Source organism: Oncorhynchus keta, chromosome 31, assembly GCF_023373465.1.
Source record: "Oncorhynchus keta strain PuntledgeMale-10-30-2019 chromosome 31, Oket_V2, whole genome shotgun sequence".
NCBI classification, from domain to species: domain Eukaryota; kingdom Metazoa; phylum Chordata; class Actinopteri; order Salmoniformes; family Salmonidae; genus Oncorhynchus; species Oncorhynchus keta.
In genome coordinates, this window is record NC_068451.1 from 25,320,457 (window position 1) to 25,605,794 (window position 285,338).

Below are 285,338 nucleotides of genomic sequence, written 5' to 3' on the forward strand. Positions count from 1 at the left end.
CAAATCTTTTCAGTCTCCTGAAGGGGAATAGGTTGTCGTGCCCACTTCACGACTGTCATCAAATCAAATTTATTTGTATAGCCCTTCGTACATCAGCTGGTATCTCAAAGTGCTGGACAGAAACCCAGCCTAAAACCCCAAACAGCAAGCAATGCAGGTGTAGAAGCACGGTGGCTAGGAAAAACTCCATAGAAAGGCCAAAACCTAGGAAGAAACCTAGAGAGGAACCAGGCTATGTGGGGTGGCCAGTCCTCTTCTGGCTGTGCCGGGTGGAGATTATAACAGAACATGGCCAAGATGTTTAAATGTTCATAAATGACCAGCATGGTCCAATAATAATAAGGCAGAACAGTTGAAACTGGAGCAGTAGCACAGCCAGGTGAACTGGGGACAGCAAGGAGTCATCATGTCAGGTAGTCCTGAGGCATGGTCCTAGGGCTCAGGTCCTAGGGCTCAGGTCCGCCGGGAGAGAAAGAAAGAGAGAAAGAGAGAATTAGAGAGAGCACACTTAAATTCACACAGGACACCTAATAGGACAGGAGAAGTACTCCAGATATAACAAACTGACCCTAGTGTTATGGTTTTCTTCCGTCGAAGGAGAGGAAGACCAAAATGCAGCGTGGTTATTTATAAACATCTTTAATAAAGATTAAAAATACAAACAGTATACAAAAACAATAAATGTGAAAACCCGAAATAGCACTATCTAGTGCAAACAAACACAGAGACAGGAACAATCACCCACAAGAGACCTAAAGAATATGGCTGCCTAAATATGGTTCCCAATCAGAGACAACGATAACCACCTGCCTCTGATTGAGGACCACTCCAGGCAACAATATACGTACCTAGAATACTTAACTAAACACTATCCCATTAACTACAAAACCCCTAGACAAAACAAACCACATAAATCACCCATGTCACACCCTGGCCTAACCAAAATAATAAAGAGAACACAGAATACTAAGAACAGGGCGTGACACCTAGCTCCCCGACACATAAACTACTGCAGCATAAATACTGGAGGCTGAGACAGGAGGGGTCAGGAGACACTGTGGCCCCATCCGAGGACACCCCCGGACAGGGCCAAACAGGAAGGATATAACCCCACACACTTTGCCAAAGCACAGTTCCCACACCACTAGAGGGATGATGTCATGATGTGCTTGGACCATGTTAGTTTGTTGGTAACGTGGACACCAAGGAGCTTGAAGCCCTCAACATGCTCCACTGCAGGCCCATCAATGAGAATGGGGGTGTTCTCGGTCCTCTTTTTCCTGTAGTCCACAATCATCTCCATTGTCTTGATCACATTGAGGGAGAGGTTGTTGTCCTGGCACCACACGGCCAGGTCTCTGACCTCCTCCCTATAGGCTGTCTCGTTGTTGTCGATGGTCAGGCCTACCACTGTTGTGTCATCTGCAAATTTAATGATGGTGTTGGAGTCGTGCCTGGCCATGCAGTCCTGAGTGAACAGGGAGTTCAGGAGGGGGCTGAGCACGCACCCCTGAGGGTCCCCCTGTGTTGAGGATCAGCGTGGCGGATGTGATGTTACCTACCCTTACCACCTGGGGGCGGCCCGCCAGGAAGTCCAGGATCTAGTTGCAGAGGGAGGTGTTTAGTCTCAGGGTCCTTAGCTTATTGATGAGCTTTGAGGGCACTTTGGTGTTGAACGCTCTGCTGCAGTCAATGAATAGCATTCTCACATAGGTGTTCCTTTTGTCCAGGTGGGAAATGGTAGTGTGTGTACAGACTCAGACAGGGAGAGGTTGAAAATGTCAGTGGAGACACTTTCTAGTTGGCCAGCGCATGCTCATAGTACAAGTCCTGGTAATCCGTTTGGCCCTGCGGCCTTGTGAATGTTGACCTGTCTAAAGGTCTTACTCACATCAGTTGCATAGAGTGTGACCACACAGTCTTCCAGTATAGCTGGTGCTCTCATGCATGCTTCAGTGTTATTTGCCTCAAAGCGAGCATAGAAGTAGTTTAGCTCGTCTGGTAGGCTTGTGTGACAGGGCAGCTCTCGGCTGTGCTTGCCTTTATAGTCTGTAATGGTTTGCAGGCCCTGCCACATCCAACAAGCGTCAGAGCCAGTGTAGTACGACTCGATCTACACCCTGTATTGACGCTTTGCCTGTTTGATGGTTCGTCGGAGGGCATAGCGGGATTTCTTATAAGCTTCCGGGTTATATTCCCGCTCCTTGAAAGTGGCAGCTCTAGCCTTTATCTCAGTGTGGATGCTTCCTGTAATCCATGGCTTCTGGTTGGGGTATGTACGTACGGTCATTGTGGGGACGACATCATCGATGCACTTATTGATGAAGCCAATGACAGATGTGGTGTACTCCTCAATGCCATCGGAGGAATCCCGGAACATATTCCAGTCTGTGCTAGCACAACAGTCCTGTAGCTTAGCATCTGCTTCATCTGACCACTTTTTTATTGATCTAGTCAATGGTGCTTCTTGCTTAAATTTTAGCTTGTAAGCAGGAATCAGGAGGATGGGAAAATGGTCAGATTTGTCAAATGGTGAGGGAGAGCTTTGTATGCATCTGTGTGTGGAGTATAGGTGGTCTTGAGTTCTTTTCCCTCTGGTTGCACATTTAACATGCTGATAGAAATTTGGTAAAACCAGTTTAAGTTTCTCTGCATTAAAGTCCCCGGCTACTAGGAGCGCCGCCTCTGGGTGAGCGTTTTCTTGTTTTCTTACGGCAGAATACAGCTCATTCAATGCTATCTTCCCAGTAACCCGTCCATTTTATTGTCCAACGATTGCGTGCTTGCTAGCAGAATTGAGGGAAGTGGGGGTTCATTCGATAGCCTCCGACTTCTCAGAAAGCAGCCTGCTCTCCAGCCTCTCTTTCTCCGCCTCCTCTTCATGCAGATCACTGGGGTTGGGCCTGTTCCCAAGGGAGCCGTAGATCCTCCGCCTTGGGCTAGGCAGAGTCGTAAAAGAAGAAAAAGAATTGTGCTAGTCCGCGGTGAGTAATCGCAGTCCTGATGTCTAGATGTTATTTTCGATCATAAGAGACGGCAACATTATGTACAAAAAGAGTAAAAAACATGTTACAAACAACGCAGATAAACTAAAAAAACAACACAATTGGTTGGGGCGCGTAAAACGTCCATCTTCTGCTCTGGCGCCATCTCTTTTATTGTTTTGGCATTAAGACATGAAACATATCAGTTTCTAAACAATGTAAAAATAAGAATAATTGCGTTAATAAAGCTGCATACAAACATGGTCTCTTTTTTGCTTTCCTGAGTAAGGCAGCTCCAAAATGCAGGTGTTTCAGCCAAGCCCAGCCACAGCTTTCTGTGGTGGTGGGGCAGCCAGCAGAAAATATGAGGGGTTGGTAATGTTCTCTAGTTCGCCCCTGTGATTGACTCAGTGTTGTAGTTCCCCATGAGTGACAGGTAACCGAAAAATCTACACGGAGAGCTTGAAATTTCAAGCCCATTGGGTGCTGCCATAGAGTTACTGTACATTAGAAGTGCACAGCCAAGAAGGCTCAAGGTCATTGGCCAAAGATAAAATGACATCATATCAAGTCATATCTACCATAGCTTTGATTGGACTGATGATGTCAACATCATACTTTCAAAATCTTAGGGAGCAAGCTAGACAAGCAGTCATCATCATGAATCATGTCGACAAATTACTGGCAAATCCTTTTCAATCCTTGTCATATGAAGATAAAATGTATCATCGGCCATTGGACAAACATTACATTACACAATAAGTTGAAAATTGCAATTTCAACAATGAGTGGTTTGGAAAGAATCAGTCAATCAAATGTATTTATAAAGCCCTTTTTACATCAGCCGATATCACAAAGTGCTATACAGAAACCCAGCCTAAAACACCAAACAGCAAGCAATGCAGATGTAGAAGCACAGTGGCTAGGAAAAACTCCCTAGAAAGGCAGGAACCTGGGAAGAAATCTAGAGAGGAACCAGGCTCTGAGGGGTGGCCAGTCCTCTTCTGGCTGTGCCGGGTGGAGATTATAACAGAACATGGCCAAGATGTTCATAGATGACCAGCAGGGTCAAATACTAATAATAATCACAGTGTTTGTAGATTGAGCAACAGGTTGAAACTAGAGCAGCAGCACAACAAGGTGGACTGGGGACAGCAAGGAGTCATCAGGCCAGGTAGTCCTGAGGCGTGGTCCCAGGGCTCAGGTTCTCCAGGAGGGGAGAGGGAGAGAGAGAGAATTATAGAGAGCATACTTAAATTCACACAGGACACCGGATAAGACAGGATAAATACTCCAGACATAACAGACTCACCCTAGCCCCCTGACACAAACTATTGCAGCATAAATACTGGAGGCTGAGACAGGAGGGGTCGGGAGACACTATGGCCCTGTCCAACGATACCCCAGGACAGGGCCAACCAGGCAGGATATAACCCCACCCACTTTGTCAAAGCACGGCCCCCACACCACTAGAGGGATATCTTCAACCACCAACTAACTACCATGACTGAGGCTGAGTATAGCCCACGAAGATCTCCCCCACGGCATGAATCCGAGGGGGGTGCCAACCCGGACAGGAAGATCACGTCAGTGACTCAACCCACTCAAGTGACGCACCCCTCCTAGGGACGGGCTGGAAGAGCACCAGTAAGTCAGTGACTCAGCCCCCATAATAGGGTTAGAGGCAGAGAATCCCGGTGGAGAGAGGGGAACCGGCCAAGCAGAGACAGCAAGGGCAACTCGTTGCTCCAGTGCCTTTCCGTTCACCTTCACACCTCTGGGCCAGACTACATTCAATCATATGACCTACTGAAGAGATCTGTTTTCAATAAAGACTTAAAGGTTGAGACTGAGTCTGCATCTCTCACATGGATAGGCAGACCATTCCATAAAAATGGAGCTCAATAGGAGAAAGACCTGCCCCCAGCTGTTTGCTTAGGAATTGTAGGGACAATAAGGAGGCCTATGTCTTGTGACTGTAGCATATGTGTAGGTATGTATGGCATGACCAAATTGGAGAGATTTGGAGAGATAGGTAGGAGCAAGTCCATGTAATGCTTTGTAAGTTAGCAGTAAACCTTGAAATCAGCCCTAGGCTTAAAAGGAAGAATATTATCACCTTTTTTGGTTCTAGTCAAGATTCTAGCAGCCGTGTTTAGCACTAACTGAAGTTTATTTAGTGCTTTATCAAGGTAGCCGGAAAGTAGAGCAGTCTAATCTGGAATTGACAAAAGCATGGGTTAACTTTTGTGCATAATTTTTGGACAGAAAGTTTCTGATTTTTGCAATGATACAAAGATGGAAAAAAGCTGTCCTTGAAATAGTCTTGATCTGTTCGTCAAAATAGAGATCAGGGTCCAGAGTAACGCCAAGGTCCTTCACAGTTTTATTTGAGACGACTTTACAACCATCAAGATCAATTGTTTCTTGGGACCTAGAACTAGCATCTCTGTTTTGTCTGAGTTTAAACAAAAATATTTGCCGCCATCCACTTCCTTATGTCTGAAACACAGGCTTCCAAGGAGGACAATTTTGGGGCTTCACCGTGTTTCATCGAAATGGACAGCTGTGTATTGTCTGCAATGCAGTGAAAGTTAACATTGTGTTTCCGAATGACATCAACACGAGGTAAAATATATAGCGAAAACAATAGTGGTCCTAAAACGGAACCTTGAGGAACACCGAAATGTACAGTTGATTTGTCAGAGGACAAACCATCCACAGAGACAAACTGATATCTTTCCAACAGATAAGATCTAAACCAGGCCAGAATTTGTCCGTGTAGACCAATTTAGGTTTCCGATCTCTCCAAAAGAATGTGGTGAGCGATGGTGTCAAAAGCAGCACTAAGGTCTAGAAGCACGAGGACAGATGCAGAGCCTTGGTCTGACGCCATTAAAAAGTAATTTACCACCTTCACGAGTGCATTCTCAGTGCTATGATGGGGTCTAAAACCAGACAGAAGCATTTCATATACGTTGTTTGTCTTCAGGAAGACAGTGAGTTGCTGCAGCTTTTTCCCAAACTTTGGAGAGGAATGGGAGATTTGATATAGGCCAATAGTTTTTTATTTTCTGTGTCAAGGTTTGGCTTTTTCAAGAGAGGCTTTATTACTGCCATTTTTAGTGAGTTTGATACACACCTGGTGGATAGGGAGCCGTTTATTATGTTCAACATAGGAGGGCCAAGCACAGGAAGCAACTCTTTCAGTAGTATAGTTGGAATAGGGTCCAGTACGCAGCTTGAAGGTTTAGAGGCCATTACTATTTTTATGAATGTGTCAAGAGATGTAGGATTTAAGAAACTTGAGTGTCTCCCTTGATCCTAGGTCCTGGCAGTGTTGTGCAGACTCGGGACAACTGAGCTTTGGAGAAATACGCATATTTAAAGAGTCTGTCATTTGCTTTCGAATGATCACAATCTTGTCGTCAAAGAAGTTCATCACTGCTGAAGTAAAAGATATCCTCTCTTGGGGAATGCTTGTTAATTAGCTTTGCGACAGTATCAAAAATAAATGTAGGATTGTTCTTATTCTCCTAATTAAGTTGGAAAAATAGGATGATCGAAAAGTGTGAGGGCTCTTCGATGTTGCACTGTACAGTCTTTCCAAGCTAGTTGGAAGACTTCCAGTTTGGTGGAGCACCATTCCGTTTAAATTTTTGGAAGCTTGCTTCAAGGCTCCAGTATTTTCTGTATACCAGGGAGCTAGTTTCTTATGACAAATGTTTTTTGTTTTTAGTGGTGCAACTGCATCTAGTGTATTACGCAAGGTTACATTTAGTTCCTCGGGTGGTTAACCAATTTTTGTACTCCGACGTCCTTGGGTAGGTGGAGAAAGTCTGGAAGGGCATCTAGGAATCTTTGGGTTGTCTGAGAATTTATAGCACAGCTTTTGATGATCCTTGGTTGTGGTCTGAGCAGATTATTTGTTGCGATTGCAAACGTAATAAATTGGTGGTCCGAAAGTCCAGGATTATGAGGAAAAACATTAAAATCCACAATATTTATTCCATGGGACAAAACTAGGTCCTGAGTATGACTCTGGCAGTGTGTCGGTCCAGAGACATGTTGGACAAAACCCACTGAGTCGATGATGGCTACGAAATACTTTTTGAGTGGGTCTGTGGACTTTTCCATGTCAACGTTAAAGTCACCAAAAATGTGAATATTATCTGCCATGACTACAAGGTCCGATAGAATTTCAGAGAACTCAGTGAGAAGAGAAACGCTGTATACGGCCCAGGAGGCCTGTAAACAGTAGCTACAAAAAGTGATTGAGTAGGCTGCATAGATTTCATGAGTAGAAACTCAAAAGACAAAAACGCAGTCATTTTTTCTTTAGTAAATTGAAATTTGCTATTGTAAATGTTAGCAACACAACGCGGTTGGATTAACAAGAAGTTAGCTTTTAAATGATGTATGTTCATGAATGTTTAATATTACAATTTTGACATTTGAATTTGGCCTGCTCCAGCTTCACCGGATGTTGTCCATTTTGACTCCGATAGCGGGATCCTTGCACTAAGAGGTTTTAAAGGTCTCTTTTCCAAGTAAAAAAGGATAAACATTCAACATCATGGGACGGAAAAGGTTGAATACATTGCCCACACTGTCAATCAGCATGACTTCTGCTGCGTTCAAAACAACTGGAAACTCGGAAATCTTAGACTTCATTGAGTTCAAGACAACTGGGAACACAGAAAAAAACTAGTTCAGACTGAGAAAATACATTTTGAACAGTTATTTGGAAATGCACACACCTGTCTATATAATATACCAGCATTGACAGTCCCCAAGAACACAGTGGTCTCCATCATTAAAAAAATGGAAGAAGTTTGGAACCACCAAGACTCTTCCTAGAGCTGGCCGCACTCCACCAATCAGGCCTTTATACTTATACAGCCCGCTTGGAGTTTGCCAAAAGGCACCTAAAGACTCACAGACCATGAGAAACAAGATTCTCTAGTCTGTTGAGACCAAGATTGAACCTTTTGGCCTGAATGCCAAGCGTCACGTCTGGAGGAAACCTGGCATCATCCCTACGGTGAAACATGATGGAGCAAGAAGCATCATGCTGTCGGGATGTTTTTCAGCAGCAGAGACTGGGAGACTAGTAAGGATCAAGTGAAAGATTAATGGAGCAAAGTACAGAGAGATCCTTGATGAAAACCTGTTCCAGAGCGCTCAGGACTAGAGGTCGACCGATTAATCGGAATGTCCGATTAATTAGGCCCGATTTCAAGTTTTCATAACTTATTTAATATTTATTTAACTAGGCAAGTCAGTTAAGAACACATTCTTATTTTCAATGACGGCCTATGAACAGTGGGTTAACTGCCTTGTTCAGGGGCAGAAAGACAGATTTTCACCTTGTCAGCTCGGGGGATCCAATCTTGAAACCTTACAGTTAACTAGTCCAACGCAATAACGACCCGTCTCTCTCTCATTGCACTCCACAAGGAGACTCGAACGCGAATGCAGTAAGCCAATGTAAGTTGCTAGCCAGGAGGAAAGCATGGCCAGCCGTAGAAAAATGTTCATTGAAATGTTCGATTATCATGGATTTATCTTGTTCTGCCTTATTATTATTCGACCATGCTGGTCATTTATGAATAATAATAATAATAATATATGCCATTTAGCAGACGCTTTTATCCAAAGCGACTTACAGTCACATACATTCTACGTATGGGTGGTCCCGGGAATCAAACCCACTACCCTGGCGTTACAAGCGCCATGCTCTACCAACTGTGCTACAGAAGGACCAACATTTGAACATCTTGGTCATGTTCTGTTATAATCTCTACCCGGCACAGCCAGAAGAGGACTGGCCACCCCACATAGCCCGGTTCCTCTCTAGGTTTCTTCCTAGGTTTTGGCCTTTCTAGGGAGTTTTTCCTAGCCACCGTGCTTTTACACCTGCATTGTTTGCTGTTTGGGGTTTTAGGCTGGGTTTCTGTACAGCACTTTGAGATATCAGCTGATGTACGAAGGGCTATATAAATACATTTGATTTGATTTGATTTGATTTATTGGTGGTGACCATGTTACCTAGCCTCAGTGCAGTGGGCAGCTGGGAGGAGGTGCTCTTGTTCTCCATGGACTTTACAGTGTAGCCTTTGATTTCCTGACTGACTGCGTGTATTGGTTCCTGACTTCCCTGAACAGTAGTAGCATGTCGCGGGGGCTATTTGATGCTATTGCAGTCTGCCACAGGAAGCTTTTGTGCTGGTCAAGGGCAGTCATGTCTGGAGTGAACCAAAGGCTATATCTGTTCTAAGTTCTATTTTTTTTTTAAAGTGGCATGCTTATTTAAGATGGTGAGGAAATTACTTTTAAAGAATGACCAGGCATCCTCGACTGATGGGATGAGGTCAAAATCCTTTCAGGATACTCGTGCCAGGTCGATTAGAAAGGCCTGCTCGCAGAAGTGATTTAGGGAGCCTTTGACAGTGATGAGGGGTGGTCATTTGACCGTGGACCCATAGCGAATGCAGGCAATGAGGCAGTGATCGCTGAGATCCTGGTTGAAAACAGCAGAGGTGTATTTGCAGGGCAAGTTGGCCAGGATAATATCTATGACGGGTGCCAATGTTTACAGATATAGGGTTGTACCTGGTGGGTTCCTTTATGATTTGTGTGAGATTGAGGGCATCTAGCTTAGATTGTAGGACTGCTGGGGTGTTAAGCATATCCCAGTTTAGGCCACCTAACAGAACGAACTCTGAAGATAGATGAGGGGCAATCAATTCACATATGGTGTCCAGGGCACAGCTGGGAGCTGAGGGGGGTCTATAACAGGCGGCAACAGTGAGAGACTTATTTCTGGAGAGATTAATTTTTAAAATTAGAAGCTCAAACTGTTTGGGCATAGACCTGGAAAGTATGACAGAACTTTGCAAGCTATCTCTGCAGTAGATTGCAACTCCTCCCCCTTTGGCAGTTCTATCTTGACGGAAAATGTTGTAATTGGGTATGGAAATCTCCAAATTTTTGGTGGCCTTCCTAAGCCAGGATTCAGACACGGCAACGACATCAGGGTTGGCTGAGTGTGCTAAAGCAGTGAGTAAAACAGGAGGAGACTTCTGATGTTAACATGCATGTATCCAAGGCTTTTTCGATTACAGAAGTCAACAAATGAGAGTGCCTGGGGACATGCGTTAACCTCTACATCACCTGAGGAACAGAGGAGGAGTAGGATGAGGGTACGGCTTAAGGCTATCAAAACTGGTCGTCTAGTGCGTTGGGGACAGAGAATAAAAGGAGCACATTTCTGGGCATGGTAGAATAGATTCAGGGCATAATATGCAGACAGGGGTATGGTATGGTGCGGGTACAGTGGAGGTAAGCCCAGGCACTAAGTGATGATAAGGTTGCATCTCTGGACGTGCTGGTTATACTGGGTGAGGTAATGTGTTGGGGGTGGAACAAAGGAGGAATCTGAGGCATGTAGAGTGGGACTAGGGGCTCCACTGTAAACTAAAACAATGATAACTATCCTAAGCAACAGTATACAAAGCATATTGAGATTTGAGAGACATAAAGCGAGGCATAGAGTTATCACAGGTGTTGATTGGGAGAGCTAGCTAAGACAACAACAGGTAAGACAACAACAGCTAATCAGCTAAGACAACAACAGGAAATATGGCGATGAATGGGCAGAGAGGGTCTAGGGCCGACAGATAGTTTATTTTTATTTTTTATGGAGTACCGTGATAAATGAACAGTCCAGCAGGCATCAGCTATGTAGCCAAGTGATCATAGGGTCCAGTGAACAGCAATAGATGGAACAGGGAAGACGCGGGGTAGTCGTTACTACACTAGCATGCGGGAGACACAGCGTTTAAAGTTAGCAGGCCGGGGTCAGTAGAAGCGTCTGCTCCGACGTCCGGCCATGGCCGGATGAGGCCACAGAGGACGAAATTACGTCTGCGGACCAGTCGTGGTGGTACGGCGGGGCGCCGTGTCGACAAAGGGTCCGGGCCATATGGCGAGAGAGGTATTGTAGTTGTAGTAATTTAGTTTGCTAGCCGGGAGATGCGCCTGGCTCGCGGCTAACGGGTGCTAGCTTCAGGGCAGGGGCGTTAGCCACTATAGCCACTCAGTAGCAGCTAGTTAGCAGCGATGATCCACTTCAAAGGTCCAGAGCTTACGGCAAGTATCCGGTGGAGTAGTGGATTCTAGCCGTGTCCGGGAGGCATCGGCTGGGTAACCGGGTGATCACAGAGTAGGCCGGGAGGTGGGTCTGGCTCAGGGCTAGCTTCGGGGCTGGGTCACTCGGTGGCAGCTAGCTAGCTGTGATGATCAGAAGTAATGGTCCAGGGTTTACTGCAGGAATCAGGCGTTGTAGTTGAGAAAAACAGTCAGAGGCTGGTAGGTATTATCCAGGCTAATAAAAACAGTTGGTGCCTGTGCAGAAAGTAAATGCCGCTAGCAGTAGCTAACAATGACTAAATAGCTAGTAGCTAATTAGCTGGTTAGCTTCTGATGACTAGCTTCTTATGGTGGTTCTGGCTATAAGGTCTAAAAAAAATAGCGGATAGCGGTGTCACATTGAGTGAGCAGGGTTACCGGAAGGTATATTTAATTTAAAAATAGAAAAGAGACTTAAAATAAATTGAAATATATACAAAAAAGACGAAAAAAGTAGCGGAATGAGGGCACACACTTTCTAGTAGGCTTAAATTGAAGATATGACACTTTGTGACAACTGCTGCTCTATAGATGCATTTGATTGTTCATTTTTCTCATCTCATCTGCACGTTTCTGTTGTCTTTAATCTTGTTTCCGCCACTCTGTCAATCTACTTAGTTTGTCGATATCTTTCTGGGCCAAGTCAAACAGAGATGTTTTTTAACATGACTTTTAGACTCTTTAGTCAAACTCCCCACGAAAACAAACAGTCAGCTACAGTAACTGGAAGGCTGAGAGGCTGTGATATACAGAGTGAGGTTTTCAGGTCTTACACAGCAGGTTAATTCACCATAGTCTCTCCTGTCCAATCACAGTCATGGACTGGGTCTATTCAACACTCTGGTGAGTCTACTGTTGTTGTTTTTATTTGTTTCTATTGCTGTTTCTGGCAAATTTTCCATGTCTCCCCTGCTTGGATTCAAGCTGTCGTAATATTACTAAACAGGTGTTCAGTTACAGTGATTTACACCCATATTAAGTATGAATTATAAGATCATGACTAATCACTTTTTGTATGGTATGTCTCAACATGATTATTTTACGATCAGACACACTTAGTCTCAAATCTCCCCTTCCCCATATACTGTGTGTCCAGGCTGCTGGGTGTGTCTGTGTGTGAGTTTTGGGTTCCAGTCTCTTCTGCAGTGATTGGCTGTGGGGAACCTGAACCGTTGCCGAATGGAAGGGTGACGTTCATATCTGGCTCTCAGAACCAGCACCTCTCAGTCATTCAGTACCAATGCAATGCGCAGTTCTACAGTCTTCCTGAAGGACATAAAGGTGATACTAAAATCATCCTTATATTGTTTTATCTCATCTGTTTTTAACCTACAAAACCTTTTGTAAATTAAACAACTACAACTATTCACTGCCTAATGCATGTATTGTGTAATGACATCTCTGTCACGCATGTTTACCAGGAAACTTCACATGCTCATCAGACGGAAAATGGAAAGACCGCCTGAACAGCTCACTGATTCCTCAATGTATCCCAGGTAACTCCAGTTTCACCCTTGAGTGTGTGTTTGTGTGTGTGTACTGTGTATTGTATCTTTTCTCTCCCTGTGTGTATCTACAGTCAGTCTGTCTCTGGATGACCAGTAGGGGTCTCTGTCTGTCCATAGTGTGTGGTTGTCCTACAGTGAAACTTTCAGGATTTGGAAGGATTTTGGGGGGAAAGCCAGCTCCAGCTGGATCCTTCCCCTGGCAGGTGTTGTTGACAGGTAATGGTAGAGGAGGAGGGATAGTGGTCGGGGACCGCTGGATCATGACTGCAGCACATGTCCTGGATCTATATCCCAGGGAATTTCCTAGGGTGAGTTGTGTGTGTTAATGAATAGAAACATGGGTTACCTTTCTGACTTGACTCATCTGTCTCTGTGCTAGATATGTGATATGATACAATGGAAAAATGGACTGTCTGACTGCTGATTAAGTGTACATCTTAAGTGTGACTAATTTACCATGTCCAAAGGTATATGTTGGACACAACAATGTGGAAATGCTCATCCAGTCTCCACCTCTTGAGGTCGCCTCTCTCCATATTCACCCTGAATACAACAATATAGGTGATGTAAACTACGACCATGACATCGCCCTGATCCATCTCAAACATCCAATCACATTCAATGCTCATATCATGCCACTGTGTCTGCCAGCAAAGGACGCTAAATATCCGACTGGGCGGAATGGGTAAGCATAGGTTATGTCTAAAATAGTCAGCTGCAAATATCTGCATGTAATCTTTTACTCAATTTGTGCATATTTGCAGATTTTTGTATTGATTGTTAAAATTGTTGAGTCGCACAACAGCTTATGTCTATTTCGTTCTTCTCTCTTTCTCTCTGCTTCAGCTTAATTTCAGGATTTGGCAACAAAGAGCTTGATATGACTACCAATAACCTCATGTATGTTCCTCTACCTGTGGTGAACCAGACAATCTGTAGAAAATCTATTGAGAAGGTGAAAAATGAAAGAAATCTCAGTCTAACAGACAACATGCTCTGTGCTGGGAATTCTGAGGGAGGCAAGGACTCCTGTACGGGAGACAGTGGAGGAGCGTACATCCTGAAGGAGGGTGATTATTTCTGGGCAGCAGGGATCGTCAGCTGGGGGATTAACTGTGGAGAGCCTGGACAATATGGGGTCTACACCCGTGTGGCTAACTACGTAGACTGGATCAAGAAGACCATAGAGGAGGAAGAGCAAAAAACAAGTGAGAAACATTCTAAAATAGAACTATTATGGATGTGTTTGTGTGTTTTGTTGTTTTGTGCATGTGCATGTGCTTTGGCTGTATGCTTTTCAACAGCAATAATGGACCCAATGTGGAATCTGAACCACTGCTGAGAGAAGAAATTACATTTGGTTCTTTTCCTGATCCACCAGTCTGTGGAAGACCCATGGTGTCCATAGAAATACACCAAAGGATTCTGGGAGGAGAGGTAGCTCCAAAAGGAACATTTCCCTGGCAGATGCTTCTCAGTGTGGAAGGAGGCCGATCAGGAGGGATGGTCATCGGGGACAGGTGGATCCTGACTGCTGCTCATGGCCTGGTGCATCAACATAACAACCAAGTCATCAAGAAGAGTGGAGTTATGGTAGTGCAATAATGATTATGGCAGTGATTAGATAATGACTTGGGCCTGGAGTTTTATCTGATTAACTCTGGTCGAGAATTATAGGCTTATCATAGAAAAACTCCTGGCCCTACATCTGAGATGATGACAAAGATTGAGGAAGGAGTGGAGAGACAATAAACATGCTTATGGGTGCTCATAGTTGAAGAAACGACTATTTCCACCCAGTAGTTAAATGCAGTAAGTGACTGAAATTCACACACATTTTTATTCACTTCATAACAGGCATACGTTGGCGACAACAATGTGGAAAACCTCCTTCAGTCTCCACCTCTTGAAGTGGCCTCTCTCCATCCTCACCCTGGGTACAGTAACACAGACGGTTTATCCTTCAACCACGACATTGCCTTGATCAAGCTTCAACACCCACTCACATTCAGTAGTTCCATCATGCAAGTGTGTCTGCCCGCAAAGGATGCTGAATACTCCACTGGAAGAGTTGGGTAAGAGTTTGTTCTCCTGTGCAGTAAATGTTTGATATTTGACAGTATAGTTATTGGGCATTCTCTATTTCTGTTTCCATTGTATTTTTTTTTCTTCCTAAAACTACCTCAATGCAATGGAAACGGAAGCTATGATACTGCATTTGTCATTTATCTTTCTCTAGCCCTGTTTATACTTGGTTCTAACTTGCATCCTTTGTCCTGATCTTATCCACATTCTGATTGTCCCCAAATTATTACACAGGTGTAGACAATCAAAAGACACATTGTGATCTGATCATCCTGCCCACCTCCGGAGGTAGTCAGACATACATTGTGTTTGGAAATCTTACATTTGTAGACAGATCTGGACAGAGAAATCATTTAAATCATAATCATTATTCCGCCTTCTAAAATCATTGACAGACATTGACCGATTACGTCACAATGTGTCTTAGAATAAATTAATATTATTTTGGGAAAAAAGCTGTTTAATAATTTGAACAAATGAAGGGACCAGGAATTTTGGTCACAATGCAGACACAGTCGATGGATAACAGACACATTTTAATAGCATGTGTAGCACAGGAGTTTGATGACACCTTAATTGCCCTCAAAGCTCATCACTAAGCTAAGGACCCTGGGACTAAACACCTCCCTCTGCAACTCGATCCAGGACTTTCTGATGGACCGCCCCCAGGTGGTAAGTGTACGTAACAACAAATCCGCAACACTGATCCTCAACACAGGGGCCCCTCAGGGATGCGTGCTCAGTCCCCTCCTATGCTCCCAGGTCACTCATGACTGCATGGCCAGGCACGACTCCAACACCATCATGAAGTTTGCCGATGACACAGCAGGCCTGATCACAGAGAACAACGAGACAGCCTATAGGGAGTAGGTCAGAGACCTGGCCATGTGGTGCCAGGACAACAACCTCTCCCTCAACGTGATCAAGACAAACAAGATGATTGTGGACTATAGGAAAAGAATTGCCAAGCACACCCCCATTCTCATCGACAGGGCTATAGTAGAGCAGGTTGAGAGCTTCAAGCTCCTTGGTGTCCATATCCCCAACAAATGAACATGATCCATGCATACCAAGACAGTCGTGAAGAGGGCACGACAAAAGCTATTCCCCCGCAGGAGACTGAAAAGATTTGGCATGGGTCCTCAGATCCTCAAAAGGTTTTACAGCACCATCGAGACCATCCTGATGGGTTGCATCACTGCCTGGTATGGCAGCTGCTCAGCCTCCGACCGCAACCCACTATAGAGGGTAGTGCGTACAGCCCAGTAGATCACTGGGGCCAAGCTTCCTGCCATTCAGGACCTCTGTACCAGGCGGTGTCAGATGAAGGCCCTAAAAATTGTCAAAGAGTCCAGCCAACCTAGTCATAGACTGTTCTCTCTGCTACCGAACAGCAAGCAGTACCGGAGTGCCAAGTCTAGGTCCAAGAGGCTTCTAAACAGCTTCTTTCCCCAAGCCACAAGACTCCTGAACATCTAATCAATTGGCTACCCAGACTATCTACATAGGTGTACAGCTGCCAATTATCAGCAACCATCACTCCTGTGTTCCAATGGCATGTTGTGTTAGCCTTTTAAAATGATAAACTTGGATATGCTTATTGATCATTAGAAAATCATTTTGCAATTATGTTAGCACAGCTGAAAACGGTTGTGCTGATTAAAAAAGCAACAAAACTGGCCTTCATTTGACTAGTTGAGTATCTGGAGCATCAGCATTTGTGGATTTGATTAGATGCTCAAAATCACCAGAAACAAAGACCTTTCTTCTGAAACGCATCAGTCTATTCTTGTTTTGAGAAAGGAAGGCTATTCCATGTGAGAAATTGCCAAGAAACTGAGGATCTCGTACAACGCTGTGTACTACTCCCTTCACAGAACAGCGCAAACTGGCACTAACCAGACTAGAAAGAGTAGTGGGAGGCACTGGTGCACAACTGAGCAAGAGGACAAGTACATTAGTGTCTAGTTTGAGAAACAGATGCCTCACAAGTCCTCAACTGGCAGCTTCATTAAATAGTACCCGTAAAACACCAGTTTCAACGTCAACAGCGAAGAGGCGACTCCGGGACGCTGGCCTACTAGGCAGAGTTGCAAAGAAAAAGCCTTTTCTCTGGCCAATAAAATGAAAAGATTGAGTTGGGCATAACACAAACACTGGACAGAGGGAACTCTGCCTAGAAGGCCAGTATTCCAGAGTCACCTCTTCACTGTTGACGTTGAGACTGGTGTTTTGCATTGTTGTTTAAGGGCTTGTAAGTAAGCATTTCACTGTAAGGTTTGTGTGCAGGGCATGTGACAAACATAGATTTGGATTTGATTTGAATTGGTGAGGTTGGGCATGTGGTAATGGCTGGAGCGGAATCAGTGGAAAGGTATGAACAACATCAAACACATGGTTTCCATGTCTTTGATGCAATTCCATTCGCTACGTTCCAGCCATTATTATGTGCCGTCCTCCCCTCAGCAGTCCCTGGAAATGTGGGCACAATCTGAATGTAGACAAGATCAGGACGAAGGACCCATGTTAGCACCAGGTATAAACGGGGCTTCTCTCTCGGTCTCTCTCTCCCGCCCTCCCTCTGTCAGCTGGGTTTCAGGGTTTGGCCTCAAAGATGATGATGTAAAGCCCAGTTACCTCAGATATGTCCGGATTCCCCTGGTGGACCAGGTGAAGTGCAGAAGCTCTATTGATGAGGTGAGGAAGAAGAAGAGAGAAGCCCCTGATTTGACAGACGGCATGTTCTGTGCCGGGTTACCAGAGGGTGGAAAGGACACCTGTGCAGGGGATGGTGGAGGGCCGTATGTCCTGAAGTATGGGGGAGTTTTCTGGGTAGCAGGAATCGCCAGCTGGGGAATTGACTGTGGAGAACCAGGCCAATATGGGGTCTACACCCGTGTAGCTAACTATGTAGAATGGATCGAGAAGACTATGGAGGAGAATCGAAATTAGGGCTGTATAAATTATGCAAGAAATGTTTGAGTTTGTCGAGGATAGCAGCAAATATAGAATATAAACACAAGATATGTTTTTTATTGAATTAAGGGTTTTCTGTAACTGGAGCATATTAAATACATGTTAAGTCTGTTTTTTATTATTACAATTGTTATTATCAACTGTATAGCTCATTTTAATACACTGAGTGTACAAAACATTAGCTCTTTCCATGACATACAGTGCATTCGGAAAGTATTTAGACCCCTTGACTTTTCAAAATGTTATTACGTTACAGCCTTATTCTAAAATGTATAAAATATAATACAGTTGAAGTCGGGAGGTTTACATACAGTACACCTTAGCCAAATACATTTAAACTCAGTTTCACAATTCCTGACATTTAATCCTAGTAAAAAATCCCTGTTTTAGGTCAGTTAGGATCACCACTTTATTTTAAGAATGTGAAATGTCAGAAAAATAGTAGAGCGTGTTGTGTCTTAACATTTAGTACTTGTCAGCTCTCCCCTCGTCTTCACTGCTTGCTAGCTGTTGTGCTACAGGGTCAAAATCTTCCTCTCTTCCTACGAACTCCATCTGTATTCGTGATGCACACTGCAGGTAATCATCCTCGTCGCCATTGTAGTGTCTTAACACTTAGTACTTATTTATGTAATAAGAAAGACTCTGAATACAAGCAATTGAACTGGAGCTTCACATTTACTCAAACTAGTTAGTACCAGAATAACATAGAACAATACTGCGCATGACCAAGGGCGCTCCATCCTTAAAGGGGACATCCGTAATTAACAGAACATAAGAGCGAATGATTTATTTCAGCTTTTATTTCTTTCAACACATTCCCAGTGGGCTAGAAGTTTACATACACTCAATTGGTATTTGGTAGCATTGCCTTTAAATTGATTAACTTGGGTCAAACGTTTTGGGAAGCCTTCCACAAGCTTCCCACAATAGGTTGGGTGAATTTTTGGCCCATTCCTCCTGACAGAGCTGGTGTAACTGAGTCAGGTTTGTAGGCCTCCTTACTCTCACACACTTTTTCAATTCTGCCCACAAATTTTCAATAGGAGTGAGATCAGGGCTTTGTGATGGCCACTCCAATAACTTGACTTTGTTGTCCTTAAGCCATTTTATACAACTTTGGAAGTATGCTTGGGATCATTGTCCATTTGGAAGACCCATTTGCGACCAAGCTTTACTTTGACTGATGTCTTGAGATGTTGCTTCAATATATCAACAATTTTCCCACCTCATGATGGCATCTATTTTGTGAAGTAACTCAGCCCCACAACATGATGCTGCCACCCCCGTGCTTCATGGTTGGGATGGTGTTCTTTAGGTTGCAAGCCTCCCCCTTTTTCCTCCAAACATAACAATGGTCATTATGGCCAAACAGTTCTATTTTTGTTTCATCAGACCAGAGGACATTTGTTCATAAAGTATGATCTTTGTCCCCATGTGCAGTTGCAAACCGTAGTCTGGCTTTTTTTTATGGCAGGTTTGGAGCTGTGGCTTCTTCCTTGCTGAGCGGCCTTTCAGGTTATGTTGATATAGGGCTCATTTTATTGTGGATATAGATACTTTTGTACCTATTCCCTTCTGCATCTTCACAAGGTCCTTTGCTGTTGTTCTGGGATTGATTTGCACTTTCCGCACCAAAGTACGTTCATCTCTAGGAGACAGAACGCGTCTCCTTCCTGAGCGGTATGATGGCTGCATGGTCCCATGGTGTTTATACTTGCATACTATTGTTTGTACAGATGAATGTGGTACCTTCAGGTGTTTGGAAATTTCTCCCAATGATGAACCAGACTTGTGGAGGTCTAAAATTTGTTTTCTGAGATCTTGACTGATTTATTTTGATTTTCCCATGATGTCAAGCAGAGGCACTGAGTTTGAAGGTAGGCCTTGAAATACATTCACAGGTACACCTCCAATTGACTAAAATTATGTCAATTAGCCTATCAGAAGCTTCTAAAGCCATGACATAATTTTCTGGAATTTTCCAAGCTGTTTAAAGGCACAGTCAACTTAGTATATGTAAACTTCTGACCCACTGGAATTGTGATACAGTGAATTAAAAGTGAAATAATCTGTCTGTAAACAATTGTTGGAAAAATGACTTGTGTCATGCACAAACTATTGTTTGTTAACCTTTCTAGTGCAGGCGTTCCGCTAGCGACCGACCTCAACAACATCCGGTGAAATTGCAGAGCGCGAAATTCAAACTACAGAAATATAAATATTTTCACATTCGTGAAAATACATGTGTAATACATCAAAATAAAGCTTAACTTCTTGTTAATCCAGCTGCTGTGTCAGGTTTCAAAAAGGCTTTACGGCGAAAGCACACCATGCAATTATCTGAGGACAGCGCCCTGCATACAAAACGCAGGTGCGACACGAAAGTCATAAATAGCGATATAATAAATGCCTTACCTTTTAAGATCTTCTGTTGGCACTCCAAAAGGTCTCAGTTACATCACAAATAGTTATTTTGTTCGATAAAGTCCTTCTTTATATCCATAAAAACTCAGTTTGGCTGGCGTGATTCAGTTTCCCTCCTTCAAAATGCATACAAAATGAATCCCAAACGTTACCAATAAACTTATCCAAACAAGTCAAACAACATTTATAATCAAACCCTAGGTACCCTAATACGTAAATAAACGATAACATTTCAGACGGAGAATAGTATGTTCATTACCGGAGATAAATACCAAAGAATGTGCTTTCCTCCACGCACATGGAAACACAACAGCCAAAATGGGAGCCACTTTGAAAAACTACAACTTCTAGCTCATTTTTACAAAAATCAGCCTGAAACTTTCTAAAGACTGCTGACATCTAGTGGAAGACATAGGAACTGCAATCTGGGAGGTTTTCACCTTATAATAAAATTGACAGCCATTGAAAACAGTGGTAGGCTGAATTTTTTTTTTGTCCCCTGGGTTTCGCCTGCCAAATCAGTTCTGTTATACTCACAGACATTATTGTAACCGTTTTAGAAACCTCAGAGTGTTTTCTATAAGAATCTACCAATTATATGCATATCCTAGCTTCTGGGCCTGAGTAACAGGCAGTTTACTTTGGGCACGCTTTTCATCCGGACGTCAAAATACTGCCCCCTAACTTCTGACCCACTGGAATTGTGATACATTGAATGAATCTGTCTGTAAATAATTGTTGGAAAAATGACTTGTGTCATGCACAAAGTAGATGTCCTCACCGACTTGCCAAATCTATAGTTTGTTCTCAAGAAACTTGTGGAGTGGTTGAAAAATGAGTTAATGACTCCAACATAAATTTATGTAAACTTCTGACTTCAACTGTATATAACTACTGCTGTATACACCTTTTCTATGAATATACTGTCCACTATGTCTACACACACCATCATACCAGACTCTGACAATGCTCCTTATAATATTTCTATATTCCTTAATTATCTCTTAGGGGTGATTTGGGTGTATTGTTATGTATTGCTTCCCTGTTGGAGCTAGGAATATACGCATTTCGCTACACCTGTGATACTATCTACAAAATATATATACACTCAACCAATATTTTTTTTTCTTGATTTGTTCATTCATCTAATTGCACTGTTACTATCCTGTAGTTATTTTGGAGTGTACGAACACGCAGAGTGAAGTGATTTGTCTGTTACTATCCTGTAGTTATTTTGGAGTGTACGAACACGCAGAGTGAAGTGATTTGTCTGTTACTATCCTGTAGTTATTTTGGAGTGTACGAACACGCAGAGTGAAGTGATTTGTCTGTTACTATCCTGTAGTTATTTTGGAGTGTACGAACACGCAGAGTGAAGTGATTTGTCTGTTACTATCCTGTAGTTATTTTGGAGTGTACGAACACGCAGAGTGAAGTGATTTGTCTGTTACTATCCTGTAGTTATTTTGGAGTGTACGAACACGCAGAGTGAAGTGATTTGTCTGTTACTATCCTGTAGTTATTTTGGAGTGTACGAACACGCAGAGTGAAGTGATTTGTCTGTTACTATCCTGTAGTTATTTTGGAGTGTACGAACACGCAGAGTGAAGTGATTTGTCTGTTACTATCCTGTAGTTATTTTGGAGTGTACGAACACGCAGAGTGAAGTGATTTGTCTGTTACTATCCTGTAGTTATTTTGGAGTGTACGAACACGCAGAGTGAAGTGATTTGTCTGTTACTATCCTGTAGTTATTTTGGAGTGTACGAACACGCAGAGTGAAGTGATTTGTCTGTTACTATCCTGTAGTTATTTTGGAGTGTACGAACACGCACAGTGAAGTGATTTGTCTGTTACTATCCTGTAGTTATTTTGGAGTGTACGAACACGCAGAGTGAAGTGATTTGTCTGTTACTATCCTGTAGTTATTTTGGAGTGTACGAACACGCACAGTGAAGTGATTTGTCTGTTACTATCCTGTAGTTATTTTGGAGTGTACGAACACGCACAGTGAAGTGATTTGTCTGTTACTATCCTGTAGTTATTTTGGAGTGTACGAACACGCACAGTGAAGTGATTTGTCTGTTACTATCCTGTAGTTATTTTGGAGTGTACGAACACGCACAGTGAAGTGATTTGTCTTTTGACAATAAGATGAAAACATCATGACTGGTTGTGTTCATGCCAAATTAATAGGTAATACAAAAATAGTGTTAAATGACTATTAGGCCCATTAAAAAATGTGTGCAGTTCCTGTGAAAATAATTGAGACCCCCTGAAGGTATAATTCGCTGTCTGAAAAAGAGGGAAAAGGAAAGGTGTCATGGTAACAGAAGAGGAAAGGGGGGGAGGAGCTAAAGAGCTTAGGGCCATATTGACTTCACTTCATGTATTCCTTTCAGAAGACCTTGTCTGATTAACAGAAAATCCTAGATTCTTATAAGCTACAGTAAGAAGATGCAATCCTGTTGTTTTCCTGTCTCTTATTAAGAGGCAGAGTATATGCAGGAGGCAACCACATCCTCCGTTCCCTTTCATCATCACCACAACATTGCCTTGATCAAGCTCCAACACCCACTCACATTTAGTAGTTCCATCATGCGAGTGTGTCTGCCTGCAAAGGATGCTGAATAATCCTTTGGACGAGTTAGTTAAGAATAACATAATACAGTATATCGAATTTAGCAGATGCTTTTATCCAAAGCGACTTACAGTCATGCGTGCATACATTTTTACTATGGGTGGCCCAAGCTGGAATCGAACCCACTATCCTTGGCATTGTAAGCACCATGCTCTACCAACTGAGCCCCATAGTGTCCTGGGAAAAGGATCTTCAGATGATATTTGACAGAATGTGTCTGTATATCTTGTTATGGAAGAACTTTTGGGGCTCAGTTATTCTAGTGGCAGTTATTCAGATGAGCTCAGGTATGTTCGACTCTCCCTAGTGGACCAGGAGAAGTACAGCAACACCATTGAGGAAGCGAAAGCAAAGGGAACATCAGACCATTACTCCACATGTAGACCACAAATGCTCATATCTTATAGTAGAACTCAGACAAAGAGAAGATCTAACTCTTCAGCACAGGTGAATTGCTTTAGACACCCTTGACTCTCAGACATGGGGCTCTATTTTAACAAACCCAAATGGTCAGGGCAGGCTCCAGGCAAAACTTCATAAGCGGTCACTTAGGGCCCCTGGCTGCTAGGGGGACCCTGGCCCAAAGGAACTCAGTTGGGGTCTCAAGTTACTTTTGAGAATTAGAATAGTAGAATACACAAGGTGCTAGTTCGAATTTGGTTGTGCATCAGCAGTTTTCCTCTAGTTTTGTCAGTCACAGACACACTCAATAAGCCATGACAAATTTCAAAAATTTGAATGGTAAATTAGTCTAGCCCATTATCTAAACTTGTAGTTATCATGGCCAAATACCAACCGGGCACACAGGGCACGTGCGAAGGGGCCTTGACCTCCAAGGGGTACCCATTGATTTTGTTAGTCACTCACTCAGATATCATTAACATTGCATAAGCCATGGCAAAATGTGTAGAATTGCAGGAAATTCACTTGCAGAAAATTTACATTTTTCCCGGCTTGGGCCTCCAAATCTCGCTTAGGGCCCCCAAAAGGCTAGAGCCGGGCTTGGCAATGGTAAATTAAGTGCTGGTGGTAGCACTATAGGTTCAGGGGTGTGTCAGAAATATTTTGGCTATTTCCACAACCACAATAATGGGTGCATTTGCTAGCGGTGGCATGAAAGGGCTGGGTTTTGATGAATCAACAAGTTGTGGCTTGGCCCCTCACTGCAGTCCACATTGTTGTAGTTGCATTTCTTCAACACGGAAATACATTGTTAAGCATAGGCTATAGTATTCACACTGATATAGGGGCTATGCCTACTGTAATCTGCAGTCTGCACATGGACATTCCAGACAGTCAAAAAGCAAGGGAAAAAAGGCCTAAAAAGACTGTATAATTCTAATAAAAACGAAACAACTTGCTTTAAAAAGGATATGTCTAAATATAGTTATGGGCATCATCATTCCTCCCGTGGGTGTATAATACAGGCAAGGCAACTGAGACTATGAGGGTTTTACGCACATTCAAACTTCTCACCGGAGCTGGATGAAGATCCAATACAAAGGGAATGGGGAAATGTCCACTCCTCTATAGTGCTTGCAAATGTAACATTTTATAAATGTCATCGAACCCTCTGACATAACATATTTCTATTTCTCCAGAAATAGCAGACAAAATTGCATTGCATTGAGTCATGTAGCCCATGTTATCCGGTTAATATTTCTAATAAGTTTGGTTTTTAATCAAATTAAACAAAAAACAATCTGATTTTTAAACCAATAAGAATATTTCTAAATAGGATTGGGTAATAAGCATTATATCATAGATCGCTATTCTCATTCCATGGCAGTGTGCACATGTAAGCCTACATCTTCATTCAGTACCACTGCAATGATCAGTCATACACTCTTCCTGAAAAGGCTAACAGTGAGACTTTCATTAAAGTTCAGGAATGGTGCAGGAAAGTAGTGAATTCCAAGCAAACTATTGCTACTGTCTTGTAAACTACCAATACTGTGTGGAAGAATGTTAATAGGAGAATGTTAATAGGAGGGTCGTTCCACCAACTAGGTTCCTTTTGAGTGCTGTAACTTTAAGAAAAGAGTCAAACTAATTTGAACATTCTGTCATAATCCTTAAGAGTCGATTGATGCACCCCATCAAAAACTGTCTGTTTAAACTAGAGATATCAGTTTATTTCTTTGGACTGCGTCTCCATACATCACATCTGCCTAGGACAAACGCCTTCCATATGTGAGGTGGAAAGTGTCAGAGCTACTGCGCTATTTGTCAGACAAGGAGACCAAAAATGTGTCTTCCCCATAAACGTCTGTAGCATCCGAACGGGTCGGCTTACATTCTCATGAACACGGTGTTGGTCTCCACTTTGTCTATGACACCCACAAGCCCCACGGGACTCGTCTGAAGTCGGTACTGCCAAAGTGCCAACTTCTGTCTGTAGCGTCCAAACCGTTTGGGCTACAAACTAATATGACCCAACTATAGAAATGGGAGAGTCTCAGGAACACGAGGTTCTCTGTTTTTTATCCCTCACAAGTGTCACGGGTCTCATCTGAAGGTAACCCAGTACCAGTTTTAAAAATGAATGGAAGTATGGAAGTAGTTTTGTGCCAATAAAAAAAGGGGTTAAATATGTGTAAAAAAAAGACATAAATTTTGCTATTGATTACTGGTTACAAACATAATTAGAATAGTAAAAATATATGTTTTCATACCCGTGGTATATGGTCTCTTATGCCACGGCTTTCAGCATTATAGATATTTCCTGTACTTTCTTATATCTCCTAGATATAGGACAGATTTGACACTTCAAAACCGCATTCCATATGATACATTTCTTGACTGTCTTTTTTCCATTTATTAATGTGTTATTGAAATGTATTTCTATGGGCTACAGTAGTAAAGACCAAATGCACCACGTCTAAGGGCTGAATCCAGGCACTCTGTGTTGCTTCTTGCATAAGAACAGCCCATGGGTGCATAAGAACAGCCCATGGGTGCGTAAGAACAGCCCATGGGTGCGTAAGAACAGCCCATGGGTGCGTAAGAACAGTCCTTAGCCATGTGTGCATAAGAACAGTCCTTAGCCATGGGTGCATAAGAACAGTCCTTAGCCATGGGTGCATAAGAACAGTCCTTAGCCATGGGTGCATAAGAACAGTCCTTAGCCATGGGTGCATAAGAACAGCCCTTAGCCATGGGTGCATAAGAACAGTCCTTAGCCATGGGTGCATAAGAACAGCCCTTAGCCATGGGTGCATAAGAACAGCCCTTAGCCATGGGTGCATAAGAACAGCCCTTAGCCATGGGTGCATAAGAACAGCCCTTAGCCATGGGTGCATAAGAACAGCCCTTAGCCATGGGTGCATAAGAACAGCCCTTAGCCATGGGTGCATAAGAACAGCCCTTAGCCATGGGTGCATAAGAAAAGCCCTTGGCCATATACCACACCCCCTTGGACCGTATTGCTTAAATATAACACAGTTGAAAGAAGCCCTCCTCTTCCCCTCTCCTAGTGTGCGGTCATCGAGCGGTGTCCCTGGAAAGTTAGCAGAGGGTTCTGGGTGGGGATGTTGCTCCTAATGCAAACTTGGTATTCCCTGGTATTCTCAGAGTCAAAGAGAGAGTAATGAGCGGGGCGCAGTGATCAGAGACCCATGTGTCATGACTGCAGCTGGCCACCTCTGAACTGACCAAGGAAGACATTAAGGTAACACTCATACTATGACAATGGTCCAGTCATTGTGAAATGTACCCCAGGCTCCAGGTTTAACCTGCTGGGTCATTCCTACACTGCTGTGCAATTTGGAGCTCAAAACTTTTTGAAATGTTAAATATTTTTGTATTCTATGTTTGACTTTCAGAAAAACATATTGATCAAGCTTAGGGACATACAACATTTTGGGGTGCATTTTCTCATTTGTTAGGAGCACAATCCTAACAAGGTGGAACCTAAAAGGAGAGAAATGTTGCACTAATATGAGCCATAGCTCTGTGAGTGAGAAAGATTGAGCTGGCATAATGGTGGACACTTGAACTCGATTTTAACTTCCCTATCAAACATATTAACATTTTGCTCATTATATTTTCTTCTCTATAATTTAGTCAGGGTGGACATTTAAGTGAAACATACAGACTAACAAGAAACATGGATAAATAGATACAACTGAGTGTTTATTTTTTTTTTTTTTAGCTTTGCACCATTGTTTTCCTACCAAAGAAATGGACACTTCCTGAATGTGGTGTCATTGTAGGAAGGGGGTGTTTTCTTAAATGGATAATTACAACAAACAGGGTGGAAAGTGATATCAGGGACACGGGAAATCTTAAATAAAATAACCATGAAAAAAACCCTGTATTGATGAAAGAGACTAACTAGGACTAAAATGAAGATGTATTATTTTATGGCTTATATTTCTTGTGGAAGTTGATAAATAACACCGGGGGACAAAAACGCCTACATCCACTGACAAAGTGTTTAAAAGCATACAACTCACTTTCAGGATCCATATTTTGGTGTTAAGGTAAAGGACACCTGATCTTATATTTAAAGCCTTTTGGAATCCACATTTTACACTAAATAACTTGTTTTTCCTGGGGACAGAAAGGCACTGCACAATATGAATGACCCTGCTAGTTCCATAATGATTCAAATGTCCTGAATTATTGATCAATGTTAGCATAATATTATCCATGAATGCTAGCAACCCTCAGGAGAAATTGACAAGAATGTGATCGAGAGAAGAAATTTAAACGAACGATGTGCGCTGAGTCGGGAAGCAAGTTCAGGGAGTGAGTGTTAAGAAAATAACACAACATAATTGAAAAATAAGAAACACGAACAGCGCTCAGAAGTGACACAGGAACAGAAACACCTGGGGAAGGAACCAAAGGAAGTGACATATACAGGGAAGGTAATCAGGGAGGTGATGGAGTCGGCGCGTACCCCCTCCTCGGCGCGTTTGGCTCCAGCTGGAGTGGATCGTTCACCTCTGCTGATGCGCAGGAACCTGTCGCCGGCTGGACGCGGGAACCTGACAGACCGGCTGAGGCAGGGGAGCCCGGTGATCCAACGGAGGCACAAAAACCCAACGTCATTCCCCCTGACACAAAAAACTGATGCTTCCCGATATATGCTGAGAGTTGGGAAGCAAGTTCAGGGTGTGAGTGTTTTAATAAGTAAACACAATACAATACAAAAAAATAAGAAACCTCAGGGAGGTGATGGAGTCCAGGTGAGTCTAATGACGCACAGGTGCGTGTAATGATGGTGACAGGTGTGCTCCATAACGAGCAGCCTGGAGACCTCGAGGCTGGAGAGGGAGTACATGTGACATAAATGGAATGGAATGATGCAAAAATAAATTTATGGGTGGTGGCTGAAAAAATATAATAAATGTAGAAAAGCCCGGGCCTATAATCATAACATTGTAAAGCGCAGACCTCAACTCGGCAGGTTCAATCCTACAGAAGCCTCTAAACTTGGGTCTCCAAACTTCCTCTACACAAATTGAGGGCACACAAATGGTGTCATGTTTTTATCAACATGTAGGCAGATCTGTTTTGTGTTTAGTTTATCCACCCCTTCAAACAACCTGGGGTATTGCTGTTTAATCTGAGTTTTTACCTCAGTCACTACGTCAACACCCACTATTAGCACACCCAATTAAATGGCAGTCTCTTTTCCGAGCAACCGTACTCCACGTCAATATATCACAGTACAACTCTGCCTATGTGCTGTGCTTGCCGGTCTTTATTTGGCATGTGAAAACCCCTTTTAATGGTAATGGCTCACTAGATGAGAATGCATATAGCTTTTTATCAGTCAGTGATGAAACGGCACCTTATTGCCTTGGCTTCAAACATTTCCCATGTGCTCTTGTAACAGTATAACTTTAGACCATCCCCTCGCCCATACCCAGGCGCGAACCAGGGACCCTCTGCACACATCAACAACAGTCACCCACGAAGCATCGTTACCCATCGCTCCACAAAAGCCACGGCCCCTTGCAGAGCAAGGGGAACTACTACTTCAAGGTCTCAGAGCAAGTGACGTGACCGATTTAAACGCTATTTAGCGCGCACCACCGTTAACTAGCTCGCAGTTTCACATCCGTTACACTCTCATCTAATATATTACTACCAGCCCCAGAGACAATTAACATTAATAAACTGACCCCTCCCACTGACAACGTGATCCTGAGTTACAGTTCTCATTTACCACAAATGCATAGTCTCTGTTTTGTTCCTCTGAATTAACATATTTCAGAGTCTGTTTTGAGTAGCCTTTGGTCTTGCACATGTTAGCTAAATGGTCCTTCCCATTACATTCCTTGCAGGTCTGCCCATGTGCTGGACAAGCAGGGTCCTTTGCAAAATGATCTGCATGTCCACAACGATAGCACACATTCTCTGATTGGTCTTTCCCTTCTGCATTCTGTCTCAACCCATTTTTGTGATATTTCCTCTCCTTTTTGAAAACATGATGCACGGTCTCATCTTTAGCATCTGTACTCACATGCATGGAAGCCAATTGGACTTCAATTCTTTCACATTGTGCACGTCTTTACTCCATCACTGTCCCGGTAAACCTATCTCAGTATGTCACATCAATACACGACACTTACATCCTGATGATGTTACAAGAGCATGACATACCGACCACCAACCACTGGTTTTAAGGTTCATTTCATTCAGCGGATGTTAATTTCATTCAGAATTCATCTCTCTCTCTCTCTAGGGTTTGGTGTAGGAGTTGTGACAATCTCCAGGAAGCTCCAATATGTCCAGCTTTCTGTGGTGGATCAGCAAAGGTGCAGAGCTGCTGTTGCCCTGAACAATAGACTATTATGAGGTGTAGTGGCAATCAATGACTTCTGTTCTCTCAACGTCTGTCTTTCCGTGTCATTAAACATGAAATCTCAATTTATTTTGCACACTTTCAAATGAATCTCACAATACATGAATAATGTTTAATTTATGATGTCAACACACTGTAGACTTAGAAAAGAAACGCTGGACACATTTCTGAGGCTCTGATGCAACGAATGCACTAAATACCAACGTTTCCACAGCTAAGCTGCTTTCATCAGGGTCTCATCTATCTAACATACATGTAGGCTGTCATATCCCATAACAACTCGAAATACCAACGTTTCCACAGCTAAGCTGCCTTCATCAGGGTCAGTGGGACCTCAGTGTACCTGAGGGCAACCAGGTCCAGCTCAGCTTCACTCACCTGGACATCAGGCCGTCAGCCGACTGCTACTACGACTCCCTCACGGTCAGTGGACTTCAAAAGAACACTTCGATACCTTATTATAAAATGTATTAGGGTGTATTAAATGTTTCTTTCACTCCATCATTCCAGGTTTTATATGACAAGAAGGTCCTTGCAAAGTTATGTGGTCAGGAGAATTATTCTGATGGACATCACCCAGGCAACCGGCCACTTTTGTCTCCAGGCAACAGGCTCACCCTGGTCCTTCAGACAGACGACACGAACCCTGAGCCATACCATCACCTCGGCTTCTCCGCCCATTATCAGGCCAAAAGTAGTGCAGCCCGTACCAACCTGACTGGAGATGCTCACAACAGTACTACGTACATAATCCAAGGCAACGCTGTTAAACCAGAAACACCAGGCAAATCTCATCTTCACCTTCAGTGAAGGTGATATCACAGTGTAATGCTAAGCTACACCCTCCACCTCTCTCCTTCCCTCCACCTCTCTTCTGCATCCCTCTCTCCTTCACCTCTCTTCTCCATCCCTCTCTCCAACCCTCCACCTCTCTTCTCCATCCCTCCACCTCTCTCCTTCCCTCCACCTCTCTCTCTATCCCTCTCTCCATCCCTCTACCTCTCTACTCCATCCCTCTCTCTCTCCATCCCTCCACCTCTCTCCTTCCCTCCACCTCTCTCTCTATCCCTCTACCTCTCTACTCCATCCCACTCTCCATCCCTCCACCTCTCTTCTCCATCCCTCGCTCCAGCCCTCCACCTCTCTTCTCCATCCCTCCACCTCTCTTCTCCATCCCTCTCGCCATCCCTCCACCTCTCTTCTCCATCCCTCTACCTCTCTACTCCATCCCACTCTCCAGCCCTCCACCTCTCTTCTCCATCCCTCCACCTCTCTTCTCCATCCCTCTCGCCATCCCTCCACCTCTCTTCTCCATCCCTCTACCTCTCTACTCCATCCCACTCTCCATCCCTCCACCTCTCTTCTCCATCCCACTCTCCATCCCTCCACCTCTCTTCTCCATCCCACTCTCCATCCCTCCACCTCTCTTCTCCATCCCTCCACCTCTCTTCTCCATCCCTCTCGCCATCCCTCCATCTCTCTTCTCCATCCCTCCACCTCTCTTCTCCATCCCTCTACCTCTCTACTCCATCCCACTCTCCATCCCTCCACCTCTCTTCTCCATCCCACTCTCCATCCCTCCACCTCTCTTCTCCATCCCACTCTCCATCCCTCCACCTCTCTTCTCCATCCCTCCACCTCTCTTCTCCATCCCTCTCGCCATCCCTCCATCTCTCTTCTCTCCATCCCTCTCTCCTTCCCTCCATCTCTCTTCTCCATCTCTCTCTCCATCCCTCCACCTCTCTCTCCATCCCTCTCTCCACCTCTCTTCTCCATCTCTCTCTCCTTCCCTCCATCCCTATCCCAGACATAGATGAGTGTTCAGCTCCAGACCCTGAGGATGGTTCTGGTCCACTCTGCTCCCAGATCTGCCACAACACCCTGGGCTCCTACATGTGCTCCTGTCGCCATGGCTACGAGCTCCGCCCTGACCAGCGCACCTGTGTCTGTGAGTATGTAACGGATGTGAAACGGCTAGCTTAGCGGTGTGCGCTAAATAGCGTTTCAATCCTGTTGTTGATGTGTGCAGAAAGTCCCTGGTTCGCGCCCGGGTATGGGCGAGGGGACGGTTTAAAATTATACTGTTACAAGTACACCTACTCTCTATCTATCTGTGTGTGTGTGTGTGTGTGTGTGTGTGTGTGTGTGTGTGTGTGTGTGTGTGTGTGTGTGTGTGTGTGTGTGTGTGTGTGTGTGTGTGTGTGTGTGTGTGTGTGTGTGTGTGTGTGGAGTGTGGTGTGTGTGTACTGTAGTTCTATACATCTTGTGAACAGTGGTATATTGTGGTAGGGGTATATTTGATTAACCAGGGGGGACACTGTCCAGCCCAGGGTACCCTGACCCATCACCCCATGGCCTGGCCTGTCAGTACGTCACCTCTGTGGAGCCTGGGTTCATTGTCAACCTCAACTTCACTGACAGCTTCCACATAGAGCACATAGGCACCCAGAATGGACCCAGCTGCCTCTACCACTGGCTACAGGTCACACTGTACACTGCCCTGACCACTGGTTACAGGTAACACTATACAATGCCCTGACCACTGGTTACAGGTAACACTATACAATGCCCTGACCACTGGTTACAGGTAACACTGTACAATGCCCTGACCACTGGTTACAGGTAACACTGTACACTGCCCTGACCACTGGTTACAGGTAACACTGTACACTGCCCTGACTACTGGTTACAGGTAACACTGTACAATGCCCTGACTACTGGTTACAGGTAACACTGTACAATGCCCTGACTACTGGTTACAGGTAACACTGTACAATGCCCTGACTACTGGTTACAGGTAACACTGTACAATGCCCTGACTACTGGTTACAGGTAACACTGTACACTGCCCTGACCACTGGTTACAGGTAACACTGTACAATGCCCTGACTACTGGTTACAGGTAACACTGTACAATGCCCTGACTACTGGTTACAGGTAACACTGTACAATGCCCTGACTACTGGTTACAGGTAACACTGTACACTGCCCTGACCACTGGTTACAGGTAACACTGTACACTGCCCTGACTACTGGTTACAGGTAACACTGTACACTGCCCTGACCACTGGTTACAGGTAACACTGTACAATGCCCTGACCACTGGTTACAGGTAACACTGTACACTGCCCTGACCACTGGTTACAGGTAACACTGTACACTGCCCTGACCACTGGTTACAGGTAACACTGTACAATGCCCCGACCACTGGTTACAGGTAACACTGTACACTGCCCTGACCACTGGTTACAGGTAACACTGTACAATGCCCTGACCACTGGTTACATGTGTTTAATGTCCTCACCTCTAGATAGAGTACATTAATGAAGTATTGAATGTGTGTGTTCATGCATATGTGTGTGTGTGTTCAGGACAGCATGCTTTGTGTTTGTTTACAGTGTTTGATCTCTCCTCTGCCTCGCCCAGGTGTCCATCCCCGACAAGGAACCCCAGAAGCTGTGTGGAGGGAAGAGTCCTGGACTAATGCCCACTAACTCTTACACTGTCCAGCTAGACTACCACACTGACTAGGCTGGTCTGAGCCAGGGCTGGAGCCTGCACTACACTACTCAGAGTGAGAGAGGGAGGAGGAAATACATAGAGAGGGAGAACAGAGGTAGAGAGAAATAATGAAAGAGGAGAGGGAGAAAGACAGAGCAAGGGAGAGTATGAAGGAAGAGCAGATGCAAACTGGTGAAGGGCAAAACAGGTGAGAAGGTAAAACCTCCTGGAAGTAAAGCATAGAATGCAGGTCAAAGTTGAAGCCTAACTAAAAAGGCCCTGGTCTGAAATCCTGATATGTGTGTTGTTGTTCATAGGGGTGCAGTGTGCTTCACCCAGTTCTATCACCAATGGAAAAGTCACCCCAAACATTCCCCAGTACTATTACAGAGACTACATCCAAGTCAGCTGTGATCCTGGCTACAAACTAATGATGGTGAGATTAAACAATCCCTTTTTACCCTGCCTCTTATCATTCTCTTACCTCATACTTCCTTCACCTTCTTTCTCTTGTTTATACTCAGTCTTTCATTTTCTACAATGGCTCTTTTCCAGGAAATATCCCCTGTGAAGAGCAACTAAACTATCAGTGTATCGCTTCTCCCTCTCTCTGTCACGGTTTTCATATGGTGAAGGAGTCAAACCAAACTGCAGCGTGTATATTGCGATCCATGTTTAATCAAACAACGTAAACACGAATAAACACAAACACTACAAAAACAATAAACAAACCGAAAACAGCCTATACTTGTGTCAACTAACACAGCACAAGGACATCAAGACACTCAGGACAATCACCCACAATACAACCAAAGAATATTGCTGCCTAAATATGTTTCCCAATCAGATACAACGATAAACACCTGTCTCTGATTGAGAACCACTTCAGACAGCCATAGACTTTCCTAGAACACCCCACTAAGCTACAATCCCACTAAGCTACACACCACATACAAAAACCCATGTCACACCCTGGCCTGACCAAATACATGAAGAAAAACACAAAATACTTCGACCAGGGCGTGACAGAACCCCCCCTAAGGTGCGGACTCCCGAACGCACCTCAAATCAATAGGGAGGGTCCGGTGGGCGTCTGTCCATGGTGGCGGCTCCGGCGCGGGACGTGGACCCCACTAAATGTCTTAGTCCCCTCTCCTTGCGTCCCTAGATAGTCCACCCTCGCCGCCAACCATGGCCTAGTATTCCTCACCCAGAACCCCACTAGACTGAGGAGCAGATCGGGACTGAGGTGAAGCTCGGGACTGAGGGGAAGCTCGGGACTGAGGGGAAGCTCGGGACTGAGGGGAATCTCGGGACTGAGGGGAATCTCGGGACTGAGGGGAATCTCGGGAGTGAAAGGAAGCTCAGGAGTGAAAGGAAGCTCAGGAGTGAAAGGAAGCTCAGGACAGAGGGGCTCTGGCGCTGCTTGGTCCTGTGGTGGGTGATTCTGTCACGGTTTTCATATGGTGAAGGAGAGTCGGACCAAACTGCAGCGTGTCGATTGCGATCCATGTTTATTGAAAATAAACGTAAACACGACTAAACACAAATACTACAAAACAAATAAACGAAAACCAAAAACAGCCTATACTTGTGTCAACTAACATCGAACACAAGGACATCAAGACACTCAGTACAATCACCGACAATACAACCAAAGAATATGGCTGCCTAAATATGGTTCCCAATCAGAAACAACGATAAACACCTGTCTCTGATTGAGAACCACTTCAGACAGCCATAGACTTTCCTAGAACACCCCACTAAGCTACAATCCCACTAAGCTACACACCACATACAAAAACCCATGTCACACCCTGGCCTGACCAAATACATGAAGAAAAACACAAAATACTTCGACCAGGGCGTGACACTCTCTCTCTCTGTCTGTCTGTCTGTCCGTCCGTCCGTCCGTCCGTCCGTCCGTCCGTCCGTCCGTCCGTCCGTCCGTCCGTCCGTCCGTCCTCCGTCCGTCCTTCAGTGAGCGACACTTGTGCAGCAGATAGAACATGGAGAGACAACCTTCACACCCATGTCATTCCCTCATGTATCCCAGGTAACTCCTTAAGTATCATTTTCTTTACCATATACCCCAAATACCATCCTGTGTGTATTTGTGTGACCCTCATCACTACTTTACCCCCCAACCCCAGTCTGTGGCCGGCCCACGGTGTCACTCTCAGGCTTTCAGAGGATCATGGGGGGAGACAAAGCCCCAGACAAAACCATCCCCTGGCAGGTGCTGCTCAGTGTGGACGGAGGCAGAGGAGGGGCCATGGTGATCGGGGACCGCTGGATCATGACTGCAGCTCATAACCTGGTGCATCAGGGCAAACTTGTGCTAAAGGAGAAAGTTTGGGTAGGTAGATTGTCACACACCCATCAATCAATTCATTGGACACTGTAGAACAAAAGTATTTCCTGCTTATGTTTTTAAAGATATAGTCCACTTAAATATCTGGAGTAACAACAGGCAAAGAGAAGTCTTCAGTACTTTGGTAAAGCTACCACAAGCCAACGTTCAGAGTATGTGTGTAGAAGTCCTTCAGTGATGTCAGATTTGAAGAAGTTGAATATCTATACTGAAGTTGAATTATGTTTTGTTTTCTAGGTTTTTTGGGGAGACAATGATGCAGAAAAACTAGCAAAGCTCACCCCTCTTGGTGTCACCTCCCTCCACCCCCACCCTGAATACAAAAACCCAGACAATGCTAACTACAATCATGACATCGCCCTGATAAAACTCCAACAACCACTCACATTCCACGCTGCCATCATGCCATTGTGTCTGCCACTAGAGAACGCTACTTACAACATTGGCCAGATGGGGTGAGAGCCAGACCTGTCCTGTTCTTTATTGAAAATGAGAAAGCTGAACATCAATATTAACGTTTATATTATTAAAGACATCAATAAGAACACAAAGAGGAAGGGATAGATAGAAGGGATAGATAGAAGGGATAGATAGAAGGGATAGATAGAAGGGATAGATAGAAGGGATCGATAGAAGGGATCGATAGAAGGGATAGATAGAAGGGATCGATAGAAGGGATAGATAGAAGGGATCGATAGAAGGGATAGATAGAAGGGATAGATAGAAGGGATAGATAGAAGGGATAGATAGAAGGGATCGATAGAAGGGATAGATAGAAGGGATAGATAGAAGGGATAGATAGAAGGGATAGATAGAAGGGATCGATAGAAGGGATAGATAGAAGGGATAGATAGAAGGGATAGATAGAAGGGATAGATAGAAGGGATCGATAGAAGGGATCGATAGAAGGGATAGATAGAAGGGATAGATAGAAGGGATAGATAGAAGGGATAGATAGAAGGGATCGATAGAAGGGATCGATAGAAGGGATAGATAGAAGGGATAGATAGAAGGGATCGATAGAAGGGATAGATAGAAGGGATCGATAGAAGGGATCGATAGAAGGGATCGATAGAAGGGATAGATAGAAGGGATCGATAGAAGGGATCGATAGAAGGGATAGATAGAAGGGATAGATAGAAGGGATCGATAGAAGGGATAGATAGAAGGGATCGATAGAAGGGATAGATAGAAGGGATAGATAGAAGGGATAGATAGAAGGGATCGATAGAAGGGATAGATAGAAGGGATCGATAGAAGGGATCGATAGAAGGGATCGATAGAAGGGATAGATAGAAGGGATAGATAGAAGGGATCGATAGAAGGGATCGATAGAAGGGATAGATAGAAGGGATAGATAGAAGGGATAGATAGAAGGGATCGATAGAAGGGATCGATAGACCCACATTTCATAATGTTTTCATTCTTATCATGGAAGTAGTCAATGCGCCAAGGGTGCAACCTACAAATTTCATGACTTCTTTTTGACATCCTTGAATTAAATTGTAAAATCTAAAGTAGCCTAACTGCACAACCAGTCCTTAGCAGTCCATAGTTCATCAATGTTCTTTGGTAAGCTAATGAATGTAAGGCAATAGTTGTCTGAGTAACTCCTTGACCTCTTCCCTGACCTCTATCCCTTATCAGTATGGTGTCAGGCTTTGGCATGAAAGAAGATGAAATCCTTGCCAACGAGCTAACGTACACACGCCTACCAGTAGTGAAAGAGGATGAGTGCCAAGACTCTGTCAACAGAGCAAAAGCAGCAATGCCAACAGACAACATGTTCTGTGCCGGAGTACCTGAGGGGGGCAAGGACTCCTGTATGGGGGACGGTGGAGGGGCGTATGTCTTGAGGGATGGTAGCACTAAACTGTTTTGGGCTGCAGGTATTGTCAGTTGAGGTGTGGGTTGTGGGCAGACTGGTAGATATGGAGTGTACACCCGTGTGGCTAAATACATTAGCTGGATCAACGAAACCATGGAGGACAATAAGTAAAATATATAGGCGAAAATAACGAGGGAAAGAGAACAGAATTACAAAAGTATTTTCAATTCAAGTCATGATCTATGAATCCAAATAAAGCCCAAACGTTTCATATCTGCTTTTCTCATGTGCATTTGTGTGTGTGTGTGTGTGTGTGCATGCCTGTCTGTGTGTGTGTTTGTGTGTGAGAAGAAAGGTAGAACGAAAGAAAAGAGCTTCGACTTGGGTTGACTGTTTTACGTTTATGTACCGGAGTATGTGAGTGGAGCAGAGCTGGAGCGAAGCGGGCCCAATTTGACCGGAGCATGGAGAGAGATTCCCAAAAGCTGGAGCGTTGGCTTTCTCGCCTGTGTGCTGCTATTTATAGCCCCTTGCTTCAGCTATTGTCTAAATATTTTCATAAAGAAACTGATAAAACACACAGGTGCAAAATCAAGGTGACTTACAAAGAGGAGAACCAAGAGCAAGAGAGGGAGCGTGGGGATGTAATGACCACAACCAAGAAGAGAAGGAGTGTGGTGATGTAATGACCACAACCAAGAAGTAGTGTGGTGATGTAATGACAACAACAAAGAACAGAGGGAGTGTGGTGATGTAATGACCACAACAAAGAACAGAGGGAGTGTGGTGATGTAATGACCACAACAAAGAAGAGGGAGTGTGGTGATGTAATGACAACAACCAAGAAGAGAGGGAGTGTGGTGATGTAATGACAACAACCAAGAAGAGAGGGAGTGTGGTGATGTAATGACCACAACAAAGAACAGAGGGAGTGTGGTGATGTAATGACCACAACAAAGAAGAGAGGGAGTGTGGTGATGTAATGACAACAACCAAGAAGAGAGGGAGTGTGGTGATGTAATGACAACAACCAAGAAGAGAGGGAGTGTGGTGATGTAATGACCACAACCAAGAAGAGAGGGAGTGTGGTGATGTAATGACCACAACAAAGAAGAGAGTGAGTGTGGTGATGTAATGACCACAACCAAGAAGAGAGGGAGTGTGGTGATGTAATGACCACAACCAAGAAGAGAGGGAGTGTGGTGATGTAATGACCACAACCAAGAAGAGAGGGAGTGTGGTGATGTAATGACCACAACCAAGAAGAGAGGGAGTGTGGTGATGTAATGACCACAACAAAGAAGAGAGGGAGTGTGGTGATGTAATGACCACAACAAAGAAGAGAGGGAGTGTGGTGATGTAATGACCACAACAAAGAAGAGAGGGAGTGTGGTGATGTAATGACCACAACAAAGAAGAGAGGGAGTGTGGTGATGTAATGACCACAACAAAGAAGAGAGGGAGTGTGGTGATGTAATGACCACAACAAAGAAGAGAGGGAGTGTGGTGATGTAATGACCATAACATAGAAGAGAGGGAGTGTGGTGATGTAATGACCATAACAAAGAAGAGAGGGAGTGTGGTGATGTAATGACCACAACAAAGAAGAGAGGGAGTGTGGTGATGTAATGACCACAACAAAGAAGAGAGGGAGTGTGGTGATGTAATGACCACAACAAAGAAGAGAGGGAGTGTGGTGATGTAATGACCATAACATAGAAGAGAGGGAGTGTGGTGATGTAATGACCATAACAAAGAAGAGAGGGAGTGTAGTGATCTAATGTCCACAACTTAAGAATCATTGTGGAATCTGAAAAGACACATATCCCAAAAGCATGATGGCATACTTACTATGTGTGCATGCTAAAAGAAAGGAACGAGGTGGATAGATAACTAAGTGTGTCATTGTATCAAAGTATTTATAAACAAAAAAATCTGATTTCTTAAACATTTCGTACATTTTTGTTCTATTATCAATACAATAGGCTATAATGATTTTGGCCCAAAAGGCCTGGCATATTTTGCCTACAAACCTTTAGGCCTACCTATAGAAAACATTTCAAACAACTCTGCATCTCTGCCCAGCCTGGCAAGAGTGTCCAAAAAGGTGTTTAGCTTCCCCAGTGGTTCTACAAGTATGGAGAGGATATTCACTGCTGCTGGTCTGCTCTCCAGGCACCATCACATGAGACAGAAGCCACAGACTGGCCAAACTGGTGTTTGTAAAAATTCAAAGGCACTAATAAGTCATTTTTCGTTTAATTAGTATTTAATTCTAAGTCAAATCAAATCGAAATTGTATTTGTCACATGCGCCAAATACAACAGTGAAATGCTACTTACAAGCCCTTAATAACTAACAATGCAGTTTTAAGAAAAATACCTACAAAAATCACAGCCTATTTGCACAGAGAGAGAGAGAGAGAGAGAGAGAGAGAGAGAGAGAGAGAGGCTCATCTCTTGGCAGTAGTACTGTAGACTACTTTATCACTGACCTCAACCCAGAATCTCTCAGAGCGTTCACAGTCAGTCCACTAACACCCCTATCAGACCACAGCAAAATCACAGTCTACTTAAACAGAGCAATACTCAACCACGAGGCATCAAAGCCAAAGGAACTGAGTAACATTAAGAAATGCTATAGGTGGAAGGAATGCAGTTTGGAAACCTACCAAAAAACAATTAGGCAACAACAAATTCAATCCCTTTTAGACAATTTCCTGGGTAAAACGTTCCACTGTAATAGTGAAGGTGTAAACTTGGCAGTAGAAAATCTTAACAGTATATTTGACCTCTCAGCTTCCCTATCAAATCTAAAAATCTCAAATAGAAAACCGAAGAAAATTAACAATAATGACAAATGGTTTGATGAGGAATGCAAAAATCTAAGAAAGAAATTGAGAAACCTGTCCAACCAAAAACATAGAGACCCGGAAAACCTGAGTCTACGCCTTCACTATGGTGAATCACTAAAACAATACAGAAACACACTACGGAAAAAGAAGGAACAGCATGTCAGAAATCAGCTCAATGCAATTGAAGAATCCATAGACTCTAACCACTTCTGGGAAAATTGGAAAACACTAAACAAACAACAACACGAAGAATTATCTATCCAAAATGGAGATGTCTGGGTAAACCACTTCTCCAATCTTTTTGGTTCTATAACAAAGAACAAAGAGCAAAAACATATACATGATCAACTACAGATCTTAGAATCAACTATTAAAGACTACCAGAACCCACTGGATTCTCCAATTACATTGAATGAGTTACAGGACAAAATAAAAACCCTCCAACCCAAAAAGGCCTGTGGTGTCGATGGTATCCTCAATGAAATGATCAAATATACAGACAACAAATTCCAACTGGCTATACTAAAACTCTTTAACATCATACTTAGCTCTGGCATCTTCCCCAATATTTGGAACCAAGGACTGATCACCCCAATCCACAAAAGTGGAGACAAATTTGACCCCAATAACTACCGTGGAATATGTGTCAACAGTAACCTTGGGAAAATCCTCTGCATTATTATTAACAGCAGACTCGTACCAGGCGGTGATACAGCCCGCCAGGATGCTCTCGATTGTGCATCTGTAGAAGTTTGTGAGTGCTTTTGGTGACAAGACGAATTTCTTCAGCCTCCTGAGGTTGAAGAGGCGCTGCTGCGCCTTCTTCACGACGCTGTCAGTGTGAGTGGACCAATTCAGTTTGTCTGTGATGTGTATGCCGAGGAACTTAAAACTTGCTACCCTCTCCACTACTGTTCCATCGATGTGGATAGGGGGTGTTCCCTCTGCTGTTTCCTGAAGTCCACAATCATCTCCTTAGTTTTGTTGACGTTGAGTGTGAGGTTATTTTCCTGACACCACACTCCGAGGGCCCTCACCTCTTCCTTGTAGGCCGTCTCGTCGTTGTTGGTAATCAAGCCTACCACTGTTGTGTCGTCCGCAAACTTGATGATTGAGTTGGAGGCGTGCGTGGCCACGCAGTCGTGGGTGAACAGGGAGTACAGGAGAGGGCTCAGAACGCACCCTTGTGGGGCCCCGTGTTGAGGATCAGCGGGGAGATGTTGTTGCCTACCCTCACCACCTGGGGGTGGCCCGTCAGGAAGTCCAGTACCCAGTTGCACAGGGCGGGGTCGAGACCCAGGGTCTCGAGCTTGATGACGAGCTTGGAGGGTACTATGGTGTTGAATGCCGAGCTGTAGTCGATGAACAGCATTCTCACATAGGTATTCCTCTTGTCCAGGTGGGTTAGGGCAGTGTGCAGTGTGGTTGAGATTGCGTCGTCTGTGGACCTATTTGGAGTGGGTCTAGGGTGTCAGGTAGGGTGGAGGTGATATGGTCCTTGGCTAGTCTCTCAAAGCACTTCATGATGACGGAAGTGAGTGCTACGGGGCGGTAGTCGTTTAGCTCAGTTACCTTAGCTTTCTTGGGAGCAGGAACAATGGTGGCCCTCTTGAAGCATGTGGGAACAGCAGACTGGTATAGGGATTGATTGAATATGTCCGTAAACACACCGGCCAGCTGGTCTGCGCATGCTCTGAGGGCTCGGCTGGGGATGCCGTCTGGGCCTGCAGCCTTGCGAGGGTTAACACGTTTAAATATCTTACTCACCTCGGCTGCAGTGAAGGAGAGGCCGCATGTTTTCGTTGTAGGCCGTGTCAGTGGCACTGTATTGTCCTCAAAGCGGGCAAAAAAGTTATTTAGTCTGCCTGGGAGCAAGACATCCTGGTCCGTGACTGGGCTGGGTTTCTTCTTGTAGTCCGTGATTGACTGTAGACCCTGCCACATGCCTCTTGTGTCTGAGCCGTTGAATTGAGATTCTACTGACTGATGCTAGGAGACTGTGTGCCAGACCTGGGTTCAAATAGTACTTTAAATATTTGAAATACTTTGTGCGTATGCAAGAGCCAGACTTTGGTGTATAAAGTGGGATTTGCACTTTTGGGACTATTTCATTGGTTCCATTACACCAGGGAAGCTCAATCATGCCCAGCTAAAGTATTTTAAATGATTTCAAATTCCATTTGAACTGAGGTCTGGTGTGTGTATGGAGTAAATTGGCTTAGTTAACTTATGCAAAGAGTGCCTATGTCTAAAATGGCACCATATTCCCTATGTAGCGCACTACTTTTGACCAGGGCCCATAGTTACCCATACACTTTTAGAAAATAAAGTTCCCAAAGGGTTCTTCGGCTGTCCCCATAGGAGATCCCTTTTTGAAATGATGTGTACTTCTTGCAATCACCTTTTCATGTTTATTCAAATAATTTTCGTTCAAATCCATATAGTTTGATTTTAATAGTTCAAAACCAAATGGTAGGTCCAGGTAGTCACAAAAAAATCGATGGGTGTTGGTTAAATTGTATTTTAATGAATGGGGCGAATTTTTTCCCCTGTGAGCGCGGCGCGGTTTTTAGCAGAGCGTTGGAAAGGACATGTGCGCCGTATTTTGTATTTTGTTTGTTCTATACAAGAGCAAGGTAATGTTGATTAGAATGTCTTTATTTCTTTCAGCATTATTGTGTAGCATGCATACAGCTCCATTCAGTGCATAGTAAGTATTGCCTAACTTGGCTCACTCGTACTATATAGTATAACACTCAAATACACATAACAGCAGCGCCATCTATTGGCTTGGTGCAACTACGCTCACATGCTCTGTTACGGACACACATTTGATCTTAGCCACCAATGAGGGGTGAGGTTATTGCTGTGTGATTGGAGGATATGCTGAAAAATGGACAACTCTCTTTCACTTTCATTCAGCAAAGCTTCTCTAAATTCTACAATGACGCACATGCTTCGAACGCTGAAAACAACTTAGAACGCAATAAGAAAAATACACGCTGGAAACATGGCATCTATTAATCGATGTTTGATAAATCAATAGGTCTGATCATTCTTATTATGTCAAACTAATAACGTTCTACGTGAACATTTAATTAACCATTTGCAGCTTTATTTGATTTACCTCCAAACAGAAGTGAAAGTAACTTCACTGTATAACAGCCGAACATTTTAACTGTCTCTAAATTGTATTTGGTTTCGAGCGTGGGCATTAATTAAATTGTGAAATTAGGGGTATATTCTGTATATTTATGAATGGTCAATAATTACTGTTAAATAAAAAACTACTGGAAAGATGCTTGAAATCCTGCTTTTTGGATATTTGATTACATGCGTTTCTGGTAAGAATTGTTTTTCTTCACTTCTGACATTTTCTAAACATGAAATGATTGTATATTCTGGACATTAGTCACCTATCCTCACATTCCTGCTCCTTATGACCTCTTCCCGTGCCTCTCTCTCGATCCTGTCCCTGCCTCTCACTCCTCATGCCCCTTCTCTCCCTCTCTTAGGCCAGGGAGGAGCAGACGTGGTGCTGTCCTGTTCTCTGGTGGAGGAGGGTAGTGGGATGGGGGGAATGGGAGGTGGGGCTCTCTTTAGCCGCACCCCAGCAACACTTGTCCTCAGAGACCTGGCCGTGACCCCTGATCTTTCACCGGATACTCTGACCCCCTTCAACCCTCCTGCTGTCCCCGATCCTAATAACATCATCTTGGAGGCTAAAGGTTGGTTCATTATCAGGTTCTCTTTTGTACAGCAGAGTTACCTGATGAAATTACCTTCCCCTTCTCTCTCCCTCACACCATCCCTCTCCTGCACTCTCCCTCCACCCCTCTCTGCTTTCTGACAGTTGAGTCTCCTGAGATCCCAGAGGCAGACCTGCTGCTCCACGCTGACTGTAACGAGCAGGAAGTGACATGTGAGATCAGTCACTACTTCCCTCGTAATGCCAAGGAGGGCTCCACAGAACCAGCCTATTTCATTGGCTCCTTGCAGATAGAGGGGGGTGGGCTCAGCCTCACATTGGTCCTGCAGACACTGCCACTGGACCAATCAGATCGTCCAGCTCTCATGCAGAGCAAACTGGAGCTCCCCCTCAGCCAATCAGGAACTTTGCTGACTGAGGGTGAGACAAGGAGGTTATTATAATGCTTCTGGTAGTATGCCTGTTGTAGAGCAGACATGTCATATTGTAATGATGTATAACACTGTTACTCTCTCATTCTCTCATCCGCATCTTCTCTTATCACCCTTCTTTCTTTCTCTAGTATTTTGCACTTTCTCTACTTTTCACTTGCTTCTTTCTCCATAATCCCTTCTTTCTCTCTCCCTTGTCTTCCCCAGTGGTGTTCCTGGTGTTCTCTCGCTCAGAGTCCCACTCCGCTCCTCTAGGGGGCATGGCCCTCCTGGACTGTGGCTTCAGGCAGCAGGCCCCACCCCCAGGGCGGGAGCTGGGGCTTGAGTGGCGGCTGCAGCACAGAGGAAGTGGGAGGAAAGTGCTGGAGATTAGGGCGGGGCAGACGGAGACAGAGGAGGGGCCAGCAGGTGAGAGAATAAAGGCATTATTTAAGTAGTTATGATGGTGCTATAAGTGTTGGATGAGTTAGGTCTACTTACCATCACAACATAAAGTGCATTAGGACCTCCATGGTCAACATTCCAACTTTATTATCTACCCAGAGATGGAAACGAGGAATGTGTTACTGCTGTCATAGCTAGGAACCCAGAGGTTTACTGAATGATTACTATGAGAATTTTCCCTATTTTTCACCTCATCGTACTCTGTTTCGCATCGTTTTTTTCTCCTCCAGTACACGTGGAGAGAGAGGGTTCGAGCGTGGATGCCGCCCTGCTGGTGGGGCAGGGTAATGCGTCTCTGACTCTAGCCAGACTGAAGGTATCTGACGAGGGGACCTACATCTGCACCGTCAGTACTGGACTGTACCAGGCCCAGCAGGTCATACAGCTACACGTCACACGTGAGTCCCTCTAAGAACACTTGTGACTGATTGTCTCTTTACATTAGTGGTCAACCAATTATGATTTTTCAACGCCGAAACCAATACCGATTATTGGATGACCAAAAAAAAGCTGCCACCGATTAATCGTCCGATTTGTATATATATTTGTAATAATGACAATTACAACAATACTGAATGAACACTTTTATTTTAACTTAATATAAAACATTAATAAAATCAATTTCGTCTCAAGTAAATAATGAAACATGTTCAATTTGGTTTAAATAATGCAAAAACACAGTGTTGGAGAAGAAAGTAAAAGTACAATATTTGCCATGTAAGAAAGCTAATGTTTAAGTTCCTTGCTCAGAACATGAGAACATATGAAAGCTGGTGGTTCCTTTTAACATGAGTCTTCAATATTCCCAGGTAAGAAGTTTTAGGTTGTAGTTATTATAGGAATTTATAGGACTATTTCTGTCTATACCATTTGTATTTCATATACTTTCGACAATTGGATGTTCTTATAGGCAGTATAGTATTGCCAGCCTAATCTCAGGAGTTGATAGGCTTATAAACAGCGCTGTGCTTCAAGCATTGCAAAGAGCTGCTGTTAAACGCAGGAAAGTGCTGTTTGAATGAATGCTTACGAGCCTGCTGCTGCCTACCACCGCTCAGTCAGACTGCTCTATCAAATATCAAATAATAGATTTAATTATAATATAATAAACACACAGAAATATGAGCCTTAGTTCATTAATATGGTCAAATCCGGAAACTATAATTTTTGAAAACAAAACGTTTCAGTGAAATACGGGACCATTCCATATTTTATCGAACGGGTGGCAACCCTAAGTATAAATATTGCTGTTACATTGCACAACCTTCGATGTTATGTCATAATTATGTAAAATTATGTAAAATTAATTCCGGTCTTTGTTAGGAAGAAATGGTTCACACAGTTTGCAACGAGCCAGGCGGCCCAAACTGCTGCATATACACTGACTCTGCTTACACTGAACACAAGATAAGTGACACAATTTCCCTAGTTAATATTGCCTGCTAACATTAATTTATTTTAACTACATATGCAGGTTTAAAAATATATACTTGTGTATTGATTTTAACATTTACATTTAAGTCATTTAGCAGACGCTCTTATCCAGAGCGACTTACAAATTGGTGCATTCATCTTATGCAATCCAGTGGAACAGCCACTTTACAATAGTGCATCTAAATCTTTTAAGGGGGGGGGGGTGAGAAGGATTACTTTATCCTATCCTAGGTATTCCTTAAAGAGGTGGGGTTTCAGGTGTCTCCGGAAGGTGGTGATTGACTCCGCTGTCCTGGCGTCGTGAGGGAGTGTGTTCCACCATTGGGGAGCCAGTGCAGCGAACAGTTTTGACTGGGCTGAGCGGGAACTGTACTTCCTCAGTGGTAGGGAGGCGAGCAGGCCAGAGGTGGATGAACGCAGTGCCCTTGTTTGGGTGTAGGGCCTGATCAGAGCCTGGAGGTACTGAGGTGCCGTTCCCCTCACAGCTCCGTAGGCAAGCACCATGGTCTTGTAGCGGATGCGAGCTTCAACTGGAAGCCAGTGGAGAGAGCGGAGGAGCGGGGTGACGTGAGAGAACTTGGGAAGGTTGAACACCAGACGGGCTGCGGCGTTCTGGATGAGTTGTAGGGGTTTAATGGCACAGGCAGGGAGCCCAGCCAACAGCGAGTTGCAGTAATCCAGACGGGAGATGACAAGTGCCTGGATTAGGACCTGCGCCGCTTCCTGTGTGAGGCAGGGTCGTACTCTGCGGATGTTGTAGAGCATGAACCTACAGGAACGGGCCACCGCCTTGATGTTAGTTGAGAACGACAGGGTGTTGTCCAGGATCACGCCAAGGTTCTTAGCGCTCTGGGAGGAGGACACAATGGAGTTGTCAACCGTGATGGCGAGATCATGGAACGGGCAGTCCTTCCCCGGGAGGAAGAGCATCTCCGTCTTGCCGAGGTTCAGCTTGAGGTGGTGATCCGTCATCCACACTGATATGTCTGCCAGACATGCAGAGATGCGATTCGCCACCTGGTCATCAGAAGGGGGAAAGGAGAAGATTAATTGTGTGTCGTCTGCATAGCAATGATAGGAGAGACCATGTGAGGTTATGACAGAGCCAAGTGACTTGGTGTATAGCGAGAATAGGAGAGGGCCTAGAACAGAGCCCTGGGGGACACCAGTGGTGAGAGCGCGTGGTGAGGAGACAGATTCTCGCCACGCCACCTGGTAGGAGCGACCTGTCAGGTAGGACGCAATCCAAGCGTGGTCCGCGCCGGAGATGCCCAACTCGGAGAGGGTGGAGAGGAGGATCTGATGGTTCACAGTATCGAAGGCAGCCGATAGGTCTAGAAGGATGAGAGCAGAGGAGAGAGAGTTAGCTTTAGCAGTGCGGAGCGCCTCCGTGATACAGAGAAGAGCAGTCTCAGTTGAATGACTCGTCTTGAAACCTGACTGATTTGGATCAAGAAGGTCATTCTGAGAGAGATAGCGGGAGAGCTGGCCAAGGACGGCACGTTCAAGAGTTTTGGAGAGAAAAGAAAGAAGGGATACTGGTCTGTAGTTGTTGACATCGGAGGGATCGAGTGTAGGTTTTTTCAGAAGGGGTGCAACTCTCGCTCTCTTGAAGACGGAAGGGACGTAGCCAGCGGTCAGGGATGAGTTGATGAGCGAGGTGAGGTAAGGGAGAAGGTCTCCGGAAATGGTCTGGAGAAGAGAGGAGGGGATAGGGTCGAGCGGGCAGGTTGTTGGGCGGCCAGCCGTCACAAGACGCGAGATTTCATCTGGAGAGAGAGGGGAGAAAGAGGTCAGAGCACAGGGTAGGGCAGTGTGAGCAGAACCAGCAGTGTCGTTTGACTTAGCAAACGAGGATCGGATGTCGTCGACCTTCTTTTCAAAATGGTTGACGAAGTCATCTGCAGAGAGGGAGGAGGGGGGAGGAGGATTCAGGAGGGAGGAGAAGGTGGCAAAGAGCTTCCTAGGGTTAGAGGCAGATGCTTGGAATTTAGAGTGGTAGAAAGTGGCTTTAGCAGCAGAGACAGAGGAGGAAAATGTAGAGAGGAGGGAGCGAAAGGATGCCAGGTCCGCAGGGAGGCGAGTTTTCCTCCATTTCCGCTCGGCTGCCCGGAGCCCTGTTCTGTGAGCTCGCAATGAGTCGTCGAGCCACGGAGCGGGAGGGGAGGGCCGAGCCGGCCTGGAAGATAGGGGACATAGAGAGTCAAAGGATGCAGAAAGGGAGGAGAGGAGGGTTGAGGAGGCAGAATCAGGAGATAGGTTGGAGAAGGTTTGAGCAGAGGGAAGAGATGATAGGATGGATGAGGAGAGAGTAGCGGGGGAGAGAGAGCGAAGGTTGGGACGGCGCGATACCATCCGAGTAGGGGCAGTGTGGGAAGTGTTGGATGAGAGCGAGAGGGAAAAGGATACAAGGTAGTGGTCGGAGACTTGGAGGGGAGTTGCAATGAGGTTAGTGGAAGAACAGCATCTAGTAAAGATGAGGTCGAGCGTATTGCCTGCCTTGTGAGTAGGGGGGGAAGGTGAGAGGGTGAGATCAAAAGAGGAAAGGAGTGGAAAGAAGGAGGCAGAGAGGAATGAGTCAAAGGTAGACGTGGGGAGGTTAAAGTCGCCCAGAACTGTGAGAGGTGAGCCGTCCTCAGGAAAGGAGCTTATCAAGACATCAAGCTCATTGATGAACTCTCCGAGGGGACCTGGAGGGCGATAAATGATAAGGATGTTAAGCTTGAAAGGGCTGGTAACTGTGACAGCATGAAATTCAAAGGAGGCGACAGACAGATGGGTAAGGGGAGAAAGAGAGAATGACCACTTGGGAGAGATGAGGATCCCGGTGCCACCACCCCGCTGACCAGAAGCTCTCGGGGTGTGCGAGAACACGTGGGCGGACGAAGAGAGAGCAGTAGGAGTAGCAGTGTTATCTGTGGTGATCCATGTTTCCGTCAGTGCCAAGAAGTTGAGGGACTGGAGGGAGGCATAGGCTGAGATGAACTCTGCCTTGTTGGCCGCAGATCGGCAGTTCCAGAGGCTACCGGAGACCTGGAACTCCACGTGGGTCGTGCGCGCTGGGACCACCAGATTAGGGTGGCCGCGGCCACGCGGTGTGGAGCGTTTGTATGGTCTGTGCAGAGAGGAGATAACAGGGATAGACAGACACATAGTTGACAGGCTACAGAAGAGGCTACGCTAATGCAAGGAGATTGGAATGACAGGTGGACTACACGTCTCGAATGTTCAGAATGCCTTTTAAGAAAGGCATTGATGTTTATGGTTATAACTTGTGACATTGGTGCTACAATTGTTCTTTTTTTGTGAATGTGCTTTTGTTAAATCATCACCCCGTTTGGCGAAGTAGGCTGTGATTCGATGATAAATTAACAGGCACCGCATTGATTATATGCAACACAGGACAAGCTAATTAAACTAGTAATATCATCAACCATGTGTAGTTAATTAGTGATTATGTTAAGATTTATTATTTTTTGTAAGATAAGTTTGACGCTAGCTAGCAACTTAGCGTGGCTCCTTGCTGCACTCGTGTAACAGGTGGTCAGCCTGCCACGCAGTCTCCTCGTGGATTGCAACATAATCGGCGTCCAAAAATGCTGATTACCGATTGTTATGAAAATTAGAAATCTTCCCTGCCGATTAATTGGTTGACCTCTACTTTACATAGGCAGCAGGTGGCCTAAGGGTTTAGAGTGTTGGTACAGTAACCAAAAGTTTGCTGGTTTGAATGTGGTCGCCTAGTGGTTAGAGCGTTGGTCTTGTAACCGGAAGATTGCAAGTTCAAGCCCCTGAGCTGACAAGGTACAAATCTGTCGTTCTGCCCCTGAACAGGCAGTTAACCCACTGTTCCTAGGCCGTCATTGAAAATAAGAATTTGTTCTTAACAGACTTGCCTAGTTAAATAAAGGTTCAAAAAAATAATAATTAAATGCCCGAGACGAAAATGTGAAAAATCTGTCAATGTGCCCTTGAGCAAGGCACTTAACCCTAATTGCTCCTGTAAGTTGCTCTAGATAAGAGGGTCTGCTAAATGACTCAAATGTACATTATTTCTCTACACATATGAACATGCGTTTATTACATTAGGTGTCTATGTCATGTGTGACATACTGTGCACACGATTCACATCTAAATACGAAGTCTCTCTGTCTTCAGAACCTCCTCATGTTTCTCTCTCTGAGGAGAAGCTGGTATTTCGGGATGAGTTGCCCCAGAAACTGAGCTGCCACTGCAAGAACTACTACCCTCTGGATGTCCAGGTGTGTCTGGTGCGGTCGACCAATGAAATATCCAGTCATTCATATTCACAGATACCACTGTTTCAAAGTGGTTGGCACACAAGCACACAGCGATCATACCTCTAATGAAATCAGAAGATTATTGGTAGGTCATCGTACAGCACTTATAATATGGATATCCTAAATATTACAGACATTATACTGAGACTCTCTTCTCTCTCAGATGGAGTGGTTCTCCGTCTCCTCTACAGACTCAGAGCCTAGCGTCCTATCAGACCAGGTGTCTCTCTCCAGCCATCGGCAGCACAGCGACAGGACCATGTCCATCTCCTCCCACCTCACCCTTCACCCCTCCACCTTCCCCCCTGGAACCACGGTCACCTGCAGAGTGACCCACCCGGCCCTGGACACACCCCTCTCCCTCAGCCTGACAGTAGAGACACCTGAGCCAGGTAGGCTGCTATAGACACAGGCATTAGAGGACAATAGGAAATTAGGTGAACATCAGCATTGCTGATGGGTCACATTCATTAGGCGTGAATGGACAACTAAAATATAATGAGTGTTCTTATCAGGCAGGTTCAGATACTGCTCTTTTGCTAAATGTTTTCTCCTGTTGGGTGCCTGCTGACTGTGAGTCATTGGGAGAACCTGAGCAGAAACAAAATGGTGTCCATTCATATTAGTCCAAACGGTTCCCTGTTGTTACAGATTCCTACTGGATGGTCCTGGGTTTTCTGGTTATCACCGTTCTGTTCTTCTACCAAGTGATGAAATAGGTAAGTTCCCCATGCTCCCTATGGACCTCCTTGTATTTTTAACTATTTGTAATACGACAACAGTAACCTATAAATGCAAAGCAAATTTCTGTCCAAACAGACAAATAATACATTTTTCTTCTTTTTTTTTCTTGCAAAGAGTTCCAACCTAATTCACAGACCTGGATTCTTTCAGGGTCGCAGAGGCACAGCACCTGAAGCACCTGTTGAAAACCAATATCTTAAGAGTTGCTGTAATGTGAATTACTGTTGCACTATAAACAGTTGTACATTTTCTTCAAATAAATGTTTTCTTTGATAGTATCATTGGTGTTGTTCTCTGAATCTGGAGAGACGGTGTGGGATTATACCTGTTCATTTTCACTTCAATAATGAAAACATTCATGTTGATGATTTTGTTTATTAGCATCAAGTGGTAAGCATGCGGTTAAAGAGTTCTCACGATCCAGTTGTATCTCTCCCAGTATTATTATGTTGTATCATTTATTTACCTAATAATATTATTGCACAATATTATTAGATCATTGTTTTGAGGAATCACCACTATTTTCATTCATAAATGCAATTTACACATAGCTATTTTTTTTACAATGTGTCAAACAGTCCCTCTTTATCAACCATTGAGAGGAAAATTATATTTTCTCGAATATCCAACACCAAAAGTAAAATATAAACCTACTAAAAAACACATTTTCAGGAGCAATAGTCTGGCAAAGATGAAGTACTTTATGGTACTACTTGTACGGTACTATGGTTTTCGTTTTTTCCCCGTCAGAATACTACTGTAGCAACCATTGTTCTCTGGTTGTGTATTAGTTATTTTGAAAGCATGTGAGCAACAAAAATTTGGCAAACTCTTGAGCTTCATTACATTGCATACGCATGAGTTATTAATTGGGCGCATAGATACAGTAGCCTATACACAGGTCCTGAAAACCACTAAACCAAACAAAATGAATGTACAATCGGCAGTTAAGTTTCAGAAATGGCAGATACATAGGTCACACAAATAGGCAAAACTATGGACATCGTCTGCCATGCAAGTCAAGTAAGACACAAACACTACTTCCATTTGGGCCTATAGGCTATTGTAGGTAACAGCCTAAAGTCTACTGTAGATAACAGTGTGTGTTTTTGTTGGTTTGATGTGCAGGAAGTGGGTTATTTGGGGGGTTATTTGGTTATGTCCTCTCCAGATAGGGGACAGTCTATTGAACCATTCCTCCCTAACCCTGTACCCTCTCTACTAGAACGTACAAGAGTGTCTGAACACAACCACAACACAGTAAAGCTGCTCACTAATCAATCAAAAATGTACTATGCAGTGTTATTACACAGACCTGCCTTTAGGTGTGTCCAGAGTTAATGCTGTATAGACTTTTGTCTGCACTCCTGAAAGAGTACTCTATGTAGGTACAGACTGTCTGTTTCTGTCTGTCAATGTCAATCTAGCTAACTGTCCGCCTGTCTGTCTGTGGTACAAGAATAAAGATATACTAAAAGTCAGTGTCCCAAAAGTGGTTTCTGCCTTTTCCAGTATCCTTCCTGGCTTTTCTTATTCTCTCTCTATCTCTCTCTTAAATACCACAGTCAGCGAGTGAGAGGAAGAGGGAGGTAAAGGAAAAGGCAGGAATGCCCGTCAAGGCCTACATCAACTAACCCTGGAAAAAGCTACTGGCTACACTGATTTGGATCACAAGTACACACACACACACACACACACACATGACAAAAATGATCATACTCTTAAACATGACCTTGTATTAGTAAGTAGTGTTTATAATGGTAGTGGTATGAGGTAGGGGATCAGGAGGGGTTGTTAGGTACTGTATGTCAGTATCAATTTACAAATGTGGTACGCTCTCCAAAAGGTAACACCAACAAGCTTTGGCGGATAGAAAGAACTGCTGCACTCTTTCATTGCACTCACTCTCTCTTTCTCCATGCTCTCTCTCGTTCACTTCTTCCTGCTTTCTCTCTCTCGTTCACTTCTTCCTGCTTTCTCTCTCTCTCTTTCACTTCTTCCTGCTTTCTCTCTCTCTCTCTCTCTTTCCCTACTGCACACTTCAATAATGTATGAGACGCAGAGGCAGGAGAGAGTGAGTGAGACAGCACGCCAAAACAGAGGAAGAAATATGGATCAAAGAGATGGGAAGGGCAGGAGGACAAAGAGAAAAGAGAGCAACAACATCTACACACTAGCGTCATGTTTAAGTGCTAGATGGAAGACCTGGTGTGGAGGAAAAGGGGGCGGGACTGGAGTTTGGATTTGTGTCGATTTTGTTTTCTTCTTCTCTCCTATTCCGCTCTCATGTCTGTGTCCTGCCACGGTGGGATTACTCAATAGAAGAAGTACACTATGAGAAAGATGGAGAGAGAGAGAGAGGAAGATAAAGAGAGGGGGAGGGAGAGAGGGGGGGATAGGGAGAATAATGATCTTTGCATTCAGTGGGCTATATCTACACATTTGTTGTTTCTGCTGAATGACTGGTAACAAAGGCCTTATACTGTTTCAATCATTTACTGTAATAAGTTGTCATGAATTATTGACATAAGAGTAGGCACTAGCAGACCTGGGCCTGTTATAAGTGCACACTGATTATAGCTGTGGCCTTCGCCTTAACATCTACTGAACTTGACTAGTATGGATTCAGAATTGCATTAGTGGAAACCAAGACTGTTCTCAGGACAGGCCTGGTTGTAGCTAGATAGTGTTAGCATTTTAGCTAACCCTAACCATTTTCCTAACCTTTACCTAATTATCCTAACCTGCTACGTTAATTCTCCTAAACCACTACGAAAAGTAACTTCTGCTAGTCAAAACTGGCAGACCTTCCCTGAGAGCAGTGTGAGTATCCGCTAATGCAATACAGAAGTATGGACATTCATTTAGTCATCTGCACAAGAATTCATATGCCAAGAAATTTCCAAATGAAGTTTAAAAGACGTGAAGAAACCGTCTAACTGACTACATGCGAGTGGGTATCAATGAATGGTAATAGGGGAAAGTGAATAATGGTACTTACAGAAAAGGACTCCGACCACAAGAACTCCAATGATACCCATAATGATCATCATCTGGAAAGAAAAGCAAACGGAGAGTTAAAGGGTTTCTTTATTCTTCTATTCTTCTAGTTAATAAACCTGATAGATTTTCCTCGGGATGATTAAACATTTTTTATTCAGGGGTGAAGTCGTTGCGGATTAACGTTAGTCCTGCTGACCAAACACACACACACACACACCAACCCAGCACGATGACAAACACAAAAAGCAGAGCGTAACATTTCATCACACTCCCTTGTGTCCAGTCAGTGTATTTTTGGTGCTATTGCTATGCAATTAATAAGAATAACTGCGTGTAGAGAAAACTCTGCAGTGAGAGCCTCCCTATTTCCCCATTCCCCGGAGCGCCGCTCCTCTCGCCCACAGACGCTAATTAGGGGATTAGTGCACAGGAAAGGGGGGTGACAGTGTTCCAGGGACAGACGCTGTGTGTCCGCCTCAGCACCCTGCACCTCAATGGCTCAGTTGGTTGGTGGAGCGTGGTACTGGTTGGTTGAGCATGGTACTGGTTGGTTGAGCATGGTACTGGTTGGTTGAGCATGCTACTGGTTGGTTGAGCATGCTACTGGTTGGTTGAGCATGGTACTGGTAGGTTGAGCATGCTACTGGTTGGTTGAGCATGGTACTGGTTGGTTGAGCATGGTACTGGTTGGTTGAGCATGGTACTGGTAGGTTGAGCATGCTACTGGTTGGTTGAGCATGGTACTGGTTGGTTGAGCATGGTACTGGTTGGTGGAGCATGGTACTGGTTGGTTGAGCATGGTACTGGTTGGTGGAGCATGGTACTGGTTGGTTGAGCATGCTACTGGTTGGTTGAGCATGCTACTGGTTGGTTGAGCATGCTACTGGTTGGTTGAGCATGGTACTGGTTGGTTGAGCATGGTACTGGTTGGTTGAGCATGGTACTGGTTGGTTGAGCATGGCACTGGTTGGTTGAGCATGCTACTGGTTGGTTGAGCATGGTACTGGTTGGTTGAGCATGGTACTGGTTGGTTGAGCATGCTACTGGTTGGTTGAGCATGGTACTGGTTGGTGGAGCATGGTACTGGTTGGTTGAGCATGGTACTGGTTGGTTGAGCATGGTACTGGTTGGTTGAGCATGGTACTGGTTGGTTGTGCATGGTACTGGTTGGTTGGAGCATGGTACTGGTTGGTTGAGCATGGTACTGGTTGGTTGAGCATGGTACTGGTTGGTTGAGCATGGTACTGGTTGGTTGAGCATGGTACTGGTTGGTTGAGCATGGTACTGGTTGGTGGAGGGTGGTGCTGTTTGGTGGAGCATGGTACTGGTTGGTGGAGCGTGGTACTGGTTGGTGGAGCGTGGTACTGGTTGGTGGAGCATGGTACTGGTTGGTGGAGCATGGTACTGGTTGGTGGAGCATGGTACTGGTTGGTGGAGTATGGTACTGGTTGGTGGAGCATGGTACTGGTTGGTGGAGTATGGTACTGGTTGGTGGAGCATGGTACTGGCGTTGCAACACCACCACAGTTGTGGTTCTGAATGATTCCCCCATGGGCCACATACAGTACACTGGATATATATGTTAACTTGAATATAGGACAGTACACTGTCACTTTGGATAGAAAGAGTTGGCTAAATAACCATATTATTATCATGATTAATATTACCATTACCTTGCAATTCTCCTGAATATGTTAATTTTAAGTCCTTTTGGATGAAAGTGTCATTGATCACTGTCATTACCTTTGCGTTTTTCCACCAGTATTTGCTCTTGAGTTTGGCTGCACAGCTCTCAAACTGGGAGGCCCCGGCCTGGAGAGCATCCGCTCTGTCATCCAGCTCCGACAGCTTCTGGTCCCTCTCCAAAACCTTGTCCACATTCACCCGCATAATATCCACCACCTGGAGAGGAGAGGAGAGGAGAGGAGAGGAGGAATTTACTGACAGCCCAAGCCATAGAAGTCCACATCACACAATTTAATACAGCATGAAACCATTCCCAAGCTGCAGTGCAGTCCATTACTAAGATAAATTGATCAACCATGTTATTTTCTATATGTTAATAGCTAACATAACTTTGGCCATAGAAATAGAATATATTAAACATCATCATAGACAGCCATGTTGTATCGTATGCTAGCCATGTTGTATCGTATGCTAGCCATGTTGTATCGTATGCTAGACATGTTGTATCCTATGCTAGCCATGTTGTATCCTATGCTAGCCATGTTTTATCGTATGCTAGCCATGTTGTATCATATGCTAGCCATATCGTATAGTATGCTATCCAAATTGTTATCGTGGGTATTGTATTTTGGAATACTTGTTACAACATTTCTCAGCGCTTCATTCATTATGCACACACCACAAACACACAGCAATAAAATAACAAATTCATGTTGTCAGGTCGATGGAATATCATGTTGATCCCAGAAAGCCACACCCTGACAAAGACTGCATAGCCAAAGCATTACTGAAATAAATCGTAAAACAAATCAAACTGTATTGTAGAGTAGACTATGCTAATCTATTTTTAGATTTCCCAACAATCAAAGAATGTCACAAAGAAACAATCTATGTCCTTTCCTTTTCTGTTAGCTCTGTTTCTACAGCTTGACTCATGACCACATTTCATTCCAGAAGGTTGGTCCTTTACTTCTGCCCTCATTTCCCCCCTTCCCCTATTTCATTGAATTGGATAGATGAAAGCAAAATGGGCGAAACTGGGTGGCGCTGTTGCTTACACCAAGGACAGTGAACGAGTGCAGAGAGGAGGGAGCAACTGGAAATGCAGCCCAGATCTGGCCTAATTGCTGCTAGTTGTCTCACGCTGTGACGTCAATCCCAGATTGACAAGCAAGCTACTTGCTGTAGTTTAAAATGTTGTACTATATGGTTTGGCACGAGTGGGAGTACTGTTAGGAGCATGGTATCGAAGCCAGGAGCAGATTGGTTGGTACTGCACGTGTGTGTCACACCAGCTCACCTCCTCCACTTGGGCTTGTGTCTGTTGTAGCCTGCGGTTGCTGGAGGTGTTGGGAGGAGGGGGTGGGGGCCCTCCACCTGGGGCTCCGTCTGCTCCTGGGGCCCCTGGGGCTCCGGGAGGTCCAGCTGGGGGAGCAGCATCTGGGGCAGACCTGGGAAGGGGAGAGAAGGAGGAAGGGACAGAGAGGAGAAGAGATGGGAAGTGCGAGGGATAGGAGAGGGGGAAGGAGGGAGAAGGGAAGAGGGGAGATGAGGAAGGGTAAGACTTTTTTTACATTACAGTAATTTAGCAGTCATGAGCAAGCTGAAACAACCACATTTTAGAGGTGTTGTAACTAAAAAATAAAAAAAACAAGAAAAGCCTTGATAACAGAACTCAGTGATAAAAGCAATTCAGATGTAAAGTTCAAAAGCACAGAAGGGCAAGTATAATGAGGAGAGGGGAAAGAGGAGGAGGAGGAAAGAAGGGATATGAGATAAAGGACGGAATTGGAAGCCAGAGAGGGGAAGAGGGAGAGGAAGAGTATTGGAGAGGCTGTATCGCATTTGTAGAAATCAAGACTGTTGTCGGGGCAGGTCTGCCGGTTTTGACTAACAGAAATGACTTTCATAGAATATTGGTAGAATGCCCTGAGAACAGTCTTGGTTTTCACTAATGCGATGCCGCATGGGGGAGAGGAAGAAAGATGAATGATGAGGTACAGTAAGGAGAAGAGCTGTTGGTGAGGAGAATAAAGGGGATAAAGTCAGAATTGTACATAGATGCCTCCCTGAGAGAGAGAGAGAGAGAGAGAGAGAGAGAGAGAGAGAGAGAGAGAGAGAGAGAGAGAGAGAGAGAGAGAGAGAGATGGGAGAGAGACAGAAGGAGGGAGAGAAAGAAAAAGAGCGAGGGGGGAGAGAGTCAGAAAGAGAGAGAGAGAGAGTGTGTCAGATTAAGCAAGAGGGAGATAAGAAGAAGAGGACGATGAGAGGAAAGGCCAAAATAAAAGTAAGGGGAGGCTGTAGAGATGGTGAACAGGAGAGATTGGAGAGATGGTTAAGAGAGAAGGATAAGAAGAAAGGGAATAAATGGAGAGAAGAGAGAGAAAAGAAGGATTCAAAGATGGGGCAAACAACTAATTTGGTTCAGAAGGGTAAAGAGAGGGGTGATGAGGGAAAGGGGAGGGGTGAGAGGGGGAGCGTTCTAACACAGACAGCCTCCATGGACTCATTTGGGGGTGTTGGTCCTGACTCAGACTATTGAAATTAGTCAAATATAAAGTAGAGGCAACCATTCCATCCACCATATATATATGAATATGAAGAATATAGCCATCATTTGAAAGGCATGAACTTGTTCTATACTGCAGGTGCAGGACAGTCTCATGCCAGATGTCATGCGTAGCACCCTACTGTATTTCCTACTGTAACGGGAGAAGAAGACAAACATCTCAGACCAATCAGTTCACATTGATATTGATTTTCTAATACTTCACAGACATTTGATAACCTGGAAGTCCCTAGAACCATACGGTACAAAACCCATGGTATAAAGAAAGAAAATATAATTTCAGCTGAAATAAGCCAATTTTTAATTAAAATAATCAAGCAAAACATGAATTTATTTTGAAGCCCAGAAGAGGACTGAGGGTAATCAACTACAGTAGACGAGATCCATCATTCAGAGCTGCTGTGACGGAAAAAGACTTGCGTCAGCAAAATACATTAAGCTAGAACAAATCAATAGAGCATAGAAAGAGCCTGACAACATGATATAAATACTCAACATATTAGAATAAAACATGTTTAGTGAATAGAACAAATGAATAGAATAAGTAAAAAAGAGGAAGCCCTGCATTGATACTCACATCTTCTATGCAGCTGCTTGGAACTGACTCACTGTCAGTGAGCGTTGGGGGGGGGGGGAGAGACGAAAGGGGGAAGGGTCTGAAGTTAAAAAAAAATTAAAAAAAGCGAAATCACAAAAAAGCAATGGGAAAAATCTCTGCTGTTGTCCAAAGATGTCCAGAACCTCAGAGACTCGACTGATTAAAGTGATGCGTTAATAACAAACGAATGAAGAAGCTGATGCAGTAAAACCTCAAAGCAATGCTTTAGCACCGCAAGTGCAATACCCAGGCAAGCGTCGGGTAATAATTCGCTCGAAGAAAGGCAGCGGAACAAGAGGTTGAAAGTGAATACGGCTGATGCACAGATTCTCAATTTCAGTTCGTAAAATCCATAAGGGATAAATCCAAGGACGCTTGGCGAATTTCTTTAAATAATAAATCTATGCAAGAGAAGTCGTGATACTCCAAAGATGCTGAGTCGAGATGCTCAAAATCACACCAATTGTTTAGATTGCACGTTCCCCTTCAAAAGCTAAACACAACTGATTTCACTTTCCTTTACATTACCCAATTATATAATTTCACTATTTTCCGGTGGTCTAGTTTCAGAATTATCTAACACCACCGTTGTTCCCCCTCTCCCGGCGAGTGTGTGGAAACGTATCTGTGTGTCGGTTTGTGCACTAGTTTCGTTTGTGTGTGTGTGATGGCACTATACTGCAATAATGCGTCGCTCCCCTTCCCCTCTCTCGCTCTCTCTCTCTCTCCAGTTGGACTCATAACGATGGTGCGGTACCTCTTTACCAACCCCCTCTTTCTTGTGCTCCTCTCTCTCTCTCTCCACACTTTGCAGTACTGCAGTTTTCTCTGTGTGTTGGATAGGGCGGCAGGACGACACTGCGGTACTTGGTATAGAATGTTGACTCTGCTACCCCCTCACGCGCTCCGGCTTGTAAGTGCTCCTTTCTCTACCCGGATGACTAGGCTTCTCACTAACCCCGTTATAGACTACTCTCTCCATATTATAATAGCTCTCTGGCCCAATGTTTGATTTATTCCAGTTTCATCATGACCACAACTAGGTTATTCCTCTTTGGTCCACGAATCAAAGCGAGATGGGAGGCAATGCGAACATGACTGCACAGCAGTGAGCTGCGGTATGGAGCTGCGGTATGGAGCCATATAGCCCCATTGGTTGCGTTGAAAACGGGCTTGCCAGGCCGTGGGGCAATTTAATATGGAGAATGCTTAGTCAAATTCATATCTGGTCAACTGATTGATTATTGAATATATAACTTTATAAATTACTGCTATTGGCACAGTCACATGGATCAACAATTTAGGTCAAAATGACTAACTACCTTTAGGTCAAATACTAATGCGGCCTTACAATAAAATCACTCAAATGTAATGACAAGCTTCTGTTTATTATCATACCCACAACATTACTTACATTAGTCCCCAATGTGATAACATTTACAGATCATAGAGCATCAAACATTTGTGTATATTTCCACTTCTAGGAGTTCATAATGGTTCAAAAGATGTATTTTACAGTTGAGTGTTGATTTAGTGCTAACAACACTAAATTAATCAACCATTTTCCAGCTGTCAAAAGTAAAAAACAAATTGCAATCAGCTTCCTCTTACCCCAATAAGGATATAAGAAAAGGTGGCTACCAAATGGTATAAGGGGCTGATATAAATCTAAGTGGCATAACTGAGTAGCTCACATTTCTCTCTTTAGAGTCTGAATGTGGTCCAGTGGGCAGGTTGTTAGTACAGTAGTCGTTTAGCATTGTTAGCCAGACCGCTCAGTCCCAGATCAGATCAGCGATGTTTCCCAAAGCGGTTGAAGTGTCGATAGAGGAAGCGGATCCTCTTCTCTATGTCGTGTTTGTCCTGTGTCATCATCCTGTTCCCCACCATCCTCTTCTTCCTCATCAGACGCTGCACAGCTCATTGCCATGGAAACCCTTCACACAGACCGGCCAGACGATCAGGTCCTTAGGGTGGGCTTTGAAGTCACCTACAGACAACACGTTAGAGATGTAAGGCCTGTTATAGCAGTGTGTGTGTGTGTGTGTGTGTGTTTTGGTTAACCCCCAAAAAACAGCACTGTACCATTTTGTATCAACTGGCAATATGGTAGAAGCCTTACATGACATTTTTAGCAGGGGGGCAAAAGTGACATTTTCAGCATGTGTCCATTTTCATATCTACCTGGTAACCAAGAGTATATTTTAAGTTAGTCCAGAGGACAGCGTCATGTTGCTGAAATGATTCGAGTCTCAAGAGACTGGGCAGCACTTTCATAAAGATATTAAAGTTATGCATCAACTCAATGTCTTGACATCATGTCAAATGAGCTTTGATTTGAAACTGATAACTTCCCAGTTACCTAAAATTCCTATGTTGTCATAAACCCCAAACATGCTCCTCTTCTCAGTCCACCTTCTTCAGCTCAGGAATGGCATTCATATGGACTGGACAGCACACACCTGAAACACACATTTTGATCTCATTAGCTGGGCTACATTCAGTACCAATAGACTTCAACTGACAAGAACTATAATACTGACTAATGCTACAGTATAAACAACAATTGTATGACACCTAATGTATCAGTGTCCTGTTTGTAGTACACACATTAAAACTTCTTGTTACGACGTATCAAATTCACAGGGCCCTGGTTGGAAAATTGTGAGCACGCAAAATAGGCCTATCATTATGAAATTTGTATTTTATTTAAGTATGTCAGGTTAATAGCAAATTCTTATTTACAATGACAGCCTAGTGGGTTAACTGCAGAACAACAGATGTTTACCTTGTCAGCTCGGGATTCCTACTAGCAACCTTTCTGGTACTTGCCCAACGCTCTAACAACTAGGCAACCTGCCGCAGCTACAAAACATTCCATCTGAATTGCAATGTACCTACCAGTGTTAATCTTACCTACCAGTGCTTAACTGTCTGGTTGTGTGGAGTGGCAAGCCTTCAGCAACCCTCTCAACAGAGACATAGCTTACCTGAAATACATAGAGGTCGTTAATAATTCTGTAAAGGTAAAATAGCTGACGTTAGCTAGCTAACTCAAATAAGAAATTGTACAGCACACGACCAACATATTGCTACAGCCTAGTAACATTACCTAGCTACTAGTTTTGTACAATATTTGCAAAAACAAAAGGTAATGTTAGCTAGAATAAAATGCTGTTCCTCTTTGCCTACAAGTTGACCTAGCAAAGCTAGCGTAGCAAACAGGCAATACCGTGTTTCCCCGAAGCTTTATACGTCTTTATGACCTTGTATTCGTCAATCTAATATGATAATAAAATCAAAGGCAATCGAAATTTACGTTTTAAAGCTTCGAAATGTATAAAGTCATGCGTGACAAACGGGCACCTCCATGTTACTACGATTCCCAAGATGCAACGCGCATTTAACGTACAACTCCTAAACATCCGCATCAACAATTATCTGTTCATAGGGCTCTCTTTTTTTATAGGTCTACAAAGTGAACTACTGTAGTCTACATTTTATCCACTAGGTGGATACATTCACTTCATACATTTTCACCCACCACATACGCATAAACACTATGAAGACTCATTCACACGCTGTGTTGTTTCAGTCTTACTGTAACAAAAACAGCTGAATGGAATAAGGGGCGTCTGTTTCAAAGAAGCAAGCGCAGCAGAAATGAATTCGGTCTAATTTTCAGTTCTGCTTTGACGTCAGTGTCCTTCAGCGGAAAATAAAAATTAAAAACACGTATTACAAAAAATATAACAACATTTCATTGATGGCCCTACACCTATATTGACTTCTGATACTTATGCACGCCCAGATGTTATGAAAATATTGCAGGATGCCACATGATTTTGGTAAATTTTACGGGCCGGGTTTACAAAGCATTTGCACAAGTGCAATGTATAGGAAAGGCCATTTTGGAATGTTTATATAAAGAATGTCTCATGTAATATGGCAGAGGAGATAGCCTATCAATAATAACTTGTGATATGAATTAGTATTGTGGATAGGTAAGAAATTGAATAAAATAAATGTATTTAAAAACCCAAGCCCGAGTATTTAAAAACCAAAACATTCAAACTAAACAGTTTGAGAGAAGAATAGCGGCATTTATTGAGACTTTACAGCCCGGTGTATCATTGTTCCAAATAACTGGCTTTTTGGAATTATTCTCTGCACACACAGTGTACTCAGTGGTGTAAAGTACTTAAGTAAAAATACTTAAAGTACTACCTAAGTTGTTCTTTTGGGTATCTGTCCTTTACTTTACTATTTTTATTTTTGATAACTTTTACTTTTACTCCACTACATTCCTAAAGAAAATATAGTCATTTTTACTCCATACATTTTCCCTGACAACCAAAGTACTCGTTACATTTTGAACACTTAGCAGGACAGGAATATGGTAAAATTTGTGCACTTATCAAGAGAACACGTGGTCATCCCTACTGCCCCTGGCGGACTCATTAAACACAAATGCATCTTTTGTAAATAATGTCTGAGTGTTAGAGTGTGCCTCTGGCTATCCATACATTTTAAAACAAGAAAATTGTTCTGTCTGCTTTTCCCCTTTACCCCTTCCTACATGTACATATTACCTCAATTACCTCTACGAACCTGTTCCCCAGCACATTGACTAGGTACCTGTACCCCCTGTATATACTGTAGCCTCGTTATTGTTATGTTATTGTGTAACTTTAGTTTATTTAGTAAATATTTTCTTAACTCTATTTTTCTTAACTGCATTGAGGGTTAAGGGTTTGTAAGTAAACATTTCACGGTAAGGTCTGCACCTGTTTTATTTGGTGCATGTGACAAATACATTTTGTTTTGATGAATATAAGGAATCTTAAATTATTTAAACTTTTACGTTTGATACATAGAGGTCGTTAATCATTCTGGAAAGGTAAAATAGCTGACGTTAGCTAGCTAACTAAATAAGAAATTGTACAGCACACGACCAACATATTGCTACAGCCTAGTAACATTACCTAGCTACTAGTTTATTTAAAACCAAATACTTTTATACTTTTACTCAAGTAGTATTTTACTGTCTGACTTTCACTTTTACTTGAGTAACTTGGTTGTCTAGCAACGAGTATAGTTGCATGGGCAGTCAGATTAATATAATAGTTTGTTTAAAACATTTACAAAAGTTGAAAAAAGTCAAGGGGTCTGAATACTTTTCTAATGCACTGTAAACAGTGTCCCCCGACCCCCTCCCTGCCTCAGCCTCCAGTATCTATGCTGCAATAATCTATGTGCCGGGGCCTAGGGTCAGTCTTTTATATATATATTATTCCTGTCTTATCTGGTGTCCTGTGTGAATTTAAGTGTGCTCCCTCTAATTCTCTCTCTCTCCCTCCCCTCCCAGAGGATCTGAGCGCTAGGACCATGCCTTAGTACTACCTGGCCTGATGACTCCTGGCTGTCCCCAGTACACCTGGTCGTGCTGCTGCCAAGACCTGTTCACCTGACATTCTACCTCTCTCTCTACCACACCTGCTGTCTCAACCTCTGAATAACCATGCTGGTCATCCATGAAAGTGTTCTTCAAGATATTCAAACTCTGGCCTTATTGGTCATGTACTATCTCCACCCGGCACAGCCAGAAAAGGACTGTCCACCCCTCAGAGCCTGGTTCCTCTCTACCCAGCACAGCCAGAAGAGGACTGTTCACCCCTCAGAGCCTGGTTCCTCTCTACCCGGCACAGCCAGAAGAGGACTGTCCACCCCTCAGAGCCTGGTTCCTCTCTACCCAGCACAGCCAGAAGAGGACTGTCCACCCCTCAGAGCCTGGTTCCTCTCTACCCGGCACAGCCAAAAGAGGACTGGCCATCCCTCAGAGCCTGGTTCCTCTCTACCCGGCACAGCCAGAAGAGGACTGTCCACCCCTCAGAGCCTGGTTCCTCTCTACCCAGCACATCCAGAAGAGGACTGTCCACCCCTCAGAGCCTGGTTCCTCTCTACCCGGCACAGCCAGAAGAGGACTGGCCACCCCTCAGAGCCTGGTTCCTCTCTACCCGGCACAGCCAGAAGAGGACTGTCCACCCCTCAGAGCCTGGTTCCTCTCTACCCGGCACATCCAGAAGAGGACTGTCCACCCCTCAGAGCCTGGTTCTGCTCTAGGTTTCTTCCTAGGTTCCGGCCTTTCTAGGGAGTTTTTCCTAGCCACCGTGCTTCTACATCTGCATTCCTTGCTGTTTGGGGTTTTAGGCTGGGTTTCTGTATAGCACTTTGTGACATCTGCTGATGTAAAAAGGGCTTTATAAATACATTTGATTGATTGGTTAAAGTGTTTACATGAGTATTGCCATACTCGGCCTACAGCCATAATCAGTTTAATATTGAATTATTTATGTGCATGTAAATATATTCAATGATCAACAAACAATTTGACAGAGCTTTGAAGAAGTTTGAAAAGAATAATGGCCAAATGTTGCACAATCCAGGTGTGGAAAGCTCCTAGAGACTTACCCAGAAACAATCACAGCTGTAATCACTGCCAAAGGTGATTCTAACATGTATTGATGTCTCTGGACACACTCACTGTCACAGTCATACGCTGGACCTAGTTTTGTCCCATGGAATAAATGTTGTGGATCTTAATGTTTTTCCTCATAATCCTGGACTATCCGACCACCATTTTATTACGTTTGCAATTGCAACAAATATTCTGCTCAGACCCCAACCAAGGACCATCAAAAGTTGTGCTATAAATTCACAGACAACACAAAGATTCCTTGATGCCCTTCCAGACTCCCTCTGCCTACCCAAGGACGCCAGAGGACAAAAATCAGTTAACCACCTAACTGAGGATCTCGATTTAACCTTGCACAATACCCTAGATGCAGTTGCACCCCTAAAAACTAAAAACATTTCTCATAAGAAACTAGCTCCCTGGTACACAGAAAATACCCGAGCTCTGAAGCAAGCTTCCAGAAAATTGGAACGGAAATGGCGCCACACCAAACTGGAAGTCTTCCGACTAGCTTGGAAAGACGGTACCGTGCAGTACCGAAGAGCCCTTACTGCTGCTCGATCATCCTATTTTTCTAACTTAATTGAGGACAATAAGAACAATCCGAAATTCCTTTTTGATACTGTCGCAAAGCTAACTAAAAAGCAGCATTCCCCAAGAGAGGATGACTTTCACTTTAGCAGTGATAAATTCATGAACTTCTTTGAGGAAAAGATTATGATTATTAGAAAGCAAATTATGGACTCCTCTTTAAACCTGCGTATTCCTCCAAACCTCAGTTGTCCTGAGTCTGCACAACTCTGCCAGGACCTAGGATCAAGAGAGACGCTCAAGTGTTTTAGTACTATATCTCTTGACACAATGATGAAACTAATCATGGCCTCTAAACCTTCAAGCTGCATACTGGACCCTATTCCAACTAAACTAATGAAAGAGCTGCTTCCTGTGCTTGGCCCTCCTATGTTGAACATAATAAACGGCTATCTATCCACTGGATGTGTACCAAACTCACTAAAAGTGGCAGTAATAAAGCCTCTCTTGAAAAAGCCAAACCTTGACCCAGAAAATATAAAAAACTATCGGCCTATATTGAATCTTCCATTCCTCTCAAAAATTTTAGAGAAGGCTCTTGCGCAGCAACTCACTGCCTTCCTGAAGACAAACAATGTATACGAAATACTTCAGTCTGGTTTTAGTCTGGTTTTAGACCCTGATAACACTGAGACGGCACTTGTGAAGGTGGTAAATGACATTTTAATGGCATCGGACCGAGGCTCTGCATCTGTCCTCGTGCTCCTAGACCTTAGTGCTGCTTTTGATACCATCAATCACCACATTCTTTTGGAGAGATTGGAAACCCAAATTGGTCTACACGGACATGTTCTGGCCTGGTTTAGATCTTATCTGTCGGAAAGATATCAGTTTGTCTCTGTGAATGGTTTGTCCTCTGACAAATCAACTGTAAATTTCAGTGTTCCTCAAGGTTCTGTTTTAGGACCACTATTGTTTTCACTATACATTTTACCTCTTGGGGATGTTATTCGAAAACATAATGTTAACTTTCACTGCTATGCGGATGACACACAGCTGTACATTTCAATGAAACATGGGGAAGCCCCAAAATTGCCCTCGCTAGAAGCATGTGTTTCAGACATAAGGAAGTGGATGGCTGCAAACTTTCTACTATTAAACTCGGACAAAACAGAGATGCTTGTTCTAGGTCCCAAGAAACAAAGAGATCTTCTGTTGAATCTGACAATTAATCTTAATGGTTGTACAGTCGTCTCAATTAAAACTGTGAAGGACCTCAGCGTTACTCTGGACCCTGATCTCTCTTTTGAAGAAGATATCAAGACCATTTCGAGGACAGCTTTTTTCCATCTACGTAATATTGCAAAAATCAGAAACTTTCTGTCCAAAAATGATGCAGAAAAATTAATCCATGCTTTTGTCACTTCGAGGTTAGACTACTGCAATGCTCTACTTTCCGGCTACCCGGATAAAGCACTAAATAAACTTCAGTTAGTGCTAAATACGGCTGCTAGAATCCTGACTAGAACCAAAAAATTTGATCATATTACTCCAGTGCTAGCCTCTCTACACTGGCTTCCTGTCAAAGCAAGGGCTGATTTCAAGGTTTTACTGCTAACCTACAAAGCATTACATGGGCTTGCTCCTACCTATCTCTCTGATTTGGTCCTGCCGTACATACCTACACGTACGCTACGGTCACAAGACGCAGGCCTCCTAATTGTCCCTAGAATTTCTAAGCAAACAGCTGGAGGCAGGGCTTTCTCCTATAGAGCTCCATTTTTATGGAACGGTCTGCCTACCCATGTCAGAGACGCAAACTCGGTCTCAACCTTTAAGTCTTTACTGAATACTCATCTCTTCAGTGGGTCATATGATTGAGTGTAGTCTGGCCCAGGAGTGGGAAGGTGAACGGAAAGGCTCTGGAGCAACGAACCGCCCTTGCTGTCTCTGCCTGGCCGGTTCCCCTCTTTCCACTGGGATTCTCTGCCTCTAACCCTATTACAGAAAGGAACTGGCTTACTGGGGCTCTCTCATGCCGTCCCTGCAGGGGGTGCGTCACCTGAGTGGGTTGATTCACTGTTGTGGTCATCCTGTCTGGGTTGGCGCCCCCCTTGGGTTGTGCCGTGGCGGAGATCTTTGTGGGCTATACTCAGCCTTGTCTCAGGATGGTAAGTTGGTGGTTGAAGATATCCCTCTAGTGGTGTGGGGGCTGTGCTTTGGCAAAGTGGGTGGGGTTATATCCTTCCTGTTTGGCCCTGTCCGGGGGTGTCCTCGGATGGGGCCACAGTGTCTCCTGACCCCTCCTGTCTCAGCCTCCAGTATTTATGCTGCAGTAGTTTGTGTCGGGGGGCTAGGGTCAGTTTGTTATATCTGGAGTACTTCTCCTGTCCTATTCGGTGTCCTGTGTGAATCTAAGTGTGCGTTCTCTAATTCTCTCCTTCTTTCTTTCTCTCTCTCGGAGGACCTGAGCCCTAGGACCATGCCCCAGGACTACCTGACATGATGACTCCTTGCTGTCCCCAGTCCACCTGGCCATGCTGCTGCTCCAGTTTCAACTGACCTGAGCCCTAGGACCATGCCCCAGGACTACCTGACATGATGACTCCTTGCTGTCCCCAGTCCACCTGGCCATGCTGCTGCTCCAGTTTCAACTGTTCTGCCTTACTATTATTTGACCATGCTGGTCATTTATGAACATTTGAACATCTTGGCCATGTTCTGTTATAATCTCCACCCGGCACAGCCAGAAGAGGAGTGGCCACCCCACATATGCTCTCTCTAATTCTCTCTTTCTTTCTCTCTCTCGGAGGACCTGAGCCCAAGGACCATGCCCCAGGACTACCTGACATGATGACTCCTTGCTGTCCCCAGTCCACCTGGCCATGCTGCTGCTCCAGTTTCAACTGACCTGAGCCCTAGGACCATGCCCCAGGACTACCTGACATGATGACTCCTTGCTGTCCCCAGTCCACCTGGCCATGCTGCTGCTCCAGTTTCAACTGTTCTGCCTTACTATTATTTGACCATGCTGGTCATTTATGAACATTTGAACATCTTGGCCATGTTCTGTTATAATCTCCACCCGGCACAGCTAGAAGAGGACTGGCCACCCCACATATGCTCTCTCTAATTCTCTCTTTCTTTCTCTCTCTCGGAGGACCTGAGCCCAAGGACCGTGCCCCAGGACGACCTGACATGATGACTCCTTGCTGTCCCCAGTCCACCTGACTGTGCTGCTGCTCCAGTTTCAACTGTTCTGCCTTGTTATTATTCGACCATGCTGGTCATTTATGAACATTTGAACATCTAGGCCATATTCTGTTATAATCTCCACCCGGCACAGCCAGAAGAGGACTGGCCACCCCACATAGCCTGGTTCCTCTCTAGGTTTCTTCCTAGGTTTTGGCCTTTCTAGGGAGTTTTTCCTAGCCACCGTGCTTCTACACCTGCATTGCTTGCTGTTTGGGGTTTTAGGCTGGGTTTCTGTACAGCACTTTGAGATATCAGCTGATGTACGAAGGGCTATATAAATACATTTGATTTGATTTGATTGATTCAGGTGGTTACTTATCTAATCAAGATATACTGTATGAGTGTTTTATTTTTAATATTTATTTTTTATAAATGTAAGAAGTTTCCTTCCACTTTGACATTAGAGTTTAAAAAAAGGACAATAAAATATATTTGAATCCCACTTTGTAACACAACAAAATGTGGAACAGATCAAGGGCTGTGATACTTTCTGAAGGCTCTGTACATTCTTTCAGCAGACAGAATCTAGTTTATCTCATCACTCATCTGCCTCCTCTCAGCTGCCAGTAAAATACTGGCCATGTCAGTCTACTGACATGGCCAGACTGGGTTCAAATGCCTTCTGTTTCATTTTTCTGTATTTATTGGTATGTATGTATGTATATTTTGAATTGCTCTAGGGATATAATTATTGTTTGGATTACCTTATTTACTATGATGTTTTTTTTTTACTCTTTATGCGATGCGCACTGCAGAGAACACCGGACAAAGAATTATCAGTGAATTATCACAGTGAATTATTGTAATGTTTGTTTATGTGTCAATTAATGGGTTGCCAACTGACAATTTGACACGGAAATAAAATTTAATTCATTCATTTCAATTTCATTCATTGGTGCACTGTCAACTGTCAACTGTCAACTGATGTGAAGTGTATTGAAATATTTCACAGCTCAAACACAAAATGTTAATTAAAATACAAAATTCAACATCAAAATGCTATGCACAATTAAGAGTGATTTGAACTTTAATTCTTATAGTTTTTTTAACATCAGTGTGCTGGATTGAGATCGAGATTGAGTGATGTGACGTGATGAGAGAGAGGGACAGGAACAAATGAGTTATCCTGTTGAAACATTTCTACTGAAGATATCGAGTTGAAATATTTTCCGACTTCATGTTGATTTGCATACTGTAGGTTTTTTTCATTATCATTGTCATCTATTGTTTCCATGTGAGGGGCATCTGTCTGTTTAAGACTTTCCCTCATCACTGCCTAACTGTATATTTAAATACAGTATGTACATTTAAAGATCAGCAGGAGGAAAGACCACCTCACGAATCTGATTCACAGACCCCGAAAGCCAGCAAAAAAGAGAGAGAAGGAGGGGGTGGGGGTTGTGGTCCCAATGTACTCACTGAGCCACCAAATGTGGGCCAAAAACACACAGCCTGTGATTTCAACAGGTTTACGTGGAAATGTTTTGAGGTTTTGAAGAGAGTGGTGGGGGAGGGGGTTGATAGATGAGATAAAAAGATGTATCCAGCACAGAGAGATTCACTACTGTCTGAACCAGGGGAAAATATGGCTGCTACAAGAACACAAATAACTCTTGGGTGTCCACCCACACATTTTCATCTATCTATCTATCTGCCTGCCCGTCCAACATGGATCTGTCTGTCCGTCTAACATCTGTCTGTCGGTCTGTCTGAAACTATAGAGCAGTATAGTTGGTATGATGGGAACCTGATACTATAAACTCAAATATTGTCCCTAAGCTTCAGAATAGCCCTGTATGACTGAGGCAGAGAGCGAGAAAGAAATGGACATAAAGGGAGATGGAAATCACTATCATCATCATGTATTCTCCATCAAAACAAAGCCAACCACCATTCAATGACTTGCATTACTGGAACCGGCCCTGTCCTCCCATGTATGCTGGTGAGCTGGTAACTTTCAGCAGTGAGAACTGCATGTTGATCAATGTGGAAGGATACAGTGGTTTGACTGTGCACACTTTCGGCAACCCTGTACTTCCTGTAAGTTCCACTAAGTAGAAATACAATAGATACACTAAATGCAGGGTTCAAATGAATGGGTCACTCTGTCAATGGATATATAAATACTGTGTATTACAGTACTGCATGTTTCTGATGATATGATGTATGTTTTGTGATACAGTGTTTTTTTATACCCCTCTGTATCTGTAAGGTAATTAAAGGTAGAGTAACATATACAATTCAACTTTGCAGAACTTGAGCAGAGAGAGAAAGGGGGGAGGGAAAAAGAGAAAGTTGGGGGGAAGGGAGAGAGGGGAGAGGGAGAGAGAGAAAATAAGGGGAAGGGAGAGAGAAAGAGAAGGGGGCAGAGAGAGGGGGGGAGAGAATCCGTGGGAGGAAGCATGTAGGATTCCCTGTTTGTGTGGCTGACAGTTTCCATGTTGCGTCAGTGAGACTGACACAAACCGCATCAAAGACCGCCTCGTTGCTCATGTCACATGACCAGGAGAGGGACTACCTGCTTAGACACCTCCCTCTTCCCTCTTCCCACAACTCACACCTACAGGCCTTTATATACCCACCCCAAATTGACAGAAACACACACAACAGAAGAGAGATCAAAGAGGGACACAGAGAGAAAATACTAAGCTAGGTTTGCAACAACATTCTGTTGATCAAAACGTCAGAAGGAAGGAGAAAAGAGAAAAGAAGAGACCATGTGGCAGTATCTCCTCCTCTTGGGAACATCCATGTTAGTGACAGGTGAGATCTTACAGATGATCTGTAGTCATTGTTTTTTAAATGAAAATGTGTTGCAATTTAAACTGATTTAAAGAAATGTTATGACAATCTTTGATGTGTACTTACGGATGGAGGATTGGGTATGTGTGTTTATTCAGACAGTATGTGTATTTGTTCAGGGGGTCGGTGTCAGTGTCTGTCTGAGTATACTGAGATGTTCGCAGAGGCAGGGTCCCAGGCAGTGTTACCCTGCACGTGTCGCTCTCCCTCCGCCTCTGCAGCCGTCGTCCTCTGGAGCAAGGACCTTGAGGGGTACGACTGCCTTTCTCTCGGTCCATGTCTTTCATGCTCTCCTCCTTATTCATCTCTCTCATCCTCTCTGTCTCTGTCTACCTGTGTGACTCCAATATCCTCAAAGATTCCCATTTTCATCTTTCTCTATCCTGGTCTTTCTTTCTCTTGATCTCTTAATACATTTTTCTGTATTGACAGTGTTCTATAGGAGAGCATAGCAATGCATTGCTATTGATCTGTATGTCTGTACAATACAAGTGTCATGTTTGAAACATAGCATCTCTTCCTCTCTCTCAGGACAGTATGGAGAAAGGGAAAGAGTGGACTGGAGCACTGGGGAATAGGAGCTGCCCAGCGTGTTCGATGTCCCCATTCAGAGGTTGGAGCTGGTGACTACAGCCTGTACATAAAGGAGGTGAGGCAGGAGGACAGTGGGAAGTACACCTGCATGGTGCAGGACGGCGAGAAAATCCTCTCTAAGAGGATCCTCCTCAGGGTCATCAAAGGTAAGGGGCTAAAATAGACAGTAACTTATATGAAATACCATGTGGACAATTAAATTAACTTTCAGTGATATTTACAGTCATTTTAAAGTGATATTTACAGTTATTTTTAAAGTGATATTTACATGCTGTAATAACAAGGTATAACTATATTTATCTGCTGTTTATCATACAGTCACACATATCATAAACCTGTGAATATTATTAACATCTCATTGCTCTTACTTACCCATGTCTTTCTTTCACAGTATCCATCTCCCCACCTGCTCCAGTGGAGGGCAACAAAATGACGATCACTTGCAGTGTCTCTCCATGGCCACAGGAGGCGACAGTGAGCTGGATGCTCAACAAGAAGCGAGTTTACCCTGAGAGTGCAGATGATGTCCTTTCAAAGAACCAGGCAAATGTTTTGGAGAGCAAGGCATCTGCAGGCATGATGGGTAACTGGAGCTGTGTAGTGCATAAAGGGAGGAAACAAGGGAAGGCCACCACGGCCCTGACAGTGAGAGGTGAGGTCATGTTTGGAAGGAATAAAACATTCAAATGCAGCTGATATATTGAAGATGGTTAATATGAAGTTTTCTATGTCTTCCTCCCTTCTCTCCTAACCATCACCTTCCCCCATCTCTTCTCTCGCTCAGGTATCGTTAACCCCTCCAGTGCCAGTGCCAAGGTGTATGCTGAGGTGGGGTCTGCTGTCACCCTCCCCTGTGTGTTCTCCACTGGACTTACCCCATCAGACACAGCCTGGGAGAGACTGGACACCTCTGGCTCTGCTCTCCCACTCCCACCCTCCTTCAACCTGACCTCCCTGCTATCCCTCCCTCCCTGGGACAGGTCTGTGGGTGTGGGGCAAGTGGGGCAGGGCGACGGGGGCAGGTACAGGTGCTCAGGGACAGTGGAGGGGCGCCGGGTAGCAAGGGAGATGCAGCTGGTGACTGCCCAAGGTGAGCCAGGCATAAAAAATGGATGATGGTATGATATTGTAGCAGTCTCCTCATTTGAATGCCTAAAGTGAGTTGCCCCGTTCTGCAAAATGGCAAACATTGAAGGTAAACGTTTGAGATGAGATGTGAAAATGGTGCTTTAGAATTAGCAATCACAATGCTAATGATGATCCTGTGTGTTCGCTCTACTCAGTGCTCAGCAACTCACCGTCTACCCAGAAGGCCCCAGTCTCACTGACCTGTCACCTCAGCGATGCCAGCGAGGTCACTGAATACGAGTGGGTACGAGTGACCTATGACCTCAATGGCACCCAATCAGAGAGCTCCGTCCAGAAAGGGAGGGTCCTGGGGATCAACAAAGTGTCAGACAGGAACTCTGGCGAATGGGCTTGTCGATTCCACGGGAAAGAAGGAGCTCTGGGGAGCGTGACATACCACCTACATCTGATGAGTAAGTCCTATCTGCCTACTTCACTGTCTATTTGCATGGATCTAGGTAGATGCAGACACAATTCAAATGCAACAAATATAATATCACCAATATGTTTTAAAAAATGTCATAATTAGACACAGGGGCGGAAGGTAGACTATCAGTTAAGAGCGTTGTGTCAGTAACCGAAGTTCGAATCCCCAAGCCGACTAAGTGAAAAATCTGTGGATGTGCCTTTGAGAAAGGCACTCAGCTCTAATTGCTCCTGTAAGTTGCTCTGGATAAGAGTGTCTGCTAAATTGCTCAACCGTAAACTAAAGTCTGTCCTTGTTCTGTCTTGGTTGATCAGGTCGTCTGATGGGAGATAATGAAACAGGTTCTTCCAGTAATGTTGCCATGGTAGCCGGCCTGGGTTTCTTCCTCTTGGTGCTGCTGTTGGTCTTGGTGCAGATGTACAGGAACTATCGGAGGGTACGTTCAACTACAGCTGTGTGTGTTCTCCTTAAATCCGCGTTGACATGGAAAATACGTTTTTAAAAGGTTTATGTAATAGTCATTTAATTTCCTCTACAGCGCAAGCTGATCCTGCAGTACCCTGCCCTGGAGACCATTGTTCACACCATTGCTAATGAGAGAGAGGACAGAGAGAGGAACAGAGTGAAAGAAGATGAGATCTCCAAATAGAGGAGACTCTGCAATATGACATTTGAAATCATTTGACATGTCTATGATCAGTTGTGAGATTGTGGTATTTGTACATATTAATTCAGTGCAGACAATTGTAGCAGTTTCTTTCCTACTTTCACAAAAAACATGTGATTGATCTTTTATTTGAAATGTGATTGATTTTGTATATGTATGCCTTGTTTTTCACTACCGGCACCTTAACCACCTATTAGACTTTTGTAATGTAATGAATCACTGAGAATACAATTATCTAAACACTTCATTGGTTTAAATATGTCTCTTTATTACAATATATCAGTATGAATCTCCCCAATGGGTCACAATACCAAATATGCAGTTTGTCTTATAAATTAACAACTCAAATGAAGTTCAATGAAACATGTCATTCTATGTATACACAGCATTTCAGTTAACTGACACCACATCAAAAAGTACACTTGTATAAGACAGTACAGGCGTCTACAGATGTAGGATCTTAATAATGCTGCAGCAACAGGATTTGAACATTTAGTCCATAATGTTGCTTGAGCTGGCCAAAAGTAGGCTACATGAAAAGTGCAATACTGTTAATATAACAGTGTGTTAGTGTGGGTTTTCAGTACATTTATGTAAATCACAAAGCTCATCTGCATTTCCTGTGATGCAGGAAAAACCTCAGCAACAAAAGAGGGATCAAATGAAGATCCTACATCTGTAGCTCTAACAATATTATGCAGGTTGAAGAAAATTATTCTGATGTTCACTCAGACTCATAATCACAAACTCAAAATCACACAAACAGTCCATGTAACAAACTGAAATCAAACATTTGGTGGTAATCAGGTCACTCAATCAACATCTTGCTGTGGAAAAGTATCATGTTGGTATATGTCCACTCCGGCACAGTGAAAATCTCAAATGACATATTATTCCCCATAAAGTGCAAATAAAGTCTTGGAGAATGAAGGACTCCCAGTAGCCTATGCAGAACTACACCTGACTAATCGTCCCATCCTCATGCGTGCCAATTCGCTGGATGTCTCTCAAGGTCAAAGTTTGGCTGAGCCCCAACGCAGCCACTTCCCACCACTCCTCATCAACACCAACGCCACTGTCCTCTGGGGTCAGCTGATCCAGGACCTCATCGGCTTCAAAGCACCAGCCTGGCCAATCAATTGTGGCACTATCAGGGAAGGCGGGGCTAGAAGAGAGAGGGGGAAAAAACATTTACAATGGAGATAAACTTGTTGGATTGCAAATAGTTTAGTCACAAGATTTGTTTCTGCTTTAGTCTACTTCCATGTTGTTCACTGGAATGTTTGGCGTGACATTAACAAAGTAGTTGGTTAAAGTGGACACCAATCTGGTGATCAGGCTAGATTGGTTATGATGACATGGTTGTCATGACATGAAACATGGTTACGGGTGGCATGTCATGGTTATGATGACATGGTTGTCATGACATGAAACATGGTTACGGGTGGCATGTCATGGTTATGATGACATGGTTGTCATGACATGAAACATGGTTACGGGTGGCATGTCATGGTTATGATGACGTGGTTGTCATGACATGAAACATGGTTACGGGTGGCATGTCATGGTTATGATGACATGGTTGTCATGACATGAAACATGGTTACGGGTGGCATGTCATGGTTATGATGACGTGGTTGTCATGACATGAAACATGGTTACGGGTGGCATGTCATGGTTATGATGACATGGTTGTCATGACATGAAACATGGTTACGGGTGGCATGTCATGGTTATGATGACGTGGTTGTCATGACATGAAACATGGTTACGGGTGGCATGTCATGGTTATGATGACATGGTTGTCATGACATGAAACATGGTTACGGGTGGCATGTCATGGTTATGATGACGTGGTTGTCATGACATGAAACATGGTTACGGGTGGCATGTCATGGTTATGATGACGTGGTTGTCATGACATGAAACATGGTTACGGGTGGCATGTCATGGTTATGATGACATGGTTGTCATGACATGAAACATGGTTACGGGTGGCATGTCATGGTTATGATGACGTGGTTGTCATGACATGAAACATGGTTACGGGTGGCATGTCATGGTTATGATGACATGGTTGTCATGACATGAAACATGGTTACGGGTGGCATGTCATGGTTATGATGACGTGGTTGTCATGACATGAAACATGGTTACGGGTGGCATGTCATGGTTATGATGACGTGGTTGTCATGACATGAAACATGGTTACGGGTGGCATGTCATGGTTATGATGACGTGGTTGTCATGACATGAAACATGGTTACGGGTGCAATGTCATGGTTATGATGACGTGGTTGTCATGACATGAAACATGGTTACGGGTGGCATGTCATGGTTATGGTGACGTGGTTGTCATGACATGAAACATGGTTACGGGTGGCATGTCATGGTTATGATGACGTGGTTGTCATGACATGAAACATGGTTACGGGTGGCATGTCATGGTTATGATGACATGGTTGTCATGACATGAAACATGGTTACGGGTGGCATGTCATGGTTATGATGACGTGGTTGTCATGACATGAAACATGGTTACGGGTGGCATGTTATGGTTATGATGACGTGGTTGTCATGACATGAAACATGGTTATGGGTGGCATGTTATGGTTATGACAGTAAATGCAACTTCCAAGAATAACGAATTGAACATAGTGATCCTACACTACATGGTAATCAGCCCAGTAGGTAGAGTGATAAAATAACCCAGAATAAAACTGTTCCATAGTGGCCATCAGCCACCCACACCTAGCTGACTGAGTCATTTCAATAGATGAATCTTCAAACTGATCATGCATACTTTGAAGACGTTCTTTTCTTTTATTTCCAACTGAGGTTTGATGTAAAACTCACCTGCTCTTCTTCTCCTCCTCCTCATCTCCGTCCACCCTCTCCTCTATCCATCCCTGACTGACACTGGGGGCCAGCCGTCTGACCAGCTCCACCTCTTCCCACTCAGTCTCTCTATCCCCTTCACTGGGCGACTGGGACGTAGTGGTGGAGAAAGACGGAGAAGGAGGAAGAGCCCATGTTCTGAAGGTTGGAGATTTTCCCTTTCCCTCTCTTCTCCCTCCGTCCTTTCTTCTCTCCTTGGCCCGGTTCAAAATGCTCTCCAGAGGGGAGGGGTGCAAGTATGGATCCAACCCAGGAGGGGGAGAGTGGGCTATTCGCGCGTTGGAGGGCTTGGCTGAGATCAGAAGAGAACTATATCCTTCTTGGAGGATGATATCTGGTATGGACACGCTCCTCTGAATCTTCAACTTAGGCCTTTTTGGGGTGTTTTCCTTTTCTTTAGAGATGTCTTTGGGCAGCTCTTGCTCAGAGAAAGTGTGGGGCTCTGGGGAGAACTCTCTCTCTGCAGGCATGTCCCAGAACACCCCTCCGTTCATCTTCAAGGACCCCAGCTTGAGGACCAGGTGAGAGTCAGAGCTCTGTCCGGAGGAACCTGAGTTGTGTTGGTAGGAACCTCTGAGTTTCTGTTTGCAGTCTGAGTCAGAGTTGGAGGAAGAGTTTGTGCGTGGTGCAGACTGGGCCATCCCAGAGCTGTCAGACCCACTTTGTGACATCTGAGGGGTAGCAGTTTGCTCAGTGTTTATTGGTCTTCTCCTGCGTAACCGTGGTGAATTCAACTTCCGAGAAAACTTCCATGATTCCGCTAAAGCCTCCTCCTCTCCTGATTGGGTGAGCCACGAGTTCCTCATGGCTTGTTGCTCCACTGACTGGGGGGCAGAATTCCTCCGTGTGGATGTGGCTCGTCCTCCCTGTGAGAGAAATCCTTGGGATTCCATTTGACAAATAGCGATAGAATCTTTTCGATTGTTTTCCCTGCATGGAGAAAGTGGGAAAGTGCTGGATTGGTGTCGTGGGTAGTCTATGTCGTAGTCTATGTCAGGATATCTGCCTAGCAACAGGTTGTGTGGGCCGTTGGGTTTGGGTTGAGGTTGGAAGAATGATTGGTTATGAATGTCACTGAGCTTGCGTGGTTGTCCTGGTAACATTGCATCTTTATAGTACACTGGTTCCTGAGTTTGTTGTTCCGCCTCCGTTGCTATGGACACCAATGTTCCATTCACTGATTGGATGAGGAGTTCCTCAACAGGTTTCACCTCTAAAGAGGAAGTGATCTCTGCTTCTGATTGGTCAGGAGGCTGATCAACTGATTCCTCAATGGTCATCTTGGGCTCTGTAGGGGGTGTGGCTTGTTCCTGAAGCTGTAGGTCTCTCTGTTTGGTCTGCAGTCGTCTGCTGGCCTCTGTCTCTCTCAGGCCCTGCAGTGTTTCCTGCCAATGAATGGAAGAAAGAAAGAGGGATAAGAGTATGTCACTGTATGTTACACATTATGTACATTGTACATCTAATCATTCATTCATTGATGTAATACTAAAGAGACTAAAATGTAACTACAATAAATAATGTCATTACCACTTTAGTCAGTATATTCTGTCTGTTTACCTGTGCCTCGTGGATGGTGAAGACCCATGTAGAGCAGCTCTCTGGGCTGGAGGTGGAGAAGGTGTAGACATTCGCCGCACAACCCAGAACACTCACCTCCACCACCACAAACGAACCTGGGAGATGGAGAGGAAGAGAAGGAAAGAGTGAGGGAGAGATAAAGAGAGAACTGTCATTTAAAACTCTACAACTGGTCTCTGTAGCAAGAGACAGAGCAGCGTTTCATCTTTCCACTTCTAGGATATGTACTGTATGGCTGATGACTGACTGTACTCACAGCCATCTTTGAGTGTGTCACAGCGTGTTCTATCCAGGGCCAGTGGGGGGCGAACTACCTTCAGTCTCTCTGCCTTCTTCTGGACCTTGGTCACCAGCAGCACGTCAGAGAAGAGCAGGGCTGTCACCTCCAGCTTCACCACATAACAGTCGCAACAAGCCCAAAGAAACATGACATCTATATTTTACATGTTAGTCATTTAGCAGATGCTCTTATTCAAAGCAACATACAGTTAGTGCATTCAGCTTAAGATAGCAAGGTGAGACAACCACATATCACAGTCGTAGTAAATACATTTTTTCTCAAAGTAGTTATCATCAAAGTCCGTGCTAATGAGATAATAATATTAGGAAGAATCCTCTACATGGAAGTCAATGTTTCAATGGAACAGAGTGAGATTCTGTCACTCAACCTACCTTGTGATCCTTCCTTCCTCTGATCTTCAGAGTCTCCTCCAATAGCAGCTTGCGTATGACCCCAGGACCCACCCCTCTGACAGGGCACGTCAAATCAAAACTGCATAACTCTCTGACATGCTGTGGATGACATCAACATTGACTACTCACTGTCTGCGTCACACATTACAGTATCTATATCGTTTTTTAAGGTTGGTGTAGTTTCCTATCCTGTACTCTGTTCCTAGCTTTTTCTTCTCTCTTTCACCTTTTCGATTTCCTCATTCATCCCCTCCATCACATCATATCCCTCTATCTTCTGGGCGGAAAGCGAGAGGGCCTGCTCATCATCCTTAAGCCTCAAGTAGTCATTGATGCTGTGCAGAAAGCCATTAACACAGGCCAACTGGAGGAGAGACAGAGGGGAGAGAGAGAGAGAGAGAGAGAGAGAGAGAGAGAGAGAGAGAGAGAGAGAGAGAGAGAGAGAGAGAGAGAGAGAGAGAGAGAGAGAGAGAGAGAGAGAGAGAGAGAGAGAAAAACAGAGAGAGGGATAGAGTGTGTGGGACAGAGAGATTTCCTTAATTTGCATTTTCCTCGATTACTAGTAGAGGCAATTAGCGATTAGCTAGTAAGAAAATGGTGTTGGAACGCGTAACTTCATTTTCTAATGAACATGAACAGCCTCAGGCCTGACAAACTGAATTAAAAGGCCTTGATTGAAAAGGCCAGCTCTTCACTCACCATGCCCCTGAGTGTGTGCTGAATGTGGGGAGCCTGGGTGGTCTTGAGGACAGCCTTCAGCAGCAGGGGGTACTTGGTGATCCTCTGGATGGGTTTAGCCTGCATATCTCCCAGACGCATCCGCTCACACTGGGGGTGTGTCTCCACCCACTGTGGACGTGGAGAAAAACATTATTTTGTGTCTTTTAGTCTCTAGACCTTTACACCCAAAGTTATGGCCTCGGTAGAACTCATGTAAATACAGTGTTTTGACGGTGTATGAAATATTATTGTTACATGGTACTGGACAAATTCAAAGGCTTGAAGAACTCATAATGGAGATTCTTTGAAAAAGCTATAAAAGTGCTTAGACAGCAAAAAACAGCCAAAAACACGTTCTAATCTTTAAGAAGACAATGTGCAGGCTAGGCTCTCTGAGTCATTAGGTCAGAGCGTTGGTGTAACAAGTGTTTGGCCTTCAGGATATTACCAATAACAGAAGGCCTGGATATGGTGATCATCAAAACCACTAGAACATGATCAATAACAGAAGTTCTGCGGATGCTATGACTCAATTCACTGATGTTCCTGTGTTACCGTAATGAAGGGTAGTTTGGAGAACCATGTGTGTGACGCAGAGTGACTTTGGGTGACAGTGAAAGGGTGTGCATGCAATATGTAAACAAGAAGTGGGCTTGAGTATGAAGTGGTGTGTGTGTGTTTGTTTCCGTCTCCCATTCCATGTACCATAATGCTGCTATTGGCAAGGACATTCTCACCTTTACTGTTAAGGCAAGTTCTACCAACAAAATACAACCGAGCTTTCTGGTACCGTGCAACCCATGATCCTTTCTGTGTTTTCCACCCTGAGGTCTGAGGTCTGTATCACATGTTGTTAATGCTTTCTGTTCATACTGAGACATGACCTAGACATGACCGCCTTGTTGACCTGGTGGCTACGGAGGTGAGACAAGTGGAGTCACCAACTGAACACACACACAAACATTCCCTTTGCAGAGGAGCCTGGTTTGATGTTGATGATCATGTGTTTTCTTGTCTGCTGAATAAGCCAGATATTGTTGTTGTGGGGGAGGCCAGAGGGAGGGGCTGATTCTGGAGGTGGGCTGCTCATTGGACTACTACATGGAGCAGTCCTTTTCTGACAAGCTGCTTAAATACCAGCCCCTCGTGTCACTCCTGAACAGCCTCGTAACAGTGCATGCTTGCTACGGTGATATTGGGTAGTCTCTGCCATGCTGACAGTACCTGGACTTCATATAGCAGGCCTACATAAGACAAAGCTGATAGCGAGGTACTGCTCTGTGTCAGCAGTCATGGACAGCCTTTCTGTGTGAAGAAGAAGGTGCTATCTGTTTCCCTATGTGTCCAGATATCCTTGTCCTGAGATGTTTATATGAATTATGATTTGTGGATTCAAATAAAGTATAAAAAATGTGTTTGTGTGTGTGTGTTTAACTCACCATTAAGTAGGTGTGGAAGTGCAGGTTGGTGTCTGTCAGTTTGCTCGTAATGTCCACTGTGCTCTCCTCCTTACAACAGTAATGCAGATAGGTGGAGAAACGCTCAGGGAACTACAGACAGAGGGTGGGGATGGGATTAGACAAAGATTGCTGTAAACAAACATGTTTTAAACCCATGACCCGTGTTTCCATTCCTTCCTTTCACCTCCGTTTGACCCTCATACTTTCATCCCATATGTGAACCTGATACTAGATCTGATTGACAGTCAGTACTGTACCTGCAGGCATCCTGCCTCTAACCCCAGGGGGTCAAAGGGCTTCCCCGTCCTGCGGACTTCCTGTAACATGGGATACATCACTTCCTGCCAGAAGAGCCGGTGGGCGCTGAGGATGGAGGGAAGGTTGGAGAAGAGGCTCTCAGGTGTCACCTGAAGAAGAGAGGGACAGGAAAAAGAGAGTGATGATAATCCTGCTTTCTTGATTTTGAACCTTCAATCTACCCCACATCTCTTGTCATTCATTATGTGTTGAAGTTTGTGTTTGTCTAAAGTCAATAAAAAGATATGATAGTTGTAGACCTTTTGTGATAAAAAAAAGATGAAGAGGGTAATTGTTTGACAAAGCTGCAGTGTCTAGCTGAAGAACTCTGCAGAACTCACTCCCCCACATTCTCAGATACTTTCCACATTCTCAGCAGGAATGATCTAACATTCTGTTATTGAGCTGAATGTTCCATCTGCCCTGGTGTGTTCTGTGTCAGATAGAGCATATGTTCTCAGTGTGTTAGTATGTCAGCTCAGCAGTATGTACTGTATGTACAGTATGTTGTACTACAGCAGTCGGTTTCAACTAGGCCCAAGGGCCTGCCCTTGAACTGTATACTGGTTTTAAATTCAACCAAAGGTCAAAGTCATTCATGAAAACACACACACCTGAACCCAGTCAGATCATGCAAGATCCAGTCAAAAGCACATGCTTAGTTCATTGCAACACATCTATTTGAGTGGTCAGCCGGGAAACACAGATAGGCCCAAAGACCAGAGAGTGAGTTCTAGAGAAAATGTCCCCGACAGAAAACCCTGTGAATGAGAACCCAGCTCATATAGACTGACCTCTAAGAGGAATCCATGCTGGTGCAGGTTGGTAAGAGCTGCCATCACCAACTGAGAAACATAATGACACAAACAAACACGGGCATTGAAAAATGACATTGCAATAAAATATGCTATACAGATAACAGTTACTATTCTCATATTTCTATTAGGAATAGCCCATGGTTGTTATGGACTCATCACTGAAAGACATTGATACGTTTTCAGTAATGAGAGTAATGAGAGTAATGAGAGCAGGGTGTCTGTCTGTCTTACATCAGTGACAACAGTGAGCTTGTTGATGAAGGTGAGCTCAGTGTGGATCAACTCCCACAGCGCCTCCTGTTGGTGCCTCTGGGTCTTACACATCATCTGATCAGAGAGAGGGAGGGAGAGAGAAAGGAAGGAAAGGGGATGGAAGGGGGGAGGAAGGGGAGGGTGGAAGAAAAATATATGTTGTAAAAGGTAGGGGGAGAGAGAGGGTGGGAGAAAGAGATATGTTGTAAAATGTAGGGAGAGAGAGAGAGAGAGAGAGAGAAGGTGGGAGAAAGAGATGTGTTGTAAAAGGGAGGGAGAGAGAAGGTGGGAGAAAGAGATGTGTTGTAAAAGGGAGAGAGAGAGAGAGAGAAGGTGGGAGAAAGAGATGTGTTGTAAAAGGGAGGGAGAGAGAGAGAGAGAGAAGGTGGGAGAAAGAGATGTGTTGTAAAAGGGAGGGAGAGAGAGAGAGAGAGAAGGTGGGAGAAAGAGATGTGTTGTAAAAGGGAGGGAGAGAGAGAGAGAGAGAGAAGGTGGGAGAAAGAGATGTGTTGTAAAAGGGGGAGAGAGAGAGAGAGAGAGAAGGTGGGAGAAAGAGATGTGTTGTAAAAGGGAGGGAGAGAGAGAGAGAGAGAAGGTGGGAGAAAGAGATGTGTTGTAAAAGGGAGGGAGAGAGAGAGAGAGAGAAGGTGGGAGAAAGATATGTGTTGTAAAAGGGAGAGAGAGAGAGAGGGAGAGAAGGTGGGAGAAAGAGATGTGTTGTAAAAGGGAGGGAGAGAGAGAGAGAGAGAAGGTGGGAGAAAGAGATGTGTTGTAAAAGGGAGAGAGAGAGAGAGAGAGAGAGAGAGAGAGAGAGAGAAGGTGGGAGAAAGAGATGTGTTGTAAAAGGGAGGGAGAGAGAAGGTGGGAGAAAGAGATGTGTTGTAAAAGGGGAGAGAGAGAGAGAGAGAGAGAGAGAGAGAGAGAGAGAGAGAGAGAGAGAGAGAGGGTGGGAGAAAGAGATATGTTGTAAAAGGGAGAGAGAGAGAGAGAGGGAGAGAGCGGGGGGGGAAGAGATATGTTGTAAAAGGGAGGGAGAGAGAGAGAGAGAGAGAGAGAGAGGGGGTGGGAGAAAGAGATATGTTGTAAAAAGGGAGGGAGAGAGAGAGAGAGAGAGAGAGAGAGAGAGAGAGAGAGAGAGAGAGAGAGAGAGAGAGAGAGAGAGAGAGATATGTTGTAAAAGGGAAGGAGAGAGAGAGAGAGACATTTGTAAAAGGGAGGGGAGAGAGAGAGAGAGAGAGAGAGGGTGGGTGGGAGAAAGAGATATGTTGTAAAAGGTAGGGAGAGAGAGAGAGAGAGAGAGAGAGAGAGAGAGAGAGAGAGAGAGAGAGAGAGAGAGAGAGAGAGAGAGAGAGAGAGAGAGAGAGAGAGGGTGGGTGGGGGAAAGAGATGTGTTGTAAAAGGTAGGAGAGAGAGAGAGAGAGAGAGAGAGAGAGAGGGAGGGAGAGAGAGAGAGAGGGAGAGGATAGGTGGGTGGGAGAAAGAGATGTGTTGTAAAAGGTAGGGAGAGAGAGAGAGGAGAGAGAGAGAGAGAGAGAGAGAGAGAGAGAGAGAGAGAGAGAGAGAGAGAGAGAGAGAGAGAGAGAGAGAGAGAGAGAGAGAGAGAGAGAGAGAGAGGGGGAGAAAGAGATATATTGTAAAAGGTAGGGAGAGAGAGAGAGAGAGAGAGAGAGAGAGAGGGTGGGAGAAGGAGATATATTGTAAAAGGTAGGAGAGAGAGAGAGAGAGAGAGAGAGAGAGAGAGAGAGAGAGAGAGAGAGAGAGAGAGAGAGAGAGAGAGAGAGAGAGAGAGGGGGGGAGGGAGAAAGAGATATATTGTAAAAGGTAGGGAGAGAGAGAGAGAGAGAGAGAGAGAGGGTGGGAGAAGGAGATATATTGTAAAAGGTAGGGAGAGAGAGAGAGAGAGAGAGAGAGAGAGAGAGAGAGAGAGAGAGAGAGAGAGAGAGAGAGAGAGAGAGAGAGAGAGAGAGAGGGTGGGTGGGAGAAAGAGATATGTTGTAAAAGGTAGGGAGAGAGAGAGAGAGAGAGAGAGAGAGAGAGAGAGAGAGAGAGAGAGAGAGAGAGAGAGAGAGAGGGTGGGTGGGTGGGAGAGAGAGATATGTTGTAAAAGGTAGGGAGAGAGAGAGAGAGAGAGAGAGAGAGAGAGAGAGAGAGAGAGAGAGAGAGAGAGTGGGAGAAAGAGATATATTGTAAAAGGTAGGGAGAGAGAGAGAGAGAGAGAGGGTGGGTGGGAGGGTGAGAGGGTGGGTGTAAAAGGTAGGGAGAGATCATTCATATTAACTAGATAATATGCCCATCATGACTTGCATTGGTCAGTAGGTAAATCTGGTTACCGAGTGATTGTGTACTATATCAGTCCAGTTGTTCTCCAGTGTGGCTCCTGTCCCCTCCTCCCCCAAGCTCCAGTTCAGACATACTGGTACTGGGAACGCCTCCAGAGTCGCCTTCAGAGCATCCAACTGCCCTGCGCCCTGACAGAGAGAAAGAGAGAGGGGGAGAGATAATATGTATATTATATATATTATATACACACACATATATACATATATTCCACCAAAGTATCATCAAAATTAGTTAGAAATGGGCCCATAGCAGATATGCTTGAGTGAACAATTGTAGTGTGCATTTGCGGAACTCTTATTTTCAGCAAGAATGTGGACAGTGGCACTGGCTGTGCATGTCTGTGCATGTGCGTGTCAGGGTGTATTCATGTGTGTAGAGGACGAGTTAAGTGCGTGGGAGGAAAGTACCTCAGGCATGGGGCTCTTTTCAGTCGCTCCCTGGCTGAACAGGACCTGTCTCAGTGCTGCTCGGGGTTTGAAACTTCCAGACGCTCCCTTACTCACGGTGGTATAGTCCGCCACCACTTTCTGCTTCAGCTTCCTCTGAAAATGATGGAAAATATAATGTAAATATACAGTTTGTGTCTGCTGTGGTAGCCTGAATATTAGGAAGTCCACATAGCCTTCTGGTTGGCTGGGTGAAGTTTCTACCATTTGGCTTCAGGACGTAGATTAAGTGTCATGGGGGCCTCAAGTTTAGGGTTGATTTCGATCTGATCTTGCATCTACAAATGGAAGCTGAAGTTCATAGCCCTCACATGGTATCCCACAGTATTGAATCTGCGTTTGTCTGCTGACACCCTGTGGTTGGTAGTTGTCTCTGCAGCCAGAGTTAGTCCATCTGTCACGCCCGCCTCTCTCTCCACCTCCCTCTGTCTCTCTTCCTCTCCTCCATTCCTCCACTGCTCCACCACTTCCCCTGGCTGAGTCACATCACCTCCCCTTCCTTCGTTGAAAGAGGTTGTTGCTTTTGAGGAAAGGCTGAAGAGATAAGAGAGCATAAACACAATGTTGGCCTAATGCTTGGGGCCTACAGAGAGAGATGGATGAAGAGAAGCAGAGGGAGAGATGGAGGGAGAGACACAGAGGGAGAGATGGAGGGAGAGACGCAGAGGGAGAGAGGGGGAGAGACGCAGAGGGAGAGAGGGGGGGAGAGATGCAGAGGGAGAGATGGAGGGAGAAACAGAGGGTGAGATGGAGGGAGAGACAGAGGGAGAAATGGAGGGAGAAACGCAGAGGGAGAGAGGGGGGGAGAGATGCAGAGGGAGAGATGGAGGGAGAAACAGAGGGTGAGAGGGAGGGAGAGAAGCAGAGGGAGAGATGGAGGGAGAGACGCAGAGGGAGAGATGCAGAGGGAGAGATGGAGGGACAAACAGAGGGTGAGAGGGAGGGAGAGAAGCAGAGGGAGAGATGGAGGGAGAGATGCAGAGGGAGAGATGCAGAGGGAGAGACGCAGAGGGAGAGATGCAGAGGGAGAGATGGAGGGAGAGACAGAGGGAGGGCGAGATGCAGAGGGAGAGAGGGAGGGAGGGCGGTAGTAGAAAGGAGACTAGGCAGAGCATGGGATTACTATGTAGTTCATTTAAAAGAGAACGTATTCTTAATGATTGACCTGGTTAATAAAGGTTAGATACTTAAATGAACAAGGAACCAGGGGGGTCCAATGTGGGGAAATTAAACTTGAGGAACTAAGAAGGACATAGGAACTTACATTTCGAACGAAACACACACATTGATACCTCCCATTTAGCATGAGCACAGTAAATAAAACCAAGGCGGCAGAATGTAAACCGCTACAGGCCATTGAAAAACAATGTAGTGACAAGGTATTGTGGCCTTAATACAACTTTGTTTCTGCCTCAGTCAAGCTGTTATGATCTTGCCAAAAATCTATAATGATGATGACAATGATTACCTCTATGCAATAATGAATGCATTGTCAGGTACGCAGGCTAGCAGTAAGGTGGACATAACAGAGATGACAGGAATAGCCTCAGTGAAACAAGGTGAAGAACTCTAGACAATCTGACACTGGTCGAGTCACACAGGGCTCTCAGCTTTAGTTACAGTATGACCAAGGTGAAACCTAAAAAAAAACTTCACCTTACACAAATTCACGCATGCCTGACCCTCACCCAAATACACCAACTACAGTATGTCCTCTAAGGGCTTTGGGTTACATAGCAAAAATGTACCTTGAGTTCCCAGCCATACATCCATCACACCAAAGACATCAACCTACAGTAATCTAGAGCAGGGCTTCCCAAACTGGGTCCTGGGGCCCTCCCTGGGTGCATGTTTTGTTTTTTACCCTAGCACTACACAGCTGATTCAAATAACCAACTCATTGTCAGCTGTGGGTAAAAACCAAAACGTGCATCCAGGGGGGGGGGGCCCAGGACTGAGTTTGGGAAACCCCAATCTAGAGCTTTAAAGCAGTGAATAATACACACACGATACGATATACACACACACTGCATACTTTCAGAGAGCGTAAATAGTCTCTCTCACACATACAAACACAATCCACGCCACAGTGCCTAACATCAAAACTCCATGACACCAGCGATTTAATCATAGATACTCATGACTGACCCACTCGGCCCATTCATCGCCATTTACCCATTGTTGTCTTAGCTCTCCTGATCAAAACTTGTGATTTCTTTATGGCTCTCTCTAATGTCAATATTCCTTGTCTACTGCTGTCTTAGCTAGTTCTTATTGTTTTATTTCACTGTAGAGCCCTCAGTCCCGCACAACATGCCTTAAATAGCTCTTTTGTCTCACATGCGGAGACCTCACCGGTCTCACCTCACCTGGCTCACCTCACCTGGCTCACCTCACCTGTCTCACCTCACCTGGCTCACCTCACCTGGCTTAACTGGTGCCTCCACTTTACCTCCACTGTACTCACATCCTACCATACCATTGTCTGTACATTATGCCCTGAATCTATTCTACCACACCCAGAAATCTGCTCCTTTTATTCTCTGTCCCCAGCGCACTACACTAGACTATCCTACTCCTCCTCTGTTCCTCTGGTGATGTCAAGGTTAACACCTGTAGCCTCCAGTTCTACTCCTATTCCCCAGGCGCTATCATTTGTTGACTTCTCTGACCGTAAAAGCCTTGGTTACATGCATGTTAACATCAGAAGCCTCCTCCCTAAGTTTGTTTTACTCACTGCTTTAGCACACTCCGTCAACCCTGATGTCCTAGCCGTGTCTAAATCCTGGCTTAGGAAGGCCACCAAAAATTCAGAAATTTCCATCCCCAACTACAACATTTTCCACCAAGATAGAACTGCCAAAGGGGGAGGAGTTGCAATCTACTGCAGAGATAGCCTGCAGAGTTCTGTCATGCTATCCATGCTATTCTGTCGTGCTATCCAAACAGTTCGAGCTTCTAATTTTAAAAATCCACTTTTCCAGAAATAAGTCTCTCATTGTTGTTCTCAACTAGGTTATCTGGTTAAATAAAGGTGAAATACATTTTTTTTAAACACAGTGACCAAAGAAGGGCCAGACGTATACAGAATGGTGTCGTCTGCATAGAGGTGGATCAGGGAATCACCTGCAGCAAGAGCGACATCATTGAAGTATACAGAGAAAAGAGTCGGCCCAAGAATTGAACCCTGTGGCACCCCCATAGAGACTGCCAGAGGTCCAGACAACAGAACTCTATCAGATACGTAGTTGGTGATCCAGGCGAGGCAGTCATTTTAGAAACCAAGGCTGTTGAGTCTGCCGATAATAATGCAGTGATTCGAAAGCTTTGGCCAGGTCGATGAAGAGGGCTGCACAGTTTTGTATTTTATCGATGGCGGTTATGATATCGTTTAGGGCCTTGAGCATGGCTGAGGTGCACCCATGACCAGCTCGGAAACCAGATTGCATAGCGGAGAATATATGGTGGGATTCGGAATGGTCAGTGACCTGTTTGTTAACTTGGCTTTCGAAGATTTTAGAAAGGCAGGGTAGGACAGATATAGGTCTGTAACAGTTTGGGTCTAGAGTGTCTCCCCCTTTGAAGAGGGGGATGACCGCGGATGCTTTCCAATCTTTAGGGATCTCAGGCGATACGAAAGAGAGGTTGAACAGACTAGTAATAGGGGTTGCAACAATTGCGGCAGATCATTTTAAAAGAGAGGGTCCAGATTGTCTAGCCCAGCTGATTTGTAGGTGTCCAGATTTTACTCTGGACGGTTCTGACCTAGAATATGTGGACAACTACAAATACCTAGGAATCTGGTTAGACTGTAAACTCTCTTTCCAGACTCACATTAAGCATCTCCAATCCAAAATGAAATCTAGAATTGGCTTCCTATTTCGCAACAAAGCATCCTTTACTCATGCTGCCAAACATACCCTCGTAAAACTGACTATCCTACCGATCCTTGACTTTGGCGATGCCATTTACAAAATAGCCTCCAACACTCTACTCAGCGAATTGGATCCAGTCTATCACAGTGCCATCCATTTAGTCACCAAAGCCCGTTACACCACCCACCACTGTGACCTGTATGCTCTCGTTGGTTAGCCCTCGGTTCATATTCGTCGCCAAACACACTGACTCCAGGTCATCTATAAGTCTATGCTAGGTAACGCTCCACCTTATCTCAGCTCAATGGTCACGATAACAACGCGCGCTCCAGCAGGTATATTTCACTGGTTACCCCCAAAGCCAACTCCCCCTTTGGCCGCCTTTCCTTCCAGTTCTCAGCTGCCAATGACGGGAACAAATTGCAAAAATAACTGAAACTGGAGACTTATATATTTCCCTCAGTAACCGATCGCTGCAGCTCTACATAGCCCATCTGTAAATAGCCCACCCAATCTACCTACCTCATCCCCATATTGTTTTTATTTACTTTCTGCTCTTTTGCACACCAGTATTTCAACCTGCACATCATCATCTGCTCATCTATCACTCCAGTGTTAATTTGCTAAACTGTAATTACTTCGCTACTATGGCCTATTTATTGCCTTACCTCCCTAATCATACTACATTTGCACACACTGTATATAGATATTTCTATTGTGTTATTGACTGTACGTTTGTTTATCCCATGTGTAACTCTGTTGTTGTTTTTGTCGCACTGCTTTGCTTTGCTTTGCTTTGCTTTGCTTTGGCCAGGTTGTAAATTAGAACTTGAGGTTGTAAATGAGAACTTGTTCTCAACTGGCCTACCTGGTTAAATAGAGGTGAAATAAAAAAACAATTTTAAATTACGTTACCACCTGTTTACATCCACTATATCTCAATCCATTAATGCTGGTGACTTCAAGTATCTTTGAAACACAATCGTCTTTTTGGGTTGACACCTGTTGGTCTGTGTTTGTTCTGAGGGGAACCGCAAATCAACACAGCGCATAAAACGAACACATTACAACACAGTATAAGTATACTGATTATTATACAAAGAAGAAGCGTCAGATTGTTAAGGCATTGATTGAGTGTAATAATCAAAGATACAATGTCCCAGATAGTGCCTTCACAAGTCTACTTCTACGGTAATAAAATCAAGTCAAATGAATTACCTTGCTTCGGTTGGATCCATCTTGATTCAGACAGTCATCTTTCTTTTCTGTTGGCTCTCTCACTCTTTCTCTCTTTGATTCAGTCCCTCCCTATCCTGCCTCCTTCCCTCCCTTTCTCTAGCACCCCTGCCCTCTAACTGGCCTGACGAGAACAACTGGATTTCTAAAATAACTCATCTGCACTACGGCCTAGTTAATGTGTAGCAGTGGTGTTTGTTATGAGGGTGGCGCTGATTCATTTATTTTGACTAGATGGTTTGTGTTGTTTCATGTCAATCAGTGATATCGATCAATCTGAGGAGGTAATAGTTCTACAGGAAGTGATCATGTCCTCTAAAACCCTGTCTGAGGAGTCTCTACATAGAGAGACGTGAAGAGCACCGCCTATAAGGGTTATAAAACAGAGTGAGACACAGAATGGTAGTTGACTGAGGAACGAGGTGATTGAAAAACAGGATAACTGTCAAATGACAGACAGATCAGCAGACATGTAGAGAGGACGTGGGAAGGGAAGTGGAAAAGATTAGTAGAGGGGATGTGGCGACAGATGAAGAGAGAGGGAGGGAGAGAGAGGACAGGGTAACGATAGCCAAAGACAGAGACGGAGCGTGAGAAGTATAGTTTAATAAGTTAATGCTACGTCGAGGAATGCAGACACTACATACCAGATGTTATACACACCATTACACCGTCATACACACACAGACCACACAGCCAGACATGCAATTAATGAGCAAGAAAACAAAGCCAGAAATAATGTACAGTGCCTTGCGAAAGTATTCGGCCCCCTTGAACTTTGTGACCTTTTGCCACATTTCAGGCTTCAAACATAAAGATATAAAACTGTATTTTTTTGTGAAGAATCAACAACAAGTGGGACACAATCATGAAGTGGAACGACATTTATTGGATATTTCAAACTTTTTTAACAAATTAAAAACTGAAAAATTGGGCATGCAAAATTATTCAGCCCCTTTACTTTCAGTGCAGCAAACTCTCTCCAGAAGTTCAGTGAGGATCTCTGAATGATCCAATGTTGACCTAAATGACTAATGATGATAAATACAATCCACCTGTGTGTAATCAAGTCTCCGTATAAATGCACCTGCACTGTGATAGTCTCAGAGGTCCGATAAAAGTGCAGAGAGCATCATGAAGAACAAGGAGCACACCAGGCAGGTCCGAGATACTGTTGTGAAGAAGTTTAAAGCCGGATTTGGATACAAAAAGATTTCCCAAGCTTTAAACATCCCAAGGAGCACTGTGAAAGCGATAATATTGAAATGAAAGGAGTATCAGACCACTGCAAATCTACCAAGACCTGGCCGTCCCTCTAAACTTTCAGCTCATACAAGGAGAAGACTGATCAGAGATGCAGCCAAGAGGCCCATGATCACTCTGGATGAACTGCAGAGATCTACAGCTGAGGTGGGAGACTCTGTCCATAGGACAACAATCAGTCGTATATTGCACAAATCTGGCCTTTATGGAAGAGTGGCAAGAAGAAAGCCATTTCTTAAAGATATCCATAAAAAGTGTTGTTTAAAGTTTGCCACAAACCACCTGGGAGACACACCAAACATGTGGAAGAAGGTGCTCTGGTCAGATGAAACCAAAATTGAACTTTTTGGCAGCAATGCAAAACGTTTATGTTTGGCGTAAAAGCAACACAGCTCATCACCCTGAACACACTATCCCCACTGTCAAACATGGTGGTGGCAGCATCATGGTTTGGGCCTGCTTTTCTTCAGCAGGGACAGGGAAGATGGTTCAAATTGATGGGAAGATGGATGGAGCCAAATACAGGACCATTCTGGAGGAAAACCTGATGGAGTCTGCAAAAGACCTGAGACTGGGACGGAGATTTGTCTTCCAACAAGACAATGATCCAAAACATAAAGCAAAATCTACAATGGAATGGTTCAAAAATAAACATATCCAGGTGTTAGAATGGCCAAGTCAAAGTCCAGACCTGAATCCAATCGAGAATCTGTGGAAAGAACTGAAAACTACTGTTCACAAATGCTCTCCATCCAACCTCACTGAGCTCGAGCTGTTTTGCAAGGAGGAATGGGAAAAAAATTCAGTCTCTCGATGTGCAAAACTGATAGAGACATACCCCAAGCGACTTACAGCTGTAATCGCAGCAAAAGGTGGCGCTACAAAGTATTAACTTATGGGGGCTGAATAATTTTGCACGCCCAATTTTTCCGTTTTTGATTTGTTAAAAAAGTTTGAAATATTCAATAAATGTCGTTCCACTTCATGATTGTGTCCCACTTGTTGTTGATTCTTCACAAAAAAATACAGTTTTATATCTTTATGTTTGAAGCCTGAAATGTGTCAAAAGGTCGCAAAGTTCAAGGGGGCCGAATACTTTCGCAAGGCACTGTATGCTGCAGTCATACACTGAATAGAACAGTATCTAACACTTACAGTCATACACTGAATAGAACAGTAGCTAACACTTACAGTCATACACTGAATATAATAGTATCTAACACTTACAGTCAGTCATACACTGAATAGAACAGTAGCTAACACTTACAGTCATACACTGAATAGAACAGTAGCTAACACTTACAGTCATACACTGAATAGAACAGTAGCTAACACTTACAGTCATACACTGAATAGAACAGTAGCTAACACTTACAGTCATACACTGAATAGAACAGTAGCTAACACTTACAGTCATACACTGAATATAATAGTATCTAACACTTACAGTCATACACAGAATAGAACAGTAGCTAACACTTACAGTCATACACTGAATATAATAGTATCTAACACTTACAGTCATACACTGAATAGAACAGTAGCTAACACTTACAGTCATACACAGAATAGAACAGTAGCTAACACTTACAGTCATACACTGAATATAATAGTATCTAACACTTACAGTCATACACTGAATAGAACAGTAGCTAACACTTACAGTCATACACTGAATAGAACAGTAGCTAACACTTACAGTCATAATAACAGCTGCATACCAGGTCACTTTTACAATAGATTCTTTATTTTAAAAATATATACAATTGATCAACTTTGTTGAGCGCCTCCCCCACCTTAATCAAAACAAATCAATGTCTGCATATACTGTATGTGATTTGAGAATAAAACTAGTTTGTCTTAGGTAAAATCACCTGTAACAATTCAATGTTAAAAAGTGCTGTAAAATATTATAAAATCCAATACATGGCATTTCACTGTACTTGTGCACCTGACATTAAAAACTAGAAACTTGAGTGCCATCTATCCATCAACCCATCCCTAGTTTCCATGTTAAGTCTCCCAAAGAACAGTCAGCCCCGCAGAGTGACAGGTGTGTCCTCTGACTAAGTGATGCTGAATAATGGCAGCATGATGATGGGGCTTTAAGGAATGTCAATAACTCAGGGATAACACCTGCAGAAGACCTGCCTGTGCCCTAACAGTACTGACACAACTATTACTGTACAGATATAAGAATCAATCACTTGTGGTGATCCAAAACCACGGCACAGAGACAACCTGGATGGGTGTGATTGTTCGAGGAGGAATGCACTGCACACTGTATAGTAAAGAAATATGACAGATTGATACATCCCTAACTTATTTTGTAAAACACATCAAGACAGTAGTAAAAGACAGCAAAACTACAATAGTTTGATCTTCACGCCCAAGCAGCAACTTATCAAAGAACCATTCAAATATACAACATCCTCCTAAGCAGCATTAATAACCATATAAAAACCACGTCAAAGACTTCAAATATGACATATAATGCTAATATCTTTTTGATATGTTTGTGGTTGATTAATGCAAGATAGAGACAGGGAAGATTAAAGCTATACAGGTCCCTATCGAAATATTAGCTTGAGTACTACTGCAACACCAGTAAATAATACATTTAACATTTACATTTTAGCCATCCTTATACAGAGCAATTTACAGGAGCAAGTATGGTTAAGTGCCTTGCTCAATGGCACAGACCAATTTATTTCACCTTATCAGCTCAGGGATTCGAACCAGCAACCTTTCAGTTACTGGCTTCCTATCGCCACATAATACTCAGTAATATAGAACTGTAATACTATCGATGGGTGTTAAATCTGTATTACCCTAAACACAGCGTTTAACTCAATTGTTAGTGTGGATCTCATACCTGTGTGTGACACATTACAAGTTTGCCTGTTTTACAAACAGCACTGTCTAAAACTGATTTTTATAAACATACGATTCCTCATTGGTTCGAATGTGCAAAGAATATATATATATATTTGAAAAACATACAAGAACAGTACGGTTGGTAATCAATAATCAGCCTCATTGCCAAAAGGTTATATAATACATTATGACATATTGTGAAAGCATGGCATCACTTCCACCTAGTCTATCAGATCTGGACCAGGTGGAACAACTACCATATTGCTTACACTGTACCAATCCTATTCTCTCAGGTCTACACAAGTAAGGTCAGGGACAAAGGAATGTGGCTGATCTTCTCTCTCTCCCCATTAGCACCTCCCCTATCTCTCTCTCCCTCCCCTAATTATCCTATACATATGATGAATAGTCTTGGTCCCTCTCGGTTTCCCTTTTGATTCGACATAGAGAAGAGAAACCTGGGTCCCCTACTTGGTCTATACAGTCTGCATCTCTCTCCCTCTACTGATCTCCATACTTGGTCTCCAGCTCCTCTGCAGTCCCTCCCAGGTCCATGTCTCTCAGCTTATCCAGCAGGTGGTACAGTAGAGGGCGTGCTAGCACCCCTCCCCCTCCCTGAGCACTTCCCTTAGCCCAGACCCTCAGCATCTGGTACTGGGCTTCCTTAGTGTCACGGAGGTGGTCATTCTCAGCCCTCTCTATAACAATGTCACTCACACCCAGCGAACGCACCAGCTCCTTCATATGGCGCGGGGGAACTTGGTCCAACACCGAGTAGATCAACTCAGAGACTGAAGGGAGAGAGGAACAGAGTGGTGATAGGGTAGCGAGATTAAAATAGAGTTCAATATAGACTACATGGCCAAAAATATGGATGCCACCTTTCCAACAAGTCAGTTCGTCAACTTTCTGCCCTGCTAGAGATACCGAGGTCAACAGTAAGTGCTGTTATTGTGAAGTGGAAACATCTAGGAGCAACAACGGCTCAGCCGCAAAGTGATAGACCACACAAGCTCACAAAACGGGACCGCTGAGTGCTGAAATGCGCAAAAATAGTCTGTCCTCAGTTGCAACACTCACTACCCAGTTCCGAACGGTCTCTGGAAGCAACGTCAGCACAAGATCTGTTCATCGGGAGCTTCATGAAATGGGTTTCCATGGACGATCAGCCGCACACAAGCCTAAGATCAGAATGCCAAGCGGCGGCTGTACTGCTGTAAAGGTTGCCGCCATTGGATTCTGGAAACGCGTTCTCTGGAGAAATGAATCACGCTTCACTATCTGGCAGTCCGATGGACGAATCTGGTTTTGGTGGATGCCAGGAGAACGCTACATGCCCAAATGCATAGTGCCAACTGTAAAGTTTGGTGGAGGAAGAATAATGGTCTGGGGCTGTTTCATGGTTCGGGCTTGGCCCCTTAGTTCCAGTGAAGGGAAATCTTAACTCGACAGCATATAATTACATTCTAGACGATTCTGTGCTTCCAACTTTGTGGCAATAGTTTGGGGAAGCCCTTTCCTGTTTCATCATGACAAAGCCCCCGTGCACAAAGCGAGGTCCATACAGAAATGGTTTGTCGAGATCGGTATGGAAGAACTTGACTGGCCTACACAGAGCCCTGACCTCAACCCCATCAAACACCTTTGGGAGGAATTGGAACGCTGACTGCGCGCCAGGCCTAATCGCCCAACATTAGTTCCCACCTCACTAATGCTCATGGCTGAATGGAAGCAAGTCCCGGCAAGCAACAGTCCAACAGTGAAAAGCCTTTCCAGAAGAGTAGAGGATGTTATAGCAGCAAAGGGGGGACCAGCTCCATATTGGAATGAGATGTTCGACGAGCAGGTGTCCACATACATTTGGCCATGTAGTGTATATAAAAATAAATTCACATTCCAACACACACACAAACAGCTTGGTTTTCATGAATTCTCAGGACTTTTTGGAGAGTAAAAACATATTTCCATTCAAAATCCTAACCCTTAACCTAACCAAACCCTAACCTTTAAAAAAGTTCTCACTTTCCAGAATTGTTCTTGTTGTCCTACCTTGTCAGGACATTCTGATGACTCGTCAGGACATTCTAGTCCTGATAAGATAGGGAAACATGTGCACCCACACACGTTCGCATGCACGCACATGCACACACACTTACTCTTGATCTCCTTGGGGACACAGTCCGGTAGCTTGCTGAGGAGCTCCTGTTCACACTCACACACTGGGCTACATGAAGGGATACACTGGTTGAGAACATTCTCTGGGTCCTCTTGGATCAGCCTCTATAATCACAGAAAATGGAAAACATCAGAATTCTACTACATAGAACTGCATCCACTACCAGTACATCCTAAACCCGGGGACCACAGCACAATCAATAAAGGAAGTCCTATTGGTTTCCTCCCATCACTATGGTGCAAACAGTAAAATGCACTTGGGTATTCAAAACATTAGTTGAAATGGTATCTATTTTTTCTCCATACAACCCCTTTAGAGGTTTTTATCAGATTGGGTTTCTCCAGTCAGGTCAGAGGTGAAATGTGAGATGTCAGGGGTCAAAGGTGAGAGGTCAGAGATGTAATCTCACCCGAGTAGACGTCTCAGAGACCTGAGAGGTGATCTCAGCAGAGGGAAAGGAGTTAGACCCCTTGGGCTTCCGTCGAACCACTAGTACGCCCATGATCCCCACAACCACCAGTAATAACACACAAACACAGCCGAACGCAGCCAACAGGTAGGGATACCAAACACCCCATCCAGTGTCTTCAGCTGGAAAGAGGGGAAAACATGCAGAGAATGAATACATTCTGCCGCCCTTACGGCAGAAATAGTCTAGTTCCAATATATTTAAGCAAAACAAAAAAAAGTTTAAAAGTATCTTTTGACCCACCAAATAAACAAACTATGTTTCTAGCCTGACCCAGCCACGAAGTATCAGAAACTTATTATTAGAAACTCACATTTGCCATCGGCATTGGGAGTGGGATGTGTGCCTGAAGAACACTCCTGCTGGCAGTCAGCAGTCAGCTCACACCTGGAGAGAAAATGCACACAGGAAATGGTATATTATTGAAGAGGAAGTGGCCCGTTTGTGAAGAGGAAATGATTCATGTTGAGTCATGTGAAGAACAGCTCTATAGAAGAACCATCCAGGCCATCCTGTTGCAGCATACCCCCCTCCGGAAAGACAGAACACTGAAAGAGACAGTTACCAGCGCTTTATCAGTGGTCACCACTGCCTATGGTCTTGATATATGGATATATCCTGCCTGGTTGGCCCTGTCCGGGGGTATAGACCCCTACTGTCACAGCCTTCAGTAATTATGCCGCAATAGTTTATGTGTCGGGGGGCTAGGGTCAGTCTGTTATATCTGGAGTATTTCTCCTGTCTTATCCAGTGTCCTGTGTGAATTTCACCCGGCACAGCCAGAAGAGGACTGGTCACCCCTCATAGCCTGGTTCCTCTCTAGGTTTCTTCCTATGTTCCTGCCTTTCTAGGGAGTTTTTCCTAGCCACTGTGCTTCTACATCTGCATTGCTTGCTGTTTGGGGTTTTAGGCTGGGTTTCTGTATAGCACTTTGTGACATCGGCTGATGTAAAAAGGGCTTTATAAATACATTTGATTGGTAGATTGATTGATAAGCAGTAAATTAGGGTGAATCAGGTGTGTTAGTGGTGGGCGGGAACTAAAGCCTGGACATGATGACCTTCTCCAACATAGCAACAGACTGTAGGTCTCCAGGACCAGGGTTGGTGTGACCACAAGACAGCTGACATGTGAAAATGCTTCTGTCTTTTAACTCACCCACGGAAAGAAGTTTGTTGCACAACGTTGCCGACAGATTCTATTAAACTTCCCATTTACAAGCAGAATGTTCATTTTTTGTTACTTTGTTTTTATTGAACAACACAATGACAATACAAATCAAGTAAAAGAACAAAAAGGTCTGGCAGGTACAGCACCCATCATACAATTTTACAGTATGAAACCCATTTTCCCTCTCTCCTCTTGAGTTCTTAAAGCAAAGGTCATATTTCTTTAACAATGTCTATCCATTGTGTCACTGTGGGAGGGTCTTTTTGTAGCCATTTCCTAGTGATAGCCTTTTTACTGGCTGCCAGTAGGACCTTCAAGAGGTACTTTTCTCTATTGTGTAAATTATCAGGCATTTCACCCAAATACAAAGAAATTAATGTTTGTTCTATGTCAAATCACATTATTTTTTCAATGTTAGATCTGATTTCTCCCTAGTAAATTTTAATTGCAGGGAAGGACCAAAGTACATTAGGGTGATCCCCCTTGATAGACCGCATTCTCTCCAACAAGGGTGTAGGGAGCCAGTCTGTTTTAATTTCAGTTTAGGTGTTATGAAGAAACGTATAACATTCTCTCCAACAAGGGTTTAGGGAGCCAGTCTGTTTTAATTTCAGTTTAGGTGTTATGAAGAAACGTATAACATTCTTCCAACAGAATTCTCTCCATGTCCTTCAGTTGGTAGAGAGCTTAGTTGAGTCTCTAATATGTTCAACCATGTTTCATCAGTTACTTCAATGTTAAGTTCCTCCTCCCATTTCTGTTTAATACAGTTTGTAGAATGTTTCTTTGAGGATAGAATACCCAAGTAGAGATTTGAGTCTCTAATATGTTCAACCATGTTTCATCAGTTACTTCAATGTTAAGTTCCTCCTCCCATTTCTGTTTAATACAGTTTGTAGAATGTTTCTTTGAGGATAGAATACCCAAGTAGAGATTTGAAATCATTTTTTTGTTACTCCCCAAGTTGTATGCGTTAGTGAATACTTGGATACATTTTGAGGTGCTTGAGGGTCAATCACATTTATCTTCATTAAAAAATAGTGTTGAACTTATATGTATCTGTAAAAATGTTGTTTATCTAAGCCATGTTTTTTTACTTAGGTCCTGGAAATTCTCCAGGATCTCGTTCCTTAAAATTGTACAAAATCATGTGATGCCTTTCTACGTCCACTGTTTAAATCTGCTGTCCTGAATTGCAGGGATGAAGCTAGGGTCGTATGTGGGCCAACTCAGCAGTTTGACCTCTCTGTCTAAATTAATTTGCCTAACAACCCATAACCATGTCTTAAGAGAGAAATTAATCCACTAATTTTAACTATTGTATGGGTATCTCTGTCAAAGTAGTCTCGGACTGTATGGGTATCTCTGTCATAGTAGTCTCGGACTGTATGGGTATCTCTGTCAAAGTAGTCTCGGACTGTATGGGTATCTCTGTCAAAGTAGTCTCGGACTGTATGGGTATCTCTGTCAAAGTAGTCTCGGACTGTATGGGTATCTCTGTCAAAGTAGTCTCGGACTGTATGGGTATCTCTGTCAAAGTAGTCTCGGACTGTATGGGTATCTCTGTCAAAGTAGTCTCGGACTGTATGGGTATCTCTGTCAAAGTAGTCTCGGACTGTATGGGTATCTCTGTCATAGTAGTCTCGGACTGTATGGGTATCTCTGTCATAGTAGTCTCGGACTGTATGGGTATCTCTGTCAAAGTAGTATCAATGTCTTTCCATTTTGGATTCATATTCTGAATTGCACCAACACACCAGAGGTCTCAATTGGGCTGAAACAAAATAATATTTTAGGTTTGGTAAGGCCATACCCCCACTATTTGTCGGTAATTGTAATATTGTATATCTAATTCTTGGTCTCTTACTGTTCCAGATAAACCTTGATATCGTTTATCCCATTACCTAAACTGTTTAGGTGGGATTTCTATGGGCAGTGATTGGAACAAATACAGTAACCTCGGCAGTTTGCTTGTTTCAATTCTACCACTAAGATCCAAGGGAAGTGAATTCCGCCTGTCCAGGTTATCATATACTTTCTTGTTGATGTGATTGTAATTCATGTCATGAAGTTTGGGTGTATCTTTTGTTTGATATACTCCAAGATATTTAATGGATGAAGAGGTAGACTTACTCTACAGCTCTTCCTGTGGGGTATAATTATATACTAGGGCTGAACACAAGAGTTTTAACGGACAAAAGAGTCAGCTTGTTCACAAGCCAGTACTCACATGTTGCATGAAAGACAGGTCTTGTTGCTTTTCTTGTCTCGGAAGTAGAAGTCCTTACATTCACACACGGTGTCACTCTCTTCCTTACCTGTCAACAAGAGTATGTACACTCAGTACACACACAAACTTTGTCATACACACAAATAATACTACTAGTACTACAAAACAAAGGGTTGTCATTATTATGTAATAACCATTATAATTGTGTAATCCATAAGTAAATACCAGGTTGGGTGGAAAAACGTGAAACATTATGAACCACACTAGCAAGACAAACTCACATAGTTGCGTTGCTCTCTCTCCAGGTCCACATGTCTTGCAAGTGAGGCACTCCCGTGTTCCCGAGTTTATTCTGCTTTGGTAGAAGCCTTTTTTGCAGCGACACACTGTGTTCTTACTCTTCTTGCATGGTGAAAACACTTCCTCATTGTCTACAGGTGTATGGAACAACACAGCCAAGGAGAACAGAATAGAGAGAAAGAGAGAGAAGACAAGAGACATTTGCTATCATACCATATTGAGACCATCTATAGTGATGCCATTTTTTTCAATGTATTTTGTAAATAATTGCACATGATTGTAAATCATTGAAAATGTTTCTAAATAATTGTACTGTACCAACACAGAGTGTACAACGGAGGCAGGTCTTGGCATAGTTACTCTTCTCTCGGTACGTCCTGCCCTCTTCACAGGAGACACATAGGCTATTGTCGCCGTTCTTAGTGCAGTGCTCCTTCAGCTTAAACCCTGGAGAAGACAATACATACATACTAAGGGGGAGGCAATACAATCCAGCATATTTATTTACTGTAAAACCTGGTGATACGTCAGAGCTAAAACTAGGCTAGAGACAAATATAGTAAACAGTATGTAGGGCCTATCGTGTGACAGACGACTGTCTTTTATACACAATAAGGGTAGAATCTTGAAACAAGGTTTTTGTTTAAAGCTGGAATCCTTAACTGGTGAAACTGCCACGTCCATTTAGGACATTACAACAACAAAGAAGTTACTGCAAACAAGATAGGTTTTCCCCTCTGACATCAATGCACAGCCACACATCTCCCCCACTGCACTGAACGGGCCAATTGAAGCACACGTAGGCTTCTCTTTTGCCTTGCGCAACATTTGCTGATCCAGAAACAAGAGACCACTTGTGTGGCTGTTTTGTACGGGAATCTGGGAATATTTGGACAATTAAACATTTTTGGTTCCTCTCAGGGGAAAAGAAAAGAGACTTTTAAAACAGGATTGAGTGAAGTCTCACCACTGGTGTCCCCCAGGGCTCTGTTCTAGGCCCTCTCTTATTCTCGCTATACACCAAGTCACTTGGCTCTGTCATAACCTCACATGGTCTCTCCTATCATTGCTATGCAGACGACACACAATTAATCTTCTCCTTTCCCCCTTCTGATGACCAGGTGGCGAATCGCATCTCTGCATGTCTGGCAGACATATCAGTGTGGATGACGGATCACCACCTCAAGCTGAACCTCAGCAAGACGGAGCTCCTCTTCCTCCCGGGGAAGGACTGCCCGTTCCATGATCTCGCCATCACGGTTGACAACTCCATTGTATCCTCCTCCCAGAGCGCTAAGAACCTTGGCGTGATCCTGGACAACACCCTGTCGTTCTCAACTAACATCAAGGCGGTGTCCCGTTCCTGTAGGTTCATGCTCTACAACATCCGCAGAGTACGACCCTGCCTCACACAGGAAGCGGCGCAGGTCCTAATCCAGGCACTTGTCATCTCCGTCTTGATTACTGCAACTCGCTGTTGGCTGGGCTCCCTGCCTGTGCCATTAAACCCTAAAACTCATCCAGAACGCCGCAGCCCGTCTGGTGTTCAACCTTCCCAAGTTCTCTCACGTCACCCCGCTCCTCCGCTCTCTCCACTGGCTTCCAGTTGAAGCTCGCATCCGCTACAAGACCATGGTGCTTGCCTACGGAGCTGTGAGGGGAACGGCACCTCAGTACCTCCAGGCTCTGATCAGGCCCTACACCCAAACAAGGGCACTGCGTTCATCCACCTCTGGCCTGCTCGCCTCCCTACCACTGAGGAAGTACAGTTTCCGCTCAGCCCAGTCAAAACTGTTCGCTGCTCTGGCCCCCCAATGGTGGAACAAACTCCCTCACGACGCCAGGACAGCGGAGTCAATCACCACCTTCCGGAGACACCTGAAACCCCACCTCTTCAAGGAATACCTAGGATAGGGTAAGTAAGGGTAAGTAATCCTTCTCATCCCCCCCCCAAAAAAAAAAAAGATTTAGATGCAAGTGGCTGTTCCACTGGATGTCATAAGGTGTATGCACCAATTTGTAAGTCGCTCTGGATAAGAGCGTCTGCTAAATGACTTAAATGTAAATGTAAATGAAGTAGCATCAAATATGTTGATTGAGCAACTAATGAGCATGGAGAGTTTGACGAAATGACCTTGTATCTTTCAGTCTAATACGGCTGTTTACTTACTTTTGTAGCTCTTTGTTAGACACATACTTTTTGTAAACACCGGTAGGTAACTGTCCTCTCCAAATATTTGAAAAATGTGATTGGTTGATGATATGACATTGGCCTATGTTTCTTCTTGAGCTGCGCAGAATATCAGATCTCAACAACATTGGAGAAGTGTTAAAAGCGTCCATCAGCAGTTGAAACAATAAGAAATCATACACAAGTTGAGGGATGGGGCTGGAGAAATGTAACTACTCTCAAATTCATAGACAGAGCTATGCTATGAGACCATCCATGATATCAAAATGATAGTTTCAATCATGTTTTGAGACTATACAATATTTGTTAACATTTACTTTGTTTACAAACATTGGAGTAAAACAAGCTTATATTTTGGGTTCTGATGGGGTACGACAGTTGAACAAAGCTCATGGGCATTTCTAAGTTATATTCTTCAAAAATCAATGGGTACATATCATTCATTAAATCCAAAAATGGATGTAGTTACTGCAGATTTCCCCTTCAACATCAGTCAGCACCACATCCTTATGCTATAGTATATTGTCATAAGGGCAACTTGACTGCAAAAGAGACAGGTTGGAATGTCAATTCTCATCAAATTAATAGGAAGTCAATCAAATAAAATAAAAATCTACCTTTTTCTAAATTAGTAGTGTTTCAATTTGTTGATAAAATTAGGGACATTATTGTTTGATTGCGGGACGTGAGACAAAGGGCAAAAATGAGGGACTGTCCCACACAATCTGGGACATATAGTTTCTCTAGTTTTGGGGCGAACAGTGGCACTGTTCCCTTTGAAGCGGATTTGATCTTTAACTCAATGCATAGTGTATGGAAAAGTATAAGTTACAGCCACGTTACACTCGGGAATGGAAAGGCCCAGTTGTATAAGTGCAGTGTAATATAGTACAGTACAGAAGGCCTACCTTCATGGCACTTTCGACAGCATGTCCCGTTAGCAGTGTGGTAATGACTCCCCTCGAGGCATTGAAACTCCTGGGTCGTAGGAAGTGGTGGTGCCGAGGGGGAGGGGTCTACTGACCAGCACTGCAACATTACATTACATTGTTGTTATAGAACAGATCCAATCAAATACCAGTCATATGTAATTACTGAAAATATTTTATAACTGATTGACAGGCTACTGTATAGGCCTATTCCTGAAATGATTGACTAATTGATTGGTGTGAATAATTCACAAATTTGATGGATTGGTGGGGGATAATTGATGTATTGCTGAGAAATAAGTATGACTAGATGGGGCATTATGTCATTGGTAGAGGACTCGGCATTATGCATCTGTTCATGTTAAAGTTTCTTACCAATATGAGCAGAGCGCAAACGTTCAGAATGCATTTTTCCTTCCATTTCCCTCTCAAGACGTCCATTCTTTCACACCACTCTTCTCACTAACACCATCTTTAAAAGAACAACACCTGCAGAAAGGAGAGATGGGGTAAAACGTGTGACAAAGCTCTTCATAATGCTTTCACACATTAGGCCGACTTGACTTACCTTTCTTCTAGTGCAAAGAAAATGTTGTCAATATGAATCAGTATTTTGCTGTGCAAAAATAACTTTTTTACTACCATGTCAAGGCTATATAGATATGAACTTTGTTTGATTTAAAATTAAAACGTATAGCCTAGCTAGCGTTATAACGTAAGTCTCAGAAAATTATTTACATAGCCTATGCATTTATTTATTTTAGAATGTAACCTTTGTTTATCTAGGCAAGTCAGTTAAGAACAAATTCTTATTTACGACGGCCAAACCCGGCCGCCCTATGGGACTCCCAATCACGGCCAGTTGTGATACAGCTTGGATTCGAACCATAGTGTTGCCTCTAGGGCCGAGATGCAGTGCCTCAGAACGCTACGCCACTCGGGAACCCATTTAAGGCGCGGTACATTATTTGTACATTATTATCCTGGACTTAATTAATAGAGAGTTCATATCTAGTTCAAGAATAAAAACTTCAATTAAGCCACAATAAAAACCGAGAAAACGTATTTAGTTTCGATTTCACTGTAGCGTACACCCACTGTTTTTAACCGCAGAAGTCCGATATTATCAATCTCTTTTCCCAAAACTACAGGCGGAGAGTTACCGTCACTTACCTTTATCAAAACCGCTCATACATGACAAATGGCGATGCAGTCGAGTCTCCAAAATTAAAATCTAATTTGTAGTAAGACTTTAAGAAATGCATTCCAATCTCAAAAGATACGCCAGGGTATTAAATCGCGAGCTCTAGTGAGAGGGCGGACTCAAACGGGAAAATGGAAACGTCATTGTTTCGAGGAAGTCTAACTTGCAGGGCGTACTACATACAGGTTACGCCATAGGTAGTATGATGAAGGTTTATAATACTCGATTGAGCAATAGCAGGCTGTGCGCCTATGGGTCACAAGAGACATTTCCGAAGTGTATATAAAAACAACAATTGAAACAGTTGCAGGGTGCTAGGGGAATTGTTTCTTTTATCGGGATGTAGCGTAATGCTAAATACGCATTCATTCCCCCTCTGCCTATCGGAGCAACAGGTGAGAGGGGGGTATGTTGGGCGATTTGTTACATTCAGTATCACTACGTCAAGGAAATATAGTATCTAACAAAGATATCTACGTATATTTCAGGAGTTGTGTGTCCCTAGACATAATCAGAATTCGTGTAAACAACCCTTTTGAAAACATAGCTTGTCTCTTGGCACAATTTACCCCGAGTATGGAGTAAATTGAGTATGAGAACAGGGGAGCATAAGCATAGCGAAACATTTCTAACTGTACATTTTAAAACATTTACATTACCTTATATCCCAGCGATAATGTATTGTATTACGGAAGAAAACACCAATTGTGTCCAAGAGGGTCACAAACTCAACTGAGGAAGGCATTTTTCATCTTTTAAACTTGACTAATCACTCAAATGCGAGGTGTCTTCAAAATAGTATTCATATTATGCATAAAACACACTAAATGTAATCCTTTGTATGGGATGTGTTGATTAGACATTGGCTCAACTTGCCCCTCGCCCAATCAGAATCACTGTTATTCGCCAAGTACATTAACATTTAACATTTACATTTAAGTCATTTAGCAGACACTCTTATCCAGAGCGACTTACAAATTGGTGCATTCACCTTATGACATCCAGTGGAACAGCCACTTTACAATAGTGCATCTAAATCTTTTAAGGGGGGGGGGGTGAGAAGGATTACTTTATCCTATCCTAGGTATTCCTTAAAGAGGTGGGGTTTCAGGTGTCTCCGGAAGGTGGTGATTGACTCCGCTGTCCTGGCGTCGTGAGGGAGTTTGTTCCACCATTGGGGAGCCAGAGCAGCGAACAGTTTTGACTGGGCTGAGCGGGAACTGTACTTCCTCAGTGGTAGGGAGGCGAGCAGGCCAGAGGTGGATGAACGCAGTGCCCTTGTTTGGGTGTAGGGCCTGATCAGAGCCTGGAGGTACTGAGGTGCCGTTCCCCTCACAGCTCCGTAGGCAAGCACCATGGTCTTGTAGCGGATGCGAGCTTCAACTGGAAGCCAGTGGAGAGAGCGGAGGAGCGGGGTGACGTGAGAGAACTTGGGAAGGTTGAACACCAGACGGGCTGCGGCGTTCTGGATGAGTTGTAGGGTTAACAGTTACAGTTAACATTAACACATACTCATAATTTTACTTGGTGATATGGTGCTGCTAGTGATAGACAACATTTAGAGACAGACAGCAGAGTTTAAACAAAGTTTACATACATTATATATACACAATAATAATGGTACAATTTACAATTTACCCCAAAGAAACCATTTGCCTATATTTGCCCACACAGCTACAAGGGTGCACATTCGTGCTAGGTTTAGGACCTCCTATTGTAGCTTATAGAGACCCCAACTGGTGTATAAAACCAGTGCAGGCTGCTGAGGGGAGGATGGCTCATAAAAATGGCTGGAATGAATGGAATAAAAAAAATGCAAACCATGTGTTTGATGTACTTGATACCATTCCACTCATTCCAGTCAAGCTGTTACCACGAGCCCATCCTCTGCAAATAAGAAGCCACCAACCTCCTGTGTATAAAAGTTTGAAAACTATCTACTTTAAAACTAACCTATAACTAGCATCAAGAAACCTATATCACAATAAATGTATTTGACTTTGTGAAAATCCGTTTTTTGGACCGAACTTGCTTGCTGCTTTTTCCATGTGGTTTCTTCCTTCACAGACTCTGAAATGATGACCTCTTCCTAAATATTTGGTCACATGATTCATTTTGTGTATGGTTTCCTAGAAACAACTAACCCTTTGGCTCAACTTACCCCACTCTCCCATATACATATATATATATATATATATATATATATATATATATATATATATATATATATATATATATATATATATATATATGAGAGAGAGAGAGATATAAATATGCCTTATCTTTCTGTTACCTGTGTTTATCTGATTGCTCAGCAGTGCAGTGAGAAGTACTTCCTTTCTTCAGAACCCACTTCCTTCTCAAAGTGTTTATTGTCCGTAGTTTATGCCTTCCCGTTACTCCACTATGGGGCACTCTGTTCATAACGTTGACATCTGCAAACCGTTCTCTCACACGATGCCATACACCTGTTCTGCCCCAGTACAGTTGAAACCAGGATTAATCCGTGAAGAGCACACTTTTTCCAGTCGGTTACGACACCGAACTGCAGTCTGGTCAAGACCCTGGTGAAGATAACGAGCACGCAGATGAGCTTCCCTGAGACGGTTTCTGACAGTTTGTGCAGAAATTCTTCGGTTATACAAACCCACAGTTTCGTCAGCTGTCCGGGTGGCTGGTCTCAGACGATCCCGCAGGTGAAGAAGAAGGATGTGGAAATGCTCACTAACAGGGATGTAAACAAATTTGTGCACAAAATTTGAGAGAAATACACATTTTGTGCAGATGAAACATTTCTGGGATCTTTTATTTCAGCTCATGAAACATGGGACTAACACTTAACGTGTGTTTATCTTTTTGTTCGGTCTAGTTACAACACTTTAAGAGTTAAACTAAATAATCTAAAATGACTTAGTGTTAATTGAATGAATTACTATTGAGAGATGCACCAACCAACAGTAAAGACTTCTGAGTGTAATTGCAACATGTGTATATGCCCTTCAGAGTCTCTTCTGTTCTGTGTACTAGATGTCATCCAACTACAATACATCATCAATAAACAAAACAAAAAAGAATGAAATATATATATATATATAATAATCTATTGAGCTCACAAGCAATGTAATAATCTATTATTATAGTGGGAGAATATAATACGGTTTTAAGTACCTCCAATGGATTGTAAAGGAAATCACTCTACAAACTATCACCCTCAAGCACTTAAGGAGATCAAAGGTCATGGATACATTAGAACTAGTGGATATATGGAGGCTGAAAAACCCTGACCTAGTGAGATATACATGGAGGAGGCTTCATTACTTCCTAGTCTTGTTCTTGCTGGCATCAAAAGTTTTAAAGTATTAATAGGAGCCAGAATGCGATTGGACCACCATCTAATTGGTGAAACTCTAACTCTTACAGAATTTCCACGTGGATATTGGAAATTGAATCAAAGCCTGTTCGATGACAATTTGTTCTTAACTAAGACAAAATAATTAATAATTGACTTTTTTGTTGTTGTACAACAGCAGATCCCCTTATTGTATGGGACACTTTCAAATGTACTTTTAGAGGCCATTCTATACAATACTCATCATTAAAACAAAAGCAGTTTAGGTCAGAAGAGATGAGACTAATAAAGGAAATGGAGGAAGTAACAGCGCAGGTAGGTGGTAATGGAAACTGTACTATAGAGGAACAAAATAGGTTCGAGGAAAAACAAAAATAATTGTAGGTGCTTATTCAAGAACGATCAAGTGTAATGTATTACAAAAATAAAGCGAATTGGATGGAAAATGGTGAAAAATGCACATTTTTCATGAATCTTCAACATAGAAATTCTACCAAAAATAATTTACAGAAACTCGTTACAAATGATGGAGTTATCCATGATTCACCAAATGATATGCTTAAAATATTTTGCCTCCTCTTTCAAAATATGTTGTCTCTTCAGTCTCCTCCATTCCCACTGAATGATGTTAACTGTAAGGATTTATTTCCTAATAATAATGTGAAATTAACTAATTTACAGAAAGACCTGTGTGAAGGCCAATTTACAGAAGAGGAACTTTGAGGCAATAAAATCTTTTCAGTCTGGAAAAACACCAGTGCTTGACTGTATACCAGACCTTTTTTGATGTACTCAAAGATTCATTATTAGCATGTTTTAATTACTCCATTATTAGCATGTTTTAATTACTCTTATACAAATGGTAGACTTTCAGGTACGGACAGGTTTTTTACATGGATGATATATTGGAGATAATATATGACAGTTACTTGAAACAATTTAACATTATGAAACATCTAAGATACCAGGCCTGGTCTTCTTAGCAGATTTTAAAAAGGCGTTTGATAAAGTACGACTAGAATTTATATATAAATGCCTGGATTTCTTTCATTGTGGTGACTCTCTTATGCAATGGGTTAAAGTGATGTACAGCAGCCCCAGGTGTAAAATAGTAAACAATGGTTACTTCTCAGAAAGTATTGAGCTTTTAAGAGAAGTAGAACAGGGCTGTCCGTTGTCTCTATATCTATTTATTATGGTCTGTAACGCCCAGGGTGTAGTGGGTAAGAAGTCAGGAGCAGGAACCAGAGAGTTCAGGGTAGTGCTAATACCTTTTAATGCACAAAAACGGTGAACATACACCAACCCCACGGAACACGGGGCGCACACCAAAACAAATGCCCCAAACACGGGGGGACTTAAACAGTCCAGCAAAACCCAAGAACATGGGCAAACCGTGACACACAGATGTGTACACACGTACATCAAACAATCCCGCACAACCAGCAGGCCCGTAAATAAAGCCCAACCAATCAGCCTAAAACAAACACAGGTGAAACCAATAAACAGAAAGGGGGAAAAGGGATCATTGTCAGCTAGTAGGCCGGTGATGTAGACCGCCGAGCGCCGCCCGAACAGGAAGGGGAACTACCTTCAGTGGCAGCTAGTAGGCCGGTGACGAAGACCGCCAAGCGCCACCCGAACAGGAAGGGGAGCCACCTTCAGTGGCAGCTTGTAGGCCGGTGACGACGACCGCCGAGCGCCACCCAAACAGGAAGGGGAGCCACCTTCAGTGGCAGCTAGTAGGCCGGTGACGACGACCGCCGAGCGCCACCCGAACAGGAAGGGGAGCCACCTTCAGTGGCAGCTAGTAGGCCGGTGACGACGACCGCCGAGCGCCACCCGAACAGGAAGGGGAGCCACCTTCAGTGGCAGCTAGTAGGCCGGTGACGACGACCGCCGAGCGCCACCCGAACAGGAAGGGGAGCCACCTTCAGTGGCAGCTAGTAGGCCGGTGACGACGACCGCCGAGCGCCAACAGAGCAGGAAGGGGAGCCACCTTCGGTAGGAGTCGTGACATGGCCATTGAAATGCTAGTTATTAAAATGAGATCCAACAAGAACATCAAGGGGTTAGAAATCCTGGGGATAAAAACTAAAGTGTCGTCGCAGTCTCCCTCGACACTGAAAAGGCCTTTGATAGGGTTGAATGGCCATACCTCTTTCGCGTCTTGGAAAAGTTCGGATTAGGTACCGTGTTTGTAAATTTGATAATATCACTCTACAAATCTCCTAAAGCTAGGATTGCTACCAATGGGATTACTTCCTCCTCTTTCCCTCTTTATAGGGGGAACAGACAAGGTTGCCCAATTAGCCCCCACCTCTTTGCCCTCGCCATCGAACCGTTGGCTGAGGCTATTAGAACGTGCCCTGACATACATGGCTTTGAGGTGGGCCCCCATACCCATAAATTATCACTCTTTGCGGACAACTTTATCTTATTCCTAACAAACCCAGAACACTCCCTCTCTCACTTGCAGATCCTACTACAGTGTTATAGTTCTTTCTCTGGATATAAGGTCAATCTTGATAAAAGCGAAATCTTACCGTTGTCTGTCTTTGACCATCATACCATCAAGCACAAGTTTCCTTTTAGATGGTCGCCTATGGGCTTCACATATTTGGGCATAATGGTGGATGGTAATCTGAACAACCTCTATAAACTCAATCTGGCCAGTTTGTTGCAAAAGGTGGAGGTTGACCTTTGTAAATGGATGGACTTACCTCTCACTCTACTGGGTAGAATCAATGTAATTAAAATGAATGTCCTGCCCAGGTTTCTATATCTGTTTCAATCTCTCCCTATCCCTGTTCCCGCAGCATTTTTTTCCTCTCTCGACAAGCTGACCAGACGGTTTATCTGGCACGACAAAACCCCTAGGGTTGGCCTGGATAAACTGACCCTTGATTACAGTCAAGGGGGCTTAAACCTCCCCAATTTTAGAATGTACTACTGGGCTGCACAGTCTAGGTTTCTGGCTCAGAGGTTTGACAATGGTCCCTCTCCCTCATGGTTGAACATTGAAAAGCTTGAGGTAAATGATGACATTGGGGCAGGTTTGTTTTACAAATGGGACAGAAAATCTATAAAAACCATCACAGACAACCCTTTAATCATACATTCTGTCCTGGCATGGTGCAAACTGCATGAGCTGTTCGGACGAGGGGGATTCCTTTCCCCTAAAACCCCTTTATGGAACAATAGATTGATCCCTATGTTTTTCCAGAATAGTAACTTTAGACCATGGTCTGATAAGGGGATCACTCTTCTGGAACATTGTTACGAGGAGGGAGTTCTTATGTCTTTTGATCAGCTGAAACAGAAATACCACTTGCCTAACAGGGACTTCTTTAGCTACCTACAACTACAAAACTTTATTAGGGTGACTCTCAAGGGACAATGGAACCTACCTAAGATGTCACCTATTGAACAACTCTGCCACGCAGACCAACCACTGTTCAAGACCATTTCCCGTGTTTACAATGCTCTTATGTCAGGACTAACACTGCCTGGGCTAGATAAACCCCGACTTAGATGGGAGAGAGATCTGGGTATTGATCTTGATGAGGATCTATGGAGTGACCTATGCAGGGATGGGGTTACATCCACATTGAACTCCAGATACAGACTGATCCAGTTTAATTTCCTCCATCAGCTCTATATCACCCCATCTAGACTGCACAGGTTCAACCCAGATATCTCCTCCCTATGTTTTAGATGTGGCTCAGATGAAGGAACATTCCTCCATTCCACTTGACAGTGTTCAAAATTACACGGTTTCTGGCAGGGGGTATGCGATACCATATCCTCAAATCACGGGGTTGCATTCCCTTTAGACCCGGAGGTCTGTCTACTGGGTAACTTTACTAACACCAATCTTAGGCAAAGCCATACTATAAAGCTAACAGAAATATTGCTAGCAATTGCCAAGAAATGTAATGCCTTGAAATGGAAATTGGATTCCTCCCTGCCAGTTGCAATGTGGCTTTCGGAAGTTAATAGTTGTATCCCTTTGGAGAAAATCACTTACTGCTTGAGGAATAAGTTAAAGACATTTTACAGAATTTGGCAACCTTTTATTGACTATATGGAGAATCTCCCCCCACATCTCATTGATTGAATCTATATATAATCCTCACATAATGTTTCACACGTAATGTATATTATGTAGCCTACGGCAGGTGATCCAATGTCTCGTTATTTATTTATTTATTTATTTATTTAAATATTTTTTTAAATATATTTTTTACATTTTTTATTATTGTATGTTTGTTTATATAACCATAATTATAATGTATTTTTGTTACGTTCGTCTGTTACAGTCACTTTGTCCTATCGTTGTCTAATATCTTTTCACTTTTGTTTTGAATGTTCTTAATTGGAAAATGCAAAAATTAAATATAAAAACATTTAAAAAATTAAACTAAAGTGTCGATGTATGACGATGATTCTAGTTTTATCTAAAGTCCACAATCTGGATCCCTGCACAGTTTCAATCTGGATCTCTGCACAGTCTCATTGAAGATCTGGATCACTTTTCTAGCCTCTCTGGATTAAAACTTCATTATGACAAGTGAACCATATTACGTATTGGATCATTCAAAAAATAGTGTTTTCACTTCCTTGTAGTTTACCAATAAAATGGGCGGATGGTGAAGAAGACATACTTGGTATTCACATCTCAAAAAATATAAATTATTTTACTACAATTCATTTCAATAGAAAGTTACCAAAAATAGATACGATTCTGCAACCATGGAGAGGTAAATAATTGTCTATTTATGAAAAAAATCACATTGATTAACACTTTGGTCCTATCACAGCTTACTTACTTACTAATGGCACTGCCTACTCCAGACGAGTTGTTTTTTAAATCATATGAGCAAAAAATATAACATTTTATTTGGAATGCTAAACCAGACAAAATTAAACGTGCCTATTTATATAATGAATATGAGTTTGGGGGCCTAAAATGATTAAATATTAAAGCTTTAAACCGCTCGCTAGAAGCTTCACTCATACATAAGTTATACTTAAACACAAAATGGTTCTCCAGTAGATCATTAAGAAATGCTCATCCTTTGTTAAAAAATTGCCTTTTTGCCTTTATACCGATTACAATTTGTCATTTCCTACTAATTGAAAATGACATTTTGTTTAAAGTATTGCCCTTTCTTAAACAAGCCATACAAAGCTGGTTACAATTTAAAATGAACCTGACAAATAGCAGTGTTGGGCCATTTGGAAAGCCATAGTCAGTCAATAAATAATATAATAATACTCATAGGAAAGGTTTTCATCTTTAGCTCACAATCTGTGGATAATATATGATTAGAAAGTTTCAAACATTTTGTAAAACATCACAGCATAATTGAAAAATATATGGCACATGGAAACCAAACGAGGGCGGTCTATGTTGATAGGTGGGATAGGCTGAGAGGTGGGATTATGAAGAGCTTATGTTTGGTAATGTCTAACTGTTATGTGACTACTTTATATAAAAGTACCATGTATGTAAAATGTATATGTAAAATGGATGTGTATGTAGCAAAAAAGCTGTAAAAAAACAGATTTGTCCTCCGAAGAGGGTTAAACATTTTTTTTAAATAATAATAATAAAGAAACGAAATGTACCCTTCAGCCAATGATAAACATATAATAAGAAAACACTGGAGGAACATTAATGAGAATCAGTCATTGGTTTTCTGTTTCTGCAGTCTCTGAGGCTCAGCCCAGTCATTTCTGTTTCTGCAGTCTCTGAGGCTCAGCCCAGTCATTTCTGTTTCTGCAGTCTCTGAGGCTCAGCCCAGTCATTTCTGTTTCTGCAGTCTCTGAGGCTCAGCCCAGTCATTTCTGTTTCTGCAGTCTCTGAGGCTCAGCCCAGTCATTTCTGTTTCTGCAGTCTCTGAGGCTCAGCCCAGTCATTTCTGTTTCTGCAGTCTCTGAGGCTCAGCCCAGTCATTTCTGTTTCTGCAGTCTCTGAGGCTCAGCCCAGTCATTTCTGTTTCTGCAGTCTCTGAGGCTCAGCCCAGTCATTTCTGTTTCTGCAGTCTCTGAGGCTCAGCCCAGTCATTTCTGTTTCTGCAGTCTCTGAGGCTCAGCCCAGTCATTTCTGTTTCTGCAGTCTCTGAGGCTCAGCCCAGTCATTTCTGTTTCTGCAGTCTCTGAGGCTCAGCCCAGTCATTTCTGTTTCTGCAGTCTCTGAGGCTCAGCCCAGTCATTTCTGTTTCTGCAGTCTCTGAGGCTCAGCCCAGTCATTTCTGTTTCTGCAGTCTCTGAGGCTCAGCCCAGTCATTTCTGTTTCTGCAGTCTCTGAGGCTCAGCCCAGTCATTTCTGTTTCTGCAGTCTCTGAGGCTCAGCCCAGTCATTTCTGTTTCTGCAGTCTCTGAGGCTCAGCCCAGTCATTTCTGTTTCTGCAGTCTCTGAGGCTCAGCCCAGTCATTTCTGTTTCTGCAGTCTCTGAGGCTCAGCCCAGTCATTTCTGTTTCTGCAGTCTCTGAGGCTCAGCCCAGTCATTTCTGTTTGTTACAGTAATCTGTGTACGCTGTATGAGTAGTGAATGCTCAGAGGTCTGAGGCGAAGGTGGATGGAGATGTGTAGAGGGTCGTCCCTGCCGCTGCTCCCTGGGCTGTAACAGTTCACCCAGGGTCATGTGATGTGGCTTGGCTTCTGTGAAAATCCAGGTTGAGCTGAGAAGCAGCAGATCACAGAGTCAATGAAACCACGTGACCTCTGACTGATTGACACGGCTGCATGTAGTTGAACCACAGACTCACCACACAGGCGCAGACACATTCATGAGACACACGCGCACTCGCACACGCAGGTACACACTAAACATGATAGGCAAAATATGACATTCAGTTAACCCACAAGAGTCAATGTAGCTCAAAAGACCTGTTGTGTACATGTCCGTAAAGAATGTCAATGTCATTTCTCTCAGTCTGATCTGAGTATGTTTGACTGGACGGTGAATTTAAATAAGAACGGCTGCTGCTTAAAGTGAAGAAAATGACTGGTCCTAAGATGAGTGTAATGTAGTCCTATCACTCTGAAGTTACCTTGTCTTCAAAGCAACATATGAGTGTAATGTAGTCCTATCACTCTGAAGTTACCTTGTCATCAAAGCAACAGATGAGTGTAATGTAGTCCTATCACTCTGAAGTTACCTTGTCATCAAAGCAACATATGAGTGTAATGTAGTCCTATCACTCTGAAGTTACCTTGTCATCAAAGCAACAGATGAGTGTAATGTAGTCCTATCACTCTGAAGTTACCTTGTCTTCAAAGCAACATATGAGTTTAATGTAGTCCTATCACTCTGAAGTTACCTTGTCTTCAAAGCAACATATGAGTGTAATGTAGTCCTATCACTCTGAAGTTACCTTGTCTTCAAAGCAACATATGAGTGTAATGTAGTCCTATCACTCTGAAGTTACCTTGTCTTCAAAGCAACAGATGAGTGTAATGTAGTCCTATCACTCTGAAGTTACCTTGTCATCAAAGCAACAGAGCAAGAGAGAGAGAGAGAGACAGACGGACATAAGGGAGTCTTAAAGATTGTTTTGGAACCTAATATCACCGTTTTTATGAAAAACAGACAACGGACAAACGGTAGTGGAAAGAAAGGGGGAGGAAGAAGGGCACGTTTAGGGTTTTAAGCGGCACAGTGGTTCAGAGTGAACTAAAGGGGGAGGAAGAATGGCACGTTTAGGGTTTTAAGCGGCACAGTGGTTCAGAGTGAACTAGGGGGGTCGTCATAGAGAGAAAGAGAGAGAGATAGGAGTATTTTGAAATGGCAGTTTCCCTTATGACTCATCTTTTGAATAATACTCTGATGACACTGTGATCCCCAGTTCAGTCACACAGTCAGAGGGTCCAGAGTCACATCTATCTCATTCTCTCATCCTCTCTGAGACACGGTAAGTCAGACTCTACACTTCCCTACTGAAACACGGTTTGTTCAGGTCTGTCGTTAGAGTCCTGGTCTTGCTTGATGTATCTATAATGGTATACAGTCAGACTCTACACTTCCCTACTGAAACACGTTTTGTTCAGGTCTGTCGTTAGAGTCCTGGTCTTGCAATGTAGTCCACCACCCAAGGGATGGTCCACCACCCAAGGGACATCCAGCGAACTTGACAACTGTGGGAAGCATTGGATTCAATATGGGCCAGCACCCTGTGGAACGCTTTCGACACCTTGTAGAGTCCACACCCCGACAAATTGAGGCTGTTTTGAGGGCAAAAGTGGGTGCAACTCAATATTAGGGAGGTGTTCCTAATGTGTTGTACACTCAGTGTATGTCAATGTTCTGAAGTTCATGTAAAATATGTTAATTATTGACTGTCTTCCTCTTTTTCTCTTCATCCCTCTCAGATGCATATCTTCTGGTGGATCACCCACATCTTTCTATCCCTCCCTTCTCTCCTCTCTCTTGTTCAATCCCTCACGTGCGACAATGAGACCCAGTATGCTTGGCCACTGCATGTAAGCCAATGGTGCTGCAACAAGTGTCCACCAGGTAAGTCTTTTGAAAAATAGTTTTATCAGGGGTGTGTGTGTGTGTGTGTGTGTGTGTGTGTGTGTGTGTGTGTGTGTGTGTGTGTGTGTGTGTGTGTGTGTGTGTGTGTGTGTGTGTGTGTGTGTGTGTGTGTGTGTGTGTGTGTGTGTGTGTGTGTGTGTGTGTGTGTGTAATTTAATGTGTTGCCCTTTACAGGTCAGCATCTGGTGGGACGCTGCGCCGGTCAGAACAGCCCTACCCAGTGTTCTGACTGCACCAGTGGCTACTACTCAGACAGCTACAACTTCAACATAGGCTGCAAATCCTGCGACGGCTGCAGCATGAGTGGTAAGTGTGTGTGTGTGTGTATCTACACATTTCCAGCAACCTATGATTGGCACTGATGCTTGTCTTGTCTGCCTGTCTAAAACTGATACTCACCTGTTTTTCTAAGTCATAGTTATGAAGGACTTTAGAGATGAAAACACATAGCCTGCTAGGGATTTCCCCCTTCACTGTACCATGGTGGGACACAGTCAGAGAGAGAGGGGGAGGGAGGCACTGAGAAACACTGACTCACCCACCCAGGAGTAGAGGAGGGTTGGGAGGCCTGGAGAGCAGAAGGGATGGCATGTCTACCAAGTAATGTCAAGGATATCAGTGGTGATGGGGGGGGTAGTGGTAGACAGATATCATATTACCGGTGGAAATAACCTTTTTACTTTAAAGATAAACATTGGAAAGTGCAGCTGACAGAACATTTTCATTACATGTTGTAATCGAGTGTAGCGGGGGACAAAAATAGAGATTTTTAAAGAGGGTAAACACAGAGGTGAGAGAGGTTTGAGAGTAGCCAGACTCAGTGAACACGTTAACTGATGTTCACTCTAGTGAAATGGCTGCTGTGTGTGTGTGTGTGTGTGTGTGTGTAGGGTGGGGTCAGACGGTAATATACACTTCAGTTCGTTGTGAGTCAAAACCTGATTCAACCAGGTACTATGAGTCATTTTGAAGATGAGCCATTTTCTCATATTCAGGCATGATTTCAGATTGTATTTGACTATGTGACAAAAACACTGTCAAAGTCAGTATACATGAAGGCACACAGACAAATAGACCACCTAAGACTTGTGTTCCGTTACAGAGCTGCAGTATGTATCTCGCTGTTCCACCAAGCAGAATGATGTGTGCAGCTGTAAACCAGGCTACCGCTGCAGAGGCAGTGGCACCTGTCTGGACTGTGAGGAGATCCCCAGCCCGAACACACCCAAACTCATACCGACATCTCCCATCATGCCAGCTACAGTGTCAAACCACTCGGTGCCTGGTATCCCTAATCATAGACCTAAACCGGTCACCAAACCTGGTAATGGGCCCATCACAAAACCAAACCAAGGTAAACTACAATACAAATAATAAAATGGCCTGAAAGTGTTCAAAGTGACATGTAAAAATGCCATGAGAGCTACATAGTTCTCTCTCTCTCACAAAACCCAATACAATGCCGGTGTTAATGTGTTTTATGGCCCTGACCTCTCTCTCTACTCCTCTGTCTCTCATACACACAAACAGATGATAGCAAGTGGCTCCCGGTGTGTGTGTCTGCAGTGTGTGTGTGTCTACTGCTCACCTGCCTTGTTGCCATCTCAAAGCTCAAACCTGTTCTGCGATGGATTGGTTCACCAAACAGTAAGTTCATGTCCCTGTTGATCTGTCCTGTAGTTCTATTGAACACAATACATATGCACGCACATTTGACTTAACCCTCATCTTATTGGTCCATCAGGCTTCTGGTCTCCCAAAAAGACAACTCCAGCCAATCAGAGCACAGCGGAGGAGGAAGTGCCCATGCCGGTCCAGGAAGTGTGTGGAAAGCCAGAGCTGCTACTGGACGTATGATGGAGGAAGTGGGTGTCGAAGGAGAGGATGAGAACTCACAAGCGAGCTGGGAGACAAACAGACTACCTCACATTCCCATTGAAGTGAAACTAACCTGAAGGCTAGACAGGCTGCTGTATTGGTTTAATGCAGTGGCTTCTGTATCTAGGACTTTCAGAAAGGACAAGAAAATAGGACAAAAAAAGACACTTTGAAGTATGAAGATACAGGCTAAAGATGAGTGGGAGTCACTCATCTTTAACTGGAAGAGTGTGAGTAACTGGAAGAGTGTGAATGACAGACAGACAGACAGACAGACAGACAGACAGACAGACAGACAGACAGACAGACAGACAGACAGACAGACAGACAGACAGACAGACAGACAGACAGACAGACAGACAGACAGACAGACAGACAGACAGACAGACAGACAGACAGACAGACAGACAGACAGACAGACAGACAGACAGACAGACAGACAGACAGACAGACAGACAGACAGACAGACAGACAGACAGACAGACAGACATTTGTGTGCTGAATACATGTACTGTACATGTTTATGTTGAAGATGTTTTACACCTTCGTTACAATTATTATGCTTTTTGCTGTATCTATGCTTTATGCCAGTGTTTACTCTTACATAGTAGTGGCTGTATTTTAAAGAACAGAATCACAAATGTTACAGGCCTACTGTAATGTCATACAATCGCCCCATCACCTGTATTCATTGAAAAATTATATTTCGTATTTTGCCTTTAATTTGTGAAAAAACAGTTCAAGGTGCCACATGAACACAGAAAAAAACAGTTTGCAGCAGTTGAGACAAAGCTTTTTATACAGTTCAATAAAATGAAAGCAAGTGGATGTGTACATAACCACCATAGTGAGATGTCTAGCTCTAAGTCTAGAACAGGAAATAATGGCCATTCTAGAGTTCTGGGATTCACTGGTGCTCTGAGAGTAAGAGTGGCAGGTGGCCTAGTGGTTAGAGCATTGGACTAGTAACCAAAAGGTCGAATCCCTGAGCTGACAAGGTAAAAATCTGTTGTTCTGCCCCGAACAAGGCAGTTAACCCACTGTTCCTAGGCAGTCATTGAAAATAAGAACTTGTTCTTAACTGACTCGCCTAGTTAAATAAAATGGCTCTATTAAATCTGTATTGCGGAAGTGCAGCTTTACAGCCTGAAAGAAATGTAAAGGCAATGTTCCTGTGTCAGAAGCGACTGCTTTCACATTAAACGCTGCATATTTTGCCTCAATCAGAAATTACCTCTGTTCCTATCACGCAATCTGTAGTGATACAGACTGAATAGAGCCCCAGGTAGATGTTGTCCCTTACCACTGATCCAAGGTCAGGGGTAAGTCTTAATCCTCCTTATGATTAACATTAGGATGTAGGGTTGGCTAAACTGATCCTAGAAGGGAAGCTTTCACTTGGTGCGTCCTCTGTCCTCAATCCCCCTCCCCTCAATGCATCTCCTCTTTGGAAACGTGACTGTCCTTCCCTTGTTCCTGTGAAGGGAAGAATACACAGTCCATCTCCCCATCCCTTTCCTCCTGGGATAGATGGATGTTAGGGGAGGGTGTGGGGTGGGTCGGACATCCTTCCTCATCCCTCTCTTTCTGCCCTCTCTCTTCCATCCCTCCACCCATACCAGTGAACTGGTTGAGTAAACTGAAGATGACTGTTCCAGCATTGTGGACATGGACCGGGCCTGAGAGAGACAGAGACAGAGAGAAAGTGATATTAGATTCTATATTCATCATCAGCCTTATTCACTATGGATCTTGAAACTAATCAACTTCCCATGCTAATCCCCCATGGACTTCAAAACATAATCTATGCAAAACTCCAAGTTAAAAGACTGACGTGCATCTATAGGAAAAACCACAAGAGTAACTCCACCATATTTAGATTCCTTTTAAAATCAAGATCTTGGGGTCAAAATAATTATTTGTATGTATCCATAGTACCCATATTTGCTGCTGTAATAGGTGGTGGATCCACTGTCTGGTGCTGAATACTGGGCTGTGTCTCTCTGGCATTGTGCTGATGAGGTGGCTCTTTGGTCTTGTTAGATGACGCTTCTCTTACTCCCTTCACAAGAGCACAGAAATTCACCAGAAATCCAGAGTTATTGGAATACACAATAGTCAACAATGCCTATTTAGGGTTTCGGTCAGGAACACATGAATGACAATGTAAACATTACACACACAATGTAGTAATTTACCGTAGGTATTATACATACCTTGTTACAGAACTTGAGAGCTGGAAAATAACAGACACAAATCTATTAGTGACCCCAGCAAACTGATGGTAAGCCACTCATGGGTACTTCATTGATTAGTCATCTATGATTGAAAGGGCAATGTTTTATCATCTTAACTCTGCAGTTTAATGCTTTCTGGGTACATGTAGACACTAGAAACTGGTATGTAGGTCTACACAGAGAGAGTGTTGCAATCTTTTAATTCAATTACATTCACAAGAAGCTACAGTTGGCTCCCAGTGCAGACCTATCCTGAGATTTGACATCCCTGTCTAATCCTTCCTCATCTCATTCTTGTGTCCAGAGAGAGAGTCTGCTCTAACACAATGATCTAACTACAGTTGAGACTGAACAGAGGAACACTACCTTACCTTGTTTGAAACAGGCTTCATTTCCTGGGCGACGGATACATAACAGAATGATAACGGCTAGGATTCCAATGACCATCATAGGACACAAAATGGCTGCCAAGTGTTTGCTGGTGTCAGCTGGTGGGGAAAGGAGATGGAGAAACTACTGTATCTGTACCTTCTCACAGTTTCGATATATTCTGACTGTAATGAAAATAACTGATGGACACACACACACACTCGTACTCACACTCACCTGTGGTGTGATGAGTGGCGTTACCTGCTTGTGAGACTGGTGATCGTGGAGTGTCACAGCTGGGTGAGACAGAGGTAAAGGACTCATCATGTAACATATTCACAGCCTGTCAACACTGAAGTGGGGCCAGTGAGCTGAGAAATGTATTTAATATCCCAAATATCCATTACCACTAAGATATCTGACAATTCTTTGATACCAGATCTTCTGGTTGTATGAAGGTTATGTACCATAAAATAATAACTTTGCCAGAAGTGGCCCTCCTGGCAGGAGAAGGTTTCAACCAGAGCCTGTTTATCTGTCTGGTTCCAGTATGTAATAGTATGTTTTAGGGAGGATTAAAAAGGCTAAAGGCTCACTTGGGAGGTTGACAGCGTCCAGCGGAAGAGGAAGTCCTGCTGTGTTCAGAGGAAGTTCCTGTCTGGTTGATTCTGATGCCCACTACTGTAATCAGAGCAGAGTGCACACAGGCAGGAAACCATCACATCTATCCACAGCCAAACACACTGATTCAATACCCAGAACCTGGCAAGAATACAACACAGTGAAGGAAGACATGCATAAGAGAAGGCCAGTGGGCAACACACACACTGTACCATTGCTAGGTGGCAGGGGAGGTGGGGGCAGCTGAGGGATCTTCTCACAGTCTCTACAGTTTCCTGTCTGGTCGTCATTGTCGGTGCAGGTAAAACCAGCCTCACAGCGACATCTAGCGTTCGATACAGGAGTACACGGCTCATCCTCCACCAGGTGCAAATCTGACACACACACACACACCAAACAAAAGGTTCAGTACAGCTATTACATGGTAATAAATAGTGTCCATACTGTAGACATACCATTTTGACTCTTGGTAAGAAATGACATGTATGGCATATGGAAATCATAAGAGGGTGGTTTATGGAAATAGGTGGGATGGACTGAGTAGGTGAGGGGTGGGTTTATGGAGATAGGTGGGCTGGACAGAGTAGCTGAGGGGTGGGTTTAAAAACTTGTGTTCTAGTTATGACTGAAAACCAAATGTATAAGTACTATCGATCTATCTAGATCTAATGTATATCAAAATATCAAATGACTTTACTCTTGCTATGTAACTACTGTAAAAAATAAAAATGCAATGTATGTAACATGTAGAATGTACCGTGAATTCAGAAAGTATTCAGACCCCTTGACCTTTCCCACATTTTGTTACATCACAGCCTTATTCTAAAATAGATTAAAGAAAAAATGTTGATCAATCTACACACAATACCCCACAATGACAACGCAAAACAGATTTTTAGAAATGTGCATCCTGTTTCCATTGATCATGCTTGAGATGTTTCTACAACTTGGAGTCCACTTGTGGTAAATTCAATTGATTGGACATAATTTGGAAAGGCACACACCTGTCTATATAAAGTCCCACAGTTGACAGTGCATGTCAGAGCAAAAACCAAGCCATGAGGTCAAAGGAATTGTATGTAGAGCTCCGTGACAGTATTGTGTCGAGGCACAGATCTGGGGATGGGTACCAAAACATTTCTGCAGCATTGAAGGTCCCCAAGAACACAGTGGCCTCTGTCATTCTTAAATGGAAGAAGTTTGGAACCACCAACACTCTTCCTAGAGCTTGCCACCTGGCCAAACTGAGCAATCGGCGGAGAAGGGCCTTGGTCAGGGAAGTGACCAAGAACCCAATGGTCACTCTGACAGAGCTTCATAGCTCCTGTGTGAAGATGGGAGAACCATCCAGAAGGACAACCATCTCTAAAGCACTCCACCAATCAGGCCTTTATGGTAGAGTGGCCAGACGGAAGCCACTCCTCAGTAAAAGACACATGACAGCCCACTTGGAGTTTACCAAAAGGCATCTAAAGGACTGTCAGACCATGAGAAGATTCTCTGGTCTGATGAAACCAAGATTGAACTCTTTGGCATGAATGTCAAACGTCACGTCTGGAGGAAACCTGGCACCATCCCTAAAGTGAAGCATGGTGGTGGCAGCATCATGCTGTGGGCATATTTTTCAGTGGCAGGGACTGGGAGAATAGTCAGTATCGAGGGAAAGATGAACGGAGCAAAGTACAGAGAGATCATTGATGAAAACCTGTCCCACAGAGCTCAGGATCTCAGACTAGGGCAAAGATTCACCTTCCAAGAGGACAACGACCATAAGCACACAGCCAAAACAACGCAGGAGTGTCTTCGGGACAAGTCTTGAGTGGCCCAGCCAGAGCCTGGTCTTGAATTCGTAAATGCTAGTAAAACGAATTGCATGCTCTTCAACCGATCACTGCCCGCACCTGACTAGCATCACTACTCTGGATGGTTCTGACTTAGAATATGTGGCCAACTACAAATACCTAGGTGTCTGGTTAGACTGTAAACTCTCCTTCCAGACTCACACTAAGCATCTCCAATCCAAAATGAAGTCTAGAATCGGCTTCCATTTCGCAACAAAACCTCCTTCACTCATGCTGCCAAACATACCCTCGTAAAACTGACTATCCTACCGATCCTCGACTTCGGCGATGTCATTTACAAAATAGCCTCCAACACTCTACTCAGCAAATTGGATGTAGTCTATCACAGTGCCACCCATTTTGTCACCAAAGCCCCATATACTACTCACGACTGCAACCTGTAAGCTCTCGTTGACTGGCCCTCACTTCATATCCGTCGCCAAACCCACTGGCTCCAGGTCATCTATAAGTCTTTGCTAGGTAAAGCCCCGCCTTATCTCAGCTCACTGGTCACCATAGCAACACCCACCCGGAGCACGCGCTCCAGCAGGTATATTTAACTGGTCCTCCCCAAAGCCAACTCCTCATTTGGCCGCCTTTCCATCCTTTTTTCTGCTGCCAAAGACTGGAACGAATTGCAAAAATCACTGAAGCTGGAGACATATCTCTCTCACCAACTTTAAGCATCAGCTGTCAGAGCAGCTTACTGATCACTGTACCTGTACACAGCCCATCTGTAAATAGCCCACCAAACTACCTCATCCCCATATTTGTTATTTATATTTGCTCTTTTGCACCCCAGTATCTCTATTTGCACATCAGCATGTGCACATCTATCACTCCAGTGTTTAATTGCTAAATTGTAATTATTACGCCATTATGGCCTATTTATTGCCTTACCTCCCTAATCTTACTACATTTGCACACACTGTATATAGAGTTTTCTATTGTGTTATTGACTGTAAATGATAACTTTTTCTCAACTGGCCTACCTGGTTAAATAAAAGGTGAAATAAATTAAATTTAAAAAAAATTTAAACCGATCGAACATCTCTAGAGAGACCTGAAAATAGCTGTGCAGCAACGCTCCCCAAGCCAAGCTTATAGCGTCATACCCATGAAGACTTGAGGCAGTAATCACTGCTAAAGGTGCTTCAACAAAGTACTGAGTAAAGGGTCAGAATAGTTATGTAAATGTTATATTTCATTTTTATTTAGTTTTATAAATTTGCCAAAATTTCTAAAAACCTGTTTTTGCTTTGTCATTATGGGGTATTGTGTGTAGATTTATGAGGGGGAAAAAACAATTTAATCAATTTTAAAATAAGGCCATAATGTAACAAAATGTAGATAAAGTCAAAGGGTCTGAATACTTTCTGAATGCCCTGTACATATAACAACAAAGTTTATTTTTGTCCTCCGGAGATGGACCCCACCCCAAAAAATATTTACAAGCAACATACAGTTGAAGTATTTCCCATAAATAAAGATGTTACATTGCTCTGTGAATGAGTTGTGTTCGTGTTTATGTACCACGTTTGCAGTCTTTGAAGCAGGAATGACAACTGGACTCTGCGTTCAATCGTGTTGTGTAGGAACCATCTCGACAGGGAGAGCACTCTGAACAGGACTTCTGATAATGACCTGAGAGAGAGAGGGCAGGTGAAACATATCAAATCAGTGTATTGGTCGCATACACACTTGAGCAGCGAAATGCTCGTGTTACTAGCTCTTAACACAGTAAAATGTCAAACAAGTATACATCATTTAAGTGTTGTTTTTTGTAAGAATTCAAGAACGGCGGGGCGAATCTAATCAACAACCCAAATGCAATCTATGCTAATGTACACTGGAAGAATTTACACCAGATGTACTAAGAATGATATTCAGAGCAGTAGATATCTCATTCTAATATATGCCAGGAATACAAGAGAGCACCACAATAACAATACAAACTGAGATACTGTACTCTATATCATCTACTGCATCCTTATGTAATACATGTATCACTAGCCACTTTAACTATGCCACTTTGTTTACATACTCATCTCATATGTATATACTGTACTCGATACCATTACTGTATCTTGCCTATGCTGCTCTGTACCATCACTCATTCATATATCTATGTACATATTCTTTATCCCCTTACACTGTGTATAAGACAGTAGTTTTGGAATTGTTAGTTAGATTACTTGTTGGTTATTACTGCATTGTCGGAACTAGAAGCACAAGCATTTCGCTACACTCGCATTAACATCTGCTAACCATGTGTATGTGACAAATAAAATTAGATTTGATTCAATGGACGCGGACGCTGCAGTTTTATAAATGTCCTGTAGTAGACTACATGAGCAGTGGATATCAGAACATAATGCTAACTCTTTTAGACCCATAGGCACACATACATTCAGGTAACGTTTTAGTACACGGTCTGTTGCTGAGTGAGAAGATAGGGAGCATAGCGGCAGAGAGCAGAGAATAACAGGAAGAGATGGAGCGCACAGAGCGAGAGCCTGTTGGCCTAGTCTGCATACTAATGAAGGATGTGGTCATAGCACAGAGCTCCACTTCTCATCATGAGAGAAAGAAACTCTCTCATAGTTTCCTCATGATTCCTAAGAACCTATGCACACTCACACACATTCTGAAACGATCTGCCTCACTATTAATTGTCAAAAATGGTTGATTGTAGGATGAAGGGATAGAATGTGGAGATGAGGGAAGGAAAAGAAGGGAACAACAAGTCAAATAAAACGTAAGGGCCTGATGGAGGGCATTTATTTCTCACCTGGTGGACACAGTCTGCATTGTCTTCCTCCATCCGTGTAATAGCTCTCTGTAGTCTGACAACACGAACACACAGTTTCATGAGGTCTACTGTCATAATGTTGTAACAGATGTCAAATGGTTCTAACAGCTTTCATAAGCGGTCATAACAAATAATGAGAATGGACATTAAAAGGGCAAAATGGTTACCAGGGGATATGAGACTGCTAGGTGTGCAGACATCATTAGCACAGCCACAAATAACTGTTCCATCACCATTCTGTAAACAATGTTAAATCATTAACAATCTGTCATTTGAGTTCATTCAGTAACATTTCTAAATAGGTATTAAAAAGTGCACACAACAAATAATGCCAAAAGATGTTACAAGGTTACTACATGTTGAAAATCTGTAAATTTATCACAATTTGATGGTGACTGCACTAACTTCTGGCTTTGTGCCTAATTTCAGTTCAAAATATATCAATGTAGAAACCTGTGTTGAAAACTACCAACACAAGATAATCTAGTCTTACCTTTTGCACTGTAGACACCACACCAAATGCCAAGTATTTGTTGTCTATAACTTCGACTCTCCCCCAACTATTATTCTTTAAGGTGTGTCTCGCTCTTCTCTACCCATCCTTTGCGTCATTATTTCCTTCACCTGTGACACCTTCCTCTCTTCCTGTCTCTCCCGCCCACTGTGTACTGACAGTGATGTTGTGGTGTATTTATACACTAGAGACAGACAGGCAGACAAGACAGGCATGTCAGCAGGGTGACTAATGCTTCTGAACCAAAGTCTCATCATTTTCGCCACATACTTTAAGATGTGAAAGACAGTTTGTCACAAACATTTGATCTCGCTAAAGTTAGCTTATCAGGAAGGTGGAGTTCAGGAAGCACAGACACACATAGCAGCCAATGCAAGTGGGCTTCCAGCATAAACTCACCAAATCCACAACAACAAAAACACACACACAATGATATTGCTCAGCTGTATCTTTTATTATTCATTCCATCTCTCTGTCAGTACACAGAGCTCTGCGTTGAACTCTCTGTCAGTACACAGAGCTCTGCGTTGAACTCTCTGTCAGTACACAGAGCTCTGCGTTGAACTCTCTGTCAGTACACAGAGCTCTGCGTTGAACTCTGTCAGTACACAGAGCTCTGCGTTGAACTCTGTCAGTACACAGAGCTCTGCGTTGAACTCTCTGTCAGTACACAGAGCTCTGCGTTGAACTCTCTGTCAGTACACAGAGCTCTGCGTTGAACTCTCTGTCAGTACACAGAGCTCTGCGTTGAACTCTCTGTCAGTACACAGAGCTCTGCGTTGAACTCTCTGTCAGTACACAGAGCTCTGCGTTGAACTCTCTGTCAGTACACAGAGCTCTGCGTTGAACTCTCTGTCAGTACACAGAGCTCTGCGTTGAACTCTCTGTCAGTACACAGAGCTCTGCGTTGAACTCTCTGTCAGTACACAGAGCTCTGCGTTGAACTCTCTGTCAGTACACAGAGCTCTGCGTTGAACTCTCTGTCAGTACACAGAGCTCTGCGTTGAACTCTCTGTCAGTACACAGAGCTCTGCGTTGAACTCTGTCAGTACACAGAGCTCTGCGTTGAACTCTCTGTCAGTACACAGAGCTCTGCGTTGAACTCTGTCAGTACACAGAGCTCTGCGTTGAACTCTCTGTCAGTACAGAGCTCTGCGTTGAACTCTCTGTCAGTACACAGAGCTCTGCGTTGAACTCTCTGTCAGTACACAGAGCTCTGCGTTGAACTCTGTCAGTACACAGAGCTCTGCGTTGAACTCTCTGTCAGTACACAGAGCTCTGTGATGAAGCACACATGTTCAAGGGGCCAGTCCAGTTTCAAATAACTCACACCTCACCAAAACAAAGACCAAGGCCTGATTTACCAAGCAGTGCAATGTTTACACTTGCTCTTTTCGGGGGGAATTATAAGATGAGATAAAAACAGAAAATTGACTTTACTTCTCCCTTGACCTTTTGTTCTATGACTCGTTCCCCTTTGAACCGAGCAGGTGTAAACATGGCACTGGTGCAGATGCTTAGTAAATGAGGCCCTGGTGATTCCTAACAGTCTTCTCATTGACAACTCAGTCTATTCACCTGCATGCTAGCTTACTCAGGCCAAATGGAATTAGTTGATGGTAAAATATATGGACCAGAGAATACACTGGTCCTCACAGAGCAAGAGCATTGGCTCCTGGTCTACGAGAAACATTAAGGACCAATCAAATATCTGAATCTACATTAAAAGTTCAGCAATGTGCCAAATCCGGGAACCTGACACTAAGTATTTTTGACTGTGGACCTCCTTGCATTGCCAGTGTTTAAACATACAATATATCCAACATAGCGTTTTCCTTTAATGCATACAATATCATAGCAATCATACCATCATTATGTTAAAGCATTTGCATGTGAGTAGTTATTTTCATTTATTATTTTTTACACTTTGGTGCCATTTCTAAAACGAATTTACTTTGTAATCACATACACTCATGAAGAAAGTGGATTATTGAAGGAATATTAGAGCGATTATTGTACATCATTGATTTACACATATACAGTATTTCAAGTCGATTTTACAGACATTTATAGAGATGGGAATCCAGTCAGCAGAACACATCACTGTATGGTCCCTACCACTCTAGTTTACAATGATTCAGTTATACCGTTAGCCTTCAGTTCAGTTGTGAAGAGGATATGAATTGGTCTATTGTCAGACAGACACTGGAAGACAGTGTGCATTTTAGGACTATTGTATTCTTCATGTTGTAAGTGAACCAGTAAAACTCTTTTTAAAAACCAAGGACATTAGAACACTCTCCTAAACATACACGCTGACTCATGCATTCTCACACTATTTCTCCACTGCCTTCTATTCTCCATTTTAATCTCCAGTTCTGGCCAAAGGGCAGGAACGCTGGGGCCAGGAGTTTTACTGGACATATGACCTGAGCAGAAAAAAAACCTAGTTCAAGCCTTACAGCATAGGACCCTCAAACTCAACTCTGGACCTCAAAGCCAGCTCTACCGCATTTTTTCATTGTTCCCCTCTAATCAGGGACGGATTTAGACCTGGGACACCAGGTGGGTGCAATTATAGTAAATCAGGTAGAACAGAAAACCAGCAGGCTCCGGACCTCGTAGGGTAATAGTTGAATAACTCTGGTCTAGGACCGAGGTCATGTGGTCAGGAGAAACTCCTAGCCCAAGGAATGGCATAACCAATACATACAGTTGAAGTCAGAAGTTTACATACACCTTAGCCAAATACATTTAAACTCAGTTTTTCACAAATCATGACATTTAATCCTAGTAAAATTTCCCTGTCTTAGTTCAGTTACGATCACCACTTTATTTTAAGAATGTGAAATGTCAGAATAACAGAAGAGAGAATGATTTTTTTCTACTTTTATTTCTTTCATCACATTCCCAGTGGGTCAGAGGTTTACATACACTCAATTAGTATTTGGTATTTAACTGTTAGAAAGCTGTACAGATGCATCTTTCAGTCTGCATTCTTCTAATAAAACGTCAGCTTATTTTTCCCGCAAAGACATGCTTGTGAATATTTCCTGATAAATCTTTCCCGGACTAGCTGTCTTGGTTTTCTGCCTTTAAATTGTTGAACTTTCGGGTAGCCTTCCACAAGCTTCCCACAATAAGTTGGGTGAATTTTGGCCCATTCCTCCTGACAGAGCTGGTGTAACTGAGTCAGGTTTGTAGGCCTCCTTGCTCACACACACTTTTTCAGTTCTGCCCACAAATGTGCTATAGGATTGAGGTCAGGGCTTTGTGATGGTCACTCCAATACCTTGACATCGTCCTTAAGCCATTGTGCCACAACTTTGGAAGTATGCTTGGGGTCATTGTCCATTTGGAAGACCCATTTGCGACCAAGCTTTAACTTCCTGAATGATGTCTTGAGATGTTGCTTGGGATGGTGTTCATCGGCTTGCAAGCTTCCCCCTTTTTCCTCCAAACATAACGATGGTCATTATGGCCAAACAGTTCTATTTTTGTTTCATCAGACCAGGGGACATTTCTACAAAAAGTATGATCTTTGTCCCCATGTGCAGTTGCAAACCCTAGTCTGGCTTTTTTATGATGGTTTTGGAGCAGTGGCTTCTTCCTTGCTGAGCGGCCTTTCAGGTTATGTCGATATAGGACTCGTATTACAGTGGATATAGATACTTTTGTATCCGTTTCCTCCAGCATCTTCACAAGGTCCTTTACTGTTGCTCTGGGATTGAGTTGCACTTTTTGTAGCAAAGTACGTTCATCTCTAGGAGACAGAACACGTCTCCTTCCTGGGCGTTATTACGGCTGCATGGTCCCATGGTGTTTATACTTGGGTACTAAGGATGAACCAGACTTGTGGAGGTCTACAATTTGTTTTCTGAGGTCTTGGCTGATTTCTTTTGATTTTCCCATGATGTCAAGCAAAGAGACACTTGAGTTTGAAGGTAGGCCTTGCAATACATCCACAAGTACACCTCCAATTGACTCAAATGATAACAATTAGCCTATCAGAAGCTTCTAATGCTATGACATTTTCTGGAATTTTCCAAGCTGTTTAAAGGCACAGTCGACTTAGTGTATGTAAACTTCTGACCCATTGGAATTGTGATACAGTGAATTATAAGTTAAATAATCTGTCTGTAAACAATTGTTGGATAAATTCCTTGTATCATGCACAAAGTAGATGTCCTAACCGACTTGTGAAATTTGTGGAGTGGTTGAAAAACAAGTTTTAATTACTCCAATCTAAGTGTATATAAACTTCCAACTTCAACTGTAGTTTAAGACATGCATATCATTTTTTCATGGTTTCAAAACCTGTAATTCACAACCTATATAATCGTTCAGAGAAAGCCTTGGAAACCCTTCTACAATATTGAGGTGTGACCAGCAGCCTGCACCTGTTTCAACAACTTCCTCATCAAACAACAAAAAGAAAAACACAAATGAAATGGACTCCATTTGGTTGTTGATAAAGATATAGTGTTTGTGAAGGAATCCTTGTGTTCTATTATTGAGTTATTAAATATTGTTTATCTGAGGTTTTGTATTCAAAGTCAAGCATCTTTCAATGTCAATGAAGACAAACAAAAATGTATTGTACATCTACATTCTACTGAATAATAACATTGTGTATGTTGAATTAACAGAGAGGAAATCTACTCCTCAGCTGTAGCGATTTCACCCCATCTACAAATAGATGACAAGTGGAGAAAATAAAACAAGTTTTCTTCAGTAATTGTTTACATTCGTGACGTGTACGAGTTTGACTTATTACAGATGTAGAATCTTATTTTGAGCTAGGACAAAATTCTGCAGCAACAGGAAATGTGATTTATTATGTGGATTATAATTCATGGCCATTTTTGTATGGGTTGATGCATTTTTCATTAGGGAAAATCAAGTCTGAAATTTCTAAGCGGAAATTACAAACCTTAGAAGCACTTTTAGAACAGGAAAATTCTCGGCAACAAAGGTGATCAATTTAAGATCCTACATCTGTACATGTCATTATTACTTTTCTGTTACATATAATACTCGTATTATTGCTGTTACTGCTGTATTATTGAATATACATATTTGCTTTGCTCTTTCTTTATAACGGCTAACTTTTAAGCTCAAAAATAGGTTAGATCATATCAAGCACCGTGTCAGATAGCTTTTCAACATCAGTATTTAGTACTTCTATAACAATGTTTCAGCAATATTTCTCAAAGTTAATTCAGACTGCTTGTTTTCAGTTGCTTTGGCACTCAAGTAGCAAACACAAATGATCTCAGCAGGTCATCAATCTATCCCTCTATTCATTAATCTGTCCATCTATCTATCCGTACTGTACATTCATCTGTCGGTCTGTCTATTTGTTCATCTGTGGACATTCTGTCTTTTATAGCCTGTTCATCAATCTTCCGTTTCTCTCTGATACAATACTACTGATGCATTGAGTCCTTACCAACCAGATCAGACATAGAAATAGAGAGCACAGAACAGATACATAGATCTCGCCTATCTAACTTATCATAGCTAGCCTACCCATCTCCCTGCTAGAGGACAGAGTAGCAGGGCTTTCTCTGCTCTCTGCTGCTGGAAACTAAACAAAACATTAGTATACATTAGACAGCTCGTAGGTATAATAACACTTGGGTGTCAATGCCCTTTGTCATATGTATCCCTCTCCCTGTGTCAGTGACAGAGACACACAGAGATCAGGGCAAGGCCCCAGAGCTGCCTTCAGATCACCTTTAACAGAGTATTTACACTATTCACACTGCACTACCACATATAGGGCCGACACAGAGCCTATGACTAGCCTGGTACCAGATCAGTATGTGCTCTAGCAAACTTCTTTCACCATAGATGCCATGACAAAAGTCAAAGTCCCTGAAAGAAGTGGATCAGTGGCAGAGATGACCTCTCTGGAGTCACATAGAAAAGCAAATGGCATGACAACGATAGTTAGAGGAGTTGACTAAAGCACATATACAGATCTGGAACCAGGCTAGGCTATGATCATCACTAGTTTACACAACCACAAAGTCATAAACCCTGTCTATTTCTACAATTTATCTTCGTAAAATCTGACCCTAAACTTAACCACACTGCTAACCTTCGATATAGCCTATTTTGACTTTGTGGCTGTGTTATCTAGTGGAAACCCCTAGGCTACGGCTTCTTTCTAAAACAAAAATCTCTGCTCTCGCTCTCCCCCCTCTCTTGTTGACTCTGGTTACAGTCTCCTATTTACTTTACTCGACACAGTAAAATGGTATTACATTATAATTACAATAAAACTACTTTTGGGGTTCTTTGGGATTCAGTGAAACAAGCACCACGATGTAACATTCAGTACCAGGTTTAGTTACCAGTTGTGTTGAAGAAAGAATACAATGTTACACAATGTTATCCAATAATTCCTTAGTAAATACCAGGTAAGTGAAACAGGACGGTAAAATAATGTTACCATGACACCCTGTCTGGTGTCAACAAAAGGGCAGAGAGACGGGCAGGCTTTTGTTTCAAAATGTGACTCATGAGTGCAGAATCACACACACGGGATATCAGTGATGCCATCGGAGTGACTGCATCTTAGAGTTTAGTTTACGATTGGACTTTTTCTAGTTTTCATCGATACCTATGAATGAAGTGTAGATGTCTTGATAAAATGAGTGATTTGATATTATTTTAGTCCGTTTGAATAACTATGATACAGTACAGTATATTTCTGTTTTGTTGCTAATAAAGTGATACATCTGGAGTTTTTCTCTCTTGCCAATTGGGCTTTGCTTTGTTTAAGGGTGTGTTCGTAAACTCTCTGGCTATCGACTCCGATTTCAAAGCACTCTCACCTGAGTGTGCCAGAGCGCAGAATAACTGATGACTTTACCAGCGCTCAACACCCGTTGAATATGGCCGGTGTCAGTAAACATCGGCAAAAAGCTTCATTAAATTGTTGCCAGCATCACAGTTAGTCAACAGAGCTCTGGATAACATGTAAACAGCCAAACCAGCTCTGCTAGGGTGAGTAAAATGGTTCGAGTGAGGTGCTCTCATTTTTATCTGGAAGTAGCTAGCCAACGTTAGCCAGTTAGCTTGGGTGCTTGACCGCCATTGTGAGGTCAGAAGGCTCGGAACAACCCTACTCCTCGGCCGGAGCGTCCAGCATGCGCTCTGGACACTCCAAGAGCGAAACACGCCGAATTTAACAACGGACAATCTGACAAAGCTTTGAATTTACGAACGCACAGAGCGCACTATGACACTCCAGAGTGAATTTACGAACGCACAGAGCGCACTATGACACTCCAGAGTGAATTTACAAACGCACAGAGCGCACTATGACACTCCAGAGTGAATTTACAAACGCACAGAGCGCACTATGACACTCCAGAGTGAATTTACAAACGCACAGAGCGCACTATGACACTCCAGAGTGAATTTACAAATGCACAGAGCGCACTATGACACTCCAGAGTGAATTTACGAACGCACAGAGCGCACTATGACACTCCAGAGTGAATTTACGAACGCACAGAGCGCACTATGACACTCCAGAGTGAATTTACGAACGCACAGAGCGCACCATGACACTCCAGAGTGAATTTACGAACGCACAGAGCGCACTATGACACTCCAGAGTGAATTTACGAACACACCCTAAGGCTTATATTTACTGTGTTATACTTCTAGGTGAGTTTGACTGAGTCTGAAAACAACACTCATAATGTTGCAACAGGACAGCACACTGTTAGAATGATCTGCTATGCTAGCCTATCATGAATGTATTGGTGTGGTGTGTTTATCATTATGGCTGTGTGGAAATGGATCATGCTATAGGAGTTATTACCATGGTTCTCTGTAGTACCAACAACTACCTTAAGAGTAGCCTACAACTCATATGAGTTCATTCAAATATTGCTCATACGTTGCTATGAGGTATTCTCAATTCAAGTTGTGTATTTCAATCCATTACCTCGTTACCTTTGCTCTGTTAAACAGTGGGTTCTTATGTACAGACTTCCATGGTGCTAGTAATACCACTTTCCAGTAGAGGGGACTAAAAGCTGTTGGAAACACACAACACTACACCGTAGCAAAAAACAGATAGATCTGCAACTTTTCTATTTTGAGGTATGTGAATGAAGATAGCATGAAGAAAATTAAAAATAGACTAATAAGCATCTAGTGTTTAGAATGTAAACATGGCGTTGCTATAGTGACGTTAGAGTGTTGCGTGGTACAGTGCTTGTATGGTATGAAGGTCATGTGATGGAGGTGGTCTTGATAGGTCATGATCTGGGAGGAGAGTTGGAGAGAAGAGGCGACGCTGTTGTCCCTTCCTTCTTAGCCTGGTCAACGCTCTCCACACCAGCCACAGGAGAGCCAGGCTTACTATAAATAGAGCGAGAGAAAGAGAGAAAGAGCGAGAGAGAGAAAGAAGATCATTTTGGGGAGAATGCATCATTTAGACAATAACAGGTATACAGTAGGCACAAGAATGCGTTTCAAACTTGGTCAAAGAAAATGTACAGATTAGTGTAAACTACTGTAGGTCATTAAAAGGGAGCCAAAGAGAAACCGTGAGAGAGAGAAGTGAATGCCGATGGCAGAGAGTGAGGGAGTGAGTGTACCTGTCCCCACTCTGGGTGATGAGTCTCCTGCAGGTCTCCATCTGCACATCCAGGCCTCTCTTCATAGAACACATCTCCATGTATTCATGTAGGTGACGGTTCATATCACTCTTAGCTGTAGCCAAGTCATACTGGGGAGAAACACATCACTCTTAGCTGTAGCCGAGTCATACTGGGGAGAAACACATCACTCTTAGCTGTAGCCAAGTCATACTGGGGAGAAACACATCACTCTTAGCTGTAGCCGAGTCATACTGGGGAGAAACACATCACTCTTAGCTGTAGCCGAGTCATACTGGGGAGAAACACATCACTCTTAGCTGTAGCCGAGTCATACTGGGAAGAAACACATCACTCTTAGCTGTAGCCGAGTCATACTGGGGAGAAACACATCACTCTTAGCTGTAGCCGAGTCATACTGGGGAGAAACACATCACTCTTAGCTGTAGCCGAGTCATACTGGGGAGAAACACATCACTCTGAGCTGTAGCCGAGTCATACTGGGGAGAAACACATCACTCTGAGCTGTAGCCGAGTCATACTGGGGAGAAACACATCACTCTGAGCTGTAGCCGAGTCATACTGGGGAGAAACACATCACTCTTAGCTGTAGCCATGTCATACTGGGGAGAAACACATCACTCTTAGCTGTAGCCGAGTCATACTGGGGAGAAACACATCACTCTGAGCTGTAGCCGAGTCATACTGGGGAGAAACACATCACTCTTAGCTGTAGACAAGTCATACTGGGAAGAAACACATCACTCTTAGCTGTAGCCGAGTCATACTGGGGAGAAACACATCACTCTGAGCTGTAGCCGAGTCATACTGGGGAGAAACACATCACTCTTAGCTGTAGCCGAGTCATACTGGGGAGAAACACATCACTCTGAGCTGTAGCCGAGTCATACTGGGGAGAAACACATCACTCTTAGCTGTAGCCGAGTCATACTGGGGAGAAACACATCACTCTTAGCTGTAGCCGAGTCATACTGGGGAGAAACACATCACTCTTAGCTGTAGCCGAGTCATACTGGGGAGAAACACATCACTCTTAGCTGTAGCCGAGTCATACTGGGGAGAAACACATCACTCTTAGCTGTAGCCGAGTCATACTGGGGAGAAACACATCACTCTTAGCTGTAGCCGAGTCATACTGGGGAGAAACACATCACTCTTAGCTGTAGCCAAGTCATACTGGGGAGAAACACATCACTCTTAGCTGTAGCCGAGTCATACTGGGGAGAAACACATCACTCTTAGCTGTAGCCGAGTCATACTGGGGAGAAACACATCACTCTTAGCTGTAGCCGAGTCATACTGGGGAGAAACACATCACTCTTAGCTGTAGCCAAGTCATACTGGGGAGAAACACATCACTCTTAGCTGTAGCCGAGTCATACTGGGGAGAAACACATCACTCTTAGCTGTAGCCAAGTCATACTGGGGAGAAACACATCACTCTTAGCTGTAGCCTAGTCATACTGGGGAGAAACACATCACTCTGAGCTGTAGCTGAGTCATACTGGGGAGAAACACATCACTCTGAGCTGTAGCTGAGTCATACTGGGGAGAAACATCACTCTGAGCTGTAGCCGAGTCATACTGGGGAGAAACACATCACTCTTAGCTGTAGCCGAGTCATACTGGGGAGAAACACATCACTCTTAGCTGTAGCCAGGTCATACTGGGGAGAAACACATCACTCTTAGCTGTAGCCAGGTCATACTGGGGAGAAACACATCACTCTTAGCTGTAGCCAAGTCATACTGGGGAGAAACACATCACTCTTAGCTGTAGCCAAGTCATACTGGGGAGAAACACATCACTCTTAGCTGTAGCCAAGTCATACTGGGGAGAAACACATCACTCTTAGCTGTAGCCAAGTCATACTGGGGAGAAACACATCACTCTTAGCTGTAGCCAAGTCATACTGGGGAGAAACACATCACTCTTAGCTGTAGCCGAGTCATACTGGGGAGAAACACATCACTCTTAGCTGTAGCCAAGTCATACTGGGGAGAAACACATCACTCTTAGCTGTAGCCAAGTCATACTGGGGAGAAACACATCACTCTTAGCTGTAGCCAAGTCATACTGGGGAGAAACACATCACTCTTAGCTGTAGCCAAGTCATACTGGGGAGACACACATCACTCTTAGCTGTAGCCAAGTCATACTGGGGAGAAACACATCACTCTTAGCTGTAGCCAAGTCATACTGGGGAGAAACACATCACTCTGAGCTGTAGACAAGTCATACTGGGAAGAAACACATCACTCTTAGCTGTAGCCGAGTCATACTGGGGAGAAACACATCACTCTGAGCTGTAGCTGAGTCATACTGGGGAGAAACACATCACTCTGAGCTGTAGCCGAGTCATACTGGGGAGAAACACATCACTCTGAGCTGTAGCTGAGTCATACTGGGGAGAAACACATCACTCTGAGCTGTAGCCGAGTCATACTGGGGAGAAACACATCACTCTTAGCTGTAGCCAAGTCATACTGGGGAGAAACACATCACTCTTAGCTGTAGCCAAGTCATACTGGGGAGAAACACATCACTCTTAGCTGTAGCCAAGTCATACTGGGGAGAAACACATCACTCTTAGCTGTAGACAAGTCATACTGGGGAGAAACACATCACTCTTAGCTGTAGACAAGTCATACTGGGGAGAAACACATCACTCTTAGCTGTAGCCAAGTCATACTGGGGAGAAACACATCACTCTTAGCTGTAGACAAGTCATACTGGGGAGAAACACATCACTCTTAGCTGTAGACAAGTCATACTGGGGAGAAACACATCACTCTTAGCTGTAGACAAGTCATACTGGGGAGAAACACATCACTCTTAGCTGTAGACAAGTCATACTGGGGAGAAACACATCACTCTTAGCAGTAGACAAGTCATACTGGGGAGAAACACATCACTCGTAGCTGTAGACAAGTCATACTGGGGAGAAACACATCACTCTTAGCTGTAGACAAGTCATACTGGGGAGAAACACATGGTCAACCACTAACATAGCCCAAGACACACTGTCTCACACACCCCCCCAACAAACCTCAATCTGGTCGATGGTCTCTTGGTATTCTTTCTCCCTGGATTTGAATAAGTCCTCCGTGTCATTAATCACCTTCTCCAGACACTGGTCTTCCTGCTGAGAGGGAGAGAGGAAAGGAGGAAGAGCGAGAGAGAGGGAAGGAAGGAGGGAGAGAGAGGGAAGGAGGAAGGAGGGGGTGAGAGACAAGGAAGGAGACGGAGAGAGGGAAGAAAAATACATGGAAGTGATAAATTAAAGAGTACGGTGATAGAATGACAGAGGAGAAAGACAGTGTTTCTTTATGAAGATGTGTCTGTGTGTGTGAGTATTGGTTGTTTATGAAGATGTGTCTGTGTGACCAGACAGTACAACACAGTAGAATTACACATCGCTGAGGTAATCTACTGATGTAATCAGCTAATTAAATTACAGTAAGGCCTTTTTATTTACCTCAGAGTGACAAGACACAGTGTTAAAAATATATCTTCTGACTGGTAAATGGAAAACAGATACTAACTAGTGTGTGTGTGTGTGTGTAGACACAAGCCTCCAGGCATGCAGTGAAAAGCTTTTTGGATTGTGTAAGCGTGTTGGGGAAAATAATCGCCTGCTAAAATATATTTCCCAGAGGAGTGAAGGTCAGTGCCCTGGGACAGTTTAAACCACTAGCACCACTGAAATCAGGCAGCCAGGACAAATGCCTGTGAGCAATAAACCCTGTTATCAGCCATTACCACATCCCTCACCCGAATTCTGTCTAGCTCTATTCAAAACCAATTCCTGGAAAATACAATTGACAAAGCTGTAAACTGAGTAACTGTGAATATAGAAGCTCCTGATAAATATCTATGGGCTGTTGTGTAGCCTATGCAAATATATATCTGTACAAATCATTAAAACAATATAACTAATTGGACAAAGGTATTGCACTAAGTCATCAATTTGTACTTATGAGAAGCTGAAGGTACTACTTCCATAGTTCTAACATCAGTTAACCCCATAGAGTTACTATGGAATACCTAAACATCAACATTCTAAAGCGCACCATACCTCTCCTGGCTGGTGGGTGGTCTCTGGAGCCAGAGTGCATCCTGGGAAGTCCTCCCACAGCAGCAGAGTCTCCTCTGTCTCCTCCCAGGCCAAGCTGTCACAGTCATCTTCAAACTCACACTCCCGCCTGCAACACACATAAATGTTTGTTTATTAACGTTTGTTTGGCCTCTGGAAAAAATGCACATGGAAGCTTCCTTCTTATCAGTCTAATACCTTTACTATGGTAGAGTATAGACAGTGTAGAAGCTGGTTGTACCTGTAGACGCCTGATAAGAGAAACTACACATGTAACAAACACCAGTCCTGTAATGTTACTCACAGCTGGTTGAGCATCCTCTGCATTTCCTCGTTGATCTGATTGGCTGACGAGCCACAGAGCTCCTCCTCTCTGGGCAGGCCCCCATCACTTTCCGAGGTGCTGATAGTCTCATCACCCTCACTACTGTTGACGGACAGCGGGGTCTGTTTCCGAGGGCGACAGTTGATGGCAGACTGGGTGTTAGGGACCTAGGAGTGGAAAGAGAGACTTAGACAGACAAACAGATAGACAAAGCGAGACAGACACAGACAGACTGACACAGACAGACACCGTCAGAGACAGACAGACACCATCAGACAGAAAGACAGACAGACTACCTGATACATCTGGATGACATCCTCACAGTTCCTCTGCTGGGCCACGTCACACAGGCGAGCCGTGATGTCGATGCGTCTACAGATGTCCATGTCCACCTTCATGGCCTTCTCCTGGATCTTACTGTCCAGATCAGACATGTTCTACAAAGAAAGAGAGATGGTTATGGTCTCCTAGTAAGAGTTATCATCCTAACCAGACCAGGAGTAATCTCTGTGTAGAGTGTGAGAAACAGACTGGGGGACCCAGTGGGACAGGAGAATGAACCAGACAATATTGAGAGTGAAAAGGGTCATCGATGAGCAGATGATTTGTGTGCAGTCAGATCAGGACAGTATGAGGCTGTGTGTGTATATGGGAGAAAGATGTATACCAGTTGTTGATGATGGTTCTGTTAGGTGTGAATGGCAACATGAGATGGCGCTGATAGAGATGGCAGCTTCGCTTCAAGTCCTTAGGAAACTGAGCAGTATTTGGGTTTTTTATGCATTACTTCTTACAGTGTTAGCCCAGAAAACCTTAAGTGTTATTACATACAGCCGGGAATAACTATTGGATATCAGAGAGACATCAACTTACCAGCACAACAACCAGGAATATGACTTTCCCAAAGCACATCCTTTGTCTGCAACTCTCAGGGCATTCAGAACTGATTCCAAAGGCTGACTCAAAACAACGCCATCAGAGGAAAGGGTGTCGGAGCGGTCTTCTAGTGAGGCTTCGGATACGTGCATAGCACCCACCGCTTCCGAGTATATTCCTCACTAACGTCTAGTCCCCAGTTAACAAAGTCGACAAAATTAGGACAAGAGTTTCTTTCAAAAGAGATATCCGGGATTGTAACATACTCTGTTTCACGGAGACATGGCCAACGGGATTTTCACTGCATCGCGCCGACAGGAACAAACATCTCTCTGATAAGAAGAAGGGCGGCGTGTATGTTTCATGATTAACGATTCATGGTGTAATTGTAAGAACATAAGTCCTTTTGTTCACCTGACCTAAAATTTCTCACAATCAAATGCAGACCATATTATCTCTCAAGAGAACTCTCCTTGGTTATCGTCTCAGCCATGTATATCCCCCTGCAAGCGGATACCAAGACGGCCATCAAGGAACTTCACTGGACTTTATGCAAACTGGAAACTATATATTCTGAGGCTGCATTTATTGTAGCTGGGAATTTTAACAAAGCTAATCTGAGAACAGGGCTACTTAAATTCTGCATATTTTTTTTTAAATTTGACCTTTATTTAACCAGGCAAGTCAGTTAAGAACATATTCTTATTTTCAATGACGGCCTGGGAACAGTGAGTTAACTGCCTGTTCAGGGGCAGAACGACAGATTTGTACCTTGTCAGCTCGGGGGTTTGAACTCGCAACCTTCCGGTTACTAGTCCAACGCTCTAACCACTAGGCTACGCTGCCGCCCCGATTGCAGTACAGGAGCAAGTAACACACTCGACCACTGCTACTCTAACTTCTGCAATGCATACAAGGCCCTCCCCCGCCCTACTTTTGGCAAATCTGACCATGACTCCATCTTGTTGCTCCCCTCCTATAGTCAGAAACTAAAACAGGAAGCGCCCGTGCTTAGGTCTATCCAACGCTGGTCTGACCAATTCGATTCCATGCTTCAAGATTGCTTAGATCACATGGACTGGGTTATGTTCCGGGTAGCCTCAGACAATAACATTGACATACACGCTGACAAGGTGAGCGAGTTTATAAGGAAGTGTATAGGAGATGTTGTACCCACTGTGACTAAAACTTTCCCTAACCAGAAACAATGGTTTGATCGCAGCATTCGCTCAAAACTGAAAGCACGTACCACCGCATTTAATCATGGAAAAGCGACTGGAAACATGGCCAAATACAAACAGTGTAGTTATTTCCTCCGTAAGACAATCAAACAAGCAAAGCGTCAGTATAGAGACAAGGTGGAGTCACAATTCAACGGCTCAAACACGAGACGCATGTGGCAGGGTCTACAGTCAATCAGGGATTACAAAAATAAAACCAGCCCCGTCGCAAACACCGACGTCTTGCTCCCAGACAAATTAAAACAACTTCTTTGCACATTTTGAGGACAATAAAATGCCACCAACACAGCCCACTACCAAAGACTGTGGGCTCTCCTTCTCTGTGGTCAATGTGAGTAAAACATTTAAACGTGTTAACCCTTGCAAGGCCTCCGGCCCAGACGGCATCCCTAGCCGCGTCCTCAGAGCATGCACAGACCAGCTGGCTGGTGTTTTTACGGACATATTCAATCAATCCTTATCCCAGTCTGCTGTCCCCACATGCTTCAAGATGTCCACCATTGTTCCTGTACCCAAGAAAGCAAAGATAACTGAACTAAATGACTACCGGCCCGTAGCACTCACTTCTGTCATCATGAAGTGCTTTGAGAGACTAGTCAAGGATCATATCACTTCCAACCTACCGGTCACCCTAGACCCACTCCAATTTGCTTACCGCCGCAATAGGCCCACAGACGATGCAATCGCCATCACACTGCCCTATCCCGTCTGGACAAGAGGAATACCTACATAAGAATGATGTTCATTGACTACAGCTCAGCATTTAACACCATAGTACCCTCCAAACTCATCATTAAGCTTGAGACCCTGGGTCTCGACCCCGCCCTGTTCAACTGGGTCCTGGAATTCCTGACGGGCCGCCCCCCAGGTGGTGGAGGTAGGAAACAACATCTCCACACCGCTGATCCTCAACACTGGGGCCCCACACGGGTGCGTTCATAGCCCTCTCCTGTACTCCCTGTTCACCCATGACTGCGTGGCCATGCATGCCTCCAACTCAAATGATCAAGTTTGCAGATGACACTACAGTGGTAGGCTTGATTATCAACACCGACAAGACAGCCAACACTGAGGAGGTGAGGGCCCTCAGAATGTGGTGTCAGGAAAATAACCTCTCACTCAATGTCAGCAAAACAAAAGAGAGGATTGTGGACTGCAGGAATCAGCAAAGGGAGCATCCCCCTATCCACATCGACAGAACAGTAGTGGAGAAGCTGGAAAGTGAAGGTCCTCTGTGTATATATCACCGACAAACTGAAATGGTCCTGAACAAATGTTGGCTTATCACCGAAAGCCCTCAATAACTTTTACAGGTGCACAATTGAGAGCATCCTGTCGGGCTGTATCACCGCCTGGTGCACTAACTGCACCACCCACAACCGCAGGGCTCTCCAGTGGGAGGTGCGGTCTGCACACCGGATCACCAGGGGCAAACTACCTGCCCTCCAGGACACCTACAGAACCTGATGTCACAGGAAGGCCATAGAGATCATCAAGGACAACAACCACCCGAGCCACTGCCTGTTCACCCCGCTATCATCCAGAAGGCGAGGTCAGTACAGGGGCATCAAATCTAGGACAGAGAGATTGGAAAACAGCTTCTATCTCAAGGCCATCAGATTGTTAAACAGCCACAACTAGCACAGAGAGGCTGCTGCCTACCTACAGACTTGATATCACTAGTCACTTTAATAATACCACTTTTAAGAATGTTTACATATCTCGCATTACGCATCTCATATGAATATACTGTATCCTTCACTATCTATTCTTTACCATCTATTGCATCTTAGCCACTCTGTCACTGCTCATCCATATAGTTTATACTTATATATTCTTATCCCATTACTTTACTAGATTGTGTGTATTAGGTTTTGTTGTGGAATTTGTTAGATATTAGGTTTTGTTGGGGAATTGTTAGATATTACCTGTTAGGTACTGCTGCACTGTCAGATCTAGAAGCATAAGCATTTCTCTACACTCGCAATAACATCTGCTAACCATTTGTATGTGACCAATACAATTGGATTGGATAAGAGAAGATGCATATTGAGAGGAACTTTGTGGATGTAGACTCACGTTGCTCATGAGGCCTTTGAAGAGCACCAGTTCAGACTTCAGCTGCTGCAATCTGACAGCCAACTCATCCTGACAGCCCTCACTCTCCTGGAGGTCCTACAAACAAAAAACACACACATAATCATGAGATGCATGTCCATGCACACAGGTACACTCACACACACAAACGCACGCAGGCCTGCACAAACACACACACAACCCCACCACTCACACACATCCTGCAAACCAGCTCAGCCCCTACTTTCTGGATAAGGCCAGATTATAAACTCAGCAAAAAAAAGAAACGTACTTCCACTGTCAACTGCATTTATTTACAGCAAACTTAACATGTGTAAATATTTGTATGAACATAACAACATTCAAAAACTGAGACATAAACTGAACAAGTTCCACAGAAATGTGACTAACAGAAATGGAATAATGTGTCCCTGAACAAAGGGGGGGGGGGGTCAAAATCAAAAGTAACAGTCAGTATCTGGTGTGGCCACCAGCTGCATTAAGTACTGCAGTTCATCTCCTCCTCATGGACTGCACCAGATTTGCCTGTTTTTGCTGTGAGATGTTACCCCACTCTTCCACCAAGGCACCTACAAGTTCCCTGACATTTCTGGGGGGAAATGTCCCTAGCCCTCACCCACCGATCCAACTGGTCCCAGACGTGCACAATGGGATTGAGATCTGGGCTCTTCGCTGGCCATGGCAGAACACTGACATTCCTGTCTTGCAGGAAATAACGCACAGAACGAGCAGTTTGTCTGGTGGCATTGTCATGCTGGAGGGACATGTCAGCATGAGCCTGCAGGAAGGGTACCACATGCGGGAGCAGGATGTCTTCTCTGTAACGCACAGCGTTGAGATTGCCTGCAATGACAACAAGCTCAGTCCGATGATGCTGTGACACACCGCCCCAGACCATGACGGACTCTCCACCTCCAAATGGATCCCGCTTCAGAGTACAGGCTTCGGCGTAATGCTCATTCCTTCGACGATAAATGCGAATCCAACCATCACCCCTGGTGAGACAAAACCGCAACTCGTCAGTGAAGAGCACTTTTTGCCAGTCCTGTCTGGTCCAGCGACAGTGGGTTTGTGCCCATAGGCAACATTGTTGCCAGTGATGTCTGGTGAGGACCTGCCTTACAACAGGCCTACAAGCCCTCAGTCCAGCCCCTCTCAGCCTATTGCGGACAGTCTGAGCACTGATGGATGGATTGTAGGGCCAAACAGTAAAACATTCTATATTGACCAACTCAGGGTAGGGCCAAACAGTAAAACATTCTATATTGACCAACTCAGGGTAGGGCCAAACAGTAAAACATTCTATATTGACCAACTCAGGGTAGGGCCAAACAGTAAAACATTCTATATTGACCATCTCAGGGTAGGGCCAAACAGTAAAACATTCTATATTGACCAACTCAGAGTAGGGCCAAACAGTAAAACATTCTATATTGACCAACTCAGAGTAGGGCCAAACAGTAAAACATTCTATATTGACCAACTCAGAGTAGGGCCAAACAGTAAAACATTCTATATTGACCAACTCAGGGTAGGGCCAAACAGTAAAACATTCTATATTGACCAACTCAGGGTAGGGCCAAACAGTAAAACATTCTATATTGACCAACTCAGGGTAGGGCCAAACAGTAAAACATTCTATATTGACCAACTCAGGGTAGGGCCAAACAGTAAAACATTCTATATTGACCAACTCAGAGTAGGGCCAAACAGTAAAACATTCTATATTGACCAACTCAGGGTAGGGCCAAACAGTAAAACATTCTATATTGACCAACTCAGAGTAGGGCCAAACAGTAAAACATTCTATATTGACCAACTCAGAGTAGGGCCAAACAGTAAAACATTCTATATTGACCAACTCAGAGTAGGGCCAAACAGTAAAACATTCTATATTGACCAACTCAGAGTAGGGCCAAACAGTAAAACATTCTATATTGACCAACTCAGGGTAGGGCCAAACAGTAAAACATTCTATATTGACCAACTCAGAGTAGGGCCAAACAGTAAAACATTCTATATTGACCAACTCAGGGTAGGGCCAAACAGTAAAACATTCTATATTGACCAACTCAGGGTAGGGCCAAACAGTAAAACATTCTATATTGACTAACTCAGAGTAGGGCCAAACAGTAAAACATTCTATATTGACCAACTCAGGGTAGGGCCAAACAGTAAAACATTCTATATTGACCAACTCAGAGTAGGGCCAAACAGTAAAACATTCTATATTGACCAACTCAGAGTAGGGCCAAACAGTAAAACATTCTATATTGACCAACTCAGAGTAGGGCCAAACAGTAAAACATTCTATATTGACCAACTCAGAGTAGGGCCAAACAGTAAAACATTCTATATTGACCAACTCAGAGTAGGGCCAAACAGTAAAACATTCTATATTGACCAACTCAGAGTAGGGCCAAACAGTAAAACATTCTATATTGACCAACTCAGAGTAGGGCCAAACAGTAAAACATAATTTAAGTCTTGACTCAAATGCACTTTAAATCCAAAGTAAAACACTATAATCTGTCCATGATGATTATATATTCTTTACAGTGTAAGGATAGATGTTCTTACCCTAAGTCTTACTACAAATCCAAAGTACAACACACAAACATACAGTACATACACAGATTATACATTGACAACCCTGCCTACTTAATCTCACAAGTGCCTTGGATCATATTGTTGATCTAATTCTCCCTCTTTTCTCTGAAGTATTTGATTCCATAAACTACTAGCCATAATATTTTTCTTCCTGAGGTATGTCTTGACATAAAAGTTGATTGTGTCTGTGGTGCAAATGAAATAGGGTAACTTGACTTGACTCATCCCTGAGTGTTTCTTTGTGTAAGTCTTGTACATTGTTCTGCATGGATAGTTGAATGTAAAGTGGAACTTTGCTGCATACCATGTGGTCTCCTGTTGGCTCAACAGAGCCTGTCTAACTGGGTTAGGTAGATGTCCCCTGCAGTTGCATCCTCACACAACAAACCTGAGAAACCAGAGCCCCACCTTCCCGGAGAGTTCTCTATTACATCGTGTACATAGAAATAGAGAACTCTCCGGGAAGAAGAAAGCGGGGATGTATGTTTCATGATTAACTACTTTGTGGTATGATTGTGATAATGTACAGAAACTCAAGTCCTTTTGTTCATCAGACCGAGATTTCCTCACAATCAAATGCCGACTGTATTACCTACCAAGAGAATTCTCTTCAGTTATGCTCACAGCCATGTACATTCCCCCTCAAGCCAATACCACGGCGGCCCCTAGTCCAACGCAATAACGACCTGCCTCTTGTTTTATTCCACAAGGAGACTGCTTGTTACGCGAATGCAGTAAGCCAAGGTAAGTTGCTAGCTAGCATTAAAATGATCTTATAAAAAACAATCAATCAATCATAATCACTAGTTAACTACACATGGTTGATGATATTACTAGATATTATCTAGTGTGTCATGCATTGCGTATAATCTGACTGAGCATACAAGTATCTAAGTATCTGACTGAGCAGTGGTAGGCAGAAGCAGGCGCGTAAACATTCATACAAACAGCACTTTCGTGCGTTTTGCAAACAGCTCTTCGTTGTGCGTCAAGCATTGCGCTGTTTATGACTTCCAGCTTATCAACTCCCGAGATGAGGCTGGTGTAACCGAAGTGAAGTGGCTGACTAGTTAGCGCGCGCTAATAGCGTTTCAAACGTCACTCGCTCGCTCTGAGCCTTGGAGTGGTTGTTTCCCTTGCTCGGCATGGGTAACGCTGCTTCGAGGGTAGTGTCATGGAGGATCGTTACAAAATATAACACTTACAAGAACTTGTGAATTCAATGTAGGCTTTTAATACAAACATATCAGAAGCCTAGATGGTCCACGGAACACACCCTTTTCCAGAGCACTGGCTTTGATTTATACACATACAACATATGAGTCCATCCCACATGCAAATGAAGTTACTTCCCTCAGTCCATCTGCCACCATTATCTTTCAATCTGTGCTTCCTTCTTGTTCATGCCCAATAACGCCCATATCTGCTTTTAGTTAAGTTATAATGCTGACAGGACCTCTTCATGTCCCAAAAATAATACATGCCCATCTTATCCTATGGGCCCCTTATGTTTAGCTTGGTGTGTTCTTTGGTATGTCTGTCCTTATTAAGACTAGTAGACTATGTGTCTCTTCTCTTCTCTTCCTGTCCTAAAAATATATGTCCTGTCTATAGTCCATCCGTTGGTCATTTGGCTGACCCCCTCCTTTGTGTGTCCCTCTGACCTTGGCATGTCCAGCTGTCATATGCTCTCATGGCCTTACTTTGGTTTCCTGTCCTCTACAATAGACCATGCATTTTACCCTAAACATAATGCATTTTATGGCTTGGTTTCTTGGTCTTGGTTTCCTGTTTTTAGCAGAATGGCAAATGCACTAAGTGTATCTTCCTCTTGTGGTCTAATGTACACCTTTGCTCTACAGCCCTATATGTACAGCTTGCTCCCACAGTGGCTGTTGTCGTTGTGTTCCTGGTTCGAGCCCAGGGAAGAGCGAGGAGAGGGACGGAAGCTATACTGTTACACTGGCAATACTAAAGTGCTTATAAGAACATCCAATAGTCAAAGGTTAATGAAATACAAATGGTATAGAGAGAAATAGTCCTATAATTCCTATAATAACTACAACCTAAAACTTCTTACCTGGGAATATTGAAGACTCATGTTAAAAGGAACCACCAGCTTTCATATGTTCTCATGTTCTGAGCAAGGAACTTAAATGTTAGCTTTCTTACACGGCAAATATTGCACTTTTACTTTCTCCAACACTGTGTTTTTGCATTATTTAAACCAAATTGAACATGTTTCATTATTTATTTGAGGCTAAATTGATTTTATTGATGTATCATATGAAGTTAAAATAAGTGTTCATTCAGTATTGTTGTAATTGTCATTATTACAAATAAAAAACTTTTTTTTTTTTTAAATCGGCCGATTAATCGGTAGCGGCCCCTTTGGCCCCCCAATAATCGGTATCGGCGTTGAAAAATCATACTTGGTCGACCTCTAGTACCCATGCTGCTAAAAACCACTGCTACTCCAACTTCAGCGACATATGTGGCAGGGTCTACAGACAATCACGGATTACAAAGGGAAAACCAGCCAAATGGACGTCTTGCTCCCGGACAAGCTAAACACCTTCTTCGCATGCTTTGAGGATAACACAGTGCCACCAACACAGCCCGCTCCCAAGGACTGTGGAAGTGCACTGCCCGTACTTCAAGGACATCACCCACCCTAGCCATGGCCTGTTCACCCGCTATTGTCCAGAAGGCGATGTCAGGATGATAGCGGGGTGAACAGGCCGTGTCTCGGGTGGTTGATGTTCTAGATGATCTTTTTGGCCTTCCTGTGACATTGGGTGTTGTAGGTGTCCTGGAAGGCAGGCACCCTCTGGAGAGTCCTGCGATTGCGAGCAGTGCACTTCCGGTCACAAGACGCAGGCTTCCTTATTGTCCCTAGAATTTCCAAACAAACAGCTGGATGCAGGGCTTTCTCCCATGGAGCTCAATTTTTATGGAATGGTCTACCTATCCATGTGAGAGACGCAGACTCAGTCTCGACCTGTAAGTCTTTATTGAAGACTCATCTCTTCAGTAGGTCCTATGATTGAGTGTAGTCTGGCCCAGGGGTGTGAAGTTGAACGGCAAGGCACTGGAGCGACGAACCACCCTTGCTGTCTCTGCCTGGCCGGTTCCCCTCTCTCCACTGGGATTCTCTGCCTCTAACCCTATTACGGGGGCTGAGTCACTGGCTTACTGGTGCTCTTCCATGCCGTCCCTAGGAGGGGTGCGTCACTTGAGTGGGTTGAGCCACTGACGTGATCTTTCTGTCCGGGTTGGCACCCCCACACCACCCTTCATGGGCTATACTCGGCCTGGTCTCAGGGTAGTAGGTTGGTGGTTGAAGATATCCCTCTAGACGTGTGGGGGCTGTGCTTTGGCAAAGTGGGTGGGTTATATCCTGCCTGGTTGGCCCTGTCCGGGGGTATCATCGGACGGGGCCACAGTGTCTCCCGACCCCTCCTGTCTCAGCCTCCAGTATTTATGCTGCAATAGTTTGTGTCGGGGGGCTAGAGTCAGTCTGTTATATCTGGAGTATTTATCCTGTCTTATCCGGTGTCCTGTGTGAATTTAAGTATGCTCCCTTTAACTCTTTCTTTCCTCTCAGAGGACCTGAGCCCTAGGATCATGCCTCAGGACTACCTGGCCTGATGACTCCTTGCGGTCCCCAGTTCACCCGCTGTCCCCAGTCCACCTGCTGTTGATCCAGTTTCAACTGTTCTGCCTACGGATATGGAACCCTGACCTGTTGACCGAACGTGCTACCTTGTCCCGGACCTGCTGTTTTCAACTCTCTCTACCGTACCTGCTGTATCTAACTCTGAAAGATTGACTATGAAAAGCCAACTGACATTTACTCCTGAGGTGCTGACCTGTTGCACCCTCGACAACCACTGTGATTATTATTATTTGCCCCCGTTGGTCATCTATGAACGTTTGAACATCTTGGGCATGTTCTGTTATAATCTCCACCCGGCACAGCCTGATGAGGACTGGCCACCCCTCAGAGCCCGGCTCCTCTCTAGATTTCTTCCTAGGTTCTGGCCTTTCAAGTTTTTCCTAGCCACCATTCTTCTACATCTGCATTGCTTGCTGTTTGGGGTTTTAGGCTGGTTTCTGTATAGCACTTTGTGACATCGGCTGATGTAAAAAGGTCATTATAAATACATTTGAATGATTGATTGAGTACAGGTGCATCAAAACTGGGACCAAGAAACTGAAAAACAGCTCAAGGCCATCAGACTGTTAAATAGCCATCACTTGCCGGCTACCAACCGGTTACTCAACCCTGCACCTTAGAGGCTGCTATCCAATATACATAGATATGGAATCACTGGTCACTAATAAATGTTTGCATACTGTTTGACTCATTTCAGACCAAACCAGATGCGAAGGCATATCGCTGCAGAATGCTGTGGTAGCCATGCTGGTTAAGTATCCCTTGAATTATAAATAAATCACAGACAGTGTCACCAGCAAAGCACCCCCACACCATAGCACCTCCTCCTCCCTACTTTACGGAGGGAAATACGGAGATCATCCTTTCACCCACACAGCGGTTGGAACCAAACATGTCAAATTTGGACTCTAGACCAAAGGACAAATTTCCACCGGTCGAATGTCCATTGCACGTGTTTCTTGGCCCAAGCAAGTCTCTTCTTCTTATTGGTGTCCTTTAGTAGTGGTTTCTTTGCAGCAAAAAGGCCTGATTCACACGGTCTTCTCTGAACAGTTGATGTTGAGATGGGTCTGTTACTTTCTCTTTTCTTATTTGAGCTGTTATTGCCATAATATGGACTTGGTCTTTTACCAAATAGAGCTATCTTCTGTATACCGCCCCTACCTTGTCACAACACAACTTATTGGCTAAAATGCATTAGGATGGATAGCAATTCCACAAATTAACTTTTAATAAGGCACACCTGTTAATTGAAATGCATTCCAGGTGACTACCTCATGAAGCTGGTTGAGAGAATGCCAAGAGTGTGCAAAGCTGTCATCAAGGCAAAGAGTGGCTATTTGAAGAATCTCAAATATAAAATATATTTTGATTTGTTTAACACTTTTTTGTTACATGATTCCATGTGTGTTATTTCATAGTTCTGATGTCTTCACTATTATTTAAAAATAGTAAAAATAAAGAAAAGTTGAATGAGTAGGTGTTCTTAAACTTCTGACCGGTAGTGTATATTTCTTAACTCCATTCTTTTACTTTAGATTTGTGTGAATTGTCGTGAATTGTTAGATATTACTATTACAATATTTATCTCCACCCGCAATAACATCTGCTTAATATGTATGTGACCAATACAATTTGGAAGTAGGACGTCAAATGCCTTTCAGATGTAACTATCTGATGGGGACCAACGGTGCCATTTTGGGGAGTTGATATTGTTGCTGTAATTCAATCATGCTGAATGTGTGTAAGTAGCTCCACCCGTTCCTCAAATAGTTAACCATTTGGCTGTCTGATCATGACTGTCAGCTGCTTTCTGTAACACGTATGACGAACGTCATGGGAGGAGCATCTAACTAGTAGGTTAGGGATGTATACATAGCCTACAGTACAATTATGTTAGCTGTTTATAAACATACATATTAGGTTTATAAACATATATTAGGTTAGTGGTTTGCACACTATTCAACCAAGCTGTTTCATACAAGCAATTGTATTAGGTTGTTTTGCATGCGTCAGGGCAATGTCAAATGTGTCAACACCGCCAGAACCTGATGACACAGCGTCAGAGACAACACTGCGCCTCTGGCCCCACGCCCTAAGTTAGTGTATAGATCAGTGAGGAGGGCCTTTGTGTCTACAAGCATTGAGCTCCTAAACATTTCAATGTAATGTCTTGTTGTCATGTTTGATATGCTGACATGGCTTTGTTCTTATCCCTGCAAATCAACAGACATTTACCCCCTATGTATCAATCATTAAGAGAGGTCAGGCACACACACACACACACACACACACACACACACACACACACACACACACACACACACACACACACACACACACACACACACACACACACACACACACACACACACACACACACACACACACACACACACACACACACACACACACACACACACACACACAGTTACCTCCTGTAGGTCTTCCATCTTCTGCTGCATGTCCACTCTAACAGTGTACTCCTCCTCCCACCTACACAGCAAAATATAATGTGAAGTAAATTACACAGTAAAATGGCAACATCATAATAATAACTACTAATAATAACCCCTGGTCCATGAATCTGGGCCCCAGGGTCAGACAGCACCATCCATCTAGTGAACAGTAATCTCATTAAAAGCCTGTACAGTTGACATGTTAGAACTACAATGGCTGATTCAGTGACTCAACACACCACACCACACAGACCACACTGCCATTGCTGCTTAAAATGCAGAATACTGCGACATGTCGGAGCCTTTACCAAACTGCTCTTAAAACAAATAGGAGGTTATATAGTGTACAGAGAGACGTTTTTTGTGCCATTGTGCACACTGTTGTGATTGAGATAGATGGGTAAGGTGAGAGTGAGGGAGGGGGAGAGAGCGAGGGAGAGAGTGAGGGAGAGAGCGAGGGAAAGATGAGCTGAGCTCTCTTTGGAAGCCACCTCCCTTTTCCAGCAATCACAGCCTGCCGTGCAGAGTATACCGCATTGCAGATACTAGGTGGAGGGGAAGGCGCATGGCCGCATGCAGTTGGGGAGAGAGAAAGGTGTGGGGGAAGGGGGTTGAAGAGAGGAGAGTGGAGCTGGCAGTGGAGAGAGAGAGAGAGCAAATTTGGTATAGATCAGACATAACCTAACCCACTCTAGTCAAGTAATTAAAACAGGAAGATTTCACATCTGGTTGGAAATAAATAGGGAAATGATCTCAGAGAAAATGGTTGTCCTGTGTGGTACACAGGTACACCTGTCTCCCCCCATACATTAATGATGACACCTTCTCCATCCTAGAGGGGGAGATCAACCCTTTCCAGGCCCAGAGACATGTACTAGTCTGTGGCGACCTAAAGCCAGAACCCGACACTCTTAGCAGACAGGGAGACAAATACCTACTTGGAGGTGACAGCATTCCCTCCCCAATATGCCCCTTAGACACAACTGACAAAACAACCAACAGGTCACAACTCCTGCAGCTCTGTTGCATGCTGGGTCTAGACATAGTCAATGGTAGGCTTCGAGGGGACTCCTACTGTAGGTACACCTACAGCTCATCTCTTGGCAGTAGTACTATAGGACTACTTTATCACCGACCTCAACCCAGTGTCTCTCGGGAACAATCACAGTCATTCCACTGAGACCCCTATCAGATCACAGCAAAATCACCATCTTCTTGAACAGAGCAATACTCAACTAAGGCATTGAAGCTGAACAAACTACATGCTTTTAAGAAATACTATAGATGGAAGGAGGGTAGTGTAGAAAACAAAAAACGATTGGCCAACAACAAATCCAATCCCTCCTAGACAATTTCCAGGACAAAATGTTTCCCTGCAATAGTGAAGGTGTAAAAGTAGCCATAGGATGCCTGAACACTACATTTGATATATCAGCTAACATATCAAATTTAGAAAACTAAAAACAATTAGAAATGGTTTGATGAAGAACGCAAAAACCTAAGAAAGAAATTGAGAAACCTGTCCAACCAAAAACACAGAGACCCAGAAAACCTTAGCTTCCGCATTCAAGATGGTGAAACACTAAAATAATACAGAAATACACTAAGAGAAAATAAGGAACATCATTTCAGAAATCAGCTCAATGAAACTGAAGCTTCCATAGAATCAAATCACTTCTGGGAACATTGGAACACACTAAACAACACAAAGAGTTATCTATCCAAAATGGAGATGTCTGGATAAAACACTTCTCCCATCTTATTGGCTCTATAACAAACAACAACACAAAGAGTTATCTATCCAAAATGGAGATGTCTGGATAAAACACTTCTCCCATCTTATTGGCTCTATAACAAACAACAACACGAAGAGTTATCTATCCATAATGGAGATGTCTGGATAAAACACTTCTCCCATCTTATTGGCTCTATAACAAACAACAACACAAAGAGTTATCTATCCATAATGGAGATGTCTGGATAAAACACTTCTCCTATCTTATTGGCTCTATAACAAACAACAACACGAAGAGTTATCTATCCATAATGGAGATGTCTGGATAAAACACTTCTCCCATCTTATTGGCTCTATAACAAACAACAACACGAAGAGTTATCTATCCATAATGGAGATGTCTGGATAAAACACTTCTCCCATCTTATTGGCTCTATAACAAACAACAACACAAAGAGTTATCTATCCATAATGGAGATGTCTGGATAAAACACTTCTCCCATCTTATTGGCTCTATAACAAACAACAACACGAAGAGTTATCTATCCATAATGGAGATGTCTGGATAAAACACTTCTCCCATCTTATTGGCTCTATAACAAACAACAACACGAAGAGTTATCTATCCATAATGGAGATGTCTGGATAAAACACTTCTCCCATCTTATTGGCTCTATAACAAACAACAACACAAAGAGTTATCTATCCATAATGGAGATGTCTGGATAAAACACTTCTCCCATCTTATTGGCTCTATAACAAACAACAACACGAAGAGTTATCTATCCATAATGGAGATGTCTGGATAAAACACTTCTCCCATCTTATTGGCTCTATAACAAACAACAACACAAAGAGTTATCTATCCATAATGGAGATGTCTGGATAAAACACTTCTCCCATCTTATTGGCTCTATAACAAACAACAACACGAAGAGTTATCTATCCATAATGGAGATGTATGGATAAAACACTTCTCCCATCTTATTGGCTCTATAACAAACAACAACACAAAGAGTTATCTATCCATAATGGAGATGTCTGGATAAAACACTTCTCCCATCTTATTGGCTCTATAACAAACAACAACACGAAGAGTTATCTATCCATAATGGAGATGTCTGGATAAAACACTTCTCCCATCTTATTGGCTCTATAACAAACAACAACACAAAGAGTTATCTATCCATAATGGAGATGTCTGGATAAAACACTTCTCCCATCTTATTGGCTCTATAACAAACAACAACACAAAGAGTTATCTATCCATAATGGAGATGTCTGGATAAAACACTTCTCCCATCTTATTGGCTCTATAACAAACAACAACACAAAGAGTTATCTATCCATAATGGAGATGTCTGGATAAAACACTTCTCCCATCTTATTGGCTCTATAACAAACAACAACACGAAGAGTTATCTATCCATAATGGAGATGTCTGGATAAAACACTTCTCCCATCTTATTGGCTCTATAACAAACAACAACACAAAGAGTTATCTATCCATAATGGAGATGTCTGGATAAAACACTTCTCCCATCTTATTGGCTCTATAACAAACAACAACACGAAGAGTTATCTATCCATAATGGAGATGTATGGAGAAACCACTTCTCCCATCTTATTGGCTCTATAACAAACAACAACACAAAGAGTTATCTATCCATAATGGAGATGTCTGGATAAAACACTTCTCCCATCTTATTGGCTCTATAACAAACAACAACACGAAGAGTTATCTATCCATAATGGAGATGTCTGGATAAAACACTTCTCCCATCTTATTGGCTCTATAACAAACAACAACACAAAGAGTTATCTATCCATAATGGAGATGTCTGGATAAAACACTTCTCCCATCTTATTGGCTCTATAACAAACAACAACACGAAGAGTTATCTATCCATAATGGAGATGTCTGGATAAAACACTTCTCCCATCTTATTGGCTCTATAACAAACAACAACACAAAGAGTTATCTATCCAAAATGGAGATGTCTGGATTATCTTATTGGCTCTATAACAAACAACAACACAAAGAGTTATCTATCCAAAATGGAGATGTCTGGATAAAACACTTCTCCCATCTTATTGGCTCTATAACAAACAACAACACAAAGAGTTATCTATCCATAATGGAGATGTCTGGATAAAACACTTCTCCCATCTTATTGGCTCTATAACAAACAACAACACAAAGAGTTATCTATCCAAAATGGAGATGTCTGGATAAAACACTTCTCCCATCTTATTGGCTCTATAACAAACAACAACACGAAGAGTTATCTATCCAAAATGGAGATGTCTGGATAAAACACTTCTCCCATCTTATTGGCTCTATAACAAACAACAACACGAAGAGTTATCTATCCAAAATGGAGATGTCTGGATAAAACACTTCTCCCATCTTATTGGCTCTATAACAAACAACAACACAAAGAGTTATCTATCCATAATGGAGATGTCTGGATAAAACACTTCTCCTATCTTATTGGCTCTATAACAAACAACAACACAAAGAGTTATCTATCCAAAATGGAGATGTATGGATAAAACACTTCTACCATCTTTTCAGTTGTTTAACAAACAGCAAAAACATATACATGACCATTTACTAAACTTAGAATCAGCTATGAAAGACTACCAGAACCCACTGGATTCTCCAATTACATTGGATGAGCTACAGGCCTGTAGTGTTGATGGTATACTAAACTAAATTATTAAATATACAAACCACAAATAGGCTATTCTTAAACTCTTCAACATCATCCTCAGCACTGGCAACTTCCCCAATATTTGGAACGAAGGTCTGATCATCCCAATCCACAAAGTGGAGACAAATTTGACCCCAATAATTATAGTGGAATCTGCATCAACAGCAAAATCTGAAAAATCCTCTGCACCATCATCAACAGCAGACTCCATCATTTCCTCGTATTCACCCTGCACACCCTTACTGACAAACAAACCAAAATAAAGCAAAGTCTTCTCATGCTTTGTTGATTTCAAAAAAGCTTTTTGCAAAGGCACTTGAACAGCCTACAGCACCAGGCCTCACCATACTGGACTCACAAATCACATGTCTACTGTTTGCAGATGATCTGGTGCTTCTGCCCCCAACCAAGGAGGGCCGACAGCAACACTTAGATCTTCTGCACAGATTCTGTCAGACTTGGGCCCTGAAAGTGAATCTCAGTAAGACTAAATGAATGGTGTTCTAAAAAAGGTCCAGAAGCCATGACAACAAATACAAATTCTATCTAGATAGTGTTGCCCTAGAGCACACAAATAGTTATGTTGACCTCGGACTAAACATCAGCACCACAGCTGACTTCCACAAGGCTGTGAACAATCTGACAGACAAGGCAAGAAGGACCTTCTACCCCATCAAAAAGAGCATAAAGCTTGACATCCCAATCAGTAACAGAACCCATTGCCCTCTATGGTTGTGAGGTCTGGGTGGGGTCCACTCACCAATCAAGAATTCATTAAATGGGACAAACCCAATTGAGATTTTGCCTGCAGAATTCTGTAACAAATTACTTTGTGTGTAACGCAAAACCCAGAATGATGCATGCAGAGCAGAATTAGGACTACACCCACTAGTTATCAAAGTGCAGAAAAGAGCTGTTAAATTCTACAAACACCTAAAAGGAAGCGATGCCCACACATTCCACCACAAAGCCCTCACCTACAGAGAGATGAACCTAGAGAAGGGGCCCCTCAGCCAGCTGATTCTGAGTCTCTGTTCACAAACACAAACTGACCTCACAGAGCCCGAGGACAGAAACGTATTTAGACCAAAACAAATCATAAGAAAGCAAATGGATAACTATTTGACACACTGGAAAGAATCAACCCCAAAAAAACCTGTGTTTTTTATTTCACCTTTATTTAACCAGGTAGGCTAGTTGAGAACAAGTTCTCATTTACAACTGTGACCTGGCCAAGATAAAGCAAAGCAGTGCGACACAAACAACAGAGAGTTACACATGGAATAAACAAACACACAGTCAATAATATAATAGAAAAATCTATATACAGTGTGTGCAAATGTAGTATGATTAGGGAGGTAAGGCAATAAATAGGCCATAGTGGTCAAATAATTTCAATTTAGCAATTAAACACTGGAGTGATAAGTGTGCAGAAGATGAATGTGCAAGTAGAGGTACTGGGGTGCAAAAATGAAAAAAAAAAAATATATATATATATATATAAATAAATAACAACATGGGGATGAGGTAGTTGGGTGGGCTATTTACAGATGGGCTGTGTACAGGTGCAATGATCAGTAAGGCTCTGACAGCTAAATGCTATTTGGCCCTAAACATGGAGTACACAGTGACAGAATACCTGACCACTGTGACTGACCCAAAATGTATCCCCATAGACAGACCTGGCTATGTGCATAATGCCCACAAAATGAGGTGGAAACTGAGCTGAACTTCCTGAACTTTGGGCCCGTTGCCATGAGAGAAGTGCAGCACAAAAAAACATTGTAAATACCACCAATATTTATGTTGATTTATCTTCCCCTACTATTCGCACTACAACCATATGCACATTGATATAACACTGTACATAGCTGATATATAACACAAAACATTAAAAAATATATTTTTCAAAACCTTGTGAGTGCAATGCTTACTGTTAATTTCTAATCGTTTTTGGTGACATTGTTTTATGTATTCTCACTTCTTCGTTTACTGTTTGTCTCACTTGCTGTGGCAATGTAAAGATGTTTCCCATGCCAATAAAGCCGCATTTAATTTGATGAGAGAGAGCGAGAAAGAGACAGAGAGAGAGAGACAGAGAGAGAGAGAGAGAGAGAGACAGAGAGAGAGGAGACATAGAGAGACAGAGAGACAGAGAGAGACAGAGAGAGACAGAGAGAGACAGAGACAGAGAGAGACAGAGACAGAGACGACAGAGAGAGACAGAGACAGAGACGACAGAGAGAGAGAGAGAGAGAGACAGAGAGAGAGAGACACAGAGAGAGACAGAGAGAGAGAGAGACAGAGAGAGACAGAGAGAGACAGAGAGAGACAGAGAGAGACAGAGAGAGAGAGAGAGACAGAGAGAGAGAGACAGAGAGAGAGGAGACAGAGAGAGAGACAGAGAGAGAGAGACAGAGAGAGAGGAGACAGAGAGAGAGAGACAGAGAGAGAGAGACAGAGAGAGAGGAGACAGAGAGAGAGAGACAGAGAGAGCGAAAGACGGAGACAGAGAGAGAGAGACAGAGAGAGAGGAGAGAGAGAGAGAGACAGAGAGAGAGACAGAGAGAGACAGAGAGAGAGAGACAGAGAGAGAGACAGAGAGAGACAGAGAGAGAGAAAGACAGAGACAGAGAGAGAGAGGTGAAGGGGGGATGATAATACAGGACAGAGCAGGTCAGGAAAATAAGGGAGGAGACAGTAAGAGGGTACAGTGGTGTAAAGTACTTAAGTAAAAACACTTTAAAAGTACTATTTAAGTAGTTTTTTTTGGGTAACTTTTACTTCACTACATTCCTAAAGAAAATGCATGTAGTTTTTATTCCATCCATTTTCCCTGACACCCAAAAGTACTCGTTACATTTTGAATGCTTAGCGGGCCAGAAATGGTCCAATTCACACACTTATCAAGAGATCATTCCTGGTCATCTCTACTGCCTCTGACCTGTCAGACTCACTAAACACAAATGCTTAGTTTCTGAATGATGTCTGAGTTAAAGGTCGACCGATTATGATTTTTCAACACCGATACCGATTATTGGAGGACCCAAAAAAGCCGATACCGATTTTGTATATATATATATATATATATATATTACAACAATACTGAATGAACAATGAACACTTAATATAATACATAATAATAATAAATAAAATAAAATCTATTTAGTCTCAAATAAATAATGAAACATGTTCAATTTGGTTTAAATAATGCAAAAACACAGTGTTGGAGAAGAAAGTAAAAGTGCAATTTGTGCCATGTAAGAAAGCTAACGTTTCAGTTCCTTGCTCAGAACATGAGAACATATGAAAGCTGGTGGTTCCTTTTAACATGAGTCAATATTCCCAGGTAAGAAGTTTTAGGTTCTAGTTATTATAGGAATTATAGGACTATGTCTCTCTATACCATTTGTATTTCATATACCTTTGACTATTGGATGTTCGTATAGGCTCTTTAGTATTGCCAGCCTAATCTCGCGAGTTGATAGGCTTGAAGTCATAAACAGCGCTGTGCATTCAAGCACTGCTAAGAGCTGCTGGCAAATGCAGTAAAGTGCTGTTTGAATGAATGCTTACAAGCCTGCTGCTGCCTACCTCGGCTCAGTCAGATTGCTCTATCAAATCATATACTTAATTATAATATAATAAACACACAAATACAAGCCGTAGGTCATTAATATGGTAAAATCCGGAAACTATCATTTCGAAAACGAAACGTTTATTAAACGTTTATTATTTCAGTGAAATACAGAACCGTTCCGTATTTTATCTAACGGGTGGCAACCCTTTGTCTAAATATTGCTGTTACATTCCACAACCTTCAATGTTATGTCATAATTATGTAAACTTCTGGCAAATTAATTTTGGTCTTTGTTAGGAAGAAATGGTTCACACAGTTTGCAACGAGCCAGGCGGCCCAAACTGCTGCATATACCCTGACTCTGCTTACACTGAACACAAGATAAGTGACACAATTTCCCTAGTTAATATTGCCTGCTAACATTAATTTATTTTAACTACATATGCAGGTTTAAAAATATATATTTGTGTATTAACTTTAAGAAAGGCATTGATGTGTTTGGTTAGGTACATTTGTGCAACGATTGTGCTTTTTTTCACAAATGTGCTTTTGTTAAATCATCACCCGTTTGGTAAGTTGAAGTAGGCTGTGATTCGATGATAAATTAACAGGCACCGCCTTGATTATATTTTTTATTTTTATTTTACCTTTATTTAACCAGGCAAGTCAGTTAAGAACAATTTCTTATTTTCAATGATGGCCTATGAACAGTGGGTTAACTGCCCGTTCAGGGGCAGAACGACAGATTTGTACCTTGTCAGCTCGGGGGTTTGAACTTGCAACCTTGCGGTTACTAGTCCAACGCTCTAACCACTAGGCTACCCTGCCGCCCCGCAACGCAGGACAAGCTAGACTAGTAATATCATCAACCATGTGTAGTTAACTAGTGATTATGTTAAGATTGAATGTTTTTTATAAGATAAGTTTAATGCCATCTAGGAACCTACCTTGGTTCCTTGCAGCCACAAGGTCCTTTTGATGCTGCACTCGGTAACAGGTTGTCATCCTGCCACGCAGTCTCCTCGTGGATTGCAATGTAATCAGCCATAATCGGCATCCAAAAAGGCAGATTACCGATTGTTATGAGAAGTTGAAATCGGCCCTAATTAAATCGGCCCTGCCGTAGGACGACCTCTAGTCTGAGTGTTGGGGTGTGCCCCTGGCCATCCGTAAAAATAAAATAAAAACATGAACAATATTTTGCACGCCCAATTTTTCAGTTTTTGATTTGTTAAAAAAAGTTTGAAATATCCAATAAATGTCGTTCCACTTCATGATTGTGTCCCACTTGTTGTTGATTCTTCACAAAAAAATACAGTTTTATATCTTTATGTTTGAAGCCTGAAATGTGGCAAAAGGTCGCAAAGTTCAAGGGGGCCGAATACTTTCGCAAGGCACTGTATCTTATAGTGAAACTACCTTCTTGAAGTGAATTAATAGTCCTGTGGGTTTCCCTCTCTCTACATGTTGCCTGCAGGTAGATTTAACTGCATTACTACAACAACAGACTCATGACAGAGATAACAATCTTTCACTACACTGGAGGCCTAAATCACATCAATGACTGTGCAGTACAGATGCTATCAGATATATGGATGTCTGAAGGTGAAACAAGCCTGGACTTGACTCACTTGGAGGTGGCAGTAAGGTCACATGCCTCATGAAATCACAATAAACAAACAAAACAGCCACAAACACACACTTGTCCCAGGTCCCTTGTCCCTGACCCTACCCAGCCTTCCTAATGGGACATACATGCTTGTCTATCACCTTACATTCATTGGGTATGGCATTTTCGCTGAGATATATTTATCCAAATCAACATATGGTCATACCTTCAGTATAGACCATGTCTATGTGACCTGTGCAGTGTGAATCAAAGCCACAGCCCTGCTGTTAATAGTGCCACAAATCAGCCGCCCGGGTTCTAGTTCTGTCATAGAATACAAACTGCAGCCATTTCAAACGTGCAGAGGTGGTGGTGGTCTCTGCATCAGATTCCTGTCACTGTGTTTGGCCCATTACCCTTTTTTTCTAAAGGGGCACTAAGTAGATATTCTTTCCCCAAACCATAAGTCAAATCTTCAAATACTTGAGCTGTGCTTGATTTATATATAGTTTGCCTGGTTCAAATGGAATAGTCTCAAAAGTACAAAATCAATGCAGTAATCCCAAAAGTACAAACAGCTAAATCAAGCATACCCTGACCTAGGTCTGGAGTCCACTAGCTAGTGGGAAACTCAAGAGTTCAAAGGTCTTTGAACGTCAAAAGCATTGGTTTGATTGTTGAGACAGAGCCTTCCTGTGTTGGATCTCAGTTACATGACTTCATTCTGAGTCAGTTATGGTCTGATAATGTTTGGTATTTCCCCCCAGCTGCCCTTTGCATCTCTAGCAATAAGAATGGTGTGGGCTGTGGCAGAAATAGACAGAACACAGGCAGGACACAGCTGCTCTCAGAGGCCATCTGTTGTAACAGGGCCTTTCACTTCACCCAAGTGGCATGAGCAAAATAATACATGTACGCCTATTATAGTTTCACTAAGTTACATCAACTGACTTTTACCAAGAGACGTTTAATCACAACTCTAGGTCCCCATGCACCTTTACACCCGTCACACACACGTTAATTAGGCCTTACTTTGGTGAATAAATCAACAAAGGTTGATCCTATTTACCTGCGTTTGTACTCATCTCTCTCCCTCTTGACTTTGGCCAGGACGTTGTACAGGGCTCTGATCTCCGGGGTAATGGTATCAATCTGGACCCCGACCCCATCCGGCTGGACCCAGGACACACCGGGGCTGGTGACGCGCGTCTCCACGCCAGAAGCAAGCTTGCGGGTATGGTTGTAGGACCAGATAGTACCGGGGAGGAACCGGGGAGGCGGGTTGGTGGGGGTTCCAGTGCCAGTACTGAAAACCGTTTTCCCGTTGGTGATTGAATTGGACCCGGCTGGAGAGTCGATTGTCGGGGTTGATAGGCTTACCGTGATGGTCGGATTATGATTCGGTTCGGTGGGGTTTGTTTCAGCTTTGTTATTGGACTCAAGCGTGAGGATAGTGGGTCGTCTCGCAGAGTTATTGGTGTTTTGGAACGGGAGTGACCCGGGCCTGAGCGGGATAGTTCCCACAAACCCGGTCTGTACACCTGTTTCTTGGGTATGGGCCCGTCTAGCGCTTTCAGAACAACTTCCATCACAGCTGTTCTTCGTAGCCAACGCCTGTTGTAGTTGTTTCTCCAAAATCTTATTCCTTCGCTCAAGTTCATGCACTTTGGCCAGAAAGCATCGAAACCGTAAGTTCAGTGTCTTTAGGACACTGATATTGGAGCCCAGGTCGTTCCTCAGTGCCATCGCTGCAGGAGGTTGGGGCACAGACCGGTGATAAGAGTGGTTATTATGGTTCAGATGCAGGTAAGCTTGTGAGGGTGTGCTGAAATCGAACGCTGGCTGAGTCTCCGAGCCCAGTCCGGGATGGTCGCCCAGGAAGAAAGATGTCGGGTCGGGCGAGCAGAAGACGGCTTCGGGTAGAAGGCCTGAGGGGGAATCCGGATGACTCGGTCCTCCTTGGTTCTGCTGCTGTTGATGTTGGAGAAGCGAGTTCGCCTCTAACAAAGGATTCATACTATGGTATGGAAAACTAAAGCGCTGCAGATCTGGCATGAACACGGACGGTAATTTTCTCCGTATAAAATCACAAAAATAAAATAATGACAGGCTGAAAGTTGACTTGTTGTTCGATACCAGGCGTGACGTTCCACCTATACCAGGTTACGTAACTGTTTCTAATTACGAATGTTTCCTCGATTTATCTCCGGTCGGTCTAAAGAGGCTCGTAGAATAAGTTCCCTCGCTCTTCCTGTCTGGCTCTGTTGCTGGATAACGGGCGCCCCAAAAAACAATGCCGAATAGGCCGGTCCGACGGCTATGCGCAGGCGACAACACTCAAATGTATTTCAGAAAAGTAATGTTTTGGTATACAGCCTATATGAGAGAAAGTACTGTTAAATGCTGCAAATCTCTAATGTATTACAAATAATTCCAGTGTCTTCCGTCAACGCTTCTCTGGCTCCAAAGTGGCCACAAGACACAACAAGTGCTGCAAGATTTGCAGAGCTGGGAAGCTACCGTAAATACACAAGTAGCTGGTTTTCTGTGCCCAGTAGGCTACGAACAGTTCCATAAGACCTCTTAGAGTCCTAGTTCACGATTTGGGGAGGTGTTATCACGAACATTTCCACTTGTGAATGTAATTTTATGGTCACACCATAGGCAACAAGATTTTCCCACTTGGCTCGATTTTATTTTGTTACAAAATACACACATACAATTTTACACACTATTCTATTGTGTGAAACTATAATGTGAACCATAACCCACAGGCCTATCAGGACAGTGTTGACAAAGACAACAAAAAAACTACAACATAGACTAAACTAAAAGATGGAATACCATTTTCAAAACTGCAGCAGACATCTTGTTGGTGCTTAGATATAAAGGTAAAAAATACACACAATATGTAAAAAATACAACATAGTGTATATTTTACATATCATAATTGTTGGTTATATAATAATACTAATGTTTTGGCTACATTTAAAAAAGACTCACTACTCAAAACACTCACTATGATACAATACTCTGGTTGTTCTTAGACAAAACATGTTTTATTTTAAATCTGTTTTTAAAGAGGTCTCTGCTCCTAAACACCTCCATCCTCTCAACATCTCTTATCCATCTATCACTCGGTCATCAGACTACTAGAGGTGGAACCCCCCAGCTCTCTCCCTGCTTCGCTCAGACTCTGCCCGTCTATGTTGACCTGTGTGTCCAGCGAGGCCACGCCCAGTGCGTCCCACCCTACCGAGATGGTGTCGCCAGCCCTCTCTTTCTTCCCCAACTCCACCATGGGCATGGCCTTGGGGTTGCTCCTCCCTCGCCAGCTGTGGCAGTAGGAGAGGCTGCCTTTGGGGGCTGAGGAGAGAAAGAGGAGAAGAGAGAAAGAAAATGTGTGAGTTATCAGTCATTCTGCACCTGTCCAGTCCACACCTGTAGCTATGAAAGACTCCTTACTGTCAGAGTAGCTCCCTGCTCTTCCCTGCATTCTCCTCTCCCCGTTCTGTCTCCCAAACAGCATGTCGTACACGTCCTCTCTGAACTCCTTGTTCATGATCTGGTAGATGAAAGGGTTAATCATGCAGTGAGACTTGGCAAACATTGCTGGTATCAGAGACACCATAGGTGGCAGGCAGGACACCGGCCGGTTGCTCCCTGTCTCCGACTCCCCCTCCTGGCCTGGGGCTGAACTGCGCGTGGAAGCAACAGGCAGACTGTGGCCTAAGCCAGAATAGGAGTATGGATCTGGGTTGGTCACGTCCCGCAAGGATTCTCCAGGGTCGTAGTAGACGCTTCCGTAGTTTTCCGTGGAGGTCCAATTGAGGAGACCCATAATGCTGGGGATGTTGGGTAAGGCTGAGGCCATCCCAGTGGATCCTCCAGTCCCCATGGAGGGGCCTCCTCCCTGCATGGCCTCCCCGGCCCAATTCTCCTCCTTGGGGGCCAAGGCAGAGTAGAGGGAGACAATGGCATAGGGAGTCCAGGATAAGAGGAAGGTGGAGCACACCACAGCTGCTATCTGGGACAGACAGACAATAGATGAAACAACAGAAAGATATAATGTGCTGTCTGTACTTACACACTTGTTACAATGTTAATACAAAAGTTATTCCCTGGTAGTTCCTCTGCCTGGAATAAAGCAGATGTTACGACATCTTTCATTTCAAGTCAGTAACTAAGCTTCTTCTAACATAGTCTGCTTTCCACATACCTTTGTGAGTCTCAGGTCTTTGTTGGTGTGAATGACAGTTGAGGAGGGAATAGATGCCAGAGCGCGACTAGAACGGTAAACCTACACAGAGAGACATGTCAGTAAACACAAACAAATTCACAAGGGCCACGCTCGCTAGACCACCAGTTGGCTACAGCTATTGAGTCCACCATCACGGTAATAGATCATGCTTGCTGGACTGTACGCACCATGCATTCCATACGTTATAGTGTGCCCCACTGAAAATATGCCAGGACAATTGATTGATTGACAATCAATGAGTTACATGGCATGCTGTTTTCTGTAGAGTCTGAGTTGAGTTCCCTGGACTCTCCCCTACTGAATCAGCTTTTTTGTGCCAGCTGGGTGCAGTTTCTCTCACCGTCAGCAGAATGGTCATGTAGGAGGCGACGATGGTCAGTGTGGGGAGAAAAAAGCACATGATCAGGATCAGCAAGATGTAGAGCCTGTCGATCAAAGATGACCTCATCCCCCACCTCAAAGAAAAGAGGAAGATGTATATTTATACATACTTTTATAACCTCATACGGCAGCGTAGCCTAGTGGTTAGAGCGTTGGACTAGTAACCGGAAGGTTGCGAGTTCAAACCCCCGAGCTAACACGGTACAAATCTGTCGTTCTGCCCCTGAACAGGCAGTTAACCCACTGTTCCCAGGCCGTCATTGAAAATAAGAATATGTTCTTAACTGACTTGCCTGGTTAAATAAAGGTAAAATTTAAAAATAATTCAAATACCCAGGCTGAATTGCTACTGCTGGATGAGATGAATACCTTAATAACTGCAGACTCGCACGCACACACACACACACACACACACACACACACACACACACACACACACAAAAAAAACACCAAAACACCAAAACAGAGTCTAATAAGAGAGAGTCAGGAGTACCAGTTGATGGTGCAGCTGGTCCCAAAGGGTTCTGGTCCGTAGCTGCCGAAGCCAAAAACAGGCAGGGAGGCCCAGAATAGAGAGTAGATCCACACCAGCCCTATGGACATGGACATGTGACGTCTCTCGATCCACTGACCTGGTAGAGAGAGATGGAGGAATGTTATTCTTTTATTTCACCATTATTTATTCTCATTGGGTAAGATATATTTTTTGAGAGACACCTGATTGTCCAGCATGTACTATATTATAACCAGACACATAGGAGAGGGATATGAATAAAGTGAAGCACATTTTTCATTTATTTTAGCAGGGAGTCTCATTGAGACCAAGGTATCTGTTGCAAGTGAGCCCTGAAAATGGTTGCTAGTAGTTGAAATGGTTGTGTGTGATATTTACGGGTTTCTATTTCTTTATGTAGTGTTGCATGTTGGTATCCCAGACATTAACCCTGCCTGACAATTACCCTTTCTTTAAAAAAAAAGTGCTACCTTTATTTAACTAGGCAAGTCAGTTAAGAACAAATTCTAATTTTCAAAGACGGCCTGGGAACAGTGGGTTAACTGCCTTGTTCAGGGGCAGAACGACAGATTTCTACCTTGTCAGCTCCGGGATTCAATCTTGCAACCTTTTGGTTACTAGTCCAACACTCTAACCACTAGGCCACCTTCCCTTTCCCATAGTTACCTGCGTGACTACCCCTAACCAGCAATACAATAACATCATTGCTGCCTAGTGTCTACATAACTGAAAAGTCATCTCCAGGTCAACAAGATCAATCTGGAGTCTGGACCAATCAAAAATATCAAAAACTGCTCTTACAATAGTGCCCCCAATTATCTCTACAACGTGGGCTTGAAGAAAGAGTCGGACATACAGACAAACAGATTATAAACTACACTACATGACCAAAGGTATGTGGACACCTGCTCGTCCAACATCTCATTCCAAAATCATGGCCATTGGTATTTATTTGGATCCCCATTAGCTGTTGCAAAAGCAGCAGCTACTCTCCCTGTGGTCCACATAAAACATGAAACATAATACAGAACATCAATGGACAAGAACAGCTCAAGAACAGAACTACATACATGTTTTTAAAGGCACACGTAGCCTACATATCAATAACATACACACAAACTATCTAGGTCAAATAGGGGAGAGGTGTTGTGCCCTGAGCTGTTGCTTTATCTGATTTTTACAACCAGGTTTGATGTTTATTTGAGCAATATGAGATGGAAGGAAGTTCCAAGCAACAAGGGCTCTATATAATATTGTACACTTTCTTGAATTTGTTCTGGATTTGGGGTCTGTGAAAAGACCCCTTGATGGCATGTCTGGTGGGATAAGTGTGTGTGTCAGAGCTGTGTGTAAATTGACAATGCAAACAGTTTGGGATTTTCAACACATGAATGTTTCTTATAAAGTGAAGTGATGCTGCAGTCAGTCTCTCCTCAACTCTTAGCCAAGAGAGACTGGCATGCATCATATGTATATCAGCACTCTGAATACAATGAAGAACAAAACGTGCTGCTCTGTTCTGGGCCAGCTGCAGCTTAAATAGGTCTTCACTTGCAGCACTGGACCACACGACAAATATGGAGTTGGAGTTGAATAATATGGAATTGGGCCCCCTTTGCTGCTATAACAGCCTCCACTCTTCTGGGAAGGCTTTCCACTAGATGTAGTAACATTGCTGCAGGGCCTTGCTTCCATTCAGCCACAATAGCATTAGTGAGGTCTGGCACTGATGTTGGGCGATTAGGCCTGGCTCGCAGTCGGCGTTCCAATTCATCCCAAAGGTGTTCCAAAGGGTTAAGGTCAGGGCTCTGTGCAGGCCAGTCATGTTCTTCCACACCGATCTCAACAAACCGTTTCTGTATGGACCTCGCTTTGTGCATGGTGGCATTGTCATGCTGAAACAAGAAAGGGCTGCCACAAAGTTGGAAGCACAGAATCGTCTAGAATATCATTCATTGTATGCTGTAGCATTAAGATTTCCCTTCAGTCGAACTAAGGGACCTAGCCCGAACCATGGAAAAAAACAACCTGACCATTATTCCTCATCCACCCAACATTACAGTTGGCACTATGCATTCGGGCAGGTAGCGTTCTCCTGACAAGATTAGTTCGTCAGACTGCCAGATGGTGAAGAGTTTACACTGCTCCAGAGTCCAATGGCAGCAAGCTTTACTCCACAAACAGTTATTGCTCTGACTTTGCTTCCAAAAGCAGTTTGGAACTCGGTAGTGTGTTTTGCAACAGAGGACAGACGATTTTTACGAGCGACATGCTTCAGCACTTGGCGATCTCGTTCTGTGAGCTTGGGTGGCCAACCACTTCACACTTCACAATAACAGCACTTACAATTGACCTGGTCAGCTCTAGCAGGGTTGAAATTTGATGAACTGACTTGTTGGAAAGGTGCCATCTTATGACGGTGCCACATTGAAAGTCACTGAGCTCTTCAGTGAGGCCATTCTCCTGCTTATGTTTGTCTATGGAGATTGCATGGCTGCGTGCTCAATTTTATACACCTGTCAGCAACAGGTGTGGCTAAAATAGCCGAATCCACTAATTTGAAGGGGTGTCCACATATTTTTGTATATATAGTGTATGTTTAGATTAGATCATTGAATGCAGAGGTTCTGTTCAATATTCTGTTCAAAATCAATCATCTGACATGCACAGTATAAAGGGCATATTCAAAGCAAGGGCCTTATTTATGCTCTGACCCACTGACGAAAGCCTCAGGGAAAACCAGGAAGTCAATGAGGCCACTAAAAGGGGTCAGGGGTCAACAACATCATTTTGTGTCACCCCTTTTCTTCTCTCAATTGAGTATCAGACATGTATTTCATGTACTGAAATGTTTGAAGAAATATCAGATAAGGATGAAGGATAAATGTAGCCTACGGAAGCTAAATGTTTTTGGGATTCAACAACACTTTATCATTGTCTTCCCAAAGGAAAATATGTAAGAAATGTATCAAATGAAGAATATAATAAGTATGTACACACGACTCAAAAAGATAGCAAAAAGAACTGACCGTATCTGAAGCTGCAGATCTTGAGGCAGCGGTCCAGAGAGATGAGACAGGTGGTGATGAGGGAGCCGATCCCAAAAACAAAGCCCTGCAACCCGTACCACAGGCACCCTGCTTCCCCAAACACCCAGCCATGGGACACACTGGTGGACCAGAGGAGGAGTTAATGACCTGATCATGTTCATTGGTCGTTGGAACACTAAGCACTTTGTCTGATTCATGGGATGTGAGTGTAAACTGTCAATTGATCTGGATAAAAGACATCTGCATCATATCATTCTGTCTAGTTTGATATTCATACTATCAGTATGGGGGATTGAAGATTGGTTGACAGGAATTGCTCACCTGGAAATTATGAGGCATGGCGCCCCCAAGAGGCTGTATCCAAAATCACAGATGGCCAGGTTAATAGTCATGAGTTCTGGTGGTCTGAGTTTCTTCTTCTTTCTACAGTAAACCAACAGCACTATGCCATTCCCAACCACGGACACTACACCTGGAGAAGAAGAGAGGAGAGAAGGAAGAGAGGAGCGGGGAGATAGGAGGTTTGAAGCGACGGGGAGAGAGAGAAAGATAGAAGTATAGAGACAGACCAGCTCACTGTCTGCTCTTGGGTATAATAAGGGTCAGTAAACCGTCTGTCATTTAATATTTCATCCGCTGCTACCTTCCTGACCCCCTCAACCCACTATGCGGCTTTGGAAGCATCGGGGAACCAATCCAAAGTGAATAAATGCTCTAGCTGAATCGACATGGTTGCTGGCTGGCTGGCTGGCCAGTGGGGTGCAGGGTGCTGTTCATAGCCTCATTTGATTTGTTGTGTAGGTAATTATTGGGAGCAACAGGTATGGAATGTTCCATGCTGTGATTCCTCATGTGTGTCCTCTCCTCTCTTCTTTCCTCTCACCTTTCCTCTCTCCTTTCCACTCTCCTCTCTCATTTCCTCTCTCATCTCTCTATGTATCCTCTGTCCTTTCCTTTCTCCCCTGTCCTCTCACATTTCTTCTCTCTATGTATCCTCTGTCCTTTATGTATCCTCTTTCCTTTCCTTTCTCCCCTGTCCTCTTTCCTTTCCTCTCTCTATGTATCCTCTCTCCTCTGTCCTCTCTCCTCTCTTCTCTCTGTGTATCCTCTCCTCTCTGGTGTGACCCTGGGGTTGCCATGCTAATACACTTTGTATTCAGTCTGTCTCCACAGCTCCGTAATGGAAACAGTCATAGAGAGTTAGATCACTGACTGACTTGATCAGAAAGGTTGATCCTGATGGATGACAGATCTGTGTTGAAACAAAGTAAACCCATTCAGCCATCTGCGTGGGCTCTGGATTCCGATGATTAAGATGTGAAAAGCTGTTGCCCAGCTTATATATCGAAAAACTTTCAGTCCTCTGGGATCAAATTATATTTTGTTCATATTGTTTTTAAGTCTTGATTTATCTGAACAGAATTTCACCCCCATAAATATACCTTAAGCCAAGCCTAATACTTCTACACTGTACAGATTATGTTCTGATTATTCTACCAGTGAGTTACTCAGGAGGAATACCAACCAAATTCTGACATTAACTGACACCAACACTGAATCTCTCGTCTGTGATGAGAGATGCCTAATTTCAAATCAACCAACAATCCTGAGCCTCTATGCCCAAGTCTCTAGACACTTGTATAGATCTGAAATGATTTGATGTAGTATGGTAATATCTCAAACTTGCCCTCTACGCTTTGAGGATTTTTCACCATATTGCTTATAGTACAAGTAGTGTAAAATCCAATCCTTTCAAATCTCTATCAGTGGTTAGAGGGTATAGGGGTATAGTGGCTAGGGGTGAATGTGTTGTAGGCAGATGGTAGATTTGACTCACCTGTGAGGATGAGGAAGATGGCAACTCCCAGGTCAGTACTGGGGGAGAGGTGAGAAAGGAAGGCAGGGGGGATGGAGGATGGGACAGAGCCCCTCCACGAGCCATTTCCTCCCAGAGACATCAACTGGTGGAGAAAAGAAGACAGAGAGAGATTTTACTGTAAAGCCCAGTAGATAGAAGAGGTCAAAAGAGAGTGGATGAGAGTAACGTACTGTTACAGAGAATGTGCTAGAAAGTGGAAGGTAAGAGGATTTAACCCCCTAGACATGCACAGAAAAACAGAGTGAGAGTTAGAGTTGTTAAATTCCCTATAGTATTAGCTAACGCGGATATAGATAGAGAAAGAGAGAAAAAGACAGACAGCAATGGTGGGGTAGTTATATATTGATGGAGAGAGCAAAAAAGAGAAGAGGAGAGAGGAGAAGGGAGAGTAGAGGGGAACATTTCGAGGAGAGCAGAGAGGGTAGGGGAGAGGAGAGGGGAAAGGGTAGAGGAGAGCAGAGAGGGTAGGGGAGAGTAGAGGGGAAAGGGTAGAGGAGAGCAGAGAGGGTAGGGGAGAGGAGAGGGGAAAGGGTAGAGGAGAGCAGAGAGGGTAGGGGAGAGGAGAGGGGAAAGTTTAGAGGGTAGGGGAGAGGAGAGGGGAAAGGGTAGAGGAGAGCAGAGAGGGTAGGGGAGAGGAGAGGGGAAAGGGTAGAGGAGAGCAGAGAGGGTAGGGGAGAGGAGAGGGGAAAGGGTAGAGGAGAGCAGAGAGGGTAGGGGAGAGGAGAGGGGAGACAGGGGGTGAGCCAGTGTATTACAGACAGAAATGTGTAAAAGTAAAAAGTACACAATCAGGGGAAAAGTGGAGAATTGGAAAAGCAGGAAGAGAAAAAGAGAGACAGACAATTGAAACACACACAACTATTATCACAGAATCAAACTCACTGTTCAGTTCAAAGCTGAAAGGAGATCACTCTCACACACACACACACACACACACACTAATGAGAAATCAACAGGTGACACACACACCAAGAGGAGCATTCTTACTCACCTTCCTCTTCGTCTGTCAACCTGCCCCTCTCTACCTCTCTTTTTTACTTCCTATCTCACTCTTTTGTTCAGTACGTCTGTGTTGTGAGTTAAGCTCTTTTTTAAATCTTAAGCCTCTGTCAATTTTTGTGCTCTATTTCTGAGAAGAGTAAATCAACTTGCTGTCGACAATCTGGCGGAGAAATGATCAGTGAGTGTGTGGTCTGAAAAGGCACACAGAGGGAAAATAAATGGAAGGATCTGAGCCTTTTTGACCTCCCTCTCTCTCTCTCTCTCACTCTCATCAATCTCTTTCTCTCTCTTCTATGCTCTCACCCTGTTTCTCTCTCTCTTCCATGCTCTCTCTCTTTCTCTCTCTCTCACTCTCTCTCTATCCATTGTTTAAACTGAATGCTGTAGAAGAGATATCACCAATTGTGATATAATAAGAGCACACATGCAACGGACTCATAATTTGTATGTGTCTGTGTCTAACAATGAGAGCAACAACACCCAGGAGACACACGTCTTCTCTTCAATAAGATTATGGATAGATGGTGATCTGACTACAGGAGAATGATCCTTCTCTTACTGACTGCCTTGTCTGAGCATGACGTGAGAGAGATAGACACTGGGATGTTGAAATAAATACATAGCTTACTGGCTGCAAACTGAACTACAACATTAACCTGATCTTCAAGCCTGCTCTTATGGGGCTTAAAGTCTACCTTCACACACAAGTCTGACTTGAAAGGTTCCAATAAACTGTGTATGTTTAGAGGCTCAGCTTTACGATCAGAGGATGCCTTGGTGTGTAGCAGTAGGTGTTCAGCCATCAACATGTTCTCTCCTGTTGACTCACACCTTAGTCCAGGAAGTCATGCTGTGTGTTAGTCACTAGTAGAACATGTGACAGCATTTTCACTCATTAAAGCTAACAGACACTAATTCATTACTTATAATTGATTAAGTGGTTCATTTGAAAAATGAATGATTTATGATTATCAATTAGTGTGATGGACACCCAGTGTTCTCTAAGCCCTTCTGTCCACTAAGCACCAAGTCAACTATAGTGAAGTAAAGTGAAAGCCTCCCTATGTTCTCTATAGGCACCACAAGTCCACCTAAAGCACCTGATACACACACTGTCAAGTTGACTGCAATCACGCTGTTCATTAAGCCTCCTGCAGCCCCCATAGGACCACCATGCTGTGAAACCCCTAGAGGTTGTTGGTCTCCGAAAATCAGAGTTGGCTTACCTCTTCCCTTGTCAATACCATTGATTGGGAATATTTTATGAAGGCCAATTGCGTAATCATAATGGTCGGCCATTGTCAACTTTAGTTAGTCATGCCAGAACACCCTTGGCTTAACAAATGGAGCAGGTATTGAACTGAACTGGGGGGGTGTAGAGAGAGATAATGATTCATCTCAGGAAGGGGGAGAGAAAAATAAGATAATTTAACACTGATGGAAAAGGAAAATGTGCAGAAAGGGTTTGATTGGGCAGAAATGTATTAATTTCTACCTTTAAGATTCTGTGTATTGCTACGTATTACACTGTTGGAGCTGAAAACAAGAGTGTCGCTGCACCTGCAATAACATCTGCAAATCTGTGTACAGACCAATAAACGTTTCAGTTGAGAAGAGAGAACTGGCAGAGGAAGTGACGCGATCATAGAACTGAAATGAAAGTGTCTGGGTTGTTTGAAATCCTGGTTCTGTCAAATGCAGATTCTTACAAGAGTAAACGGATCAGATATACGCTAGCGTCAGAGTGAGAACATTCAGATATATGTTTTAGTTTAGAGCAACCTCATTGTATAGATACTATACCTAAACTACTCCCATGTACCCAGTGTCAGGAATAATTGTGTTGTATAGTGTATGAGTGATGGATCACGTCAGGCTCATTAGCTTAATAGAAATAACCAAGGAATTATTTAAGAGTTTGTCCTTTCCCATTATCAACATTTATATAATAAATCATTTTCCTTTTGTCCCATCAAGTGAAAAACAGGAAGCCATATTTACTCAGAGGACTTTTATTCCGCTTCTGAATGAAGCAGGTTCAGTGCAACAAACAGAGTAAATCTCTTCACACCCAGATTCCATCTCACCTTTCACAAGACCAGAACAGGAGCTTTACAATACAAAAATAAATTAGTTGTGATTGTTAGTTATTTGTTTAATGCGGGTAACTTTCTCATGGCAAGCGCGATAGTCCAATCGAATGGGAAATATGTGGTCACATGACATAGCGCAGTAGCGTTTGGTTGGTTGCTTTACTCCTTGGTGGCCATGTGAGCCATCAGGTCAATGACGCGGTTGCTGTAGCCGAACTCATTGTCATACCTGGGGAGAGAGGAGAGACACGGTCAGGTTTCTTCACTCACCAAGAATGTGTAGGTGTGTGTGTGTTCACGTGTGTATTTGCAGAGGATGAATGCGTACCATGTGACCAGCTTGACGAAGTGGTCGTTCAGAGCAATGCCAGCGCCGGCATCAAAGATGGAGGAGTGGGTGTCGCCGTTGAAGTCTGAAGAGACAACCTGTTGCTCTGTGTAGCCGAGAATTCCCTTCATGGGTCCATCAGCAGCAGCCTTGACAACCTTCTTGATGGCGTCGTAGCTGGCCTGTGGTTCAAGGAAACAAGACGTGGGTTGTCAAATTGTTCCTAAATTTACAATGCTAACTAATCATGTATAAATTAAGGCATTGTCTTGTCTACTCAACAATGGGCTTTACTGCAAACTTTATTTAAAGACGTGGTCACTGTGTCTAACAACTAGTCCTAGGACAGGGATATCTTTTTGATTGTATTGGCAGGTAAGGTACACCATAGAGACAGACATGTGTATTGGCAGTTTGGTAAGGCGGGGGGAGGGGCTACTCACAGGCTTCTCCAGACGGACAGTCAGGTCCACCACTGAGACGTTGGGGGTGGGGACACGGAAGGCCATGCCAGTGATCTTGCTGTGAGGAAGAAGAGTGGGTGACCGCAGCATAAGGTCAAAGTTAAACTTACTCCTCTACAGTTTGATATACAGACATAATAAATGACTGGTTCTTAGACAAATATCTGTTTCATTGCTATGCATTTTACTGTTGATGGAAAACTGTAGTAGTGGCAGACTAGTGTTATAAATGTGTTACGGGTCTAGTTAGAAGTTGTGTCACAAGTGAATGTACAGCTGTATCATAGTGTTTTACTGGTGTCTAGTTAGAGGTTGTGAACTTCTGATACTAGTATTATAATTGTGTCTTGTTTTACTGGTTGTTATTAGTTATTTAGAGGTTGGGGTACTGACCCGTTCAGCTCGGGGATGACCTTGCCGACAGCCTTGGCTGCTCCGGTGGAGGCAGGGATGATGTTCTGGCTGGCACCACGTCCATCCCTCCACAGCTTTCCAGAAGGACCATCAACAGTCTTCTGGGTGGCGGTGACTGCGTGAACGGTGCTCTGAGAGAGAGATGTTAAGGGAAGGGAGATGAGGAGTGATCCACATTAAGGAGGTACAGAAGTGGTAGTGGGGGACGGCTGGATAAGAAAGACAGTGTGTGTTTGTGATCTTAAAAACAGTCCATCCCTTGTACTGTTAATGTTTTGTGTCTGTGTGAAACCTGTCGTTATGTCAGATTAAGCCTCTCTAGGTGATTGTTCCCAGGTGTTTTGGGTCGGTGTGAAACCTGTCGTTATGTCAGATTAAGCCTCTCTAGGTGATTGTTCCCAGGTGTTGCGTTTTAATCCGTACCATCAGACCCTCAATGATGTGGTAGTTATCGTGGATGACCTTGGCCAGGGGAGCCAGGCAGTTGGTTGTGCATGAAGCATTGCTGTGGAGAGAGACGTGCTAAATTATAGTCTGAACCGCAACAGAATAGCCAGGTGTTGCAGGTAGTATCTGTTAAGTGGAGGGAGTGCGTGTTGAGTCGGAGGGAAGAGGGTCTCACCTGACAACCTTGAGGGAGTTATCATACTTCTCGTGGTTGACGCCCATGACGAACATGGGTGCATCAGCGCTGGGAGCAGAGATGACAACCCTCTTGGCACCGCCCTTCAGATGGGTCTGGAGGAGGGAGAGATGTTAGAGTCCATTATTACATTTTTTTGTAGCCTGGTTAAATATTGTTGCCTAGTTATTGTATGTATTCAACATAATGCACCACATGCAGGTTAAGCCTGATGGGTAAAGTCATGTTATAAAGGAGTCATTTCTGTTCTAATGATATTCCCATATCATACAGTTCTGGATGCTGTGTCTACTGATGGGGATACTTACAGAGGCCTTCTCAATGGTGGTGAAAACACCTGTTGACTCAACTACATAGGTGGCACCAGCATCTCCCCACTTGATGTTAGCTGGGTCTCTCCTGAGAACGAGAGAGAGAGGAGGTTCAGGGTTATGTTATGAGGAAGCAGAGCACCATGGACGAATAGACTATCATTTATATTGTTATGGATTCCACAAGGGGGCGCCATTCCATAAGGCCACAAGGCACTTCAGGTCTCTTCTGCATATTCTACAGATGCTGACCTGATTTGTATGATTTTTATTCGATGTGAAAAAAAAAGTGAATTATTTGTTACTAAATGAATGAACTCACTCGTGGAACACAGTGATTTTGTGTCCATCGATGACCAGCTTGCCACCCTCAGCCTTGACCTCACCGTGGAAACGTCCGTGGGTGGAGTCATACTTGAACATGTAGACCTGAAGTGGGAGAAGGAGAGGTGGTGAGTCTCTTGGCCTATTAGTTAATAGATCCTAAGTTATGACAGGGCCTTGGTTTGTTCATTGAGGGTGACAGGAACATTCAAAGGTCTTGAAGTTAATGAAACCACTTAATAAGTTAGGGTGAAGAAGTCATCTATACATAAGCTAAATATTTCACTAAGTCTTAAAACCTAACTTTATACATGTCAGGGATCAATATGTTTTTCTACTGATTCAGTGGGCTAGAAGTCCCTGGTCCATTGTGGTCTACTCACCATGTAGTCCAGGTCGATGAAGGGGTCGTTGATGGCCACAATCTCAACTCCCTTCTTGGAGTGGAATGCAGCACGGGTCACCAGACGCCCGATACGGCCGAATCTGGGGGACAAGACGATTCATTCCATTAATCATTGATGTCACACCCAGTCCTCAACAATACTACGGAATTTCATAAACCTCTCGCTATTGAAAAACAAATGAAGTTGGGGGGACTACCACATCTGTCTCTCCTGTATTCTAATGTACCAGCTGGTGCCTTACTCAGTAGGGAGCCATGTTTCAAAGGTCACAAATAGAAATGTCATGTATAGAACTGAACTGACATTTCCGTTCCACAACATTCAGGTAGCACCTGAAGCAAAAGATTGAAGACTGGATATAAAGAGCTTTCAGAGAAATCTCAAATGAACATGTGGTGACCTCAAAATACTGTATTTCCAGAGAAAGAGGACAGGGTTCAGGGGTTTTTGTATCACAGCCAGCAGAGTGAACAGGACTGAGGCTTCACTCTGTGGAGTAAAGTCCTATCTGCCCCTCATGTGGTAATCCTTCCCCATGAAGTGAGAGGCCTGTTTGATTAGTAGTTACTTTTTAACTAGAAGAATCAGGTTCACAGACAGACAGGCTCTGATACACTGTCCTCTGAGAGGTGGAGGGGAGGCGAAGAGGAGGATAGGAGAGGGGAACTGCAGATCCCCCTCAGATATGTGAGGAGTGAGGCCAAAGACACATTTTCAACTGTAGACTGGACAATAAAACTGTTCCATTCAACTAAGCACAAGGGGGTCACTTGTCTACTAGTGAAAACATCACAGAGAACAAGAGACCACCAGAGTGACCATCCCTGGATGTGTGCCTTCTGCAAAACACAAGTCTCTACACAGTTCCTGCTCTTTAGTCACGGAGCTAGTTTAGAGTAAGACAGCTATTAAAATGTTCTAATGGTTCAGAATGTCAACAAGACACTACTGTACCCCTGATCTTTCCTCCAAAGGGTGCCTGGCTAAAAAAAGACTGGCACAAGAGGATACAGAGAGGAGGGTCATGTAAGCCAAGCTCCTCTCTGGGCTCGTCTGAATACCACACATCATCGGGGATGACTTGCTCATCATATAAAACATGTGTTTCTCGCAAACAGAGGGCGGGTCCTTTCGAAGGGACATCAGTACTCCCCGTGTGAGGTTACCAGGGTGCAGCCATTTGTAAGGAATGACATCTTGATTGTATTCATTCCAATATTTTTGTTTTTATTAATTGATATTAGCGAAATTGCCATTTCAAATAGATATCTGGTTCAAAAGCGTAAGCTCTGCACTAGGTCAAGCCAGAATAGGAGATTCTAACCCTGTGTGTGTGGGGGTGATAAATTGTTAGATTGTGTGTGTTGTGTTAGTTAAGGGGTTAAATGAAAATGTGTCTTACCCATTGACACCTACTTTCACCATTTTGCCTGAGTTGGTCTAGTCCTCTGTGGGGGGGAGAAGGAGAGACATTAGCTATTAAAACAAATATTGACCATCCATTATGATTTCTGGGGATTTCCATACTTTATGGCATGGAACTTAGCAGCCGAGTTGCAGCTTTAAGGTAAGCAGAGGCATAGAGAACATAGCATAAGAGAATAGAGTATGTCATAGGTTCCCTAGAATAGATAACATATCTGAACAGTATCTACACATCAAATGTCTGCAACTCATAGTAAGTTCATGCAAAGAAAAGTTGCATTTAAAAGCACAGCAAAATGTTTTAAACTGGAATAACATGTGCGATAGTCTATTTAAGCAACAGTTATGAACTTTGAAAGTCTAACTAAACTTTGCGTCACGGAATCAGAGTTCAATCACGGCAGATAGAAGTGACTTTAACAAGAGGAGGTTTGAATAATCTTTTCTAAAGCAAAAAAAAAAAAAGCTATAGACATCAAGTAGTTGGAGCTGCATCTCATCAACTATGACATTAAATAAATGGTCACGCATGAAACAAGTTTTAGAATAAACCAAACAATCGAAAGGTTGTCAGTTTTTGGCTTGACAATCCCTAATCTTGTTGCAATCTAGGCCCATATTATCCCCAGCCATTTAATGTAGTTAAATATCCTAATGTAGCCGTTGGTTGGTCATTTACCGTTTGTGAGATGCCTCAATCCTGTCTTACGACTTTCGGGTGTGAGTGGGGACTGTCAGAGCTGGGCTACCTATTTATTTCCACCCTGTATGGACACGCCCCTTTGTGTGCTACGGGCTCTAAACCCCGCCCCTTTCAGAATGTCAAGGTCCTAAGGAAGTTGTGACGAGTCAGCTTATTATAAATTTAGTGTATGTAGCCTAACAATAAAGCTGTATTAGCTATAGTATGAAAACATTAATTGGGTCTTGTTGTGTTCACCCGGTTTTATTTTTATTTAACTAGGCAAGTCAGTTAAGAACAATTTCTTATTTAAAATGACAGTCTACTGTGAAACAGTGGGTTAACTGCCTTGTTCAGGGGCAGAATGACACATTTTTACCTTGTCAGCTTGGGGATTTGATCCAGCAACCTTGCGGTCACTGGCCCAATGCTCTAACCACTAGACTACCTGCCTCCCCTTGCCTGGTATTTAAACTAAAGCTGGCCTAAAGTAGCATTGATTTTGTGTGTTCAAGTGAATAGTGTAGGCCTGAATATTGAGTGAAGTGCTTTCACTTTGATTTATTTTGCTTTCAGGGAAGTTCATCAGACTCTCTGTATCTGTCTGAATATATGGCCCTCTTATTTCACTCAAGGCCGCCACGTTCAACCAATAGATTTTATTAACACGGAATGTTTTTTTCGTATACCTTTTTTAACCTTCCCATAACCTTAATTCTGAAGCATAGGAACAGAAGATGAAACACTACACAGATATAATAAGTCCTTGGATGGCCAAATGATATAATAGAGGGTCTGTTCCCATGTGACCTTCTCACTAGATAGGGAGAGCCAGACAGCGAGAGCAAACGGGGATCAAATCCCTTTCCTCCACAGTGTGACATTTACAGTCCAAAGACCATGACCCTTCACTTTCAACTTCTCTCCTCTCTCCTCTCCTCTCTCCTCTCCTCCTCTCCTCTCCTTCCCTGCCTGGTGTGTGAGGAGGGCTGTGTGGACCTATGGCCATGTCCTGGTCAGGTCAGTCTATAGAGTCTGAACACACCACACTTTGCACATTCTCATGCCTGAAGCCAAGACACAGTTCTCACAGAAGTAACTTGTGTGGGTGTGTTTTTGTCTGTCTACTCAAGTGACTGTGTCTAAGGAGTTGAGTTCTATCTATGTCAGAGTAACCGAATGGCAAGTCTTGTTATAACACAAGACGGTGTCTGTGGATCTGGTTTTGTACAGTTGGTGTCTCAAAAAACATTCTGAATAAGAACACCCAATAATTTTAGTTCTCTAAATGAAGCTACCCCGCCAGCCTTGTCTTACGTACAGCAATCCAGTCTGTCTGGCCGTGGTAGGGACAAGTATATATGTAGCCCTGTGTCATGTGGCAACTTTTCCTAATTTGAAAGCCTTATCTTTTGATTTAACATGAAACAGCCCACCTTGTATATTCTAGTGTACCACCCTCCTAAACCTAAACCTAATAGTTGGTTCATTGCAGAATTCCCTGACCTCTGTCTTTGGTTATATGACAGGGTTATTCTTGGAGATCTAAACATTCATGTGTTTAGCCCAAATAATCCACTAGCTAGGGAGTTTTGGACCCGTTAGGAACCTTTAACTTTGTGCTACATGCCACAGGGCCGACACACATTCAAGGCCATACTGTTGATCAGGTGCTGCTGTCCTGTGGTCTGAATATTGATTCAACTATTGATGTGTGTGTCTCTGACAATCTCAGTGTTGTTTTAAAAATGCTTCCTCCTACTCCTCCTAAAAATGTGTTTGTCGCCACTCGCTTTCACATCATTATCTCCACAACTCCTAGTAAGTTCCTCTACCAATGCCTTCTGATCCTCTACTACTCCTGTTATTTGTCGTCACAACGATGATTTTCTGGAAAGCTTCAATGATATATGTGAGGCTACTTTAGACTCAGTGGCACCAGTTAAAACCAGAAATAAAGTGCCGGCCAGCGTCTCACCACGATTAAATGACCACACATCTGCTTTCAAAAGTGAACTTGGAAAAAGGCTGAACGTAAATGGGAGACCTGTAAACTTCAGGTATTCTATGAGATAATGAAGGAGCTGATGAGAAATGATAATGAAAATGTTAGATCCCAGATTGACAGTAGCTGACTCCATACCAGCATTGCTGGCCAGGAGCCACTTGAGGCAACTACTCTGAGACTGTCTACTGCTTCCTTTTTCTCCTTTGGGCAAATATCCTTTGAGTGCCTCCTTGATACTGTAGGTCACATGAAGACCTCCTCCCTCCTCTTGGACATGATCCCTACTAGATCACGCCTACTGTTGGGTTGGCCCTTACATCCTGCCTATTGTAAGTAGCTCCCGGACTTCTGGCTCCTTTTCAGCCTATTTTAAAACGGATCTGGTCCAACCTCTCCTTAAAGAGCCCAATCTAGACCCCTCCTCACTGAGTAATTATAGACTTATCTCTAAACTTTTTCTCCAAGATTTTTGAAAAAGTGGTTGGTGGCTTACTTGAGTATGAACAACTTATTTGAAAAATTCAGTCTGGCTTCCGCTCACTTCACAGCACAGAAGCTGATTTATTAAAAGTCAGTAATGACTTTCTGTTGGGTGCCGATCCTGGCAAATGCTCTACCCTAGTTTTTTTGGTTCTCAGTGCCGTGTTTGATACTATTGATCATAATTTTCTTGTCACGCGGCTGTAGAAGTGGTTGGGAATCTCCGGCGTTGCCCTCGATTGGTTCAGGTCATATTTATGTGACAAATATTTCTCAGTGAACATACTGTGGTTCAGTATCGTCCCCAGCACCTATTCACTATGGTGTCCCTCAGGGGTCAATTCTGGGGTCAAACACATTCAGTGACTTTTGACCATTTATGATGACCTATTATTTTTAAAGCAATGAGTATGTACAATAACAATTATAAAATGAAAGGACACATCTATAGTTAATTTAAAAAAATGATGAATACCATTACTGCCTATGCGGTTGCTGGCTTGAAAGGTCGCTGGTTTGAATCACCAAGCCGACTACTATAGGGGGAAAAAGTCGATGTGGCCTTGAGCAAGGCACTTAAACCTAATAATGGCTGATCCCTGGCCGTGAACACACTCTCAGAGGGTTGTTCAAAAATATATATATATATATAATTCACGTGTGGATGAAACACACGTGTACATGTGTGAAATAGTACAAATGTAAACACCCAAGTAATTACAATCATTTCTTCTGATCATAAATGTCCCATTAGGTCAATAAAGACTTATTGGAACCAGGGAGGGGCATCAGGGATCTTTTCTTTCTGCTCTCTATAGGAATATAAAACAACCAATTAGTAGAGTCTGAACCCTTAGGCCTTTGGCCCACATGCCTCTACAAGCAAAACACACAACAACTTGTACCTAAATATCACAGTGAAGGAAATAACCCAGAACTAGCGCAACATGTTCTCCAACACAGCGCGACATGCCATGACCCATGAACCATGAACATGTTCTCCAACACAGCGCGACATGCCATGACCCATGAACAGCATGAACATGTTCTCCAACACAGCGCGACATGCCATGACCCATGAACCATGAACATGTTCTCCAACACAGCGCGACATGCCATGACCCATGAACAGCATGAACATGTTCTCCAACACAGCGCGACATGCCATGACCCATGAACCATGAACATGTTCTCCAACACAGCGCGACATGCCATGACCCATGAACAGCATGAACATGTTCTCCAACACAGCGCGACATGCCATGACCCATGAACAGCATGAACATGTTCTCCAACACAGCGCGACATGCCATGACCCATGAACCATGAACATGTTCTCCAACACAGCGCGACATGCCATGACCCATGAACCATGAACATGTTCTCCAACACAGCGCGACATGCCATGACCCATGAACCATGAACATGTTCTCCAACACAGCGCGACATGCCATGACCCATGAACCATGAACATGTTCTCCAACACAGCGCGACATGCCATGAACCATGAACAGCATGAACATGTTCTCCAACACAGCGCGACATGCCATGACCCATGAACAGCATGAACATGTTCTCCAACACAGCGCGACATGCCATGACCCATGAACAGCATGAACATGTTCTCCAACACAGCGCGACATGCCATGACCCATGAACAGCATGAACATGTTCTCCAACACAGCGCGACATGCCATGACCCATGAACCATGAACATGTTCTCCAACACAGCGCGACATGCCATGACCCATGAACCATGAACATGTTCTCCAACACAGCGCGACATGCCATGACCCATGAACAGCATGAACATGTTCTCCAACACAGCGCGACATGCCATGACCCATGAACCATGAACATGTTCTCCAACACAGCGCGACATGCCATGACCCATGAACAGCATGAACATGTTCTCCAACACAGCGCGACATGCCATGACCCATGAACAGCATGAACATGTTCTCCAACACAGCGCGACATGCCATGACCCATGAACAGCATGAACATGTTCTCCAACACAGCGCGACATGCCATGACCCATGAACAGCATGAACATGTTCTCCAACACAGCGCGACATGCCATGACCCATGAACAGCATGAACATGTTCTCCAACACAGCGCGACATGCCATGACCCATGACACATGAACAGCATGTTCAACAGCACAATAGCAGTCATGCCACCCAGCACTAATATTTTTGTCACAGGTGTTGTGATTTAGGGTGGTGACGAGCCAATGACCTGGGCATAGTTGAACTACCACGACCCCATGTGAACACGCACTGCTCTTGGCCTCCCCTGCACAGCTTAATGTCAGAGAGGTGAAGTAAAGGTCGTTCTATAAATAGAATCAGACCGGTCTACTCCTCGGTGGATGGTATACACTGGTGATACTGTGTACTGTACTTGACCCTGCTTAATATCACACCACATGATCACACAGTCATCATAGGTCATACTGTAGTCCATGGTAGGCTCATATAAAGGCCAACTTCTCCCTTAATTTAGGTTTTTCATGTAGGCCTACAGATTTCTGTAAGAAAACGTTTAATTTGTGTCTGATAATTCACTGTTCAGTTGGTTAGTTATGTTCAGATTTGTGTAGTGCTTTTGAGAAAATCAGAGGAAGCCAAAAGTAGTTTTGAATACTAAAGAGCCATGGACTCAAATCTAGAGAGTACAAGAAGACTCCTGCTATAGGCTATGTGTCAATATACAGTGTCCTCTGTAATTATTGGGACAGTGAAGCATTTTGTCTAATTTTCTTGGATTTGAAATCAAACAATGACTATGAGATTAAAGTGCAGACTGTCAACTTTAATTTGAGGGTTTCATCCGTTTACAAATTACAGCACTTTTGTCCATAGACCCCCCATTTTTGGGGAGCCAAAGTCTTGGGACAGATAATGTGTATTAAAGTAATACCAAGATAATTGTGCTTCTGTAATTTTATTACTCATCGTGATTCACGATTCATTCAGGATTCTCCGTAATCATGTTAGTATCCACATTAATGTAGAAGTGTTTAGAAACTTATTCTATTCTTATTTACATTAAAAGTGAATCCAAAATTACACAATACAATATTTATCATTAGTTTCTATTGGGCACAAAATAATCTGAAACTCAACCAAAACAAACCGCAAATGCATCCAACAAATGTGTAGAGTCACAAGCATTGGTGCTATGAATACGAGACCAAATACTAAACTTTTACTGCTTTAATAGAGCAATCCTACAACCCTGGTGTTGCCTACACTGTTCATGCTCCGACTAACTTGAGTTATCAGAAATATCTTTATATTTGACCTCTGGTAAAACATGCATCAGAAATGTGTACACCTGGGTTCATATGCTGCTGAATTATCATCGGTCTCATAATGTCCATTAACAGAGTCCAGCACTAAGTCTGGAGTCTGGAATGCACATTGGTTTGGACCTTGTAACATGACAGACTAATTCAGACTGACCTCTTGTGGTTTACTTTAGGGACTGCATCCAGACTTTTAACCTGAGTTAACCTCTTCTGTGACAAACACACTAATGACTCTAGAGCCCCCAATCTCAACTCTGGACCTCAAAGCCAGTTCCATTGCATTTTTGAATTGTCCCCCTAATCAGGGACTGGTTTAGACCTGGGGCACCAGGTGTGTGCAATTAATTACCAGGTAGAACAGAAAACCAGCAGGCTCCAGCCCTCTTAGGGTCAGAGTTGAGTACCCCTGCTCTAGAGACTCTCAGTATCCATCTCCCAACCTCTAATGAACTCTATTGACCCTGGTGAAATGCCCTCTTTCCCCAACCCAGAACTGACCCTGGTGAAATGCCCTCTTTCCCCAACCCAGAACTGACCCTGGTGAAATGCCCTCTTTCCCCAACCCAGAACTGACCCTGGTGAAATGCTCTCTTTCCCCAACCCAGAACTGACCCTGGTGAAATGCCCTCTTTCCCCAACCCAGAACTGACCCTGGTGAAATGCCCTCTTTCCCCAACCCAGAACTGACCCTGGTGAAATGCCCTCTTTCTCCAACCCAGAACTGACCCTGGTGAAATGCCCTCTTTCCCCAACCCATAACTGACCCTGGTGAAATGCCCTCTTTCCCCAACCCATAACTGACCCTGGTGACATGCCCTCTTTCCCCAACCCAGAACTGACCCTGGTGAAATGCCCTCTTTCCCCAACCCATAACTGACCCTGGTGACATGCCCTCTTTCCCCAACCCAGAACTGACCCTGGTGAAATGCCCTCTTTCCCCAACCCATAACTGACCCTGGTGACATGCCCTCTTTCCCCAACCCAGAACTGACCCTGGTGAAATGCCCTCTTTCCCCAACCCATAACTGACCCTGGTGAAATGCCCTCTTTCCCCAACCCAGAACTGACCCTGGTGAAATGCCCTCTTTCCCCAACCCATAACTGACCCTGGTGAAATGCTCTCTTTCCCCAACCCAGAACTGACCCTGGTGAAATGCCCTCTTTCCCCAACCCAGAACTGACCCTGGTGACATGCCCTCTTTCCCCAACCCAGAACTGACCCTGGTGAAATGCTCTCTTTCCCCAACCCAGAACTGACCCTGGTGAAATGCCCTCTTTCCCCAACCCATAACTGACCCTGGTGAAATGCTCTCTTTCCCCAACCCAGAACTGACCCTGGTGAAATGCCCTCTTTCCCCAACCCATAACTGACCCTGGTGAAATGCTCTCTTTCCCCAACCCAGAACTGACCCTGGTGAAATGCCCTCTTTCCCCAACCCATAATTGACCCTGGTGAAATGCTCTCTTTCCCCAACCCAGAACTGACCCTGGTGAAATGCCCTCTTTCCCCAACCCATAACTGACCCTGGTGAAATGCCCTCTTTCCCCAACCCATAACTGACCCTGGTGAAATGCTCTCTTTCCCCAACCCAGAACTGACCCTGGTGAAATGCCCTCTTTCCCCAACCCATAACTGACCCTGGTGAAATGCCCTCTTTCCCCAACCCATAACTGACCCTGGTGAAATGCCCTCTTTCCCCAACCCATAACTGACCCTGGTGACATGCCCTCTTTCCCCAACCCATAACTGACCCTGGTGAAATGCCCTCTTTCCCCAACCCATAACTGACCCTGGTGAAATGCTCTCTTTCCCCAACCCATAACTGACCCTGGTGAAATGCCCTCTTTCCCCAACCCATAACTGACCCTGATGAAATGCCCTCTTTCCCCAACCCAGAACTGACCCTGGTGAAATGCCCTCTTTCCCCAACCCATAACTGACCCTGGTGACATGCCCTCTTTCCCCAACCCATAACTGACCCTGGTGAAATGCCCTCTTTGCCCAACCCAGAACTGACCCTGGTGAAATGCCCTCTTTCCCCAACCCAGAACTGACCCTGGTGAAATGCCCTCTTTCTTTGACCCCCAACCCATAACTGACCCTGGTGAAATGCCCTCTTTCCCCAACCCATAACTGACCCTGGTGAAATGCCCTCTTTCCCCAACCCAGAACTGACCCTGGTGAAATGCCCTCTTTCCCCAACCCATAACTGACCCTGGTGAAATGCCCTCTTTCCCCAACCCATAACTGACCCTGGTGAAATGCTCTCTTTCCCCAACCCAGAACTGACCCTGGTGAAATGCCCTCTTTCCCCAACCCATAACTGACCCTGGTGACATGCCCTCTTTCCCCAACCCAGAACTGACCCTGGTGAAATGCTCTCTTTCCCCAACCCAGAACTGACCCTGGTGAAATGCCCTCTTTCCCCAACCCATAACTGACCCTGGTGAAATGCTCTCTTTCCCCAACCCAGAACTGACCCTGGTGAAATGCCCTCTTTCCCCAACCCATAACTGACCCTGGTGAAATGCTCTCTTTCCCCAACCCAGAACTGACCCTGGTGAAATGCCCTCTTTCCCCAACCCATAACTGACCCTGGTGAAATGCTCTCTTTCCCCAACCCAGAACTGACCCTGGTGAAATGCCCTCTTTCCCCAACCCATAACTGACCCTGGTGAAATGCCCTCTTTCCCCAAACCATAACTGACCCTGGTGAAATGCCCTCTTTCCCCAACCCATAACTGACCCTGGTGACATGCCCTCTTTCCCCAACCCATAACTGACCCTGGTGAAATGCCCTCTTTCCCCAACCCATAACTGACCCTGGTGAAATGCTCTCTTTCCCCAACCCATAACTGACCCTGGTGAAATGCCCTCTTTCCCCAACCCATAACTGACCCTGGTGAAATGCCCTCTTTCCCCAACCCAGAACTGACCCTGGTGAAATGCCCTCTTTCCCCAACCCATAACTGACCCTGGTGACATGCCCTCTTTCCCCAACCCATAACTGACCCTGGTGAAATGCCCTCTTTCCCCAACCCAGAACTGACCCTGGTGAAATGTCCTCTTTCCCCAACCCAGAACTGACCCTGGTGAAATGCCCTCTTTCCCCAACCCATAACTGACCCTGGTGAAATGCCCTCTTTCCCCAACCCATAACTGACCCTGGTGAAATGCCCTCTTTCCCCAACCCAGAACTGACCCTGGTGAAATGCCCTCTTTCCCCAACCCATAACTGACCCTGGTGAAATGCCCTCTTTCCCCAACCCATAACTGACCCTGGTGAAATGCTCTCTTTCCCCAACCCAGAACTGACCCTGGTGAAATGCCCTCTTTCCCCAACCCATAACTGACCCTGGTGACATGCCCTCTTTCCCCAACCCAGAACTGACCCTGGTGAAATGCCCTCTTTCCCCAACCCAGAACTGACCCTGGTGAAATGCCCTCTTTCCCCAACCCAGAACTGACCCTGGTGAAATGCCCTCTTTCTCCAAACCAGAACTGACCCTGGTGAAATGCCCTCTTTCCCCAACCCAGAACTGTATTTAAAGAGAGAAGATGATGTTCTGTTTGGGAAGTACTTGTCATATAGACAAGAGTTAACTCCCTTCTATAAGTGAGATACTAACGACATAGTGAATTCAGTTTGGAAGCATCAGTGGTAGCTTGATTAGCGTAGCTCCAAGCCCTAATTGGTCCTCCCACACAACCCCACCATTTAATGCAGGCATTTCATTTAGCTCTGAGGAAGACATGTACCTTCTCTCTCCCTCAGCTGCCTGTGGCAGATTTAATAAAAACGACCATGGAAACAGAGGTATAAATATCTGCTGTGAGAAATTGAACCTTCAAATTGAATGGAAATGTATGAATATGTAGATGACGCGTGCCAATGTGAAATGAACAAATGGAGGAGTCGAGGATTTGAGGATGAATCTGCCACTGGAAGGTGTCAGGACTTTAATAGAACACAATACAACGTGGTTCAGTGTACATTTATTCATGCCAAATGTATGTCTAATCAATACAACGTGGTTCAGTGTACATTTATTCATGCCAAATGTATGTCAAATCAATAGCAGAGAGAAGAAACATTTGACTTGAATTATATTACATTTTTTTCAAATATTTATTTCCATTAAACATGCCATAACACAACTATTCCTGCAGGATTAACAAGGACAATATTAGTCAAGAAAGACAACACTTTTAAATACTTAGTTTTAAATAAAGTGCAGGTTTACTGTCAAAACAACACTCAGAGACTTAAAATAGAATAACAGCTTGATGTAAACATAACTCTGATACTTTCAAGATTCAAATGAATAGATGTACAATATAAGTACAGCTAACCCCTTCCAACAGCCAGGAGACATACAGAGTAACTTTCTTTAAGCTCGTTGGAACCACATTAGCAATACAGCAAGTACACTACAGCTACGCTACATGTAGACCTCCTTTGTACTCACATTAACATCCTTGTATTCACCACATGTGTGTAAATGACTGTGTGCTGTGTAGCAGCCTACTGTGTGTTCGTCCTCATATCCCCTGAGGGGCGTCAGTCCCTTCCTCTCTTTCCACTAGCAGCCCAGTCCACTCATTGACCCGATCCTGTCCAGTTTGAGCCCGAAGCATCCTCGGTTCCAGCCTCTCCTCGACCGGTCCGTCACAGCTCTTTTCTGATTGGCCAGGGTCCCCTTCAGGAGGCGGAGCCAGGTGCTGTCACCCTGTGCTGGTATGTCAGCCCATTTGGGGTACTCAGCGACTTTCACCCCGGAAGTAAAAGCAGAGGGCTCCTCTGGTTGGCTGCTCACCAGGTTCTCCAGGTCATCCAGGGTCAGGTCGTTGTAGCGATCCAGAAACTGCTCAACAAACTAGGCAGGAACAACAAATATGCTGTTACTATTACTACCCAGAAAAGTCACGAGAGCTCCGTAAAAAAAAGTTATTGATGATCCATTTCTGCCCCCAATCCAAATATACCCTCTACTCCCCATCTACCACTCACACCACAGCTACCCCTACACTCCCCCTCCTCCATCCCCAGCTACCCCTACACTCCCCCTCCTTCTCCCCTCTGTCCCACTCTCCTTCTCCATCCCCCCTCTGTCCCACTCTCCCCAGCTACCCCTACCCCTACACTCCCCCTCCTTCTCCATCCCCCCTCTGTCCCACTCTCCCCTTCCTTCCCCATCTCCCCTCTGTCCCACTCTCCCCCTCCCTAAGTTGCCACTCCCCCCTCCTTCTCCATCTCCCCTCTGTCCCACTCTCCCCAGATCCCCCGACACTCCCCCTCCTTCTCCATCCCCCCTCTGTCCCACTCTCCCCCTCCTTCCCCATCTCCCCTCTGTCCCACTCCCTAAGTTTCCACTCCCCCCTCCTTCTCCATCCCCATCTCCCCTCTTCTTACTATTCTCCTCCCACTATCCCTCTCCCTTCTCCCTCCTTACCTGGATGGCATCAGGTGAGGGGTGCAGGGTGCGTCCCTCTGTGTGCCCAAGGGGTGCTATCAGGAGCAGAGCAGCACAGAGCAGAGCTGGGTACAGCATGGCAGCAGTGAGTAGAGGGAGGGCAGGAACAGTAATGCAGGAGACTGGCTGGACACGACTACACTGACACTGCAATGACAACAGGATTCTGTAAAAACAGAGAGGAATTCATATTAATATGCCACTATAGATAATACAGTGACTATTGATACAACTATAATACATCTCTAAAACCATACAGAAAAATGTTTGACTACACATTACACAGAGCAATGACCACGACTCTACTGACCATAAAGATACATCCATGATCATGCTTTATGATGACATTTAATACTCTGATGTTAATAATCAAATACATGAGAATAACTTCATTTTCGCCAAGGGAGAAATTGCCTTGTACACACAATATACTGCTGTATGAAAATCTGAGACGAGGAAGAAAGTGACATTATGTCTGTGAGATGAGTAGTAATTTTCATTGAATATCTTACAAAACATCAGATCTACAAATGAGCCCGATTCCTCTATAACAAATCAGTACATTGTACTTCCTGGTTCTTCAAGATCAAATAGACATGGATGCATGTAAGTATTTACTCAGGAATAATAACTACTGCATGATAATAACGTACCAAATAAAACATTCATTGTATACAATAAAATATGCAGCAATACCTACTTTTTGGTACAAATTCCATCTTCCTCTGTATCTAATCAACCTGAAAGCACAGGTGCATAACCTCTCACCCTTTTGCTAAACGAACAAATAAAGAATGCATGAAATAACTCACACTGTCTTCTTCTCTTGTCTCCGATGCTGTGGGTCACTGTGTGCTCTCACGGGCTGGTTGCATCTCTTTCTCTCAGTCTTTCCCTCTCTATCAGCTACCTCTCACTGTTTGGCACCTGCTGAAAGCATCACTATCTCACGCTTTGCCCCTCCTTTTCTCCTCTTCCCTCTCTCTCACTGATGTTATTGAAAGGATGTGTTTGCCTCTTGCGTTTGTGTTCGCTTGGCTGTGGTTTAATGTTAGTGTATCAGCTGGGATGATGCGGTGGGTTTATACCGGCAAATATCCTCCCTCCGGCCCCCTCCATCTCCCCTCCCCTACTTCATCACTGGGATGATGTCATGGCAGTAGGAGTGTTTGTCATCACCAAGGTGACTAGAGGTTGCCAGTGGCCACACATCTCCCCTGCTTGGAACACAATGTCACGGGAGGACACCTGTCAGGGTCAAAGGGCAAATAGAAACATGACAAGAGCGCCCAATGGGTACAGTGGCTGGGTAGGACCAATTTTTGAAACTGGACCTACAGTAGGAGGTCGTCCTCCATCGGTCTGGTAACCCCACCACCCCATCAGTAGGTGTGTACAGTGGGGAGAACAAGTATTTGATACACTGCCGCTTTTGCAGGTTTTCCTACTTACAAAGCATGTAGAGGTCTGTAATTTTTTTTATCATAGGTAAACTTAAACTGTTAGAGACGGAATCTAAAACAAAAATCATGTATGATTTTTAAGTAATTAATTTGCATTTTATTGCATGACAAGTATTTGAAAAAAAAGCAGAACTTAATATTTGGTACAGAAACATTTGTTTGCAATTACAGAGATCATACGTTTCCTGTAGTTCTTGACAAGGTTTGCACACACTGCAGCAGGGATTTTGGCCCACTCCTCCATACAGACCTTCTCCAGATCCTTCAGGTTTTGGGGCTGTCGCTGGGCAATACGGACTTTCAGCTTCCTACAAAAACTTTATATTGGGTTCAGGTCTGAAGACTGGCTAGGCCACTCCAGGACCTTGAGATGCTTCTTACGGAGCCACTCCTTAGCTGCCCTGGCTGTGTGTTTCGGGTCGTTGTCATGCTGGAAGACCCAGCCACGACCCATCTTCAATGCTCTTACTGAGGGAAGGAGGTTGTTGGCCAAGATCTCGCGATACATGGCCCCATCCATCCTCCCCTCAATACGGTGCAGTCGTCCTGTCCCCTTTGCAGAAAAGCATCCCCAAAGAATTGTTTCCACCTCCATGCTTCACGGTTGGGATGGTGCTCTTGGGGTTGTACTCATCCTTCTTCTTCCAAACACGGCGAGTGGAGTTTAGACCAAAAAGTTCTATTTTTGTCTCATCAGACCACACGACCTTCTCCCATTCCTCTTCTGGGCCATCCAGATGGTCATTGGCAAACTTCAGACGGGCCTGGACATGCACTGGCTTGAGCAGAGGAAGCTTGCGTGCGCTGCAGGATTTTAATCCATGGTGGCGTAGTGTGTTACTAATGGTTTTCTTTGAGACTGTGTTTCCAGCTCTCTTCAGGTCATTGACCAGGTCCTGCCGTGTAGTTCTGGGCTGATTCCTCACCTTCCTCATGATCATTGATGCCCCACAAGGTGAGACCTTGCATGGAGCCCCAGACCGAGGGTGATTGACCGTCGTCTTGAACTTCTTCCATTTTCTAATAATTGCGCCAAAATGTGTTGCCTTCTCACCAAGCTGCTTGCCTATTGTCCTGTAGCCCATCCCAGCCTTGTGCAGGTCTACAATTTTATCCCTGATGTCCTTACACAGCTCTCTGGTCTTGGCCATTGTGGAGAGGCTGGAGTATGTTTGATTGAGTGTGTGAACAGGTGTCTTTTATACAAGTAACGAGTTCAAACTGGTGCAGTTAATACAGGTAATGAGTGGAGAACAGGAGGGCTTCTTAAAGAAAAACTAAACATGTCTATGAGAGCCGGAATTCTTACTGGTTGGTAGGTGATCAAATACTTATGTCATGCAATAAAATGCAAATGAATTACTGAAAAATCAATGTGATTTTCTGGATTTTTGTTTTAGATTCAGTCTCTCACAGTTGAAAAATTACAGACCTCTACATGCTTTGTAAGTAGGAAAACCTGCACAATCGTCAGTGTATCAAATATTTGTTCTCTCTGCTGTGTGTGTGTATAGTGGTCATTGCAAAGCCTCACTTTCCATCCTGTGTTTATAGCCTCGCTCTACCCTGTGTGTGGTGCCTTCTCTCCCTCATACAGTGAGTTACAGTCTGTCAGTACCATCTGCTCTCAGCCCCCTGCAGCCTCGCTGCCGTAACACCAGCAGGCATTGCAGATTAATCTCAGCACCCAGGACCAAATCTCTCATACATGCTGGTGTTGTGGTGTTGTCTATCATAAGAGACTACCTTCAGATACACAGGCATGAGCATTGACCTGATTGGCTATAGCCTAAAGCCTGTTGTAGTACTGAGTCTGGTCTTCCTTGGCGTCTGATACATGTGTACTCGGTCTCAGACAGTGAGGACTCCTAATGTCTTCGAGACCAGAGTAAAAAACTACTAATTATTCGCTTCCATTCAGTCAGCACATAGAACTGCTTCTCCAGGCCAAATATATACACTCCTTTATTGAAACATTAATATATTAACAGCTTTTTAAAATCTATTATAGACTATATTTGCACAGTAGCAAACCTATAGGCCTCCAGTGATTCTGAAAAGTTTATAATTCTGAAAAGAGAAACTATAATACCAACACACTCATCTAAGAGAACACACTTTTCGTAAAACACAAAGGGCCAATATATAGTGGAACTTTTGCTCAGTGGGCATTGCATATACTCACCTCTTAATCCCTACTGTTGCGTATCAAAGTCGTGTAGTGAACCTATATGATTTATCAATGATGTACTACAATAGAAAAATTATGCACAAAGTAGCCTACACAATCACAAAGAACGTGAAATATATATACGCTGCACATAGCCTAGTTTCAGAAGAATATAATCTGCAGACAGTAAAGAGTGTGCAGCTTCAGATGGGTTTGGCATGGAGCAGCTCAGAGAAGAATGACATCGGAAGCTGGTAGGGTAGGAAAGATGTTTCAACTTATATCTCCAAGTAAATGTTAACCAAGGCAACAATGGGTATGCAAACCAGGTGTTGAAAAAGTTTAGTCAGAAGTGTTGGTTAGTAGGCTATTTGTGATGCGCAATTGTCATCATGCGATGTTTGCATCAGGGGCACAGACATGGATGGGCCTGGGTGGACAGAGGCCCACCCACTGGGGAGCCAGGCCCTGGCAGGCCCACCCAAAAAGATTGATGTGATTTAAGCATTGTTGTGGATTTACACCCCCACATTTGTGTATTTTGTCTATTTAAAAAAAGGTGAGATTTAAAGGTGAAAATATGAAAAATCTACAGAAAAACGTGTTAAAAAACAGGATTTTTCACAAAGGGTGCCTTTCCTTTGCTGGGCGGGACTTATGGGAAGGTTAGAGTATACCCACTTCTTCTCCAAGCACATCTACACCACTGCATAGGGCCGATGGAAAGACAGCAGTCACAAACAGCATGATGTTAAAGGACAAACAGTCCATAAACTCATAAGTCAGTAGGTCCCAATCACAAGAATACAAAAACACAACCATTGTTTCCCAATCAAAATTATTGCTATTACTTCCCATTGCAATAAACATTTCACTGTCACACAAAGTAACCAGTGACCTAAAGTGGAACTGACAGCGGTTTAACTACTTTGCATATTTGAAACAAACAAATCATAATATCAATAAAAACATGTACATTCCCAGTTTATGCTACAAAATCAACTTGAGGTTTTAAAAAGAGGTTATATATGACTCATTGTTCCATGAGGTACACTAAGCCATTGTTGCCAGAATAGATGGATGCAGTTGAATGCATGATTATAATTCACTAACATGTTCCTCGGGTGTCCAAAAACACATTGCTATCAGGTTGTAAATCACAGCTGGCCTGGAACATAGTTTGCTGCCTCCATTCGGGAAGCACTGTTTCAGTTTCAATGACTGAATATTTTGGACAAAAACTGACAAATGTAACTAAGGCTGGGAATGTCAATACAATCAAACTAGCAAGGGTAATGATCACAAGTCAATCATAACGTGGCTAATAGGCTACTGTATCTATTTGTGTAGCAAGCTAAAAACATGGAGCTATATAGAAACTGTTAGGACAATGTTATGTCATTGAGTGGGTGAGTAACTGATTTTCCCCTCCTATCGTTTTTCGGTGGCCACCCGTGCCAGCTACCTTTCAGATCATAGTCGGGTCAAGCTGCTCAATAATAAGTGTGTTTTACTCAGATCCCAATTTCTGATCCCCTGTGCAGTTTACCCAGATCTTCAGGAACGGTCAACAGGTGAAGTTGCAGACCAGCTCCTCGTTGTCAAAAATGTTGTGGAGATGCAGTAGTGAGAGATTGTCATTTCTTCAAACAATCAGCTTTATTTCATATGGATTAATTATTGCAATAATGAGGCTGGTTGACCCCCCCCCCCACTCTTGGGTGTTGGACCGAGTAACCTAACCTTTACACAAATGCAAAGAGTCCTATATATAGCTGACACTAACAATGCTCGGTCATGGTTGGTTCAACCTCCCCTCATGCAGACCAAGGCGCAGCATAAGCCACTCTGGGTTCAACCCGTCATTATCTGCACATGGGTTGTCGTCATCCTGGCTAAGTTTCCCAGATGCAAGGATGATTGAGACAATGAGGAATTGTTCTAAACTCCTCCTGGCTCTCCATCTCGGTTACACCCACCACATCTGGTCTATGTAATGCAGTCTAACTCATTTGTCAGCTCAAGCCATCTCTGGTGACCATACACCCAGATTAGCTGCAGGGAACTAGAGTGGAGACTATACAAACACTAACAGGACAGAAATATCCCATCTATTATTAAGCATTAATTGCAAACTATTAATATCAAACAAATCAGGTAAATGTAATTTTTCTATCATATTTTACAGAGCTAGAGATGCAGGTGTCATTTGGTTAGCTAGCAAGAACTTGAACAACTGTTTAACAGTTAGCATATCTCTTGCATTCGCAAATTCACTCTGGCCATCTACTCCGATTTCAGAATACTCTTGTCTGAGTGTGCCAGAACGCAGAACTGATGTATTTAGGAACACGCATCACCTGCTGAATGACCAGTGTCAGTAAACGTAGCCAAAAAAAAAAGTTAGTGAGGCCTCCCCGGTGGCACAGCCGGCCGTGACCGGGAGGTCCATGGGGCGACGCACAATTGGCCTAGCGTCAGTAGGGTTTGGGCAGTAGGGATATCCTTGTCTCACTAGCGACTCCTGTGGCTGGCCGGGCGCAATGCACGGTGTTTCCTCCGACACATTGGTGCGGCTGGCTTCTGGGTTGGATGCGCACTGTGTTAATTGTGTTAAACTAGTTTGGGTTGTGTTTCGGAGGACGCATGGCTCTCGACCTTAGTCTCTCCCGAGCCTGTACGGGAGTTGTCGCGATGAGACAAGATAGTAGCTACTAAACAATTGGATACCATGAAAAGGGGGGTAAAAATGGTCAGGGGAAGTATATGAAAAGATTAAGATTTCAGCTAAAATGCTGTCAGTTCCACTTTAAAATGCAAGTGTTTCACACAAGTTGTTTTCAAAGAGATGGCTAACAAGCACTGCAATAAAACTCAAATGTCCATCTGGTGAGATGAACTGTAAATTATTCTTGAAAAGGGAGAAGCTGCTGAAATCAGCTGCAAACTAGCTGACAGCAAAAGCGGGAAAATTACTGCTTGCTGTTGCAGTGACCCCTTAGCCTTCGAGGCAGAGGTTTCTATACCTTTTTTGTAAAAACATTCCCACTCATTAGATCATTGGTTGATTACACTTCCACTCCAAAATGTTTCACTAATACAGTTGAATGGCAGATGCCTTTACCTAGCTTCTGATGGCCTGGCCAATGGCTGATGTTGCTAGCTAGATTTATCTCCCCAGAGACCAGAAAACACCTGATTTGGTGTTCTCTTCAGCGTTAACGCTATCCAACAAAGACTGAAGAGATAATAATAATAAATGCCATTTAGCAGACGCTTTTATCCAAAGCGACTTACAGTCATGTGTGCATACATTCTACGTATGGGTGGTCCCGGGAATCGAGCCCACTAACCTGGCGTAGATAAAATTATTATATTTTCAATGATCTGATTTAAAGACTGAGCACCCGGGCTCAGTCTTGCTTTAGGTGGTCTCGAACACAACACTGGCCTACAGACAGTAAGGTCTGGCTGTGGATGGATTTGCAAATTCCGCAACATTCTCCAGTAATAACTCTTACAGTATGTATAATGAACACAAATCATGAAGCAGTTTGACAAGCTCTTGCCTTCTAAAAACATCTTCCATATCCCTTGGTACAGGCATTGGTTTAGGTCACACCAGTTGAGGCCGCTCGGTGATCTCTGAATGGGTTGACCTTGTTTCAACTATGGGTTCCATTTCAGGAAATTCTGAGCCTCTAGGGAAAAACTGGACAGGAATTCATTGAACTACAATCCAATGCCACTTTTTATTAGGACACGTCCCACAGAAACCAGCCACCAACACTACTCACCAGTCCCTGAGATTAAAGTAGTTTATTTTCAGGCATCTTTAGTTTCTCACAATATATTCACAAGTGTTCATCCAACACAAAATGTCTGTCAGATTGGGTTTATAAACTCTACGTTGGCAAACTATATTGTTAGTCTGAAGTCAGCAAAAGGTTTTTTCCCTTTACATAAGACAAGTGCACTTCTGTGTCATTTAAAAGGAGAGGGAGCGAGTGGGCGGTATAGAGTGGGCGAGAGGAGAGGGAAGAGACTAGCTACAAAAGAGAGGGGGTGAAGTTACAGCGCATGACAATGTCAGTGAAGGAGGAGAGAGACCGAGGAACGTAACATAGGCAGAGAAAGAGCATGGAACAGGATGGAAGAGGGGAAGACCTTGGAGATCAATTACAAGAGGTAGAGGGGTAGAGATGGAGCACGTGTCAGAGGGAGAATTAGGGAGTGAAGTTGCGTAAAATAACATGCTCTCCTTAATTAAAAAAAAAAAAAAGTGTTCCACTCTGCTAACCAGCACCTCACCTAAATAGGGGTGCGTTTTTTCCCGCCTCTAAAATAACATGCTACCATTTTGTTCAGGTGTCAGGCACTTCATAAACCAGGTGAGAACCGGGTAAAAGGTTTGGGATACATTTTTTTTATACATAAGGTGAAAACAGCATGTTACTTTAAAACTTTTCTTAGTATGTGCCAAAGTGTCCTCTTTAGTGGTCAAAACATAAATATGACACACCCCCAATTGACATAATTGAAAAGCCAAATGTCCTCTCAAACAGGACTTAATAAAGTGGCATGTATGGCCTCAGATACAGACCAAGAACTATATGTCCACCAGAGGACAAAATTGAATTGCTGGGTCTCATGAGGATTTAGGTAAACTGTTTCTAACAGGTTTAATAACAGGTGGGCTGGCAGATATAGGATAGCATGGAGGAGAGAGAGTGAAGGAGTAAGATCGGTAGCAACCGTGTCTAGCCAAGCTGTGACAATCCAACCTGAACACACTATTTCACTGACCAAACACACAATGCAAGAGAAGGGAATTCGTTACTCCTTGTAATGAGGGCATAAATCTGACTCCACTTGCAAACACACACGGATGACAGAGGTAGTGTGGTTCACACCAAAGCTTTTTTAAAGTCTTGATTCCGCTGCAAAAAGAGTCAAAGTATTGAGTGCTGACTAGAGGAACATTACAAAAGATTTTTAAAAGTTACTTAAAAGTGAAAACATGATTTAAAAAAGACAAAACAATAGAACAGGACTAAACTAACAAGGACAAACTAAAAGCAGAGGAAGATCAGTGTCGGAGACGAGCACGTCGAGAAGTGCGGGCGATGGGTGTGGTCACCTTAGGTGTCTACAAATGCCATTTCATGACACCATCCTGGGAAGCCAGCACCTACAATCTACTGAGAGCACAGAAAGCATATCAACTGATTCATCACTTTAAAGGGAAGCACTGCCAACACTGACTAAAACAGACGGTACTGTTAGAAAGAGCAGATACCTTCCTCCTCTTCGTCACTGCTGAAGGTGATAAGAGCTTTCTTGGAGGACTTCCGGGTTGGTTTAGGGGTCACAAAGCTATCGTCATGGCAACTGGATACAGAGGGCTTGGCTTGACCTTTGAGGGGAGAGAAAGAAAAATCATGGAACATTAGCTAAAGTCTATATAATAGGAAAAAATAAATACATTCAGGAGGGAAAATTCACTGTCTAGCAGAAGTCACTACACGTGTGTGCACTCACCTCTCTTGGGCCTGCCACCCCGTCCCTTGTTGGGTAGTGGCGTATGAGTGGTGTTCTGGCTGGGCCCAGTTCTTCTCCATCTCAGGGCTCTCCACGTTCTCCAGCCCCCGTGTGTGGCTCCGTCAGACACTTCTCAAACTCCTCCACCTAGACCTGGGGACAGAGAGAATAATCAGAATAAGACCCGGCATGTGTATTCATTCAGAGGCACAGTCAAGAAATCAGTCTAGATATTCAGTCAGGATAATGCACAGTCTCACTTGTCCCAAGTTTATTGTTGGGTATATCTGAATTGGGGAGAGGGGGGGGCTAAGGGCGTTATGTGGTCTGAACAACTGAGAAACTATTCTGTCAGTCAATACATACGACCACTATCATCTGTACCTTGAGCTGTGGCTTGGCTCCTCGGCGTAGCTTAGCAGTGATGGAGAGGAGAGGCTGGTAGACTCCTGTCTCAGTCAGCTTGTCACTAACACTCCCAACAATCCTGGAGCCTCTTCAGCCCTCGCTCACACAGACAGCAGAGACAGACACGGCCAGGTCACACCACTGACGCTCAGTCTGGGAGAGAGAATTGGAGAGAAGTGGGGGGAAATTATGAAATTTGATTATTCACTTACAGTCTTTCAAGAAGAGGAAGTTTGACCTGACATTTGAAGAAATCATTCTAAAACCATGGTCTCGCTGATTCACTGTCTGTTGCTTAATCGAAAATGCCCTTTCTGTGGAGGTCTGCGCTTTGAATGACGAGCCAGAAAGAGGGAGATTTGGCAGAGTTCGCTGAACAGACGACCCAGGCCTTGAAATACTCCTGAGACTGAGATGAACTAGTGCCAACTGTTATGACACAGAGCGGGAGAACAGAAATTAGGAGATGGGAAGGAAGAGCGAGGGGAAGACTGGCTGCTCACTTCGCTGTCCTGAAGCGCAGAAACAGCTTCTCCCTCAGAGACTCAGTCTCCTTAGTGATGTAGGAAAACAGCTGCCTGAAAACAGAGACAAAGGAAACATTAAAATAAGGCATTAAAACACCACTCACACATTAGCATCCCATTTCCATGTTATTCAGCACAACAGGTTTCAAACCAGAGTCACAATGTGACCCCAGCATGCCAAGTCATCCAGTGTGTGTCAAGCCTGGGAGAGAACACAGTGGGCGACAGACACACAGGTTAAGTAGCCCTCACATTATTAAAGCCGCCGCTCGCCGGTATTTGAATAACAGAACAATGACTCTCTGCAAGACTCTACACACAGTGTGAGCAGAAGACTCTACACACAGTGTGAGCAGAAGACTCTACACAGAGTGTGAGCAGGAGACTCTACACACAGTGTGAGCAGGAGACTCTACACACAGTGTGAGCAGGAGACTCTACACACAGTGTGAGCAGGAGACTCTACACACAGTGTGAGCAGAAGACTCTACACACAGTGTGAGCAGAAGACTCTACACACAGTGTGAGCAGAAGACTCGACACACAGTGTGAGCAGAAGACTCTACACACAGTGTGAGCAGAAGACTCGACACACAGTGTGAGCAGAAGACTCGACACACAGTGTGAGCAGAAGACTCGACACACAGTGTGAGCAGAAGACTCGACACACAGTGTGAGCAGAAGACTCGACACACAGTGTGAGCAGAAGACTCGACACACAGTGTGAGCAGAAGACTCGACACACAGTGTGAGCAGAAGACTCGACACACAGTGTGAGCAGAAGACTCGACACACAGTGTGAGCAGAAGACTCGACACACAGTGTGAGCAGAAGACTCGACACACAGTGTGAGCAGAAGACTCGACACACAGTGTGAGCAGAAGACTCGACACACAGTGTGAGCAGAAGACTCGACACACAGTGTGAGCAGAAGACTCGACACACAGTGTGAGCAGAAGACTCGACACACAGTGTGAGCAGAAGACTCGACACACAGTGTGAGCAGAAGACTCGACACACAGTGTGAGCAGAAGACTCGACACACAGTGTGAGCAGAAGACTCGACACACAGTGTGAGCAGAAGACTCTACACACAGTGTGAGCAGAAGACTCTACACACAGTGTGAGCAGAAGACTCTACACACAGTGTGAGCAGAAGACTCTACACACAGTGTGAGCAGAAGACTCTACACACAGTGTGAGCAGAAGACTCTACACACAGTGTGAGCAGAAGACTCTACACACAGTGTGAGCAGAAGACTCTACACACAGTGTGAGCAGAAGACTCTACACACAGTGTGAGCAGAAGACTCTACACACAGTGTGAGCAGAAGACTCTACACACAGTGTGAGCAGAAGACTCTACACACAGTGTGAGCAGAAGACTCTACACACAGTGTGAGCAGAAGACTCTACACACAGTGTGAGCAGAAGAGGCACACAGCTCAGTGTGGACACCACTCCACAATGGTGTGGAAGTCTTCCTCGTTCATGGCTATCTCTGGGTCTGACAGTCTGCTGATGATGTCTGGGAGCAGGTTGAAGATGGCATTGTCCTGGGAGGAGAGGAGGCCACTGTCTGGTTTCGAACATTGGAGGATCCATTACACTCAGTCTATGTAAAAAAGGTCCCCAATACACACAGATTTTAAGTGCATTCAGACCACTTAACTTCACACATTGTTACGTTACAGCCTTATCCCAAATTTGATGAAATTGAAAATTAAATCTAATCTACACACAATACCCCATAACGACAAAGCAAAAACAGGTTTAGAAATGTTTCCTAATTTATTAAAAATAAATGACTGAAATATCAGACCCTTTACTCAGTACTTTGTTGAAACACCTTTGGCAGCGATGACAGCCTCAGGTCTTCTTGGGTATGATGCAACAAGCTTGGCACACCTGTATTTGGGGAGTTTCCCCCATTCTTCTCTGCAGATTCTCTCAAACTCTGTCAGGTTGTATGGGGAGCGTTTCTGCACAGCTATTTTCAGGTCTCTCCAGAGATGTTTGATTGGGTTCAAGTCCGGCCTCCGGCTGGGCCACTCAAGGACATTGAGACTTGTCCCGAGCAGGTTTGTCAAGGATCTCCACTAGAGGTCGACCGATGAATCGGAATGGCTGATTAATTAGGGCAGACTTCAAATTTTCATAATCTGTAATCAGTATTATTGCACAACGATTGTGGCAGATTAAAAAAAAAAAAAAAAAAAGTTTAAACACCTTTATTTAACTAGGCAAGTCAGTTAAGAACATTCTCATTTTCAATGACAGCCTAGGAACGGTGGGTTAACTGCCGTGTTCAGGGGCAGAACGACAGATTTTCACCTTGTCAGCATGGGGATTCGTTTTTGCAACCTTCCGGTTACTAGTCCAACGCTCTAACCACCTGCCTTACATTGCACTCCACGAGGAGCCTGCGTGGCAGGCTGACTACCTGTTACGTGAGGGCAGCAAGAAGCCAAGGTAAGTTGCTAGCTAGCATTAAACTTATCTTATTAAAAAAAAAATCACTAGTTAACTACACATGGTTGATGATAATACTAGTTTATCTAGCATGTCCTGCATTGCATATAATCGATGCAGTGCCTGTTAATTTCTCATCGAACCACAGCCTACTTCGCCAAATGGGTGATGATTTAACAAGCGCATTTGTGAAAAAAGCAAGGTCGTTGCACCAATGTGTACCTAACAATAAACATCAATGCCTTTCTTTAAAATCAATACACAAGTATATATTTTTAAACCTGCATATTTAGTTAATATTGCCTGCTAACATGAATTTCTTATAACTAAGGAACTTGAGTCCCTTCTCTTGCGTTCCGTGCAAGCAGTCAGGGTATATGCAGCAGTTTGGGCTGCCTGGCTCGTTGTGAACTGTGTGAAGTCCATCTATTCCTAACAAAGACCGGAATTAATTTGCCAGAATTGTACATTATGACATAACATTGAAGGTTGTACAATGAATGAGCAATATTTAGACTTTGGGATGCCATCCATTAGATAAAATACGGCACAGTTCCGTATTTCACGGAAAGAATTAACGTTTTGTTTTCGAAATCGAAATAATTTGTGTGTTGTTATAATTAAGTCTATGATTTGATATTTGATAGGCAGCCGCAGGCTCGTAAGCATTCACTCAAACAGCACTTGTGCATTTGCCAGCAGCTCTTCGATGTGCTTCAAGCATTGAGCTGTTAATGACTTCAAGCCTATTGACTCCCGAGATTAGGCTGGTGTTACAGATGTGAAATGGCTAGCTAGTTAGCGGGGTGCGCGCCAATAGCGTTTCAAACGTCACTCGCTCAGAGACTTGGAGTAGTTGTTCCCCTTGATCTGCAAGGGCCACAGCTTTTGTGGAGCGATGGGTAAGGATGCTTCAAGGGTGGCTGTTGTCGATGTGTTCCTGGTTCAAGCCCAGGTAGGGGCGAGGAGAGGGACGGAAGCTATACTGTTACGCTGGCAATACTAAAGTGCCTATAAGAACATCCAATAGTCAAATGTATATGAAATACAAATGGTAGAGAGAAATTGTCCTATAATAACCTCAACCTAAAACTTCTTACCTGGGAGTATTGAAGACTCATGTTTTCATATGTTCTGAGCAAGGAACTTAAACATTAGCTTTTTTTACATGTCACATAGTGCACTTGTACTTTCTTCTACAACACTTTGTTTTTGCATTATTTAAACCAAATTGAACATTTCATTATTTATTTGAGGCTAAATTGATTTGATTGATGTATTACATTAAAATAAAATAAAGTGTACATTCAGTATTGTTGTAATTGTCATTACAACCAAATAAAAATTAAACATATACATCATAATCGGTCGACCTCTAATCTCCACAATGCTCTGTTCATCTTTCCCTCTATCCTTACTCGTCACCCAGTCCCTGCCGCTGACAAATATTCCCACAGCATGATGCTGCCACCATGCTTCACCGTAGGGATGGCGCCAGGTTTCCTCCAGATGTGACGCTTGGCATTCATGCAAAAGAGTTCAAACTTGGTATCAGACCAGAGAATATTGTTTTTTTCATGGTTAAGAGTTCTTTTGGTGCCATTTGGCAAACTCCAAGCAGGCTGTCATGTGCTTTTTACTGAGGAGTGGCTTCCGTCTGGCCACTACCATAAAGGCCTGATTGGTGGAGTCCTGGTTGTCCTTCTGGAAGGTTCTCTCGTCTCCACAGAGGAACTCTAGAGCTCTGTCAGTGACCATTGGGTTCTTGGTCACCTCCCTGACCAAGGCCCTTCTTCCCCGATTGCTCAGTTTGGCCGGGTGGCCAGCTCTAGGAAGAGTGATGGTGGTTCCAATCTTCTTACATTTAAGAATGGAGGCCACTGTGTTCTTGGGGACTTTCAATGCCGCAGACATTTTTTGGTACCCTTCCCCAGATCTGTGCCTCGACACAATCCTGTCTCTGTGCTCTACGGACAATTCCTTCGACCTCATGGCTTGGTTTTTGCTCTGACATGCAGATGAGGGACTTTATATAGACATCCGTGTGCCTTTCCAAATTATGTCCAATATATTGAATTTACACAGGTGGCCTCCAATCAAGTTGTAGAAACATCAAGGCTGATGAATGGAAGCAGGATGCACATGAGCTCAATTTCAAGTCTCAGCAAAGGGTCTTAATACTTATAAGGTAAATAAGGTGTCTAAAAACCTGTTTTTGCCTTGTCATTATGGAGTATAGTGTGTAGATTGGATTAAATAAAAATAAAAACACATTTTAGAATAAAGCTGCAACGAAACAAATTGTGGAAAAAGTCAAGGGGCTGAATACTTCCCGAAGGCACTGCATCTCCCAATGAAATATAAATGCCTGGAATTAACGCTGTGTGTGTGTACCTTGGAGGCGAGCTCGGTGAAGAAGTTGAGTGCGAGGCTGGTGATGTGTGTCTGGGGGTCGATGAGCAGTACAGCCACCTCGCTGACCTGACCTTTGACCTTCAGCACTAGCTGGGTCAGAACAGTCACTGCAGTCTGCCTCACCGCCAGGTTCTTGTCACTCAGCCTGGGCAGGGGAGATATGTTATATGATGAAACTATTTAAAAATGGCATGCAGATCTCTAATCAGGATCAGCTGGGATACCATGAAAGAGAGAGACTGGCCAAACAATGACATGACAGATTAAGCAATCGATTACCTGGGTGAGAATAAGACCAGCCATACATTGGACATGGAGGCATCGATGCCATGTTGCCAATACCCCTGACCATAATCTTCTGCAGTCATTTCAGATGTACGTGTGGGAGGTAGAGGGCCTCTACTCTGAGGGAGCACTAAGACAAAAGGCTGCAGTGTCTCCCCGGCCTCCATTGTTCTAAACAGGGGAATTAACCACATACACTGGGAAGGGATGAGGCCAGGTGAACAAAATAATAAGCAACTTCACCTCCAGACGTGGATTAGAATGTTCTCCAGAGGAACTGGACTCGCCGGGTGTGTGGTCTGCTATACAGTAGATGGTCATAAGCCACAGCTTCAGTATAATTAAATAGGCATGTAAAACAGTGCATTACAATTAGGGTAAAACAAAACATGTTTAATACCCTTATCAGTCCTCTCCCAGGGAGGGATGTCTGTCTTTGAGGAGACCCAACACAATGGAGGTGTGTGGGAGACAATTACTCACCACTACAAAACACTTTACCATGAGGAAGAACCTGAGGATTAGTGTTCATGGTGAAAAGCCTGGAAAACACTATTCATCTGAAACACCTCAAACGTAAGAATAACCAAGCATCATAATTAGCACTATACAAAGACAAACAGAACTAGTGGAATGAAGAGATAACGAATTGTAATTAAACTTTCAATGGGGGAGCGGGTATGGCTTCAGTGCATCTCAATGTGGGAAGAACAACCAGCAATCATCATTAAGATTTCTTCAATTAAGTCCCCATCCTTCCTACGGAGTATAACCTATGGCATCACCTGAAATGATCTCCTTTCTCCCTCCGATCTACTCATTGTATAATTATACCACCACCAAGTAGTTCTGGACACAATCAGAACCTTCAAGTTGTTCTACACCTTACAGAAACTTCAGTTATTTCTGTTCAAATGATATTTGAGAGTGCACGAGCGAGCAGCCCATGGTTGCCACAGCCCAGGGAGGTTGGAGTTCTGAAGAGCACAGTACAATGTACTGTCGCGCTATAGCAGAGGTCAGAATGCTAGTGGAGGACATGACAGCATTTTACAATGTTTTCTAATGTTTTTCTTCTGTTCTGAACATATGGAAATAAGTTTCTCGATCAACTGGTTCAGTAGACTGCAGCAGTGGAGCGTCTGAAGGAACAACATTAGCAGACAACCAGATATGGAACGAACTTGTAGCCCTCAGCCATCCTCATCTAATGGCCATGTTTACCTAAATTAAAAAAGACACAATCCATAGTACAAACAGCTGGGTAATTAAATAAAGATGTGCTTGTTTGCTCCTTCCATATTCTAAATTATAAATAAGTTCTATTAGCTGCTTGGTTAATATTTAGTCACTGAATGACAGTGGCTTATGTGGAGGTTCACACCTGGTACAGAGGCTCTGTGTCCAGGTGTCTGGATTACCTGGTACAGAGGCTCTGTGTCCAGGTGTCTGGATTACCTGGTACAGAGGCTCTGTGTCCAGGTGTCTGGATTACCTGGTACAGAGGCTCTGTGTCCAGGTGTCTGGATTACCTGGTACAGAGGCTCTGTGTCCAGGTGTCTGGATTACCTGGTACAGAGGCTCTGTGTCCAGGTGTCTGGATTACCTGGTATAGAGGTTCTGGGTCCAGGGCTAAAGGATGTTGGGGAAGCGGACGGTGAGGCCTCCCAGGCAGATGATGGCGTTCACCCTGATCAAGGGCAGAGAGGAAAGCTCCAGCACCGGGAACAGGAGACGGATGTGCTCCTCACACACTGACAGAGGGAACAGAGGTTGACAAAGAGAGACACACCACAGCCACGCAAAGGAAAATTACAGAAAAACAAAGGTAGTCTGGGGTGTAGTCTGACCTGATCATCATGTACTGTGAGAGGGCCAGGAAGGCAGCTGTCGTGAGCTGGTGGTGGCAGTATCTCCCTGGGGAACTACACACCATCACCAGCAGGGGCAGGAACGAGCACAACAGGTTCTCCTCTGGGGGGGGAAGGGATGTGGTTTAAAAGGAAATTAAATCCCACCAGGAAGAATAGACTTAGTTTTGAAAAAGTTAAGCCTTTACCAGCCAGCAGCTCAGTCTCACAGATCTTCCTGATCAGCTCTGCCTCGGTGTCCCCAGCAGAAGCACAAGTTCAACCCAAGTTCTTCCTCCACAGAACTGTCATTGGCCGCTTGCTGTGGGAAACATGGATCATGACAGTTGATTAAGAACTCCCTGTTCATGTCTAGTCTACTGGAAAGTTAGAGCGAATTAATCGAAAGGAGTAATTAGGAAAAAGTTAGCTGTTGTACTTAGCCCCCTGATGGGAAGAATCATCAAGACCTGTCAATCACTGTGTTGCGTGACCAAAATTAAACTCATCAAGCTTTTCCCAGGGAGAAAAGTTACTGATTGGCAAGACAATCCTACTCACCAGGAGACTCACGTGGCCTCTTCACTAATCAACATCCTGTTCTGATAACATTTGGCTTATGAAACGCAATGACAATCAATTTGACACGAATAGTAAAAGCTCCTTAAACTCAGAACACGTGTATAAACCCAGCAGTCTCATTTCCACTAGGTTTGTAGTATCCTAATCTCATGATTGACCATTATGTGAATTATTGCCATCATTGGCTTGGGTTGTATAAAAATACTGGACATCAAACATTGTGTTCGCATTCCATGTCCAGACTGACCTTGGCCTTACGGGAGGGCGCCTTCTCTTCTGTCTCTCATCTCCCGCAGCTCAGAGCTGACGCTGCGCTCCAGGTGGGACACCTGCCAGAACGCCACACAGCCACAGAGACAGCAGCTGGGCCAAGGACACAGCTCACCACAGGGACTAGATGGACACATCACTAGAACACCGTACTGATCATAAAGTACCTATACAAAATACTGGGTCATCATAATCCACTACAACACTGGCAGCGTTTCAACAACGAGGCACAGTAAAAGAGCACCAGACAACTGGAGAATGAACTATTCATACTTACTTTGAGAAGTTGTTTTACCACAGTGCACCAACTTTCTAAATAATCACTCTGTCTCACCTTGTTCTCCCTGCTCCTCAGGGTCCTGAGATGCACCAGGAAAGATGACATCCTTGTTTGCTAATATCTCCCCGCCCTCTGCGATCTGGTCCAATAGCAGGCGAGAGCAGCGCTGGAGGCGGCGGGAGCAGAGCTGGTCTGGGGACTCTGACAGTTAGTACAGCAGACGGACAAGCCTGCTCCATGAAGCTCTGTCAATGAGGGTCCCCCATCACCACACCTGGGGCGGGACTAGACACACAGTCAGGGGCAAAGACACTACATTCTCCCACTCAAGAGATGGTGTGTGTGTACACACACCTTCAGCGATGGCCTGTGTGAGGCAGGTAAAGAGCTGGTTGTCCTGAGGCAGTCTGAATGGAGCTCCTTTGGATTGCTGGGGAGGGACAAATCAATCACTTTACACACTTTAAACATTCAAACATCTATAGTCACCTGGTAGATTGTTTCGTCTAGGCTGTTGGTCAACAGATATTTCTTTAGTCGAGCAGTTGCAAATATCTTTATTTTTCATGATGCACAAGACACCCATCTGATTCCCACCAGTCTCAGTGGACTAATCCATTGCAGATGCCACAGGGAAGGCACAGTACATCACTAAGACATGAGCTACAGAAATTGTAAATGGTTAGACAAAGGAGCTGATCGTGGACTACAGGAAAAAGCGCCCCGAACAGGCCCCCATTAACATCAACGGGGCTGTAGCGGAGCGTCCCCAACAGGCCCCCATTAACATCAACGGGGCTGTAGCGGAGCGTCCCCAACAGGCCCCCATTAACATCAACGGGGCTGTAGCGGAGCGTCCCCAACAGGCCCCCATTAACATCAACGGGGCTGTAGCGGAGCGTCCCCAACAGGCCCCCATTAACATCAACGGGGCTGTAGCGGAGCGTCCCCAACAGGCCCCCATTAACATCAACGGGGCTGTAGCGGAGCGTCCCCAACAGGCCCCCATTAACATCAACGGGGCTGTAGCGGAGCGTCCCCAACAGGCCCCCATTAACATCAACGGGGCTGTAGCGGAGCGTCCCCAACAGGCCCCCATTAACATCAACGGGGATGTAGCGGAGCGTCCCCAACAGGCCCCCATTAACATCAACGGGGCTGTAGCGGAGCGTCCCCAACAGGCCCCCATTAACATCAACGGGGCTGTAGCGGAGCGTCCCCAACAGGCCCCCATTAACATCAACGGGGATGTAGCGGAGCGTCCCCAACAGGCCCCCATTAACATCACCGGGGCTGTAGCGGAGCGTCCCCAACAGGCCCCCATTAACATCACCGGGGCTGTAGCGGAGCGTCCCCAACAGGCCCCCATTAACATCAACGGGGCTGTAGCGGAGCGTCCCCAACAGGCCCCCATTAACATCAACAGGGCTGTAGCGGAGCGTCCCCAACAGGCCCCCATTAACATCAACGGGGCTGTAGCGGAGCGTCCCCAACAGGCCCCCATTAACATCAACGGGGCTGTAGCGGAGCGTCCCCAACAGGCCCCCATTAACATCAACGGGGCTGTAGCGGAGCGTCCCCAACAGGCCCCCATTAACATCAACGGGGCTGTAGCGGAGCGTCCCCAACAGGCCCCCATTAACATCAACGGGGCTGTAGCGGAGCGTCCCCAACAGGCCCCCATTAACATCAACGGGGCTGTAGCGGAGCGTCCCCAACAGGCCCCCATTAACATCAACGGGGCTGTAGCGGAGCGGGTTGAGAGCTTCAAGTTCCTTGGTGTCCACATCACCAACAAACTATCATGGTCCACACACCAAGACAGTCGTGAAGAGGGCACGACAAAACCTTCTCCCCCTTAGGAGACTGAAAAGATTTGACATGGTACCCCAGATCCTCATAAAGTTCTACAGCTGCACCGCCGAGATCATCCTGACCGGTTGAATCACCGCGAAGTATGGTAACTGCTCGGCATCTGACCTTAAGGCACTACAGAGGTTAGGGCGAACGGCCCAGTACATTACTTACATGTACAAATTACCTCAACTAACCTGTACCCCCACACACTGACTCGGTAATGGCACCTGTATACCCTGTATATAGCCTCGTTATTGTTATTCTTACGGTGTTACTTTGAATATATATTTCTTTTAACTTTAGTTTATTTGGTAAATATTTTTCTTAACTCTTCTTGAACTGCACTGTTGGTTAAGGGCCAATAAGTAAGCATTTCACAGTAAGGTCTACACTTGTAATCGGCGCATTTGACAAATAAAGTTTGATTTAATTTATTTTGTAAGAAAATGGTGCAACACTAATAAATACAATATTTTATAACAAATGCGTTCTCAAGCGATGGATAGCGGGAGAAGGCGCTGTCCGCGGTTCTGAAACGTAACCTCCAGTGCGCCGTTGAATTGGCACCTTTCCCTTTATGTTGCTATGTGCATAACAGCGAAGTTAACCAGCATATTGGTGTTGAGAACAATGCGGCAGAAGCAGAGTAAGGAGAAGAGAAAACAGCCCTTGAGGAAAACAATTAAGATATATAACCCATAGCGTAACTTAAAACATGCCTGGCATCAAATCATCAACAGAAATCCTTTTTGTTGCCAGTTGAAATTAGTAGGCTATTAAAGATGCCATGAGCACCAAGCCTCACAACCAGAATGTCAGATAAAGCAATTTCACAAATGTGGCTGCTTTTAAAATCTTTGCTATGCTGTATTAAAGGCTTTAGATTTTTGTTAGAATAGACTCTGGTATTACTTACAATTTAGTGTTGTTTATACGGTTCCAAACAGGTAGAAAACACTAAACTAACAGGACTGGGAAGATGCGCAGCCATGATGGGTGGGCATAGGTCCACACAGTCCGGAACCAGGCCAAGCCAATCAGAAAACATTTTTCCTCACAATTAAAAACCGAAATATTGCTCAGCATCCCACCTCCCCCTCAGACGATCCCACAGGTAAAGAAGCTGGATGTGGAGGTCCTGGGCTGGCATGATAACATATGGTCGGTCTGCAGTTGTGAGGCAAGTTGGATGTACTGCCAAATCCTCTAAAACAACGTTGGAGGCGGCATATGGTAGATAAATTAACACTCAAAACAACTCTGGTGGACATTCCTGCATTCAGCATGCCAATTGCGCGCTTCCTCAAAACAACTTTTTTTGCATATGGACATTTTTGGGGATCTTATTTCAGCTCATGAAAAAAAGGACCAACATTTTACATGTTTATATTTTTGTTCAGTATAGTTGATTTTATTCAAACACATAGGGTGTGATAAACACATCTTTAGAATACATGACTTTAAATTTAAACCAATTGATTGGTCGAAAGAACAGGCAACATTTGGTCAACCAAGAGTTTTTTTTTATTTATTCTGGGACAGCCCTAGACCTCTAGAAAGTCTAGGCCGGGAATCTACGTGTGGAGTCTTACCCTGACATGGTCAGTGATGTTACAGATGGTGATAAGTGTCTCTGGCCAGTAGGAAGTCTTCAGTAAACTTCTCTCCCAGAGCAGTGTCCAGGTTACCGAGGACCACCTCCCTCTCCGCTCTACACAGAGAAACACACAATTACATTAGTCTAAACCCGGAATACGCAACCTAAAAATGCCACATCTAATACAAGAACGTGCATACAAACAGCAACTTTAGTGTGTGGTGCACAAATGAGGTTCCTGGCAGTATGTAAATTCACTGCTATGTCTACACACAACAAAGTAGTAAACTAGGTCATTTACATTATGCCCAGGCTCCAGATTAATCAATCATCTGGTCGGTGCTCGGCCCTCCGCAGAACACACACATGGTCCCAGTTTATGAGGGATAACGTGTGTGGGAGGGAGGGTTAGAGGATGTGAGGGGAGGATTAAACAGGCTATGAATGCTGCCTGTGTGGAAAGAGAGGCGGCACGGTATTGGCCAGTACAGTGTGGGTGGACTGCAGATAGTCACTGCCGGAGGGGGAGACTGAGACTGTCTTTCAATCTTTGAAGGAGACCGAATGTGTGTTTACAATGCTTGTTCATTGAAAACCCTTGCGGTGAGCCCAGATTTACATGTGGTCGTGACTTCGACTCAATGCAGAGAAGTCAGTGTACTCTGCTGTGCTCCTATTCAGAGACTAAAGGCGCTAGCATGCTTCAGTTCGGCTAGCCAAATGAGTGTGATTGCATACTCCCTTAAAAGACATTCACCTGAACAAGAAAAAAAAGCATTAATAGTACTGCTTGTCCATTTTGAGACGCCGTAGCCAGTACACTTCCTCAAAATAGTCTGAATTAATCTCAGATAACGTCAAAATTAATGACCGATTTCCTGAGTTTATGCTGAGGATATCCTTTTGTTTTTGCATCTAAGATGTTTACTGAAGTATTTCTCGATTAAAGAATGTGCATGAGAATGGGTCGTCTCTCGTTGAATGACAGACTATTGAAGAATCCCTACTGTTGACCAATTACCGACTAAAGAGTGTAGACTTGGTGCCCCCGAACTGAAAAAGAAAAGAAAAACTTAGTCTAAAATAAACAGCGTCACAACATGTAATATATGCATGTCTTCTGAAGTGGTACGGCTTGGAAGCATGCAGGCGCCTTAATGAGGTTTAGTGGACAAATTAACCAACGCCAGACTTTTGAGACAAAGCCAAGCGCCAAAGGTAGGAGTCGCCAATAGGTGCAGACCTAGGAACAGTTTACCATACGTCAATAAGGGAACATTGTCATTGGGAGGTTAAGTGCAAAACTTAACTTGGATCAGAGTCTAGTATTAAACAAAGATTAAGATCAATGTATTGGTCAATTGCCCACAAGGTCCAACTGAAATGTTACTTCCGCTTTAAACCAAACCCCTCCGAAAGACACATACAGGTGTAGAAGCCCTCAGATTAACAAAATAAGAGCTCATGGACTCCTGAATATGGAGGAGAGGAGAGTTTCTCCCTGCCTCTGATTAACAGTCACACTGTCAGTACCCTCCCACTGTTCTCTAACGTGTTGCTTCAGCGGGAGAAAAATGTGGTTGGGGCCAAGTCACTGTAGGCCGGCCCTTACAGCAGTGCAGCCAATCGCCGCTACACTGCCAAGATTACCGGTCAATCAAGACAAGGGAGAACCCAAGCCCCTCGTTCAATTGGCTCGCATTCGCCTTGATCTCATCATTGGGCAAGAAGTCAAAGGGGACTTAAAGACAGAGGTGTGGAGTTAGAACTTGTGTTTGTGTGTGGGCCTTACCGTGCAGCCATTCCCAGAAGCAGCACTGCTGCTCATCATGCAGGCTGGAGGTCTCTCGTTTGCCAGTGAACCTCTCCCACAGAACCTGCACCACCGTGGACTGCAGGCTGCTGCCACCACCAAAAAACTCCTGGACCTGAGAGGACACGAGAGAGGTGGTGTTGGAACAGATTAGACGAGAGAGAACGGGGTTAATTATTGATGACAGGATGGATAGAGTAATCAGTAAAGAGTAAGGGCTAACTCAATCACTGGGTAGTACTGATTAGAGGATTGATAATAAAAGATAGTGAGTTTCTCTTATTACCATCTCCTCCAGACACTGGATTGTCCCCAGAGAGGCATCCACCATCAGTTCAGACAGACTGTCCACTGGAGTCTGAGCTTTAGCCCTGAGAGGGAGAGAGTCAGGCACCAGAGCAGAGCCCATTGGAGGTTGATGAAGTCGCTCCAAGACATTGTTCTTAGATCAATCGCACAATTTCCCACCTCAACTTCCAACTTGAGTCTGCATCTCTTTCAGCAGCAATGTACTGGTGAGAGCAAGATTAACAAATTCACAGCAGAAAATGTAATACAGGCTGTGTTTACACAGGCAGTCCAAATCTGATAGATATTTTTGCACTAATTGGTCTTTTGACCAATCACAAATCTTTTCACAATTTCAGAGCTGATCCAATCGGTCAATAGACCAATTAGTGACAATAAGATCAGAATTGGGCTGCATGTCTAAACACAGCCTGAGTTGAAACCTCTTGGGGGAAATTGCCGAGGTGCTGGAATGAAGATTGCAGGTTCCCACGAAGACTGTTTCAGCAGACAAGACAGCTCCATTTACTCTCTATACCAGTTTAATGTCACCAGCACTGCTTTGCAATTTCACATGGGAAGACATTACCATTTCAAAAGTAACTTAACCATCTGCAATTGGTAGTGGGATCGAGGGACCTGAGGGGGTTGATAGAAGGTGCCTGTGGCAACAGTTTGAAGGTGTGACAGCATACCTGGTGTTGTCTCCCTGGGGGTTGAGGTAGAGGTGTCTGTAGGCCTGCACCACAACATCTTTAATGGCAGCATCAGTAGACCAGACCACAGGCAGCATCTTCCTCACGCCAGTCAGAGAGTTCGCCACACTGAACTCGCACCGCCTCCTGGACCACTGAGACACATTCATTCCTCAATACCCCACACATTATTGTCTCAGAACACATGCATGGAGTCATGGGGTGAGATGTTGACTGTGTAGGTGATAAAGGTATGGTAACGCAGGTGTAGGTAAGATGAGGTGTGTTTGTACCTGAGGTAGTCTTCCAGTAGAGAATGGTGTTGATGACAGCGATGGCTCTCTCCACCTGCAGCGCAAAGCTCTCAGATACTGCAACAGCAGTATCTCTCCTCCACCCCTTCCATCCCCTGCTCCCTCCTCCTGGGGCGTGGAAGGCAGGTCCCCTCTGACCTCAAGAGAAGTCCTGGTCAGGACCTGGGGAGGAACAGAGGTGTCAGATTAGAAAAATGTTCTCCTGAGAACAGATGTGAACATCTTAACTCTTGCCAGTCTGAGTACACATTTGTTCCAGTCCACATGATTGAACAAAATAGTGGTCTAAAATGAGGACCAGTGTTAGTTCAGGTGTTAGAGCTAGGTTTGGGTGATTCACCAGTAGAAAACATGATCACCCACTCCATCAGTAATGCTGTCATCTAGAACTACACCTCCTACACCACTGAAAGCCCCACAGCACTAGATTGCCCTTAATTACATTTTGATTGGTTATATAATACTCTTATTCTAGCACTGATTTCACCACTTATTTTTGAAAGCTTGGTACTGAATTATTTGTTTAATCGATACGAAAGTGTTTTGATTGAGTGATTAGGACTCTTTCAGCAGAGTGCTGGTTAGTTCTGAATAGAGTTTACTTACTAGACTTGTATTATGCGGTTCTTTCAAAGTGCACTTATTGTAAGTCGGTTCTAGATAAGAGAATTCACTAAATGACCCAACATTTTCAGAATGCTAACTCTCCCCCCTCCCATCTCCTACACTTAACCAATACACATTCTTCATGATGTGATTGACAGACGGACAGAGTTCAGTACCTTTGAAGAGCAGGGCCAGTGTGTCCAAGAGTCTCGGGGGTGAGAGTGGACAGAGACGAGAACATCTCAGACTCTGGGAACAGGCTGTGGGCTCGAACACACAGACGCACTGCATTCCTGACACACAAACAATCAGTTATGTGATGACTGAAGAGTTCAGCTTGGAATCGCACTTCTATAAACAGTTGATCCTGATTTGTTACAAATCTAGTCCCCTGGGCAGAGGGTTTCAAAAGTTATCCATCTGATCTAGACTTTCAGATAGCATTAAATTGATAGAAATAGAACGAATAGAACACGAGAAGCAGCTCAGGCTCCATAGCGGCCCACAGCTCAGAGGCTTTGATCACTGCCACTGGACGGAGAGACCAAAGGAATATGGTTAAATGGGAAATCAAAAATAAAATAATATTGCATCATGATGATGTGGCTGGTGACACTGCGTCCAATAATTTCAGAACTTGACTACTGACATGCAAAACATTTTGGGACTGTATCAGTGGATTAAGGGAGAGAAAAAAAATGAAAAAGAATTTGAGTGGAATTTCCCTATAATAATAAATATATAGTTTGGACAAAAGAGGCAGAGGAGATCAGAATGAACAGATTATATTTCTATTGTTACAAAGCCCTCAGATTAACAAAGAAGAGCGCTCAAGACCAACTGAATATTGAGGAGAGGTTCTCCCTGCCTCACACATACAGACAAACACACGTCAGTCACTGTCAGCACCCTCCCACTATTCTCTACCGTGTTTCTTTAACGGGAGAAACATGTGGGTGGGGCCAAGTCACTGTAGGCCGGCCCTTACAGCAGAGCAGCTAATCTCCACTACACTGCCAAGATTACCGGCCAATCGAGACGAGAGATCCCAACCCTCTTTCAGTTGGCTCGCATTCGCCTTGGTCTCATCATTGGGCATTATATAAAAGATATATCTAAAAGGTGGTGTGTATAATTTACCAGGTGCATTTTCCTGCCATCCCTAAGCTCTGAGTTTATCCATCTCCATCTCCAGGGGTTTCTTCAGATCAGCACTGCTCAACTACAGATGAAAGAAACTATTTAAGACACTGTGTTGTGTGTATGTACTTCACAGTAGTGGTTGTTCGTGTGCACGCACACCTTGCAGCTGTAGGGGTTGTGTGTGATGAAGGCAGCCAGTAGCTGGATGGCACTCTTGACCACATTGATGGATTTGTCCATCAGCCTTCCCACTGCCAACCCATCACTTCACCTGTTCAAGGGCAGAGCCTGGGGAGAGAAATCACAGAGGACATGAGGACCGCTCAGTAATGCCAGAGGAAGTGATTATCGCCTAGTCTCCTTTCCTTCAAAAACTGAACTGGTTTTTGCTGTAAATAAAATCATACAAATAATTTCTGCAGGCTTGAGAGAATGACAATCAAATGGGGATTTGATGTTGAGGGACAATTCACTTCAAACCAGTACAGGAGTGTTGGTGACTTTACTGATGTTGAGGCCACTGCATAGCTGTCACTAAGATTTCTGAATGCCCTCAGATTACCAAAGGAAGATGTCATAGCCATAGCAAAGGCCATCAACAAAGAGCTGTGTCCCCTTGCCAACTGAAACATATACTCACACACTCAGACAAACACTTTCAGCAGCTTTCATCCTGCCTTCTCCCATGTCTCTGGGATGGGCAGAGGATGAGAAGGACTGCTAGTTTACTACAGGTGGGCCCTTACAGCAGAGCAGCCACTCTTCGCCACACTGCCAAGATGACCCACCAATCGGGAGGAAAGAGCACAATCTCTCAGCCGGATTGGCTCATACTTGCCATGATCTCATCACTGGGTATAAGTGAATACATGATAGTGCACCTAGTATCTGGAATTGCTTCATACATCCACATAGTTGTTTGGGATACGCTTTTAGACACGTAAGCACACACACACTCGCACCTTGCTGTTGACGATGCGTGTGTAGACCTACAGCACTCGGGCCCTGACGTAGGAATGTGTGTCGTGGAGGTGCCCCTGCAGTGTGTCCATGAAGCGGTCCCTGTCAGCTCTGCCAGACTCATCCAACCCATCTCCACTCAGGACCCTGACCAGAACCTCTCTCAACACTTCAAACTAGGGCTCTGCAGGCACAGAGAGAAGGTTTGAACATTCAATAATGATAAATTAGTAAGGACATAATGAATGATCAAAGGAAGCACAATTTCAAGGGAAAAAGTCATAATAGCAATCTGATGTTCGTGATTATGGTGTGCGAGTTACCTCACCCTCCAGGTGTGTGAGTAACACACTGATGTTGGGGATCATGGTGTCGGGGACCAGGGTGCCCAGTTCAGACAGGAAGCTGGATAAGGCCTTGACCCCTGTCTGGCCAGCTCCTCACTAGACTTCTGACCGATCTTTGGGAGAGAGCGAGTCAGTATAGAGAACAGGGAATCAGAACAGAGACGTCAGACACATTCCAACTCAAGTCGCGAATACGTTTCTCTCAAAACTTCATAAACGGGGACAAAAAGGACATGACACGGGTAACAAAGACATTCAAGCAGAAAATGATACACCGATACAAAAAGTAATCTCTTCAACTGACCTCATCTACCTTACTCAGTGCTCCACACAGACACCGCCTGGGCACACACTGACGACAGCTGCTCAAAGTGCTGCAGCAGCTGGATCACCTTCACACTGGCACCTGTGGATGGAGAAAGAGAGGACATCAGTACAACACTTCACTTGAACACCATACCACTAATACAAAGACAGTGGAGCAGTAACATTTGCATGCATCAGTATAGGTTCTATGGAGCTGTCTAATAAGTGGTTTGGGGGTGTCGAGTTACTGACCCAGAAGGTGGTTGCAATTTCTTGACCTGCACCCCCAGCAGGTGAATGATGGCGTCTCTGGTGGGCTTGTTCTTCACGTGACTGATGGTTGGGTTCTCCAGGAGCTTATAGCAACAGCATGTCACACAGCTGAGAACAAAGTATACTGTAAGTCCTGTAGACTGCTGCTCATTGTTCACTATGTTCTCTACCTAGAGTGAAACTCCACAAACCCATGTTTCCTCCAGCCCCACACACTCTTCCACAGTCTGCCCCTCATCTGATGAACTCCTCCTCAACCAAAGACAGGCTCCAGAGGAAGAGGATGTCCAGCTGAGGGGACTGGGTTAGAGCCTGCAGCACCATCTCCCTCTCAGAGTCACACTGTAGTAGACCTTCTCCTTCTTACTGCCCTGAGGGAGTCGACAGAAAGTTCACTTCACTGTCAACACAGTACAGGACGCAGGAGGGTTGAGATTCTAGAAAGACTGAATGGGTAAACTGAACTATCCTTATGCAGTTAGTGTGACTCCTTGTTGAGGAGACCACTATGCATAGCAGTCAAAGATCTGGGTGGGGTTTTTGAATGCCCCCAGATTACCAAAGGAAAATGTCATAGCCATAGCAAAGGCCATCAACGAAGAGTTGTGTCTCCATGCCAACTGAAACATATACTCACACTCAGACAAACACTTTCAGCAGCTTTCATCCTGCCTTCTCCCATGTCTCTGGGATGGGCAGAGGATGAGAAGGGCTGCTAGTTTACTATAGGTGGGCCCTTACAGCAGAGCAGTCAATCTTCGCCACACTGCCAAGATTACCCACCAATCGGGAGGAAGGTGCACACATGAGCCTGATTGGCTCATACTTGCCATTATCTCATCACTGGGCATTAGTGGATGTATTAATTGACTATAAGACCACATATTCCTTTCCTGAGGACGGCTCACCTCTCACAGTTCTGGACGGCTCACCTCTCACAGTTCTGGACGGCTCACCTCTCACAGTTCTGGACGGCTCACCTCTCACAGTTCTGGACGGCTCACCTCTCACAGTTCTGGGCGACTTTAACCTCCCCACGTCTACCTTTGACTCATTCCTCTCTGCCTCCTTTCCACTCCTCTCCTCTTTTGACCTCACCCTCTCACCTTCCCCCCCTACTCACAAGGCAGGCAATACGCTCGACCTCATCTTTACTAGATGCTGTTCTTCCACTAACCTCATTGCAACTCCCCTCCAAGTCTCCAACCACTACCTTGTATCCTTTTCCCTCTCGCTCTCATCCAACACTTCCCACACTGCCCCTACTCGGATGGTATCGCGCCGTCCCAACCTTCGCTCTCTCTCCCCTGCTACTCTCTCCTCTTCCATCCTATCATCTCTTCCCTCTGCTCAAACCTATCTCCTGATTCTGCCTCCTCAACCCTCCTCTCCTCCCTTTCTGCATCCTTTGACTCTCTATGTCCCCTATCCTCCAGGCCGGCTCGGTCCTCCCCTCCCGCTCCGTGGCTCGACGACTCATTGCGAGCTCACAGAACAGGGCTCCGGGCAGCCGAGCGGAAATGGAGGAAAACTCGCCTCCCTGCGGACCTGGCATCCTTTCACTCCCTCCTCTCTACATTTTCCTCCTCTGTCTCTGCTGCTAAAGCCACTTTCTACCACTCTAAATTCCAAGCATCTGCCTCTAACCCTAGGAAGCTCTTTGCCACCTTCTCCTCCCTCCTGAATCCCCCCTCCTCCTCCCTCTCTGCAGATGACTTCGTCAACCATTTTGAAAAGAAGGTCGACGACATCCGATCCTTGTTTGCTAAGTCAAACGACACCGCTGGTTCTGCTCACACTGCCCTACCCTGTGCTCTGACCTCTTTCTCCCTCTCTCTCCAGATGAAATCTCGCGTCTTGTGACGGCCGGCCGCCCAACAACCTGCCCGCTTGAACCTATCCCCTCCTCTCTTCTCCAGACCATTTCCGGAGACCTTCTCCCTTACCTCACCTCGCTCATCAACTCATCCCTGACCGCTGGCTACGTCCCTTCCGTCTTCAAGAGAGCGAGAGTTGCACCCCTTCTGAAAAAACCTACACTCGATCCCTCCGATGTCAACAACTACAGACCAGTATCCCTTCTTTCTTTTCTCTCCAAAACTCTTGAACGTCCAAAACTGTTCGCTGCTCTGGCCCCCCAATGGTGGAACAAACTCCCTCACGACGCCAGGACAGCGGAGTCAATCACCACCTTCCGGAGACACCTGAAACCCCACCTCTTTAAGGAATACCTAGGATAGGATAAGTAATCCTTCTCACCCCCTAAAAGATTTAGATGCACTATTGTAAAGTGGCTGTTCCACTGGATGTCATAAGGTGAATGCACCAATTTGTAAGTCGCTCTGGATAAGAGCGTCTGCTAAATGACTTAAATGTAATGTAAATGTAAATATTCAAATATGACCTACCTTACTGGGTGCAGTGATGATACTCTGCCTGTAAGAGTCGCTCTCCAGGATTTCTGTGAGTGAGGCGTTGAGGAGGGAGGGCAGGGAGACGGCCAGGCCACCCACCACTAACAGAGAAAACAATGAAATACAGATGAGAACGTCGGCTGAATAGTGAGCACGAGCAGGCACTGGTATGCCATCATGTGAATAACTTGAAAGACATTTCAACACACACCATCACAAACACTGACCGTAACTCCCGGGTGTCCTCTTTCACACGCATGTCCACTTTATGGCAGTGCCTGTGACATACAATAGAATGCAACATGGGTCAGAACCTGAGAAATTATATCATAGTTGAGGCAAGTTTAAGAAAGAAAAACAAAATAATTTGGCTAAATGTAGCTACTCACTGCAGCACAGTGTAACCAGTGCCGAAGTGTTCCAGGATGCACAATGGACCCTGGCTTCTCAATGTAGCCTTGAAACCTGGAAAATATATAGAATAGTAAAGGAGTTGAGTTGTTTGGTCAGATTTCAGGAGGACAATATTCTAACAATTGCAAGTCTAACAAACTATGGGATATTTACTGTTGAGATGGGAAGGTAGTTTAGGGGAGACGCCATCCTGAACCACGTACTGGTTAATGACCCGTCTTCACCAGGTCACCCACAGTCGTCTGACGACATCACTGTACACGAAAAAAACAACTTGTTAGCCGAGTGGTTGACATTCTAGGTAACTTTAACGTTAATTATAGTAAGCTACGTTCATTCCATGTCGCTATAAACGACCCACTCACCCTAACAAACGTGTTCGCTAGTTAATGTATTAGCTAAGTTCGCTAGTTCTTTTGACCAAGTTAGTTGTTTTTTTCGATTTCTTCGCAAACTAGCTAACGATAGTTAGCAACAAGATAAATAAATGAATGTAGCTAGCTAAAGTTAAGACAGCTAACGTTACTAGCTACATTTCACAATTAAGAAAGTTCACACATAAATAATGTTAACCAAGTATAACACACTTACCAATACTTGTTGTACTGCTGCTCAGTCTCATAATTTCGGATCTTTGGAAACTGTTGAACAGATTGAAACAGCAAGGTTCCGCTCTAAACGGTTTGTGGCGAAGGGTTTTGAATTTTAACAGCAGCGCGCCAAAGGACTACGTCATCGGCATCGCTCCCCTCCTCCCACTGACCATCTTCCGTGAACAAACTACGCCATCTGTCTGCAGATAACTGACGCTACAATCTTATTGATACTTTATTACTGCAAACTCAAATATTGCAATATCAAGTACAGTAAATCGGATAACCTCATGCAATTGTAGCTATGCTGCTCAGAACCAATCTACATGATAGAGGACAAGACTGTTTTGAGGTAGTAGCTGTATTCAAACTGAAAATACAATTTCCTCACATGTACCCAGGTGTCAGCTACAGCATTGATATTTCCCTTATGAAATGTATTCTCTCTAAACAAGTTCCATCACATTTAAAATGTAAAAAGTAAAATGTAGTTCAATCAATTAACTACCAAACAGATAAAAGTGCTAATGTCTTAAATGAACCTTTCCTCACTCACGCTGTCAGGATAAAATGCATTTTTTAGAGCACACACAATATAATCGAAAATTCTGTAACAAACTTGAAAGCACAATAGTTCTCGATGGTCCAACAACTGCATCCATTACAATACGTCAATCCACTTCACTCCAGTCAATCACATGTAGTCAAACACACACTATAATATTATGGACACGAACTGTCACATTTTAGTGTTTATTGTTCAGTTACAAAAAAATAGAAACAAAGAAAAAAATAAAACACTAAGCAACTCTCATAACTATCAACTCTCATAACTATCAACTCTCATAACCTTTGAAACATATTTAAATACATCTGTAACCACATATCTCCTTCACACTACATTAAATCAAGTAAACAAAAAAAGAAAGCACCAATTGCTCTATGCTAGAAGACCGATAAACAATGTAATACGATCCTGGGGACAGAAACTGTCATGTTACTTTCTCTTCACTACTAATGTAGTATCCTGACTCTACAACCGGTTGGTTCCTCTACCTTAGGGGCTTACTTTCTCTTTCTGTCTTGAGAGCAGCGTGGACAATACCTGCAGTTAGAATAAAAGGAAATATTCAGTTGTAAACCTTAAAATCCCATCACTATTTCAGCTTTGTGAAAGATACATACTCACCAGCCAGTTTATTAGGTACACCACCCTGTTCATAAAAATGGATCGCTCCTACAGACAGTGAGTCACATGGCCGTGGCTTGCTATATAAAACAGGCAGACAGGCATTCAGTTACTGTTCGATCGAATGTTAAAATTGGCAAAACGAGTGACCTAAGCGATTTTGAGTGTGGTATGATTGTCATTGCTAGGCGCGCCGGATCCAATATCTCAGAAACGGCTGCCCTCCTGAGCTTTTCACAGACGACAGTGTCTTCAGTTTACCGAGAACGGTGTGACAAACAAAAAACCTCCAGTCAGCAGCAGTCCTGTGAGCAAAAACAGAGCGTTGATGAGGTCGGAGAAGGGCAAGAGTCGTACAAGCTGACAGGTGGGCCCGCAAACAGACAAATAACGGCGCAGTGCAACAGTGCTGTGCAGAACGGCATCTAGGAATGCACAACTTATTGATCCTTGTCACGAATGGGCTATTATAGCAGACGACCACACTATGTTCCACTCCTATCAGCTAAAAACAAGAAGAGCGGCTTCAGTGGGCACGCGATCACCAACACTAGACGATTGAAGAGTGGAAAAACATTGCCTGGTCCAACAAATCCCGTTTCCTGTTGCGTCATGCTGTTGGCAGAGTCAGGATTTATTATAAGCAGAGTAAGTCCATGGACCCAGCCCGGTGTCAACTGCGTACTGCTGTCCAATCTGCAGCAACTGCGTGATGCCATCGCGTCAGCATGGACAAACATCCCTGTGGAACATTGCTGACTTGTAGAATCCATGCCACAGGAGAATTCAGGCTGTTCTGGAGCCAAAGGGGGGTCTGACCCTGTACTAGGTGTGTGTATCTAATAAAAAACTGGCCAGTGAGTGTAGTATGTACAGTTAGTCTGTGTCGGTTGGCTGATTCCCTCACCATTTCCCTCTTGGTTTCGTCGTCAGTCCCACGCAGGCAAAGTGGAACCACTCGATGGAACACTGCAAAAACAATAAACACAGGGGTTTGATGAAGTCTGTACACACTGTAGCTTTCAAGACCCAGGATCAACACAACAATATAGGTCAGGTCAGTGCACACACTGGGGGAAACTCAGAGGAGGTTTCTGGGGAAACTCACGTCTGTGTTGTCACAGCCAATCATCTCTCCATAGGACACCTGGTGACACAGGCAGTAGGTGGGCTCATTGGGGTCCACTGGCATGTCCAGCACATCAGAGGGATGCACGTTCCCAAAGTTAGCAGCTGGAGCAGTGAACTCCCCCCTGACAATGAGAGAATGGTGGATGAGTACACACACACAATTAAGGAAAATGAAGGAGATTGTCTTCAAGGAAGGAAGTGATAGAGTGCACAATAACAAACGTACGGCTGGAGAAGTTTGACTTTCTTCTGTGCACTCTTCGGACTGCCATCTTCATCGGAGCTCTTCACTTTAGACCGAGTTTTAGCCACCTTCTTCTCTTTCAGCCCCCTGGACTCACCTGAAATATCAAAACATAGCATTAAATATACAGTGAGCTCCAAATGTATTGGGAAAATGACTTAAAAAAAGAAAATTGTCCATATCGGGTGAATTGTTTAGAAATTACAACACTTTTTGTACATAGTCACCCCCATTTTAGGGGACCAAAAGCAGTGGGACAAATTCAACTTTGTGTATTAAAGTAGTAAAACGTTTATTATTTGGTCCCATATTCCTATATAGCACGCAACCATTCCACCAAGCTTGTGACTGTACAAAGTTGTTGGATGCATTTGCTGTTTGTTTTGGTTGTGTTTCTGATCAATTTGGGCCTAATAGAAATTAATGGTAAATGCATTGTCATTTTGGAGTCACTTTTATTGTAAATAAGAATATCATGTTTCCAAACAATCTACATTAAGGTCGATGCCATGATTATGGATAGTCCTGAATGAATTGTGAATAATGATTAGTGAGAAAGTTACACACAAATATACCGCCAAGACATGCTACCCTTTCACCATTAAGTCACGATTCATTCAGGACTATCCATAATCATGGTAGCATCCACGTTAATGTAGTGTTTAGAAACATTCTTATTAACAATAAAAGTGACTCCAAAATGACAATAGATTTACCATTGCTCGCAATTATTTGATATTTTGAAGTGTGCCAAGATGCTACAAGGCAAACATTCAAGAGAAATAGACCTGCACGTACACACACCCACTACAAATACGTACTTTTCTTTCCCTTACTGGAGGTGGAATCATAGTCTGTGCTCTCTATCTGCTTCTCCTTCAGGTCGGCCTCAAAACGGGCCAGGTCTGTGTCCAGTCTCCGGATGTGCTTGTCCACCTAGGGAACAACCACTGCACTTTAGGATTCATTTGACTGACCCACAAAGGCTCCAATACAAAGGAAGCACAGAGCTCCAAAGTACTACTACTGACCATCTCATAAGTCTGCATGGCCAGTTGCACTTTGTCATCCCCAAACTCCTTGCTTTTGCTGTACGACTGCTGGATCTGCCTCAGAATAGTAAGCTTCTGTTCAGACGAGAGGGTCCTGGCGTTGGATGTGTAATCCTTTGCCAGGGAGTCTATCTGCCCCTTTAGATCTGTGAGAAAGGCAGATGGGTTGGGTGAGAAGTTTGGATAAGCAATTGTTATTGATGCCACTGGTCTGAGAATATCAGCCTTATGTGGTGTGTGTTACTGTGTCACTTGCTTCCACATAACATTTTTTTCTTAATGAAGTATGTGTATCTAGGGCTTTTACAGGTATGAATGGAACTAAGAAATCCCAATAAAGTACTGCTATGTAAAGACGCCTCACAGAATTGTTGTGCAGTTTTTGGTCTATATGACCTGCCGATGTTGGAAGATTAGCAGATCATTGGATGGTAAATTGTTGAGAACCGTGGACATGAATGTTCTTTATTCCTGGTAATCTGGTTGTTATGGAGGCTAGACAGATTTCATTTGCATACATTCATCATGGGCAATTCAAATGCACAACTTGTGGGTATGTGGGTGGGATGACTGCTACTTTATTATGCATTGTAAACATGGTTCACACATACTCTGCAGAGTAGTGAATTGGTCGGTAACATTTGTAGTTGGTGTTATTTCTCACCCTCCGTACGTTGATCCAAGTCCCTCATCAAATTGAAGTTCCTCTGCAGTTCAAATGGCAGGTTCTCTATGCCTGTGATGAGAAATCAACAATCATTAACTTTAACTGATTAATATTCTTTAATACAAACTATTGGTATAACCAAATGTATCTTCAATTTGTGATGATACTCTAGCTAGCTAGGCTACTGCCTAGCAGGCGAAACGACCGTTGGGGTGGCTTAGCTAGGTAAGTTAGCGAGCGGCCCAATTCTCCAAATAAAGCATTCCTTCTTGCAATGCATTGACTAAATATGCAGATAAATTCAAATTGATAGCTAAACTATCGAAAACATTAGCAGATTTGTATCTTTAAATCTTTTAAATAATAGAAAATTAACTCACTGTCCAAATAGTGTTCCAAATACATTCCCGCCGCCATCTTGGAAAATGTAAACAACACAACTTCCGGTGAGGACGAGTTATTTGGTTTGATCCGAAATCAAATCTGTACCGGTATTTTAATATCAATCGATAATGCATAATGATATTGTATTTGCACTGTGCACTGACTTAATGTAATTGATTAAACGTACTGTTAATGAAAACTATCTAATAACATATTTGATGTCATACACAGCCAACAATACTGCAGTAATATACAAAAACACAAGATGGGGGTATATGGCAAACAGAGACATTTTATTGTCTCAAGGATTAGTCTTTACAATACATATCAATTTGATCAAAAGACAATGTAATTAAACCAAACTTATAACATTGCAAGGAAGGAATAAAATGTGAAATGTTAAAATGTTTAACAAGAGTTGAAGTTAGAACTTTGCCCTCAACCACAGATCTAGGACCAGATTACCATATTCCTGACCAAAAACCAATCATCCACGAGGGCCATGAAAAATATCTGATCTAGTATCTGTGTGGTTAGGGACAACATCTACTACTCAAAGGGGGCAGGGGCTCAGGGCCCTCGATGGAGGGCCTGCTGCAGTGATTTTCAGTCCGGAGGGAGGCAATATTTATCCTAACTCTTGTGAAAATTACTTATCGGTCATGACAATTAGACCTCTCTGACAAGTGACAACTGCAAAATAATTTGTCTTCATTTTCATAAACATCTTATACATGTTCATTGTCCAACCTCTTCTTTTTTCAGCAGCTTCTTCAACTTATTGAATTTGTTCTTCCCCATTCTCTTCTTGCTCTGCATGGGGGATTTCCTCTGTTTATCGCCCTTTTTCTCAAACCTGCTCCCTTCCTTTAATTCTTTGGTCGTCTCCCCTTCTGTTTTGACTGTGTTGGACTTCTTGAGCTCTCCGTCCACTTTCACAGTCCCACCATCCATCTTAGCGATCTTTGCCTTTTTCTGCCCGGTTGGTTTCTCACTCTTTTTCAAGGTGCTTGGGTTTGTTGTTTTCTTGCCGATGCTTTTGGCTGGCTTCCCGTTGGCGGTGGCCTTCTGTGACATAGCTGGCTTGCCAGGGACTGGCTTCTGCTTCTTGGACTTGTTCTTAGACCCTGCTTTAGATGGTCCGTCCTCATCAGAGGAATCAGCTGTAACCTCTACTGCCTCAGATGGCTTGGTTTCCTCTTCTCCGTCTGAAAGTGACAATAACAGGATGTTAGTTTTACATAACACAAGTGATGTTTCCATGATACCGGACAAAGCATTGTGGTTTATTCGATCCAAGATGACATCTACTTTACCTTTTTCAACTGCTGTGGTTGGGACAGTGTTGGAGAACTTTTTCAGCTTGGCCACAAAGAAACCGTCCATGTTGTGGGAATGAGGATAGAACCGGCGTGAGAGTTTCAGAGAGGGATGGAATCGTCTCTCTTTGAATCTAAATGGAGGAAATATATTTGTTCATATTGCACGAGAAAAGGGTTTGGGGGTATATCTGGATGAATGTGAAAAATGTAGTGTTCGTATAACCCCTTTACCTGGTGAAACCTTCTTTGCCAAAGTCCAGTCCAGTCTGGACGAGTTTGACGTTTCTTTTCTTGAGAGCGTAGTCCACTACCCACTCGTTCTCCTCCACCTGGTGATGAAGTCAATGAGGTAACTATTCTACTCCAAATTCATTTAACTATCACAGACATTTTGTACATACACCAAAAAAAAGGCTACAATACAAGAAATCATTGCAATTCACTTTAAGTAAAGCCTCACAACGTAGAATGTGTTTATTTGTCATCAGTGTGACACTGTGATCCCACCATGATAGAGCATGTGCAATACACCAGATAGCCTCCAGAGGGAGACTCAGCATTGACCGAGTCGATGGCCGCCAGGATGAGCTCCTTCTGCAGGTGGGCCAACCGCTGGATGTCAGACTCGTCCTGAGTGACAGGACGTAGGATTAGGAAGACATGAACAGGAAGTTGTCATTAAAGGCCAGTGCATACTGTAAATCTAAAGGCCCGTGTAGTGTATAATAGGTTTTTTTCTCACTTTACTGGTCTTCACAGCAGGGTCTTTGGAGATTACTCCTGTGCCTGAGCAGGGAGCATCAAGTAGCACTCTGTCAAACCCACCCATTACCTGCAAATATAGTAACCAACAGGTTAACATACCATCAATGGGTGTAACATACATACTTATATTGTGTTTATACAGTACATGTATAAACTGCATGTAGAGCAAGAACCCCTCATTACCTTGGGGAACTGCCTCCCGTCGTAGTTACAGATCATTGAGTTGGTGACTCCCAGACGATGAATGTTGCCCACCACACTCTTCAGTCTGTCAGCACTGGCATCATTGGCTACAATCACTCCTGTGTTCCTCATCAACTGGGCTGTGGGACACACACATATACACAATAAATAACTAATCAAATACAAAGACAAGTCTTGCCTGTCAAGCCCCTAGATCAGGGGTTCATCATCTTTTTCAGGATGGGCCCAAATGAGAAATTCAGTGTTTTCCAGGGACCGAACCTCATGAACATATGCCCCCCTTTGGGGGCCCTCACCTCGCATGAAAAACATTTTAGTCTTAAAGTTAATTTCCTGCAATTCTACACACTTTGCCATGACTTATGCCATTTTAATATGATATCTGAGTAAGAGTGACTAACAAAATCAGTGGGAGGGCCCTTGGGCACATGCCCTGTGTGCCTGGTCAGTATTCAGCCATGATTAGATAACTGGCTAGACTATCTTACCAATCTAAAAAGTGTTTGCTGACATGGCTAATTACGTAATTGTGAGTAGCTAGGTTTCCATCCAATTGTTAACAGATTTTCATGCAAATATTCTAAAATCTAAATATGCACATTTTCCCACCAGTGGTCTGTTTTCACCAAACCGACTTGCGTGATGACGAAGTGCACACAAAATGTACTTTTTCACGTACCAAATAAATATCTAAAGTTTCCATCATCTTTTCAACTCTACCGACAATTAGTTTCACAGCAGATGGTCTTGGTACGTGCGCTCTCAGCCTACATTAGTTTTTTTATGGATGAAAGCGAGAATATTTGTATTCGTCAAACAGCAGTCATGCATCGATCATCATGTCACCAGAACAAGAGCCTTGATATTTATTGGAGAGGAGCATCAAGCTCATCACCGTGCACTTTCACCACTTTTTTCATCTGTAGACTAATAAATTGCATGGTTTCCCGAGTCACGTTTCCGTCGCCATTTCTCGCATAATTAATTTTACAGACACAAAAAGATCCCACCATGTCGACTGAACAAATTATGACAGCAATTACAGTAATTTATTTATCTAATTTTATACATTATGACTTTACTCGCATAAAACCTGGATGGAAACGTGGTTATTGACTGACATAGCAAGAGAAAAACAGCTGCTGCACAACCAAATGTCAAAAAGATGTTGTTTTCTTCTATCTATTCTAACTCCCATGTCGCAACCCAAGAAAGGCTGCCCTTGATTGTTAGGCTAATTGTAGAGACCAACAGCAGTAAACAGTATTGTGATCATGGTCATTCAACTCTCATTTTTAACATCCTCACCCATATAGGTGGTCTTCCCCCCGGGAGCTGAGCTCATGTCGAGCACAGTCTCCCCCTCCTGGGGAGAGAGAGCCATGACAGGCAGGAAGCTGGAGGCTCCCTGCAGCATGTAGTGACCAGCTAGGTACTCTGGGGTCGCACCTGGGAACGGGAAAACACAGCTAGGGTATACACATCAATTCATGCATACTTACTCATAACACACAGAAAGCAGGATAACAGTAGTAAATAGGGAATTAACAGTCTAATATTTCATACAAACATAAAAGGTTGGAGTGTGCTGGTACTGACCGATGGGTACTGAGGAGTCAAAGATGACCAGGCCCACTTTAGACCACTTCCCCAGAGGATCCAGATTCACCCCTCTGTTGATCAGGGCCTGGGACAAACAACATACATGTCACTCATTCAGTCTGGCAGAGGAACAGGCATTACTAATAGCATCCAATTATCCTTTGGTCAATTCCAAATGGACCCTTAGTCTTAATCCCTTCAGAGAAAAACAAATGCCTAGGGGGTAGGGGTGGATTTGGGGCACCTTTATTTGATCCAAGTTGAAAGAGACTTTTTACCTGAGCCAAGTCCCTCCTCCTTGTCTTCAGTGTATTGGTCCGAATGGTGACAGGTCGCTGAATTTCATTGGCCTCCAGGAAATCAATCAGCTAAAAAGCACATAAAAAGAGGGAAGCCTTAGCTTAGCATGATGACAAAACCATTACAACAAAACATAACCTTCCAAAGATTCCTGTTCATTTAGTGTTTCTATGACATTTGGGAGAACAAAGCAATGACACATACCTCTGACACTGGGAAGATATCCAGCAGTTTGTCTATGAGGAAATTGTTGTAGCTGTAGTAAGTGGAAAGATCCTTTTTGAGGAGAGAGAGGTACTCCGTTCTCTCTTTCCCCTCCTCTCTCTTGGTTGCAAAGTGAGAGAGAACATCCACGTTGTCCTTTATTCTCTGGTGGATGGTCTGCAGGTCTACAAGCAAAACACCTGCAATCACAGGAGAGAGAAAGAAACTCAGTACAGATGGAGTCCACAGGCACTGATAAAGAACATGTAGCAATGTGTAAACAGGCATAACAAAAAGCAGAACTAAACATTTAAAAGGTACAAATCCAAGCTCTAAACTCACCCTCTTTTGCTATTTCCTCTGCTCCAGGTAGAATGAATTTGTCCATCTCATCTAAATTAGCCTGTACAGTGTCATTTTCATCCATGTCTTCATCTCCACTCTTCCCCTTATCCTCATCATCGTCATCATCACTCTCCTGGCCCATGGCTTCCTGCAGCTTCTTCTGCTTCCTGGCAGCTCGCTCGATGGGGAGCAGCTGAACGAGGGATGAAAAGAGGAGTACGGAACAGATGATTCAACAGACAAAGATTCAGCACCTTGCTAAAGAACAGTAAGAACTTTGAAGGACGAACATTGTTTTGCTATTTAGAACATGACATGGACACAAATTCAGTGAATAATTTCACATACCTCCTCTCCATCACCATCTACTTCTCCCTCTCCTTCACTGCTGTCCTCCAATGCACCGTAGTCATCAACCAGGTCATCATCGTCACCATCTCCTTCAATTAGCAGTTTTTTCCCTTTATTGTTCTCCCCTCCCTCTTGTCCCTCGTCCTCTTCCTGCTCCCATTGGCTGTCACTGTCATCCTCGTTATCTGATTGGCCGACCTCACGCTTCCTCTTTGCTGGCTTCAGCCATTCACTATTTTCATCTGTGAATCCTTGAGAGCAGGGGAAACAAACCCATTAAATCGTCATAGACATTCATGGTTATTGTATTGAGAACACAGTGAATGGATGGGGCTGTCTGCCTCTGGATCCGGCAGGGTAGCCTAGTAGTTAGAGCGTTGGACTAGTAACCGAAAAGTTGCAAGTTCAAATCCCCGAGCTGACAAGGTACAAATCTGTCGTTCTGCCCCTGAACAGGCAGTTAACCCACTGTTCCTAGGCCGTCATTGAAAATAAGACTTTGTTCTTAACTGACTTGCCTAGTTAAATAAAGGTAAAATAAAAAAATAAACATGGACTGCTTACAAATTAACAGTAACTTACCTTTTTTTGGCTCCTCCTTCGCAATGCTTTCCTTGGGCTTTTTGGTCACTTGAGCTCGCTTCCCAGCTCTACAAAACATCATCATCTTCAGCAAAAGTGTGTGACACATTACAGTGATTTAAAAGAGGGATTGACAACATAACATCCAAAAGATTACAAACTGACCTTTTCCTGGATCTGCTTGACAGTCGTTTTGGTGCAGTATCCTCTGCAAATGACAAGCATAGTTATTTAGTGAGCCTCCCAGTCATGCATCTTTGCTTTAGTGCCACTGTACTCCCAGCAAGTGAAGTTATACTGAGCATGACTTCAGCTCTTTAGAAGCTGTATGTTATTATAGCATCCCTCTCACCATCCGTTAAGAACTTGGCCAGCTCAGTCTCTGCTCCTTTCTGCTTCCTGGACTTCCGCCCCGGCCCCTTCTTCACATAAGTGGTGGGATCCAACTTCCTGCCCATGACTGACACCTACACAGGTAGTCTGGAGAGAAGATATAGCTCATGATCATGTTGGATTTACACACTAAGGCATAGGATCAGAATGGAATGAAGGTAGTCACTATCTATGCACTGATGGCAGCTCTGAAAGATGGTAGCTTGCTATATTCTCAGTAACATGTTGCTCAGAATCTGTTCCAAGAATGTTGCAAATAACAAAATTATAATTAACGACAAATCAGCTAAACTTGAAGTGTTTATTGAAAATGTTCCTGAAAACATATCACCTCTTACCTGACCAGCACTCTGATGTGGAGAAATAAAAAGCAATGTGAAATCGTCTCTAACATCACGGTGTTATGTAACGTTATTATAATACGTCGAACGTCCTTTTCATATGCCAAGTCGGCATTATTGTCATACGAATGTTTGGTAGTTATCTAGCTATTTAGTTGACTGCTATTTAGTTTAACTGCTAATCGTTAGTACACATTTCCACGCATGCTACCGTTATAAATCAATGGTATCCCCCCCAATATTCAAGTATGGTGATGTGCCGGTAATTAGCTGACGTTAGGTAACGACACATTGACTCCAGTTAAAAACAGACGAGTTGCATTCTAGAGACAAACCAACGTTCATCTCATGAGGTTGCGATGAGCCGCAAAGAATGCTAGTTAGCTAACAATTAGTTAGCTGGAATTGTGTCACATACGCAGTGCAAATCCGTCACCATGACCTGTATATTCACTTGTGTATGGCACAAACAATCAAGACAACTCTCCATAACTCACCTTTGCAATAGTTAAAGTATACTGTATTTATTCGATCCTTGATTCCAGTTCACAGATTAAATTTACGCACGTGTTATTTTCCGAGCGCAGGTTGATTCCCGGAAGAAACAAACATGCGCTTCCGGCGCATGTGATATACGAAGGCAAAATGCTAATCTTTACAGACGGAGCAGTGTTTTCAAACTCTGGAAGTAGGTTGGACATATTCTGTCTCTTTTACATACTAACTGAAAATAAACTTTACTCGTTTCGTGAAAAATGTTCAGTTGGATGCATTGTCCCAATAATGTTAATAATATGTTATTTCCCTAGGGCATTGACGAGCATTGAGAATAATCAACCTTTTTCGATTATATACTAAACAAAAATAGAAACGCAACATGTAAAGCGTTGGTCCCATTTTTCATGAGCTGATGAAAAACAGATAGGAAAAGGCCGCACACTGCTGCTCATGCTCCCAGTTGATATTTATTTACAACAACGTTTCGACCCTTAAATCTTAATCAGGCATCCATATCCCAGGTGGGGTGGAAGGTCCTATATATAGGGCTAGTACTCAGTGACATTGCTTGCTAAAACAGGAGGTAAAATGTATAACATAGGTTCACAATATTAACATTCAATGTATCAAAATATATGATCATACACAAGGAATGTGATCAATATTTCCAGTAATATACATACACATACAATATTAAATTATGATTTATTTTATTTTTTATAATTTGGACATTTTCAAACTGAAATAAAAGATCACAGAAATGTTCCAAAAAAGTATTTATCTCAAATTGTGCATACAGTGATTTATATCCTTGTTAGTGAGCATTTCTACTTTGCCAAGATAATCCATCCACTTCACAGGTGTGGTATATCAAGAAGCTGATTAAAAAGCATGAGCATTACACAGGTGCAACTTATGCTGGGGACAATAAATGTGCAGTATTGTCACACAACACAATGCCACAGATGACTCAAGTTGAGGTAGCATGCAATTGGCATGCTGACTGCAGGAATGTCAACCAGAGCTGTTGCCAGAGGTTTTAATGTTAATTACTCTACCATAAGCCGGCTCCATAGTGGTTTTAGAGAATCAGTATGTCCAACCGGCCTCACAACCGCAGACCACGTGAAACCACGCCAACCCAGGACCTTCACATCTGGCTTCTTCACCTGCGGAATGGTCTGCAACCAGCCACCTGGACAGCTGATCAAAGTGGGTTTGCACAACCAAAGAATTTCTGCACAAACTGTCAGAAAGTCTCAGGGAAGCTCTTCTGCGTGCTCGTAGTCCTGCAGTTCGGCATCGTAACCAACTTCAGTGGGCGAATACTCACCTTCGACAGCCACTGGCATGCTGGAGAAGTGTGCTCTTCATGGATGAATCCCGGTTTCAACTGTACCTGGCAGATGGCAGACAGTGTGTGGGTGAGCGGATTACTGATGTCAACATTGTGAACAGTGCCCCTTGGTGGTGGGGTTATGGTATTGGCAGGCATAAGCTATAGACAGTGAAAACAATTGCATTTAATCAATGGCAATTTGAATGCACAGAGGTACCGTGACGAGATCCTGAGGCTCAATGTCGTGCCATTCATCCGCAGTCATCACATCAAGCTGAAAATGTCCCTGTTCTTCCTTGGTCTGCCTGCATACTCACCAAACATGTCACCCATTGAGCATGTTTGGGATGCTCTGGATCAACGTGTACAACATGTTCCAGTTCCCACCAATATCCAGAAACTTTGCACAGCCATCGAAGAGGAGTGGGACAACATTCCACAGACCAAAATCAACAGCCTGATCAACTCTATGCAAAGGATTCAGATCCAGGCCTTTTCTTTAGGTATCTGTGACCAACCGATGCATATCACAGTTATGTGATATCCATAGATTAGGGCCTAATGATTTTATTTCAATTGACTTATTTCCTTATATGAACTGTAACTAAAATTATTTTAAATTGTTGCATGTTGCGTTTTATATTTTTGTTCTGTGTTAAAGGGAGTGAAAATCATGTAGAAAAACAAATGTCTCCCAAAATATAACATTTAAATGACTTCTCAAAGTGTGAATTACCTGGTACGAAGAACCGCAAATACCAATTAAGCACCACACAACCCCAACTTTATTCCGGAGACGTTTCGTTCTCCTTCATTGACACTCAGACGGTAGTTTTTATTATAGGCAAACAAGCGCGACCAACCGGTACACGCACACACCTAAGCTTTGCTGGCAGTAAGTAGCAGGCTCAAACCAACAGTGTATAGTCGTGGCCAAAAGTTTTGAGAATGACACAAATATTAATTTCCACAGAGTTTGCTGCTTCAGTGTCTAGATATTTTTGTCAGATGTTACTACGGAATACTGAAGTATAATTACAAGTGTCAAAGGCTTTTATTGACAATTACATGAAGTTGATGGAAAGAGTCAATATTTGCAGTGTTGACCCTTCTTTTTCAAGACCTCTGCAATCTGCCCTGACATGCTGTCAATTAACTTCTGGGCCACATCCTGACTGATGGCAGCCCATTCTTGTGTAACAGTATAGACTTTACGTCTGTCCCCTCGCCCCGACCTGGGCGCGAACCAGGGACGGTTCTGCACACGTCAACAGTCACCCTCGAAGCATCGTTACCCATCGCTCCACAAAAGCCGGGGCACTTGCAGAGCAAGGGGAACTACTACTTCAAGGTCTCAGAGCAAGTGACGTCACCGATTGAAACGCCACTAGTGCGCACCACCGCTAACTAGCTAGCCATTTCACATCGGCTACACTTGCATAATCAATGCTTGGAGTTTGTCAGAATTTGTGGGTTTTGTTTGTACACCCGCCTCTTGAGGATTGACCAGAAGTTCTCAATGGGAATAAGGTCTGACACAGGACTGATGGTAGCGCTCACCTTGTCTTCTCCATACAAGCTTTTTTCCGGATGCCCCAAACAATCGGAAAGGGGATTCATCAGAGAAATTGACTTTACCCCAGTCCTCAGCATCCAATCCCTGTACCTTTTACAGAATATCAGTATGTCCCTGATGTTTTTCCTGGAGAGAAGTGGCTTCTTTGCTGCCCTTCTTGACACCAGGCCATCCTCCAAAAGTCTTCGCCTCACTGTGCGTGCAGATGCACTCACACATGCCTGCTGCCATTCCTGAGCAAGCTCTGTACTGGTGATGCCCCGATCCCGCAGCTGAATCAACTTTAGGAGACGTTCCTGGTGGTTGCTGGACTTTCTTGGGTGTCCTGAAGCCTTCTTCACAACAATTGAACCGCTCTCCTTGAAGTTATTCATGATCAAATGGTTGATTAAGGTGCAATCTTACCGGGAGCAACATCCTTGCCTGTGAAGCTCTTTTTGTGCAAAGCAATGATGACGGCACGTGTTTCCTTGCAGGTAACCATGGTTGACAGAGGAAGAACAATGATTCCAAGCACCACCCTCCTTTTAAAGCTTTGCCATGAAAATTAGCTCAGTTCATTTGCATGGCAAAGAGGGACTTTGCAATTCATTGCAATTCATCTGATCACTCTTCATAACATTCTGGAGTATATGCAAATTGACATCATACAAACTGAGGCAGCAGACTTCGTGAAAATGTATATTTGTGTCATTCTCAAAACTTTTGGCCACGACTGTATGTTGGTTGCAGGCTTGTTAGTTTTCTTGCTCCTGGTGACCCGGAGCAAGAAAAAAACCATTTTGTTTCGAACGATCGTTTGAAAACTGAAATGGTTGTTTTTTTGTAAATTGAAATTAATAACAAAACTTCGTCATCATTTCGATCGCTAACATATCCCACTTTCCCAACTCACTGTTTACCCAAATATAGTAACGTTAGCTATCTTTACTTTATTTGCTCGAGCACAACTTGTAATCAACGATATGCCTAGAAACGACCGCAAAAAGAAAGATGTCAAACGAGAGAGAAAATGGAAAGTTAACATTGAACCAAAGGGAACAGTTATAGTAATTAACAGAGGACAAGAGAAAGTTAAACGTAAACCGCCAGTAAAACCACCGGTCAAGTCGCCCGTGAAGCAGCAAACGAAGCCAGTAAAAAACCCAGGTGGTCGGGGCCTTGAAACTGGGGCTAGACGTTTGTGTCAGCTATTGAAGCGTGCAATCCAAGAGAAGAATGGTACAGGAAACGAAAAAGTGCCTTTGCCAAGTGAGTGATTTAGCTAGCTACTTTAGCTTGTTCAATATTTGCTTGCTCATCATATTGTAGCAAATTGGGTTGCCCCCATTCCCAGGTAGCACAAACCCACAGAGTTCCTATCTTTAACAAACCTCTGGCCCGGTGTGGGCTAGATGTGGATGCTAACGTTACCTGGGAATCGGGGCCAGGATGGCATCTGTCAAGTCCTAGCTGTTACACGAAGAGATCGGCACATTTTGACGAGGTCATTATGGTTTGGATCAAGGTTGCTACACTACCCCCATCCTTCGGAGAGCACATTCTTCATATCTTCATATAACTGACGTATGAGAAGAGAATTAAGACAAGAGCCATGAGAGACCGTGCAACAGTCGAGAGACAAGCAGAGAAAAGGACTTTTGAAGCCAGCAGCAGAGAAAGGAAAGGCCTTTAAACCAACAGGAAAAGCTCTGAAACCAGGAGCAAAAACTAAACCAGCAGGCAAGTCACCTAAAACCAGCTAGCAGGGACAAAACAGTTGTTGGAAAAGGTCAAAGGGAAATAGGAGATAGACCAACACATGTAGGCAGAAGCCACAAACCAGCAGGACAAGCATCAACACCAGCCAAGGTCCAAAAAACAGGCTACAAAGCCCCTAAACCTGCAGGAAATGCCTTGAAAGCAGCCAATCAGAAAACCTGCAAAATGGTTGTAACCCCCAATACAAAACCACGGATACAGCGACTTAGGTTTGCCAAAAGACGTGCTTCCTTGTGGAAATAGACCGAGAGTATGGACTAAAAGAGTAATATGCCAGTAGATGTTAAATTACAATGTTATATTTTGTCAATCATATTATTGTATTGGTTTTTATTACATTGTTACTCCCAAATTACATGGCTATTGAGTGATTATTCGACCAGTACTACATGAAAACATGACTTTTCTCCCCATCATGTGTGAAATGGTTTTGTTCCCTACTCTCCTAGTCTCTTTGACAAGGAACAATGGAAACATGAGGACAAACTATACCATTTATTTCCACTGTATAACCATGGGAACAATGATGCACTGGATACATGTATACAAAAACAAGCAGGAAGACCATATTTGGTGCAAAGTCCTTACAGATGGTGTATTCAAAACAGTATTTCATATTGAAACTTGGCCTAAGTTGAGAAATGTAAGATACCATATTTTACACACAATACATACACCCATAGAATCATACGAATCCACAGGAGGTAATTGGTGAAGTGGATCGTTTCTGTACAATGTTCCTTGACTGTCCGATCCATTTTTAGTCCATGTTGACAGTTTTAGCTGGAGCAGCAGTGTGCTGTCAACTTCATCACAACACGCCCCAGACCTCCTCAAAGGCAGAGCACATCTTGGCACAGGTGAGGGCAGCAGAGAGAGGGTAGTTACTGATGGAAACAGTCTTCTCTGTGTAGTCCACATTCACCTAAGACAGGAGAGGACAAGCAGAGGGTAGTTACTGATGGAAACAGTCTTCTCTGTGTAGTCCACATTCACCTAAGACAGGAGAGGACAAGCAGAGGGTAGTTACTGATGGAAACAGTCTTCTCTGTGTAGTCCACATTCACCTAAGACAGGAGAGGACAAGCAGAGGGTAGTTACTGATGGAAACAGTCTTCTCTGTGTAGTCCACATTGACCTAAGACAGGAGAGGACAAGCAGAGGGTAGTTACTGATGGAAACAGTCTTCTGTGTAGTCCACATTGACCTAAGACAGGAGAGGACAAGCAGAGGGTAGTTACTGATGGAAACAGTCTTCTCTGTGTAGTCCACATTCACCTAAGACAGGAGAGGACAAGCAGAGGGTAGTTACTGATGGAAACAGTCTTCTGTGTAGTCCACATTCACCTAAGACAGGAGAGGACAAGCAGAGGGTAGTTACTGATGGAAACAGTCTTCTGTGTAGTCCACATTGACCTAAGACAGGAGAGGACAAGCAGAGGGTAGTTACTGATGGAAACAGTCTTCTCTGTGTAGTCCACATTCACCTAAGACAGGAGAGGACAAGCAGAGGGTAGTTACTGATGGAAACAGTCTTCTCTGTGTAGTCCACATTCACCTAAGACAGGAGAGGACAAGCAGAGGGTAGTTACTGATGGAAACAGTCTTCTCTGTGTAGTCCACATTCACCTAAGACAGGAGAGGACAAGCAGAGGGTAGTTACTGATGGAAACAGTCTTTCTGTGTAATCCACATTCACCTAAGACAGGAGAGGACAAGCAGAGGGTAGTTACTGATGGAAACAGTCTTCTCTGTGTAGTCCACATTCACCTAAGACAGGAGAGGACAAGCAGAGGGTAGTTACTGATGGAAACAGTCTTCTCTGTGTAGTCCACATTCACCTAAGACAGGAGAGGACAAGCAGAGGGTAGTTACTGATGGAAACAGTCTTCTGTGTAGTCCACATTCACCTAAGACAGGAGAGGACAAGCAGAGGGTAGTTACTGATGGAAACAGTCTTCTGTGTAATCCACATTCACCTAAGACAGGAGAGGACAAGCAGAGGGTAGTTACTGATGGAAACAGTCTTCTCTGTGTAGTCCACATTCACCTAAGACAGGAGAGGACAAGCAGAGAGAGGGTAGTTACTGATGGAAACAGTCTTCTCTGTGTAGTCCACATTCACCTAAGACAGGAGAGGACAAGCAGAGAGAGGGTAGTTACTGATGGAAACAGTCTTCTCTGTGTAGTCCACATTCACCTAAGACAGGAGAGGACAAGCAGAGGGTAGTTACTGATGGAAACAGTCTTCTCTGTGTAGTCCACATTCACCTAAGACAGGAGAGGACAAGCAGAGGGTAGTTACTGATGGAAACAGTCTTCTCTGTGTAGTCCACATTCACCTAAGACAGGAGAGGACAAGCAGAGGGTAGTTACTGATGGAAACAGTCTTCTCTGTGTAGTCCACATTGACCTAAGACAGGAGAGGACAAGCAGAGGGTAGTTACTGATGGAAACAGTCTTCTCTGTGTAGTCCACATTCACCTAAGACAGGTGAGGGCAGCAGAGAGAGGGTAGTTACTGATGGAAACAGTCTTCTCTGTGTAGTCCACATTCACCTAAGACAGGAGAGGACAAGCAGAGGGTAGTTACTGATGGAAACAGTCTTCTCTGTGTAGTCCACATTCACCTAAGACAGGAGAGGACAAGCAGAGGGTAGTTACTGATGGAAACAGTCTTCTCTGTGTAGTCCACATTCACCTAAGACAGGAGAGGACAAGCAGAGGGTAGTTACTGATGGAAACAGTCTTCTCTGTGTAGTCCACATTGACCTAAGACAGGAGAGGACAAGCAGAGGGTAGTTACTGATGGAAACAGTCTTCTCTGTGTAGTCCACATTCACCTAAGACAGGAGAGGACAAGCAGAGGGTAGTTACTGATGGAAACAGTCTTCTCTGTGTAGTCCACATTCACCTAAGACAGGAGAGGACAAGCAGAGGGTAGTTACTGATGGAAACAGTCTTCTCTGTGTAGTCCACATTCACCTAAGACAGGAGAGGACAAGCAGAGGGTAGTTACTGATGGAAACAGTCTTCTCTGTGTAGTCCACATTCACCTAAGACAGGAGAGGACAAGCAGAGGGTAGTTACTGATGGAAACAGTCTTCTCTGTGTAGTCCACATTCACCTAAGACAGGAGAGGACAAGCAGAGGGTAGTTACTGATGGAAACAGTCTTCTCTGTGTAGTCCACATTCACCTAAGACAGGAGAGGACAAGCAGAGGGTAGTTACTGATGGAAACAGTCTTCTGTGTAGTCCACATTGACCTAAGACAGGAGAGGACAAGCAGAGGGTAGTTACTGATGGAAACAGTCTTCTCTGTGTAGTCCACATTGACCTAAGACAGGAGAGGACAAGCAGAGGGTAGTTACTGATGGAAACAGTCTTCTCTGTGTAGTCCACATTCACCTAAGACAGGAGAGGACAAGCAGAGGGTAGTTACTGATGGAAACAGTCTTCTCTGTGTAATCCACATTCACCTAAGACAGGAGAGGACAAGCAGAGGGTAGTTACTGATGGAAACAGTCTTCTGTGTAGTCCACATTCACCTAAGACAGGAGAGGACAAGCAGAGAGAGGGTAGTTACTGATGGAAACAGTCTTCTCTGTGTAGTCCACATTCACCTAAGACAGGAGAGGACAAGCAGAGAGAGGGTAGTTACTGATGGAAACAGTCTTCTCTGTGTAGTCCACATTCACCTAAGACAGGAGAGGACAAGCAGAGGGTAGTTACTGATGGAAACAGTATTCTCTGTGTAGTCCACATTCACCTAAGACAGGAGAGGACAAGCAGAGGGTAGTTACTGATGGAAACAGTCTTCTCTGTGTAGTCCACATTCACCTAAGACAGGAGAGGACAAGCAGAGGGTAGTTACTGATGGAAACAGTCTTCTCTGTGTAGTCCACATTGACCTAAGACAGGAGAGGACAAGCAGAGGGTAGTTACTGATGGAAACAGTCTTCTCTGTGTAGTCCACATTCACCTAAGACAGGTGAGGGCAGCAGAGAGAGGGTAGTTACTGATGGAAACAGTCTTCTGTGTAGTCCACATTCACCTAAGACAGGAGAGGACAAGCAGAGGGTAGTTACTGATGGAAACAGTCTTCTCTGTGTAGTCCACATTCACCTAAGACAGGAGAGGACAAGCAGAGGGTAGTTACTGATGGAAACAGTCTTCTCTGTGTAGTCCACATTGACCTAAGACAGGAGAGGACAAGCAGAGGGTAGTTACTGATGGAAACAGTCTTCTCTGTGTAGTCCACATTCACCTAAGACAGGAGAGGACAAGCAGAGGGTAGTTACTGATGGAAACAGTCTTCTCTGTGTAGTCCACATTCACCTAAGACAGGAGAGGACAAGCAGAGGGTAGTTACTGATGGAAACAGTCTTCTCTGTGTAGTCCACATTCACCTAAGACAGGAGAGGACAAGCAGAGGGTAGTTACTGATGGAAACAGTCTCTCTGTGTAGTCCACATTGACCTAAGACAGGAGAGGACAAGCAGAGGGTAGTTACTGATGGAAACAGTCTTCTCTGTGTAGTCCACATTGACCTAAGACAGGAGAGGACAAGCAGAGGGTAGTTACTGATGGAAACAGTCTTCTCTGTGTAGTCCACATTCACCTAAGACAGGAGAGGACAAGCAGAGGGTAGTTACTGATGGAAACAGTCTTCTCTGTGTAATCCACATTCACCTAAGACAGGAGAGGACAAGCAGAGGGTAGTTACTGATGGAAACAGTCTTCTCTGTGTAGTCCACATTCACCTAAGACAGGAGAGGACAAGCAGAGAGAGGGTAGTTACTGATGGAAACAGTCTTCTCTGTGTAGTCCACATTCACCTAAGACAGGAGAGGACAAGCAGAGAGAGGGTAGTTACTGATGGAAACAGTCTTCTCTGTGTAGTCCACATTCACCTAAGACAGGAGAGGACAAGCAGAGGGTAGTTACTGATGGAAACAGTCTTCTCTGTGTAGTCCACATTCACCTAAGACAGGAGAGGACAAGCAGAGGGTAGTTACTGATGGAAACAGTCTTCTCTGTGTAGTCCACATTCACCTAAGACAGGAGAGGACAAGCAGAGGGTAGTTACTGATGGAAACAGTCTTCTCTGTGTAGTCCACATTGACCTAAGACAGGAGAGGACAAGCAGAGGGTAGTTACTGATGGAAACAGTCTTCTCTGTGTAGTCCACATTCACCTAAGACTGGTGAGGGCAGCAGAGAGAGGGTAGTTACTGATGGAAACAGTCTTCTCTGTGTAGTCCACATTCACCTAAGACAGGAGAGGACAAGCAGAGGGTAGTTACTGATGGAAACAGTCTTCTCTGTGTAGTCCACATTCACCTAAGACAGGAGAGGACAAGCAGAGGGTAGTTACTGATGGAAACAGTCTTCTCTGTGTAGTCCACATTGACCTAAGACAGGAGAGGACAAGCAGAGGGTAGTTACTGATGGAAACAGTCTTCTCTGTGTAGTCCACATTCACCTAAGACAGGAGAGGACAAGCAGAGGGTAGTTACTGATGGAAACAGTCTTCTCTGTGTAGTCCACATTCACCTAAGACAGGAGAGGACAAGCAGAGGGTAGTTACTGATGGAAACAGTCTTCTCTGTGTAGTCCACATTCACCTAAGACAGGAGAGGACAAGCAGAGGGTAGTTACTGATGGAAACAGTCTTCTCTGTGTAGTCCACATTGACCTAAGACAGGAGAGGACAAGCAGAGGGTAGTTACTGATGGAAACAGTCTTCTCTGTGTAGTCCACATTGACCTAAGACAGGAGAGGACAAGCAGAGGGTAGTTACTGATGGAAACAGTCTTCTCTGTGTAGTCCACATTCACCTAAGACAGGAGAGGACAAGCAGAGGGTAGTTACTGATGGAAACAGTCTTCTCTGTGTAGTCCACATTCACCTAAGACAGGAGAGGACAAGCAGAGGGTAGTTACTGATGGAAACAGTCTTCTCTGTGTAGTCCACATTCACCTAAGACAGGAGAGGACAAGCAGAGGGTAGTTACTGATGGAAACAGTCTTCTCTGTGTAGTCCACATTCACCTAAGACAGGAGAGGACAAGCAGAGAGAGGGTAGTTACTGATGGAAACAGTCTTCTCTGTGTAGTCCACATTCACCTAAGACAGGAGAGGACAAGCAGAGGGTAGTTACTGATGGAAACAGTCTTCTCTGTGTAGTCCACATTCACCTAAGACAGGAGAGGACAAGCAGAGGGTAGTTACTGATGGAAACAGTCTTCTCTGTGTAGTCCACATTCACCTAAGACAGGAGAGGACAAGCAGAGGGTAGTTACTGATGGAAACAGTCTTCTCTGTGTAGTCCACATTCACCTAAGACAGGAGAGGACAAGCAGAGAGAGGGTAGTTACTGATGGAAACAGTCTTCTCTGTGTAGTCCACATTCACCTAAGACAGGAGAGGACAAACAGAGGGTAGTTACTGATGGAAACAGTCTTCTCTGTGTAATCCACATTGACCTAAGACAGGAGAGGACAAGCAGAGGGTAGTTACTGATGGAAACAGTCTTCTCTGTGTAGTCCACATTCACCTAAGACAGGAGAGGACAAGCAGAGAGAGGGTAGTTACTGATGGAAACAGTCTTCTCTGTGTAGCCCACATTCACCTAAGACAGGAGAGGACAAGCAGAGAGAGGGTAGTTACTGATGGAAACAGTCTTCTCTGTGTAGTCCACATTCACCTAAGACAGGAGAGGACAAGCAGAGAGAGGGTAGTTACTGATGGAAACAGTCTTCTCTGTGTAGCCCACATTCACCTAAGACAGGAGAGGACAAGCAGAGAGAGGGTAGTTACTGATGGAAACAGTCTTCTCTGTGTAGCCCACATTCACCTAAGACAGGAGAGGACAAGCAGAGAGAGGGTAGTTACTGATGGAAACAGTCTTCTCTGTGTAGCCCACATTCACCTAAGACAGGAGAGGACAAGCAGAGAGAGGGTAGTTACTGATGGAAACAGTCTTCTCTGTGTAGCCCACATTCACCTAAGACAGGAGAGGACAAGCAGAGAGAGGGTAGTTACTGATGGAAACAGTCTTCTCTGTGTAGCCCACATTCACCTAAGACAGGTGAGGGCAGCAGAGAGAGGGTAGTTACTGATGGAAACAGTCTTCTCTGTGTAGTCCACATTCACCTAAGACAGGAGAGGACAAGCAGAGAGAGGGTAGTTACTGATGGAAACAGTCTTCTCTGTGTAGCCCACATTCACCTAAGACAGGAGAGGACAAGCAGAGAGAGGGTAGTTACTGATGGAAACAGTCTTCTCTGTGTAGCCCACATTCACCTAAGACAGGAGAGGACAAGCAGAGAGAGGGTAGTTACTGATGGAAACAGTCTTCTCTGTGTAGCCCACATTCACCTAAGACAGGAGAGGACAAGCAGAGCTCAAACCAATGCATAATCATTTACAAAATTCCAGCTCCTTTTTAAAAAAAATTGGTAGACTAAATAAATAAAATCAACCCCCAACATCTATATTTCTAACACAAACTACCTACGTCAACTGTACCTAAATCAGATTCTGCCCCAGAGAAGTAGGATGAAGACGCCACTTAACACTGAAGTAGTAATGAGGGAGGGTAAGTGAAGCTGATCCTGGATCTGTGCACACGGGCCATTACCATAGAGCCTTAAGCTAAACTCACCGCTCCGTGTGCAAATGCTCCGACCACCACAGTGGCGGGCCCCTCCTCTGGTACCACGGTGCGGGCGCCCACTGCCTCCCCAGAGGAGAACGAGGTACAAATACGGGGGCAGCCAGGGGGCAGGTGGTCTGACACAGGGTTCTTGATGAGCTTCAGCAGGCGCTGGGGGCCATCAGCCGCCCTCACACTCAGCTTGTGCAGGAGCTGGACTAGGAGGAAACAGAAATACAAGTGGGATGAAACAAGAGAGAGGGAGATATACAGTAACTTCTGGTCACAATTGGTAGACTTGTTTACATTCTCCCACCATTAGCTCTGACAAATTGAACACCCTAGTCATTGGCGACGCCGTTACCCGTAGTATTAGATTTAAAAAGAATCATCTAGTGATCATACACTGTTTACCAGGGGGCAGGGCTACCGACGTTATGGCTAATCTGAAGATGCTACTGGCGAAGGCTAAAACTGGCGAGTGTAGAGAGTATAGGGTTATTGTTATCCACGTCGGCACCAACGATGTGAGGATGAAACAGTTTGCGGTCACCAAGCGCAACATAGCTTCAGCGTGTAAATCTGCTAGAAAGAGATGTCGGCATCGAGTAATTGTCTCTGGCCCCCTCCCAGTTAGGGGGAGTGATGAGCTCTACAGCAGAGTCTCACAACTCAATCGCTGGTTGAAAACTTTTCTGCCCGTCCCAAAATATATAATTTGTTGATAATTGGCCCTCTTTCTAGGACTCAACAACCAAGCCTGGCCTGCTAAGGCGTGACAGACCCCATCCTAGCTGGAGGGGTGAACTCATCTCATCTTAGAACATAGACAGGGCTCTAACTCCTCTAGCTCCACAATGAGATGGGGTGCAGGCCAGGCAGCAGGCTGTTAGCCAACCTGCCTGCTTAGTGGAGCCTGCCACTAGCAGTCAGCTCAGCTATCCCCATTGAGACCGTGTCTGTACCTCGATCTAGGTTGGGCAAAACTAAACATGGCGGTGTTCGCCTTAGCAATCTCACTGGAATAAAGACCTCCTCCATTCCTGTCATTTCAAAATAGGGCAACTTAATGTTAGATCCCTCACTTCCAAGGCAGTTATAGTCAATGTACTAATCATTGATCATAATCTTGATGTGATTGGCCTGACCGAAACATGACTTAAGCCTGATGAATTTACTGTGTTAAACGAGGCCTCTCCTCCTGGTTACACTAGTGACCATATCCCCCACATAGGCGGAGGTGTTGCTAACATTTACGATAGCAAATTTCAATTTACAGGGGGAAAAAAGACGTATCATCTAGTCATGAAATCTATGCAGCCTTCTCAATCACTTTTTATAGCTACTGTTTACAGGCCTCCTGGGCCGTACACAGCGTTCCTCACCGAGTTCCCTGAATTCCTATCGGACATTGTCGTCATGGCAGATAATATTCACATTTTTGGTGACTTTAATATTCACATGGAAAAGTCCACAGACCCACTCCAAAAGGCTTTCGGAACCATCATCGACTCAGTGAGTTTTGTCCAACATGTCTCAGGACCTACTCACTGCCAGAGTCATATTCTGGACCTAGTTTTTTTCCCAAGGAATATATTGTGGATCTTAGTATTTTTCCTCATAATCCTGGACTATTGGACCACCATTTTATTACGTTTGCAATCGCAACAAATAATCTGCTCAGACCCCAACCAAGGATCATCAAAAGCCGTGCTATAAATTCTCGCTCAACCCAAAGATTCCTAGATGCCCTTCCAGACTTACTCCACCTACCCAAGGACGTCGGAGTCCAAAAATCGGTTAACCACCTAACTGAGGAACAAAATGTAACCTTGCGTAATACCCTAGATGCAATCGCACCCCTAAAAACAAAAAACATTGTCATAAGAAACTAGCTACCTGGTATACAGAAAATACCAGAGCCCTGAAGCAAGCTTCCAGAAAATTGGAACGGAAATGGCGCTCCACCAAACTGGAAATCTTCCAACTAGCTTGGAAAGACAGTATCAAAGAGCCCTCATTGCTGCTCGATCATCCTATTTTTCCAACTTAATTGAGGAGAATAAGAACAAACCAAAATGTATTTTTGATACTGTCGCAAAGCTAACTAAAAAGAAGCATTCCCCAAGGGAGGATGGCTTTCACTGGCTTTCATTTCCACAGCAGTGATAAATTCATTACCTTGTTTGACGAAAGATCATGATCATTCGACTCCTCTTTAAATCTGCATATTACTCCAAAGCTCAGTTGTCCTGAGTCTGCACAACACTGTCAGGGCCGAGGATCAAGGGAGACACTCAAGTTTTTTAATACTATATCTCATGACACATTGATGAAAATAGTCATGGCCTCTAAACCTTCAAGCTGCATACTGGACCGTATTCCAACTAAACTACTGAAAGAGCCGCTTCCTGTGCTTGGCCCTCCTATATTGAATATAATAAAACGGCTCCCTATCCACCAGATGTTTACCAAACTCACTAAAAGTGGAAGAAATAAAGCTTCTCTTGAAAAAGCCAAACCTTGACCCAGAAAAGATATCAGTTTGTTTCGGTGGATGGTTTGTCTTCTGACAAATCAACTGTACATTTCGGTGTTCAAGATTCCGTTTTAGGACCACTATTGTTTTCGCTATACATTTTACCTCTTGGTGATGTCATTCGGAAACATAATATATCACTGCTATGCGGAAAATACAGAGCTGTACATTTCAATGAAACCTGGTGAAGCCCCAAAATTGGAAGCCTGTGTTCCAGGCATAAGGAAGTGGATGGTGGCAAATGTTTTACTTTTAAACGCGGACAAAACAGAGATGCTAGTTCTAGGTCCCAAGAATCAAAGACATCTTCTGTTGGATCTGACAATCTTGATGGTTTTACAGTCATCTCAAATGAAACGGAAGGACCTCGGTGTTACTCTGGACCCTGATCTCTCAAGAATATTTCAAGGACAGCTCTTTCAATCTTCGTAACATTGCAAAAATCAGAACATTTCTGTCCAAAAACCATGCAGAAAAATTAATCCAAGCTTTTGCCACTTCTAGATTAGACTACTGCGATGCTCTACTCCGGCTACCTGGATAAAGCACTAAATAAACTTAAATTAGTGCTAAACACATACCCGCACGTACACTACAGTCACAAGACGCAGGCCTCCTTACTGTCCCTAGAATGTCTAAGCAAACAGCCGGAAGCAGGGCTTTCTCCTATAGAGCTCAATTTTTATGGAATGGTCAGCTTATCCATGTGAAAGAAGCAGACTCGGTCTCGACCTTTAAGTCTATATTGAAGACTCATCTCTTCAGTAGGTCCTATGATTGAGTGTAGCCTGGCCCAGGGGTGTGAAGGTGAACGGAAAGGCACGGGAGCAACTAACCACTCTTGCCGTCTCTGCCTGGCCGGTTCCCCTCTCTCCACTGGGATTCTCTGCCTCTAACCCTATTATGGGGGCTGAGTCACTGGGTTACTGGTGCTCTTCCATGCCGTCCCTAGGAGGGGTGCGTCACTTGAGTCACTGACGTGATTTCCTGTCCAGGTTGGCCCCCCCTCGGGTTCGTGCCGTGGGGGAGGTCTTTGTGGGCTATATTCGGCCTCGTCTCAGGGTAGTAGGTTGGTGGTTGAAGATATCCCTCTAGTGCTGTGGGGGCTGTGCTTTGGCAAAGTGAGTGGGGTTATATCCTGTCTGGTTTCCCTGTCCGGGGGTGTAGTCAGACAGGGCCAGTGTCTCCCGACCCCTTCTGTCCCAGCCTTTAGTACTTATGATGCAATACTTTGTGTCATGGAGCTAGGATCAGTCTGTTATATCTGGAGTATTTCTCATGTCTTATCCAGTGTCCTGTGTGAATTTGTGTGTACTTTCTCTCTACCCCCCTCCCCAGGACTACCTTGCCTGATGACTCCTTGCTGTGCCCAGTGCTGACCCTGCTGGTCATTTATGAACATTTGAACATCTTGGCCATGTTCTGTTATAATCTCCACCCGGCACAGCCAGAAGAGGACTGGCCACCCCGCATAGCCTGGTTCCTCTCTAGGTTTCTTCCTAGGTTCCCGCCTTTCTATGGAGTTTTTCCTAGCCACCGTGCTTCTACATCCACATTGCTTGATGTTTTGGGGTTTTAGGCTGGGTTTCTGTACAGCACTTTGTGACATCAGTTGATGTAAAAAGGGCTTTATAAATACATGATTGATTGGAGAGAAGGATGGTAGGAGAGTGAATGTATGAAGAGAAATTCAGCAGAACGTAGCAGGCTTACCCATGAGACCACAGAAGCGGTTGAAGGTTCGGGGGATGCGTGTCTGTGGGTTGATCTCAATCAAGGCGTTCCTCTCTGTGTGGATGTAAACCTGTAGGAGACCTGCCCTGTTCAATGGACTGTCCATCAGCATCAACAAACACTGGGGAACAATGAGAGGATATTGCTGGGTTAGAGGAGCGAAGAAGAAAGATGACTGGGTCAATGTGAAAATGACAGCTTACCTGATGTGTAATGTCAGGTCGAATCTTCCCTGGGTCCCGTCCACTTTTGATGATCATGCCCTTGTGTTGGTCACAGTTCAGCAGTTCAAATGTCTTGCCAACCTGATGGGAAAGAGTACAACATGATTGACGTCCTTCATTGATTATGGTGCAAATTCCATGCCCACTATTTAGAACAGGGTTTCACAAACTTGGTCCTGGGGGCCGTTTTGTTTTTTTCCCTAACACTACACAGCTGATTCAAATAATTAAAGCTTGATTATGAGTTGGTATTTGTGTCAGCTGTTTAGTGCTAGGGCAAAAAAACATGTACCGGGGGGCGAGTTTGGGAAACCCTGCTTTAGAACATGCATCAGTGGGCCTGCAGGCAGGAGCTAACCAATAGCAAATAGTTCCATCCTGGTTCATTCAGTCACAAAAACAGTTACCGTGCAGAATGCAATATTCATATCACACATCTACCAGGCAAGTCTGGTTGAACAGGAAGCTATCTATATTGTTTATATCCAATAACGCGGGTAATCAGAGAAGCAGCTAGCGGTAACAACGTTAGTTTGCAAACACAGCAGTTAGATGGCGAAAGTGAATAGCGAAATACCCCTCTTTACCTTCACTGTTTCCAGCGTTGCCCCCTCTAAAATAACTACTAGTCGCCTTTCCACCATGCGATCGTGTAGGCTCCGCATATGTTTTGCTGGTTTGGGTTCATATTCGTCTAAATGCTCAAGACCACGCTTGTCACCACTGTGGGCTTCCATTTTGCTTCGGGGTGGTAGTCGCTGGAATAACGCGTCATACTGATGGAGGAGTTGTGCCAAGGTTCTAACCGCTCCTTTGAATAACGAGACAGCAGGCGGCCGTCTATGGCGGCAGATTGACGAAGACTGCATTTTCTGAGCGAAACTGACAAAGACATACCTCCAACAACAGATAAAAGCTCACATAATTCTGCCCAAAATCAATGACAGTTTATCTCAACCAGTTGCATATGGACTTTTAGGTGAGCGCTGATGCCGCCCTGTGATAAGCAGTGCCCACTTTGTCATAAGGCAGGGACGCAAAATATTTATCATGTCCATTCCCAGCCGCCTCTCCAAGGTGCTGTTGGAGAGACGCAGCGCTACACCAACATTCCGTGAAAACATGAATCGAACACAAATCATGTAGCAGATATAGCATATGGTAGAAAGAGTATGTGGCCTTTTCTGGAGCGCTCAGGCCGGAGATAAAATGTATGACAACGGAATTAGAAGGAAACGTTTTACAGGTTTCTCCAATCAAATAGCCTAACCTAAATAGCGCCCAACCACTAGTCCTAACAGCTTGCCTGTCCACAGTTTTAACCTAGCCATTATAAACATGTTGTTTAACAAACACATATTAAATGTATACGTTGATTACTCCATAAGAAATACAACCCCCTAAACATTAAAAAAATGCAACTTGCTTTTGTAGAATTATCAGCCACACATCTATGACCAAACCTCACTGATTCAGAGGGGTTGGGTTAAATGCGGAAGACACATTTCAGTTGAATGCATTCAGTTGTACATCTGTCTAGGTATCCCTTTCCCGTTTCCTTATTTATTTACAGTTGAATATCGGAAGTTTGCGTACACTTAGGTTGGAGTGATTAAAACTCGTTTTTCAACCACTCCACAAATGTCTTGTTAACAAATTATAGTTTTGGCAAGTCGGTTAGAACATCAACTTTGTGCATGACAAGTCATTTTTCCAACAATTGTTTACAGACATATTATTTCACTTATAATTCACTGTATCACAATTCCAGTGGGTCAGAAGTTTACATACACTAAGTTGACTGTGCCTTTAAACAGCTTAATATTTTTCGAAAAGGATGTCATGGCTTTAGAAGCTTCTGATAGGCTAATTGACATCATTTGAGTCAATTGGAGGTGTACCTGTGGATGTATTTCAAGGCCTACCTTCAAACGCAGTGCCTCTTTGCTTGACATCATGGGAAAATCAAAAGAAATCAGCCAACCCATAATGACCATCGTTATGTTTGGAGGAAAAAGGGGGAGGCTTGCAAGCCAAAGAACACCATCCCAACCGTGAAGCACGGGGGTGGCAGCATCATGTTGTGGGGGTGCTTTGCTGCAGCAACATCTCAAGACATCAGCTGGGAAGTTAAAGCTTGGTCGCAAATGGGTCTTCCAAATAGACAATGACCCCAAGCATACTTCAAAAGTTGTGGAAAAATGGCTTATGGACAACAAAATCAAGGTATTGGAGTGGCCATCACAAAGCCCCGACTTCAATCCTATAGAACATTTGTGGGCAGAACTGAAAAAGCGTGTGCGAGCAAGGAGGCCTACAAACCTGACTCAGTTACACCAGCTCTGTCAGGAGGAATGGGCCAAAATTCACCCAGCTTATTGTGGGGAGCTTGTGGAAGGCTACCCAAAACATTTGACCCAAGTTCAACAATTTAAAGGCAATGCTACCAAATACTAATTGAGTGTATGTAAACTTCTGACCCACTGGGAATGTGATGAAATAAATAAAAGCTTAAATAAATCACTCTACTATTATGACATTTTACATTCTTAAAATAAAGTGGTGATCCTAACTGACCTAAGACAGGGAATTTAACTAGGATTAAATGTCAGGAATTGTGAAAAACTGAGTTTAAGTATATTTGGTTACAATGTATGTAAACTTCCGACTTCAACTGTACATCCACACACTATTCATACACACATTTTCAACGCTGTTTGTGTCTTTGGCACCATCTAAACTGGCAGACACACTCTCCCCTACACTTATTTAAGGTAAGCGGACCAGAACCTCCAAACATAACTAATAGTATCCTTATGGATAACAAGATGCTTGTTACATACTGCAGTTTTAAACAATCCACAGACAATGTGGCTAGTTTTATCTCAGAACCCAGAAACAAATCTCCCATGCACAGGATGTCACAAGAGACTGGATGGATGTGCCTAATGAATAATCATCTCTCCTGTCATTTGCATTTGGACTTAGTGTTCTGTGCTATTGCCCTCTTAAAACACATTAGGTAAAAGGTCATACAAAAAAACATGCTTTTTACCCCTTGTACCACCATCTTTAAATGCAAGTGAAATGTCATAATGTATTATTTTGGCCACTAGATGGCAGAAATGTATCTGCAAAGTTTTAGACTGATCCAATGAACCATTACACATATGTTCAAAATGTTGTATATTATTGTAAAATGTTGTAATATATTTTCAAGTTTATAATTGTGCACTCTCCTCAAACAATAGCAATGCTAGTATTTCACTGTAATAGCTACTGTAAATAGGACAGTGCAGTTAGATTAACACGATGTTAAGCTTTCTGCCCATATCAGATATGTCTATGTCCTGAGATTTTTTACTTACAACCTCATGCTAATCACATTAGCTTACGTTAGCGCAACCGTCCCGCGCGGGGGGACACCGATCCGTTAAAATCACAGTCTTGTGTGTTCATCAATGGCTCTGCATTTTTTGTTCAGTAGGAGATGTTACTGTAGATCTGTAGATCAGCATGTCCCTAAGAGGTGCTGCTGGGGTTTGTTGGGGCAGGAGAGGGTCATAAGGCAGAGGTCAGAGTACCTACAGACAGTTGTAACGATTGTCGGTGGAAGAAGGTGAGGACCAAGATGCAGCGTGGTAAGTGTTCATCATTATTTTAATAAACTGAACACTAAATACAACAAGAAACAAAATAAACAACCGAAACAGGTCCGTCAGGTACAAAACACACTAAACAGAAAATAATTACACACAAATCATAGTGGGAAAACAGGCTACCTAAGTATGGTTCTCAATCAGAGACAACGATCGACAGCTGCCTCTGATTGGGAACCATACCAGGCCAAACACAGAAATACACAACCTAGAACAAAAACATAGAATGCCCACCCCAACTCACGCCCTGACCAAACTAAAACAGAGACATAAAAATGAACTAAGGTCAGGGCGTAACAACAGTAACCAGAAAGGAAGGTTCAAACGGCATGAACTCATGGCCGGGTCAGAGTCGCAGTTCATCTGATAGAAGATAATATAGATACAATTATAGGAAGGAAAACATCCATTAGTAGGACCTTCATATCCATGGTAAAGTGAACCTTTCAGACATCTGCAATTATTGTTCTGCAGTGTTCTGTTATCCAGATGAGTGTGAGAGAGGCCTGAGAGAGAGGAGTCGCCAGGATACTTCTTCAAACTCTGATTGTAAGCCTGAGACACAGAGAGTAAAGGATAAAGAGGGAGAAATAAGTAGATAAAGCTTTGACAAACATAGTATGTCTCTGATACCAAACCAAAACATAGTATGTCTCTGATACCAACCAAAACATAGTATGTCTCTGATGTCAACCAAAACATAGTATGTCTCTGATACCAACCAAAACATAGTATGTCTCTGATACCAACCAAAACATAGTATGTCTCTGATACCAACCAAAACATAGTATGTCTCTGATATCAACCAAAACATAGTATGTCTCTGATATCAACCAAAACATAGTATGCCTCTGATACCAACCAAAACATAGTATGTCTCTGATATCAACCAAAACATAGTATGTCTCTGATACCAAACCAAAACATAGTATGTCTCTGATACCAAACCAAAACATAGTATGTCTCTGATACCAAACCAAAACATAGTATGTCTCTGATACCAACCAAAACATAGTATGTCTCTGATACCAAACCAAAACATAGTATGTCTCTGATACCAAACCAAAACATAGTATGTCTCTGATACCAACCAAAACATAGTATGTCTCTGATACCAAACCAAAACATAGTATGTCTCTGATACCAAACCAAAACATAGTATGTCTCTGATACCAAACCAAAACATAGTATGTCTCTGATACCAACCAAAACATAGTATGTCTCTGATACCAAACCACAACATAGTATGTCTCTGATATCAACCAAAACATAGTATGTCTCTGATACCAAACCAAAACATAGTATGTCTCTGATATCAACCAAAACATAGTATGTCTCTGATATCAACCAAAACATAGTATGTCTCTGATATCAACCAAAACATAGTATGTCTCTGATACCAAACCAAAACATAGTATGTCTCTGATACCAAACCAAAACATAGTATGTCTCTGATACCAAACCAAAACATAGTATGTCTCTGATACCAAACCAAAACATAGTATGTCTCTGATATCAACCAAAACATAGTATGTCTCTGATACCAAACCAAAACATAGTATGTCTCTGATACCAAACCAAAACATAGTATGTCTCTGATACCAAACCAAAACATAGTATGTCTCTGATACCAAACCAAAACATAGTATGTCTCTGATACCAAACCAAAACATAGTATGTCTCTGATATCAACCAAAACATAGTATGCCTCTGATACCAAACCAAAACATAGTATGTCTCTGATACCAAACCAAAACATAGTATGTCTCTGATACCAAACCAAAACATAGTATGTCTCTGATACCAAACCAAAACATAGTATGTCTCTGATACCAAACCAAAACATAGTATGCCTCTGATACCAAACCAAAACATAGTATGTCTCTGATATCAACCAAAACATAGTATGTCTCTGATATCAACCAAAACATAGTATGTCTCTGATATCAACCAAAACATAGTATGTCTCTGATACCAAACCAAAACATAGTATGTCTCTGATATCAACCAAAACATAGTATGCCTCTGATACCAAACCAAAACATAGTATGTCTCTGATATCAACCAAAACATAGTATGCCTCTGATATCAACCAAAACATAGTATGTCTCTGATACCAACCAAAACATAGTATGCCTCTGATACCAAACCAAAACATAGTATGCCTCTGATACCAAACCAAAACATAGTATGTCTCTGATATCAACCAAAACATAGTATGTCTCTGATATCAACCAAAATCAAATCAAATCAAATCAAATTTTATTTGTCACATACACATGGTTAGCAGATGTTAAATGCGAGTGTAGCGAAATGCTTGTGCTTCTAGTTCCGACAATGCAGTGATAACCAACAAGTAATCTAACTAACAATTCCAAAACTACTGTCTTATACACAGTGTAAGGGGATAAGGAATATGTACATAAGGATATATGAATGAGTGATGGTACAGAGCAGCATACAGTAGATGGTATCGAGTACAGTATATACATATGAGATGAGTGTGTAGACAAAGTAAACAAAGTGGCATAGTTAAAGTGGCTAGTGATACATGTGTTACATAAGGATGCAGTCGATGATGTAGAGTACAGTATATACATATGCATATGAGATGAATAATGTAGGGTAAGTAACATTATATAAGGTAGCATTGTTTAAAGTGGCTAGTGATATATTTACATAATTCCCATCAATTCCCATTATTAAAATGGCTGGAGTTGGGTCAGTGTCAATGACAGTGTGTTGGCAGCAGCCACTCACACTGTTAGTGGTGGCTGTTTAACAGTCTGATGGCCTTGAGATAGAAGCTGTTTTTCAGTCTCTCGGTCCCAGCTTTGATGCACCTGTACTGACCTCGCCTTCTGGATGATAGCGGGGTGAACAGGCAGTGGTTCGGGTGGTTGATGTCCTTGATGATCTTTATGGCCTTCCTGTAACAACGGGTGGTGTAGGTGTCCTGGAGGGCAGGTAGTTTGCCCCGGTGATGCGTTGTGCAGTCCTCACTACCCTCTGGAGAGCCTTACGGTTGAGGGCGGAGCAGTTGCCGTACCAGGCGGTGATACAGCCCGCCAGGATGCTCTCGATTGTGCATCTGTAGAAGTTTGTGAGTGCTTTTGGTGACAAGCCGAATTTCTTCAGCCTCCTGAGGTTGAATAGGCGCTGCTGCGCCTTCTTCACGACGCTGTCAGTGTGAGTGGACCAATTCAGTTTGTCTGTGATGTGTATGCCGAGGAACTTAAAACTAGCTACCCTCTCCACTACTGTTCCATCGATGTGGATAGGGGGTGTTCCTCTGCTGTTTCCTGAAGTCCACAATCATCTCCTTAGTTTTGTTGACGTTGAGTGTGAGGTTATTTTCCTGACACCACACTCCGAGGGCCCTCACCTCCTCCCTGTAGGCCGTCTCGTCGTTGTTGGTAATCAAGCCTACCACTGTTGTGTCGTCCGCAAACTTGATGATTGAGTTGAGGCGTGCGTGGCCACGCAGTCGTGGGTGAACAGGGAGTACAGGAGAGGGCTCAGAACGCACCCTTGTGGGGCCCCGTGTTGAGGATCAGCGGGGAGGAGATGTTGTTGCCTACCCTCACCACCTGGGGCGGCCCGTCAGGAAGTCCAGTACCCAGTTGCACAGGGCGGGGTCGAGACCCAGGGTCTCGAGCTTGATGACGAGCTTGGAGGGTACTATGGTGTTGAATGCCGAGCTGTAGTCGATGAACAGCATTCTCACATAGGTATTCCTCTTGTCCAGGTGGGTTAGGGCAGTGTGCAGTGTGGTTGAGATTGCATCGTCTGTGGACCTATTTGGGCGGTAAGCAAATTGGAGTGGGTCTAGGGTGTCAGGTAGGGTGGAGGTGATATGGTCCTTGACTAGTCTCTCAAAGCACTTCATGATGACGGAAGTGAGTGCTACGGGCGGTAGTCGTTTAGCTCAGTTACCTTAGCTTTCTTGGGAACAGGAACAATGGTGGCCCTCTTGAAGCATGTGGGAACAGCAGACTGGTATAGGGATTGATTGAATATGTCCGTAAACACACCGGCCAGCTGGTCTGCGCATGCTCTGAGGGCGCGGCTGGGGATGCCGTCTGGGCCTGCAGCCTTGCGAGGGTTAACACGTTTAAATGTCTTACTCACCTCGGCTGCAGTGAAGGAGAGACCGCATGTTTCCGTTGCAGGCCGTGTCAGTGGCACTGTATTGTCCTCAAAGCGGGCAAAAAGTTATTTAGTCTGCCTGGGAGCAAGACATCCTGGTCCGTGACTGGGCTGGATTTCATCTTGTAGTCCGTGATTGACTGTAGACCCTGCCACATGCCTCTTGTGTCTGAGCCGTTGAATTGAGATTCCACTTTGTCTCTGTACTGACGCTTAGCTTGTTTAATAGCCTTGCGGAGGGAATAGCTGCACTGTTTGTATTCAGTCATGTTGCCAGACACCTTGCCCTGATTAAAAGCAGTGGTTCGCGCTTTCAGTTTCACGCGAATGCTGCCATCAATCCACGGTTTCTGGTTAGGGAATGTTTTTATCGTTGCTATGGGAACGACATCTTCGACGCACGTTCTAATGAACTCGCACACCGAATCAGCGTATTCGTCAATATTCCCATCTGACGCAATACGAAACATGTCCCAGTCCACGTGATGGAAGCAGTCTTGGAGTGTAGAGTCAGCTTGGTCTGACCAGCGTTGGACAGACCTCAGCGTGGGAGCCTCTTGTTTTAATTTCTGCCTGTAGGCAGGGATCAGCAAAATGGAGTCGTGGTCAGCTTTTCCGAAAGGGGGCGGGGCAGGGCCTTATATGCGTCGCGGAAGTTAGAGTAACAATGATCCAAGGTTTTACCACCCCTGGTTGCGCAATCGATATGCTGATAAAATTTAGGAGTCTTGTTTTCAGATTGGCTATGTTAAAATCCCCAGCTACAATGAATGCAGCCTCCGGATAAATGGTTTCCAGTTTGCAAAGAGTTAAATAAAGTTCGTTCAGAGCCATCGATGTGTCTGCTTGGGGGATATATACGGCTGTGATTATAATCGAAGAGAATTCTCTTGGAAGATAATGCGGTCTACATTTGATTGTGAGGAATTCTAAATCAGGTGAACAGAAGGATTTGAGTTCCTGTATGTTTCCTTCATCACACCATGTCCCGTTAGTCATGAGGCATACGCCCCCGCCACTCTTCTTACCAGAGAGATGTTTGTTTCTGTCCGCGCGATGCGTGGAGAAACCCGTTGGCTGTACCGCCCTGGATAGCGTCTAGTATGCCTCTGATATCAACCAAAACATAGTATGTCTCTGATACCAAACCAAAACATAGTATGCCTCTGATACCAAACCAAAACATAGTATGTCTCTGATACCAAACCAAAACATAGTATGCCTCTGATACCAAACCAAAACATAGTATGCCTCTGATACCAAACCAAAACATAGTATGTCTCTGATACCAAACCAAAACATAGTATGCCTCTGATACCAAACCAAAACATAGTATGTCTCTGATATCAACCAAAACATAGTATGTCTCTGATATCAACCAAAACATAGTATGCCTCTGATACCAACCAAAACATAGTATGCCTCTGATATCAACCAAAACATAGTATGTCTCTGATATCAACCAAAACATAGTATGTCTCTGATATCAACCAAAACATAGTATGTCTCTGATACCAACCAAAACATAGTATGTCTCTGATATCAACCAAAACATAGTATGTCTCTGATATCAACCAAAACATAGTATGCTTCTGATACCAAACCAAAACATAGTATGTCTCTGATATCAACCAAAACATAGTATGCTTCTGATACCAAACCAAAACATAGTATGTCTCTGATACCAAACCAAAACTTAGTATGTCTCTGATATCAACCAAAACATAGTATGTCTCTGATATCAACCAAAACATAGTATGCCTCTGATACCAAACCAAAACATAGTATGTCTCTGATATCAACCAAAACATAGTATGTCTCTGATACCAACCAAAACATAGTATGTCTCTGATACCAACCAAAACATAGTATGTCTCTGATACCAACCAAAACATAGTATGTCTCTGATATCAACCAAAACATAGTCTGCCTCTGATACCAACCAAAACATAGTATGTCTCTGATACCAACCAAAACATAGTATGTCTCTGATACCAACCACAACATAGTATGTCTCTGATATCAACCAAAACATAGTATGTCTCTGATACCAAACCAAAACATAGTATGCCTCTGATACCAACCAAAACATAGTATGTCTCTGATATCAACCAAAACATAGTATGCCTCTGATACCAAACCAAAACATAGTATGTCTCTGATACCAAACCAAAACATAGTATGCCTCTGATACCAAACCAAAACATAGTATGTCTCTGATATCAACCAAAACATAGTATGTCTCTGATACCAACCAAAACATAGTATGTCTCTGATACCAACCACAACATAGTATGCTTCTGATACCAAACCAAAACATAGTATGTCTCTGATACCAACCACAACATAGTATGTCTCTGATATCAACCAAAACATAGTATGCTTCTGATACCAAACCAAAACATAGTATGTCTCTGATACCAAACCAAAACTTAGTATGTCTCTGATATCAACCAAAACATAGTATGTCTCTGATATCAACCAAAACATAGTATGTCTCTGATACCAAACCAAAACATAGTATGTCTCTGATATCAACCAAAACATAGTATGTCTCTGATACCAACCACAACATAGTATGTCTCTGATATCAACCAAAACATAGTATGCTTCTGATACCAAACCAAAACATAGTATGTCTCTGATACCAAACCAAAACATAGTATGTCTCTGATATCAACCAAAACATAGTATGCCTCTGATACCAAACCAAAACATAGTATGTCTCTGATATCAACCAAAACATAGTATGTCTCTGATACCAACCAAAACATAGTATGCCTCTGATACCAAACCAAAACATAGTATGCCTCTGATACCAAACCAAAACATAGTATGTCTCTGATACCAAACCAAAACATAGTATGTCTCTGATACCAACCACAACATAGTATGCTTCTGATACCAAACCAAAACATAGTATGTCTCTGATACCAACCACAACATAGTATGTCTCTGATATCAACCAAAACATAGTATGCTTCTGATACCAAACCAAAACATAGTATGTCTCTGATACCAAACCAAAACTTAGTATGTCTCTGATATCAACCAAAACATAGTATGTCTCTGATATCAACCAAAACATAGTATGTCTCTGATATCAACCAAAACATAGTATGTCTCTGATACCAACCACAACATAGTATGTCTCTGATATCAACCAAAACATAGTATGCTTCTGATACCAAACCAAAACATAGTATGTCTCTGATACCAAACCAAAACTTAGTATGTCTCTGATATCAACCAAAACATAGTATGTCTCTGATATCAACCAAAACATAGTATGCCTCTGATACCAAACCAAAACATAGTATGTCTCTGATATCAACCAAAACATAGTATGTCTCTGATACCAACCACAACATAGTATGTCTCTGATATCAACCAAAACATAGTCTGCCTCTGATACCAACCAAAACATAGTATGTCTCTGATATCAACCAAAACATAGTATGTCTCTGATACCAACCAAAACATAGTATGTCTCTGATACCAACCACAACATAGTATGTCTCTGATATCAACCAAAACATAGTCTGCCTCTGATACCAACCAAAACATAGTATGCCTCTGATATCAACCAAAACAACTAAGGTGCTGAAATCAAAATAGCCTAGATACCCTAGAATAGATTTGGAATCCCAAAAACTGACCTGTAGTGCGATCTGCAGAGCAGAGTACTGCACCCACATCTCCTGCTGCTGTGCCGTTGACAGCCAGAACGCCCCCTCTCTCATACTCAGGTACTGGGACCACACACACTCTGAGAACGGACTAAAGCACAGGGTGAACAGTCAGGGCACACACATGCACCATGTAAAAACCCACACGCACGCACACACATAAATAAATGTTCATTAACTGCATTACAATCAGAGAGTAATTCATTGAGACTAATTGCCTTACTATTGGGAGATGGAGAATATCTTTGGCCATCAAAGACCCCAAAACCCTGAAGTTGACGGACCTGACACAAAAACATGCAAATACTCAACAAAACACTTTGAGGAATGAGATTCTTTATCTCATTAAGACTACTTGGTTATCCATTGTTTATTATGTGATAGTAAACATATGAGTTTGGGTTACCTGGGATAGGTAGGGTGGATGAGAGACTGGACAAACATCCCCATGGGAAAGACTAGCTCATTGATGGAGAGAAATTGAGTGAGGGACCAACCGGAGGAGAAGATGGAGAGACAGAGAGGGCAAAAGAGAGAGAGAATGCTCAATTCATATGTTAATAACACATATCTACCCAAACTAAATCATATAGACTTTTCATGACAACTGGGCTCTCACACATCATCTCCTTCAGTCTGATAAAAGAGTTTGCTTGATCCCTGGTGCTAGAGGGAGAGAGACTGGATGTAGATGGAAAAATATTGTGTTTGTCAATTGTCACCTATTAATAAAATAAATGAGTGAAATTGAACTACCAGTACGTATACAGTACAATGTATCATCATCACTGGTAATATGATTCATTAGTGATATTGATGATGAAATCCTATATCTTATTGGCAATGTAGACTAGTTCCACTACAATAAAATACTCTTCCTTTGAATACAGTTGGTTGAGTTCAGCTTCACTGAAAATGTTGTTTTTAGTTGAAAGTCTTGGAGTTAGAGACTGAATCTGGGAAAACAGATTGTTCATTTCAAGTGGACAATGAATACAAAGTTGTTTTTAAATAAGGGTTCCAGTGAATTACATCCACTGTTGACCTTTTACCTTATTCAAAACAGACATGCGAGACTCCTCATCTCTCCACCTGAGATCAGGTAGTTTGGACTTGGAGGAATAGACATTCTGAATCAGCTCCTCTGCCTAGAGGAAACAGATAGTACCTTATTCAAAACAGACATGCGAGACTCCTCATCTCTCCACCTGAGATCAGGTAGTTTGGACTTGGAGGAATAGACATTCTGAATCAGCTCCTCTGCCTGGAGGAAACAGATAGTACCTTATTCAAAACAGACATGCGAGACTCCTCATCTCTCCACCTGAGATCAGGTAGTTTGGACTTGGAGGAATAGACATTCTGAATCAGCTCCTCTGCCTAGAGGAAACAGATAGTACCTTATTCAAAACAGACATGCGAGACTCCTCATCTCTCCACCTGAGATCAGGTAGTTTGGACTTGGAGGAATAGACATTCTGAATCAGCTCCTCTGCCTAGAGGAAACAGATAGTACCTTATTCAAAACAGACATGCGAGACTCCTCATCTCTCCACCTGAGATCAGGTAGTTTGGACTTGGAGGAATAGACATTCTGAATCAGCTCCTCTGCCTGGAGGAAACAGCCAATACAATCTCAACACACTTGTAATGTAATATCACATCTATGAAGTAGTTATCTTGAATTTTGTTGCCAAAAATAATATTTCACATTTGAAAATCATTAATAATGTAGTTCACATAAATACAATTCATCAAAACATTTGAGTTCATAATTACATAACATGATTGACAGATGTAATAGTCCATGGGAGTTTTTGGAGTCCATCTTATTTATTTTAGTTCTGTTTTGATTTGTTAAAAATATAGTGTTCAATCAAAAGTTTTTTATAGTCATAATGCATCTTGTCTTCCAAATTTTACTGTTCACTTTAATTCTTTAGTAATGTCAATGCATATTATTGTCCAACAGAATTCTTTAATGTCATCCATGTGAGTATCGAAGACACCCTGAAAGACTTATACATACATAAAAATACACTGCTCAAAAAAATAAAGGGAACACTAAAATAACACATCCTAGATCTGAATGAATGAAATATTTTTATTAAATACTTTTTTCTTTCCATAGTTGAATGTGCTGACAACAAAATCACACAAAAATTATCAATGTAAATCAAATGTACCAACCCATGGAGGTCTGGATTTGGAGTCACACTCAAAATTAAAGTGGAAAACCACACTACAGGCTGACCCAACTTTGATGTAATGTCCTTAAAACAAGTCAAAATGAGGCTCAGTAGGGTGTGTGGCCTCCACGTGCCTGTATGACCTCCCTACAACGCCTGGGCATGCTCCTGATGAGGTGGCGGATGGTCTCCTGAGGGATCTCCTCCCAGACCTGGACTAAAGCATCCGCCAACTCCTGGACAGTCTGTGGTGCAACGTGGCGTTGGTGGATGGAGCGAGACATGATGTCCCATATGTGCTCAAAAGGTCTGGGGAACGGGCGGGCCAGTCCATAGCATCAATGCCTTCCTCTTGCAGGAACTGTTGACACACTCCAGCCACATGAGGTCTAGCATTGTCTTGCATTAGGAGGAACCCAGGGCCAACCGCACCAGCATATGGTCTCACAAGGGGTCTGAGGATCTCATCTTGGTACCTAATGGCAGTCAGGCTACCTCTGGCGAACACATGGAGGGCTGTGCAGACCCCCAAAGAAATGCCACCCCACACCATGACTGACCCACCGCCAAACCGGTCATGCTGGAGGATGTTGCAGGCAGCAGAACGTTCTCCACGGCGTCTCCAGACTGTCACGTCTGTCACATGTGCTCAGTGTGAACCTGCTGTCATCTGTGAAGAGCACAGGGTGCCAGTGGCGAATTTGCCCATCTTGGTGTTCTCTGGTAAATGCCAAACGTCCTGCACGGTGTTGGGCTGTAAGCACAACCCCCACCTGTGGACGTCGGGCCCTCATACCACTCTCATGGAGTCTGTTTCTGACCGTTTGAGCAGACACATGCACATTTGTGGCCTGCTGGAGGTCATTTTGCAGGGCTCTGGCAGTGCTCCTCCTGCTCCTCCTTGCACAAAGGCGGAGGTAGCGGTCCTGCTGCTGGGTTGTTGCCCTCCTACGGACTCCTCCACGTCTCCTGATGTACTGGCCTGTCTCCTGGTAGCGCCTCCATGCTCTGGACACTACACTGACAGACACAGCAAACCTTCTTCGCATTGATGTGCCATCCTGGATGAGCTGCACTACCTGAGCCACTTGTGTGGGTTGTAGACTCCGTCTCATGCTACCACTAGAGTGAAAGCACCGCCAGCATTCAAAAGTGACCAAAACATCAGCCAGGAAGCATAGGAACTGAGAAGTGGTCTGTAGTCACCACCTGCAGATCAACTCCTTTATTGGGGGTGTCTTGCTAATTGCCTATAATATCCACCTGTTGTCTATTCCAAATGCACAACAGCATGTGAAATTTATTGTCAATCAGTGTTGCTTCCTAAGTGGACAGTTTGATTTCACAAAAGTGTGATTGACTTGGAGTTACATTGTGTTATTTAAGTGTTCCCTTTATTTTTTTGAGCAGTGTATATACTTCTCATCAGAACCCATATTTCTTAATTTCTGTAGCAGTTCACTAAAATGTGTTCTAAACTCTCTTCCTCATGACAATTAGGCATGGAACACAATTAACATGTTCTATTTATATTTTGTTGCTGCTATTCTTCATCACAGCCTACATCCTTCTGTCTTTCTGTTCTCTAAATACACACACAAATCAAATTAAATTTGTCACATGCGCCGAATACAACATGATACAACCTTACAGTAAAATGCTTACTTACAAGCCCTTAACCAGCAATGCAGTTTTAAGAAAATACCAACAAAAAAAGAAAGCGATAAAAATAACAAATAATTAAAGGGCAGGAGTAAATAACAATGTGGAGGCTATATACATGGGGTACCAGTACAGAGTCAATATGGAGGCTATATACATGGGGTACCAGTACAGAGTCAATATGGAGGCTATATACATGGGGTACCGTTACAGAGTCAATATGGAGGCTATATACATGGGGTACCAGTACAGAGTCAACATGGAGGCTATATACATGGGGTACCAGTACAGAGTCAATATGGAGGCTATATACATGGGGTACCAGTACAGAGTCAATATGGAGGCTATATACATGGGGTACCAGTACAGAGTCAATATGGAGGCTATATACATGGGGTACCAGTACAGAGTCAATATGGAGGCTATATACATGGGGTACCAGTACAGAGTCAATATGGAGGCTATATACATGGGTTACCAGTACAGAGTCAATATGGAGGCTATATACATGGGGTACCGTTACAGAGTCAATATGGAGGCTATATACATGGGGTACCGTTACAGAGTCAATGTGGAGGCTATATACATGGGGTACCGTTACAGAGTCAATATGGAGGCTATATACATGGGGTACCAGTACAGAGTCAATGTGGAGGCTATATACATGGGGTACCAGTACAGAGTCAATGTGGAGGCTATATACATGGGGTACCGTTACAGAGTCAATGTGGAGGCAATATACATGGGGTACCGTTACAGAGTCAATGTGGAGGCTATATACATGGGGTACCGTTACAGAGTCAATGTGGAGGCTATATACATGGGGTACCAGTACAGAGTAAATGTGGAGGCTATATACAGGGGGTACCAGTACAGAGTCAATGTGGAGGCTATATACATGGGGTACCAGTACATAGTCAATGTGGAGGCTATATACATGGGGTACCAGTACAGAGTCAATGTGCTGTCCTTTTCTCCAGGTGGGAAAGGGCAGTGTGGAGTGTAATAGAGATTGCGTCATCTATGGATCTGTTAATGCGGTATGCAAATTGGAGTAGGTCTAGGGTTTCTTGGATGATGACCAGCCTTAAAAAGCACTTCATGGCTACAGACGGGAGTGCGATGGGTCAGTAGTCATTTAGGCAGCTTACCTTAGTGTTCTTTAGCACAAGGACTATGGTGGTCTGCGTGAAACATGTTGGTATTACAGACTCAGACAGGGAGTGGTTGAAAATGTCAGTGAAGACACTTGCCAGTTGGTCAGCGCAAGCTCAGAGTACACGTCCTGGTAATCCGTCTGGCCCTGCGGCCTTGTGAATGTTGGCCTGTTTAAAGGTCTTACTCACATTGGCTGTGGAGAGCGTATTCACACAGTCATCCGGAACAGCTGATGACCTCATACATGTTTCAATGTTACTTGCCTCGAAGCGAGCATATAAGTTATTTAGCTCGTCTGGTATGCAGGTGTCACAGGGCAGCTCTTGGCTGTGCTTGCCTTTGTAGTCTGTAATAGTTTGCAGGCCCGGCCACATCCAACAAGCGTCAGAGCCGGTGTAGTACGATTCAATCTACGTCCTGTATTGACGCTTTGCCCGTTTGATGGTTCGTTGGAGGGCATAGTGGATTTCTTATAAGCTTCCGGGTTAGAGTCCCGCTCCTTCAAAGCGGCAGCTCTACCCTTTAGATCAGTGTGAATGTTGCCTGTAATCCATGGCTTCTGGTTGGGGTATGTACGTACAGTCACTGTGGGGACGACGTCCTCGATGCACTTCTTGATAAAGCCAGTGACAGATGTGGTGTACTCCTCAATGTCATCGGAAGAATCCCGGAACACGTTCCAGTCTGTGCTAGCAAAACAGTCCTGTAGTTTAGCATCTGCTTCATCTGACCATTTTTTTAATAGAGGAGAACACAAAGCTCCAGTGAAAAGTGCTTTATGAATATAAACCATTGCTGTATATACTGTAGAACACCCATTAGGTATTTCACTGCTCCAGAACCCCAGTTCAGTCCTGTTATGGAAACGGTTTCAGCAGTTCTATTTAAATCGTTGTCCCAAAGAACAGGTACAAAATCAACAGAGCAACGTTCTTAGATTCTCTGTCTGTCTGGCATTCTGTCTGCTGGAACCTTTTCTCTTATGTCTTTTCCCGGTCTCTCTCTCCTTCCTCCCTCTTTCTCTGCCTGTACTGCCCAGCTCATGACCCTGTGGGTGTAGCGGGACACCCTTGCCCCTCTGTCTCCCCCTGGTGGACAGAGACACCCCCTCAGACCCACAGGAAGTAGTCACAGGGCTGAGTAAAATGGTCAACTGAGACGGGCAGACGGGTGGTAGCTCTGTGACAAGCCGGGGAGGTACATGGAGTAGAGGCTGGAGGTGTGCTCTCTGGTGGGAGGTGCTGCTGGGAGTAGTAGGCCAGGCCCACTATGGAGGTGCAGGAGGAGGATGCCAAGAGGAAGAGAAGGAGTACACGGTGATGTGTCCACACCCAGGGCTTCACCTCCTCTTCAGACTGGGGCCGGGGCTCAGGAAGGGTATCGGGCTGGGGTAGGGGCTGGGGTAGGGGCATCAGGCTGGGGTAGGGGCTGGGGTAGGGGCATCAGGCTGGGGTAGGGGCTGGGTTAGGGGCTGGGGCTCAGGAAGGCTATCCAGCTGGGGTAGGGGCTGGGGCTCAGGAAGGCTATCCAGCTGATGTAGGGGCTGGGGCTCAGGAAGGCTATCCAGCTGGGGTAGGGGCTGGGGCTCAGGAAGGCTATCCAGCTGAGGTAGGGGCTGGGGCTCAGGAAGGCTATCCAGCTGAGGTAGGGGCTGGGGCTCAGGAAGGCTATCCAGCTGGGGTAAGGGCTGGGTTAGGGGCTGGGGCTCAGGAAGGCTATCCAGCTGGGGTAGGGGCTGGGGCTCAGGAAGGCTATCCAGCTGGGGTAGTGGCTGGGTTAGGGGCTGGGGCTCAGGAAGGCTATCCAGCTGGGGTAGGGGCTGGGGTAGTGGCTGGGGCTCAGGAATGCTTTCCAGCTGGGGTAGTGGCTGGGGCTCAGGAAGGCTATCCAGCTGGGGTAGGGGCTAAGCCTCAGAGAGATGATGTAGTTGGGACTGGAGCTGAAAGGGTATTAGAAGGGGGCTGCAGTTCAGTCAATCTAAACAAAATTGAAGGATAGTCAGTTTCATATCAGAATTATCATGATACACATTTCTGCTTCATTTAAGACTAATTTGACACATGAAAAATCTTATGGGCGGTAGACGGGGGTAGCTCTGTGACAAGCCGGGGAGGTACATGGAGGAGAGGCTGGAGGTGTGCTCTCTGGTGGGAGGTGCTGCTGGGAGTAGTAGGCCAGGCCCACTATGGAGGTGCAGGAGGAGGATGCCAAGAGGAAGAGAAGGAGTACACGGTGATGTGTCCACACCCAGGGCTTCACCTCCTCTTCAGACTGGGGCCGGGGCTCAGGAAGGGTATCCAGCTTTGGTAGGGGCTTGGGCTCAGGAAGGGTATCGGGCTGGGGTAGGGGCTGGGGCTCAGGAAGGCTATCCAGCTGGGGTAGGGGCTGGGGCTCAGGAAGGCTATCCAGCTGGGGTAGGGGCTGGGGCTCAGGAAGGCTATCCAGCTGGGGTAGGGGCTTGGGCTCAGGAAGGCTTTACAGCTGGGGTAGGGGCTGGGGCTCAGGAAGGCTATCCAGCTGGGGTAGGGGCTTGGGCTCAGGAAGGCTATCCAGCTGGGGTAGGGCCTGGGTTAGGGGCTTGGGCTCAGGAAGGCTATCCAGCTGGGTTAGGGGCTTGGGCTCAGGAAGGCTATCCAGCTGGGCTAGGGGCTGGGGCTCAGGAAGGCTATCCAGCTGGGCTAGGGGCTGGGGCTCAGGAAGGCTATCCAGCTGGGGTAGGGGCTGGGACTCAGGAAGACTATCCAGCTGGGGTAGGGCCTGGGTTAGGGGCTTGGGCTCAGGAAGGCTATCCAGCTGGGGTAGGGCCTTGGGCTCAGGAAGACTATCCAGCTGGGGTAGGGGCTTGGCTCAGGAAGGCTATCCAGCTGGGGTAGGGGCTGGGGCTCAGGAAGGCTTTACAGCTGGGGTAGGGGCTTGGGCTCAGGAAGGCTATCCAGCTGGGGTAGGGGCTTGGGCTCAGGAAAGGTATCCAGCTGGGGTAGGGGCTTGGGCTCAGGGAAGCTATCCAGCTGGGGTAGGGGTTGGGGCTCAGGAAGGCTATCCAGCTGGGGTAGGGGCTGGGACTCAGGAAGACTATCCAGCTGGGGTAGGGCCTGGGTTAGGGGCTTGGGCTCAGGAAGGCTATCCAGCTGGGGTAGGGGCTTGGCTCAGGAAGGCTATCCAGCTGGGGTAGGGGCTTGGCTCAGGAAGACTATCCAGCTGGGGTATGGGCTTGGCTCAGGAAGGCTATCCAGCTGGGGTAGGGGCTTGGCTCAGGAAGGCTATCCAGCTGGGGTAGGGGCTTGGCTCAGGAAGGCTATCCCAGGGGCTTGGCTCAGGAAGGCTATCCAGCTGGGGTAGGGGCTTGGCTCAGGAAGGCTATCCAGCTGGGGTAGGGGCTTGGCTCAGGAAGACTATCCAGCTGGGGTAGGGGCTTGGCTCAGGAAGGCTATCCAGCTGGGGTAGGGGCTTGGCTCAGGAAGGCTATCCAGCTGGGGTAGGGGCTTGGCTCAGGAAGGTTATCCAGCTGGGGTAGGGGCTTGGCTCAGGAAGGCTATCCAGCTGGGGTAGGGGCTTGGCTCAGGAAGGCTATCCAGCTGGGGTAGGGGCTGGGGCTCAGGAAGACTATCCAGCTGGGGTATGGGCTTGGCTCAGGAAGGCTATCCAGCTGGGGTAGGGGCTTGGCTCAGGAAGGCTATCCAGCTGGGGTAGGGGCTTGGCTCAGGAAGGCTATCCAGCTGGGGTAGGGGCTTGGCTCAGGAAGGCTATCCAGCTGGGGTAGGGGCTTGGCTCAGGAAGGCTATCCAGCTGGGGTAGGGGCTTGGCTCAGGAAGGCTATCCAGCTGGGGTAGGGGCTTGGCTCAGGAAGGCTATCCAGCTGGGGTAGGGGCTTGGCTCAGGAATGCTATCCAGCTGGGGTAGGGGCTTGGCTCAGGAAGGCTATCCAGCTGGGGTAGGGGCTTGGCTCAGGAAGGCTATCCAGCTGGGGTAGGGGCTTGGCTCAGGAAGGCTATCCAGCTGGGGTAGGGGCTTGGCTCAGGAAGGCTATCCAGCTGGGGTAGGGGCTTGGCTCAGGAAGGCCATCCAGCTGGGGTAGGGGCTTGGCTCAGGAAGGCTATCCAGCTGGGGTAGGGGCTTGGCTCAGGAAGGCTATCCAGCTGGGGTAGGGGCTTGGCTCAGGAAGGCTATCCAGCTGGGGTAGGGGCTGGGGCTCAGGAAGACTATCCAGCTGGGGTAGGGGCTTGGCTCAGGAAGGCTATCCAGCTGGGGTAGGGGCTTGGCTCAGGAAGGCTATCCAGCTGGGGTAGGGGCTTGGCTCAGGAAGGCTATCCAGCTGGGGTAGGGGCTGGGGCTCAGGAAGACTATCCAGCTGGGGTAGGGGCTTGGCTCAGGAAGGCTATCCAGCTGGGGTAGGGGCTTGGCTCAGGAAGGCTATCCAGCTGGGGTAGGGGCTGGGGCTCACTTGACACATGACAATCTTATTATTACCCATATTGTCCTCTATATACATGTAATACCACATTAATAAAAGGAAGACACTCCTCTATACAACTTGAAATGTACAGTATGAGACACAGGGAATTGAGAGCTTGCTCTAACAAGTAGAAAGTGTTCAGCCTCTGGCAGGCCAACACATTGATTTGACATCACCTAGGATCAGCATAAACTTCATAACATTTCATGAGATGAGGTAAAACCTGCAGACGGTCTTTTAATTGAGGCTCTGCTGGGATTTCTGCCATACTCTGTTGTGTCTTGTTCTGTCTGTCTGGGTTTAGCTTGTTGCAGCCACTGACATTTCTCATTTCTCCCTCACACGTAACCTCCAGACCTCTCTCTCCCCCCATCAGCCAGCTGTCATCTCAGCTCTCGATCTTCTTTTCTCCGACGTTCTGATAAACAGAGTTGACCTGACAGACTACCTCTCTCTCTGCTACATTAATAATATAATAATAATAATATAATATATGCCATTTAGCAGACGCTTTTATCCAAAGCGACTTACAGTCATGTGTGCATACATTCTACGTATGGGTGGTCCCGGGGATCGAACCCACTACCCTGGCGTTACAAGCGCCATCCTCTACCAACTGAGCTACAGAAGGACCACATCAGGTGGCACTGTGGATTCATTTAGACTGTGACATGCACGTGGGTGTGTTTGATGTGTAGGAGGAATCCTCTTCAATCCACAACCCTAAAATGACTGAGTTTTAACTCAAATGTTTTTATTTTACTTTTATTTAGGCAAGTCAGTTAAGAACAAATTCTTATTTTCAATGACAGCCTAGGAACAGTGGGTTAACTGCCTGTTCAGGGGCAGAATGACAGATTTCTACCTTGTCAGCTTGGGGATTTGAACTTGCTCTAATCACTAGGCTACCCTGCCGTAATGAGAACATAACGTCCCTAAGCAACAGGTCGGTACAGAGCCAATAAAATCAGCAGAACTCTGAAACACAGAAAAAGTCAAAACATTAAGAGGACACATTGTGCTCTCGATGCAGGGTAACAAACATTTTCTCAAATGAAAAAACAGTGCACACACAGCCGTCTACCCGCGTCGCTATCAGTGCAGCAGGGGGTCTGATATGAATTGATAGAGAGAGCAAAGGTGTTCTAGAGGTCATCTGGCAATGGAACACGTCACTGATAGCATAGTGGAGGACACGTCACATGGAGGAAGAGAGAACTACTGTATTTGATGTGAGAGAATGAGGACAATACTGAACAATAACTTCCAGGAATAAAGACACTAAATTATTGCAAATGCCAAACAGGCTAAATAAAACCACACAGCATTTAGGCAATTAGCAGTTTTATTTTGAGTACAGTAAAATTAAAGAAGAAAAATAATGTACTGGTAATCAATGTTGGCATGTTTGGAACCGTAAACATACACACAAATATAAGAGGAATTTATAAAAACTATATGAAAAGAACAAGGCAATCATCATTGAGCAAAGTGGTGTTTTTGAAGGCATCATCACACACCAATGGTCTGACAGAAGACAAAGGCATGGTCACAAGGGTGGAATCATTTGTGCAAATAAAAAAGGAAAACAACTGAGAATACTAAAGATGATACCGACGACCCAGATAACATGCATATGGAGTCTGTTTGGCCATATGGTTTAGGATGTTAGTTTGGTCATGAGGGTTGTGTTGCTATGCCAGACTGAGGATTGTAAAGGATGGGTGTTCGGTGCCAAACCAGTCTGAACAGGAGAGACAGGAATACTAGGGTGGAAATGGTAACTCACAAAGTTTCACAGAAAAATCTAAGAAAATAAGTACTTATCAATGAAATACAGTATGGTAAGATTACAAGCAGAGTAAATATAACTGATAGAGACATAAAAGAACACTAAGCTGAATAATGGAAACAGTGGTAGTCATTGGAGTATTATGAGAAAGGAAGAGGAACAATATACTGTGTAAAGCACACAAAATATGATTAAAACTTGAAGTGAATTCCACAAAAACAAAGGCAGTGAATTTAAAGTGTGATGCGTTTGAGTGACGTGTTACCATCACCTTGAACTGTATTGGTTTGATCTACATGCTACTGCTACAGTCAATGACCTACTACACTCTACTGGAAAAAAGACTGGCCATTTGATCTGTCGTATGTTTATAATACTTAAAACCCTGATTCAGAATCAGATTTATTATGTTATTCAGAGAGCTGCAAATGCCCAAAATACTAAGCATTTGTAAATGCAGATGTATAGTGCAAAAATCCATGAGTTTACCTTTAGGTGAATTGAATTAATGAGAGGTAATATCTCTATGTTACTCATTAGATATCTTAACTCGCCTGCACACTACATAAAAAGGCATTCAAAAGCGCTTCATTGAGGATGATAGGATTATACTGTACTGTAGGTCCTGGAAGTTGCCCCTAACTACTGATGCAGGATCCGATGTTTTCCCTCCACCCCCTTTAAATTAAGATGAGGGATGATGTAGGGTAATCTGATCCTAGCGGTTAAGAGCAACTTCTGCCTGTAGCGTAGGTTCTGTTCTAAGCCATGTGGTCCTCTTTAAACTACAGCACTCTATTTAACATGATCATAGGAATGGAATTTGTGCTTGGCTAACTTTTGACCTTTGTTCTAGGTAGTGTCTCTAATCATGATCTTAAATCTTCTATTCTTTTGACAAAGAAATAAATGGTAATTTTGATCGTATTGTACCCTCAATCTGTGTTTGATAAAATGGTGAGAGTAACGGACAGTGATCTGTAGCTATGCATGCCTATAAAGCAACAAACGCACACAACAAAAACAAACAAGAGCGACATTCACATATTTTTGTTCGTTTTTTTGCACTGTTTTTAGCCCAAGAGGAACTACATTTCCCACAGCACACTGCTCTGCTACATCATGTCTGATGGGATATGTAGTTCTGTAGAAAGCACTCTCTAAAGGCAGTTAAGCAACTTGTATGTTTGCAGGCACTACAACTCCCAAAGTGCTTCCGGTGCCACCAGCCCACCAGAGCTCAGCCCTATGGGAGGTGCAGGGGAACATGAATTAGTCCACCTTAAACTTTTGTTCAACTCCTCGTGCACTGGGGTCAGGGGGTTACACTAAACTACTCTTACTATGTCTCAAATACTCTGAAATACTTCCACTCTTTTCCTTCTGTACCACTGAAAAGTGAAAGACAAATCAAAGTTGTATGGCTGAAACCTTCTCAACATGTTTTCCAATCAGTGGAGAGAGAAGAGGAGAGGAAGCCATCTTTGACTGTTGGGACACAGCTCATGACTAAGCTATACTTGTGCAAGACATGCTGGGAATTTTAGCGTAAACAAAAAATGGCCTTGATAAGACTGGCATTAACACAAAGGGAGAAGGCGGGGAGAGGAGGAGGAAGTCTATCTCAGTGCAGTACATTACCTCTGGACTGAGAGAGGGAATAAGCAGAAAGAGGAGAGAGACATAACTACAACTGCATGCAAACATACTCTCTTTCGAACTCTCTCTCTCACACACACACACACACACACACACACACACACACACACACACACACACACACACACACACACACACACACACACACACACACACACACACACAGCACAAGTAAAGCCCTGTTGCAAAGACAGAACGGTGGAAGCTGAATGGATCCTGTGCCTTGGATTTGGTTCAAAGTTCGACTTGAATAACAGATGTGTCCACCAATCACTGCATAGCCTTGGCAAGCTGGGTGTGGCACTTCATGCACAGGATCCTGCCATCCAATGGGTAGCAGCCGTCTGCGTCTGCCTCTATGGAGAGGGGGCGGGAACAATCCTGCAACCAGGAAGAGAGACTTCAGGATGTGCAGAAGGTCACTGGAAAACAGTTACATCCAAAACACTCAGGGGGACACCATTCAAACTGTTTCGACATTTAACCAGCTCTTTATAATACATCTTCAGGAGTTTATCTTTACATCTGGCACAAGATGTAGCAGGTCTGTTGTCTTTACCTCACAGCAGTACTACTTTAGATGTAGCAGGTCTGTTGTCCTTACCTCACAGCAGTACTACTTTAGATGTAGCAGGTCTGTTGTCTTTACCTCCCAGTGGTGGTACTTTAGATGTAGCAGGTCTGTTGTCCTTACCTCACAGCAGTACTACTTTAGATGTAGCAGGTCTGTTGTCCTTACCTCACAGCAGTACTACTTTAGATGTAGCAGGTCTGTTGTCTTTGCCTCCCAGTGGTGGTACTTTAGATGTAGCAGGTCTGTTGTCTTTACCTCACAGCAGTACTACTTTAGATGTAGCAGGTCTGTTGCCCTTACCTCACAGCAGTACTACTTTAGATGTAGCAGGTCTGTTGTCCTTACCTCACAACAGTACTACTTTAGATGTAGCAGGTCTGTTGTCTTTACCTCCCAGTGGTGGTACTTTAGATGTAGCAGGTCTGTTGTCTTTACCTCCCAGCAGTACTACTTTAGATGTAGCAGGTCTGTTGTCTTTACCTCCCAGTGGTGGTACTTTAGATGTAGCAGGTCTGTTGTCCTTACCTCACAGCAGTACTACTTTAGATGTAGCAGGTCTGTTGTCCTTACCTCACAGCAGTACTACTTTAGATGTAGCAGGTCTGTTGTCCTTACCTCACAGCAGTACTACTTTAGATGTAGCAGGTCTGTTGTCTTTACCTCCCAGTGGTGGTACTTTAGATGTAGCAGGTCTGTTGTCCTTACCTCACAGCAGTACTACTTTAGATGTAGCAGGTCTGTTGTCCTTACCTCCCAGTGGTGGTACTTTAGATGTAGCAGGTCTGTTGTCCTTACCTCCCAGTGGTGGTACTTTAGATGTAGCAGGTCTGATGTCCTTACCTCACAGCGGTAGCACTTGAGGTGGAAGTTCTTGTCAAGGGCCACGACTCTGACGGTCTCTTGACTGCCGGCGTCAGGAACTATGGGCTCATTACAGCTCACACACAGGGGAGAGAAACGCCTACAGGCAGGGGGACAGAGAGGACATTAGACTGTACCACACACACACAGGGGAGAGAAACGCCTACAGGCAGGGGGACAGAGAGGACATTAGACTGTACCACACACACACAGGGGAGAGAAACGCCTACAGGCAGGGGGACAGAGAGGACATTAGACTGTACCACACACACACAGGGGAGAGAAACGCCTACAGGCAGGGGGACAGAGAGGACATTAGACTGTACCACACACACACAGGGGAGAGAAACGCCTACAGGCAGGGGGACAGAGAGGACATTAGACTGTACCACACACACACAGGGGAGAGAAACACCTACAGGCAGGGGGACAGAGGACATTAGACTGTACCACACACACAGAGGACAATACCTGAGAGAGATAGAGAGAAAGACAAGGAGATGAGAGGCCGTACCTGTGGTAGTCTGGGACACAGTATGGGTTGTTGTTGTCGTCGGTGATGAAGGGCGCCCCCTCCAGGCTGCAGGCGCAGGTGCAGCAGCGGAAACAATGGGCATGGAAACACTGGCCCACCGCCTTCAACACACGGTCTGTAATACGCTCCCCACACCGAGAACACACCGCCAGAGAACTCTGTAGAGACACACAGACAGGAGGGTGGGAGAGAGAGCATGTCTTTGTGTGTGAGAGAGTGAATTAATTACTGTAAGCTGTTTGTGCATGTAATTGCTGTGCGTGTGTGTGTACATGTGTGTACTCACAGTGTAGCAGTCATCACACTGTGGCGTCCCGTCCTTGTCGTAGAACTGCATGCCCTGCAGGGGGCGATGGCAGCTCATACAGCAGAAACAGTCAGAGTGGAAGAGTTTGTTCATGGCTCTCACTGCAGGCTGGGAACGAGACAGAGCCTCACCACACTTACCACATACCTCTGAAAGAGAGAGACGAGGAGAGAGAGAGAGCGATGGAGAGAGAGAGAGAGCGATGGAGAGAGAGAGAGAGAGCGATGGAGAGAGAGAGAGAGAGAGAGAGAGAGAGCGATGGAGAGAGAGCGAGAGCGAGAGAGAGAGCGATGGATAGAGAGAGAGAGAGAGAGAGGGAGAGAGAGAGAGAGAGAGAGAGAGAGAGAGAGAGAGAGAGAGAGAGAGAGAGAGAGAGAGAGAGAGAGAGAGGGGGGAGCGATGGAGAGAGAGAGCGATGGAGAGAGAGAGAGAGTGATGGAGTGCGATGGAGAGAGAGAGCGAGAGAGAGAGAGAGAGAGGTAGAAAGGGAGAGGACAAAGAGAGAGAGGGGATAAAAGTTGGTTGATGCTGACAGAGGCAGAGCCCAGCCAGTCCTATTCCACTGTCATTAAGTCATTACCACAGACACACTGGTCTAGCACCAATGAGAGAGAGTAGGGAGGAGGCTCCTTACTACCTTATTACACTGATCAATCATTTTGATGAAAGGTCAAGCAGCACCCCAGCCATATGCACCCCAGCCCAGCCCATCAGCACCCCAGCCCAGCCCATCAGCACCCCAGCCCAGCCCATCAGCACCCCAGCCCATCAGCACCCCAGCCCAGCCCATCAGCACCCCAGCCCAGCCCATCAGCACCCCACCCCAGCCCATCAGCACCCCAGCCCATCAAAACCCCAGCCCATCAAAACCCCAGCCCATCAAAACCCCAGCCCATCAAAACCCCAGCCCATCAAAACCCCAGCCCATCAAAACCCCAGCCCATCAAAATCCCAGCCCATCAAAATCCCAGCCCATCAAAACCCCAGCCCAGCACCCCAGCACGCCAGCCCAGCCCATCAGCACCCCAGCCCAAACTATTAGAACTACAGCCCAGACCATCAGAACCAATAGCATACTGAGAAAGAGTGTTGTCAGGCAGGAACTGGACAAGATAATGACACTCTGATAATAGTGTTCATTCTGATACATTGGGTATGGTAGTATGAAACAATGAACTCGTGTAGGTGATGAGCGGAGGGTGTGTGTGTACCTGTAGGTGCTGAACGGAGGGTGTGTGTGTGTACCTGTAGGTGCTGAGGTGATGAGCGGAGGGTGTATGTGTACCTGTAGGTGCTGAGGTGATGAGCGGAGGGTGTGTGTGTACCTGTAGGTGCTGAACGGAGGGTGTGTGTGTGTACCTGTAGGTGCTGAGGTGATGAGCGGAGGGTGTATGTGTACCTGTAGGTGCTGAGGTGATGAGCGGAGGGTGTGTGTGTACCTGTAGGTGCTGAACGGAGGGTGTGTGTGTGTACCTATAGGTGCTGAACGGAGGGTGTGTGTGTGTACCTATAGGTGCTGAGGTGCTGAACGGAGGGTGTGTGTGTGTACCTATAGGTGCTGAGGTGCTGAACGGAGGGTGTGTGTGTGTACCTGTAGGTGCTGAGGTGATGAGCGGAGGGTGTATGTGTACCTGTAGGTGCTGAGGTGATGAGCGGAGGGTGTGTGTGTACCTGTAGGTGCTGAGGTGCTGAACGGAGGGTGTGTGTGTGTGTACCTGTAGGTGCTGAGGTGATGAGCGGAGGGTGTGTGTGTGTGTACCTGTAGGTGCTGAGGTGCTGAACGGAGGGTGTGTGTGTGTACCTGTAGGTGCTGAGGTGATGAGCGGAGAGTGTGTGTGTGTGTACCTGTAGGTGCTGAGGTGATGAGCGGAGGGTGTGTGTGTGTGTACCTGTAGGTGCTGAGGTGATGAGCGGAGGGTGTGTGTGTGTGTACCTGTAGGTGCTGAGGTGCTGAACGGAGGGTGTGTGTGTGTGTACCTGTAGGTGCTGAACGGAGGGTGTGTGTGTGTGTACCTGTAGGTGCTGCGGTGATGAACGGAGGGTGTGTGTGTACCTGTAGGTGCTGAGGTGATGAGCGGAGGGTGTGTGTGTACCTGTAGGTGCTGAACGGAGGGTGTGTGTGTACCTGTAGGTGATGAGCGGAGGGTGTGTGTGTACCTGTAGGTGCTGAGCGGAGGGTGTGTGTGTGTGTACCTGTAGGTGCTGAGGTGATGAGCGGAGGTGTGTGTGTGTGTACCTGTAGGTGCTGAGGTGATGAGCGGAGGGTGTGCGTTTACCTGTAGGTGCTGAGGTGCTGAACGGAGGGTGTGTGTGTACCTGTAGGTGCTGAGCGGAGGGTGTGTGTGTGTGTACCTGTAGGTGCTGAGGTGATGAGCGGAGGGTGTGTGTGTGTGTACCTGTAGGTGCTGAGGTGATGAGCGGAGGGTGTGTGTTTACCTGTAGGTGCTGAGGTGCTGAACGGAGGGTGTGTGTGTACCTGTAGGTGCTGAGGTGATGAGCGGAGGGTGTGTGTGTACCTGTAGGTGCAGAACGGAGGGTGTGTGTGTACCTGTAGGTGCTGAGGTGATGAGCGGAGGGTGTATGTGTACCTGTAGGTGCTGAGCGGAGGGTGTGTGTGTACCTGTAGGTGCTGAGGTGCTGAACGGAGGGTGTGTGTGTGTGTACCTGTAGGTGCTGAGGTGATGAGCGGAGGGTGTGTGTGTGTGTACCTGTAGGTGCTGAGGTGCTGAACGGAGGGTGTGTGTGTGTACCTGTAGGTGCTGAGGTGCTGAACGGAGGGTGTGTGTGTGTGTACCTGTAGGTGCTGAACGGAGGGTGTGTGTGTGTGTACCTGTAGGTGCTGCGGTGATGAACGGAGGGTGTGTGTGTACCTGTAGGTGCTGAGGTGATGAGCGGAGGGTGTGTGTGTACCTGTAGGTGCTGAACGGAGGGTGTGTGTGTACCTGTAGGTGATGAGCGGAGGGTGTGTGTGTACCTGTAGGTGCTGAGGTGATGAGCGGAGGGTGTGTGTGTACCTGTAGGTGCTGAGCGGAGGGTGTGTGTGTGTGTACCTGTAGGTGCTGAGGTGATGAGCGGAGGGGGTGTGTGTGTGTGTGTACCTGTAGGTGCTGAACGGAGGGTGTGTGTGTACCTGTAGGTGCTGAGGTGCTGAACGGAGGGTGTGTGTGTGTGTGTACCTGTAGGTGCTGAGGTGATGAGCGGAGGGTGTGTGTGTGTGTACCTGTAGGTGCTGAGGTGCTGAACGGAGGGTGTGTGTGTGTGTACCTGTAGGTGCTGAGGTGCTGAACGGAGGGTGTGTGTGTGTGTACCTGTAGGTGCTGAACGGAGGGTGTGTGTGTGTGTACCTGTAGGTGCTGCGGTGATGAACGGAGGGTGTGTGTGTACCTGTAGGTGCTGAACGGAGGGTGTGTGTGTACCTGTAGGTGATGAGCGGAGGGTGTGTGTGTGTACCTGTAGGTGCTGAGGTGATGAGCGGAGGGTGTGTGTGTACCTGTAGGTGCTGAGCGGAGGGTGTGTGTGTGTGTACCTGTAGGTGCTGAGGTGATGAGCGGAGGGTGTGTGTTTACCTGTAGGTGCTGAGGTGCTGAACGGAGGGTGTGTGTGTACCTGTAGGTGCTGAGGTGATGAGCGGAGGGTGTGTGTGTACCTGTAGGTGCTGAGCGGAGGGTGTGTGTGTGTGTACCTGTAGGTGCTGAGGTGATGAGCGGAGGGTGTGTGTGTGTGTACCTGTAGGTGCTGAGGTGATGAGCGGATGGTGTGTGTTTACCTGTAGGTGCTGAGGTGCTGAACGGAGGGTGTGTGTGTACCTGTAGGTGCTGAGGTGATGAGCAGAGGGTGTGTGTGTACCTGTAGGTGCTGAAAGGAGGGTGTGTGTGTACCTGTAGGTGCTGAGGTGATGAGCGGAGGGTGTATGTGTACCTGTAGGTGCTGAGCGGAGGGTGTGTGTGTACCTGTAGGTGCTGAGGTGCTGAACGGAGGGTGTGTGTGTGTGTACCTGTAGGTGCTGAGGTGATGAGCGGAGGGTGTGTGTGTGTGTGTACCTGTAGGTGCTGAGGTGCTGAACGGAGGGGTGTGTGTGTGTACCTGTAGGTGCTGAACGGAGGGTGTGTGTGTGTGTACCTGTAGGTGCTGAACGGAGGGTGTGTGTGTGTGTACCTGTAGGTGCTGAGCGGAGGGTGTGTGTGTGTGTACCTGTAGGTGCTGAGGTGATGAGCGGAGGGTGTGTGTTTACCTGTAGGTGCTGAGGTGCTGAACGGAGGGTGTGTGTGTACCTGTAGGTGCTGAGGTGATGAGCGGAGGGTGTGTGTGTACCTGTAGGTGCTGAGCGGAGGGTGTGTGTGTGTGTACCTGTAGGTGCTGAGGTGATGAGCGGAGGGTGTGTGTGTGTGTACCTGTAGGTGCTGAGGTGATGAGCGGATGGTGTGTGTTTACCTGTAGGTGCTGAGGTGCTGAACGGAGGGTGTGTGTGTACCTGTAGGTGCTGAGGTGATGAGCAGAGGGTGTGTGTGTACCTGTAGGTGCTGAGGTGATGAGCGGAGTATGTGTACCTGTAGGTGCTGAGCGGAGGGTGTGTGTGTACCTGTAGGTGCTGAGGTGCTGAACGGAGGGTGTGTGTGTGTACCTGTAGGTGCTGAGGTGATGAGCGGAGGGTGTGT

At 44.2% G+C, this 285,338-nt stretch overlaps 15 protein-coding genes, 2 long non-coding RNA genes, 4 other non-coding genes and 3 pseudogenes across 86 annotated transcripts in view; 5 read left to right on the forward strand and 19 right to left on the reverse strand.

The window, feature by feature from the left end:
• The first annotated feature begins 11,880 nt into the window (after positions 1 to 11,880).
• LOC118367892 (complement C1r subcomponent-like) lies at positions 11,881 to 17,857 on the forward strand. Of its 4 annotated transcripts, none has more exons than XR_008087754.1 (9): positions 11,881 to 12,020; positions 12,274 to 12,458; positions 12,599 to 12,993; positions 13,153 to 13,370; positions 13,532 to 13,893; positions 14,067 to 14,278; positions 14,543 to 14,760; positions 15,359 to 15,442; positions 15,533 to 17,352. XR_008087754.1 is itself a non-coding variant. In XM_035751619.1 (9 exons), the coding sequence occupies exons 1-9, from the start codon at positions 11,995 to 11,997 to the stop codon at positions 17,720 to 17,722; spliced, it is 1,851 nt and encodes a 616-aa protein (XP_035607512.1). In that variant the 5' UTR covers positions 11,881 to 11,994; the 3' UTR covers positions 17,723 to 17,857. The 4 variants fall into 4 exon arrangements, 3 of the variants coding, with proteins under 3 accessions (XP_035607512.1, XP_035607511.1, XP_052345173.1); XM_035751619.1 differs by lacking the exons at positions 15,359 to 15,442; positions 15,533 to 17,352 and adding an exon at positions 17,359 to 17,857 and having other exon boundaries at positions 12,599 to 12,673; positions 12,803 to 12,993; XM_035751618.1 differs by lacking the exons at positions 15,359 to 15,442; positions 15,533 to 17,352 and adding an exon at positions 17,359 to 17,857.
• A 10,161-nt stretch (positions 17,858 to 28,018) lies between these two features.
• On the forward strand, positions 28,019 to 37,589 carry LOC118367675 (complement C1r subcomponent-like; annotated as a pseudogene).
• A 5,469-nt stretch (positions 37,590 to 43,058) lies between these two features.
• LOC118367893 (tapasin-related protein-like) lies at positions 43,059 to 51,532 on the forward strand. 2 transcript variants are annotated; one of them, XM_035751622.2, is made up of 9 exons: positions 43,059 to 43,535; positions 43,707 to 43,919; positions 44,045 to 44,320; positions 44,539 to 44,739; positions 45,006 to 45,173; positions 50,368 to 50,471; positions 50,674 to 50,902; positions 51,162 to 51,229; positions 51,405 to 51,532. In XM_035751622.2, the coding sequence occupies exons 1-8, from the start codon at positions 43,490 to 43,492 to the stop codon at positions 51,227 to 51,229; spliced, it is 1,305 nt and encodes a 434-aa protein (XP_035607515.1). In that variant the 5' UTR covers positions 43,059 to 43,489; the 3' UTR covers positions 51,405 to 51,532. The 2 variants fall into 2 exon arrangements, with proteins under 2 accessions (XP_035607515.1, XP_035607514.1); XM_035751621.2 differs by having other exon boundaries at positions 43,060 to 43,535; positions 51,369 to 51,532.
• Positions 51,533 to 51,609: 77 nt separating this feature from the next.
• Positions 51,610 to 60,091, reverse strand: LOC118367894 (vesicle-associated membrane protein 1). 2 transcript variants are annotated; one of them, XM_035751623.2, is made up of 6 exons: positions 59,868 to 60,091; positions 59,090 to 59,120; positions 57,244 to 57,394; positions 56,001 to 56,159; positions 54,256 to 54,307; positions 51,610 to 53,586 (listed from the first exon to the last, which is right to left on the reverse strand). In XM_035751623.2, coding segments are annotated over exons 2-6 (381 nt in total). In that variant the 5' UTR covers positions 59,092 to 59,120; positions 59,868 to 60,091; the 3' UTR covers positions 51,610 to 53,569. The 2 variants fall into 2 exon arrangements, with proteins under 2 accessions (XP_035607516.1, XP_052345217.1); XM_052489257.1 differs by having other exon boundaries at positions 59,090 to 60,090.
• Positions 60,092 to 60,479: 388 nt separating this feature from the next.
• Positions 60,480 to 62,096, reverse strand: LOC118367895 (39S ribosomal protein L51, mitochondrial-like; annotated as a pseudogene).
• Positions 62,097 to 71,842: 9,746 nt separating this feature from the next.
• LOC118367897 (lymphocyte activation gene 3 protein-like) lies at positions 71,843 to 75,234 on the forward strand. Its single transcript, XM_035751625.2, has 8 exons — positions 71,843 to 72,134; positions 72,293 to 72,425; positions 72,705 to 72,913; positions 73,159 to 73,419; positions 73,552 to 73,857; positions 74,051 to 74,308; positions 74,637 to 74,758; positions 74,861 to 75,234. The coding sequence occupies exons 1-8, from the start codon at positions 72,089 to 72,091 to the stop codon at positions 74,969 to 74,971; spliced, it is 1,446 nt and encodes a 481-aa protein (XP_035607518.1). The 5' UTR covers positions 71,843 to 72,088; the 3' UTR covers positions 74,972 to 75,234.
• A 2-nt stretch (positions 75,235 to 75,236) lies between these two features.
• LOC118367898 (uncharacterized) lies at positions 75,237 to 91,668 on the reverse strand. 2 transcript variants are annotated; one of them, XM_052489153.1, is made up of 15 exons: positions 91,585 to 91,668; positions 86,803 to 87,025; positions 86,453 to 86,587; positions 86,036 to 86,173; positions 83,685 to 83,780; positions 83,430 to 83,480; positions 82,596 to 82,745; positions 82,318 to 82,428; positions 80,858 to 81,007; positions 80,385 to 80,522; positions 80,138 to 80,257; positions 79,722 to 79,854; positions 79,445 to 79,560; positions 77,846 to 79,272; positions 75,237 to 76,154 (listed from the first exon to the last, which is right to left on the reverse strand). In XM_052489153.1, exons 1-15 carry the CDS (start codon positions 91,602 to 91,604, stop codon positions 75,944 to 75,946), a joined length of 3,219 nt encoding a protein of 1,072 aa, XP_052345113.1. In that variant the 5' UTR covers positions 91,605 to 91,668; the 3' UTR covers positions 75,237 to 75,943. The 2 variants fall into 2 exon arrangements, with proteins under 2 accessions (XP_052345113.1, XP_052345114.1); XM_052489154.1 differs by lacking the exons at positions 86,803 to 87,025; positions 91,585 to 91,668 and adding an exon at positions 86,696 to 86,715.
• Positions 91,669 to 94,590: 2,922 nt separating this feature from the next.
• Positions 94,591 to 106,549, reverse strand: LOC118367899 (tumor necrosis factor receptor superfamily member 1A-like). The gene is made up of 10 exons (XM_035751627.2): positions 106,381 to 106,549; positions 105,583 to 105,696; positions 105,187 to 105,307; positions 102,406 to 102,534; positions 102,069 to 102,218; positions 101,788 to 101,875; positions 98,701 to 98,774; positions 98,328 to 98,509; positions 97,899 to 98,022; positions 94,591 to 96,533 (listed from the first exon to the last, which is right to left on the reverse strand). The coding sequence occupies exons 2-10, from the start codon at positions 105,646 to 105,648 to the stop codon at positions 96,244 to 96,246; spliced, it is 1,224 nt and encodes a 407-aa protein (XP_035607520.1). The 5' UTR covers positions 105,649 to 105,696; positions 106,381 to 106,549; the 3' UTR covers positions 94,591 to 96,243.
• A 14,414-nt stretch (positions 106,550 to 120,963) lies between these two features.
• si:dkey-260g12.1 (tumor necrosis factor receptor superfamily member 5) lies at positions 120,964 to 130,047 on the reverse strand. The gene is made up of 11 exons (XM_035751628.2): positions 128,558 to 130,047; positions 128,232 to 128,301; positions 128,044 to 128,098; positions 126,786 to 126,896; positions 123,624 to 123,785; positions 123,387 to 123,471; positions 123,028 to 123,086; positions 122,793 to 122,909; positions 122,401 to 122,420; positions 122,123 to 122,246; positions 120,964 to 121,863 (listed from the first exon to the last, which is right to left on the reverse strand). Exons 2-11 carry the CDS (start codon positions 128,298 to 128,300, stop codon positions 121,616 to 121,618), a joined length of 1,050 nt encoding a protein of 349 aa, XP_035607521.1. The 5' UTR covers position 128,301; positions 128,558 to 130,047; the 3' UTR covers positions 120,964 to 121,615.
• A 416-nt stretch (positions 130,048 to 130,463) lies between these two features.
• Positions 130,464 to 166,723, reverse strand: LOC118367902 (non-homologous end joining factor IFFO1-like). Of its 7 annotated transcripts, XM_035751629.2 has the most exons (9): positions 165,320 to 166,723; positions 154,586 to 154,646; positions 145,844 to 145,939; positions 141,944 to 142,084; positions 141,627 to 141,814; positions 141,305 to 141,431; positions 140,276 to 140,371; positions 137,206 to 137,336; positions 130,464 to 136,966 (listed from the first exon to the last, which is right to left on the reverse strand). In XM_035751629.2, the coding sequence occupies exons 1-9, from the start codon at positions 166,303 to 166,305 to the stop codon at positions 136,864 to 136,866; spliced, it is 1,929 nt and encodes a 642-aa protein (XP_035607522.1). In that variant the 5' UTR covers positions 166,306 to 166,723; the 3' UTR covers positions 130,464 to 136,863. The 7 variants fall into 7 exon arrangements, with proteins under 7 accessions (XP_035607522.1, XP_052345179.1, XP_052345180.1 ...); XM_052489219.1 differs by lacking the exons at positions 130,464 to 136,966; positions 137,206 to 137,336 and adding an exon at positions 138,316 to 138,402; XM_052489220.1 differs by lacking the exons at positions 130,464 to 136,966; positions 137,206 to 137,336 and adding an exon at positions 138,480 to 138,566.
• Positions 166,724 to 166,941: 218 nt separating this feature from the next.
• Positions 166,942 to 175,614, reverse strand: LOC118366569 (melanopsin-B-like). The gene is made up of 9 exons (XM_035749183.2): positions 175,327 to 175,614; positions 174,294 to 174,417; positions 172,778 to 172,928; positions 172,436 to 172,575; positions 169,386 to 169,524; positions 168,852 to 168,966; positions 168,470 to 168,550; positions 167,716 to 168,277; positions 166,942 to 167,616 (listed from the first exon to the last, which is right to left on the reverse strand). Exons 2-9 carry the CDS (start codon positions 174,412 to 174,414, stop codon positions 167,384 to 167,386), a joined length of 1,542 nt encoding a protein of 513 aa, XP_035605076.1. The 5' UTR covers positions 174,415 to 174,417; positions 175,327 to 175,614; the 3' UTR covers positions 166,942 to 167,383.
• A 1,719-nt stretch (positions 175,615 to 177,333) lies between these two features.
• Positions 177,334 to 182,527, reverse strand: LOC118367903 (glyceraldehyde-3-phosphate dehydrogenase). The gene is made up of 11 exons (XM_035751632.2): positions 182,426 to 182,527; positions 181,724 to 181,769; positions 180,298 to 180,400; positions 179,913 to 180,019; positions 179,588 to 179,678; positions 179,259 to 179,374; positions 179,060 to 179,141; positions 178,616 to 178,767; positions 178,202 to 178,280; positions 177,759 to 177,940; positions 177,334 to 177,659 (listed from the first exon to the last, which is right to left on the reverse strand). The coding sequence occupies exons 2-11, from the start codon at positions 181,744 to 181,746 to the stop codon at positions 177,590 to 177,592; spliced, it is 1,005 nt and encodes a 334-aa protein (XP_035607525.1). The 5' UTR covers positions 181,747 to 181,769; positions 182,426 to 182,527; the 3' UTR covers positions 177,334 to 177,589.
• A 10,290-nt stretch (positions 182,528 to 192,817) lies between these two features.
• Positions 192,818 to 193,786, reverse strand: LOC118367905 (C-type natriuretic peptide 1-like). Its single transcript, XM_035751637.2, has 2 exons — positions 193,688 to 193,786; positions 192,818 to 193,111 (listed from the first exon to the last, which is right to left on the reverse strand). Exons 1-2 carry the CDS (start codon positions 193,784 to 193,786, stop codon positions 192,818 to 192,820), a joined length of 393 nt encoding a protein of 130 aa, XP_035607530.1.
• A 7,288-nt stretch (positions 193,787 to 201,074) lies between these two features.
• Positions 201,075 to 225,726, reverse strand: LOC118367676 (condensin complex subunit 1-like; annotated as a pseudogene).
• LOC118367965 (small nucleolar RNA U85) lies at positions 216,862 to 217,150 on the reverse strand. Its single transcript, XR_004822228.1, has one exon. It is a non-coding gene; the product is annotated as a small nucleolar RNA U85 (small nucleolar RNA).
• Positions 219,945 to 220,238, reverse strand: LOC118367962 (small nucleolar RNA U85). Its single transcript, XR_004822226.1, has one exon. It is a non-coding gene; the product is annotated as a small nucleolar RNA U85 (small nucleolar RNA).
• On the reverse strand, positions 220,833 to 221,141 carry LOC118367966 (small nucleolar RNA U85). The gene has a single exon (XR_004822229.1). It is a non-coding gene; the product is annotated as a small nucleolar RNA U85 (small nucleolar RNA).
• LOC118367967 (small nucleolar RNA U85) lies at positions 222,716 to 223,019 on the reverse strand. Its single transcript, XR_004822230.1, has one exon. It is a non-coding gene; the product is annotated as a small nucleolar RNA U85 (small nucleolar RNA).
• A 604-nt stretch (positions 225,727 to 226,330) lies between the features above and the next one.
• Positions 226,331 to 230,350, reverse strand: LOC118367904 (inhibitor of growth protein 4-like). Of its 2 annotated transcripts, XM_052489241.1 has the most exons (9): positions 230,255 to 230,350; positions 229,872 to 229,943; positions 229,187 to 229,353; positions 228,977 to 229,091; positions 228,138 to 228,252; positions 227,889 to 228,033; positions 227,688 to 227,749; positions 226,781 to 226,860; positions 226,331 to 226,696 (listed from the first exon to the last, which is right to left on the reverse strand). In XM_052489241.1, exons 1-9 carry the CDS (start codon positions 230,289 to 230,291, stop codon positions 226,644 to 226,646), a joined length of 846 nt encoding a protein of 281 aa, XP_052345201.1. In that variant the 5' UTR covers positions 230,292 to 230,350; the 3' UTR covers positions 226,331 to 226,643. The 2 variants fall into 2 exon arrangements, with proteins under 2 accessions (XP_052345201.1, XP_035607527.1); XM_035751634.2 differs by lacking the exon at positions 226,781 to 226,860.
• A 180-nt stretch (positions 230,351 to 230,530) lies between these two features.
• On the reverse strand, positions 230,531 to 241,733 carry nop2 (NOP2 nucleolar protein homolog (yeast)). 2 transcript variants are annotated; one of them, XM_052489166.1, is made up of 16 exons: positions 241,494 to 241,733; positions 236,286 to 236,413; positions 236,099 to 236,141; positions 235,934 to 236,001; positions 235,349 to 235,602; positions 234,998 to 235,193; positions 234,656 to 234,855; positions 234,430 to 234,519; positions 234,149 to 234,236; positions 233,858 to 233,998; positions 232,529 to 232,668; positions 232,323 to 232,412; positions 232,088 to 232,210; positions 231,812 to 231,909; positions 231,575 to 231,711; positions 230,531 to 231,466 (listed from the first exon to the last, which is right to left on the reverse strand). In XM_052489166.1, exons 2-16 carry the CDS (start codon positions 236,389 to 236,391, stop codon positions 230,997 to 230,999), a joined length of 2,244 nt encoding a protein of 747 aa, XP_052345126.1. In that variant the 5' UTR covers positions 236,392 to 236,413; positions 241,494 to 241,733; the 3' UTR covers positions 230,531 to 230,996. The 2 variants fall into 2 exon arrangements, with proteins under 2 accessions (XP_052345126.1, XP_052345125.1); XM_052489165.1 differs by lacking the exon at positions 241,494 to 241,733 and adding an exon at positions 237,165 to 237,374.
• Positions 241,734 to 242,321: 588 nt separating this feature from the next.
• On the reverse strand, positions 242,322 to 255,293 carry LOC118379505 (ribosomal RNA small subunit methyltransferase NEP1-like). Of its 17 annotated transcripts, XR_008087805.1 has the most exons (10): positions 254,584 to 255,293; positions 253,976 to 254,077; positions 253,752 to 253,893; positions 249,509 to 249,717; positions 248,549 to 248,997; positions 248,399 to 248,473; positions 246,605 to 246,754; positions 245,390 to 245,539; positions 243,892 to 244,041; positions 242,322 to 242,766 (listed from the first exon to the last, which is right to left on the reverse strand). XR_008087805.1 is itself a non-coding variant. In XM_052489245.1 (6 exons), exons 1-6 carry the CDS (start codon positions 254,863 to 254,865, stop codon positions 248,545 to 248,547), a joined length of 813 nt encoding a protein of 270 aa, XP_052345205.1. In that variant the 5' UTR covers positions 254,866 to 255,293; the 3' UTR covers positions 248,530 to 248,544. The 17 variants fall into 17 exon arrangements, 1 of the variants encoding a protein (XP_052345205.1); XR_008087806.1 differs by lacking the exon at positions 246,605 to 246,754; XR_008087804.1 differs by lacking the exon at positions 245,390 to 245,539.
• Positions 255,294 to 257,630: 2,337 nt separating this feature from the next.
• On the reverse strand, positions 257,631 to 260,895 carry LOC118379507 (uncharacterized). The gene is made up of 2 exons (XR_008087826.1): positions 260,509 to 260,895; positions 257,631 to 258,210 (listed from the first exon to the last, which is right to left on the reverse strand). It is a non-coding gene; the product is annotated as an uncharacterized LOC118379507 (long non-coding RNA).
• Positions 260,896 to 276,282: 15,387 nt separating this feature from the next.
• Positions 276,283 to 285,338, reverse strand: part of LOC118380515 (zyxin-like) — a 27,724-nt gene continuing 18,668 nt past the window's right edge. For 3 of the 36 annotated variants that reach the window (XM_052489112.1, XM_052489117.1, XM_052489130.1), the window contains one exon: positions 282,909 to 283,159. In XM_052489112.1, the coding sequence (XP_052345072.1) occupies positions 282,956 to 283,159 (204 nt within the window). In that variant the 3' untranslated portion in view covers positions 282,909 to 282,955. Of the gene's footprint in view, positions 278,788 to 279,820; positions 279,942 to 280,355; positions 280,535 to 280,662; positions 280,833 to 281,611; positions 282,123 to 282,604; positions 282,697 to 282,776; positions 282,841 to 282,908; positions 283,392 to 283,433; positions 283,734 to 283,903; positions 284,724 to 284,766; positions 285,195 to 285,338 lie in introns of those variants that run through there. The other 33 variants (XM_052489108.1, XM_052489114.1, XM_052489122.1 and 30 more) reach the window with 31 other exon arrangements.
• Positions 278,985 to 279,895, forward strand: LOC127914246 (uncharacterized). Its single transcript, XR_008087821.1, has 3 exons — positions 278,985 to 279,130; positions 279,446 to 279,625; positions 279,671 to 279,895. It is a non-coding gene; the product is annotated as an uncharacterized LOC127914246 (long non-coding RNA).

Excerpts from the sequence above, each read along its gene's own strand:
- LOC118367897 (XM_035751625.2), top strand. The coding sequence starts at position 72,089 with ATGTGGCAGTATCTCCTCCTCTTGGGAACATCCATGTTAGTGACAG. Across the intron at positions 73,858-74,050 it reads GCAGCTGGTGACTGCCCAAG|TGCTCAGCAACTCACCGTCT; the intron begins GTGAGCCAGGCA and ends CGCTCTACTCAG. Across the intron at positions 74,309-74,636 it reads ATACCACCTACATCTGATGA|GTCGTCTGATGGGAGATAAT; the intron begins GTAAGTCCTATC and ends TTGGTTGATCAG.
- LOC118367898 (XM_052489153.1), bottom strand. The coding sequence starts at position 91,604 with ATGGATCCAACCGAAGCAAG. Across the intron at positions 86,588-86,802 it reads TCAATACTGTGGGATACCAT|AGGAAGCTGAAGCAGAAAGT; the intron begins GTGAGGGCTATG and ends CATCATTTTCAG. Across the intron at positions 83,481-83,684 it reads AGCTCACTGTTGTCACTGAT|TTGGTGATGGCAGCTCTTAC; the intron begins GTAAGACAGACA and ends TATGTTTCTCAG.
- LOC118367904 (XM_052489241.1), bottom strand. The coding sequence starts at position 230,291 with ATGGCGGCGGGAATGTATTTGGAACACTATTTGGACA. Across the intron at positions 229,944-230,254 it reads TTTGGAACACTATTTGGACA|GCATAGAGAACCTGCCATTT; the intron begins GTGAGTTAATTT and ends TTCTCATCACAG. Across the intron at positions 226,697-226,780 it reads TGTACCTAATAAACTGGCTG|GTATTGTCCACGCTGCTCTC; the intron begins GTGAGTATGTAT and ends TTCTAACTGCAG.
- LOC118367902 (XM_035751629.2), bottom strand. The coding sequence starts at position 166,305 with ATGCCAGATCTGCAGCGCTTTAGTTTTCCATACCATAGTATGAATCCT. Across the intron at positions 140,372-141,304 it reads CCACCCACCAGCCAGGAGAG|CAGGAAGACCAGTGTCTGGA; the intron begins GTATGGTGCGCT and ends TCTCCCTCTCAG. Across the intron at positions 137,337-140,275 it reads AGACCATCGACCAGATTGAG|TATGACTTGGCTACAGCTAA; the intron begins GTTTGTTGGGGG and ends GTTTCTCCCCAG.
- LOC118367892 (XM_035751618.1), top strand. The coding sequence starts at position 11,995 with ATGGACTGGGTCTATTCAACACTCTG. Across the intron at positions 12,459-12,598 it reads TCTTCCTGAAGGACATAAAG|GAAACTTCACATGCTCATCA; the intron begins GTGATACTAAAA and ends CATGTTTACCAG. Across the intron at positions 13,371-13,531 it reads TATCCGACTGGGCGGAATGG|CTTAATTTCAGGATTTGGCA; the intron begins GTAAGCATAGGT and ends TCTCTGCTTCAG.
- LOC118367894 (XM_035751623.2), bottom strand. Across the intron at positions 56,160-57,243 it reads CACAAGCCCAAGTGGAGGAG|GTGGTGGATATTATGCGGGT; the intron begins GTGAGCTGGTGT and ends TCTCCTCTCCAG. Across the intron at positions 54,308-56,000 it reads ACTGGTGGAAAAACGCAAAG|ATGATGATCATTATGGGTAT; the intron begins GTAATGACAGTG and ends TTTTCTTTCCAG.
- LOC118367905 (XM_035751637.2), bottom strand. The coding sequence starts at position 193,786 with ATGCTGTACCCAGCTCTGCTCTGTGCTGCTCTGCTCCTGATAGCACCC. Across the intron at positions 193,112-193,687 it reads CCTCACCTGATGCCATCCAG|TTTGTTGAGCAGTTTCTGGA; the intron begins GTAAGGAGGGAG and ends GTTCCTGCCTAG.
- nop2 (XM_052489166.1), bottom strand. The coding sequence starts at position 236,391 with ATGGGCAGGAAGTTGGATCCCACCACTTATGTGAAGAAGGGGCCGGGG. Across the intron at positions 235,194-235,348 it reads TAGATGGTGATGGAGAGGAG|CTGCTCCCCATCGAGCGAGC; the intron begins GTATGTGAAATT and ends TCCCTCGTTCAG. Across the intron at positions 234,520-234,655 it reads ATATCTTCCCAGTGTCAGAG|CTGATTGATTTCCTGGAGGC; the intron begins GTATGTGTCATT and ends TGTGCTTTTTAG.
- LOC118379505 (XM_052489245.1), bottom strand. The coding sequence starts at position 254,865 with ATGCAGTCTTCGTCAATCTGCCGCCATAGACGGCCGCCTGCTGTCTCG. Across the intron at positions 253,894-253,975 it reads GACCTGACATTACACATCAG|TGTTTGTTGATGCTGATGGA; the intron begins GTAAGCTGTCAT and ends ATTGTTCCCCAG. Across the intron at positions 248,998-249,508 it reads GAGCATTTGCACACGGAGCG|GTGAATGTGGACTACACAGA; the intron begins GTGAGTTTAGCT and ends CTCCTGTCTTAG.
- LOC118367903 (XM_035751632.2), bottom strand. The coding sequence starts at position 181,746 with ATGGTGAAAGTAGGTGTCAATGG. Across the intron at positions 179,375-179,587 it reads CCACCATTGAGAAGGCCTCT|ACCCATCTGAAGGGCGGTGC; the intron begins GTAAGTATCCCC and ends TCCCTCCTCCAG. Across the intron at positions 177,941-178,201 it reads CTGTCCGTCTGGAGAAGCCT|GCCAGCTACGACGCCATCAA; the intron begins GTGAGTAGCCCC and ends CTTGAACCACAG.
- LOC118367899 (XM_035751627.2), bottom strand. The coding sequence starts at position 105,648 with ATGGACGTCTTGAGAGGGAAATGGAAGGAAAAATGCATTCTGAACGTT. Across the intron at positions 105,308-105,582 it reads TTTGCGCTCTGCTCATATTG|TGCTGGTCAGTAGACCCCTC; the intron begins GTAAGAAACTTT and ends GTAATGTTGCAG. Across the intron at positions 102,219-102,405 it reads CCGTTGTACACTCTGTGTTG|ACAATGAGGAAGTGTTTTCA; the intron begins GTACAGTACAAT and ends ATACACCTGTAG.
- LOC118367893 (XM_035751622.2), top strand. The coding sequence starts at position 43,490 with ATGCTTGAAATCCTGCTTTTTGGATATTTGATTACATGCGTTTCTG. Across the intron at positions 45,174-50,367 it reads CATACAGCTACACGTCACAC|AACCTCCTCATGTTTCTCTC; the intron begins GTGAGTCCCTCT and ends CTCTGTCTTCAG. Across the intron at positions 50,472-50,673 it reads ACTACCCTCTGGATGTCCAG|ATGGAGTGGTTCTCCGTCTC; the intron begins GTGTGTCTGGTG and ends CTTCTCTCTCAG.
- si:dkey-260g12.1 (XM_035751628.2), bottom strand. The coding sequence starts at position 128,300 with ATGGTGATGGAACAGTTATTTGTGGCTGTGCTAATGATGTCTGCACAC. Across the intron at positions 123,786-126,785 it reads CTTCAAAGACTGCAAACGTG|ATTTGCACCTGGTGGAGGAT; the intron begins GTACATAAACAC and ends TGTGTGTGTCAG. Across the intron at positions 123,472-123,623 it reads TCCCCTGCCACCTAGCAATG|TAGTGGGCATCAGAATCAAC; the intron begins GTACAGTGTGTG and ends CTCTGATTACAG.
- LOC118366569 (XM_035749183.2), bottom strand. The coding sequence starts at position 174,414 with ATGTCTCTGGGAGGAAATGGCTCGTGGAGGGGCTCTGTCCCATCCTCC. Across the intron at positions 172,929-174,293 it reads CATCTTCCTCATCCTCACAG|GTGTAGTGTCCGTGGTTGGG; the intron begins GTGAGTCAAATC and ends CTTCTTCTCCAG. Across the intron at positions 168,551-168,851 it reads ACATGACCATTCTGCTGACG|GTTTACCGTTCTAGTCGCGC; the intron begins GTGAGAGAAACT and ends CTCTCTGTGTAG.